The sequence below is a fragment of the Argiope bruennichi genome, chromosome 3 (genome assembly GCF_947563725.1).
Source record: "Argiope bruennichi chromosome 3, qqArgBrue1.1, whole genome shotgun sequence".
Lineage (NCBI taxonomy): Eukaryota > Metazoa > Arthropoda > Arachnida > Araneae > Araneidae > Argiope > Argiope bruennichi.
The window spans coordinates 31,543,053-31,804,693 of NC_079153.1; the positions used below are offsets into that span (position 1 = coordinate 31,543,053).

At 28.9% G+C, this 261,641-nt stretch overlaps 5 protein-coding genes across 8 annotated transcripts; 2 read left to right on the plus strand and 3 right to left on the minus strand.

Annotated features, from left to right (window-relative positions):
* Window positions 1-28,640: 28,640 nt before the first annotated feature.
* Window positions 28,641-48,797, minus strand: LOC129964037 (WW domain-containing oxidoreductase-like). The gene is made up of 10 exons (XM_056078703.1): window positions 48,530-48,797; window positions 45,593-45,713; window positions 44,052-44,116; window positions 37,806-37,863; window positions 35,922-36,100; window positions 33,367-33,473; window positions 33,058-33,146; window positions 32,351-32,536; window positions 30,832-31,093; window positions 28,641-28,911 (listed from the first exon to the last, which is right to left on the minus strand). Exons 2-10 carry the CDS (start codon window positions 45,685-45,687, stop codon window positions 28,699-28,701), a joined length of 1,254 nt encoding a protein of 417 aa, XP_055934678.1. The 5' UTR covers window positions 45,688-45,713; window positions 48,530-48,797; the 3' UTR covers window positions 28,641-28,698.
* Window positions 48,798-49,036: 239 nt separating this feature from the next.
* Window positions 49,037-61,709, plus strand: LOC129963204 (uncharacterized). The gene is made up of 10 exons (XM_056077383.1): window positions 49,037-49,474; window positions 54,812-56,743; window positions 56,998-57,058; window positions 57,150-57,253; window positions 57,913-58,027; window positions 59,581-59,745; window positions 59,985-60,180; window positions 60,686-60,792; window positions 61,298-61,488; window positions 61,571-61,709. Exons 1-9 carry the CDS (start codon window positions 49,405-49,407, stop codon window positions 61,476-61,478), a joined length of 2,931 nt encoding a protein of 976 aa, XP_055933358.1. The 5' UTR covers window positions 49,037-49,404; the 3' UTR covers window positions 61,479-61,488; window positions 61,571-61,709.
* On the minus strand, window positions 61,675-125,110 carry LOC129963205 (probable ATP-dependent RNA helicase DHX35). Its single transcript, XM_056077384.1, has 19 exons — window positions 124,991-125,110; window positions 124,214-124,338; window positions 121,732-121,824; window positions 81,259-81,336; window positions 78,619-78,723; window positions 74,941-75,173; window positions 73,508-73,708; window positions 73,307-73,394; window positions 72,306-72,402; window positions 72,065-72,217; window positions 70,817-70,941; window positions 69,477-69,531; window positions 69,305-69,400; window positions 69,022-69,116; window positions 68,516-68,593; window positions 67,190-67,316; window positions 66,555-66,708; window positions 61,881-61,992; window positions 61,675-61,789 (listed from the first exon to the last, which is right to left on the minus strand). Exons 1-19 carry the CDS (start codon window positions 125,046-125,048, stop codon window positions 61,769-61,771), a joined length of 2,094 nt encoding a protein of 697 aa, XP_055933359.1. The 5' UTR covers window positions 125,049-125,110; the 3' UTR covers window positions 61,675-61,768.
* Window positions 125,111-125,574: 464 nt separating this feature from the next.
* LOC129962730 (breast cancer anti-estrogen resistance protein 1-like) lies at window positions 125,575-205,991 on the plus strand. 4 transcript variants are annotated; one of them, XM_056076689.1, is made up of 5 exons: window positions 125,575-125,709; window positions 126,272-126,338; window positions 189,987-190,265; window positions 198,863-198,995; window positions 200,264-205,991. In XM_056076689.1, exons 2-5 carry the CDS (start codon window positions 126,315-126,317, stop codon window positions 202,273-202,275), a joined length of 2,448 nt encoding a protein of 815 aa, XP_055932664.1. In that variant the 5' UTR covers window positions 125,575-125,709; window positions 126,272-126,314; the 3' UTR covers window positions 202,276-205,991. The 4 variants fall into 4 exon arrangements, with proteins under 4 accessions (XP_055932664.1, XP_055932663.1, XP_055932662.1 ...); XM_056076688.1 differs by lacking the exons at window positions 125,575-125,709; window positions 126,272-126,338 and adding an exon at window positions 128,777-129,264; XM_056076687.1 differs by lacking the exons at window positions 125,575-125,709; window positions 126,272-126,338 and adding an exon at window positions 161,009-161,664.
* An 8,000-nt stretch (window positions 205,992-213,991) lies between these two features.
* LOC129963562 (retinoblastoma-like protein 1) lies at window positions 213,992-237,318 on the minus strand. Its single transcript, XM_056078022.1, has 24 exons — window positions 236,856-237,318; window positions 235,907-236,040; window positions 234,985-235,185; window positions 234,806-234,870; window positions 234,585-234,710; window positions 234,133-234,293; window positions 233,578-233,642; window positions 232,430-232,616; window positions 231,098-231,267; window positions 230,469-230,550; window positions 230,228-230,365; window positions 230,016-230,098; window positions 229,783-229,903; window positions 228,949-229,047; window positions 228,741-228,846; window positions 224,399-224,626; window positions 223,331-223,551; window positions 222,796-222,975; window positions 220,994-221,065; window positions 220,034-220,178; window positions 217,961-218,118; window positions 217,753-217,809; window positions 216,792-216,962; window positions 213,992-215,640 (listed from the first exon to the last, which is right to left on the minus strand). Exons 1-24 carry the CDS (start codon window positions 236,991-236,993, stop codon window positions 215,458-215,460), a joined length of 3,291 nt encoding a protein of 1,096 aa, XP_055933997.1. The 5' UTR covers window positions 236,994-237,318; the 3' UTR covers window positions 213,992-215,457.
* Between the last annotated feature and the right edge of the window lie 24,323 nt (window positions 237,319-261,641).

Sequence of the window (261,641 nt, forward strand, 5' to 3'; positions counted from 1 at the left end):
AATCACTCTGGCGCAATCAGGATATTGCATGGTTATTCAAAACATATCTGTCTGATTTCATCTATACTTTAATTTTTATGATTTTGTATTTCATTTTGGAAATTATCATATGAACTATATAGATATTAAATGGCACACATTCACATAAGAAAATAACGGTAGTAATATTTAATAAAACTATGAAAACATTTGAATTTTATTTCAGTAGTGAAATCGATTGTTGGAAGTGGGGCAAAAAATATTTTTAAAAATTCAGGGAAACTTTCCACAATAATTAAATTGGTATCATTAAAAAATTAATTAATTTAATTAATTAAATTTTAAAACAGCTTAAAAATTAGTTTTGTTTAATCATATTTATGAAAATTAAAGTGTGAAAACACCACTATCCCGTTTAATTTTTAATGAATTAAAATTTGAAAAAATTGCTCTAAGATACTCATTTTTACCTTCCAAAGTATAAATGTTCCAAATTTGGTAGCTGTAGCTCAAACAATCCAATTTGTAGAGTGTCAACATATTTACAGACACACACAAATACACTTTTATTTTTTTATTTTTAACAAGTCGCCTTAGGTTCTCAGTTGGTTCGCCAGTGATATTAGTTATATTCAATTTTATTTAAATCGTTTAGATATAACCTCATATGAGTGATTCCGTCAAACTGCCAGACATTTAAGCCGTGTTATTTTAATTGTTTTACCACACTCTGTTCATTGTATATATGGAGTATGGACCTATCTAATGGAGACAACATAGCGCTATTATATTCGATTTATTTATCTTCTAAATTTAGAAATATTGTAACTTTATTTCTTTCTTTCTTTATTTATTTTAACTTTTTATTAACTTTATTTATTTTTTATCTTTCTTTGGCTTTCAGCAATGAAAGAAAATCACCGAACCAAATATTTGATGAAGCAATGAAAATGATTTGGGTTTTATTCATAATAAGGAAAAGGTTGTTGTGAATTATGCTTAAAAATATGTTAAAAAGTTAATTAAATCATAGCTAATGAATTTGGCAGCAATTAAATTGGCATCATTGAAAAGATAATTTTGGGGACTATAAAACAGCATAAAAATTACTTTTGTGTGAGAATATTTCATAAAAAAAACATTAAAATGTTGTTCATTTTTTAATTAATTAAAATTTCAAAAAAATCGCTCTGCGGTCCGCATTTTCACTCTCCAAAATATACCTGCCCCAAATTTGGTAGTTCTAGATCACACGATCTGTCCTGTAGCGGGCTGCCACAAACACATTTATTTTTATTATACGCATTTTTTTATCAAGTAATATTATCAGAAGTTCGCTTGTGCTAAAATATCCTGGATGCTGCTGTATGTGTAGTAAAATGAGTATGATATAGCTTGACTTTAAAATTATATTCCAATATTTACAACATAATTATAAATTCTTTGAGAAATACTTACAATTCATAAGATTGCGGCTAAAGTCGGAAAAGTGAAGTTATAAAGTATATAAAAAGTCCTTAAAGTTTAAACATAAGTTGAGTATTACAAGAGTACAAAAATTAAAATTGGAAAAAAATTCGAAAACATCAAACGATATTCTTGCGATCCTTTGTAGTACGAGATTATTTTTTTAAAAATAAGAAGCCAAACGATAAATTAGTTGCGCCATCTGAAATTCTAAATTAATTGCAAGTAAGAAGTCAAACGATAAATTAATAGCATCATCTGGCGATGACGTCACTTCATAAAAACGGCGAACATACAATTATTTAACTGTGGATACACAATTATGGATATACAACTATTTGACGACAATTATTTAAATATGGAAAAAGAGTTATTAAATTATTTAACTAGGAATCAATTAAGATGTCCTGTAAGAAAGGGTCATTTCTTTGGTCATTTTTGAAAGCAAGCAAAGGTGAAAGCCTTTTGAAAACTTCTCGCAAATGATTAATAGCCTTGATACAAAATCTACTTTCTGTTGCTGCCTTCCGACTGCTCAACAATGAGAAGGGGCCCCGGGCTACTCAATGCGATTACGAGTTGTATCCAGAGCGGCCGAGATCCGAATTTTTATGCGGCACTTAACACAGTTAAGGCTTCGACGTTTCTCTGACTTTCCACCTCCCCGAGAACGATCCAGGGGTGCGTCGTAGTTGTTCCACAAATAGGCTTAGTGAAATGCCAATAAAAACTTAAGTCAATAATCACACTAGTACACACTTGCCAGCATTACTGTACGCCCTCACTTGCTTGGATAAGTTTAACTCTTCGGTTTATTAGCTGGTTTATAGACTTACGCCTTCAAGTAAGAGCAGCCAAAAGAAAAATACGAAAAACTTCTTTCTATTTTTTTTTCACTTTTTTTTTGTGCCTTTCTTTCTCTCTCTACTATATCGAATTGGTACTCCTAAGAAGGTTCCAGACGTGGTGGAACTTTTCGAATCTTTGGCGATAGGAACCATGTTGAATTTATGAGGCGTATAAATAACAAGATGCAACGTTTCTACTAAGAGAAGCATCCATGGAACCAGCTTCTTTTTTGCGTTATATATCCGCTGAATTATGAACTGCCTTTGCCGATGTTCCATTTCTTAGGTTTACCAACAGACGCGATCCAAAGGCGAGACGGAGGGAAAGTAAATTAGGTGCTTATCGCTCCATGCCACTGTCTGTCAATGCAGGAGAAAATTCGTTTAACGACCCCGCTTGTCGTTTTATTTATCTCTTATTGAATTGAGGATGGGAATGGATTTTTATTGTCCGATTCAACTAATGAAAACGTGGTGGTGTCAGTGATAATTTCATTCGGATTGATTCATCGTTGAATTACAAAAGATAATAAAAGGGGAAGTGAATTTTGAATGAAGATCCAGTGGATGAAAATATTTTCTCATTAAAAAAAAAGCCAAACGCACAAAAATTTTTTTTTAAATACTAAACTGTTAATTATACAGGAATTTAAGGTCTGTGACTACGTTTGGGACGAATTTCCTCTAACGTTTCAAAAATAGCTTTTTAAAAAAAAATAATTGCATTAAAAAGACTGAAAGAACATCTACGAAATCAAAATATACTAGTTAAGTGGCAAAAGTGTTTTCAAGTAATTGAAAAAACGAGCTTCTTTTAAACTAAAAAGAGGAATAAAGCAAAAAAAATCTTCTAGTTTAGAGGTTAATCAAATTATTTGCTTAAAATTTTGCAAATAGCTTGAGAAATACATACCCTTGTTTCTGAACTAAAAAATAAGCTGCATTTCTTTCCATTCTTTAAATACTAGTGTTCGATTGATAAATAATATGAAAACTTCAATTTTTTTCACATTGTAAAGCACGAAAACAACTATAAAATATTTCTAAATGAATAGATTGTTTATTCTCTAGTTCAAGAACTGCAGAACATATTGAGAAATTATTATTCCAAATTTGAACAAAAAATAGACATTATATTTTAATCTATGAGGTGTTTTGTAAGAAAATTCTATAAAGATTAGAATTTGAGAAAAAAGCATCTAAAGGAGTAAAATAGCATTAAAAATATATAAATGCAAATATAAAATTCAGAGTAATTTCCCGCAAAATAGATTTAGAAACAAAATGCTATCGGTTTCATAAGGAAACCTGTTCAAACATTAAGAATATTAAATTTAAAAAAATCATAACTTCTCCAAAAATCGACAACTCAACACACTCACCTACTTTACGCTTGCATTTCGTGAAAGTAAGAATTAATATATCTTTGTATGGTGTATTAATGTATCATTTTTGATATTTTCCTACATTCTTATTATTATGAATTTAAAAGAAAAATTATATTATAACAGTAGTACGCCGGTAATATTGGTTATACTAAACTCCATTTAAATCGTGTAGATATCTGTGTGTATGATTTTGTCAAATTTGCCGAACATTAAAGCCACTTTATTTTAATTGTCTTTCATGTGTTCTGTTTATTGCGAATATGAACCAATCTAATGGAGGCCAATCCCATGATATTATAGGACTATTAAAAACGTAAATTTACAGTTCAACTAAAGTTCGCAGTATTGCAGTTAATTTTCTATTTGCCTTTTGAATAAAACAGATAATAAACACAATCCTTCTCTAGCTTTCAATAGTTGAAATAAATTCACGCCGTTAAATATTTGATGAAACAATGAAAACGGTTTGAATTTCAGTGCAGCAATGTAATCTATTAATGTAAGTCAGGCAAAAAATAATTTTAAAAAATTACTCAAATTTAAGAAATTGATATTATTAAAAAGACAATTTTTAGAATTTTAAAATGGTGTAAAATTAATTTTTGTATAATAATATTTTCGGAAATTATCGTTGAAAAGAAGTAAAGTTCCGTTTAATTTTTAATGAATTAAAATTCTAACTATAATTTCAAAACCATTTCTCCGAAATGCACATTCCCACCCTCTAAAGTATATATATATATATATATATATATATATATATATATATATATATATATATATATATATATATATATATATATATATATATATATATATATGAGCCAAATATGACCTGGTATATATGTTCTATATATGACCAAATCAAAACTACTTGGCTGCACAGTGCCAAAACAAACACATAGACACACACACGCTCATCTTTATAATTAGTTGAGAAAAAGTTTAGCAACAATGATTGAAAATTCGGAATAAAATTCTGTTAACAACATTAAATCAGTTCAAGTGGTCTCCTCGAAACTTTCTCCTACACTCCCTAGTAAAATGTAATCTATCCATAAAATATTTTGAATCATGGACAAAGTCGTAAACGCCACGAGTGCTCAGGTTTTCATTTTCAAAATCAAATTAATTTTGAGTGTTTCGTGTTTCATAGAATAACAGATAAGGCTGCGATCTCATTTGTTTTTCGACCAAAGGCAATCAAAATTTGACACACAATTAAAATTTCAGTAGTAAAATTACTTACCGATTTCACTTACTTAAATCATTACGTATTTGAGTTAGAACGTTTATCTACATGAGAATGTACAGACTTTAAGGTTAGGTATAAGGTTAAATTTTTAAATAATAAAACAAAACTATGTACCAAATTTCATTTGTCAAAATTGATAAGTTTTTAAATTTACATATATACGAAATTACAGACCGACAGACAGTCAACCCCTTGACACATTTGGTTCGAATTTTGTTCAAATTTGGTTCTACACTTAAGACGCTAAATATGTATGCCAAATTTTGGACAAACCGTCAATCCCTAGAAATTTGGTCCAAAATTTGATACGAATAAGCACTTTGTATGCTAAATCTTTTTTCCAAATGTTATTCATCCAGCTTTTTACGTTATGTTCAAGTTATCGTGTTCCCTTGTCTTGATCAACCAAAGAGACAGGTTTCAAGAAAAGACAGGAGTGGATTTCGTTTAAAACTTGCTAGAAATTTATAAATTTTTGTTATAAAAACTACATACCAAATTTCATTTTTCTATCTCAAAGCGTTTTTGAGTTATTTTATTCATAAACGTAGAAAAAAAGTGACAATGCATGCGTTTTTCTGACTCAAGGAGGCCTGAAACGTCGAAAATTCACGTATGAATTTTTTCTTGATTTTAATACTCGTTCTTTGTATACGTTTTTATGACAAAATAAAAGCTGTAAATCGTAAATGGCAGGTTTACTTCACTTCAGTCGCTTATTAAAATTAATCTTAATTTCATTTTATATTAAAAGTCCGTTTTAATTTCAGTGCAATCGTTTTAAAAGTCTTAAAATATTTCTTAATTTTTATTTTCGATCAATAGGCAGTAAAAATTATTTTGAGAACATAATCCTAGAAAAAAAAATATCTAATCAATTTCTATTTTAAACCGACAAAACATAAACAATTTTGTAAAAAAAAATTTCATTGCAAATTTCAAGATTTTATTGAAATTTTCTTCAAATAAATTTACAATATTCTTTTAAACATTTCTTCCCATTCTTTTAACTTCTTTTCTTCACTTTATGATTTTAAAAATGTGTTTTTACTAAACAGACGTAGTACATAGAATATGCAATGTACAGTGTGGTTATAATTAACCTTTCCCTATAAATAGCATCATACAACGCAAACGGGTGACCGGATTGCAACGAAATTTGGTATATAGACTATACACAAGATGCGCTCACGGAATTTCGGTAAAAATGTTTTAGTTCCCAAATTACCAAAAAGAGGGTGTTTTTTCCAGTAAAACATTAATTTTAACACAATAAACAACCAAAACGGAATACAGAAATAGTATTAACATTTATTGACTAGTTTCTGACTAGTTGATCATCTTATCATCGAACCACATTAAGTAAAGGTAAGGAAAAAATAACAGTACGCTGTTTGAGGGGGAAAAAAAATTCAGTTTACAGAAACAAGAACAGATTAGGACGAAACTGCATAAGAGAAGCAGTTTTTAATCGTGTCCAGGATGATGTGCGGACAGGTGTTCCATGTGACCACCCTCATTCACCTACAAGATTTCATGTCGATGGACAGTGTGTTCAACAGCAGATCGTAACTGATCAGTTGTGATGCTTTGCACATGAGGTTTTGAGGTTTTATGACACAAAAACCAATAGGAAGGTTATACTGCGACTTCGAATATGAAGCGTTATGGAGCTCCTTAAGTCATTCAACGTCGTAACAAGATACCATCATCACTACAGCCGGAAACATCGACATAAAACATGACAACAACTTCAAACGTTTCATACCCTAAGCTGTTTTGCATAAAGCTTCCTCTTCTTCTCTAGCATGCAAATCTCGACATTTTTTAAAAAATTTTTATTAAAATTGTCGGTTTTTCTAGGTTTTACATTTTATTACTCCTAATTCTTGTTCTGAATTGTTAATATTGTATTTCGTTTTGATCGTTTATTGTGTTAAATTTAATGTTTATCCGGAACATAGAAATTTAACGATGGAATGGATTTCTTAGGCAAATTTCAATTCTGATCATAAATTTAAAAATGCAAGATTAATCAAAATTTAACTCAAGAAATAGATAATTAAATCAAAGATTAACAATGAAATACTGATAAAAATTTATAGCGAAATTATATAAAAATATTTATAATGAAATGATAACGCAATAACAAAAATAAAGTCTATTTTTTGTTGCAGAATTTTTTTTCAAATATTTAAATCGGAAAAAGATTTCAAAAAGTGCCTTTAATCGTGAAAATCTTGACTGTTATTAAATAGCGAATTCTTAGAATCGAATGTCATTAAAATAGATTTTGAATGAAAAAATGAATAAGATTCTTTTGTATAAGTAAAGCAATGTCGGTTAATAATTGTGAATAAATATTACCGCGAATGTAACATAGTTTAAGAAATAACTCTGTTTTATTAGAAAATAATTCTAATAAAAAGAAAAGACAAAAAGAAACACTTACAATGTAACTTTCAAGATGAAGATTAAATATACAAATAAAAAAAAGCATGTGTAGCTTTTGGAATTTTCTGATAATTTTTTTTATATGATGTTGCCAATAAATGATTCTGTTCTTTTATTTTTATTTATCTGACACCTTCGTTTCAAGCTATTAAATTTTAGTTCACGTGCGTTTAAAATATGAAGTTCTAATAATTATTCCGTATAAATTTTATTTATTTATTTTTTAAAGGTGACAATACGATGAAAGAAGCTTATATTTATTTAATAATGGCCGCTGTTTTATAAAATTAAAAATGAGCTGCAAGTGGTAAAAGAACTAACATCTACTGCATCGATTTTTTATGCACCTTCTTGTCATCACACGTGACACTACACACGTTTTTATGAACATGTTTAAGGGTTAAAATCCTCCCGCGGTGTCTACGTCCTGAGCAGAATGCCACCACGCCTACGCACCGATAAAATAATCCCCTGAAAATCTGGATGGAATTCACTTCCGCCGGAGCATCATGTGTTGTCCTGGCCCAGAAATAGCCCTTTCCCTCTTACGTCGTCATGATCTACTGTCTGCTATTGTTTTCTTTAAGTCATGATTCAAAATGCTTCAGTGTTTCAAATGGACAGATGCGAAATTGCATCTGGTTTTTCATCCACTGATGTCCCAGCCCAAAACTAAACTGTCTGCGATTTGGCAGGGAACCTTGCAGCTGGCGCGACTCTCGGGGGTAAGGGGGCCCTTGAGAAATTGTTTTTCTTTGATGAAAACACTATGCACCAGTATATTTATGTGTAGTTTCACAGGGCCCTGCAAAACAAAGTACTCGATTAGCATGGTTTGTCTTTCACATTCCTCTGCCTTAAGCCATAAAACTTTGGGCTTCTATTTCTTTTATTTATCTCTGAGCATTGTTTTCTGAAATAATTAATTGTTAGTGTTCGTTACAGAGTCACCCATGGTTTGAAAGGAAATTAGAATCCCACCTGCTGCTCTTCTACTTTTAGATTACGAATGAAAAGCGAGTGTTTTTCGGTTAAAGCAGCCATCAATTCAAACTCTTAGGAAATTCTTCAATGTACAAAACTTCCGTGTTTATTCCATTGAGGAAAAAAGGAGTGGCCTAGAAAATATGTTTTCAGAATTACAAATTCCGTAGCTGCTTGTTTGTTTTTAATTTTTTTTTTCTTACTGGACAAATTGCCCCTGTCAGTTGTGGCACTTTCCTTAAACAGATAAATCTTTACTGGTAATCAACATCTATTAATTTGGTCTACCGTCAGATGCTCAATGTTGAGAGATGGGTCACTATAGTGTGTCAACGAAATTAAGAATTAAACTCTGTTTCTAAATTCGAGAACAAAGGCTGTTTCTTTCCAACTTTATTGTTACGAAATAATTTTAGAAATGTTTGTGGATTGTTTTTCATTTATATTTATTATAGTTTTTGTTCTAGTGATAAATTTTCCTCATTTGTTTACAAATTATTTTACCTGTTCGAAAAAAATTGTCTCTCATAGCTATAACACTTTTCCAACAACAGATAAATCCTTGCTAGTGAACAACTTTTGCACCCTCAAAGTGCTTTATATTGAAATGTGATTAAACAGTCGAAAATTTCGTCAACAGCACATTAAACCAAGTTTAATGTGCTGTTGACGATAATAATTATTATTAATGAAAATATTGTTACTCTTGAAATTCCAAAAGTATTTTAGGAATCACTTTTAAAAATTATAGATCTTCGACAAAACTTTTAACAATTTTTTTATGAATATGAAATTATATTTGAAAGTCTGTATCGTCACTTCTTTCATTTCTAGATCAAGCAGAGACAGTTGGAACAAGAGAAACTTGGAATGAACTTTAACCCTTTCTAGGGCCATGCGAAGTATGCTTCAAATTCATCAATCTATGTATGATGCATCAATCTTTGTATGATTTTATGTAGATTGGCACAAGTTCACACAAATTTTTCAATAAGATAAAAATTCAGATGATTTAGTTCCAAATCTCACACCAAGTATTGTTTCTTAATTATTAATTAACCATATTAATTAATTAATCAAATTAAATTTATTTAATAAGCTAAATGAATCACTTTTTTAAACCGATCTCAATCCTAAAAGTATCTTAATATACTATGAAGAGAAAAAAAATGGTCTTTTAAAGGTTAAGCTATATTTTATGCATAGCATTGTAATGAACCCTATGAGAATAATTTAGCTAAAAGTTAATCCTTCCAGAAGTGTTGCCTGCTTGTTTCCTGAAAAATTTCTTAAAACTTATTTGAAAATTGCAACTCAAATCCTTTAAAAGACTCTTATGTATTGCGAAAAAACACCATTTATATTGTTGAATTATTCGACATTTATAAGATATTATATCTTGATTCTAGTACAGTAACAAATATATACAATAATTTTATTTAATTTAAGCTACAATATCATAAGTATATTTTGCATGCTAATATGAATGTAATTTTTCCATCTAAATAAATAAATGTACCAAAGTAAGTAATAATAAAATATACTGTTATTAAATGCTTAAATTTTGTCCGAATCGGCATCATGAAGATGAGTCTTACAAGAGATAATGGATCAAACACTTAAATGTTTGGGTAAACTATTGCAAACTGCACATTGTCTTTTGTTGTAATGTAGTTTCACTACCTGTTAGAATCCTTTATCATCGGCCTTTAAACGATTAAAAATTGATAAAACGATTTGAATTCCATGGTAGTAATGAAACCTATAGTTAAAAATTATTCAAAAATATTTTTAAAATTTTCAAAATTCACGATAAAAATGTATGGTAGCTAAAGTGGTGGTATTATAAAGGATATTTTTGAAATTTTAAAACATTGTAAAAATCAGTTTTGCGCAATAGTATGTAGGAGTTACGGAGACAAGATGCCAAAATCTTACTTCATATTTAATTTATTAAAATTCTAAAAAAAAAAATAATATCCGAACTGCACGCGCCCCCCCCCTACCATCTCCAAAAATATTTATGCCAATTTTTTCGGTCTTAGGTCAAACAGGTCTAAAGAGAGAAAACAGACACACATTTTCTTTTATTACTACAAAAGAAGATTAGCAAAAATGCACTGTGTGTTTATATCATTGTTTTACTTAATGTTTCAAATTAGAAGAAATCACATATAAATTGTTTTTAAGTGCAATTTAAAGTCAGTGCTTAACATGGATACCCTCTAAATAATTGCTTTGTAAAATTTATAATTAGAATTAACATTTTTATACTGAAAATGTTGTTAGATACTTGCTAGGACATTAAACAATTTGAACAAAATCAACTCCCGAATTCAAATATTCTATTAAACTATTCAAAATATTTACTATTCATTTTTGTGGTGTTTATGAACAATTGCGCTCTTTTCTAGCTAAATTATTGACCTGGAATATATTTAAAAAAATATTTTCTCAATTTTTAAATAAACCATACTTTGTCATTGATTTAAACAAGAAAATAATGGATATTTTTTATATAAACGGACAATGAAGCATCGATTTTGAAGGGGAAAAAACATTTTGGAGACCAAATATATGTCATCGGGCTCAGGTGGTGGTGCTCGTATCAGAGCTTCTTTGCTACATCCTTCCTACAAATAAATGATTTTCTTATTTACTTTTGGATTTAACTCTAAAACAATACAGTTATGGATTTACAAATGATGTTGCAAGATTTACCCTTAAATCTGACACTCGTTTACCGATGTCAAAGGAAAAGTTTGATTGTCACTAAATGTACGTATTTCCAAAGCATCTCAACACAGACTTAGAAAAAGCCTTTTTCTTAAAATGCGATTTGTGAATGTTAGTAAATCATACAAAAAGAAAAATTCAGAAAGAATTCTTAAAAGCAGACGATAGTGAAAAAAGTGAAATAAGTATTTTGATAGTTTTTAGTAGAATTCAGTTTATGTAGTGTTATTACCGATTTATTACGGTATTTTATCAAAATATTATCAGTGTCCAAAACTGTATGAATATCTTTTCTCTCAAAAATATTTGATCATTTTGAACAACTTTTTTGATAGAACTTTTCCGTTAGTCACAAAAATAATAAAAAACTGTTACCAAACAAATAATTCTTTTTTGTTGCAGGTAAATTTTGGGTGAGGCTTTGAAAAAAATTAATTATTCTAAACTGATTGCCAAATTAACTACAAAAAAATTCGCATGGTATTTGGACGCTTATAAAAAATGGAAATGTGTAGAATCGTTATTATTTCAGCCTCTATTAATAATGAAAGATAATTTGTGTGCATCTGTATGTGTAACAATGCTCTACAAGTCAGACCATTTGACTTAGAGCTATCAAATTTGGCACACGTAATCAATAATTCCGGAGAACAAGCAAGTCGCCTAAGGCAAAAAGGTTAAAATAATCGTAACTTTTTTCAATTCAATTTCGTTAATTCAACATCATTTGAATTTCTTAATAATTTCGACATTTTAATAAAAAAAAATTATGCAAAATGGTAAAAGTTTTAGAATTTTAGATACATAATCGAAATTAAATATCTGGAACTGTTAATTTTTCTTTGCAATCAATTAAATTTAAAATCGTCTTTTTATAAAAAAATTTCCCGTAAAATAATATCCATAGAAGAAAATCAAGATTATTATAATCAGTTATCAAATGTTGTTATCTCATATTCGAATATCCAGTGGAAAGGTCAACACTGATTTAATATTTTTATATTCAAATCATAGATTAAAATATGTCTTATTGATTCCAAACATACTTTTCGCTTGTTATAACTTACTTTTTTACTTGTAATAAATAAAGTAAAAAAAAGGCATACAATATCTTCAATTAAATACAGTTTTTAAAAATTGCAGATGGTCCTTGATGATGTATCTGGAAGTCATGAGCTTTCATATAAAATAAAAATTAGCAAAATCGGGACATTAGATAATATCTCATGTTTTTTCTGTCAAGATGTTCTACTCAGAGAATGAAGAATGAAGCAATGCTTTCGAAATATCTCTCGATATAGACAGAGGTTAGTGAAGGGTACCAATGATTTAATTCATAATTCAATTGACCATCAATGGCATTAATTTCATATGAAAAAATTGGCTAGATCGGTGCAGTGTTAGTGGCTCAGAGATAGTTTATTTGATTTTGGTAATTATTTTCTAAATATGGATGACGGTCTACAACTTTTTTTGCCAGCTATCATAGTAGTAATAGAAGGTGGAAAGTTTTGTATTGAAATATGTACTCTTGAATCCAAAATTGATTTTTCGCTTATTATCACTAATCGTTTTAAGTAGTAATAAGTAACGCAATTAAAGTCACACATAGTCAAACACAAATAAAAAATTTAAGTAAATAAATTTTTTTCAACATTTTGTTTGAAAAAAGATAGCAACCATTAAAAAATTACAAAATATTTCAAAACGGATGGTGTGCGATGGTGTTACCTATCACACACCATTCATAAGACAAAGTGTGATGTATATAGTATTATTAAAAATTAACTATTTTGGCCAGTATTCAGCAAGATATTCCGCATCTAGCAAAGACTTTTTATAAATATTTGCATCTCGAGCTAACCTATTAGCGTATTATGAATGTATTATCGACTTTAATATATTAACAAATTAAAGGGGAAAATGTTTGTACAATCCAAATATTTTTTTTCATATACATACTATAAAGATAGCACTGTAATCGTCAAAAGATTCAAACTCGAGATTTTGACAAATTTTCTCTTAGACTTTCCTGAATTCGAAAAACACATTTTTGGAAAATGTCCGCCTGTCTGTCTGTTTGTTTCAAAGATAACTCACAAACGCTTTGAGCTAGGCGGATGAAATTTACTATACGGTTTTTATACCAAATTTATAAATTTCTATCAAATTTTGAGCAAAATCTATTTAGGGGCAATATGTCTGTATGGCTGTTCGAATATAAGTTAATACGATAACTACAAAACGAAGAGAGCTAGATAGATAAGATTGGGTACACAGAATTAACATCTCTAGTGCAGACATTTATCAAATTTTGAAATCCAACAAGGGGTTGACCGACTCTTGGTCTGTACTTTCAGAAACATGTAAACGCGATAACTTAAAGAGACATTGATTTAAATATATCAAATTTGATATGAGATTTTGTGACTACAAGTGTAATTTTGTATCGAATCTTTGTTTCAATCGATTAAGAAAAATGTGTCTAAAGAGCACATTCGATTTTTGGAAACTATTAACAGAATCTAGGGATTAATCCCCCCAAAAAAACTCGACAAGGATGGCGTGATAGATTCGATAAAAATGCTAAATTCGGGCCAAAAGTTAATATTTCGTAGCTATTGTACGCCAATACCATATAAGGCATATATTCATTAGGAAATTCATTAGGAAATATGGGAGAAAGTTTTGGGAAGACCATTCCCATTGGATTTTGATTTTTTTTATATTATTATTATTATTTGGAAATAAACGTGAAACATAGTCTTATTGTTAAAACTGTTTACTTTGTTTATTCTAGATTAAAAGTCAAGCACCTGGAATTAACCGTGAGCACTCATACAATGTGTTTTGTTCATATTGCATATTAGGAAAATAATCATTTAGAAATAAAAAAGGAATTTATTTGAGGGTTTCCAGTGTTGCAGCTAAAACTAAAGATTCATTAAAGCAATTCCTGCATTATGAAAAATTTCCATGCAAAAAGAAATATAAGTATTGATTTGGAATCGGAGAAAAGACTTAATAATTCATAGGCTAAGTATCCCATACTTAATCCTTCTAAAGGACATGTGGTATTTGTCTTTTGAATCAAGTTTTAATTGAAGATATGGTAGGGAAAATTTATTTACAACAGGAGGTCTATATCAAGGAGGGCACACCATGGAGGAAGCGAACCTATCCTGTCGGGGATGTTATGTCCCCCCCCCTCCCCATCTTCTTCATGTTGGAGGGAGGAGGGAACTCACGGGATAAATTTTCTTAAAAAAATTTTTTTTAGGATTTCCCCCAACTATCAACGTTTCTTCATTTCACCAGAGACATTACGAGATTTACTAAGAGCACATTGATAATGCAGAAAGATAAAAAACTTTCAGAAATAATATAATTCTTAATAAACAATTGTTTTTTTTAAATGTTGATAGGAAATAATTTATAGAGACTTAACAAGGAGACATAAAATAAATCACATCTCGTTTTAAATTTAGTTAAAGTTGTTTCCTATTATTACTGTTTGTTCAAGCAAATAATCTGGAACAGGAAAAATAAAGAACCTTGTAATATGCCCTTGTTTTTTGCTTTTTCCGAGACACAGCGGAGCTTAAAATGTATCTCTCATTTAAAACACCTCTCACGTAATATTGTAAAGATTTAAGAGCTATTTCTTGGCAACTACTCTAAGTACTTGCAGACAAACATCACTTAATAGCTGCTCCGAGCTTTATTTCTAGGTTTTCTTTGAGCTAATTCAACCATTTTGAATATGCTTTTTAGTTCAGAATAAAGTTAAAATTTCCGCACAGTTTATTTTGGTGAATAAATATATTGCTTTCTTTTTCTCCTAAAAATATTATGTATTATTTATATTGTGTTAGACCGAGTGTATATTTTTCAAAGGATCAGAGGAATGGTTGTGGAAACTGAGAGAATGCAAATCGCTTGAAACCAGACTCATTAATTTCTTATTAAATTTAATAAGTTGTAAGCAGTGGAGAATATAAATGTCTTGTGGTCCTAGACAGTGCATATTTTGAGGCCTTTCTCTTAATAGTTTTAGCTGAAAATGAAGGATCAAATTAGTATCACATTTCTTCACAATTTTAACTTAACAACAAAGCACTGATTTTAAACTTTTTCTTTATTTTACTAACTTTTTAAAAGCATGCATATTTTTTTATTTATTTGGTATGACTCATGATTGCTTACCACCCATGTTTTTGTACAATCTTATTTAATCAGACGCTCGAAGTTTATGAATACAACAATAATTCAATGAACATAATGAAACAGATAAGAAGGAACATGCCAACTTATACTTGTTAGAGTTAATAAAATAATAATTATTTTTTTAATTCACAAACATGCTTCACATTATTTTATAATTCACAGAAATTGCATTTTTTACAAATTTATTTATTTAGCTATTAGTGAAATTATTAGCTTTTAGCAATAGCATATTTTTAATCAATATGTTTGGTCACCCTTCAATCTAGCGACCTTAATCGAACAAACGTAAAAAGTGTTCGCCCACCTAGTGAGGTGTGAAAGTTTGGAGAGAGGTGTGCCAACTCAGGCAGCGTCCTCGTCTGACCGGGGTTCTAAGTTACGAGGTCCTTCCCAATATGCCTTAGTGTTGTTTCCAAACGGGACGTTAGCATAACTAAACTAGACGTAAATAGACATGAACGAAGAAGCAGGGTATTTGAATATAACATTTCATTGCTCAAATGTTAGAAATTCTAAAAGGCATTGGTTAGTTATTCTTCCGTTCTTTAATTAGAATTCAAACATGTATGATAAATTTCGCAGAAATTTATAAATAACGTAAAAGCAGCATATCGGAAAATGTTTGTCCATTTTTATGCCTATTACTCTCTTTCTAACTCGGAAACCAACTGACTTCTAGATCATTCCCTTTAATATATTTGGCAGTAGATCTATAGTATATAAATAATTAATAATAGATCTATCAGTAGATTTATTAAATGAGTTGTCGCCATTAAAAGGAATAAAGATACAAAAAAAAGAAATATGATTTTGAAGAATTTTTCAAGAAAAAAATGACATTTTGTATTCTAGAAAATAATTACAGTTAAAAGAAAATAAAATCATATTGAAACTATCCCAATTTCATATCGGTTCAGTATACAAGATACCATTTTAATCGTGTATTGATAACTAACTTTTAAATTTTAGAAATAAAAATACTTCCAAACGAAAATTGCTTTAAATGTCATAAAGAATTGTATTTTACGTTATTAGAGGCAATAAATATGCTACAGAAAAAATTTCGAGCTTTAAATTTGTTTATAATACCCCAAGTCCTACCAATCATATTTAGTAAAATATTTTTACCACTCTACCATTTAAAAAAATGTACCATTCTTCTGCGAATAATGGAAGTCGATGATTGCGAAGCAAAGATCAATCAAGATCATAAGTTTAAAATACAAAGATTAATCAGTATCTTAAGTTTAAGCTTTGCAATTCACTTTAAATGTTAAAATTCAGTCTACGAATTGAGAGAGTATAAACCTCAGGAAATATTTTTAATGCGTATGGAAGTGTTTTATTTAGAGAATATTTTTACATCAGTTGCAGTTGATCAGGAAAAGATATGATAATCATATTCTTGTATATATATATATATATATATATATATATATATATATATATATATATATATATATATATATATATATATATATATATATATATATATATATATATATATATACAAAAAATGTATACACACGTCCCAAAAAAATGTATACACACTTTAAATAATTGTAAATTTAGGGTTTATTATAATTCGAATAATTTTCATCATATAAAAGATTCTACAAATATCATTCTATTGTCTTGTTATCGCATGTTCTCAAACTGATGTCCGTTCTGCTCCAGACACTGCTGACAACGCGAAGCGATGGAATAGCACACATGATGGAACAATTCCCTTGGGATATTCGTACATTCATGTTCAATGGTTGCCCTCAATTGAACAACTGTTGCAGGTTTATGGACATCCTGAACAGTTCCATCAGCTTCAAACTTATCTCTAATTCGAGTGATGGTAACTCGTGTAGGTGGTTCTTTGTTAAACTCCCTCTTAAATTGTCTTTGCACTTCTACTGCATTTTCATACTTCCAGTAGCATTTTAGAATAAATTTCCTTTCTTCAAATTCAAGTCTGTCTGCCATCACTCGGTTCAATGGGTTCAGTTTGTAAAGAAAGAAGAAATAACTTAGTTATCAGCTGCTAAAATGTGTATACATTTTTTTGCGACACCTATATATATATAACTTTTTTTACTTTGGCAACCAAATGATTGGTAGAAAATATTGGTTGAGTCTAATTTACGTTAGATCTCCTATGCTTTACTTCATGTTCATGATTTCCATTAAATTTCTACAAACATAAGGATATGTACACAATTATTTCAATATCATCACATTCGCTCTGTTCATAGTGCACATGAACCTTTGTAATGGCGTAGATTCTCACGACTTCATGATGCCATTAAAAGCAAGAGTTTTCTGGGTAATAGATTTCAAATTGCATGTTGCCATTTGCTTTAAAGTAATTTTATTTTCTGATCTCTTATGTAACCTTTGCATATAATACGCCGAATCTTTTCATCCTTAGCTTTCAATAATGGAAAAAGTAAGCGATTAAATAGTTGATGAAACAATGAATATGATTTGAATTTGATTGCAACGAAGTAATCTATTAATAAAAAATATTTTTATAAATTAAGAAAATTCAGGAAAAAATATGCACTGGAGCTTAACTGGCAATGATTTTTGAAGGTAATTTCTTTTTTAATTTTTAAATGCAGAACGGAGCATTTAATTTCATTTAATTATTACATAAGTTTTATGGATCTTCTTTTTATTAAGTTATGTTCAACTATACCGTAGTCCAATATTTATCAAAGATAGTGAAATATTTCAGTGACTGTATTCGTAACAGGTTGATTATGAAGTAATCAGTCATGATAGCTGGCAATAAAGGCACATACATAGCGTTTCAGTACAACCCTCCAATCGCTTGTTCTCAATGTGGAGATTTCCGAAATTAAACTACCTAAAAAGTTTTCAGCCCCACGTGGATCAGTTCAATGTTTCTTGATTCAAACCCTTCTTTCTTTTTATTGATTAACTAGAGAAAGCATTCTGAGAATGCATCGATGTATCAGTTGATTTACGTAGAAAAATGAAAATTAAAAAAAATTATCATCTGCTTCTTTTCTCATCTGCATATTCGATTGGTATTGAAGAGTTAATATTTATAAAGTGATATCATTTCAAAACCCGGGTATTATTTTGTTGTCTTTTGTATCGCGTACATGTGCAAAGGCAAATCAGTCGCTGTAATAGTTATGACGCTTATGATTTTTAATAAATAACATTGTATTTGTACTTAAAATGAAATGAAGTCAAGCGACAACCAAAAAAGTAAAGGATGTACAGACGAACTTGCGACTTAGATTACATATCAAGTTGTCTAATGAAGATCAGGCTGAACTTGATCATACTTATAGAAATAAAAGCATCTTTTTAAAATTCTTCATGAATGATTCAGTTTTTAATGCAAATTACGCTACATTTCCTTATTGCTTCTCAAAGCAAAAAGCCGGCATTAAAAACAACATCAGTCAGATATGCGGCTTTTATATTGAACAAGAATTCCTGCTTCATTTAGCGAAAAAATATCTATATCCAGTCTGTTCCGTCTTAGAGACGCCTTTCCCCTATTCCAGCTGTAGTGATCAGGAAACCGGCGCATGCGCAGTTTCTGTTGAACTTTGATACGCTTCTTTTTTTATTACTTTGTGATTCAGAATTTGTAATGCCCAATTAGAGATGTAACGTAGAACGATGTTGCTTTGTGTTCGTGTTCGTCAATAAATGTTATTCTGTGTTTTATGATATCTTCGATTCATTGAAAGCTAGAAATAGATTTTAGATGTAGATTATTAAATAACTGAACCACATAATAGAGTTAGAATGGCGTGATTACATTTAGATTTATTTGATGGAAGTTCTGGCGCCATATGCATCAATCACAGTCAATATACACATAACAACTGAAGTATAAAGAAAATGCTCTATATCTTACCCGATCTACCAAAATTGCATTTTGTCTTCTCTACTAATCGCCACCTTAATTCAAAAGTGTTGTCTTATATTTTCAATACAATATAGAATAGATAAAAGGCATTCCAAAAGAAAACCGCATCAATTTATTAACATATAACCAAAGCACAAAATGTCCAATAACGTTGTTATAATATCACTGCGATATTGTCCAGTATTTGGAATATCAAACAACATAGTGGAGATATCGTACAAAATCTTCTACTAATAGAGATAGATGACCAACTTTGCAATAATATGATCGAAGATCATTGTTATTGTAGCTTGCTAAATATAAATGTGATACATCGTAACAAATACCTACATATTTCAAGACCACTCACTGAAATAGATGTGAAATTTAAGGGAAAAAATTCTTGTTGTTATTTTTTTATTTCAAAAATATACAATTAATTAAAAATTCTTTTTATGTCAATTTATTATTTTCGGAAATGTACCTACAACGCTTTGCATTTTTGAATTAAAAAATTTCGTAGGTATGATTTCATTAATTTATTTGTAGATATTACAGACTGCTGTTTAATAGGCACAATTTGACCCGTGAGGACAACAGTGCAGGCTACCACTATTTCAACCCAATATCAAAACACACAGTACCCCTAGGTAATCAAAAAGACCAACTAGTGACAATCAATCAACACCAGGACTGATATTATAACACTGGAAAGACTACAAAAATTAGGCAAATCAGTAACATGTCGTTTTTTGTCAGGATTGAAGACATCCAAAAAGATTTTAACATCGCAAGCTTGTAACATTTCCACAAGGAACTCCCAGCCAGATTCTTTAAACAAAATAGATAAAAGCGAAAACATCGCAATTAAAGAAATAGAAAATTACTTCACTACCAAAAAACACTAAGAGATCACGTCATCTCCTTCGCGTTTATTCATCATTATATAGCTTCACCACACCGAGTTGCCTATGGACCGAATTTGCTAAATAACATTCATGTATAATCTATCTTCTCTTTCTTCATTTTCCCTCGAATTATTGGTAATAAGTTATCGACAAAGTAAATTGCTTATCTAAGTAATATCACTGGCATGCCATTTGTCTATTCACTTATTATGTGTGGAGGTTTACAACCTGAAGTTCAAGAACTCCGTGACATTCCGGCAATCAATCAGCTTCTTCACTTTTAGGATATCTGGATCATTGCATGGTAGAAGAGTTAATGAGGAAGATCTAATTTGACTTACTCATTCGGCAACAAGTCTTCAGCTCCACTGGCAAGTGTGTATTTTCAAAATATAATTTCGAAATTTAACAACAGTATTTATAAAAAAAATGCAAATTGTTCATATACTAAAACGATATTCGCAATAAACGAAATAGCAACTTACTAAATTTTTTGCAACAATAATGCATTTTTTGAACTAATAGTTATATCGATAGGAATTTCAATAGAAATTAATTAAAATTACCAAAGAATAAAGTTAACAGTTTATTATTATCAAATTTATAAGATTCTGGAAGATTAGTTTTTCTTTTTGTATTGTTTATTATTTCTCACTTTCACATAATTTGTTTTATGTTTGCAGAAATGGAAATTTGCAATCGATTTTTCCTTCTTTATTCTTAATATGCTAGAATTTTGAAATTTTGTATACTTGTGCGTTCTCAATTATAATGTAATATACATTTTAATATTTTCAGAACTTATTTATCAGTTAATCGATTAATTTAATTTCATAAAGGATCATCTAGAAGTTAATTTGAGAAAATATAATTTTAAGATTCCACAATATTTAGAATAATAAATATAAGTTAAAAATGAAAAATAAAAATTTTAAATAAAAAAATATATAGATAAATTAATACATTAAAATATAGAATATTGATTTAGAATAATACTGGATTTTAAACAATCCATAACAATTATTTTCAATAAAAAAATTCCAATCAATTCATTTGAAATTCATTTTCCAATCCAATCAATTTGATACTTCACTTTTTTCCTATTTTTTAATGCGGTTAATTTAACTGAAAATTAAACTAATTATCACAATATCAATCGGAATGAAATCAATATATAAAAAAATGATTAAAATGCACTTTTTAATTAATGTTAATAAAATATAATCAAAGTTTCATATTAGATAACTAATGCTTGATTGCAGTTAATGCTGCTTTGAAAATAATATTATTCAAAATTATAATTTATCTATGTGAAAAAATAGTTCAGTTCTTAAATCATTTTAAGTTGTAATAAGAATTTACTAGTAAAATAAGTATCAAATGCTGCAAGTAACAAAAAAAATTCAAGATTATTTATTTATTTATTGAAATTTAAAATAGTTGGAGTATTTTAACAGTTATACAATACCAATAAATGTGACTATTTTCTCCATTTTATCAATGTGTCGTTAGATAATGATATATGTCATCAATACCTTTTCGTTTCCTTGCGGACATTTCATCATAAATTAACTCTTTCAATCAAAAAGGTAATGAGTCGATGATGAGATTGCGTTTACAGAATGGCAGATTTCCAATTCGGCGGTTGTTAGAGTTGGAAATGGAAGGACTGCAAGCAAGTCAATTAAAAAAAAATCCTTTTTTCCTGGTTACTAAATGATTAAATTTGTAAATATATATATATATATATATATATATATATATATATATATATATATATTCTGTGAATGATGAAATATCAGGATAATATTAACACATAATCAAGTATAATTGGTCAGGTTCTTATATATTTCATTACGTTCACTTAGTTATTAGAATATTTATAAACACTAAAACTATCAGAATAATATTGTATACGAACGTAGATTCCAGGCAGTCTGGAGTCATAATAGATAAATATATTTTCGCCGAATGTATAAAGTAAAAAATAAAATGTCTAAAATAGGTTAAAAAGCCCTTTCTTGCGAAATTATGAATTTTTTTTATTTAATATTCTTAATGTATGTAGATATTTCTGCATAAAAACGTTTGAATTTTGTTTCTGAATCTATTTTTTGGGAAATTACACTGATTTACGTATTTTCATTCACATGCGTTTCAATGCTATTGTACATCTTTATATGCTATTTTCTCAAATTTTAATCTTTGATAGAATTTTCGTACGAAAAATGTCATAAATTAAAAAAAACCTACGCACATTTTTTTGTGTGCTTAAATTAGTATAATTTCTCAAAATGTTCTCCAGTTTCTGAACTAGATATTAAATAATCCATTCATTTAGAAACATTTTATAGATGCTCCAAAATGTATGTAAAAAATAAATATAAATAAAATAAATAAAAAATAAATTAAAAAAAATTTATGTTAATATCAGTTAAACCTCAATATTCAAAGAATTGATAAAAATGCAGCTTATTTTTTCAGTTCAAGAACTAGATAATAAAATTCTTCAGATATCTGCAAAATTTTAAATAAATCATTTGATAAACCTCTAAACTAGAGCATTTTTGCATTATACCTCTTTTTTTCCCCCAAAAAAACCTATCTTACATTTAAAAAATACCACTTCACTGTTATAGATATTTTTTTCTAATCGTTTTTTTACGCAAACATTCATTACATAAATATTTTCGAACATTTTTCAAAAAATTTCTCCCGAACGTAGTTACATACCTTAACCTATTATAAATTATCATCACGTTAAATATATGAAACTAAATTGATCATCTTAATAAAAGAAGGGCTTTATAATATGAACTTTAATAAAGAGCAATGATAAAAAGCAGTAAGCTAATAAAGAGAATAAGTCTAAATGTTTACGAGATCATGAAATATAATCATTGATCTTAAATCTGAAATAAAAGTTCCATATTTTCTTAATTCTTCTTACAGGAAAAAACAAACTAATATAAGTATAGGAACTGTTTCATATTTAGCTTTGTAATATATCTTCGACCATAACTATATTAACATAGAGCATTGTATAGCTAGTAGTAGCGCATTTTAAATACACGTTGTGTTATTGTATAAACACAAAACTGGAGGGAAATGAATGGAAGTTAAAATTAATTCGACTTCACCACCATATGGATAAAGAAAAGTGCCTCCAAATTAGCACTTCTGTGAATTGTTTAAATTCCTCCCGATCACACTTCTCCAGGTATGAAGAGGGCAATTATTCGCGTTCTACTTGACAAAGTGATTCTAAAATATTCCGCACTGCCCCTTCAATATTTAATACACATTAGTCCGCTCCACGCAGACAGGCCGCAAACAATGAACCGTTTACTGTCAGGCTAAATTGGAAACAAGAAAAACTGTTCCCTGCCACATCCAATTCACGCCTACTGAAAAAAAAATAGGCTGTACACTCGAGCAATGTCTGAACAGAGCACTCTTACACAAACCTTTAACAGACTCATATTTTTTCGTTTTTTTTTTTTTTTTTTTTTTTTTTTTCTTCCCCAATGTGGATGGGAAAATAAGATGAAAAAAATAATCCACCATTCGGATGGGGCTTCCATTTTTTTCTCTTTCCTACAACTGTCTCTTCGGAGGATGGAACTGGCACGGGTCCATGCGCATTTTGGAAGCGAAACCTGCATGTGGGAGGTCCGCAACGAACACCTAATCCTCGAAGGTGCATGTGCCGTTCATTCGAACTTGTAACACCCGTAAGTTCATCTGAGATAAATGAAATAATCACAGTGTATCCCGCTCTTGATGCATCTGATATTCTTTTAGATCTAAGGTTCTCAACTTGAGGTCTAAGCGCATGATCCCGGGGTACACTGCAGGCCAGTTATGGATACGTAATAAAGGAAAACAAAAACCATAAGTAATTAATATAAAAGAGATTCTATAACTTTGTTTTCACAAATTCATGAGTTAAAAGCAAGTTATCCAAATCCGAAAGCCTGCTCTTTTATATGAAATAGGATGGGATAAATTAAAACTAATAATTCATTGACAATTAATAGCTAGCAACCCTTCTCATTTTCCAGCATATATCATGATTATGTATAACATCCATTCTCGCAAGAGCTGTTGCTTTGCTAGAAGCCGCTGTTCTTTCTGTTCCTATACTTTTTTTACTTTCTCGTATACGCGGTATAGAGAAAGTATAGTAATCGTCAAAAAATTCAAACTCGAGATTTTGACGAATTTCCACATTTTAGATTTCCCTGAGTTCGAAAAACACATTTTTGGAAAATGTTTGTCTGTCTATATGTGACAAAGATAATGCAAAAACACTTTGAGCTGTCTAGCCTGAAATTTGGTCTTTACACCAAATTTGCAGATTTTCATTAAATTTTGAGTAAAATCTGTTCAGAGGAAGTCCGTCTGTTCGAATATAAGTTAACTCGATAACTGTAAAACGAAGAGAGCTAGATAGATAAGATTCGGTACGCAGATTTAACATCTATTGTGTAGACTCCTGTCAAATTTTGACTAAAACAAACAACGGGTTGACTGTCTGTCGGTCTGTATTTTCAGAAACATGTAAATGCGATAACTCAAAAACGCAATGACTTAAATATATCAAATTAGGAAGGAAATTTTGTGACTTCTCACAAAATCATATTTTTTGTTTCAGTCGATTGAGAAAGATATGTCTAAAGCATAAATTCGATACGGTTTCAATTTCGATTTTTGGTTATTATTAACCGCATGGCAGGGATTATTCGCCAAAAAACTCGCCAAGGATGACGTGATAGATTCAGTAAGAATGGTAAATTCATGCCAAATTTAATGTTTCGTAATTATTGTACCTCAATACCATTTAAGGAGTTCTCTGGCATTACAAGTTTATTAGAGAGTATGCGGGAAAGTTTTGGGGCGACCACTCAAGCTAGTTCATATAAGATTATCCTGAAAAATTTCGCCAAAGTTTCTTTTTCGACATTTCTATTTAAAATACACCGCTTTTGGTGACCAGCTAATACATCAGAATTGTTAGCTATGTAAAGTTTCAACTGATTTTTTTATAGTAACTTAGTTTTAACGGTTTCCTCAGAAAAGTATTTTTAAATTTTAATTAATATGTCACTCGCACTATTTCAGACATCTTGTGTTATTTCATATTCACTTTATTTAAAATTTGGAGCTTAGTTCTGAAAGGAAGGCGATTAAAATAGCAGCATACTTCCTGAATCGAAGTACATTCTTAAAAGAAATAAAGGTGGAAAGAAAACTAATTGAAAATTGAAACGGATGTTTTAGATGTGCTAAAGAATATATTTCATGATTTACTTAATAATCAGAGGATCTTTCAATAAATATTTCTCTGATTCAATTTCAAAAATCAGCTTACTTCAATAAGGAAAAATAGCGTTTAAAAGCGCGATAAAATAAAAGTATTTAAAATTTCGAGAATTATTTTTATAAAAATGATTACTTCTGAAGTTAAACATTGGCTGTAATTGCCACAGTATTAAAAAAAAAAAAAACTATTAAAAGAATGCTTTAAACAAAAAATCAATTCCATACGAAAAAATAAGCCGAACCTTCGTCCATTATTTAAATGTTTTAAACTTTATCCAGTATTTAAGATTATGAAGTTTTAAAAAGTACTGAAATAATATTCATTGATAAAAATTTTAATAATTTCATAATAATAATTATAGTACCTTTATTTAGTTCTTTTTTTTTTTTTTGTTAAAATTAAGTAAGATTTTCTTTTTCCTTTATTGATACACTATACAAGTTGATACAAGTTATTGATACAAGTTATTTATTCATGATCATTGTGGGAATAAAATACGGTTGTATTCAACTAATGAAAATAATCCAGAAATTTTTTCTAAAATATAATTTGTAGGTTCGACTTTAAACTGATGATATTTTAACATCATTTTAATAAGGCCAAGGCACCAAAGAAAATTTTCGAATTGCCGACGAATTACAATGAAAAACATTCAAATTAAACAGATTATCTAGTTCGACCATAAATCTATTACGATCCATCTACTTCAAACCCTTTTCTATAAATTTCGCAGTCCGAAGGCTTTTTCAAATTACACCAGGTGCTGGCTGACTAATTTACCAGCTTATCTGACGACAAGTGGGACTTATTACACATAAGACAATATGGAGTCCTTCCACTCAGGATATGTGTGAGAGAAAGGACTTCTTCTTACAGAGAATTGCTAGAACTCCCCGTGTCTTTTTTCAAAGGAACAAATATTTATAAATTTTAAGCTACAAACAACCTCTTCTGTCCCAAGCCTGACAGAGAGGCCCAATTTGATTTTCAATGCCTGCTAAGGCCCGCGGCAGAAAACTATTTCCCTATGCAGGAAACGGTGATATCTGCGAGGAGTGATTAAACAATATGCTTTTTTCATTCTCTCACTCTTTTTTGAACTTCTGCAAAACTAATGATTATAAAAAAAGGGATCACATAGATCAGCAAAAGAAATTTAAAACATTAAAAAAAATCCTAGATTAAAAAAAATACTACAATAAAAAATAAACCGGTAATTGATTTTGCTTTGAATAAATTCGAGTACATTTTTGAAGCACTGGCGCAAAGTTCCTATTAAAGGCAATCGGCTAAAAGCCAGTCCTGCCTTTCTATTTCAAAATTAATTAATTTAGAAATAATAAAATTAGAAATGAGATTTAATTAATCGGAAGTATGAGGTTTCCGAGGAATACAAGCTATCAACGAAATAATAAATTTTTCTACAGGTATGAGAAGCACAAAATAAATATCTCTTTTTCTATTTTTCTCGGTAAAGCACGAAACTTATTCCCTAAACCAAAATTCTTACAAAATATTTACAAACATTGATTCTGAAATGAAATTTGCTATTTTTTCAAGAAGTCATTTGATGATCAAATGCACCACATGAATTGTCCACATTATTGGATGGAAAAGGCAGTGGCAGCGCGGAAAGTTGCAATGCTACAAATAATATCTATTAAGAAACTGCAATTTGAAAAAGCTATTTTACCCAGAAGTAGGCAAGTTAAAAAGTTTAATATATTTCAAAAATGTCAAACAATCAGTATATGATGTCATCAGAAAATTATGTGAATGGTGATTCAGATGATAAATGTATCACACATACACACACATCCCTCCCCCCCCCCAATGTAAGCACATTTCTATCACTGCTCACTCCATTTGAAATACTTATCCAAAAATGAATATCGAATATGTGCAATAAATAATATTTAATGCTCATCATTTCATGTATGTAATAATTAATAAAAATAGATTCCCCACTATCAAAATATTCAACTGAATAACATATTAGCAAATTATTCAAATAATTTTTTTCAAAGAGTGGCCTTTAACAAAAGAAAATGAATATCTATAAACCATATGTGCTTCCATTCAGACAGCAAGAATTGAAACCAAAACTCATCAATAATCAATTACAGATGGGGACAGGGACTGAGAGAATGAAGGAAAATTCTAAATAAGAATGAGGGGAAAAAAAAAAAAAAAAAAAAAAAAAAGGAGGAGGAGGGATCAGTTTGCTGTATTCCAAGCCAGGACTGGTCTGATCGCAACTCTAGTGTTTTTGAATAAAAAGGGTTGTTTTCATCTACAAAAATCAGCCAATTATATACACAGTGGTCTTTCGCGAATTACTCATAAACTAAACCCTAATAACCCCCTGTTTTTCTTTCTTCTTTTTCATTTCCTACTATTAGTTCACACTCTCCTTTCATATATTTATATATCTTATTCAAATTTTCAATCGTTAATAAAATACTTTTTATACATCCACTCAAGTTCAAATACATTTTTTAAAACTTGTAGTGGTTGACACTTGATATAAATATAGTTTTTTCAAATATTAATTCATTAATTAATTTTAATACTTTAAATAGTTTTAGCAGCTTGTAATGAAAACTGAAATCAACAGACGGTAGCTCAATTGGTAAAATGCAAGGATTTCAGTATTTTTCAGAGTTCGATTCTTGCGAAAATCAATAATTTTTTTATACTTATTTTTTAATAACAATTTTTTTGATAATTATTTGATAAAAAGTAACTAAAATAAAATTTTTCTTTGTTGACCTAAGTAAGAATTGAATTTTTTTTCTATATATTACTAGTTTATTTTCAAGTTTTTATTGCTTTTTTCATTTCTTGTTGACCATCTTACTCACAAAGAGGGCAACTAACTTTCATAATGGAAAAGCAAACAAATCAGACAAAATGAAAATGTAACTAAAAATAATTTCAAAGCTGCAGTGTACAGCTCAGCAGCCCCTATGGACAAAATATCACTTGTAATAATTTGCATTGCAATAGTATCAATTTCTTAAAAAATCAAATTATATTACAAAAGTAAATTTTATTTTAGCAATTTAATAAAAATATATACAACAGCAAAAGTATTAATCATATATTTAACAAAATATTTTTAATGTATAATGGAAGAGGGAATAGGTAGTCCAAGACGCAGGTTTGTAAGGAAACTGATATTGATGATACCATTTTATTTTCAGTAATATATTTAAAATGTTATATACACATGTGATGTCATTTAATACATTTGTCTTTAGTCTTTTTATTTCTGTTTTCCAGAGAACGTGCAATCATATTTTCACTCAGCTCCCACAAAAGTTTTGCCAGGTCTTCGTCATCTGCACTTTTTGAAGATCGGCATCTGTAACAATTATTGAAATACATGCCACCAACACCTTCCAATTCATATGATATTGCGCAATATACAGTCGTGGCAGCTGCTTGCGTCTAGAATGGAAAAGAAACAGGATTTAATGAATTTTAAAAAGTTATTATTTTTTAATTTTTTTTCTATTTACGAAAATTAAAGTTCATGATATCGATAGTTTTAAAGAATTGCATTTTGCACAGATTTGAACACATTTTAAAAACTGAGTAAATGATAAACCAGAATTACTTAGAAAATAGAATTTGTATAATGAAAAAACATGGGGAACATCCTTATCACACAACAATGGCTAAAAATTACAAGATTTATCTCCATTCATCTTCCAAAATGTTTTGAAATAGAACAAGAGAATGATTAACCAAGTCCATTTAGATCATAGAGAAATAAATAACTATAAAGATAAGAATAACTATAAGAAATATGCATATTCTCTCTTGGCTAAATATCGTGCAAGTTTTTTCTACTCTCTTTCATTTGATCAATTTCATTTCATAAGTAATAAAAGTAAGTTTTAATGATCAAAGCAAAGTAAAAAGAGGCTTTACAAATAAATATCCTCTTCTAATAACTCCTATTCTTGCACCTCCCCCTTTAGCTCATCAACATTTCTTTTTTACTAAAGCTAGGCAATTTTTATCTTCCTTTATTTTTTATCTGTATTTTAGAATTATTTTTTCTTTCTTTACAACCAATATCACTTTATGACATTATAATTTCAGTATTTGTGTGTGTGCGTGCATATATGTATATGTGCATGCATATGTATATGAACAGAGCTGTAATTTAAGCAATGAAAGTAAAAAATAATTTGGGCGTAAAAAAAGAGAGAAATTGAGATTTTAAGAGAAATGTTACATATTTTTGTTTTTGAAAAAATGTAAACTGATAAAAATTTTTGAAAAAGAATTTTTTATTTAATAAATTTTTCTCTCAAATGGCTTTACAGAATAAATTTCTTTATTTGAATTATATGATAATTTGGCAGCACAATGCAACTGTGCATGTATGGATTATCTTAATAGCTGATATTCTAGTTATTGTAATTAAATTTTAATCTATTTCAGAGAAATATTATCCAGCTTTATAATAGTTAAAATAAAAAGTTTTCAGAATTGTTACATTATTCTTTTATCACTTCAATTTAATAAAATATAGATAAGAGAATTTACCCTGCCATTTCTATATAGCAACGAAGCAATATTAAAAGTAATTATAATTATTATACTTTCTATTACAATGTGTAATTGTTTAAAACTAGTTGTTTGATTTGATTGGGATATTGATTATATTTCATTTCAGTTAAATCGTTTAGATTTATCTTCATGTCCGTGATTCTGTCAAATGTCTACTATTAAAATATTATTTTTATTGTTTTGCATGTGTTTTCTGTTGACTGTCTTCGTGAATGCCTCTCAAATGCAAACTACTCTCATGGCATCATAGTGCTATTAGAAATGGTTAGTTAATATTCAGTTCATTGATCTTACAGTTTTTACAGCATTGCAATGTCACTTTTTTGTTCATTTTGTAAATTACGCAGATATTAAATAAAATCTTTCTGCTTTAACTTTCAACAATGGAAGAAAAATTATATGTTTGTTTAAATGTTTGATGAAGCAATAAGAATGGTTTGACACTTAGGGTAATAATGCAATCTATTGTTGGAAATAAGGTGAAAAAATGTAAATTTTTTTTTAAAAAAATTAGCATTAATATTAAATTAGCATTATTGATAATTTTTCGAACTTTAAGATGATGTAAAATTTATTTTTGTGCTGTAATATTTCTGGAAATAGAGGTGTACATTCAGAGGCAAATGTACACTCAGAGAAGCACGTTTGCACCTTCCAAAATATATATGTGCAGAATTTTATATCTCTATACCACACGTTCTGGCCAATAGAGCAGCAACATAAACAAATATACACATTCATCACTATTATTAGTAGAGATTGAGAATAGTAGTACACTTTGCTTACCAACGATTTTGTGAAGGGTCTAACAAAAGCAAATAACAATCTGTACAGCCACCAGTTACGAGACAAATAACTGCTGACTAGATTACCTGGATGCACAGCATTGGAAAATATTTTAAAACCTGAGAGACGTCTGTTTAATTCATTAGAAAACAATATATTACATAATTTTGAGTTATTGTAAGCAGTGATTGAAAAAAATCCATATCCAGTTTTAGGAGAGAGTCTCTCTTCAGAAATATTTTCTTTGGTAATAAATGACTGCCTGGAATGAAAAAAAAAAAAAAAAAATCAATGATATATATTTACAAAAGAAGTTGGCACTCTAAAAACTCTTTCAGAATTATTGTCATGAAATATTCAATGATATATACAAGAAAGATAGTGGCATATTGCAGCCATTTTATTTGTTTAGATGTTATTAGGTGAATGGTTCTTAAAGAAATATATTTAATCTTAAAATCTCTTTGATTAAAAAGAGAATTTTAAGATATATTTTATCTTCTGACAACAGATTTTAAAAATATAGGTATAATAATTATCTAGTACAAAGTATCAAATTCAGATATTAGCAAGTCCCAACTAAACAAATTCTAAAATTATGTAGGCTTCCTAAAAAAATAATTAAACCTTCAATTTTTATATAAACATGTTCATTTCAAAACATAGAATAAAAGTGAAAAAGGGCAATAATACAATGAATGAAGAGAACATTAACTGATGCTTGGAATCTCTTCTAAGATTATAATCGTTTCTGTTTCAAAGGATAATGGTCCTCAGAAATTAATTTAAAAAACTGATTCAAAGTAGCAGATAGTAATTTTGAATCTGATAAGAGACAGTTCATTTTATAAACAATGGAATTATTTGTATCAATAAGTGCATGGAAATAATTCGATTTATTCATTTATTTATTGTTATTAAACCAGAAACAAATATCTGTAAACTTCAGGTATTCTAATTTCATCGAATTTTAACTTCAATTAGATCTCAAATACTTCTAAATAATTATTGATACTGGTTTAGATAATGTATGTAAATAAATACTATATCTATGAAGAAAATCAGGAAAAATAAAAACTTTTTGAATAATATGATTTGCTATAAATAATTATACATAATTAAGCATTAAAAAAAAATTAAGCTATAGAATTTTTATTTAAAACTTTGTTATATATTGATATTTGCTGGGTCAGCAAGATATTCATTGTGCAACCAAATAATCTAAATGATAAAGCAAAATGGTAAATAAAATTAAAAAAATACTTATGATGTAGCTTATATAAATAGTTTTAGTTTAGGATTTAAATATTCACTTAGAAAGAATCAATATCACATCATATGATTAAGAGTTCAATGTAATTAAATTTGAATTCTTGAAATAATTCATTTAAATTTCAATTCAAAATTAACAATTTGGTAGTTAATCCGAATAAGAAAACAAATCATATCTTCGTTATAATTAAATTAATTCAGCCATATTACATTAATTCATTTCAGCCATATTATTAATTCATTTTACCTGTGGCTTTCTGATGACAAAACTACAACTCTACAAGGTGCAGATTTGATTAACAAAGGCGTTAGTAATTTAACTAAATAGAAATGACCTAAATGATTAACTTGAAAAGTTGTTTCAAAACCATCTTCTGTTATGGAAAATGGAAGACCAAAAGTGCCTGCATTCAGTATGAGCATGTTGATATGCCTAACAATAAAAAAAAAATTAGATAAATTTATTTTTAAAAATATAAAAAATAATTTAATGTAATTTTTAAAAATATAATTTTATTAAAAAAAATGTTAAAAAAAGTAATTATAGTCCTTTTAGAATAAAAACCATCAATATACTACAATCTTATATATATATATATATATATATATATATAAAAAATTTCAATATATAATTTATTAATAATGATTTAAAGTAGACATTTAAGGACACAATTTGATTTTTAAATTATCCAAAGACAGATGGATTCATTGACCTTTGAATTTGAATACATTTTACATATTTTGTATTATCTTTTTAAAATTTAAAGATTGCACATTTCATATGCAAACAGAATGATGTAATTTTTTATCAAATACTGTTATCTAAAATTTTTATGCTAAACCAATTACAGATACATCAATAATAAGAAATTGACAGTTTTGACAAATGTTTAAAAGATCTAAAAAAATTTTTAAGATTAAAAGAAAGCATAACATATACTGTATAAGACTTACTTTTTCTCACGATTAAATTTAACACAAAATTCTTCAATGCTCTGAAAACTTTCCAAATCCAAATGAATATAATGAACTATAGAATTAGGCTATAAAAATACAGAGACATATTCTTTATTATATTCCAATATCACAAATTCATGTTTCCAAAAACAAGAAAAAAGAAAAATTAAGCTATTACAAATTAGGCAGAAAAATTATACTATACTATTTGCTATTTTGAATACTAAATAATGACAAAAATTAATTACTTCAATATGCCAGAAACATTGATTAAACATAATTATAAATTTAAGTAAGTCAACTAACCCTTTCTTTACAAATTCGTTCCATTGCTTCCACAGAACTTTTTCTGTTTCTGCAAGCAAAATACACTTCACATCCATGATACGCCAAAGCTCTAGCTGTTTCATAACCTAAAACAGAAATAAAAATATTGTTAAAAAATATTTTTTAAATGTTTTATAATCAAACAGATAATGAAATAATTCATAAAACTAATAAAGTCCCTGATGGACATAAAGTTTCAGAATGACATTCTGAAAAAGTTGGATTTTGAACTTTCTCTTCAAAGTAAAGGTTTTCATTAAATCAAACCAAGATCATTTTTGAGAAAATTTAATTGGTATGTAAAGTAAAATGAAAATGTAAAATCAATGCATAGTTTACAAAATGGAAGGGAAATATTTAAAAATGTCTTATCCAATATAGGGCTCTTGTTTTTTTTTTTTTTACCAAAATTATGAAAATAGCCATTATGTCAAAATGTTCATGAGAATTAAGTATATACTTAAGTTAAAAGAAAAACTATCAAGATAACTACTTGACAGATAATCTTAAAACTATTTCTTTAAATTTTATTCATAATATTAATCAAAGGTGTCCAACTCAAACACTAGCACAGGTCAACTAACATGTTCGTTGCCATGATTAATGACTGTAATTTGGACCCATATCTAATAAGATGCTTACTTAATTGCTCTTTTTTGGTAGAGGGAAAATATCTTATTAGATAGTATGTATGAATCACAGGCGATTCACATTTTGGTAATGTGTTAAAACTAGGAGATATAAATTAAACATAGGCTTTTTCCTCTCATATCAAATTTTACACTGATTGAGAACTTTTGTTGTCACATGAATGTGAATGACATGACAGTCAACATGTTAAACACAGTCTAAATTTATATGAGCCAAAAAAATAAATTATTATAGAAAACATAGAATTATTTCAAAGTAAGAATAAAAAAGGAACATGGACAGTGGTAAAGTAAATGCTTTCATCTTGACAAGCTTGGTATCTCTTTTCTACTTCCATCTTCTTATTTGAGATATATCTTGTCTGCAACAAATAACTTTAAAACTGATCCAAGTTTAATAGCAGCAATTCATTCCCTTGCAAAAGGACTAATTTCCTCTCATGAGTAAAAGTAATTGCTTATACCAATAAGCATTTCTAAACATGTAAGTAATTTCATACAATAATTTTTCAAATATTTTTTAATTAGCTGGCTGGAAACTTTGGACATCCTAACTTTAACAAAATTTGCATTCAAATCTAAACAGCATTGGATCTTTATTGCTTCAATTTGTACCAAGAAAGTGGAAGAAACTTTTCTTCCAATAACGGAGATTCATCAAACTTTATTCTAAATTCAGTTTTAAGGCATAAAAAAAAATTTTTTAACTCAGAATTTATGATTCATTATTAACAATTATATAGAATTAATTTATAAATTTAGGCCACAGAATTTGTTTAAAAATTTGGATGTACACTGTTATGTTAGTTGAATCCAAAAATATTCATATTACGTCACATGCAATTCATGGATTGCAAATTTTGCACCCCGTATGTAGGGGGAAAAAGTGAAAAAAAAATTAGTTTTATAGTGATTTAATTAGGCAATCCATTAATTCTGTTTTAATTAATAAACATTAAATCAAGTAAACAGTACTCTGACATCAAATAAATGAAAACAAATGTAAATTCTTGAGAAAAATTGTATCAAAATGAGCACAGAAATATAAATGCACTATGCTTGCAAAGAAAAAAATATAGAACATAATTTCGTTTTTTTTTTTTTTGTTGTTGTTGTTGTTTTTGTTGATTGGATGATGTTTGGAATGTTAAAACCTTTTTTTCACCATGGCCACATATTGTAACAATTTCTTAACACCTGTATAAATTTAAATTATTACTCTTTTATAAATAAATAAAGTCGTTATTTGCCGTTAAACTATTTGCATTAATTAAGATTAAACCCATTTTTCTATGTCATTTTGTGTACAGCAATAATTTTTACAGCAATAAAGAAATTATCATTGAAAATTTTATCAAAAAAATTAATACAGTGCCAAAAGTTGGCAAAGTTATTTTCAATTTTTAACTAAATACAATTACAAAGGAAATCTTTAAATCTACTTGCATTTTGTTATTTAAGAAATTATAAAGACAAAATATTGGAAACAAATTGTCTTGTTATAACCTAGATTCCAAGGCAAATTAAAATGTCTTAATTTAGAAGTCATTCTTTGATTGATTAGTTTATACCTATGATGGCTAATGCTCAAAAGTAACAAATTTATTTCCACTGAGCAATCAGTATTTATTTTAACTATAGGTATCTATATATTCAATTATTTATTTTATATTTAGTGTTGTATTTTTTAATTTTTATATTTAGGGGTTTTTTTTAATTTTTTACATTTTATATCTTTATATATATTATACTAATATTTTTGTGGAACTTTAAAATTGCATGTACTGCGTTTTTCATTATTAATAACCTTTAAGCTATGATCAAATGATATACACAGCAAATCCTTAAGAATATAAAAGAAACTACAAAATATTTACAACTAACCTATACCACAGTTTGCCCCAGTTATGATAGCCACTTTTCCACCTAAATCTCGACCATGAAGTATCTGTAGTGCATGAGTACTAGCATCAAACCGTTGCCGAATATCTGTTGGAAATTCTTTCTCCTCCACAGCAAAAGCCAACCTTGGATCTGTATAAGTAGTTTTGTGGTTAACGTGACTGAAAGAAAACAAACTATTTCAGGATGGAATATAAAATATGTGAAGCTTCTAACATTTGATTACTTTTCAAAGATCAAACATTGCATATAAAAAAAAATTGCTAGAACTATGTTAACAATAGAATGTAATTGAAATAATGTTGTATAATGTGAATTTACAATACTTAATGCAATTTTAGAATTTAAACTTTTATTTCCTATTTACATTAGTAAAATATTGCCCTTTAAATTTAGATCGTGATGTTTCAATTTGCATTAAATTCATCTTTTACTATATTTATGAGTTTTATTATAGATAAATATGGTATTTCATTCAATCCATTTGCCACTTTACTTCACAAAATATAAACGTTTTAGACAGAAAAGTCATACTCAGCCATTTTATTAGAATATTTCCATTTAATCTATCACTTTATAATACTATTAAGATGTACAGTGGTTATAAAAATAATAGAAACACCAGTGAATAAAAATGACAAGAACATGTTTCATAAGCATTAAAATATATTCCAGTTTTCTTACCAGTACCAGTTTTTTTTATATAAAAAGTATATATCATGTAATAGTATGAAGTAGATTTAGTGAAGTTGTATGCATTTTTGATTTTTGTCAAAAGCATAAAATGTCAGACTCCACATGCTTTCAAAAAGACCAAATTGTAGGAGCTTAACTAGCTTAAGCAAATAAGACTGAAACATCCCAGTTCTTAAGCATTTCAGATAGGGTTCTAAAGTCATAACAGGAAAGACAAGCTTAAAAATGCAAGATATAGGTAGAAGGAAAGCTGAGTGAAAGAGACTAACAGATATAAAAGTGAATTGTAATGTTCAAAAAAGAAGACAAAGGCATCAAAGTGACTGCAGAGCTCAATCAGCATCTAGATTTTTCTAGTGTCAATAATTACAGATAGGTAGCACCTTTATAAACAGAGCAGCCATTCCCATGTAATTTTTCACTGATGTTAATGCCAAACATCATCTATAATGGTGTCATAACCACAAAACCTGGTGGTTGATAAGTGGAAGACAGTTACATGATCAGATGAATCATCTTTCAAATTTTTTCCTACAAAAGAATAGGTATACATTTAGAGGACACCAGTAGAAGCATATAATTGTGATTGTCTCTTTCCAACTATCAGGCATAGAAGTGAATCTGTTATGATATAGGCAGTCCATGTTGTGGTTTTCTAGTCCAATTTTTACTCTGTAAGAAAAGATCACTGGAGGGAAATATGGAGAACCATGGATCATTAGTTAACAATATCCATCCTATGATGTTAAGTTTGTTTCCTGCAGGATATTGAATTTTCCAGGCTGATAATGCTCCTATTCGTGAAATAGAGATTTTTCCAATCGTAAACATCTTTCTTTCTAGACAAATCTAAGCTGACATGATAAAGGCAACCTGTACCTTTTTAATAAAGATTCTTGTATATGTTTATGATGTTTCCATTATTTTAATGCAGTAGTAATCACAGTTCAATTTATTAATACTACAAAATTAGATAGTAAGTAGAGCAGATATGAATTTAATTTTCTTTCACCTAATAATGTTTTAAGGTCTTTTTTTTTAACTTGTCATTGATGGTTATAAATATTAGTGCAAAATCAAATAAATTAGTGATTAAATATGGAAAAAGTTGGAGATGCAGTTACACAATACTCATTTACAATATTTATAACTCAACTCAATGTTACTTACTCAACATAAAAAACATTGCCATCTTCATTCACTTTCTTCTCCCAACCATGTGGAAGTTCTGTAAAATATAAAGAAATTTTTAAAATAAACATTTAAAATTTAATTCTTCAAGTTATTTAGTTATCAAGTTATGTATTTCATGAAATAAATATTGAAACTAAATATTAAATATTATTAAGATCATAAAAAAGAAAGTTTAAATGGTAAATTGCAATGTAGATTACTATACAATGCTAATAAAAAAAAATATATATTAGCTTCAAAAAGGATTAAAAAAATTGAAAAATATTATATTAGGCATAATGTTTTCCTCAAAACAATTTTTCAATGAAAAATTCACAAGAAATTATGTTTGCATATTTTTTATGATATCAATATTTTTTACGCATACTGACATTCTATTAAATTTCTCTATTGTTAAAGCATTCAGAATCTTTCAACTGATTAAATTATAAATATTTCTAACAGAATGTGACAATTTATAGCCACCTCAATAACAATGGCATAATAAGATATTTTGGAATTTGCTGCAGAGTTTTAATTTGTCACACCAATGTTCACAAAAATATAAAATAAAATTTATTAACAAAGCAATTTATTTTATTCAGTTGTTTCTATAAAGAACAAAAAATATTAATTATTCAGTAAATATTTTTTTATGAATGAAAAATATGTCAATTGATCTTTTATTACTAAGCCAGTTTAGAGTATAACATAAAAAAAAATTAATGATGATAGTACCTAGTACATACTTTATTTTCATTAATATTATACAATTTATTAATAACATTTAATAGTTAAGAAGTTTTGTTCTTTAGTCTCTAATATAACAAACTGTTCTTTAACATGATACTCAAAATCTATTTTTTTCTAATTTTTTGTTCTGTAAATTTTGAAATTAGACTACCAAAATCCACACTTTCTATTAAATTACACAACTTTCAATTGGTAAAACAGTTAGGTTAGAGAGTCACATTTTGTTCATAATAGATCTGACAAGGGGAGGGTACGAGGTTGAAAATTCAATTCGGAATGAGTGTTTAGTATAAAGGTAGTACACATTTAGAATGCTCACTCACGAAAATATTAAAGTGCAATAGTCAGTCAATTTCGAGAAATGGCCCCTCAAATTTTCTGCATAGCTTATATACCAATAATGTACCACCATTGCTTAAACCTGACTAGTATATTGGTTATGACACTGACATAACAAATGGGAGATCCAAGTTCGATCCTGGATTAGCATTTTTTCTAATTTATTTCCAATTAATTTAGCAATTTACAAACCATTTTAATTAATATGTTGTTCATTTTTTATGCAAAAATAAATATTTATTCTCCTAATATTACAATTTAATTTTTAGAAGAAATATAATTATAAACATGAATGCATTTTTCTAAATACTCAGAATTACTTAAATTAACAATTTAAAGATGGTTTCAATTACTATGATACTCATTTTTATATGGAAAAAATAAATATATTTTTCTCTTAATACACAAGTTATAACTAATTTTTTAAAAGAAAAATAATTATGTTCATGTATATTGTTCTTGAATTATAACTATAATTTGATTTTTAAGTGTTAAAATAATTATAAATATAATTTTAAATATAAAAATATTTTAAAATAACTATTTTTATCTTAAAATCATTAAAAGTTTTAAATTTTTGGATTTTAATAAGACAAATTATTTATAATGACTCAACAAAGCTGTATTTAAATCGGGAATTAAAGAAAACAGCGGAAATAAATAAAATTATATCCACAAACATTCAAAATGTTAATAATCGAAAAGAAAAAGTAGAAAGCAGATGTTAGGCTATGGAATGCATAGGCAGATGGTTCAAAATTTTTAGTAACATATAATATTCTTTGTGCACTGACTGATTTTCTGAAGAAAAAAAAATATTTTTTTTAAGTAAATGAAATTTGTTTTTGTTTTTATCAATACTTTTAAGGTTTTTTTTTTGTGGATAGTCATTATTTATGAATTTTGCAAGATGCAAAATATATCTATCTTGTTTGAAATGTTTTTACGATAATTACCATTCTGTCTCTTGTATGTAATAAAAAAATTAATGAAATATTTTTAAGATGTCAATAACTTAGTTAACATTTATCATCATTCACATTATATATGTAATTATTTTTCCTGTTTAAAAATAAAATTATAATTCAAGATTTATTTTTAAGAAATTCATTTTTGATTGATAAAAGAGTTACATATTAATTGAAACTATATCTTAATATTTTTTTAAATTATAATTCAGGTATTAGGAGAAAATACATTTATTTTTCCACAAAAAAATTAGCATCATATTAATTGAGATATCTTTAAAATGTTAATTTAATTCTGAATATGAATGAATTTAAGTGCATTAAAAAAATACATTCATACTAATAATTATTTTTCTTTTAAATATTAAATTGTATCTACATATTAGGAGAATAAATTTTTATTTTTGCATAAAAAAATGAAAAACATATTAATTAAAACTGTTTGTAAATTGCTACATAAATGTGAAATAATTTTTTTAAAAAAATTTAAGCAAAAAACACTAGCCCAGGCTTGAACACAAGTCTCCTGTTTGTTATGCCAGTATCTTAACCACTAAACTACTTAGAGATTGCAGGGATCCTTGTAAATTATTTGATACAACAAAAAGATGCATTTACACAAATCATGTAATGTTTTATCATGCCTTTAGAGCTGTCTGAAAAATAGAACCAGATTACCAAACTGAACCAACATGGTATCACTGATCACTTTACCTTAAATTGCTGTAAGATCAGTTGAATTCAACAGTATATCAAAACAAAGTTAAAAAATAAAAGTATTATAAACTATAAATAAAATATATTACAGCTGTATACATAAAACATTTGAAATCATAAATATTTTAGCATAGCTCTCAATCTTTGTAACTTTTCATCAAAATTTAGAGTCAAAGCTAATAATGTTGAATATTACAGAAAAATCATAAGAAATATTATTAAAAAATCATATTTTCATATTACAAGTAACATTAACAATTGTTTCTAATATTATGCATTTCTTTTATTTAAAATAAATAGAAAAACAAAAATATCAATCCCCACTTACAACAACTGATACAATTTCTATGCAAAAGATCATGGCCCCAAGGTACAGAAGGCTGATAAAACAACCATGAAAAAGTCATGGTCCATGTCAATGAAGCAGAATATGCATGTCATTTTGCACTCAAGTCTGCCACATGGCGGTTATGAAAGCTAAAGTACCAGTCGCAAATGTTGCATGAGTTTACTGTACTCTTTGAAAAATTCAATAATAGCTAACCTATCAGAGTTTGAAATAGCATGATTGCTGGAATGTAGTACACTAGTTGCTCAATTATCAAACTGGTCAATTATGCAAGCAGCAAGGAGGGAGCATGGGGCATGCAAGGAATACTATATAAGCCTTTATGACAGTATACACGAAATGTGGTAATGTAGTATCAGTGTAGCACAACAGTGAAGTAATAAGTAATTTTTAGTAACACACAAGTAATTTTTATCACAGATAATCTATAAATAGTATAAAATAAAGTCTCCTGAAAGCGTCTGTAAGTTGAAACCCGAAAAACTCGAGAAATACTTAACTAATTTTGGAGATATTTGTACCATTTTGTAGAATATTTATTGGGGAAGGTTTTAGTATATTGCAGTTATATCAAAATAAAAAAAGGAGTTTTATAATTATGATTTTAATTATTTTCCTACTATGATTTGCACATGCGTAAAGCAGCAGTATCTGTGCATTGCGCGTAAGTAGAAATCTCAAACTTTGCATGTGCAAATAGCAAGAGCTGTGGTATTCATATGTGATACATTTCTTTGGTTATGTCTGATTTCAAACAGTAATTCGAATCTCATTATCCCCAAAAGAAGGAAATTCAACTTTGGCCAGAGCACATTAAATGCCAAAATGCTTTGTTTGTTAATGAACGCATTAATGAAAATGTAGAGAAAAGAAACATTAGGTTAGTGAATATCAGAGAAAGAATGTCCACACTTTCTTCAAATGAGAATCTTCTGCTGAGTGAAGTAACCGGCTCTCTTTAAATCGCACTGCAGTTGAATTACTGAGACAGAATGAATCTCACCTGTCTGCTCACAGAGAAAGACATTTAAAATTGAGACACAGGAGAAGAAGTGAAAGAACAAACGTTTCTGATATTTGGCATGAAAATAAGTACTTTGCGCTGAATTTCGATCCATGTGCTCGGTTTCAATAGGAAAATGTCTATAGTCTGTCCATATTGTTTAGACTGAGGAACAGCTTTGATATACAGTCATTTTCAAACAAAAAAATAGTTTAGCTCCAAATTTTAGTGAAATGGATGAATGTGACGTGAGCGGCAGCAATAGTGCTTTCAATTGTGAGGTTCCGAGGAACGCTGCAGCAAATTCATGGAAATATAGAAAAAAAAGTCAATAAATGCATCAAAATGAAATAAATGCAAAAAAATTTAATCGAAAATAATGAAAGTAAGCAGAAGGAGTATGTGCAGCAGGAAAAAAAATTAAGGGAAATGAAGATCAAAATACAGCAGCATACAATAAGATAAAAAAAAAAAAAAATGGTGGCCATGTAACCCCAAACAAAGCGCCACCGAAAAATTGTCAAACTCGTAAGGTGCCGAACGATCGTGTATCAAAGCTTAACACTAAATATTTCTGAATGTGTACCATAAAAAAATTTTTTGTAGTTATTTTTGATGATTTCTAAATATCTTTTTGATCCCGCATAACATTCCCATGTCATATCGGGTGAAGGCTAGACTTAAGTCTAAAGCTAATTTTCCATTTTAGATGTTATGCCACAGGCAACGCTTTGCAGGTACTGCTACCGTCTAAGATAAAAATTCATTTCTGGAGCCCTATTTCAGCAAAAACTGTCCAAAGGTTACTTCATGCTTTAAACATTTATGGAAGAGTTAAATTTGTAAATGATTGGCAACATCATGTCATGCCTTTCAGTGACACCAGTGGTGTAAAACACACAGAAACTGGATTCCACAATAGCGGCAACAAGTCATCTCGTCTGATGAATCAATCTTCTCCATATTTCAAACAACTGGACATGTTTATATGTGTATAATGCCCACAGAAACATTTTTTCTTGACTGGGAAGCATGAAGATGGTTATTTTATGATATGGAGTGTGATATCTTGGTATGGTCTTGGACTACTTGTTATTCTCTACATGGGAAGATTACAGCTGCTCATTAGGTTAATATTTTGGTGGATCAGGCATATCCTTTTCTCCCCACTTTATTTCCCGGAGAATGCTCACTTTAGAAAAATGACAATGCTCTTATCCACATTGCTAAAATTCTTTTGCTTCGATGTTTAAATTGTATTTATCTTGGAATAAGAAATATCATTTAGATAGCCAAAATAATTTCCGAAACATTCAGAAATTTAGTAGATGTTTAATTGGTGTTGATTTCTTGGTTAAGAAATAACCAATCTGGTAGTTAATTTTTTTATGGCTTTTTGTGATAAAATTATTATTTTTTCGTCTAATCAAACAAGTTAGAGTAATTGTTACCACATTATCAACAAAATAACCTCGCAGATTTTTCTTAAGATAGCTTTACATTTAAAAAATGGCATTATTAGAGAAAAAAAAATAGTTTGTGGTGATCAAAATTTTGACATGGTTTTTAGATGCTTCATGAAAATTACAGATAAAACAAATAAAAGTGAAAACTATAAAATAGCTAAACATTCCATTCCAATATTGGCAAATGTGTACACAAATTACTGGTTTTTTTTTTTAAAAAAAAATTTTGGTATTAAATTATCTATGTTACTGCATCTGAGAAACTAAAATTAATGTTCATGTAATGGAAAAACTTGTCTCAATAAAAAGTCTGCATATGTCTTTTAGTACAAAATGTCTAATAGTACTGTTAAAATATCTTATTTTCACTTCAGTTGTTAGGATATTATCAAGTATTCAAAATATCAAACAATATTATAGAGATATTTATACAATATCTTTTTGCTAATAGGGATATGAATGACATACATTACCTCAAAAAATAGTAATATTATCATCAATTTTAAACATTTTTCTAATAATACACAGAAAATGAATTAATTCTAATAGTATTATTATTTGCTTATAACTTATTAGGAAATATGGTTTTAATAATTTTATGTTAATAAATGAAAGCATTTTCAATTACAAAGAAAATTAAATATATACCTCCAGTCACTTTTTTCTTCTTTCCAGTTCTAGGATGAGACCATTGAGTGCTCTTTGTTACATGACTGAAAATATCACAGTAGAAAAATTTAATGAATAGGAGTGAAAGAAAAACATTAAGTGCAAAAAAATAAAAATAATATATACATGTACAGTAACATATGGAGTACAGTAATTGATAACAGTCCAAAAACAGCATATTTTGTTTATGTAAGCATTTTTTTGCAAAAAGAAAAAGGGCTAATCAATTAAATAATCATAATAGGAAAACTTCTAAACACAAATACAACAAAGATTATAATTTATATATAGTTATGATTATTGATTTTTTCCTACAGGAAATATTTGAAAATTAGTTCTTAAAAAATTTAGAAACATCCAATAGAATGGAATTAAATAATATTAATATATAAAAATAATTTCGATGGAATTAAATAATATTAATTTATAAAAATAATTTCAATGAAATTAAATAATATTAGTATATAAAAATAATTTCCCAATTTTTTAAAGAAGATATTACAAACACAATGAACATAATAAAACTGCTATTAGTGCCAAATAAATGCCACTGCAAATAAATGCCAATTTTTGTTTGTTCAAAATGAAAAATATTTCAGTAGTCCTAATAATAAAAGAAGAAATATTTTTAACTTTTTATATATTAAAATTTTATAAACAGATTAGATAGAGAAAAATTATATAAATTATAGAAGAATAATTAAACACTGATCTAGAAAGTATCATTCTAAGAATATGTTGGAAAACAATCTTTTTCCAGATTTTCATAAAAGTTGAAATTAAACATTTACTTTATAAATATACAGACTACAACATTAAAAACAAATCTTGCTAGACAATGAGTAATCAAACCTTCATTTCTCATCTAATTGTGAGTGATTAGTTTTTACTTTTAAAAGGATACAAATCTGTAGTTTTCTTTTATTTTTAAAATTATATAGAGAAAAGGGGAATATCCTTTGTTTATATGTTCACCTGGAAGATCATGTTTATATTAAAACTTTATAATACAAATTGTTTTTGTTTGTTTGCAATCTTTATAGTACTGTTTCCATTAGAATCTTTTAAATATACTAAATTTAATGTTTAACAGAATTTGAATTATATATCAAATTAAACCAGCCTAATAAAAATTAATTTTATTTTCTAGAAAAAGATTTTTCAAGATTTTATAAAGTAATAAAAATCAATGATTAAACCTTATTATACTCAAAACATTGACAATGTTTAGCAATTTCTCAGAAGTACGCAATCTCTATGTTTGAAACTCTATAAATTCAAAGAATTCAAAACTATTTTTCTCAAAAACATTTCATGTCATAAACTGTTTTGAAATAAATTACAAAACAATTTATGACATTTAAGTTTTGTCAAGCAGTGATTTTATAAAAGGATTTTATATTATAAGAAAAATTTAAAGATTGTGCAATCAATCATACCTCAATACAATTTCCAATTAATTAACGTGTGCCTTCAATTAAGATAGTGAGAAATAAAATTTTCATTAAAAAGAATCTCACTTTGCATAAAAAACTTTCCCATCTAAAGTAGCACGTTCTTCCCATCCAGGTGGTAATTCATCTTCACTATCTGTATCAGGTAAATAAGCAGCCATATTTAAATAGCTGATTCAGGTTATTCCTTTAAATAAAATGATGAATTAGATTCAATCAGTTAAAAAAATGCTAAAATTACCAATAATATAACTCATAAAAATATTTGATAAACACTAAAGAAATATAAATAATAAGCATGAGCATCTTCCATGAAAAAGGAAGTGGATCCAGAGGCAACAATATTTTAATATCTGGTATAATCGAGTATTATTAAAGAATGGATTGGTATAATAAAATATGGAATAAAATCTTATGAAGAAGCATTGAAATATTACTTTATTTCAAATAGTGGCACTGGTCCAAAAAAAGATTACAAACTATGGATCTAAAGGATATGAGTGTAGCATAATGATGATTCAACATTCACTGGCTACATCCAAATAAGTTTGAACATTATGTAACTAGTGAATAAACAAGTTTCTAACTATCATATGATCCATATGTGCAATACTCCATATCCACATTGAATCGTAACTAAATGTAATGTAAATACTTCCGAATAGCTGCCTTTAATTTTGTAACAGGCATTTTTACTAAAATAACTTTAAGTTTTGTACACCATACTAAGTTAATTCTTATATTAATGAGAGAAATTCATTGTAAAATCATTTACATCATTCAAAATTTAAAAAATTAAAGAGCTACATATAATGTGGATGTGCAAAATTTTCCCATTGTTTACTTTGCAATTAGCAAGAGAAATGTGAAGTCTTTAAAAAGCAAAACAATAAAAAAATATATATATGATAAAAATAACAAATATATCTAAAATAATAAAAGAAAAGCAAGGAATTTTAGAAAAAAGTTCCATTAACATATAATTTTTATTGAGTACTTTAGTATTAACAGCTGGTCAGAAATAATTGCCAAAGATAACATGATGTTAAAAGGTTAAAAAAAAAAATTAAAACTTGACTATAATTACCAAAAGCATATGGTTAACAATAAAATTTGTCAATAGCATGCATTGTTTATTGATTTTCTTTTAAGTGAGTTATTTTCAGTAATTTTTTTTTTTTTCAGTAGTAAGCAAGTTAATATGAGGAAGAATTTAGCAGAAATATAGCTAAATATTTGCACATTAATGAAAATATTTTTTAAAAATTAAAAGACTTGGTATGGATACAATCTTCAGCCATAAAACTCATCTAAAAACATCTATTCTGATTTATTATTCACTCCTTTTATAACTACTTATATGATAACCTTATGCTAGCAAATAATCACTAAAGATATCAAATTTATTTAAACCAGCCATTAATCATTAGTCATATCAATCCATTGATTGTGCTAGTTAATGACATGCAATTAATTCTAAAGTTTGCCAATGGCATGCATTTAAGCCAATGTTTGCTAATCACAAGTGGTTAATATAAAGGCACTCTCTTATAATTGTCTCCACTTTCAAACATTCTTTTGTTTGTTTGTTTTTTCCTTTACCATCATATGTGCAAAAGAAGATTCAATTTTTTTCCTTTACTTCATACTAAAATCTCATAAAGTTCTGAGCAACAATTTAGTTCAATATTACAAAAGTATATTCAACCCACTGCATTTTATTACAAGATAAAAGTTTCAAATACATGATAATTGTCTTCACAAATGATTTTTGAAGTAAAACTAGGTTTCCAAGAAAAGAGAAAATGAAAAATACTTTTAGACACCAAATACCAAAACAAGGAGTATGAGTAGCCAACTAAATGATGCGAGTGCAAGTAATGAAAAATTGTTACATCACAATAGAGTTTAAGAGCAATAACATACACAAGTTATATTTTTATGGGATGCAATGGCCTAATATAAATATCTATGATTGGAGATCTAAGAAGTCTCAGTTAAGTGTAATTCCATTATAGTTGTAGTATGATAAAAAAAAAACATTATTTATGCAGTATGATATGTTTAATGCTGGGATGTGCAAAAGTTTAGAAAAAGAACTGCTAGCAAAAATAATTCGAAATCATGAAGTTCTCATTAAAATAAGCTTAGTACTCTTTCAAAGCAGGGTGTCAATATGACTAAATTAAATAGGTTACATCATTATAATCTGCCATTCTTTCAGAAAAGTATATAACAAAAATTCACTCAGATAGTTAACAGGAAGAGTTAAAGAAATTTGTTTGCAAAATAATGCCTCAATTATTGAAAAACTTTAAATATGAAAAGACTGGTTGAAAGTTATAAATCCAGTTATGTTTTACCAGTTAAATAACTTATTGAGAAAGCAACTCATAAAATTAGTTTTTGTCTTATAACTGTACAAGAATATTAAAAATGCACTCCTAAGGAAAGGTAAAACATTCCCTTTCAGACTATCCTACAGCTAAATATTGCATGGAATATTATAAAGTATTATATATAGGCATAAACATAGAATTTAGCATAAATTGTGATTGATAGAATGCAATGTGAATGGAAAGGACTTTTATAACAATTAATAATCACGTAATTGGTGGCTTCTGAAAAAATAATGCAAGGTTCTTTTAAAAATAATACTTTGCTTGGAATAATAAAAATTTGTATTTTTTACATATTTCTAGGCATACAACAAACATATATTGATGATATTCCATTACAGATAGAATAACTGATTTACTTCTTCGACATAATGCTATTTATCAGATCCAGTAACATTTTTACAATACATGAATGCCATTTTACATGCAATTAGTAACCTTTGTACGTTTTTTTAAATACTTCTGTGTAAGAATATTACCAAAAATTTTTAAAAGAAAAATCACTTGCTAAAAGGGATACTAGTTTATATATTTTAAAATGTAAAAATATTACGCAATAACTTTTTAAAATACTCCCCAACAAATTAATAAATAAAAAAATTACCTAAAATGATAATTTAAACCATGCTTATGTACAAGATTTTAAATTATTGAATTTTTAAAGGAAATTTATGCTATTCAGTGTTTGTTTTGCTATGAACGATGTTCTTTGACAAAGTTCGTGGATGAAGATCTTATTGAATGAAAAGTTAGGAAAATCTATGTATGCAAATTATTAATAATTATGAAATAAAATAAAGGGCATTTATAAGATGAATTCTGAAGTACAAAAAGAGCATTAGCCAATAATTAATTATAAATGCCACAAAACGAAAACCGAAAACATAACTCATTTCACTTCAATTGAGAGTATTAAAAAATGTTTTTCTTCCAAATATGAAAATATATTATTGTACTCAAAATAATTTTTTGTAACGCGAAATTGAAATTCTTATTTAAACTTAGGATCTATACTCTCGAAATTGTATTTTTAAAAAGCAAAATATCAACGTGGGCTGATATTATGGTACTGTGGAAGATGTGGTGTAAATAACCATTAGCCAATAGAATTTCTAGATGTAAGGCATATATGCATGAAAATGCAGTGTGCTTTTTTACCTTGCTGATTTTCGAAGAAGTGCTAGTATAGAATTGAAACTTATCTTAAATGCAAAAGCCTTCGTTTCTTTTACTATTGCGTGAATTTTAATTAAGAACCAAGAGATTTAATTAGAAGTTGTGCCAAAATTGTTATAGTCTATTCAAAAACTGTGATGTTCTATATATGTCAAGGTTGAAATGTCTTAATTTTTCAAAGATTTTCATGAGCTTCTTTTATGTTTTCGTGTTTTATGTTTAATGAGTTTATTTAAGAAGTTGACTTTGTATATAAAAGTAGAGTAAAACTAATTTTAAAAAAGATTACTGTACTCTGAAGTGATGACGACTGTTGAGAAAATGAAAGACGCTAAAAAAGCTGCTCTTCAAGATGAATTGAAATATTATAGTGGTAAGTATTAAATTCCTTAAATTTTGATTTCAAAAATTTCTTAGTACTTTTATTTATAATGTAACTTAAAGAATTGGGACATAAGTTAATGAATGATTTTTGATCACATATTAATGTTCACGTGTTATTGCAAGGTAGCACTATTATACAGTCTATACATCAAAATATTATTAAGTGATGAATACAATTTTTAAAAATCAAGATTTAATGCTAAATCTCCATTGCTTGATTTTTGACTTCAATATGGCAAGAAATCGCCATAAAATTCTTGATTAAGCATGGCAAAAATTGTATGCTTTTATTGGAACTGTAATATGTTATTCCCTATTTCTAAACTTTCTATACAAAACATCAGTAATTTAATTCATCTTTGCTGTCTTACCTATGCTATAGGGTAATAGGCCCATATATAGCGACTGGGAAGGAAATCTTATAAAGTATATTTATGAATTAAAGTTTATTATAGCTTTTTCTTGTAATCTGTATTTGTTCATTGTTTTGTTTTCTATATATAACCATTTTAGTAAATAGCAAGCTTAAATCTGCAGTTCACAGACTACATTCACATTTAATTTTGTATTTTCCAAGCTCAGCCCTTGCATACAACAAAAGAAATGAGTCTTCCATAAAGTCATAAGTTCCTTACATTTATTCCTAAAATTGTTTATCCAAATAATATTTATCTCGTATTAGTTTGCAAGCAATTATAAACATGCTGGGGAAAAATTAGTTTTATTAATGTTCGAAGTTTAGAGGTTTTAAATGCTAAAGATTTATTGATGAATCTTTATTACTTTACTGTACTTTAAGAATTTCGGATGAAATTTTGTAATAAATCAAAAATATTCCATTTTAAATAATTAAAGTTAATTTCCAAAAACAATTCATATTAAATATTAGGTTAAAAGCTACTTTAATGTACTTTTCGCCTTGCCAAGAATGCCAATTCACCGAAATTAAAATGACTAACAATAATTATTTTATAATATTCCTTATCTCGTTAGCCATCTTGTTGGCAGACTTGGCATCCTTAGCCAAGTGCACCTTCAACTGGATTTCGGATATTTCATGGCTTCAGGAAAATCTCTGCAAATCTTCACCCATAATGGTTCTTGGAACCCAATACCACCATTTGTACTAAAGTTATATTTAATGCTTTGCCCATGATTATTAGAGTAATTTTGATTGGATTTTAACCAGCTTAGGATATGTTGCAAGAAGAATTGTAAAAACCTTTAAGTTCATACATGGACTGTTTAGTTCTAAGGAGGTGGAAATGCTGGGAGTTGTAATATTGATTTTTTATATATATTTTTTTCCCCATAACTTCCTTAAGATAGAAAAATAAATCGTATTAGCATCTTATTAAGATGAATAACTTTTGTATTTAACATTCTTCCAAAGTTGCAATATCTTTCAAGTTGGATCCCAAATTTTAATCCTTAATTAACTAAAATCCTTAATTTTGCCTGTTTTTAACATTAATAATTAATGTCAATTTTGAAAATAATGAAATATTTTTTTTAAATCTTTGAAATTGTTTAAATGCATATGGACTAAATATTAAAAGGAATAAAACTAATTAAATAAAAGAAATAAAGTAGAAAATTTTAATAGTAACATTAAGTAAAAATGATTCCAAAAAAAAATTCGTAAAAAGCTTTATGTATTTTAGTTCTTTTGAATATATTTTATTTTAATCTTGGAACTGTGAGTGTTTTTTATTTCTCCAATAATGGAAATTTAAAAAACAATTAATGCATTTGTTTTAAAATTGTAATCAATTCTTTTGATTTAAAAAAAAGTTACAACTTGGTAACATATGCTGCCTTATATTCAACTCACCTTTTTTCTTTGCAACAATATGAATAAAAACAAAGTATCATTCATACACCCGCTGATAATGGGATCTCTTTAACTGTTAGGAATATACTTGAAATTCATCAAGTGCTTATTTCGTGGGTAGTAGATTTCTTTAAATGTAATTGAATACTGTCGGAAAGATTTAATTCATATTTTGCTATTAAAAGAAAATACTTATAAAATTGGCTGTTATTGCAATTGCCCAGTTTACTAACCAGATGGTGGTTATTTTGCCATGTTATAAAATAGGTTACTGTTTAAATTTTGAATTATATTTTGCAATACCCATAATATAAAAAATAATTTTCGGTATAAATTTTTACAAATTTTGTAAAGTAAACGTGTTTTGTTTTATAACATTTTTTAAATGACCCTTATTATTCTGAGCTTTTATTAATTTGGCAATCCTTTTATTTGATGTCTACTATATTACCGAGAGTATACTGTATTAAAAGTACGGAATATACCCATATACGGAAGCTTATATTAACCACAAAATGGCAGTTAATCGCTAAAGATATCAAGTTGATCTATTTACTATGTTCATCAATGACATGCAGATCAGCTTAAAGTTTGTTATTTGCATGCAGTTAATATACATATACCAAATTATACTTTAAGAAAAAAACCTGATGATGTATTCCCCTTCACTCTAATTTATATTTGTAATTGAAATATTCAAAAGCACTACTGATAAGATCGTAATTCCATTATTAAGAGAAGCTGAACACTTCTCTATCTAATACAAATGAAAAATCAAATAATAAATTCTTACTTCATATCATAAAATTCATTCTTAGCATTTAATTGAAAGAAGATTAATTGTAAATTATAGTTAATTTCTTCAAATATATTTAAAATGTTGAGATAGAATTTTAGTTGTTGCTGGTAGATACAAACTTTTGGCACTTGCTTAAAAACTTCAAGCTATTCAATAATATAAATTTGTAATAAGTCTAGATTTGTATATTGTATACTATTTGTTGCTTTCACTTAATTTATTTTTGCATAAATCTTGAATTGTGCCATGACAGCAGAAACATTATCTATGGTTGCTTCAATACATAATATGCTATTGTTATTTTCTCTTGTACAGAATATAGAGGAAGCATTGTAATTATCAAAAAATTCAAACTCAATTAATCTGTTTGTTTTAAAATTTCTCATAGAAAAAATCTGTCCTTATCCCTGTCTGTTATTCTGCGAATTGAATAACTCAAAAATACTCTGAGCTAGACGAAGGAAATTTGGTATATGGACTTGCAATAAATTTTGAATGAATCTATTCACAGGAAGTTAAGTCAGTTAAGAACTCAATAAATACAAAGCATAAAGAGCTATGTAGATAAAATTTTGTAAACAGATTTAGCACCTAAAATAGATTCATATCAAAATTTGAACCAGATCTGTGAACAGATCTGTGTTTATAATATAAGTTAGTGAAATTTAGTATGGGTCTTGGTACACAACTGCAGATTTGCTTTGGATTTTGGTGTCAGTACGTTGGCTAAATGTGTTCAAAAATATTTTTTCAAGATAGATTCAGTAAAAGGGCTGCATTTCATAAGTATCATTGAATTTTGCCATGCATGGCCTTACCCAAGGTCCAAAGTTTTATGCAGGGATAAGAAAAAATAAACAGATACTTGTTTTCTTTTCATAAGTTAAAAGCATGCTTATAGGGTTACAATGCAAGTTTTGTTTCTTTCAACATTAATTAATAAGTGCTAAAAAATTCTGTAATTTACTACAGTTACTATAATTTTTATAATATACCCTTTCGTAACAGCAGAAAGTAGATCCAATGATTGTTTATTTAAAGATACAGTTTTTATGCACATTAATTTTTTTTTATATAAAATTACTTAGTTGTAGGTAATGTACAAATAAAAGAATGCTTTAATAATTACATAATACACAATTTCAAAATATAGAAAATATAAAGCTGCCTTTTCTTCCTTCCCTTGTTTGTGTCATTCATGATGTTTTTCCGTGTAGTTCAAAGTTAAATATTGTTTAAAAAAATGGATCTTATAAATCATGTGAATTTATTAAGGACTAAATTTATATTTTGAATTTTATTCAACTTAGCATTAATTTTTTTTTTTTTTTTTTTTTTTAATCTATTAGCATGGAATTTCTCGTATACAAAGTATAGAGATTGTATTGTAATGATCAAAAAAGAGAGAGAGAGATGAATCTCCACATTTAGACCTTCTTGAGTTTGAAAAACAAATTTTTGACAAATGTCCATTTGTCTGGCTGTGAAAAGATAATTCAAAAATGCTTTGAGCTAGAAGGATGAAATTTGATTTATGGTCTTCACATCCAATTTGTAGATTTCTATCAGATGTTGAGCAAAATCCATTCGGAGGAAGTCTGGCTGTCCGAATATAAGTTAACATATCTATAAAAGGAAGAGAGAGAGATAAAAATTTGGTGCATAGATTAACATCTACCAAATTTTCAGCCAAATCCAAAAACACTGATCATTTTATACTTTCAGAAACATGTAAATGCAATGACTTAAATATATGATTTTGCTGCTACAAGTGTAAATTTGTGCATAATTTTCATTTCAGTCAGTAAGGGAATTCGATTTTTGGATACTATTAACTGCATGCCAGTGATTAATCGTCAAAAAATTCCCCAAGGTTCACACAATAAATTTAATAAAAATGTTAAATTCACTCCTAAGTAAGTATAACCATTGTATGCCAATACCATGCAAGGTTTTCTCTTGAGCTATATCTTTTTTGGAGAATATGTGAGAGTTGAGAAAAACACTGCCACTGTTTTTTTAAAATAATATGTAATTTGAATGAATATAAAGAATTGGATTTTTGATACAGAAGATAAATTATTTGTTAACATGTCTAGAAATGTAAATTTTTAAAATATTTTATTGAATTAAAAATTGTTAGTCTTTCAAACACAAAGTAGAAAGTTAGAATGTAAAATTTTGTCTTGGAGCATTTGCAGGTGTTTTATAAATCTAAAAATTTTCTGGTAAGATAAGGCTTGGTATTAAGATTTTGCAGCATCGATAAAAAAAATCATCTTTTAAAAATGAGGCTTAATTTTAAAGCTTTCTATTTGTTTTATCAAAAAACATAAAATAAAATTATAAATATTTTCACACTCTTTAATTTAAAGGTAACTAAAGTTATTAATTTAAATTTTATATATTTTTTTGAAGCCTTTGAATATTTCTGCATCATTAATTTGTTTTTATGAAAGGGAATTTTTTTATTTTCTGAAACTAAAATTGACCTTATTGAAGATGTCCTTTGGTGTTCGATGTTTTTTTTTTCATTGTCCATTACCCAAATTGATTCATTCATTCTAATTTTCATAGTAATTAATTTTGTTCTAGAAATTTTATGTTTCGGATTCCTATTTAATATTGTTAACACAATTTCTATTCTATCAAGACTGTATTTTAGATAATTATTCATTCTTTTTCTTTTACAGGTTTACTTGCAGCACATTACAGTTCAGTGAAAACAAATTCTCAAAATCTAAATATTCAAAGTACCACTACAAGGAATCTTGCAAATTCTACTTGCAACAATTTTAAAACAACTACAAATAATTGGCATCTTCATAAATCAACTTCATTTCAAAGAAATGTGACTAAGTTACCAAATCAAAATATAAAAGTTCGGTCTAGTTTTACTCTCCATAAGAAAATGGATTTACGTAATAAAATTGAAACTTCTAATTCATTTAGTTTCAAAAAATATCCTTGTCAATCCAGTACGATGAAAGTAAATTCATCGGCTTTATCTTATAAATCTTCAAATCACACAGGAAAAACTTTGGAGCAAAAGAATCCTGTTAATTCTGAAAAACAAATGAAATCAGATGTAAATAAATCTGCAGAATCAAGTTCTCGGGTTTTAATGGACGAAATTCATCTATTATTAAAACAGCTAAAACAAAAAACTGAGAATGTTGATAATAAAGTCAACCATGTATCTTCAAAAGTTCACTCGTTAAATAAATGCATACTTAATAAACCAGAGCTTAAGGCACCTATTAAAGTATCTACTGATTCAAAGATAATTTGTAATACATTAAGTAATAGCCAGACCATTAGCTCAAAAGATAAAAATTATAATATTTTCTCCAGTGTTGATTCTTCTCTTCTGTCATCAAAAAACAGTAATTCAGGCATATTTAATGAAAAAAAGAAAAATTCTCAAGAGAAGCTATCTCGTGGTGTGAATGATTCTTCGGTAAAGCCAGTGCCTGAATTCAGAAATAGTTTTCAACAGCAATCGAACCAGGAAATTTCCACTAAAACGTTAAATGAATCTATCCAGGATTTGCGTGCTAAATTTGGAACTGTAGATGCTTATCGAGTGATTAATATAGTTAAAACACCTGTTAAAAAGAAGTTAAATAGTGCAAAAAAATTAAATGGAACAACTCTGTTTGCCTCCAAATATAAAGTTGTAAATGAAAAACGTCCATGTGTTCAACAGGAGAAAGTTGCTTTAGTTACAACTGAAGTTAAAACGCCCCTTAAAATGAAACCTGTTCAGAAACATATCAATAGTGTTAAAAAGACAAAAGGTGCAGCAAGACTCATAAACACAAAGTATACGATTATAAATAAGAAATTGCCTTGTGTTCAGTCATTGAATTCTGAAAATTCTTTCCACGGAAATGGAGGTGATGGTGTGTGTAAGCTTTCCATTAATGATAAATGGACAGGTTTAAAAACAAATGGAATAAAGTTGAAAGCCAGTAAGTTGAATTCAAAATACAAAATTGTGAATAAAAGTGAAAACCCCACGATTGGGCCTACATCATTTTTTGAAAATAAAAGTATTAATGCAAAGGAAGGTAAGCTAGGCGAGTTTGTACATGAAAGGAATAAAAAAAATCTCAGCAAATTCAGTACATGCAGTTCCTTGAGAAAATATAAATATACTGCTTCAAAACTACATGGTGAAAGAAAAATTATCAAAAGTATGACTCCTCTAAAACATGACTCTTCTTGTGTCCTTAATTTGAAAAGAAAAAAGCCAAATCCTTTCACCTCAAATTCTAAATATAGAACTGTGAATAAACAACCTGTTACTTCGTTGAAAAAAGTTTCTGAAACAGTGAAGTCCAATAATTCTAATAATGAGCCAAACAGTAGTATTGATCCAGATCTTCTTATGGAGCTTGCTGCTGAGTGCAATGATAATGTAATTGCGGATTCTCCTAATAAACATATACTTATAAAACGAGTTTTTAAAAGCAAAAATGCAATTGTGAATAAAAACATTTGCTCATTGCAATCTAAGGCTGCCAAAATGATAAAAACAAAATATTCAACTCTAAATAAGAAACATTCATGGCAAAAGCAAAGCTTTACAAAAAGATTAATCAGTCCGAAATGCTTCAAAGGTAATTATTAATATTCATCTTTATTAACATGTATATAGTTTTATTATTTATTTATATTTAATGAATGATTTATTTCAATATCTTCTTTCAAATAAGCCTTTTCAATATTACAAGTTACTTCAAATTTTTCTCATCAAAGAGAGCTAATTTTTTCATTCATATTTTAAATTTTATTTAATTATTTGTTTGACAGATATAAATGTCAAAAATGAATATTTAACTTGTTTTAAAAACTAATTGTTAACTTATTTTAGGTCATAAATTTGACAGTATTTATCAAAGGAAAATGCCTTTCTACCATAATCAAAGAAAGAGGTAAATATTAAAAAACAAAGAAAGAAAGAAAAGTCAAATTGTCTCCTGTTTATGTATATTATATGTATAATCTTAAATATCTTCTGTTTAGGAATAACATTAGACATAAGAGTCTACCTCTTGTTTCTACCTATTTTCCTGGAAGAAGTTATTCTAGAAACTATCTTGTTTCAAAAAATAGAAGTAATGCAGTTGGTAAGAGCTAAAGAATTTTCTTAACTTTATTTTTGCTTAATTAAATTATGTATTATGATTTTTTTTTCTCATTTTTTATTATTTAATTAAAAAGTAATAAACCACATTCTAATCTACTGCAACTGGTGTTTGAAAAAAGTAATTTATGTAATAACAATAATTTTATGCTTTCATGAAACATTTGTTGAACTAGTTTAATAGCACATAATTACTTCAAAATATGTTAATCCAAAAGGAAGAATTTTACTAATGAACTTAAATATGTAGAATTATATATTCATGGTTTATATGTTTTGTTAAAAATGTCTTAGTTTATTTATCCTGTAACATACTTAAAATAATTTTTGGAATATCAATATGCAACATATTAAATAATCTTAAATAGATTGTAATATGTATACTTTGAATAGTATTAAGTAATTTTTATAACGAACAAATTTTCTTTTAAAGAGAGTAGTTAAAATGCTTGTTTTTGCTTGAGATATATCAAATTAACTTGTAAACGTATGAAGTACAATATATTTTTACATGTTTTTAAAATTTTAGGATATTGTATTTTACATGGCAATAGCTTCAATTTCAAACATATTCTTTCTTGCATGTTTGATCCATGACTTGAATTTAGTAAAGAGCTATTTTTGCCCATGTTCCTTATTTAGGTTCTCTCCAATCTATGGTTAAAACTCCTAAAAGATTTGTCTTGAACAGAAAAGTGCATTTGAAAACTCCAAACAGTATGAAGTCAATTGTTCCTACATCCAAATCAATGGCAAGGTATTAAACCTTTACTTATTGTAAATTTGTTTTGTTATTACATATAAATGTGCTGTGCCAAACAAAAACATATTTGCAGCGAGTTTAGCACCTGTTAGACTCCATTACCAATCTCCTCATTTGAAATTATCAACAAGTCAAAATTTATCTAAGTGTTAGCTTGCACATAATCCATTCTGTGTATATATAAAGATAGCTGAAATTAATCCTGATTAAGAATCCTGTTTGTATTTATTTTATTTTTAGAATGTATCTAATTTTAATGCAATATTATTGGTTATAAAATTTTGTTTAGAGCTTATAAGCTCACAAAATAATGAAGTAGCTGTTATATATAACCCTGGATTGCAGTTACTTTAGTACTAGTAATTACTCTTAGTACTATTTCAATATATTTAATTAAGGCAGTTTTTTAAAATGTAATATAATTTTTGTAATAGGCGTTAATGTTTAAAATCATTTCCAAGATGTGGTTCTATTTTGAAAAGAATTTTATAATCAATAGTTGCCATGATTGTAATGTATAGCTTGACACTGAAGATTCTTGGAATTAGGTTAGTTTCTAAAGTGTACAGTGGATAAAATTTTTTAAATAAATTTAAAATTTAAGTAAATGTCAAATACTTAAATTCTACCTGAATAAAGTCCTATGATATAGGGAATATATATTCTGGGAGGAATCCATTTATTTTGAAACCCTCAGTTTAGTCTTTCAGCCTATGTAGGATTGAGATAATTACTTATTATAAATCTTAAATTTCCACAAAATATATATCTGATGTTACCAAAAATGTTATGCAATATTAATAGCAGTGATCTGCAAAAATGGTATATTCCTTGATGGATTATTAATTGTCATAACTCTTAGAAGGAAAGGGAATATTTTGTAATATGTATTTTAAGTATTTCCAAATATGAAAAAGAGGATTGATTATATATGTTGGAATGCTGCATTTATGGTATGCTTGTGTGACAAATTTAGATTTCTTATTAAAAATGATTATTGAAATTGCTTTTTTTTAAAGTTAATAATGTTTACTTTTTACAAAAAAAAAAGGGGGGGGGCAATATGAGCTTAGGAATGTTTTACGGACAGACTGTAGATAAATTTTGTGCCTCATCCATTTGAGAATAATTCAGGAATAATCAAATCCATCTTTTAAGAGCTGTATCAAAGGGTTAAATAGAAAAATTGATTTGAATATAATTTAAGCATGAATTATATGTATTCAAAGATTCTATCATATGCATTATTATCCTTTTGTTAAAGGACTAAAAAGAATAGTGATGCAAAGTATAAATTATGGGAAAGTATTTTTTTTTTAATTAGCACTTAAATTTTTCCTGAGGAAATCAACAAAATGTTTGTAAACTAAGGGGAAAACATTTAAAATTCATGTAAATACAAGGTAACTCTGTATATGGAAGTTCATCTTAAAAATTAATTTTTGAATAATAATTTAGTTACAGATTTTAATTTATATTGCTATATTTTATGTTTTATTCAAATTATAAGGATGTTTTGCTGAAAGTATGGTTTCTTTTTTTTTCAGCCGTGCATTAAATCGCAGTATTAACAGAGTCTTAACTGCATCTGTTAAGAAAAAGACTTCAAAAATGAATATATATTGCATGTTCTACAACAGATTTGGGCGATGTAATAAGGGTATAAAGTGCCCTTATGTCCATGATCCTAGCAAAATAGCAGTTTGTACAAGGTATACATATTTTTCTTGCTATTTTTTTTATGTATCGGCATCAAAACTTATATATAATATTCATTTGGAAACCTAATTTGTAGGGTTTTTTTTCCTTATTATCAAAATTTTAAATTACTTCGTTTTTTCTCCCCTTCCCTCTTATCAAAAATATGCAATTTTATCATAAGGATTTTACATGAATTTTTACCACTAGCAATAAGATCAGTATTTGACTGATATTTTTTATACTTTTACAGGTTTCTTCGTGGTACTTGCAAGACTGAAAATTGTCCATTTTCACATGAAATATGTCCAGGAAAGATGGCAATATGTTCCTTTTTCTTATTAGGTTCATGTACAAAAACTGATTGCCCTTACAGACATGAAACATTATCTCCTAATGCCAAATTATGTAAAGCATTTGTTCAAGGTTATTGCCCAGATGGAAAGCAGGTCGGTTATATTTTGGTTTTAGGGCATTTCAATAATTTTGGTTGGACAACATTAAAGTGAATTTTAACTTTTTGCTAACATTAAGTCAGTATTACTTTAAATTTATTTATTGCAGAATTTTATGCAACTCTTCTTTGTTCTTCCTTCCCTTTAAAAATATGTAATCGTATATCCTTTATAATTATTATCCTTGGGGGAAAAAAATTGGGCTAATTTCTTCTCAGTGGGAAACTGTAATTTTATAATTGAACTTTAAGAAGAATGACAGTTCTTTTATAATGATGTGCATATATACCATATTAGTATTTAATAAACTGACTTTTTTATATAAAAGTATGAAAGTTGTGGAAACATTTCATTGATTAACCAAATTAAATGCTTAATCACACCTTTCGAATAGAAAGCATGAAGTCAATTTTAGTTCTGAAAAATTTAGTTTGGTTTAAGTTAATGTGCGATGGGTTATTAACTTTACAAGTTACATATTTTACAATTATTTTTATAGTGTAAACAAGCACATGTGTTGGTTTGTCCACAATTTGTACAAGGACACTGTGATAAAGGAGATGCGTGTCCTTTTCCTCATCCACCATCCAAAGAAAAGAAAACCATGTATGTATTAACTTCCTCTAAATATCATTTTCATAAGTTATTTATTTTTTACACTAATCCTATCATAATTGGTCAAATGACAATTTTGAAATCCCAATTTCAAACATGTGTACAAAATTTTCATGATTATATGCAAATAACTTTACCATGAGTGTAACATTAGTGAAGAACAGATAATTATATATGAAATATTTCATGTTTTTAAATGATTTTTGTTGAGAAATCTAAATTTATATAACAATTTTATGAGTTAAATTTTAGCTAATTATACTTTTGTACCAATTTTGTATCTTTATTAATAGCAGCATCGTGGTAATCGGAATTCAAAAATTTTATAATGGAAACCCTTTATTATTGTTTTGGTGCACATTTATTGTGTTTATGCATGAATGCAACACTCGACCTGAATGGGAAAAGTGAATCATAAAAAAATTTCTAGACTTAAATTTTACTTCTGACAAAATATAAATTGTGCAGCTTATTTAATACTTTTCTTTTTATAAAGTCCTAATTTAGCTGAGAAGAATGAAAATCTAGAAGAAACTGAGGAGCTAATATTAGAAAAAATGTCAAGATATTTTGAATGTGCATACGAATCGCCAACCAATAACAGATCAGGCATTAACAGTATAGCTGTTCCAAGGATTCGAAAACTTCCAGAGCAGCCTTCATTCATAGCTTTGTAAACAGAGAGAGGTATGTATTAATATATATTTGTTAATACCTGTTCTAATTTTCATTATAGTGCACTTAGTTTTCTTTCATTAATATTTTACAGGTGCTGCTGAAGGACTAAAAAGTGTTAAGGTTTGTTTAGGTAAGAAATGCCACAAAAAAATTATTTTCTTAGCCAAATGTACAGTTTATTTCGTAATTTTTCATTTTCATGAAATTCTGTACAAATCACTGTTTTATACTTGTGCATTTTATAAATAAAGTTCAAATATATGTACAAAACTTTTATTTACATGTCTTCTTATAAACCAACTTCACGATCCTGAAATAATATATAACAAATATTAAAATCGCATGAGTGAAAAATGTAGCAAAATTTTAATGTCAACCAAATGATTTTATAAAATACTTACAGTTCCATACTGATAATAATGGGGAGCCAATTCATAAAGCCATTGTGGTTCTATGACTGTAATATCTCGCATATATTCTTTCGTTGTATGTAGAACTTCATTAAATATCACCCTTAACAATAAGGACACATTTAATCATAAATTTTAAACAGTAAAAATATACATACATTGTTTCCTCTCTATAATTGAGCAGTAAAAAGTTACTATTGTTTATAATTATTTGTTCAATTAATTGTCTCTTAAACTTTGCTTTATAATTTAAAGAAAAATTCAAACATGTTACTATGAAAATTTTGAGAAAAGGAAGAAAGTTCTACTCCCTCCTCTTTTCAAAAAGCTAGATAATATACAATGGGTTAAAAAAGTTTCTGTACAGAAGACTAAAGAAAAAATAAATAAGCATAATTTCTATTCTTTGCTTTTTATCTTTATAAACTACTTGTATTTGATTAATATGAATCTTTAAAAAAAGAGTTTCATAATAAATTTCTTTTTTACAAAACGCATCAAGTCCTTTTGCAGTTTTAAAGATAAATAACAAAGTATCGGGCAAAAAGTTTCTGTACGCAATATACAAATTCTTTGTGGCATGTTTTGTAACTGACTTGTATTCGGAGTTTGATACTTTGTCGGAGTGAAGAACACAACATAGCAACAGCTGTGTAATTTTAATTTGTAGCTGATCGTCTTAAAATGGAAGTTCAGAAAGTCATTGCAGAGTTAGTGATTCGGTAGTGGAAAATGGATTATCTATGATTAAAATTGGCGAAATCGCTAACAAACCGAAATCTGCAGTGTAGTATATTATTGAAAGATACAGTGAGCTGCAAACATGTTTGCAAAGAATTATACAAGTAAGCCTCTATCTATTTGGAAATCTGTCCTTTTTAGTGATGAATTGAAATTTAATATCCATGGGTCAGATAATCGAGTTAGGATCTGGGGAAAACCAAAGCAGCATACGTTAAAAATTTATGTGGAACTGTGAAGCACGGTGATGGCGGGAACATGGTATGGGGGTGTATGAGTGCTGATGATGTGGAAATTTATATTTCATAGAAGAAAGTATGGATAGGTACATGTATTTTGATATTTTAATGCAAAATTTTTTTAATCAATGCAAAAAAAAAAAAAAAAGTCCCTTGGAACTGATTTTACTTTTCAACAATACAACAATCCTATGTAAACATCCAAGATTGTCAAACGTAATGTTTCTATCATGTTAAATAACAGCTTCATAGCTTTCCCCACTCTCCCAATTTAATCCTTATAGAACATCTATGGGAAGAAATCAATCGTGAACTAAAGAAAATATGACACAAAGAACAATGTTAAACTCAAGGGTCATTCAAGACATTTGGAGTAATATTTCTCCAAAAACAACAAAAAAAACTTCTGGGGGTTATGCCATGTTTGAGAGAAATGATAAAGGTCTACCGATCATTAAATGCAAGTTGGTCAGCATGAAAAAGATCTTTCATGTGCTATGTAAATACCGTATGGAAACATTTTTGTTTCAATTTACATATTTAATTTTCTCCTTAATTTTCCTTGATAATATTTGTAAATAAATTGTTTTAAACCAATTTTCATTTTCGTAACAAAATATTTTGCGTCAAAAATGAAACTTTCATTAATAGTCATAGCTGTGTACAGAAACTTTTTTTACCCACTATATATATTTTCTTTTACATTAACTAGAAGACAAGTGTGTCCACTCTTATCGTGAACAAATGCTTTAAATGATGGGAGGAATTATATTTGAGTCATTGAATATATTCCTAAAAAAATTACGAAATCTAACTTTGTATAGTCTCGCAGTCCTATCATTCAGAGCAACAAGAATGTTTACTAAATATAAAATTTTAACTTATTAGATGCTATAATCCCCATTTGAGAATTTTACATACATTACTCAGCGCCAAAATTTTTTAATACACCTGATTGTTTAGTTTCATTCTCTATATCAAACAAATTTGAAATTCATCTGTAAATTAGAACAGAATTATCATTTTTGAAACATTATATTCTCGGTTTGACTTTTATATTATAATAAAATACTGTAAATAAATATTGTACTTTGAGATTTACTTCTAATCTTATGTTATTACCTCTATTCTTTGCCTCTATCTAATCTTTGACTATTACCTTTAATCTTATGTTTTTTTTTATTATTAAAATGATTGTATTCAGCATTTTATAACTTTTTTTTTTCCAAAAATTTTCAAAACAAATCATAATTTATACTTTTACACAACCATTAATGCATATATAATGGGTTAAATTAAAAAAAAAATCCTTTTGTGATTAAAATTGAAAACTATTATTTTAGATAAATTTTACCGATAAGCCTAGCATTTCGAAAGAGATTTTAAATTATCCTTTACAAAATTAAAATTATGTATCATTATATTTTCCTTCTAATTGTTCTTTAAGACATATAGCTGTTTGACCTAAATTGGAGCAATATACAAATAATTCGGCCGATTTTAATACTAAAATCATTTATTTATTTTTTTTGAATGTCAACACTTCTTTAATAAATGTCTGATGGCATAGGGAAATCTTATAAAAATTAGCAAAATATAATTATTCCCATAATTTAAAGCATTTTTCCAATTGTAAATATATTTCTTTATCTAAGATTTTAGAAATTACTTAGTGTCCAATCTTATTGCGGCCTGCTATGTTTATATCCACAGAACTATTCTAGACTATTTAAAGTATTGAAACAGTGTAAAATTCATTTTTTATGCAATAATATTTTCAAAAATTATTATGGAAAAATATCAGAATTCAGCAAAATTTTAAAAAGTTTAGCAAGGTGCATATTGCCACCTTACCAAAGATATATATGTGCCAAATTTAATAAGTACTAGACATATAGTCTGGCCTGCAGAGCATCAACACATCTTTATTATTAGTAGAAATATTAATTTTTCAACGTTTATTGATACATCCTGCTAAAAAAAAGTTTTTTGTACTAGTATTCACATTTAAGTTGAACTTTTCATAGTAATAATATATCATCAAGAAATTAGTATACATTACTTAATCCTTCTGGTGTCAACTTTTAAATGTATGATAATTTTACATATATTATTTACTTGTTCCTAGTATTATTTCAAGCATATGAATGCAAAAGCATTATCCTTTTTAGTTTCCTACAGTTCAAGAAATACAAATGAATTTATATTGAGAAAGAATACTGAATGCATGTGAAAACTGCAATTTTACCAATCATTTCCCCCCTCCCCTTTCCTTCTTAATAAGCAGAAACTGTATTTCATAAATTTATACTTAACCCAGATTACATGTTCAATGGGTATATATATATATACAAACACAAATTGTTACTTTTAAATATTACTAAAAAAAATTATCTGTAGTTGTTAGTATAGAAATTGTATTCTTTCACTGAACTCTGAAATACTTTTCAAAGAATTATTACTTTTAATATAAAAAAGACAGGAGGGGGACTTCATTAGCTATAATATTATTATTTTTAAGTATATAAAAACTTAATCTGCTTTTAATAATACATTTAGGATATTCTAATCTATTAAGAGAAATAATTATGTTTAAAAAAAATCTTTAAGTTAATTGTTCCTTTTAACTTTTGGATGACCAAGTAATGTCATAATATGACTAAAATCTGTTATACATGTTCAATGTTATATGTTATAATGTATTCAATGTTATATAAATTCTATGTAATCGAGGTAGGAAGGTTATATAATTTTTACGATTTTATATAATGTTGTTGGCAAGTCCACTTGAACCAATTAATCTGTTCAATTTAATATGTATCATCAATTTCCAGATAGTATTTAGGGATTATTTTCTCACCATTTATGCTATTATATTGATTCCTAGAACATATACAAACAAAATCACTTCTAAATCAAACAGCAGCATCAGAATGGATACATCACAAACTTAATATCTTAATGGACAATATTCAACTTGCACATTTTGCATGAATTTCAAAAAATTGCTAGTTTTTTTATGTTTTGATATAACAATTAAACTAAATAATTTTGATTGAAAGTACAGAAATTTAATCTGCACAGTATCATGATTTTTGCATTTTCATATTAGGATTAATAAAGAAAATGATTTTATCATTTTCAAATTCAACCCATTGATCAGCAACTATCCAGTATTCTAAAATGATGATGCTTCAATGTACAATGAACAAATTTTATATCCCAGCTGTTATTGGAAAAACTCGCTGAAAACTAATTTCTACATTTCAAGTGGTTAAAGGATTAACATTGAATTTATTAAACAATGTAAGAGCCAAAAGATTTAAACCCTGTTTCCCACATTAAATTGAAACATTTTTTAATTAATTTAAATAAGAAATTTTTTTAATGTGTAAAGGTAAAAAGTGCTTAACAGTCTCCTAAACAACAAATAATTCATAGTTTGGCAATTCTCGTAACATTTTTAATGATTTCACTTTTGGCACTATCTATTTTTAAGTACCCTTTTGTTGCCAAATTATTGTATAGCTATAATAGACACACTTTTTTAAATAAACTGTTAAAATATATTTATAAATATATATATAAAGTAAATTTTTAAATAAACTGCTATATATGTTAAGATATATAAATAAGGATATAAGATACTTTGAAATTAAAAGTATCAAAGTATTTTTAAACTTACCATTTTGGTTGTGTAGTATAAGAAACTACTGATTCTGGATGTATATGAAGTGTGTGATCTCCTCTGACAGTTTTGTATACACCAGTGTAATGAAGATAAGCAGCATTGGCAAAAAATGCTGATACAATGCATTTCCTTAAGGAATCTTTTTCATCTGTTATATTAAAAGGAATAAAATATGAAATAATGTAGCAATATGTGTGAACAAAAATTGTTCAATTCCATTAACTTCATCTTAAAAATCACATAAATACATAATTAATGTTAAATTCAGTCAGCGATAATGTAGCAAAGTTCGTAAACAAAAGCATTCATTTTATTGTTGCATTATTTTAAAAATATATAAGCTTGTACATCAAACTGCTATAAATGCTTAAAAATGTAATGATGAATTTAAATTTAAAACATAAAATACACTTCTTCGATGATGCATTTAATTAAATTTTTATAACTCATCATATTTTTATTAAATACATGAAAAGTAAAAAGTTACAGAAATTAATTGCAGAATCATTATAAAAAATCATGTGAATTCATTCAATATTCATATTACTCAAAAAAAATATTTTTTATTATAATAATTCCAGAGTTAAGATAACCTTATTACATTTTTAAGTTTAAATGAAATATTTTACCTTTATTCACAGCATTTGGAACTTTAAACTTTTTTAGAAGTTTAGAAAGTTGTGATCTAATTTCCACAGCTCTTTGCAAGCCTTTGTAGTTCAAAAAATTTTGTTCACACCAGTATTTATTATTGTTCTGAAATAAAGATATATATCATACCTTCCCAATTATAAAACCAAAATCATTTATAAATAAAATATAATTCAATTACTCTATATAAATTCTTGAATACAGTAACTGTGTCTATCAGAAGCTCAAAACCATTTGAATCATTAATGTAGCAAATATTTATATCAAATTTTAATACACTGTGGATCATGTGTAAATTTTTGGTAGGTCACAGAAAAAAATAATGCATTATGTAAAAAAGTGAACTCATCTTGAATGATAAGAAATAAAGAAACAAAAAAAAAATTCTCACTATGCAGATGGCATATACAAAGAACTTATTTTTTGCTAATATTACATCTGTCACAATCAGTAGCTGATTTTAAGAATAAGAGGTCACAGATACTAAATTAGTTTGAGACCCCTTATAGATAACCTATTGATGACAAAAAAGTAGTTTAAACTAAACTTATTTCAGCTTTAATTATATCTTTATAATTGTTTTATAATATTTGTTATTTAACTTGTAAGTAATGCCTTTGTTTTCATTTACCATAACATTTATTTTTCTTCATTTGTAAACAAAATATATTTATTATAGGCAATGTATATATATATATTATGTCATTTTTTCACTGACAAAAAGTATTATACTTTGACTGCCCTCTATTACTCTACCAGTTTTAACAGGGTTGCCACTCAATTCTGGAAAAAAATTCCCTGTGTTTTCCCCATGCGTATATTCAAGATATGAAGAAATGTGTGAATAACACTTATGTGTAATAATAGGAATAAAAGAATTGCTAAAAATAATTAAGTATTGAGGAGTGTGGAAAAAAAATATGCCTATCTAAAACAATATATTTATTTATTGTTTTTACTGATTACTGATGAAAAACATCCTAGTGGTGGCTGAATTTTGATTTTATCCCACCAAATTCAGAATTAACAAATTGGAGGTTAGACTAATGCATTATCTTTCTAAAATTTGTTTTAGGTCAAATATCATTCAGAAAAAAAATTTCTGAATGATATTATGATTAAATGTGAAACATCCCTTAATATTAGAAGTGCAGATGTATTGATTATGAATTGTGATTAATTATGTGTGTGTGCTTTATCAAAAATAATGAACAAAACTTAGACTGATTAGCATGCATTATTTCATACTCAAGCACAATATTTTTTTAGAAAAAAAATTCAAAAATGGTTGTATAGTTAGTTACCTTAAGAAATGCATTATACACATTTAGCAAAGTTATAAAATCACCTTCTTCAACAGCAAATTTCCATTTTGCACGTTTCTGAAAAATAGAATGCAGTGCTATTTCAATATCAATAGGTTCTTCTTTTTAGCAAAAATAAATGAACCATAAGAAGCATCATAAATTTAATATTTAATACCATATATTATCTTTTTTTTAAAGCATATATTGTATTTTATTGAAAAAATTAAAAACTCCATAAAATCAACAAGTATTTTTATTATTGACTACACTAATAACTTATAAATTCTGCTGTAACAAAATCTAGTTATTAACAAGAATACAATATTTAAAAAAAAAAAAACTATTTTCGAACCTTTTATTTTTCAAATAAATACATTGCATTACTTAAAAATAGTATAGTTGTTTTTTTTTCTATATAATAACGATAACCTTTATTATATTTTTTATATCAGCTATATTTTTAATATCCAATATTAAAAATCACAATTTTAGTAAACACATACCAGTTCTAATTTTCTCCCTGGAGCAACCTTGAAAACATTTTGAACTTGAAGCATTGCTGCAATTGAAAGAACTTCTTCTGTGCAGTTGAATTCCCCTAAAAGAAAATATATGTACATATTAAAGCATGATTCAAATACTTGAAATTCAACACATAAGCTAAACATATTTCTTTCAGAACATATATCATTAATAGATTTTTTTCCATTGGTTTAAACAACTCTTTCAGAAATGTAATAAACTTATAATGCTGATAAATCAAACAATTTGAAATTATTTATGTACCTGATACTAGTAGTAACTTTGAAAACATAGGATGCAATGGAAATTCTGCCATTTGAACACCAAGTGGCGATGTTAAAGCTCCATTATCATCTAATGCTATAAGAAAAAATTTCAAAATATAAATAATTTATAATTTTATAAACAGTTTTATCATTTCAAGAAAATAACATACCTCCAAGTGCATACAGTAATTCAATAGCACTAATGACATGTTTTGATGGTGGAGCCTGTTCAAACAATTAAAAAAAGTAAATTTTAAAGCAAAAATGCCAACAAATGAGAAAGCTTTTAGTTTTTTAGGAATTTTTTAAATGTAATCATATATTTCAAAATAATTAATTAAACTATTCAAATCATTAACTAAGCATTTCCTATTTCTGCAGTGACATTTCACAAATCAATGATAATAATCAAAATTCATTTATTTACTCTTTAAAAAAAAGAAAGAAAGAAAATTTAAAACAGCAATATTTATAAAGGACTATAAAAAATATATAATAATTTGCAATATAAAAACAAAACAAAAAGTTTAATAATACAAATTAAAGATTTTTTTAAAATTTTTGGTGAATGCATCATTTAATAAAATTAAACAATTTAATAATGATACACCATTTCTAATTATTCTGATTATTTGATACAGGATCTTACATTCAAAGCCATAATGAATGTAAATAGCAGCTGGGGAATAATATAATTTATTTTACCTCCAATCATTAACAATGACTTAGCAAATGTAAATAGAGTCTTGATCAAGTAGTTTTATACTCCCTAATCATATTTGACATATACAGAAGTATAATACATAGATATGTAGTCATGTTTCCTATTTTGTTCTCATGGTGCACTTTAAGACTGTTACACAGAGTATTTATATCCCACTTTCCATCTTGTTACAATGTCACCACAATGACATAAAAAAGTATATTTTTTATAGAAAGAATTAAACTTGAGTCTTATTATCATTAAATGTAGATTTATTTCTATTCTGAAGAAAGTTGTTAATTAATGGTGTATATACTTCTAGAAGCATGCAAGTGGTGTTGCATATGTGTTACAAGTGTGAGTGAAATTAAGAAGAAAAACAAAACTGAGATATAAATAAGAAACCTATACATATAGTATATCAATTACAATTTGGCGATGATACTTTGAAGAATTAATCTTTAAATAATTCAGTAGTAAGCTTTCTGCTATAATGATCTAAAAAATGTTATACTAACTTTAAAAAATCCAAACAATTAAAAAATCTTTATGAAGACTTATAGAAAATCAATTTTAAAGCAACATATTCTATAATTCAAAATATACTTTTCTTTAGAGAATTCATGTGTTTATAAGTTAAATTTATTATGACCTTATATAAATCATGAACTCATAAGCATACTATATTCAAAATTTCCCCCAAAAAAAAGTTTTCAGTAAACAAAAATTTCATACAAAATAACTTATCAGGCTGGGAAAAAAACTTTTGACAGTCATTCAGAAATAAAAAATTACAACTATACTTACTGAAGGGAAAGAAAATCTTAAGATATTTTCAATTCCCAATGCTTTTAATTGAAGTATCACAGGAGCTAAATTACTTCTTTGCATTTCAGGTACAGTAAAACTTGGAAGTTTTAGAAAATCTTCTTCTATTATGGTAGAAGGAAAAGAATTAGGTTAAAAAACATTCTTTTCCAAATCATTGCTTCAATACTTTACTATGCAGTTTTGAAAATTTATAGTATTATAATTTAGTATAATCTAAAATTTCTTAAACCATGAGTCAACACTACACTTGTTGAGCACAGAAAATTTTAAAATCATGAATCTCATTCAACATCTTTTACCTTTAAGATTCTTTAATATTAGTTTTTAAAAGATTTTTTACCAATTTTTAAAAATAAATTTAAATCAATTTAGTTTTAGTTATCATTAATTAGATTAATTTATTCAATCAAGTACCAATAGCCATTTTAGGAATTTAAAGTTTCGCTACTTTAAATTGTACTTCAATATGTGTAGTTTGCTATCTAATCCTTAATTCACTTCAATTTAGTACAAAACAAGCCTCTTTGTTGCAAAAAGTTTTTTTCTCCTTTTCTAATAGAGAGTTATGAATGGAAATAAGATTTTAAAACAATCCTCATTCCAATACTGATTTAACTTACTAATTCTGACCAAACATTTATTGTTATTTGAAAAATTAATGAAAAGAAAGAAATTCATTCATAATCTGGAAGATATTTCATTGAATTTCCTTGTGACAAATACTGTAAGTCTATTCCAATGTATCCATAGATCTAACAAAATCAGAACATGATTTCACAAATATCACAACAAAAGTTCAGAAGAAAAAAACTAAAGATTTCTTATTAAATATTTATATCCAATGAACCTATCAATGCAATTAGTGGTTTTAATTGGTCTCGAATTGGTCTTCTGCTAAAATAGCCCATTATAGCCGAATTTCACCGTATTGTCTTAATGAACACGTCCGTCATAAGTTCAACACTGATTCTTATGATTATTTCAAGCAGTGTTGCTTGTCTATTAATACTGAACAATTTTATGTTCTATATATATATATATATTTCTCTCTCTCTCTCTCTCTCTCTATATATATATATATATATATATATATAATTCTATTCTATATATATAATTCTATATATATATATATATATATATATAATTCTATTCTATATATATAATTCTATATATATATATATATATATTCCCCTTTTACTTCTATCAAAAGTTAAGCTCAGTTACCTGTACAAAGCCTGTAAGCTTTTCCTGATCTTACTCTTCCAGCTCGACCTGCTCTCTGTTCTGCAGATGCTTGTGAAACAGGTACTATTACTAATGAATCTGTACATGAATGCATATTAAAGCATTTCAACTTTACAAAACAGCAATCAATCACTGTAAAAAAATATATATATATATTTTTAAAGAAAAGCCATAAAGGATTAGTAAAATTTAAATAAAAATTTGAAAACAAATAATTTACCATAAGTTATACCACTGATGGTAACTGATGCTTCAGCAATATTTGTAGAAACTACAACTTTTCTGACCGATCTAGCAACTGGTTTGAATGCTTTTACCTGCAAATGCATATTAGCATAGTAAAAAAAAAAAAAAAAAAGCAACTATTTAACTGATTAAAGTAATTTTTATTCATTGGTTTCTCATGTTTTAAAAATTTTAGTAAACAAATTTTAGTACTACCATATATTTTGATAATTTTATTTAAATATTTTATTTTGGAAGATATGAAAGCTAAACTGAAAGATCCTAAAAAATATATTATGAATAAAATGTTAATTTTTTTATAATTAAAACATTTAAAATTTAATTTAAAACTACCAAGAATACATTTTAATAAAACAGAAAACATTTCAAAAACATATGATAAGACAAAAAAATAACTTGATACAGTAACATTTATTTTTTGTTAAATTTCACAGACGTATGAGTAAATTTTAAATTAAAATTATAAAATAAAAAGCCAAAAAAACTTTTTAAATATTTTTTAAGTCAAATAATTCTAAATAAACAGATAAAAATGTTACTAAATATTCTTTTAATCAAAGTTCAACCTTAAAAATTCTTGACTTCTATATGGAAAATCAAATAATTAAATCAGAACACTGCTTATCATTTTTAGTTTTTCCATTTTATGCATGTATAACATATGAAACTTTCCAAAAATACTGGTATAAATTTAAAATGAACTTCCTAGATTAAATTAATAAAATCTCACTATTGTTTTAGTATTATTTATTTAGGATTAAAATGAGATGCAATTCATTTTAAAACCAGTTTTCAGTGAAAGTTAAAGAATTTATACAGAAAAAAAAGTTTTATTTATTTATTTTATTTTAAACCTGGTAAAAATAGTTCGATAAAAATAACCAGCCAAACCCAAATGAGCATGATGCATATTATTACAATCCTATATAGCACATATAAGATAATGCCAAATATAAGAAAAAATCTTTCAATTACTTGCTCTGACATAGGAAGTGCCCCATACAAAGGAACAACAAACATCTTCATGGAATTGCTTTTCTGTTTTTGATCACGAGCAAAATCACTGAAAAAAAATATGAGATAAAAAATAAAAAAATAAAAAAATCACTGAAATAAAAATGCTTGTGCATTAAAAATTATTAAATGCACTGGTAAAACATAAAAGCATCAACTTACATAAGCATGGAGGTAGCTTGTTCAACTTCATCTTGTCCAGTTAAAAATATTAAAATATCACCAGGATCTTCTTTCAAATGAAGTTTAATTGCTGTATCAACTGAAGCTTTAATATAGTTTGGAACAGGATCTAGTGAATAATGAATATCTACAGGAAAATTTCGACCTTCAACACTCATTATAACAGCTGTATCTTTTGTCCTGTAAGTACAGACAATTTTATTTCAAATTATAAAGCTAAAACTACAAAATCTAAAAAATGCACTTTTTGTGGAGTTAACTTTACAAGAGGTATGATTTTATTATTTAAAATTAACAACAAAAAACCCCAATATATTAAATTAATAAAAATGAATCAAGCCAAATTTTAAACTTTATAAAACACTTTCCTTTAATAAAAGAATACAGAAATTAAAGATTTAAAAGGATAATTTATTCATTATTTTAATATTTTAAATTTGCATTATTATACTTATATTATTAAAAATATGCCAAAAATAATTTAATAAAAAAAATGTCATTGGGGGGGGAGGTATATGTATGTACTTAAAATTTTTGTTTATTTTATTTGGCGTTTCAATATTGAATAATGCTTACAAGTTTTGATTTTTTTTAAATCCTTTTTAATTAGAACAAAGCCTCTAACAACAATCTTTATGAAACTTAAAGTCAAATAATATTCTTTAAAAAATTGCACAGACAAAAATTTCTAGTAAGCTTTAAGTACATCTGTGCTAATTTACATTAAGCACAAATAATACAAGAAATAAAATAACAATTTTTTTAAAATCCTTACAAAAGAAAAAAAAATAAGTAAAAAGAAGCATTTAAACATAAAATAAAAAGCAATTTCTTGATAACGACTTTTTTAAGGAAATTGTTTATACAAGATTTTCCTTTTCTTAATAAGAAAGCACCAAGGTCTTAATTTTTTTTGTTTTCAGAACTCCATAAACAACAAATACAATGAAAATTATTATTTAATTTACCTTTAATAGAAATATCTGCTAAATCATTAAAAAAATCTGTAAGTGTTTTTGGAATTTGAAGTTTTTCAATATTGTTTAATGCCATTTTAATATAAAATATAATACTTTTAATAAAAGACATGAATAATTTTGAAATTTATTAAAATTTGCTAAAAAGGCATATAACAGCATTATAAAAATTGTTTTACACTAAAATAGAATTGAAATTGCTTTTCCTTCCTCTTTAGTGATAACAGAATTTGTCAATTTCTGACATTCAGATAGTTTAATAAAATAGGATTACAGATACAATAACTAAACTAAATTATGTCTGATGTCCATGAGAATGCAATAAAATATTGAATGTTTAAAAGTTGCTCTTGGCAAAATATATATAACAAACTCAAATAAGAATACAAAATATGTATCTATAGTTACTATTTATAAAGTAATTCAAACAATTACCTATCTTGAGTTTCATTTTTGTTGAAAAATTTATGAATTGTTTCTGCCTCAAATGTAGCAGATGAAATTATTAGTTTCAAAGATGATCTTTTCTTGATGATTTTTTTAATCAAACCTAATATAATATCACCATTCAAAGACCTTTCATGAATTTCATCAAGCATTATTACAGAATAGGATCTCAACAAAGGATCAGACATCATTTCATTGATCAGCATACCTTCAGTCATATACTGTAATGCAAAAATTCCATTTATTAGAACAAATAGATCAACACAAAAACACAAAAATGTACAGATAAAACTGTAGTACTTAAGCAGATATATGAAGTTTAAAGCATACACAGAATTTCTCATTTATTAGACAAATGATAGATTTCGAGTTGATACATATAGTGTTGTTTGAGTGAAAACATTTTCTTATTTTTTATGAATAAATAAATTAACTAATTAAATATCATGAAACTTCTTCTATAAATTTCCTTACATTTCAAAGCCATCCATTACAGTGGTTTAGGAGAGCATGTGAATAGAATTTGCTGAATAAGTAAGCAGATACTCATTCCCTCATTGGGTGATTGATGGTTTCAAATTGAATCTACAATCCAATGATAGAACATACCTACTGTGGAAGATATTGGGTCATACTGTGGCTAGGGAATTCTGCCTTCAATTTCTGTATAACTGCCATGTGGGCAATCATTTAATGATGTTGAGTCAGAGTGGTAATAATTCCTTTTCAGTTTATTTATGCTTTAGTATTTATGAGCAAAATTTGAAGTACTTATAACTTAATAATGGTTATAGTTATTATATATAAAACAAACTTTTGAGAACTATGTGATGTAAATAAATTTTTGAATCTTTATTATAGTATATTGTCACGTAAGTACTTGAGTGTGGAACTCAATGACACACACAAGAAGTAGAGCTAAACCAATTTATTAACTGAACTCTGAACTCATAACACAGTGACTGACAAATCTTCTGCTTTTATACTAGCAGGGAAGACTATACTAGCAGGAAGTTCCAGAATACTTTTCTGGAGACAGTAAGAAAAGTCCAGAACACTTGTCTGGTAAACTAAAGAAATGTCCAGAATTTTCTGAAACATGAAATAAAAATAAAAATAAAATCAATTAATTAAATATTTACACAAACTGTGAATCACGGGATTCGAACTCGCAATCCCTTGATTATGAGATCAGTTCTATGGCCATTCGGCCATGGAGAGTCAACTGATTCTTTTCAATGCGGCAATATAATATAATAATAAATATAATTTTAAAAATGTATTTTTAGTCTAAAGAAGTGCTTTTATATAAAATATTATAAAGTGTAAAATTTTTTATCCTGTAATTTTATTTATTTATTATTGAAAAGAGAATATCATTTGCATCAAACAATTCTTTAAAAACCATCTCCCAAATTTTTTCCATAATAATTAATTTTTAAAGAATGATACATTGTGAATGGTATCTAAGAGAGAAATTAAAAAAATTTTTTTAATGAAAAAGGAAATTAATAAAATATTTTTAAATGAAAAGGGAAATTAATAAAATATGTTTCATTCAATAGAAATAACAATAGGATAAAAGTTTTTTTCCATATACAAAACAAAGCTTTTGACCAATCAGAAATTAATTATGTAATTAATTATCATGAAATAATAAACTCTTCCATATGCTTCACAGAAATTCTGGATAAGAAATTATTTGCCGATTTGAGGGATGGATCATGGTGTATACAAATACACAGTTCTTAAACTTCAGACATAGCAAACGAATAGAGTAGCAACATGGCTATGCCAATTACTTAGTAAACAAAATTTGAGAAAAATCTATTCAGTATTTACAATTTTCATAACATACAAATTATTTATGAATCTCATTCTTGTTTATATAGAATTTAAATACGCATAATACGAGCTACTTTTGAGAATCGGCTCAGTCACAGGAATAAAGTGTATATTCAATTTCAATTAAATCTGTAATGCATAACTTTAATGCAGTTATGCATCAGAAGGAACTAGAGTTATTTATAGTTCTTTAAGAAAAGAGATTATAGCTCTTCAACATGAAGTAAACTTCTAAGTAAGTTTATCTTCACAGCTTTGCACTTGTTCTGTTTATGGTGTGAATGAATGTTTTCTTAATGAAATCATATTACATAATGCAACAATCTCATAAAAAATTACACTGTTTGCATAATCTAATATTTTACTACATGTTGTTCTATGCAACATATTAAGTTCACTTTTTTTTTTCCTCTTATAAAATGTATAGCAGATACCAACATTAAAATGGTGCTCGACATTTTATTCATAATATAAAAGCTTGTTTAGCAGCATACTAGCTGATCTGAAGATTAATTTAAAAAGTGTTAAAGTTTAACACACATAATTATTCAGGACATAAAATACAATATTTAATATGATAGAAGATTTGTACCTAGATTAAAAGAAAATAATTAAGACAATACTTTGTTATGATAATACTAGACAATATTTTAAAAAAGAATAGAAAAAAATCTTTCCTTAGCTTTTAACAACAGGGGAGAAAGCATTTTATTTTACTTAATTACATTGATTTTTATTTGTAGAAGCAATAAAAATGATTTAAATTTCATAATAAAAATGGAAAGAATTAGAAAATGGAATACAAATATTGGACAAAAAAATATTTTAAAAAAATTGTCAAGATAAAAACATGACAACTAAATTCATATTATTAAAAAGGTATTTTTAAAATTTTACATGCAATTTGAATCATTTTTGTTTTATAATATTTCTAGAAAATATCAACAATAACAAAGAATAATTTGTGAATGAAAATTTCAAAAAATTAGACCAAAGAATGCACTTTTACACTCTAAAATAGATCTGTACCAAACCTGATAACTTTACACCCAACAGTCAGCCCATTACAGCACCATAAGACACAGACATGTATTTGTTTTTAATATTATAGAAATTCAGGGGTGTTTGTGGGACCCCAAAAAATCCCCTGAAACTTTTACGGACTTACTACCGACATTTTGGAGTTTCGAGAAGGGGGGGGGAGAGAAATGAAAAATTACAATTATGAAGTATTGAATGACCTAATTATAAAAGTTCAATGAATTACTTTTTTTTCAAAATTAAGACCTCTGAACAGAGGTCACGTGATCGCACATCTGGTTGAACGAAGTCTCTCCCTTTTTTTTCTGCCGCGCCTACTTGCCGAAAAGAATCCAGAAGAGAATGTCCGAGAACCGGGGGAATGAGTCATAACTCGTAATAAGGAAAGAACAAAAAGGAAGTTTTTTCCCCCTTTTCACGCATTATCACTGCCTTTGGAGAAAGAAAGGAAAAGTTTTCACCACACACACTGACCTTGCGTTTTCTGCTTTCAAAGCAAACAAAATTACCCAGATCAAAATAAATAATTCATTATTATACCTATTTCCTTTTGAACGACGATCCCCGGAATTTCCGGGTATCGAAGTTCAAAATCCCCGGAGTTCCGGGGTTTCCCCGGAGCACAAACACCCCTGGAAATTACATTTCACATAAAAAAAATTGATAAAAATTTACAAATTGATGACTTTTTGATACAGCATCATAAATTTAAAGACAGCAATACATAGAAAAACAATAAAAAACTAAACTAATGTAGCAAGCTTAAGAAAATGAACTAACTTTTATTTTGGCCCTTCCTGCAGTAAAACAATCTTCAAATCTTATACTGTAACCCACAACTTGTCCAACAAGTGTGTCTGTTTCTTCAGCTACTCTTGATGCCAACTTAAAAAGTTAAAAACAAGAGAAATTAATTTTTGACATTCACCAAGATCTGGCAGAAAAGAGAAATAATCCTTTTAAGTTTCATACCATAAATAAACAATTAAAAACTTACTATTTTTCTTCCTTTTTTAAGAAATTATAAACAACATCAAAAAAATTTAAGAGGAAGCACTGTCAAAACACACCTAACAGAGATTAAAATCTTACAACTGGTTTTTTTATAAAATTTATTTATTCTCTAAATTTTCCTCAATGCATACTCTTAACAATATATATTATTTAATAGTATACATTTTAATATAAAACAAATCAAATCAAATTTATTCATTTATTATACTTCAATATCAATTTCAAGGAATTCAAGTTATTAAATTTGGTAGACAGCAAATAGATATTGAAATCTTGGAAAGCTTGTGGTAGGAGAAAATAAATCAAGAGTGAAAAGGAAAGTGCAGTTTTTGTAGTAAAAATTCCACTTTGAAATAGCCAGAAAAGGAAAACTATTGTACAAAATATTATGAAGCCTGGAAATAGCTTATCAAAGAATATAAGATTTTATTTTCCATTAAAAAAAACACTATAGCCAAATAATGATGTTTGCAATATTGTTAAAGAAATAAGATGTCATTTTTTTTTAAAAAAAATTAACATAATTTGTAAGTGTTTATGAAAAATTATAATGGCTTGTAAATGGCTTACAACATGAGGAATGCAAATTAAAATTATACAAATGTCATTTGAGCTTTAATTAAGCTTCCTCATCTGAGCTATCATTCTTATAAGTCAATGACAATTGTAACCATGTAAGACCTTGCTTTTCTCATTAAACATTAAAGTAATGAGGACATGCTTTGTAAAATCATACATACCAAGTGCTTTCCAATGAAACTGCAGGATTTGAATCAAATAATAATGAAGTTTGAAGACACAAGTTTGCTATCAGTTGCACTAGGCCAAAGAAGTTTGCTTTTGTGGAAACTTTGGAAGTTGCATTAGCAGTAGATGAAATAACATTGGAAAGCACACGTGACATACAACATAAGTGCTCTTGCATGTCAAATGGATTTACCATTGTAAACAGTAAATTGCACACAAACCATACAAAATTAAACTTGTACTACATGTACTTCAAATACAACTACTTGAAACTAACATTCCTACTGTAAAAGAATTTTTTGATTAAAAATTTTTTGCATGGATGTAGGTGGATGAACAGTGGTCATGGAATATTTTGTGCATGAATGTGATCTAAATATATATAAATATATATATCAAAATGAGGATGCCAATACCTATAACAACAGGATTTGAGTAAACAAATTACTCATGCTATCCATGCAGTTTGACAGCTTTCTTCTGAAGTCATTGATTGGAGTGGTATGATAGCCGATATCCTATAGCTCGAATTGCCATATACGTAATCTTTCACACAATTGCTAAAGCAGCAATTTGCTGTTCGCCAAATTATAAGCCATCATTTTACCATTTTTCGGGTAGCCCATCACCAAATGTCAACCTGCGCTTCTCGATTTAGGCTACTTTAAAGCCATTGTTCATCGTGATAACATAAAACTTAGCAGACTTGAAAAATGTGATTCACTAGCATTCCATTAACATTCTTCTTATAATACTAAAAGCTACTGTCAAGAACACAGCAATGAGATTTAAATTGCTTTTAATGAATGATGAATGTCAGACTGAAAACAGTTAGTAGCAAATTTCAGAATGATAAAAAAAAATGTTTTAAACCTATGTCTTATTCATTTGAGAATACTATATGCAGCATTACTCATTAGCAATGATTTTTTTTTTCTTTGCTAGAAAATAAAACCTCTTTCAAACTATTACCCAATTTCATAAAATATTGTTCTTACTTTTCCTATTATGGAGATTTGAAAGTGGAACTTTAATTTTAAAAACCCCATATATTAGACTGATGTCAATAGAGAGGTACAAGTGGAATAAATGATTTCAGAGGAAATATAACAGTATAATTTATATTGTGGAATATTCTTGAGCCTGAGGTAATAATAGTATGAATCTAATACAGATGAAATTTTCTTTTCTAGTTGAATAAATGTTACTCGATCAAGTCAAATAAGAATTATTTTAGAGAAACTTTGTAAATATTCACTTGTTAATATATACTTAAACTTACAATTCTGCTTATATATGATATAATAAAGCATATATATATATAATAAAGCAGAAAATAAATTCAATTTTTGATGACTGCAGAAAGAAAAAGTTACAACATTCCATCTTTCCTTGTAATAAACACATAACGATTCTACTACATTGCATCATTAACAGAAATATTTTTTTCTTTTTCCTTTGTATCTAAACTGTGAAGACAAACACATCAATATATTCAGAGCTGTTTAGTTAAATTTAAATATATGCAGTTATTCAATATGATAAGTCCCTCAGAATAATAAAAATTTATCTTCCTAACATCCATCTGATTACAAACATTTTTAATAAAAAATAAATAAAAGATTTTTAAAAACTTCAAACATAAAAAGTTACTCTTACCATAGTAGCTGCAACTCGTCTTGGTTGAGTTATTCCTATAATGCCTTCATTATTAAAATATCCTGCTTCTAGAAGATACTATATTTAAAACAAAAAAATGCAAAAAAAAAGAAAAAAAAGATTGTTTTATTTAATAATTAATATACATTACTTATGATGATATCTTGATTAAAAACATATTTAAAAATCAACATTAATGTATCCAATAACAATATGATTTAAATGATAAGAATTTCTATTCATTTCAATTAATGTGAAACTAAAACTAATGTTTTCTCAAGGAAGAATAGTAACCATATCAATTTGCAGACAGAGCTGATAATTAACATAAAAGAAAATCAAAAATTTTATTCTTATACTACTATTAGATCTTTTTGTATGAACTTTTAGTGGATGATTTTGGCGTCATTAGATTTCTTAGATTGTGTGGTATAATTTTTAAAAAAATTTGCATTTCGTAAATTTACATTTAGTCAGTCAAAGTTTATATAATAAATCTACAGACAAAAACATTAAGAAGAAAAATCTTTGCTCAGTACTTTCCTATAAATTAAACATTGACATTAAAGAGTGAAAAGCACTGCTGCAAGCAAGCATATCAAACCATCAGCCTAGCTATATAGACAGATTTTACCAAGCAAAATTTATACCAAACTGATTTAAATGAACTAGTTCTTTAAATTAAAAAAAAAATTTCTAATTCAATTGTTATGTTCCTAAAACATGGAAGACTGAGAAATGAATGAAAAATAACTTTTACTAAGTCCTCTCTTGTTGAGTTGATAGCTCCAAGAGAGTAAGTGTTACCATTAAAGATAGCCTTATGCTTAGGGATTGCAATACCGGTATACCGGGATACCGAATACCGGTAATTTGAGACATTTGTACAATTTTGTAATACCGGTATTCACAAGTTTAAATACCGGTTTTTCGGTATTTACAAGAAATTTTTAAAATTTCTCCACTATATGTTCAGGTATCGCGAACATAGCAAAATAGTATGCGTTTTTGTTTTTATGTCTCTCTAAGGGCGAAATTAATTAGCTAATTAATGGCTTAATTAATTGCTTAAATCTGAATTAGCGAAACATGGATTATCCCTGAAAGAAAATATTGTATCCATACGACTGATGGAGCAACAATTATGAAAAAAGTTGGAAAGTTGATTGGTGCAAATCAGCAGTTGTGCTATGCACGTGGAATTCAATTAGGAGTAATAGATGTATTATACCAAACAAATAAAGAACTGGAGAATCCAAATACTGTGGATATAGAAACTTCGGATTCCAGCTTAGAAAAGAGTAAGAGTGAGAGTGATATTGACAATGAAGATAATGACAATGTAATTGTTGAAGAAGATATTGCTAATGAGGATGAAATATTTACCTATCAAGAATTGCTTCCTATAATTTATAAAGTTCGAAAAATTTTTAAGATATTTAAACGTTCCCCTATAAAAAGGATATATTACTAAAATATATACTAACTGAAAATAAAACAGAATATATGTTAATATTAGATTCTAAAACACGTTGGAACAGTTTACTCCTAATGATGGAATGATTTTTGAAACTGAGAAATCCAATCCAAAAAGCAATAATCGACTTAAACCTGTAAATTAATTTTTCAGATAGTGAATTCGACTTAATATCCAGAACTATATCAGCTCTAATTCCAATAAAACTGACTATAGAGGCATTATGTCGGAGAGATTTTAATTTATTAACAGCTAATGCAACAATAAATTTCATGTTGCAGTCATGAAAGAACAGCACACATCACTATTTGAAGAATTATATATTACATTGAAAAATCGCACAGAAGAAAGGCATACCGAAAAATTAAATGTCTTATGGTATTTATATAATTATAATGATTTTAAAAATGAAAATGAAAAAGAAAAAAAGAAAATAATCAATTCAAATCTGATTAAGTTTATAGTAAATTTCCTTAAAATTTTTTACCACAAACCTATCCACATTCAGAAGAATTCGGTTCAGTTATCGAAGATTATGATGATACTAATGTCGATAGTGAAAAGGAATTGTCTTTTGAACAAAAATTAGAATTAGCGATAAATAAAAAAATTTCAACAAAACAAAATACAATACAGAAATCAGCTATATCCAAAACCATCTGACGAGAAATCGATTTATTTGAAGATGAGCGATTTAGAGGTAAATACTTGGAAAAAGTATATCGCGCATTGCTAACAGTACCACCAACTAGCGTAGATGCCAAAAGATCGTTTTCGACAGATGATAATTTTTACACAAAATTACTTTTCAGGCTTAATGACAGTACCATTGATGCATTATGCGTTTTAAGATCACATTTCAAAAATTTGTAATAGTATCACAGACTGAATAGTGATATTTGCACTTTTTTGTGATTTAAATAAATAAGATGTTTCTATACTTTTTTGTGATTATATACTGTTATAATTTATAAATTAAATTATTTTTCGTGATATTGACAGTCTCTAACAAAACTGGCAAATAAAACAAAGAAACACCTGTGTTTTCTTTCTTTTTCTAAAATTTCGAATACCGGTATTGAAATTTTGGTCCGGTATTGCAATCCCTAAATATGATCAATTAGATTTAATAAAATATTAATATTATCTTAATATTTTATAATAAATAGAATATTGACAAATTTATTTATTTTGGCAACTAGAAAAAACAGAGTCGTTTAATTGATCCGTTGCGGGCTTTTCTCATCCTGTTCACCCTATGCTGTAAATTGGAAATATGTCATTGATTACAAAAGTGGAAGTGCAGCCGAAAGTTATAGGGTCTAGTCGAAAGATTCAGTGCCATTCGTGCAATTTATTTTTCATATCTAACATATTTTAATTTCATGCATAATAATGTTTAGAGACTGGCATTATATCTGTAATTTATAACATGCTGGATTTAAAATTTTGCAAAACACTTTTCAAGACAGATTGTTAAAATTAAAGCAACCAGACATCACAGATAGTTAGCACTTGGACGTTAGATGCTCATTAAGAAAAGAATTTTCAAATTATTAATTCAGTTTTTAATTAGAAATTAATCGAAGAGAATTTACAACAATGACATTAAAAATTATTCCATGTTATCCAAGTGCCATTTATTCAATTGCTGCTGATTTAAAACCAGAGAATAGAAGATCTAACCTCATCCAAAAGCAGTTCGCAGGCATAGTACACTATAAACTCATCTCGCTGACTTGCGCATTGAAAGATATAGAGAAATCAGTAGGAGTAGTCTCCCTGAAACGTTCTTGTATATCACTAGTAAAGTTCGTATTCCCTCCCCTCCATATAAAATCGGGGATGATGAATAAAGTCTCAATTTATATCTCACTGCCAAGCAATAGTTAAGAAATAGAGATCGTCATCGAAAATTCGGCAGTTTCGCTTAATTTAGCGTGTTGGTGTGTATTTTGAAGATTTTTTATCCGCCAATTGAAACCGAAATTTCACACACAACTATAATTGAAGTCACAAGAACTTTGCTAATATCGCAAGCCATTGCACTTATGAATTATTGCGTTAGCATGCCTGCGTCAAACTGTTAATCATTTGACAGATTTGATTCAAACTTGATGTATCTACATTTTACATCTTTAAGTACCAAATTTTTTCTAATAAATGCTTTGCGTTTTTTGTTACGGAGACTTGAAGTCAAACAATTAGACAGACGGTTTGTTGTTATCTGAATGTATTTCATTCTAAATTTGATAGATATACAAATCTGGTTTTAAATCACTATGCCGAATTTCATCCGCTTAGTTCAAAGCATTTTCCAAAGTCTTGTCCACAGATAGAATGCCTAAACGGGACTTAATAATCACCTTTTATTCATTGAAGGTAATATGTATGTACATCACATGACAGATATTTTAAAAGTGCTAGTTTTTAATTTGACATAATATAATGAACATAATTCGCTGGCACGAATGCTACCGAGTTCCTAAGAGTGAATATGGCGTCCAATCATATAATAAATAATACCAAATATATGAAAAATATAGGAATTTATTACATTAAAGGCAAGTTCCTAATTACTTCAAGATACATATTGTACGGAGTAACTGAAAATCCTTTCCTATCTTTCAGCAGAAAATCGAAAAATGGAAATTCATTTTTTTTCTTTAACCTTTATATCCTAGTATACAAGAAATATAAATATATATGGTGTCTACGGCGACAATATAGTAATAGATCTGGACCTCGAGGCGGGAGGGGGGGGGAAGAGATGGATTTCCAACATGCAACTATTATCTAAATTGGGGCTAGCTAAATCCTTCCGTTTTAAATAATTGGAACCCATCAATGCTGAAAGGGATGTTAACCGACTTACCGTCCCCACGGTTCAAAATTACCCTAGCGTTGTTCAATAAGGATGTTAATATAACTGAACTATATGAAATCTTCTTGAGTGAATTTCCATATTAACATTTTATATACTTTACCATTGTAAACTATGGATTTGATTTCTCTATATAAATTTTTATAAGCATATTTCGGAACATTTTTATTTAAAAAAAAATTATCATAAATAGCATCTAGAAATCTAGCTCAAAGAATTAGAAATGTCTCACAGAATTAGAATGAATAACTATAGAGAAAAAGGAATTTAATCAAGCCTATGAAGCTTAAAATCATTAATATTTCTGCAATTATTTCCTAACTTCTTACACATATAGCTCAACGCAGATACTTTTCTCCCAACACATAAAACAAAATGGCGGAAGTATTGTTCCCGTAACATGAAATTTTATTATGTTTTTAAAGCTTTGGAGCTCAGAAAAAAACTATTTATAAATGATCTGATAAATATTCAACCTTTCAAAATTAAGATGTTCCTTTTTGATTAAAATTAACTCCCCCTTTCTTTTTTCTGCCATTTCCCGCCTAACTCCTATCCATCCCTAATTTTCTTTGTCCATAGTCGTAAAAAAAAAAAAAATTCTTATTGTCCCATTTGAAACGTTTTATTGAAATATAATTTTTATATTTTGCTTGCATTTTCATTAAGCTATATTAAATTTACCTCCCATACAAAGTCATATTTTTATAATACTTACATTAAGTAATTCTACAAAAATTTAAAAATTCTTTTTGATATTAATTTTTCCCTTTCTCCCTCCCCTTACATCCCTAATTTGTATTATTGACAGTCTCACATTTGTTGGCTTGATAATAATTATTGATCATATTTTAGTTGTTAATTTCAACAGTCACTTTTGCTATTGTCAACAACAATATAACAGTTTAAATGTTTAACAAAGTTATAGATTCTAAACAATCTCATGGAATAAACAATGGATTCCAGTTCTGTTGTTTTCTGCTAAAATTCATTCACTGTTTTGCAACCAAACGTTGTGCGACTGTTTTTGCTGAGTTATAATGCTTAGTGCGCTTTTCGAGAACTTCAATGAGGCTTCGGCCATCATTGTGTTCCTCGTCTTTATGACGATTTGGGAAATACTAGAATATTTCCTTACCCCCGATTTGCCATCTATTGGGGATGTAGATTCAAATCCAGTTTTGGATCTTGATACAGATGTATCATCTGACCCGCCTGTACCCCGAGTTGCTGTAGTGCACTCGTTTGTCGTTTATAAGATCTGCCGAGCTCTGGAGCTACCTGTTGAATTGGCTCCAATTCAAGTCCAAAAGGCTGAGACTCCGATCGTAAAATCTGTCATGGTTTACGAAATGTGCTGTGCGTTAAAGTTGCCAGCACGACTGGCTCCTATTGGAGTGCCAGTTGTGGAGTCATTTGCAGTTTACCAACTTTGCATGGCCTTGGACTTGCCGGCTGAATACCGGCAGCGGCAGAATGCAGTTTAAGATCAGAACTGTAGTATCGATGCTGTCTTAAAATCAGGACTGTCATCGGATGTTGAAGGGAGGGTTGGCGGGCGGGGAACGAGAGTAGCACACCTCCACGTGGTGTTCCCTGGGCAACGGGGCAGTTCATTGGAACTGCAACGGCTAAGAGGCTACTCAAATTTGAAAACATAAATAAAGAATTTATTGAAACATAAATAAAGAATTTATTATGTTTCTTTATTTATTATGTCAGACTAAATAATAAATAAAGAATTTATTATTAATCTGACAAAGTTTACACTCTTATTTTTATTATTATATTTGTCATTAGTCATTTCATTACTATTATCATGTTTGGTGTAAAAATTCATATATAGTTGGTACACCATTATATTGTCAACAGATGCCAAGATTTCAATTAACATTAGTTAGTGTAGCTATTGAAATTTAGTGCCGATTTATTGAAAGAAGGCTTACTATTCCTTGGTAGGAAATCTGAGGACCAATCCTTTTTGCTTAAAAACATTATATTTGACAAAAAAAAAAAAAAATAAATAATTCAGAATTTGAAAATTATTGATTTTTTTAGAAAAGAATTTATACAAGATTTACAAACTCAAAAAATAACAAGAAAATTCTAAAACAAAACCTTTAAAAAATTATGAAGTAAAAATAGATTTCTGAACAAGCTTAGTATCATTTATAATATTCAAATGTTGAACTGAAATTTAACATTAATTTTGAAACCTCAAAATTAATGTTAATTTTTGAGTGAATACTGAAGAAAAGCGATTTGCATTATATGCTCTTCTCTCTAGGCAATAGAATTCATCAGTTGTTCAAGTTTCTATCAGTTTCCATAATACAATAGAGTTCTTTAAATATTTGGAACTTGCAATCATTTGTTTTCAGTTTCTTTTCAAAATAGTCTTCTTTAAAACATAATATTTGGTAAATCGTGATTAGGAGTTTTAGTGTATTGGAAAAAATATTCGTTGTTACGTCCAATTTTGATATCAGATATAAGTAAATGAATATAATCCATTCAAAGACGATTTTCTGATATTATCCTTATGTTATCATTGAATTTATTATATTTCCGATGAATATTTATTTGGAAATATAACAGTGAATCTAGAAGCAAATTTAAAATAAAATGGTTAAATTTTCTTATGAGTTTATTTATGTAAACATGCACTTTGTTTGAATTCGGTTGTGAGTATAACGCCGTATACCACTTTCTTTAGCTCTATAATATTAATAATTTTTAAACCAAAAAAAAGGCTGAAATACGATTTCAGAATGTCAATGTACACAAATGAAAACTGTAGCTCATAAAATTGTGAGAAATTCAATATTTTTTCAGTATTTCGTCAAAAAAAAAAAAAAAAACTTTTATAATCGTTAAAATAAAAATCTTACACTTCTGATTTTCGATTTTCTTTTTACCGGTTTGAAATGAAAGCGTTTTGTGACTCCAAAGCAAATTTGGGGTTTTCACTATCGTTTAGCCTATGGCTCTTACGGAAGAGACTGTTTCAATATTTTCTTGTGCTCTTCAAAATATGGCTATAAAATGAAAAATGATGGATAATTTCTGTTGAATGTGATAATCAAGTGTAGCTGAAACCCTAGAGTAACAGGTTTTTGAATTTTATTCAAAAATTCTTTAGCATCTTAGAAGTTTTTGACTTTCTGAAGTGTAGTTGTGGCAGAAACGCCCACTTGTTTGGGTAGCCATTTTGTTGTTCGTTTACTATTTTAGAAACTGCTATCGATATCTGCGTTCAATGCATGAACTATTTGCAGGACTCGGATATTGTCCTTTTGTATCGAAAGATTTCTTTACTGTGCAGACTCTTATTTTGTGATTTTTTTACCAATTTTAATTCCAATTTATGGAAAGTGTCCATAAATGTGTTGAATATTAGTTGACAACAAAATTATTTGGAAAATATCAGATCTCTTTAGTGCATCTAATTAGAAGAAATTCTTGTTACACTTTAGATTGTTTTTTAGTGCAAAAAAAAAAAAAAAATATTGAGATTTTATTTGGACAGTTTCTTTTTTTTTTTACATTCTTTTCTAATAATTCAAATTTAAAATTGGGAAAGCTTTCCAAACATTTCGTTAAAAGCTTGCTTAAGCTTTACTCTCTGTTGCACTAGAAATTTAGACTTTGTGGGGAAAAAATGGAATCAGACATAAACAAGACGGATAGGGAACACTTTGCTGATGATAGCGATATTCTAACTGATGATGGGAATTTATTTTACTCGCCAAAAGGAGCGGGAATGATAATCCCCGATACATCAACTCCAATTAAAGGATTGACATATAAAGACTTTAAAAAATCATCGGATTCTGATTCAAATGAGATAATTGAACCGTCAATGCAGACGGACAGCAAAATACAAATGGCCACAAAACGGAAAAAGAAAAATGTAAAAATGAAAACAGGGGAAAATCACCCTAAAGATAAAAGACCGTGCATTCCTCGTAAAGGCAAAGAGACAGAAAGAAATGATGGTATTGCAAATACTAAAAAGGCAAAGAATGTAGATGTAAGTGAAAACGAAAAACCAGAGGAAAATAAGCAACCCTTTGGACCATTGGGAATATTGGAAACATTTGAAAATATTATTAGTAAATATAGGATTGAAGGTAACGCGGCTGAAGAATTGAGAGACTTATTTTTGAATGTTTTGTCAAATTCTTCAGCAACCAAAATGAATTCAACAGATGATAATCATGGACCAACATTCGCAAATGTGGTGAAAAATCTTAACAGTGATGGCATAGTGGAAAAAAAAGTTCCATTAAAACCAGGTTTAACGTTTATTAGAAGGATCCAAGCCTCTAAAAAGCTGTTGGGTGAAGAAAGGAATCAAATTCAACAAAAAATAATTAACGCGAATGAAAACGATAATAAAACAACACCATTGCTAAGACCTAAAGCAAACCTGCCTACACTGGTGGTTAGACCAATTGCAGAGACAATAGACTCATCGATTAAAATGAGAAAGACATTAGAAGCGAATATCAGCCCAAAGGGGATGGAAATTAAAATTATGGGTTTGAAGCCAGCAATGGGAAATGGAGTTCTGATTCAAGTTGAAACACCGGAAATGGTAACAAAGTTAAAAGATGCTATTAACAGTCATACAAATTTGCAAAATGTATGCAAGGCTACTACTCCACAGATAAGAATGCCTCAAATCATTATATATGATGTGGAAAAGAGTGAGAGACCCAGGGAGGAGGAGGAAGTGGATTTTCTCAATCAAATCAAGCTAAGCAATGACATAGTAGGGAATATGCGGGTTCTATTTAGGAAAAAAGGAAGAGGCAGCTCGTCTCACTGGGTTATAAGTTTGGATCCGAAAGCGTTCCGAATAATTAAAGATAAAACAAGATTACAGTGTGGTTTCGGATCGTATAGATTTAGAGAATTTGTGAAACCCCCTTAGATGTTTCAAATGTGTCAAATTTGGGCATGTTCGATCTAAATGTATGCAAAAAGAAGATAGCTGCTCCAAGTGCTTGGAAATGCATAACTATAAAAATTGCATAAAGGAAAATCCAGAATGCAGAAACTGTAAAGAATATCGCAAAAGAACAAAAATTATGATTCGAACGGATCATATTGCAACATCGGAGCATTGCCCTGTATTTATCAGGGAGAGAGATCAGTTGATTAAACAGACGAATTATGAATAATAAGCCTTTCAATGATAATTCTTGGCGTGTTATTCAACATAATATAGGTCGGGGTAAATATGCGACAAAGGAACTCCCAAATTTGTTTGGGGACAATATTCCAGATGTTTACTTGTTACAAGAACCATATACAATGAAAGTAAAAATAATAGGACTTCCCCTAGGATAGAGAATAATTTCTCACCCTTACGGGAAGGCGATTATAGCAGTAAGAAACCAAGATATTTCTGTTTTGACAAGATTTACTAGCGAAAACATAGTAGCAGCCAATTTATCAGTGGGAAATAGTGAAATTACTATGGTATCGGCATACTTCCCACCGACTCACAATAAAGAAGAAATCTGCAAAGAACTTGGAAATCTGTTTGAGCAGTTGGGGACATCATCCATACTTATTGGCGGAGATTTCAATCTTCATAGTCGTCTGTGGGGAAATGAAATTCCCGATCATAGACCACAAGATGAAGCCGGCTCGTTTATAGAATTCATTTTTAAGAAGAACCTTGTTATTTGGAATGATCCAAACTCATTGCCAACGTTTCAATCTGCACGTGGAAGAAGCTGGATTGATGTCACCTTATCAACTAAAGACCTGCATGACAAAGTAATGGGCTGGAAGGTAATCCAAAGTACTCTGAGTGACCATGGCTTTTTGGATTTTCAAATTAATATGGGTGGCAAAGTTGTTTCAGCAGAAAGATTTAAATTAAGCAAGTGGAAAATTCGAAAAATTAGTTTTCAAGTGGCTGAAAAATATGCTGATATAAGAGAAGCAATGCAAAGGATAAAAACTAAAAACGATTTAGAAGTATGGGTAGTAGAATTTACAGAATTCATTCAAGGAATTAGCCAAAGATCGAACAGTAAAGAGACAAATCATCTCAGGGTCCCCTGGTGGGACACTGAACTGGAGAAACAAAGAAAACTGACAAGAGCCTTGCGGCATAGATACCAACGATGTAAAAACACTGAAGAGAGAATGAAGAGAAGAGAAATTTATAAAAAGAATGAATCCATATACAGAGGGATGTTAAGAAAGAAAAGTATTGAATGCTTTGAAAAGTTATGTAGCGAAATAACGAGAATGAACCCTTTTGAGCTACCTTATAAATTAGCGGCAGATAAAATGAAAAGGAAAACAGTTTTGCACGGTGTCAAAAAACAGGATGGTACAAAAACCAAAAATACAAAAGAAACTATTGAAACTATTGTGAGATGCCTTTTCAAAGAGGTACAATCCCAACAAGAAAGTAAAAAGCAGAAGAAAATGAGGAAAAGTATTGAGTTATATAAAACAAAAGAAAAAGATAAAATATTCACAATAAATGAAATAAGAGCAACGATTAATAAAATGGCCAAAAAGAAAACACCTGGATTAGACAACATCCCAATGGAGATGCTTGCTGAAATTAACAGAAAGAATCCATTCATACTTTTAGAGTTATACAACAAGTACCTAGAATTAGGTGCGTTCCCTAATCAGTGGAAGGTAGCAAAACTGATTTTAATTCCTAAAACTAATAGAGACTTTGAGGATCCTAAATCCTACAGACCAATTTGTTTGCTAACAACAGCAAGTAAAATCTTGGATAAACTGATAACTCAAAGAGTACAGCACTTATTAACGGCACAAAATAGACTGCATCATGATCAACATGGTTTTAGATATAACCACTCTTGTGAAACAGCCCAAAATGCACTATGGAGTAAAATAAAAGATTCGATGAATCAAAAACTAAAAACAACAGTTATATCTTTGGATGTAGCTGGAGCATTTGATTCCGTATGGAGGAAAAGCATTTTATATGCCCTTATAAAAATGAATTGCCCCAGCAATGTCTTTGAATTGATTAAAGATTACTTAAATGAAAGGAAATGTATTTACCAAGATGGAGAGAATAATTGGGAATTTATAATGGATAGAGGAGTGCCACAGGGCTCGTGCAGCGGACCGTTATTCTGGAACTTGGTTATGAATTCTGCCTTTAAAGTCAATCTTCCAGTGAACTGCTTTATGCAGGCGTATGCCGATGATGTGCTACTAATAATATCGAGAAGAACAAAAGATGAACTGGAAATTAAAGGAAAACAAATAATTCATAGGCTAGTAAAATGGGGCAAAATTCATAAACTTGAGTTTAATGAAACGAAAACAATTCAAATGCCTATTACATTTGGAGAACGTTTAAAAGTAAGAGATCCGCCTAACATAAAAATGGGCAATAACAATATAAATGTGTCAAATCAAATTAAATACTTGGGAGTTACATGGGACAGTAAATTGACATTTACGTCACATTTTAATAAGGTCAAGAAAAAAGTGGATGTATTAACATATAAACTAGTGACAGTTGCGGATAAATTTTATGGAAAAAGGAAATACCATCTAAGAAGAATCTACACTGGGGCCATTGAGCCATTTGTTCTTTTCGGGCACGGAGCATGGGGACATAGGCTAAATCTAAAGAAAATCAGAGAAACATTAAATTCAATCTAACGGCGCCCTCTCATCATTATGTCTGGGGCTTATAGAACCATTTCTACAGAAGCCCTTCAAGTGATAACGGGAAATTTGCCAATGGACCTCAGAGCAACGGAAATTTTCACTAAATTTCAAATAAGAACTTCTAGTAAAAAAGTTAAAATAGGAAACAAATGCTTCAGCTAAAAAGATTATGAGATGTATTTTGACAAATTCGAACAACATCCTGCAGAATGGTTTATTCACGGTTTTCAAATTAAAATCCCAGATATGGATGGAATAGAAATTTTTACAGATGGTTCAAAAGATGAAAATAAAGTAGGAGCTGCAATAGTAGTATACTGCTATGGGAAAGAGATCGATAAAAGTCTTGTGAAATTATCGAACCATGCCACAAGTTTCCAGGCAGAAGTGCAAGCTTTAAAGATGGCCATTGAATATTGTGAAAGGGTGGAGGACGGACAGAAGTGCTCAATTTTTTCAGATTCTCGCTCAGTCCTACAAGTCATACAGTCATCTCACAATTGTAATAAGGAAATATGGACGATAAAAGAAAAGATAAAAAGTGTAAAAACTAACAAGTGGATATAGTTGAATTGGGTTAAGGCCCATATTGGGATATATGGTAATGAAAAGGCGGATCAATATGCAAAGTTGGCGGCACAGAAAGAGAGCGTTGACATTGTTGTCCCCAAATCAAATGGTGTCTTAAAATGGGAATTAAGAGAAGAAATAAAGCTGCAGTGGTTTGACAGATGGTATATGTCCAAAAAAGGAAGAGTAACTTTCGATTTTATTCCTAATCCAGAAATAAAAATAAGAAGATACCATCCACTGATAATTCAAATTATATCAGGACATGGGAGATTTCCTGCATATTTCCAAAGATTTGGAAGAATGCAGGACAATAAATGCATTTGTGGAGGAATCGGTACTGTTCACCACTATTTAAAGGAATGTATTGAAATCTCGGAGTTAAGAAAAAATCTGAAAATTATAAATGATGACTTAAGTACAGTACTGATGGTACCAGGTAATCTTAAAACTCTGAAGGACATGATGTCAAAAATTGTCAGTTTTTTACCACCTATTTGAGAGTTTGTAGATAAGGAAGAAGGACAGTAATTGACCACTTTGTGGCCAATTACCTCGAGGAGAATGTCAGTTTGACAAATCGGTCAATGCAAGGATGGACAATGCTCAAGATAGCAGTCGGCCACAACAAATCCTGTCGATACTGCTACGTTCAGTGGTGGCGGGGTGGTCGGCTGTACGCAAGAAGAAGAAGGCTCTTACGGAAATCACCCCTACTGAGATAAGTGCGTATGTATCTCTCTACGTTGGCTTTCTACAGACGATACCGTCAAACTTAGAGTTAGTTACCAAACTTGGACCAAAATAAGAGAAAATACTTATTGCTCAAACATCAATTTGATATCATTTAAAAAATTTTAAAAAATATCTTTTTAATGATACCATTTGAATAATCGTGAAATTTTTTTCCGATTTTCAATATTTTTTAAAAATTATTTGTGTGCCTGATTTTCTACAACAGATTATATTTTTCACATGAAATTCCAACTGATTCTTATTATTTATCAAATATTTAATCGCAAAAGTTTAATCCATTAATGAAAGCAAAAAAGAGATCTGTTTCATATCTGTGAAGTTTACAAAAGGAATAAAAATTGAATTTGCAAAATCAAGAAAGTTCGAAGAGAGATGAACCGGGCAATTACGTTTCTAACAACGTTATGTGTCTTGGGCTTGATATCCATTTTCCCTTAGGAATGCTCTTGTACATAATGAATAAAAAAAAATAAGATGCACTATAAAAACAACATGGTTTTAATGTTTGACAGTTTGACCGAAGAATGGACATGAAATTATGTCTAAGTGATTTAAATGAAATTAAATATAGCCGGTATTCTTGATGAACATGCTGGTCACCAATACGGATAACATAAGAGTAAAATACAATTCAAATCATACACACAATGTGGCTTTTTTATTTCTCCAGTAGAATTTTTGCTATTCGAGCAGTTATTCGTTCACCAAAAAAAGAAATATTATGAAAACATAGTCATTAACTAAACAGTTCCTTAACCCATAAAAAAATAATAAAAAAAATGTTTCAAATATTTGCAATAAACAGACAACCGATACATATTTTCTTAATTCCTTAACATTTTAATTTATATTATATTTAAGGATGTTCTTATTAGTCAGAGAACTGAGGTTGTAAAGGCTCAGCTCAATCACCCTGAAACCCTGGTAACCACTGTGACGTCCCTTTTTCCCACACTCGATAATTAACATTTCTGGCCAGCTGTATATCATCAAGGTGTAAAACTCCCACATTGTTAAGTGCCTCTAGATTGCCAGATGGGGGGACCTCCTTTTATGTATGGTCATCTGGCCAATGAGTGTGAGTCTAGATAAGAAACCACACGTGCGTTTCCCAGGGAAACAAATCGTGTCTTCGAAAGGGGAGAGTGTCAAACTTCATTTTTCCATTTTGGAAGGTGGATCATCAACGGACATTCTCACGTTCGACCGGAGACCATTCAGGTTTGTTGATTGGGTATCAGGGAGCCCAAGTGTACCAATGTGGACATGAGAGGTGCAGTCTGAGAGAAAAATAAAATGCGTGATTTTTCGAAAGAAAAAAGAAAAGAAAGGAGGAAAGGTCAGAGAAGCTTCGTGTGAATCGGACTTCTGAGTAAAATTCTACACGAAGGAAATTTGGTGGATTCCGAGAGCTACCCCTGTAGTAGCCTGAGACACCAATAGCCTGTTAGCTGTTCTTGTGAAGGTGTTTTCTCCGAATTTGTTCTAGGAACTATTCTTGTTTAATTTTCGTGCTGTAAATAGCATCATTCATTTAACCTAGATGAGAAAGAGTTGTTTTTATGTAAATAAGGCTGTAAATAAAGAAAATTGTCTATAAACGCTACCCTTTATTTGATCGGACAGTATCAAGACATTAGAAGGTATATCTGGATATGAGATAAATGAAAATCGGATCTCCAAATTGTGAGATTATATGCATCTGCAAGTAATTTCTAGGGTGACAAATCTATCAATATTACATACTAACAGCCTTTGACGGTCAGTATGTAATATTTTGGTGGGATAAATTTCAGTTAAAAATTTCAAATGAATTCTTCCTGAAACATGATCCTAATAATTTCCTCACAAAATATTTACAATTTCAAATTTCCATAAGCATGTAATTCATACTATTTTAGTAATTTTACATCATTCTGCCTTGTAATATACATTTCCCTAACTTTCTGCTTGTATCTTTCTACATCTACTTTACCCTTCCCTGGGAGAATTTCAGATGCAAGGATGAGAAGCGTACAGTAAAAGCGTGGGGTGGGCTACCCTTATCGATGACCTGAGATTCCTTCTGCAGGTCTTTTGATGGCCCTTAGGACTCAATCATAGTTTCCGCCCATGCTGTCGCTACGTTTCAATCATTCAATTTAATCCCTGTGCCTTCGAGCGATTTAAAATAGCCGCTTATGGTTATACATCTAATGACATCCAAGGAATCTGCAGCAGTGTTTATTTGAAAAATTACCGCTACTTGATTCTGAAGTTAAGCTTGACTATTTATATCATTATGATATAATTATTTAAAATCTAGATTCATTTAGGGAAAATTCAGGAATGTCATAGAAGTTGCCATTTCCTTCGATGTAAGATATTCTTATGAGATGAAAAATAAGTCTATAATTTTTGAGGGCATAATTATGCTTTGAAAAGCTCTGCAAACAATCCCTTTGTGTTCAAGTTTATTTATTAACTATCTACTCTCAAAAACATGTGAATATACTGGGATAAAATTTCATTATTATTTCAGTTTATTCACAATTAGACAGAAATTCTCAGAAAATTGGGATAATGGGTAGATAATGGGATAATGATCATAGAAACGAACTGATTTGAAAAGAATATATTTGTAATGATAAGAAATTATTAACCTTTATTTATTATAATCTTTATTTTCCCACGCATTTTCAAGTACCCCAAAAAACTATTTTCTTAATGTTCGTCAATAAAAGGTATTATATTTCTTGAAATATTATATAATTTCTTTAATATCTTCGCTATAGAATAATTTATAATAATTTTATCCACAATTTTGTCGAGACAAGTCGAGAAATGAACCCGTATATAAACAGAAATGTCTGAATATTATGAGATACGAGAAAAAAGTATATAATTCTCAAAATTTTGCTTTAAAATCCCTGTAGAATTATTAAAGATTCATCACGCCTGTAAAAAGATATACATGAAGAGCAAAACGTAGATACTAGAGACTTGATCTTCTCATGTTTCAGATATTTTCTGCTATCCAGCATCATATATCTTCAGGCCACAACCCCCACCATTTTCAAATTGGTCTTTTTTCAATAATGTTGGAGGGATAAATGCATTTTCTCTATTCTCTCCAAATATGTATATGTCCAGAATTGTTAATCAGAGAAAAATTAGCTTTAATTAGTGAAGAAACTCTCACCTCTATTGCTGGTCTTTGGAGTTTCTAGTACACCTGGAAACTCGTAACTTAAGAACAGACTTTAATGGCACACATCATTCTGAGTGTCTTGAAAACAAATTACCTCTCTTTATATGCTTTCTTTTGTGTGGGGCAAAGTAAAATACAATATATGCTTCCCAGCAGTCTGTTGCATGTATCTTGTGATTTCCTTCGGTTTCTCTCGCCTGTCTCTTATCAAAGGACAAGATGCCTATGGTACTACATCACTTTAATTCGTGGATAATTTAATATGGAAAATTGTATGAGCAGCATAGTAGCTTCAAGCTCGAGACATAATATGTTATTCTTCAGGAAATGCTAAACACACTTCATTTCATAATTCGCTGATTCAATTTCGTTTAAAAAGAATGCAAATATCATCTGCAGAATTGCCCATTGCAGTAATAGGTAAGGAAGAAAAGTTTTCTTCAAACCTGTAAAAACCCGAAAATAGAAATCTAGTAAATATTAAACATACAAGACCCTTATGTTGTGGCCATCATTAGACTGGATATGATGTTTTTAATAGCTAAATTCAAATATATAAGGAGAAATAAGATGCAGTTTATAGAGATTATTAATTGAAATATCAAAAAATATTTTTTCCTGAAAAAATAATTAATTATAATTGAAAAATTTTGTCTTAATGAGTAGCATTGTAGACAATCAAAATTAAATCTGATTTTAAGAGATAATTACTTTTCGATATATTTCGAGAATTCTAGATAACACGAGGACTTTCTGTTCCGGTAAGATTCTTAAGAAGTTAATGTGATCAACGGAACAATACTGGTGCTCAAACGAAATCTGATTCAATACTCGAAAACTTGTTCCCTTCTTGAATTTGGAGGTCTCAGTACCTGGAAGATATGTGAAGGTTAAGCACTCTTTATTCTCAAGGTTTCAGTAATATCCTCTTTTGCTAAATTATGGCTACTATTGAAAAAAAAGGCTCAATCTTCTACAAAGTAACGTATTGAAAGCGTTTGCCGAATTCTCCATCAAGAATGACACATAGTTGAGTCTTTGAACCAAGAGTGCTTCTGATAAGAAAGCTAATACATGCGTATGAAACAAAAATCTTTGGAATCTCTGATTAGTACTTAGGAGGAAGTGTATGAATTGAAAAACTCTACTAGAAATGCGTCATTATGAGGTACAAAAAAAAAAATAGAAATGAAGTATTAGAATGTATCTGAAAATTGAGAACAGTTCAAATAAACATTTTATATATGCATATATTATCTTTTTGTTTTGTTTTGTTTCTTGAGAGTAAATTAACTCTCATGCTTAAAAAAGCATCTTTATAATTAAAAAATATATATATACCCTTTGATGATCATATAAATACAAGAAAATCAGTTTTCAAAAATTTTCGTAACATAGTTATCTCAAGAAATACAGTTTTTCTTTAATGAAAATGTTTCTTCTGTTGGATGCTGCATAGATTTCTTCATAGAATTTCTTATTCATAAGTAACATTAAACATTCTGAATTTTAATTAATTTAAAAGATTAATTAATTAAAAGTTAGAAACCAAACGATGAATTAGCAGCGCCATCTGAAAACGGCGTCACTTTATAGAAACGACGAACACTTACCTTTTATTAATTTTCTTATGCTAAGAATTCCATAAAATAATATAAATTACAATTACATTCAATATTATGAATTTTTAAAAATTAGGGACTAGTTTTGTTTTTAAAAACAGAAGCAGCAATTATTACAAATCAGTATGTTTTGAATGCAATTCTCAATTCGTTAGCATTCAAAAACTTCTTTCATTTACACAAACATTTTATCTTCTATTTAAAATATTTGAGTTATTAATTGCTGATACTAATACTAATGTGCATCGAATTTTATATTCATTTCTTAACACATAATATCATTCTCGAAAATAAAGAGCATGTATAAAGAGGAATTTCTCAGCTTATCCTAATGTATCTTTGATGAAGAGGAACGAATCCATTCTCAGTTCAAATGAGAAAGCAAACAAGATCATCATTTAGTATAGAAGAATATTGTTCAGGGTCTTGGCGCATTATTTTGGAATAACCCCTGTACTCTAACAGATGGATGTGAGAATTTTGAAATTTGAGAAATTACTTGTAATTGTAAAACTTGGGGTTAGGGGTTGGAATTTAAATATAAATCATTGCAGATATTTCCGACATTCATCATTTATATGTTAATTAATTTTACTAGCTTTCAGTTACAAATGCAAGCAAATTTAAGTATTTTGCGATCCTAGACAGATTATCAAGACCTTTTTTGATAAACAGGTAAATTTAATTTCACATTTCATCTCATTTTTGACATACTGATATTTCATTATACAATAATTTTTTTTATCTTATTAACTTTATGAAAATACATTTTTTTATTTAACCTTTGTGACCCCAGACTGCCTGGCATTCTCTTTTATGTTTCACAGTGTGTTTATAAATAACCTAATCACAAAGTTAATGCAATGAAACATATAAGAATCTGATCAATTACATTTAATAAAATATTTATATTACTTTAACGTTTTATAATTCATAGAATATTTACAAATTTATTTATTTGGCAACTAGTAAAAACAAGTCGTTCGATTGAGGGGCCTTTCTCATCCTGTTCACCCTAAGCTGTTGTCTAGTTGGAAATATGTAACGGAGTACAAAAGTGGAATGCAACCAAATGTTATAAGGGTCTTGTCGAAAGAATCAATGGTAATTGTGCAATTCATTTTCATTATCTAATCTATTCTACTTTCACACATGATAATCTTTATAGATTGGCATTATATCTGTAATTTATAACAGCCTTGATTTAAAATTTTCCAAAACAATTTATAAGGCAAATCGTTAGATCTGAAGCAACCAATCTTCGCAGATACTTGATACATTGACGTTAGCAACTTATTAAGAAAAGAATTTTCAAATTATTAATTCAATTTTTAATTAGAAATAAATTGAAGAGAATTTACCTAATGAATTTAGAGATTATTCTATGTCGCCCTAGTGCCATTTATTCAACTGCCGCTGATTTAAGATCGAAGATCTGACCTCACCCAGAAGGAACTGTGTACGCAGATCTAGTGCAGTTTTGTAACATGCTCTTTTAAAGATATGGAGAAATCAGCAGGGATAATCTTCCTTTAACTTTTTTGCATACTTTCCAATAAAACTCTTACTCCTCCAGAAAGGCATAAAATTGTGGATTTTGAGTTTAGACACACTTTATATCCCAACAGAAAACAATAGTTAAGAAATAGAGAATTTTATCGAGAATTCAGCAGTTTCGCTTAATTTAGAGTATTGTTGTGTATTTTAAAGATTCTTTTTCCCACCGATTGAAAACGAAATTTCACAGAAAAATACAACTGAAGTCACAAAATCACATGCCAGTATTACAAGCCATTATGAATTATTGCTTTTGCATATATGATATATTATCAACCATTTGAACATTTTTGTTCAAAATTTGATGTATCTACATTTTACATGCTAAACTCAAGTACCATAATTTGTCTGATTAATTCTTTGCGTTTTGTTTTTATCTAGTTCACTTGCAGTCAAACAATTAGACAGACGTTTGGTTGTTATATGAATGGATTTCGTTGTAAATTTGATACATCTACGAATTTAGTTTAAAATCACTACCGCCGAATTTGATTCGCCTAGTTTTCAACATTTTCCAATACTGCGTTCACGGATAGAATGCTGAAATGGTTTTTTTTACGTAAGGCAGACATAATGCCAAAGAGAAGATATTAAATAGTTATCATAATCTTCACTGTAGAATAATTTATTCCCAATTCTGTAGAAGAAAAGTCTAGAGTGCCATTTTATAAAAATAGAAACGACTAATTTTATGAGATATGAGGAATGAATTTCTAAGATTTATAAAAGCAGCTTAAAATGAATAGAGATTACTAGTTCAAGTTAATGGTAAAATGCATAGCTTTCAAGTAGAACGTTCGATATCCTATTCAATTTATTTTTTTCTTTAATATTTAAACTGTTCAAAATATTTCAATAAGGGATGAGATTAAACTTTAGAATGTGATAGATATACTTTTGTATAACTCTCGGAAATCTCAAACTATCATTAAAGACCAAAATAAATTTTGATTTATTCAAATTGAGTCTGTTATATTCAGTTGATCATCGCGAACTCTTTCAATGCATCAAGTTACGATTAATGAATTTTCATTAATCGTAAGCTTTAATAATTCATTCATTCTGTAATCTGCAAACACATTCGATCAAAAATAATATTTACAAATAAGAAATGATTCTGAATAAAAAGTACTTCCTCCATATTCACAACTTCCATTTCTGATTTTAAAAAATTAAAATAATTATGTTCAAACTCCAATTTCAGCATTACGTTTGTCTATTACCTCTATATCAGTTCATTTGCTTTCTTCAGATAATAAATTATTCCAAATTAATAAAAAATATAGGAATTTATAACATTAAAGGCCTGTTGCTAAATGCATCCTGTCCAAATTATTCCAAGATGCATATTCCTCAGGAGGAAATCTAAAAACAAAAATTCTTATTTTTAACCGTTATATTCTAAGACACAAGAAATGTATATGCTGTCCGTAGTGGCCAAATAGCAAGGTCTGGACCTCGGGAGAAGTGGACGCTAACTAATTCCGCTTGTGCTAAATTATTGGGGCCAGTTCTGAAAGGGGTCGCTAATCGACTCACCGTCTCCATGGTTCAAAATTACAATTCTTACCCTAAAATAGCCTTAATGTGGTAATAGCCCAGTAGCCGAAATGTAGCCTTCAAAAGGGATGCTAATATAACTGAACTAGGAAAGGCTTCTGATATGAATTTACAGATCAATATTGCATTTATTTTAACATTGCAAAGTATATTTTTGATATTTTTCAGAAATTTTTATGGAAATTTATATTTCTATATAAATTTCTGTAAGTATATTTCTGAACACTTTTACTTTATAAAACCTGATTATATACTGTGTCTAGAGATATTTTGAAAATTAGAATGAAATACTGTTTGGAAAAAGGAAATTAAAAAATTTGAAAAGTTATTTCAGTCATTGTTCATTAATATTTATCTAATCATTTCCTAACTTGTTACACTTATAACAAACCACAGATATTTTATTATCAACACATAAAATAAAAGGTAGAAAATGTTATTTCCAAATGTAACATGAGCATCGATTCAATTTCTTAAGATTTTGATCACAGGAATAAAGCTGCTTAGAAATGATTTGAAAATTATTAAACCTTCCAAAATACGAATGCTTTATTTTTTGGTAAAATACCAGCTCCCCCTTTCTTTTTACTGCCATTCCCCAGCTCTGCCTACCTCCTAGCTATCCCTTACTTTCTTCATCAGTGTAAAGGATAGAAAAGAATATTGTTTCATTTGAAACGCCAAATCAAAATATTATTTTTAAATCTCGTACACTTTTTCATTAAGTTATTTTAAATTTACTCCCATAAAAAGGCACATTATTTCTAATACATTTAAAAATTCTACAAATATTTAAGAATTATTTTAGGTATTAATTCCCCCAATTTTAGCCTCCCCTTACTTTCCAAATATGTATTATTTACATTTATTCTTTTTTTGGCTTTGTAATAATTATTGGTCATTCTTCAATTGTTAATACATACAAAATATTTCAACAGTGACTTTTATCATTGTTGTCAACAGTAATATAACAGTTTAAATGTTTAACAAAGTTATAGATTCTAAACAATCTCATGGAATAAACAATGGATTCCAGTTCTGTTGTTTTCTGCTAAAATTCATTCACTGTTTTGCAACCAAACGTTGTGCGACTGTTTTTGCTGAGTTATAATGCTTAGTGCGCTTTTCGAGAACTTCAATGAGGCTTCGGCCATCATTGTGTTCCTCGTCTTTATGACGATTTGGGAAATACTAGAATATTTCCTTACCCCCGATTTGCCATCTATTGGGGATGTAGATTCAAATCCAGTTTTGGATCTTGATACAGATGTATCATCTGACCCGCCTGTACTCCGAGTTGCTGTAGTGCACTCGTTTGTCGTTTATAAGATCTGCCGAGCTCTGGAGCTACCTGTTGAATTGGCTCCAATTCAAGTCCAAAAGGCTGAGACTCCGATCGTAAAATCTGTCATGGTTTACGAAATGTGCTGTGCGTTAAAGTTGCCAGCACGACTGGCTCCTATTGGAGTGCCAGTTGTGGAGTCATTTGCAGTTTACCAACTTTGCATGGCCTTGGACTTGCCGGCTGAATACCGGCAGCGGCAGAATGCAGTTTAAGATCAGAACTGTAGTATCGATGCTGTCTTAAAATCAGGACTGTCATCGGATGTTGAAGGGAGGGTTGGCGGGCGGGGAACGAGAGTAGCACACCTCCACGTGGTGTTCCCTGGGCAACGGGGCAGTTCATTGGAACTGCAACGGCTAAGATGCTACTCAAATTTGAAAACATAAATAAAGATTTTTTATTTAGTCTGACAAAGTGTACACTCTTATTTTTATTACTATAGTTTTCATTAGTCATTTCATTACTATTAAATCGTTTGGTGTAAAAATTCATATTTATTTGGCACACCCTTATATTGTCAATAGATGCCAAGATTACCAAGCATATTAGTGTTGTTGTGTTGTGACTTAATGCCAAGATTACCAAGCATATTAGTGTTGTTGTGTTGTGACTTATGGCATTTTATAAGCCCGCTAAAGTTATCTGTCAGCGAATTATGCCAAGTGAGCGTCTCTTGGTTTTTCAGTAGTGCCAACTAGGGCCATGAGTAAAACTTAGGTACTTCATGCATCACATTCGCTTGCGCAGTCCCTTTTTACAGGGGTGCGCATTCACACACTTCACAGATAGAACACAGAAGAACAACCATACCCGAATCGGAAGCTGAACCCGGGAAGCCCAGATCACGGTGAAACGCGCTACCCCTATGTCAGGATGCCTGCATGTATATCAGTAAGAAATGTCATTAAAATTCAGTGCCTCTTAATTGAAAAAAAAAGCATATTTTTCCTTGGCATGAAATCTCTAGACCAACGCTTTCTACTTCAAATGTTTCTACTTCTTATGTTTGATTTTTAAAAAAATCAGAATAGGCAAGTTATTTATGAAAATTATTGTTTCTTTTGAAAAAATGAACTATACGGGATTTTCAAACACTCAGAAAAAACCAGAAAAGGTCTGAAACAAAACTTTAGGAAAACATTAGGAAAGGTTAATAGATTTTTGAATAAGCTTAATAGCATTTATAATACAACATGAATATTGAACTTCAAAGTTAATACTTTGAAACATCAAAATAAATTTTCATTTTCCAAAAGTAAAATTACAATGAAGATATGAGCTTTGACTAAACAGTTCGGTAACCTATAAATCAAAAATCCGTTTCAAATATTTGCAATTAGCAAAAAAGCGATATAGACTTTCTTAATTCTAAGGAATTTTAATTTATCTTACATTTAAAGATATTCTTACTAATTAGAGAACGAAGAAATATTGTTTGGATATGAATGAAAATGGAAATCCGAATTGTAAGATTTTATGTATCAGTTTCTAGAGCGACATATCTATCAATATTATATACTAAACGTCTTTGGCAGTTGGTTGGTTGGCTGAGATAAATGGCAGCTAAAAATTTCAGTTGAATTCTTTCCGCAACGTGATTTTAATAACTTCCTCATCAAAATATTTCCACTTTCAAATTTTCATAGTCTTAAATAGACGTTTTAGACTCTTCATATATTCCCCTAATTTTCTATTTGTATCTTTATACTCCTAATTTATCCCCCTTCCGAGGACTTCAGATGTGAAAATGAGTAGCGTACAGAAACGGTTTGGGGCTTGATACCCTTACCGATGATGGAAGATACCTTCTACGAGAAGTGCCAGTGATGGCCCTTAGGACTCTATCATAATTCCAGCCTGTACTGTCGATTCATTCATTTAATCCGTGAGCTTTCGTGCAGATCGGACTAACTACTTACGGTTATACATCTAATTAAAACACTGGGATGAATAGTAAAGCTTAAAAATGGATCTATTAAAGAAAATTACCGCTACTTGATTCTGAAGTGAATCTTTAATATTTATATCATTATGATATAATTATTTAAAATTCAGATTCATTTAGACTAATTTTAGTAATATCGTAGAAGGTGATTGAAAATGTTCTGATGAGAAGGAAAATAAGTCTATAATTTACATCATGCACAAGAAGGTTCTGTAAACAATCCCTTTGTATTCAAATTCATTTATTAACTATCCACTCTCAGAAGGAGTAACGTTCATTAATACTCCATATATTCATAATTAAATAGAAAACCTCGGATAATTGGGATAAAGAGGTATACATATTCTGATCATAGAAACGAATTGATTGAATGAATAGATTTGTAATTTATTATTTTACATTTATTTATTATTACCTTTATTTTACCATGCATTTTCAAGTATCCAAAAATAATATTTTCTTAATGTTCCTCAATATAGATGATTCTAATTTTTAAATATAATATATGTGATGATATTTTAATTCTAATTTCAATTTAATTAATTTCCAAGATTTTATCTTAATTTAGCCCATAGTAACTTCATTCTAAAATATTCTCTTATTTCGTGATCCAATTCCACTTTCTCTACGTAATTAATTCAGGAGAGCTTTGTAAAATTGCTGAATCGGCTAAAAGCCTAACTTTCCCATACTCCGCGTGAAGAGACAAAATACCGCTGACGAGACAAATTCTTTTTTAAAAGATCCCTGTGTTTCCCCTGCCCTCTAGCAAAAATCCCTATCGAAATCTTAATAATATATTAGTACTATGTAGAAATATTTTCCCTATCAAAATCTCAGGTTATATAAGACCAGGGATAAAATGTCCAAGAGCTTTTTCCTCATTCCTTTTCTGTGTCGTTCTGTGTGCTCATCGCTTGTACATATGCCTGCTTCTTCAAAATGAAATAAAACGACGTCACGAAATCAAAAGTATCTTCACTGTCTTCAAACTGCATTCTGCTTCACATAAAATAATGCTTACATATATATATTCTCAAATATGTTTAATATCTTCACTTTAGAGTAATTTATAACGATTTTATTCCCAATTTTTCGAGAAAAGTCAAGGAACGAATCCTTATATAAATAGAAATAGCTGAATATTATGAGAGCAGAGAAAAGAAATATATAATATTCAAAATTTTATTTTAGAAGGAATTAGGACAATTAGTACAATTTAATAGTAGAAAATTGAGATACCATTTCAAGGAGAACGTTCTATCATTTCAATTGATTTTTCCCCGACGCTTACGTGCACCTGTAAAATCCATTATGTGATAGAAAATTTTCGAACTCGAACTTCTATCGAACTCTCGGTAATCATGAACTATCATTAACCACTAAGACAAGTCTTGATTTATTCAAATTGATTCCCTTCAATGTTGTCATATTTATTTCACGGCTATCAGTTTTCATCAATTCCTGAAAGAAATGAATAATGAGTTTTCATTCTGGGACTTTCAAAATAAATTTCTTCCCATTTCAAGTGAAAAAAAAAAAATCCGCAGCTGCGTTTTAAAATAATTATCCTCAAAATTCACAGCTTTTCTTGCGATAGTTAAGAATTTATTGATAAAATAAATTCCAGCTTGATTTATTTGTGAAAATTATAATACATTATTCCTATTGTTGGATTATTGTGTCTGACCTCCATCTGTTTTTATGTTCATCATTTTTTAAATAAAACTTTGAAAGAAAAAAAAATTCACCCGGACATTTTTTTAGTGATAAATATTTCGAATATCATAGAGAGACATACAGAAAGGAAAAAAAAAGAAAAGATTCTATGCGTCTTCAGCAAAGAATAATCACGCCCTTGTGATTTTTTTCTTTTGCAATCTATTGCAAATTCCGTTTGAAAAAATGTCGGAGGGCGTTTATATGTTTTTAGAATGATTTGCGGGCCATTTAATTTATATTTAAGGTATAAGAACTGTTTGTTTTTTAAAATATTCGATATCACACTCTGCATTTTAATTTACTGCATCTTAAGGCTGCATCTCAATTTACATAATAGATAGCCTTTTCGTTAAATTTCACTTCCTCTTTCACTATTTTCAAGAGTCCACAATCCTGGTGGATTTGCACTTAGAAAATGCTCTTTTCAGCTGACCAAAGGCACAATAGACCATTAGTGAAGTATTAATTTATCAGAAATATGCTGAAAAGATATGAAGACTGACACAGGTATTGTATATATTTCTTTAAAGAATGCAGGATATTCTTCATCAGGATACAGCGAACTTCGTCATTCTTCGAAGTGAAAATTTTCTTTTGATAATACTTTGAGTTGATTTTCAGTACCCCCTAATAGGAGAACTCTATGACAATTATGACTGAAACTTCCTTTGCAATGACGGAATGCAGTTTGTATATATTTTTTTCATTGCTTTCGATAGTAAATAAACTTATTTTTGTTGCAGTTATTTTGTTGTAAACGCGTGCTTCATTAAGAGTCGCAATATATTTCCATTCATTATCTATTCTAGCATGGTTGTACAAATAGTTCAGCTATAAGCCACGTATCTCGGCAAAAGATGATAACATTTTGTTTTAGGTTGATTCCTATAGGAGGACTGCCTATTGCCATGGTTTTCATAACAAGACTTCGGGAAAATTTCTTCACCGATCATGGTCTCTAGAACCTAAAACCATTTCTTCGTTCAAAAGTTATATATATATATAGTATATATAACTTTTTGCCCATGTTATCATGTATAACACTTTGCCATGTTATCACGTGAACAGGATAACTAGAGTAATTTTGTTTGGATTTTAACTGGCTCGGAATATATTGTTAAAAATGTAAAATTATCGGATGAGTTCGCAAATGGCCCGTCTAGTTCAAAGGGGATGATAATGGTGGAGGATTAAAATTTTCATTCCGCTATAACTTTTCTAATATTGAAGATAGAAAAATAAACCCAGTTAGACATTTAGTGCCTCTTTAAGAGGTACAATTTGCATTTGAAATTTTTCTATAACTGCAATATCTTAGAAGTTTGGTGCTTAAAAGTGATTTAAAAGCCTTAATTTTCTAACATCAACAATTTTTGTTGCAGGATGTAAAAAAAATCTAACTTTATCTTCCAGCCTGATGAGAGGAATTTTTTAATCCTTTTCTAACTTTTAAATCTTAGTTAATCATTTTATTAATTGCTTCTACAAATGTATTTAAATACTTTGTAATTGATTTCTCCATCGGCGGAGTTTTCTCATGTTACCAGTAATTTCACATTAATGGAAATTTTAATCTCTAAGAAGAAATATGTTATTGCATTCATGAATTAGCAGATTATAAAAATAATCTGCTAATGTCAATAAGCGTCTGGAATGCAATTAATCAGAAGATCAATAATATATTAAGGGTTAAAAGGCCATTTCCTTAAGAAAATGACTACTTCCTAGTTTATGACTTACAATGAATTCAATGCCTTACAATTGAATAAATGTATAAATTTTGAGGAGTAATCTTTTACAGTATTCATTGCTTTCTGCCTTAAAAGAAAAAAAAAAGACAATTACAAATTAGTTTTATTTTTATTTTCTAGCTTTAAGAAACAACGGATTAGTTTCAAATAATTGTAAACATGAAAGTAAATACTTTCTATTCCATCTTATCAATTCCGATAATTCTGAAGATAGTTTCTTAAATATTAACATAAGCCGTTTTTCTTACTGTCAGTACTTGACTGATGACAGTTGTGTGCTCAATGGGATGTCAGAAAGATCAAATAGAATAGGAAACAATTCTTTAACAAGTTTGTAAAAAGATGCTGATATTTGTTAGTCGTTTTATGCACTCAAGGTTTATTTAAAAGGCAGTTTTTTATGTCTTTAACAAAGAAATTGATGACTGTTTCATTTTCAGGGAAATAAAACTGCGCTTTTAAAGAAAGTGATTTGTAAATTATGTCAAAAGCAACGAAATGGTAAGTATATAATGACTTGGTCCACGCTTAGAAGTTTTTGTCGATTTCCTACAGTTCCTGTGGCATCTTCTTTAGGAAAACCAAGCAACTTCACTCTTTATTTCCAAATATGTACTTACCAAAGGTAAAGGCTATTTTATATTAATAATGTTTATTAGATATTCTAGCTATTTAGCCGACGTTGTTGGAGATGAAAATATTTTCTTACCTTTTATTAAGAAACCCAGATGATTAGTACATTCTAATAACTGATTTTTCAATTTTAGTGTTATAAAATAGGAGACATTTCGCAAATTTTTAAAAATATTTGATGTGTATAGGTTTTATAAGCCGATAATTAATTAATTAATTTTTAAAAATTTAGTTAAAAGAAACTTAAATTGTAGAAGAATTTAGCCTTTTGCATTTTTGCTCAAATTATATTAGCTTTAAAGTAAATTTGGTTTCAGTAAACATAAATGAAATTATGTTTATTACATTCGTATGAAATATATTAACAATATTTATTTAACATCATGATATATCTATTACATCATGTTTCTATTATTTTTGCCCAGTATTATAATTTTAAGCGGATATTTATTTCAAAATTTATGATATCTTATCTTATCTTTTGAAGTTGCGGGATATTCAATATTTGTTTTAAAGTTTAATTTTCAATACTTTAAAATGAAATTCTCATTGTAATAACTGAATCTCTTTTCAAATATTCTATTACTTTTGCAGTGATTTCATACAGAGTTCTCTATTCGGAGTACTGATTTATAGTTATGAACTTAAAGTTTATTGCATCAAAATAAATATTCAGTTTACTATTAGGAAACAATTACTTTAAGAAAAAATATATTAATGTTATTTGATAAACAAAATAGAATTCTTTCAATATGCACTAAATCTTATACCATAGATATTATATATTTAATATACTCCCATTTTTTTACAGACCCAAAATCGACATCTCGAAAATGTTTCATTTCCTTCAAAGAAAAAAAACTACTTAATAGTTGCGAAATATTCACTAAAATGTTCCTTACACTTTATAATTCGCGATTAATATTTGAAATACTAGTAATATATCAATTATCACAAGAAATCAAATGTTGCTATATGCGAGAAAATAAAAATATAATCCATGACCGCATCCAATAGATTGACCACTGACCACGCACACGCAATTAAACGCGTTTTTTTAGCAAAAAAAATAATAAAATACGCTATTTTTTTATGAACTATATCTCGATTTTTATGTAAAATAAGAATGCAACTTAATAGAAAATAATTAGAAATTTTTTGGAAGGTAATTTTTTTCTTAAGTAATTTGAATCGTCGATAAATCTTTTGAATCATCGATTTTAAAATTTCTGAAATCTGAATAGAAACAATAATGTTGGTATACATATTTGTTACAAACTTAAAATTTATTGTTGTTTATATAATAATTTTATTTTTGTTACATAAATTAAATGTAATCTGATATTAATTTAATAATAACTTCAATTCTTGTACGTTTAAAAAATAAATGCTATGAATACACAATATGCTCTAAAGATAGACATTTATTTTCATGAGAAACAATGTTTTGATGATCTCTTTAAGGAAATCTTCGTTAGGTTTATAAAAGCGGAAATTATTTGAATACTTTAACAATTAAAACAATTTAGGCATATCACCAATTCACGAACATTTTAAAAGTAGCCTTCTCATTCAGAAATGCCAAATCATAGGAAGTGGACTTAAGCTTTGCGGGGGAGGGGGTAATTTCGAAATGAGAATTAGGTTTATTTTGATACGTGATAATTAAAGCATCACCAGTTCAGCATTTCAAGACGTTCACGAAATTCATGGGAATCTAGGAATTTATACAAGGCTGAACATCTTAGTTAATGGTAATTTTACTTTGAAAACAGGGTTTTAAAAGCTATTGCAAACACAAAAATGATGGTATGGTTGTATGCAGTCCATCATGCATCACAAATGAGAAATGGTAGGATTTTCATTTGCATTCTAGTGACTCTAGTGAAAGATTTCCTATCGTAATTATAAGCGTATAACGGTAATTAACAGAGTCTGAATGCGAACTGTAAGTTGGAACTGTATTTATGATGCATTCTTTTTTTCAAAAATTGTGACTAAAATCAGCATTCCTCTATTCACAATATGAAAACATATGGAGAATTTATAATTTTAGGCATTAATTCTTATCATGGACATTGTAGCGATCTACCATGTTTAAATGAGCGCGATTGGTGATGTGCACGCAGCATAGTCGAAGTTAATAGATAAATAATGTTGTGACAAATAATAAAACATTTAATGGGAAGCGTAAGACAGATGTGTTCATGAGGACAGTTCAGCAAAATTTGGTTTTTATGGAATGTAAAATAAAGATTCGAGTCTTTTTATGTACAATTATCGGTTATAACGTCTCTGCTGGATTTGTTAGGTTAGGTCCTAGATGACAAGAAAAACATTGCTTGAATCACAATTCTAGGCATGATGGTCACAAAAAGGGGCAGTAATTTTAAGATTTTATAATTTTCTTCTCGGTTTCTTCATTATTGGGAAAGTAGCGTTACCAGTATTTACCATTCAAAACTATCGATGGCATTTCGATGGAATATGGTTTTCTTCATGAAATAGATTTAATTTTTAAAATACACCTATTTTTAAATTTTATAATAGGAATTACTTAGTTTCATAGAAATTACAATTCTAACAAAATTAATCGATCATATTCATCCAATATCCTAGATATATTAATTTATAATTTTGCACACAAATTTTTTTCTACCATTTCCTACGAAATAATAAGATATTTTTAATTTTTTTATCTTTTCTTTTTGATATATCGGATCTTCATAAATATTTTCATTTTTAATAAATTAAATATAATTGTTTATTTTGCTTATCAGTTCATTAATTTCAATTTTTGGTAATATTTCTTTCAAACTAAAATTATTTTTTCTTAATTTGCTTAGATTATATTTAGTTTAAAAATATTTATCAAAAATATGTGCATTTAAATTAGAAAGTGCTGGCGCCCTGGCATAGGCGAAGCGCGTCTTCCCCGTGATCTGGGCGTCATGGATTCGAGTCCTGGTTCGGGCATGGTTGTTCTTCATCTGTTCTATCTGTGAGAGTGTGAATGTGCTCCCCCCCCCCTGTAAAAAGAGGTTGTGTAAGAGAATGTGATGCGTGAGTAGCTAAGTCGTACACTTGGCCCTAGTTGGCGCTACTAAAAAAACAAGAGACGCCCTCCCCCACACCAGCTTAAAATCGCTGTCTTCGTAACAGCGGGCTTGTTCATGGCAAGTGCCATAAGAAACAACAACAAATTAGCAAGTTTTTAATTTCCTAGAATATATTTAAACACATTCAGAATTATTATCACTGTAATAAGAAGTTTATATAGCCATCTCTGAAGATTTTCTTATGAATTGATCGTTCTAGACGGCCATGTCTCTAAATGAGGACTCTCTGTCTGAAGAAGGAAACAAGTTTCAAAAATTTTACTGTCAAATCAATGTTCAGACTATCGACTAATCCCATTCCTTATGTATTTTTTTAATTTTATATCAAAATTTTTAATAACCCATACAGGAAAGGGTTAAGAGCTGAGGGTGGAGTATGGCGGAGACACGATTCCATGGATTCAAGCTGTCAGCCAGATAATGGAAAGATATGACTGGCGCTAATTATAATGTGGACTGTTTCCCTAATGACTAACTACTTGGAGATTATTTGTCCATATTCTTAAATTTCTTCTATATAAACAACGATACAATTTTTCAGTCTAACAATACACCATGTCACTGGGCCAGACTGGTTCGCAGTTGATTTCAAGAGCATGCTGGATAATATCAAAAAATGACGTTGTCATTTAGATAGGCAAGAGATATAAATCTCGACGAAAATGTACAGGTCATGATCCAAAGACCAATTTGTGCACAAAATTCTTCACTGGCAAATCTCTTGCTGTTTCGGGCTTCTATAGAGATAGTGTAGATAAATATTTCCTCAAGAAATTTCCGATGACTTGTTCAGACAGTGTCACATCGAGCTGTATTTCACTGAATAGAAAGAAAATAGAACTCTGAATAGAACACGGTAATAGAAGATATTCTATAAAATATAGTACTTCAATGTAAACGACTGTTGATGAATGAACATGGATATATATATTAACTATGCAATCACGAATCAATTTTTATGCATATCTTATTAATAAAATATTTTGTAGGTTGTTATGGTTATGGTGGTATTTTATGGTTATATCTCAATAATACTATCGGCAGCAGTGCCTGCATTGTCTTCCCAGAATTATGGAAGTAACAACTTTGACTCAAGGAGATCTAATCTACTAGCCACACCGAGAAACTTACCAAGGACCTCACCTTCATCAAGTGGTTATACCCATGATGTAAGCATTTCATTTTCAAAATATTTATAATCAAAAATTTTAATATTCCATTATTCATAATACGATGCTATTCTAATAGAAAAGAGCAAATGAATTTTTTTAATAAGTTTACAATAAAGTTGAATTATTGCCACAAAATATTTTCACAAAAGTTTCGACTCATCTGATAGGAATATTGTATACATGAACTGATAGACACCATATTTTTAAAAAAGGAATTCCGAGATTTTTCGTATATTACTTGATTAGTAAAAATATGAATTTAACTGCATATATTTTTAATAGGTAGCTGTGAATTGATAATGAAATCTTAGAATAGGAACCGGATGGTGGCAAGTTTGGAATTTAATTTCGGCAAATATCAGCCGTAACAAGGCCTAATGCATATTAAACCCTTCAAATTCAAAGCATTTGGACATCTCAGTTGTATTTTGATTATCTATCGCCTAATCTTAAAATAACCTTTTTATAATTTCAAAATTGCTTGTTAATCAAAAACTAACTTACCAAATTAATGTGATCATATAAGGGCTCAATACTGAAGGGTTTCGATAAAAACAACAAAAAGAAGTTTATAAATAAGTTGAATTAACCCAAAACTCGTAAAAATTAAGTCTGGTTCCTGAGTTATTAAAGACTGATCATTTCAAAATTAATTGCTGAAAGTATCATACGTTGCAATATTATTGACAATGTAGCCCTAAATTTCTTGATCATCACACACAAATTCTGTCTTTTTTAAATTTCTTTATTTCTAGTAAGTTTCATAAATTATTAAACTTTACCAATATGTACACTGAATCTAGAATAATTTATAAACTTATTGAATTTATATATATATATATATTTAATTGCCATTTCATTGTAGGTAGTCCCAAAACCTTACAAATTCAATTACTTTATAGTCGACGATCAAGGAAATACACATCATCGAGATGAAGAATCAAACGGAAATGGAACAGTCAAAGGATACTACGGGTACACCGATATTTCAGGGTTGTTCAGAATAGTTGAATATACCGCAGATAGAAATGGATTTCGAGTTAGTATCAAAACCAACGAACCGACTTTAGTTGGAAGGAAAAGTCCTGCTGACGTACGATTGAATGATTATCCATCCTCCTCAGATATGCGAAATGAAAATGAACCTTGGAAATATTCAGGTAAGTAGTAGGTTTGTTTTATATAAATGAAGTCAAAAAAATATGTTCGAGAAATTATGATAGAAGAATGATTAGTAGTACTTAATTCAGGAAAACTGAGTCTTAGTGAATTTTCAGTTTTTCAATATACATTGAGTGTTTTTTACAGATTTCAGATAGCTGAAAAAGAATATATTAGTAAACATTTTTCACTTGTCAATAAATTTAAGAAATTACTTTTACGATTGCATACATCTGTCATTTCTTAGAAATTTAATTCTTTGATATACATTGCTTTTAAAATCGAAATATCTTTTGTATAAAATATTATAATGTACAAAATCTCTTTTTAAGGTCTATGCAGTGAAATGAAATAGAAATTTAAAAACAATGGTAGAAATAGTGATAGTGCTTTCGTTAAAGTCTTAACATTGTCCAGTAAAGGAGTATCTACCACAAATTTTCTTATATCAAAATCATCTGTATCTATAATCCTAAAGAACTAATAAAAAAATTGAAGTAGTAGGTAGTAAGTAAAATTACGTCAAAATGAAAATGATATTGTCGAGAAGAAAACACTTTTAATTTTATGATGGTGTAAATTTTTTGTGGAGGTTTCGGTGAAAGAATTGCAAAATATTGTTTACTTTATAATACCCTGAAGTGGATAACATTGATTTTTGTTTCTCTGGCTCAGAAAGACTTTATAGTTTTTGATTTGGTTTCAGCAATTGACTTTTGCTTTTAGACATTATTAGACCAATACTTTGAAATAAATAACAACCTAGCAAAAAAAAAAAAAATGCCGTGTTAAAGTAAATAAGAAGTTTAAAAAAAGTAGTGATACGATAATTCAAGTTAAAAATTAATTTTAATATGGTTAAATTTTTTTCAAGTTAAGAGTTGAAAGAAATAGTATGCAAAAATTAATTTATATAATTGAAAATGGAAAAATTTTGACTTTAATATGGTATTGAAATATTTCTTGTAATAGTATTTGTTCCGAAATTACTACAGATAAATTGTAACATTTCGGTTAATTTTTAATTGATTGAATGTTTAATTAACTTTTGCCCTATGAAAAGTAGACGTAATTTTTCTCTTGTCTTAATGAATAAATGTGAAAGATTTGCTTGAAACCTGCTCAATCGTTTAGAAGGAGATATGGAATATACACATATGCATGCATGCGTAACTGAATTTTGTTAAATGAATGATTAAAGAAAGACGCAGATTTCTATATCTGCGTAGTTGATTTTCATCACTAAGTTACTCAAAAATTAAAGAAGACATTTTCATTAGCTCCCTGATTAGTTACGTTTTGAAGGATAATGATTTTAAGAAAAAGCTTTAAGCAATTTAGAGAAAACAACTTGGATTGATTTTAGAAATATTGCCTGAGCCAAATGCCCTTCGTTCAAGAAGTGTGGAAGATTCATAATGGGTAGGGATTGCAATACCGGTATGCCGGGATACCGAATACCGGTATTTTGAGCCATTTGTACAATTTTGTAATACCGGTATTCACAAGTTTAAATATCGTTTTTTCGGTATTTACTAGAAATTTTTAAAATTGTCTCCACTATGTTCAGGTATCGCGAACATAGCAAAATAGTATACGTTTTTGTTTTTATGTCTCCCTAAGGGCGAATATAATTAGCTAATTAATAGCTTAATTAATTGCTTAAATCTAAATTAGCGAAACATGGATTATCCCTGAAAGAAAATATTGTATCCATAACGACTGATGGAGCAACAGTTATGAAAAAAGTTGGAAAGTTGATTGGTGCAAATCAGCAGTTGTGCTATGCACGTGGAATTCAATTAGGAGTAATAGATGTATTATACCAAACAAATAAAGAACTGGAGAATCCAAATACTGTGGATATAGAAACTTCGGATTCCAGCTTAGAAAAGAGTAAGAGTGAGAGTGATATTGACAATGAAGATAATGACAATGTAATTGTTGAAGAAGATATTGCTAATGAGGATGAAATATTAACCTATCAAGAATTGCTTCCTATAATTTATAAAGTTCGAAAAATTGTTAAGATATTTAAACGTTCCCCTATAAAAAGGATATATTACTAAAATATATACTAACTGAAAATAAAACAGAATATATGTTAATATTAGATTCTAAAACACGTTGGAACAGTTTACTCCTAATGATGGAACGATTTTTGAAAACTGAGAAATCCAGTCCAAAAAGCAATAATTGACTTAAACTTGTAAATTAATTTTTCAGACAGTGAATTCGACTTAATATCCAGAACTATATCAGCTCTACTTCCAATAAAACTGACTATTGAGACATTATGCCGGAGAGATTCTAATTTATTAACAGCTAATGCAACAATAAATTTCATGTTGCAGTCACTGAAAGAACAGCACACATCACTATCTCAAGAATTATATATTACATTGAAAAATCGCACAGAAGAAAGGCACACCGAAATAAAAAATGTCTTATGGTATTTACATAATTATATTGATTTTAAAAATGAAAATGAAAAAAAAAGAAAGAAAGAAAGAAAATAACCAATTCATATCTGATTAAGTTTAGAGTAAATTTTCTTAAAATTTTTTACCCACAAACCTATCCACATTCAGAAGAATTCGGTTCTATTATCGAAGATTATGATATCACTACTGTCGATAGTGAAAAGGAATCGTCTCTTGAACTAAGAATAAGCGATATATAAAAAAATTTCAACGAACCAAAATACAATACAGAAATCAGCTATATCCAAAACCATCTGACGAGAAATCGATTTATTTGAAGATGAGGGATTTAGAGGTAAATACTTGGAAAAAGTATATCGCGCATTGCTAACAGTACCACCAACTAGCATAGATGCCGAAAGAGCGTTTTCGACAGCTGGTCATTTTTACGCAAAATTACTTTTGAGGCTTAATGACAGTACAATTGATGCATTATGTTTTTTTAAGATCACATTTCAAAAATTTGTAATAGTATCACAGACTGAATAGTGATGTTTACACTTTTTTTGTGATTTAAATAAATAAGATGTTTCTTTACTTTTTTGTGATTATATACTGTTATATTTTATAAAATGCAAATTATTTTTTGTGATATTTACACTCTCTAACAAAAATGGCAAATAAAACAAAGAAACACCTGTGTTTTCTTTCTTTTCCTAAAATTTCTAATACCGGTATTAAAACCGGTATCCCGGTATTAAGATTTAAAAAATACCGAATACCGGTATTGACATTTTGGTCCGGTATTGCAATCCCTACTTATGCTATACCAAAATTTTGTCTCTGCCATATATAAATAACATTTGCAAGCATTATAAGGCCTTGCTGTTTTAAGCTGAATGAAGCTGTGACTAAACAGGTTATACTACTCAAGTGTAAAAGTCATACTGAAAACATTTTCCTTGCATCTTCAGTACGAAGAATTAACAATCTCATCAACAATCAAAGATACTTATCTACTAAATAGCAATTAGATTTAGTGTCATTTACAGTATTAAGTTTGCAGTTTCCAAATGTTTTAATGGATAAGAAAAAGTTTACCATTATTTAGCATCACTTCATCTTATCCTGATGAAAGTATTTTTAGCTTAAATGTGGACACTGAAAAAACAATAATCAAAGCAAAACAAGATCTTTTATGAAAAAATTAAAGAGATCATTTAAAAATCAAATTAAGAGAAAGAGAGAATTAAATTAAGAGAAAATTAAAGAGAAAGAAAGAAAAAAGGCATTTAGGATAAATTTAATAGATTTAATTGCATGCAGCCTCAAATTTTACAAAAAATTAATTTATGCTAGTTATGTAGTTAATAGATGAAACTTTCCAGCATTTGACTAATCGGCAGCCATTTTTTAATCAAATAATATAGAAATGACTTTTGAGCAACATATTATTTTAACTGGGAAACTGGTGTATGCAGATATTATATTTATCAAATAATTTTGTGATTCTTTGATGTACTCACTTTTATTTACTTTTAGTTTGAAAAAATTAGGAAGGTGGCATGGTGTATAAATGTCAAGTTAAGTTAACAGAATAAAACAGTATTATACAACCTCAATTTTACCAATACTACTCAGTAAATCCTGCAGGCTTCAGCTTTATTCATGCACGTCGTTAGGTCTTTAAGTCTATGTTCGTTTAGTTGTTAGGTCTATGTTCATTTCATAAAAATTAAATAATCTCTTTTAAATTTAATGAATTCTGTTTGTATTGTGAATACTAGAATAAACTAGTTAAGAAATAAAGTTTATTAATTTTGGTGGATATTATTTTTCATTGAAATGAAGCCCAAATTGATGTTACATAATTAAGAAAAAGGGAGAGAAATGCAAATGAAATGGCATATTTTGAAAATGATGGCACATAAATATCAATCACACTTTTAAATCATTATAGCACATCATTAATCTCCTCATATTCAATTATCTAAAAGATATAAAATAACTTCTCATATTCTAATGGAATTATAACACTTTATAATCAATGACAATCCAATCTGACAACGAGTAGAATTCTACAAGCAACCATATCAATACTGAATACAATCTCCAAGAGCCTTTAGACTATAGAAAGAATTCAATGACATAAAACGATATTCAACTTCAATATAAATTTCATCATACAAAATACCAATTTAGAATTATTTAACAGGACATAAATCCGTAGAGCACAGATTTTACCACCTACTGCAAATGTGAGAAGTCAATGACAATATTGCATATTTAATTTGCATTTTATTCTTACATACACAGTCAAATATCAATAAATTATTACTTTGATCATTTGAACAGATTTGGAAACATACAACTTTCAGAGTAACTCATTAAAAAAAGCAATATTTAGATAAGATGTAGTTATTTCATTGAATAACCAAAATATTTTCAAAACAGTTTATTCTATCGAATGTTTCTTTACTAAATACTTTTACAACTTGCACATTTATTTCAATACAGACAAACAAATTTTTCCCATGCCTCTGCATTATAAATACTAAAAAAAAAAAAAAAAAATTACAATGATAATAATCTTGTACTTTATAAAATATGTTTACAAATCAGAAGTATCTGACAAACAACATATATAATTTAATTTATCAAGATTAAAGGCTGTGTAATTATGAAAAAGCTATTCTATTAATGTAATTTTGAATCATGTGGACATTACTTCAGCTGACATCCTTCTGTATGCACCAATGTCTTAAATTTCTGAACGGCAAGAGACCACATGATCACGAGTTATTGCCCATAAATATAAAGTCTGTACCTATAACACCTTGGAGCTAACACATGTGAGGAAGAACAATTTCAACATATTAATGATCATCGGCCAATGAAACTGTATCAAAAATGTGTAGCCTTGTTCTTCCATTCATCATTATACTTCCCCATACATTATTACTTTTCTATTAGTATACATATAATCTTTTCCAGATGTTAGTGAAAAGAAATAAGTCCCATGCTCTTTCCATATTAAATGGAAATGAGAAACATTTGAGATTAAAACAACACTCATCAGTAAAGAAGGCATGACTCCATTGAAAAGATGTTCAGATTTTGTGTTCATTACACCTTTGTAAACCTTATTCTAATAGCCTGCCTTTAATAATATGCAACATTCTGAACACTGGATGAATAGGCCCCCTTTATGTAGTTGCCTGTCTATAATAAGCCAGGGTAAACTATTATCCATTACCGTAAACTAGTTTACTATAGTGGACCAGTACTTTGTTCAGTGTTAGTCTTTTTTCGCCAGTATGGTAATATATTGGTTAGCTATTGTCGCTGTTTTCCTTTGCCATTTACATCAATATTTCTTACAATTGTACCTGCAGTTGCTTTACAAGCTTGTGAAACAACACTTTTGTCGATTCCCATCAAACTAAGCCCTTCTTCCAGTCTGCCAATAATTTTACCTCATGTAAAAGTATCTTGATGGTTTCTTGTAACCTATGTGAGCATATGATATCACTTTCACTTGCAAGAATGTCTAGAAATGTGATTTTTCTTTTTCTAAGTAAGCAGCCCTTTACTATGCATATTGTATCTATGCTTTTTGTATGTCTCTTGTAAAATCACATTCCTAGTATTTGTATATTCATCACCTTCCAGCTGAGTTAGATCTTTATTGGAATGATTACAAAGAGTCCTTTCTACAATTTCATAGCTATATGATGAAAATTACTTTATTATGCATGACATATTTTTTATGCATGAATCTTTAGTAACTTTCCAAATACATTCCCTTTCCAAATACATTCTGACTCATAATAGACATTGAAGACATATTAGGAAAATAAAAAATGCAAAAAGAATTGATTAGATACATACTTGAGGTATTTGAGTACTTTTCCCACATCCAGTTTCTCCCAGTATAATAACAGTTTGGTAAGTCTCCATAAGATAAAGGATATGATTTCGATACTAAACAAAATAATAATAATAATAAATAATTTTTTGATAAAAGGGTTTAAATATTATTTCATATCACTTAAAAACATTAATTAAAATTAATATAGTAAAAAACACATTTACCAGAACTGGGAAAAAAAGAATGTATTTTTTAAATAAGAATTTAATATTATAATACATAATAAATATAGTAGTTTTTCTTTTATATTTTTATCTGTTAAAGAAAATATTTCCTTTAAAGAGTAAACAGATAACAATTTAAATCACCAAGATAATTTAAAATTATAACATATCAATATTACTTCATCTGAATAAACATCAGTTACACGATAAAAAAAAAAGTAATATAGCATAGCAAATAATTTGATTAAAAATTGAGCAAAATACATGATGTCTTATATTCAGCATATACCTTGTACACTTCTTAAACTTTTACACAAATTTGACTCTTATATCATCCTTATATTGTTATTAACTGCATATATGTAAAAAAAAAAAAAATATTAAATTATTTGCAAAAATTCAAAATTTTGAAACTCCTAGTAGAATTTGTAAAAGTTGATAATATAACTTAGTATTATACTGAATATAACATTATTATCAGCAATACTCTGCAGCTCTTAAAATTATATTATTTAAAAAAAAACAATCTTTCCTCAAGGGTATATTAAATCAAACTCTAACAAATATTTAATAAAAAGATAGTCAGTAAAAAAAAATGAAATTCACCAACAATGAGGATTTCTAAAATTTAAATTTTTATAGCAAGAAATTTTCAAATATCGAAAGACAAAAATTATCTGTTGATGCATAGTTCTTAATATCATATCTTTTGAACTTAAATCATTTATTATTTCATCGGAGCTTTAGAATATAGTATACCAATATTATACAAAAATATCTATTTTCCAAATATATATGAAAATTTTGATAAAAACTATAGATTATATAGGACATAAACTATGATTGTTTCATCTGCTGACCAATTTGAATATCAGCAATCCTAACTAAATTCCATTTCAATTAAATCTCTTATGTATAATGTGATATCCATGAATCACTTAATAAAGTATTTGCAAATTTTAAATCATGACAGGCATTTAAGTCTTATTATTATAGAATCTATGCACTTTTTATGCTCATTAAAATAATATCTGAATGTCCCTAATAACATCAAGTAGCATTTTTATTCACATCATCTAACATCTTTTACATTATCAGTATTGATTTTATTTTCTTATTTCCTATGAAAAATATGCAATTGATTAAAATATAAAATAATATGGCACATTTTTCATCCAAAATGTTAGCTAGATTAAAATATACAGATAGATTTTTTTTTTTTAAATTAATGACACTTTGGGATTATCCCATCGCCCATTTTCATACTTTGGAATTATCTCATGAACAAATTTTCACCAAACCCGATATTTTCCCCAAAAGGTAGCTTCTGCTTTTCATTACGATGGCGTCAAAGGATTGGCACATTTTCGAGAGCGTTGACAAGTCAACGAGATAATCCCAAAGTACCCTCATAACTTAGTAGACATTTTTTTTTAATATACTCAAAAATGTATAGGATTTTATTTATAGATTCAATGAACACACAAAAAAAAGATAAAATAAAGTAAAGAAAATACAATACATCATAATTTTACTAAAGAATTTTGAAAAAAAAAAAAAAAAGAATCTTTATTTTTTGGTTATAAATGATGAAGGATTTTTGCATCACTAAAAAAATATTGTTGAAAATAATGCATTAAATATTCTCATAAATTTGTTAAAATTATTAAAAAATGGACATCGAAATTTACTATCCCTAGTATCATTAAATTGACCCAAAATTTTAATTAATTAAAATGCTAATAAAATTTTTGAAAAAATCAAATTTACACCCAAATGCACATTTTTATCTTCTTTATATTTGTGCCAAGTTTAATAATGTCAAGTCAAACTTTTCTGCACAAGGCCAACACAAACACGTACGCACTAAGACATTTGCTTTTATTATGTATAGAAATAATAACTATAGTAATAAATTAAGAGATTCTAATTATTTATAAGTTCACTTTCAAAGACAAATGTATAACAATTTTTTTCCCCTTTTTTTTACCCACAGATCAACATCAACTTAGGATAACAAATAGATTGCAAAAAGAAAAGTGATAAAAATAAATTTTAAAAATTTTAAAATAAAACACTAAGGACTTTTTTCACTATAGCTTTTGAACTGTGTTTTTTCTAAGTATGACTAAGTATTTTATTGAAGTAAGTATTTTCTAAATATTGAATAAATATCTTAAAACATACTAAAAACTACTAAGTAAATGTCTCAGAACACTTTGAAATAAAAGTAACTTTGAAGTCAAACAATACTATAAAATATCAAAGAATATAATACTTTATAAATTGGTAATCGTTGCCTTTGTTGATCACATGGTAGAGTTGAATTAGCATTATATATTGCTGGCTGTTCTGTCTCATGGGCTTCTTTTCTTTCCTCTAATATTTCTGATGAATAATCACCTAAAGAATTGCAACAAAATGTCAAATTTTCATCACATTTGAAAAGTATTAATTACAAAACTGTAAAAGTAACTGTAACTGTAAAAGAAAAAAATATTATAATAATTTCAGCAACATTTGAAATATAAAACTGAACTTTAAAAAAGATCTTCTAAACAACAAAGACTAAAAAAAAAAAGAAGAAACATTTAAACCGATTTTAACAGTTTTTAAAAAAATTTAGAAAATATATCATATAAACTGCTAAGCAAATAAATTAAGAAAATGTTTTTGTACGATTTCTTTATAAGGAAATTAAATAAAAGCAAATCGTAAAAAAATATTAAAATGAGAAATTAAAGTAAATTCAACTTTATACGTGAGAAGGAAGAATTGCAGAAATTTCAATCCCTTTTTAACATTTTTTAAGGAAATCAGAAATAAAGAAATTTAACTGTATTTTTTTATATTCCATATATCAGATAATTTATTTAACATAAAAATAAATACACAATCTATTTAATATTAATTAAAATTTATCAGAAGGTATATTATATTATGTTGACAATCTTATAAAATTTTTCATTTCTTAAAATATACCGCAATTTAAGGGAAAAAAATATGGAAAATTAATAAAATTCAAACAATAGTACTAATCATTTTTAATGATTACCTGGTTTTAAAAATTTAGGCTTGAATTTCGACAAATCGTGAACAAATTTTGAAGACATGACACTTCACGAACACCGGAATTGTTAAACACATGAATTTCAGATTCCCTCGAAAACTTATTTACAAATAAAACAAAATGATTCTGTATTGCCATCACTAGAAGCAAAAATTATTTTAACAATCGTTGCAATGAACACAAATAGATTTCAAGTATAACCTATTACTAAAAATACACGAATATCTAATACAATAAAATATAATATTTCTATCAAATAATACTATAAAGAATTCTATTGATCCAATAATTACTATTTCAACTGCTAGCCTCAAGAGTTCTGGGCCTACATCTTGTCATCATTAAATATAAATTATTTTGAAGTTTTCTTTTAAAAGAAGAAATGGAAAAAAGCAATAAAAGCATTAAATTATTCATATTTTACTTTTATAAATTATTTTTCGTCCTACACCAGTCTGTTATCTTTAGTTAGAATATACAAATATCACCTGATATATCATCTCGAACCCAAACGGTCTTGATCTTCAATTGGGAGCGTTCAATAACAAAATAATACTCCAGATGGTGCTGCTAGCATCTTTCAGCAGATCTCATCATGTAGGATTATTATGGGCGGTCAGTTGTGTTTATGTTGGAGACCGTTGATATAAATTTACGATTTGCATAAAGAGTGGATATTCTGTGATTCAGATATGAAATTTTAGGTAAGTGTATGATTTATTATCATCATAAATATTATTTGTAGTAAAATTTGTTCCGATAGATTTTTGTGAGATTCCTGTTGTCATTTTGACTATTGAATCGTCGGACTATTGCCGTGAAATACCGAAGAGCAATGATTGTATCTCCACAGGCAGTGGGATCATTAGTATTCTGAACTTACTCGATTTATCTGATTTAAAGGGAACGGTCTGTTTCGCGCCGTAGGAGACGAGCTATGGAACACTTGTTTGTTTTTTTATACGAATTATTGGGAAATGAAATTTTTAATAAAAATGTTTCCTGTTATTCTCATCAGCTCTCCGATTTTATACACTTATGTTTGTTTTAAATTCATATAAATAATTAAATATATATGTAAATTATAAGGGTTTTTGCGAGAATTTATTTAAAATTTTCTGCACCCAAAATTTTCTTGATTATGTCATAATCATACATGTAATAATATGTATATTAATTTCTATCATGTGTAAATTTGCATTGATTGATTGTATTTTGATTTTTTATTTATATATTGTCTGATATCTATGCTTTTTTTAATTTTAGATCATGCCATTTGAAGAATTATGAGAACTGAACAATAAACAGAATGTTAGGACAAACAAATGCCTGTGTAAGTACATATTTTACTACTTACATACATATATTTTACTACTTTACTTTACATACTTACTCTTTTGCAAATTTTATTTCTAAAATAAGGAATTTTAAAAAAAGGAGGAAAATGTGGTATAATTAACAGATGTTAAATTATATCTGAAAAAAAAATTGTCAAAATACTCATTTCATTTAGAAATTACTATAAATTATCAGTGAAATAAAAGCTATTGCCATTTGAAAATTAATTTATATGAATGGTTTTAAAAACTTTTTGTGATGCTAAAAAAAATTTTTTTTTAATTTTTTGATGAATTTTGTACAAAGTTTATTAAAATTTTATATATGCAATAAAAAAAGAACAATTCATAAGCTAATATTTGTTGTAAATATCTAATTTTCCCTTCTGAATATGAGTATGTAAATTTAACAACTCCATGTGATTTATTTCTTAATATCAAATAATAAATTTCAGTATAATTATTTTTTTGATTCTGCATTATATTAATTAATATTTCTCTAAAATGTGTATGTTAAAGGTGAGTAGTGAGTACAGTATATTGGGAAATTATTTCATTTAACTTTTAAATTCAAATTTTGCATACAATATTTTAAGATAAAGTCAAATTATATTTTTAAATCATGTATTAAATCAAGTATTAATTTAAACCATGATGAATTTTATGAGGTCATGATCTTGAGATAGTTTCACCAGCTATATATTTCACTATCTTTAGAAATAAAAATCATCTTGGTCTTCAATCTTTAAAAATCTTCATTCTTTAATTTGGATTGGATAAAATTTATTCAAATTGGACTTCCCAAATCTTTATAAAAAATCTTTTTAATTACATTTTGTTTATGTATAATAATGTGTATCATATTTGTAATAATGTATAAAAAAATCATCATAACTAAGAGATTAATAAGAATTTTTAACAAAATTCCAAAAATTTCACACTTGATGACAACAATAAGTTGCACAATTCTGAAGGTTGTATGCTTTGAAATTAACCTTGAAGGAAGGAAAAATTAAAAATATAAGATCCTGTATAATATGCAATTAATATTATGTTAGAACTAAATTGCCCCTCTTTTTTTCTCCTAACCTTTTCCCTCATTATGATCTTCATGAAAACCTAGAAATAGATTTTGGAATTTAAAGGAGACCATTGTTTTTAACAATATAATGGGAATATTACATACTGAAAAAAAATTATTGCTGTGTTTTTAATTTTAAAAACTAGTATAATGTTTTTAGTCTTCATTCTTGCCTGCATATTTGAAGTATTTTATTAACTACTTAATATTTGTTATTTTGCTTTAATCTCTTCCTGTATGAATAATATAGTATAAATTCTGAATTGCCTCTGAAAGATCCTGGAATTTCTCCTATAATTTTACTGTCTTCTTATGATTTTTTATTTTTGACTAAAAATTTAAGTGATGCATGACAAATCTTTCCAGAAAAAGAAATTAAAATAAGAGCTATTTCATGTGGTTAAAATAAATTTAGAGATATTATATTTTAGAAAATAATATCTCTAAATAAAATTAATATGTTAAATAAAATTGTTTAAGATCATTATTTAAAAAAATTGAATGAGTCAGCTAGAGAAAAGATATTAAAGTTATTTTAATATTTCAAGTTTAGCTTAGTTTTAATCAGAACATCCACACTGGAATATTCATTTATAGATGTAAATGGTCTTTTTTTTTTTTTGACATCTTTAAATTGTTTTATTAGTTTTCAATAAACTTACATTATTTGATTGCATCCTCTTAATAATTCTGATTCACATTTATTTATTAAACAAAATAATACTATTACAGAATTAATATGTTGCTAAAACTTTACTGCCTCATAATATTATATTGTGTAGTCTACCGTTGATTTCAATAATAATTGAGTTTAATCTTTTTATATTTGGTTGGTGTGCATTGTTGATGAAAGAAAGAAGTAATATGAGATCCAGAACTTTCAGTTTTTGAAATTCGAGTAGCCGTATCTTTTATCCTACTAGAATAAGTATTATAATCATGAAAACAGATTTTTTCGGTCTAGTAAATCACTACTTAAGGATGATATTGCTTATTACAGCATACTTGAATCGTGTCAGAACCACGCCTGCAATCTTCTCGTTTCTCTGCATGTAATGAAGAGGCGCCGACGAAGTTTCTGTCTCTACCACTACTTAACCTATCCATCTGACAAAAATGTTTTTCCTTCATTTAGTTCAACCGGTTCCTTGAGCTTTTTTCCGAAGAAAAAGTAGAAAGGGAAGGCGGGAGAGAAGTGTTTTCGCCCACCCTCCCACTTCCGCGGGTTCGGTCTGAGACTGAATTGAGTAATGTAGTCCGCTCTCTTCTGTGGGTTTATTGAATGAGCGTTCGTAATCAAATCACGTGTCGAATGCCTCCCGACGCCAAGTTTACAGTTCAAGGGTCTTTTTCTTCTTATCCCCATGGACGGGAGAGTCCGACAGTATCCAGACTTCTCTTGTCAAATTACGGTTGCGATTTTTCTCCGTTTCTGGATTTATTTCGTGTGTTCATTCATTTTTGTTGTTCTTTTAATTTGAATATCGTTTCATTTTAATAGAAGAGATGAATAATATGGTGCCGTTCTGCTATGCTTTTTTTTTTTTTTTGGATTATTGACTTCATTGTTTTTAGCGACCGTTCAGAAAAATATGCATAGAGAAAAAGAGTTTTAAGAAGAGCAGCTGGTGGGGGAAAAAGCATCGCTTTAAACTCATTGCATCTGGAGAAGCATGGAAGATCTCTTCTTGGCTCCCTGCCAAGTTTTCTGAGATGGAATTTTTTTATTCATTAGTGTTAAAATTATAAATTTTCTGCCTAACTGGGAAACAGTATTGTTATCCTTGAATGCTATCATGTCATTTTCATTTACCCTGCCTCGTACTAAAAAGCAGCAAAAGGTAATCCAATTATTTTTATTATTTTTCATATTATCTGTGACGATTTTAATATCATTGTTTCTTCTCGCAATAAATTTAAATGTTTAATATAAAATAGCTTTGTTTGGAATAAATTTGAACTTGAAACTTGAAAAAAAGTTTTTAATTGAATTATTATTATATATAAGTAGAGATTTATGTATATTATTTCTGTTTTAGATATTAGGCATTGTGTAACGTGAGAACGTTGTATAAACTAAGCGGCACCTGTAATTTATTTTGTTTGGTTTAACATTTGGTTTTTCGTACTTGTTAATTTTAAAACAATAAATAATGAGAACACTCTATATTTAACCTATTTTAATATTTACGTTTCAACAGGTTATTAGATTATAGATGTGAACGAGACAAGAGTACTTCAATGTGATGCTAATTATCAGTTAATATGATCTACTAATTATGATGAGTTGCGATTTTTAATTCTTGATTTTAAAAGGATTCGTGCTTTTTTTTTTTTTTTTTTTTTTTTCATACTTATTGCTTTTGTCCGTAATCGGTTTTTTCTGTGAATAATAATTCAGAATACTGTATAACTTTTAATTATTTGTTACGGGTAAGTTTGTGTTAAAAAAATTACAATAAAGTAATGAGTAAAAACCCAATATTTCTGAATTATCTTCCTCTTTATTAACGCAGTGCTAATAAAAAGATTTATCGCTGATACATAAAGTATTAATAATAATTTTATTTTTATAAATTGTATAAATGTGCGAAATTACTAATATTCTTTTCCTTTTAGTTGTATAATAACTGTCTTCTTTAATGCTCCACGATAAAAATTCGATTGATTATACGTTTTGCTTAAGCAAATAAAATACCGAATGAGCTTTTAATTACCGCATTCATTTTATCTAACATTATTATGCTATTGTCATATAATATTGACAACTGAATAAATGCGTATCATATTTTGATAAAATTTTCAATCTCTCTGCTGAAGTAATATTTTGAAGTAAGAAGCGCGTGATTCGTTTATAAGATGTGTTTTTCCAAGGCTTTTTGACTATCGTGTAAAAAAAATATAATATGCAAAAAAAAAGTTTCTTTTCGTGTTATTTTTTATTATCATGCTTTTAAATTTATCGAGCATTTATTAATGGTTACTTCCATATGCGGATAGCGACAGGAGTAACAATTGATAGAGAACGGACAATTTTATCTTGTTTCGTAATTATTAAATGTGCTGTCGTTGATTCTAAAGGGCATGTTTTCTTTCCATTGTCAAAGTTCGTCCAAATATCCAGCATTTTGCTGATATTGGAGCGAAACTTATTTATTTCTTTACCAACGAAAGATTATCAAAAATGTCATCGGCATGCGATAGAACCTGATAACCAACTGTGTATCTCCTGATAATTCTTCTTTTAAAGTTTTAACTTACTTATAATCTGCGTCAAAAAGTTCGACACTTACGAATGTTATTTCGTTATTTATCGTCTTTTCTATTTGTCAACAGTTGTAGAGGGATAGTTGTATGTCGTTGAGTTTTCCATTGTTTCAACGCCAAATATTTCTTTAGATTAACATTTTACAGTCATTGTTATTTTTAATTGCAAGTGAACTTTAAGTGATTTAGAATTTAAAATATTTTGACGAAATGTACATGAAATAAATAAATAAAAAAAAGTTAAATTTGAAAACTTTTTTTTATTAAACGTTCAGTGTCAAAAAAGGAAGGGGTCCTCATTAGGGTATTGTTGTTCTGCTGTTAATAAAAATTAATGAACCTTTATTAGCTAACTTTATGATTAGTTATCAGCAACTCTAAGAAACTATATTTTGTATGAATGAATGTTTCATAATCTTGATTATTTAAAATGTTTTGATTTTAGAAGAATTTTAACTCTTAGATTCTTTTGTTTAATTAATTATTATTGAGACTTTATAAATTAACCGATTTTTGCCTAGTTTATTAACGACTGATTTTGGTAAAATTTTATACTTTCAAAATTATAAATATTGAAAATCTGCGCAATTTAATTAGCTGCATATTATTGCTGATTAATATGTTTAATGGAACAATTTAGATTAAACAGTTCTTGAGATGTGGCAAAATTTTGAGGCCATTTGATTGTGTTGTATGTTAATAAATATTTTTTCACTGTTCATCCATGACTGATCGAGGAGAAAATATAGGAAATATGTCAAGATTTTCCTTCTCATTAAAAATTAAATAAATATTCCTCTTTCTTCTTACGTTTAATGAATAATGAGAAATTGTGAGAATGTTTTGTCTTAAAGTTGGAAGTGCAATTTTATCAAAAGATATCACATTATCAGAGTGTTGTAGTCGCATATATATTGTCGTATTTTTTTTTTTTTTTAATATAGCAATCACTCTACGCTTTAATAGTTCTAATTTTTAGTAAATAACATCTTCATATAAATCTCATTTAAGCTATCATAGATGGTATATTAATTCTGAATATTTCAAAGGTTTGAAAGCACCTGTTATACCTTACTGTATGGATATCTTTCATCAGTCCCTCCCATTTTTGATGGGGAAAAATTTTACAAAAAAATAAGGCCTTCATTTTTCTCGACGAACTATTTCTGAGTTATTACTGAAGGTCAGTTTTGTATTTAAGTACATGATATTTAATTTTATTTTTCATTCGGTGTATCCATTATCCGTTCAGCTAATGGTACTTACTCACTGCGTTTGTAAAGATTTATGAATTGGACACAAGCGTAACAGCAAAAAAATGGATACAGCATATTAACTTGATGGATGTGGTATAATTTGCAGTAGGAAGATTTTTCTTTTTGTGTCTTTTACAGACGACTACACGATTACAACTTTGTAGGTTCTATTCGCTTGAGGCCACAACAGTTTGATTCGTGTTTTTTTTTTTTTTTTTTTTTTTTTTTTGTTCTCATCAATCTTTTAATTTTGCCATACTCTACCTGTATAAAGTAGAAAACGCGATTATAATATGTGATAGTAACTGGATAGTGAATCCAGAGGTCTGAGCTACCTCCCAGCTATGTATTCCCATTTTTGTTTTTTATGTCTATTGTTCCTATGTTCTTAATTTGATTGCTGTTCTAAAAAGTTGATGTGCATTCATACACAGTAGTGATTACAACTCATCAATCATTTAGATTTTATCATTATTTTTTCTGAAGAAAAGCAGGATAAATATATATGAGTTATAGGTAGTCTCGTCTCGTTTTCCCCTCTGGAAGATGAGATATACTCTTTTGAACAGAATTCTTTTATCTCTACATTTTACTCCTTGCTTAGAAATCATTTAAAACAAACATTTTCAGAAGTTGGAAGCCTTTCCAGTTGCTTTCATAAGTAGATGATAGTGTTTGCCTCAGGCAAGGCGTATCAAGTATCCTCTCTCTCTCTGATTTGCAAATGAAATGGAAGGGAAATTTCGTGAAGAGAATATTATTCTTTTGAGATGAACTTCTCGTTCTTTTCATTAAATAACGAGACTCAAAGAAAAGGTCAAACGTTATTCAGCCTGTGGTTATTAAGGCGTTTTGTGAAGGCGTAATGCTGTTCGTCTGCCTGCGGTCGCCTGCTATTTCAGTGTTTCAGGATTGTGTCTAGAGAATGGAAATGATTGCGGTTATATATCATGATCGGAAGCTTTATACTTCCGTTGTATTTATCTTTTTTTTTTTTTTCGCTGTTTTAACAAAGTTTATTCTCTTATTTACGAAGTATATACAAAGAGAAAATATAATAATCGTCAAAAAAAATTGAAATTCAGCATTTTGATGAATTTCTGTCTTAGATCCTCTAAGTTCGAAAAACTTGTTTTAGGATTTAAACCGGTCAAAAACGTTTGAGCTCAACATAAGTATATGGGCCTTATACCAAATTATAGATTTTGAACGAAATTTGTATGTAAGAAGTTTGTCTATCTAAATTCAAGTGAGCACAGTAACTACAAAACGCCAAGACATAAGTAGGTAAAATTTGGTACACATTTTATTATCTAAAATGCAGATCCTTATCAAATTTTTAACCAGATCTATTTAGAATTTGACCGTATTTTGGTTTGTACTTTCGCATACATGTAAACGTGGTGATTCAAAAACGCAATGATATAAGTAAATAAAACTTAGTATGTGATCATGTTACAGAAATTGTAATTCGGTATTAAATTTGTGATTCAATCAGTCGACAAGAAAAAGGCATCCAAAATGCATATTAACTTTTTTTTTTTTTTTTTTATTGTACCACGATTTACGAAGCGTTCCTGCGCAGAACTCAGAAAAATTTTTGAAGGTTTATGCCGTTTATAACCTTGCTCAACGTCCACGTTTTTTTTTTTTTTTTTACTTCCTTTTATTGTTGTTGGCAGAAAGGAGATGATAACATCTTGATTAGAGAATGTGTGAGAAAGGAAGGAGGGGGAGGTGACCAATCCTACTGGCTAGTGTTTAGAATTATGTACATTATATCAAAAGTCATGTTATATAATTAATGATATTAATTTTAAAATTTTGGATAAGAGCAGAATTTTGATATTGTGTATTTTTGAAGAGCTTATGAATGTAACCATGATTCGAAGCGGTATCTTCAGCGAGATGAAATCCGTTGCTTGTATTTGTAATATGCATTTTTTTTTTTTTTCAAGTTATACAAGTGTTTTATTTTCTTTTCGTTATGTGATTCTCTTGAAATGAACAGATTCTGCAAGTACCGCTAATTTTCGCTTGAAATATTTTTCTGTTCCAGATGAACTCATAAAATAATAAAGAATTTTTCTTAAATAAACTAAACTGAAAGGGAAAAAAAGAGAGAATACTTAAGAGTTTCTTGATTCATAGCTGTTTTGAAGGTCATTTCTGAGAACCACTTCCTTGTAAAAATACTCCTTCATTGTACTTTTAGAACATCAGAAACTTGTCTTTTATTATCATATTTTTTCCTCATTTTTTTTTTTTTTGTTTACTTCCTTGCTACCATAATCATTTAATTGATAGATTCCATATCTTTAAGTGAAGAATTTCGAGAAGTTCCGATCCAAAGGACGAAGCAAAATGGATTGCACTTTCATTTTTCTCTCTCGAAGTCTGTTCTTGACAGCAAATAAATTCTTCTTGTTGCTTAATGTTTATGTTTGTTCTCGTAATAATACGAACATAGTTTGTTACTCTAAAATTAAACTTCAAGTGGAGCGATCACTTCACTCTGAGATAAGCAATTTTTGTGTTAAATTTTGCGATTGTAGTCATGTTCTCTCCATTCTCCAACAACTTCCAAAAACTGCTGACGATGATTTTTAACATTCTGTTATCGTAGTTTCTTCATAGATTAAAAAGAGAAAATGTAAGAAAGAATTGTTCCTTGGGCTCTGAGATAAACGTTGTTAATGGGGTATTGTTCTACTTTATTGTTGATTTTTTTATTGATTTCTAACGTTTCTTAGCCTGAGGGTTTTTCCTCCCTCTCAAAAGGGGACTCCCAACACCGATTGTCCGAAATAAAGTTCTATTTTGTTGAATTGCTATTTTTACAAATGACAGAATTTCATTATATCCACTAAAATCGAATAATATGGTGCGTTTGTATGTAAAGTTAAACAGAATAAAGCGCAAAGATAATATGTTATATAAATTCAAATGAGTTCTGCATTTATGGAAATGAAAGATTTTATTATTTCTGATAAAAACACTTATGCTATTTTGAAACGAACGATGAAAAAAAAATCTTCTTAAACAGGAATAACATGCATCTTTGCATGCCAAAATTTGTAGCCTGTTTTGTCCTCATAAGTAATCAATGTCAGATTTTCCACGCTCATCTACGTTACTGTTTTTTTGTATGTAATACTAGCCTCCTTTGTCTACCAGCTGTTCGTCGGGAATGTTAATTTTGTTTTATTTCAGTTAAATCTCGTATGCATAACTTAAATGTTCATGATTTTCTTAGCTAAATATACTTTTTAGTGTCAAACCTTGCACCTATACTGTACTGAATGGAATCAATTTCTATGGTATAGTAGTGCCATTAAAAAGTATTGCTTTAATCAATTTTCAAATTTCACGTTGTATTTCTATAATTTCACTTTCTTATTCTTCATGTAAATTGGACAGAGAATCTTTCTTCCTCAGTTTTCAACAATAGAAGAAAATCTCGCGATTAAATATTTGACAAAATAGTGAAAATGGTTTGATTTTATTGCAACATTGCAATAAGAAAATGAAAACTATTGTGGAAAATGATGCAAAAAACCGTGTTACCGTGGGTAAATACCAAAATCCTGCTTCGTATTTAAATAATTAAAATTTCAAAAACATCACTCCAAAATGCACATCCCATCCTTTATAATGTATTTATACCAAATTTGGTGTAAAACATATTTGTACCAATTTTATGTTAAATGATGGGACCTGTACAATATCACATCGCATACACATTTTTCTTTATTAGTATTAGATATTATTATCCAGTGTTCTGACATTTCAGTTGCTTTCAAATCGCTAGTTTTTAAAGCAGTAAAATGACTATTAACTCCAACATTTCATTTTTGAATATTTATAAAAGTCAGATTTTTTTTAAAAGCCAGCCATTAAACAAGATAAAAATCAAAAACTACTATAAATCTTATTTAGAAAAGGAGCATTTTTAAACTAGCTTAATTTGCTTTTGAAAAATTAAATCGTCAAAACTATAATTTCCAGAATTCCCGCTACAAAGTTTCTCTGAAACAATTTTGAGTAGAATAATTTCTCTTGCTTACATGTCTAATAAATCAATAAACGTAGAACATTTGTCATTGCCTTTGTATGCGCTATTATGGCGTTCTCAGGCGCAGCTGTAACCGTAACTCATTTAACTTTCTTTTCTAACTTGCTACGTGTTTGATGATGAACGATCAAAGACTGCCGCCAATTTACTCTAATATGCGAGATGTTAGAAAAGAGGATGAGATATTTTTCAGCTGCGGATTTAATATTATATTTCTATTTGCGGATCGAGCATCGGATGTATATTAAATGTTTTTTTAAAACTTGTGGTCTCTTTTTTTTTTTTTGTGAAAAAAAATATTTGGGATAAAAGAAAGATAAAAGGATTTAAATGTAAGGAGATTGCACTGCTGTAAAAAAGAAGTATAATCTGTAGATTATTCTTTTAAAAAAAGATTATGGCTATCGTTGTTTACTAGCATCCTTGACCAGTTTCTCGGCCGGGATTAAGTTATGTTAATTATATATTCTATTTAATTTGGTCTTAATGGCTTCCGTAATAAATTATTTTTAAGAATTTTCATAGACATATAACTCACATTATTTTAAAAGCACCATTCTCTTCACTTTGCTATGCATTTTCTTTATTTAGTCTATTTTAAGATTGGAAGAATTAATTTCTTAAATCTCCATTAAACTTGCCAAAAAAAAAAAAGACCTATGTAAAAAATTAAATTTTTGCTTATGCTTAGATAAAAATGGAAAAAAATTGATGATAATCTAATTATTGTATAGAAATCAAATCTTAGCAAAATTAATTAACTTTTTTCTTTTAAGGAACCTGTCATTGTATTTGTTATCGATATATTGGATGAAACTATTATTTTAAAATTTGTATAGGGAAGAATAAGTTTTTAAAATAGAGAGAAAGGAAAAAAAGAAAAAAATAAGAACCACCATGACGATGTCGACTTATGAAAAGAATGAGGTTCTTGCTTAATTTTTATTAAATCTAGATATGTTTTGAATTTCTTGAGTAAACACCCTTAAAGTAAAGCTTCATAATGCTAATTACATTGCTGGTCAAATCGAAGGTGGTATATTTTCTCATAAAACAGTTTTAAAAAACTTCGAATCGAGATTCTGACCCAAATTTATTAAATCTAGTTGTGTTTTGAATTTCTTGAGTAAAATTCACCCTTAAAGTAAAGTTCAATAATGTTAATTACATTGTTTGTCAAACCGAATTTAGTATACTGTTATATAAAACAACTTTAAAAAACATTCTCTTGTATTTAATTTTATGCATAGAAAATCCATACACAACTTTGCAACTGTAATTTCTATGATTTCACTTTGAACATCTGTTGTTACTGTTATTTATTATTATCATTATTTAATGTTTCTCCTCCCCACCCCACTTCGCATCTGCCTTTTCATATTCCAAACTGTATGGTAATCAGCCCATTTCGATTTAAAATATAAAAAAATATACTGTCTCTTCTTTTGGAGGAAACACGACACGGAAATTGTTTGAAAATCGAAAGCTTCCGAGTGCCATTCTCTTCAATTCAGCTGCAGATATTGGCAGGATAACGGTCCCATCCTCGGCGGGCTGCCGCTCTATAATATTCACTTATAGGCGAATTCTACACCCTATGACGTCACTTGTGATGGTAATCCATCCATCAGCTGCCCCCCTTCCACCCCCGCTCATTCGTCTCACACCCGCATGACTCAGTATGAGCCCCTCGATATAGAATAGAAAAAGGCAAGGCTTGGTCTCCTCTATTCATCGCCAGCCATCAGGCTTCATTAGGGTTCTGGCTTTCGCCAAGTTGACGGGTCCTTTAACCCTATTGATTTATATGCGGATGCTGTGCTCGGGTACCTAGCGAAAATTGACTTTCCAAGTTTTTTCCTCTCTCTCTTTCTCTGTTCCGGGAATTTGAAGTTAATGAAAGTAGGCCGGTTTCTCGCCAAATCGCACTTCTGACGGTCTATATAGATAGATAACAACCTTGAACTTTTCCATGTCATTTTGGTCAGATGGGGTTCGCGTTCCTTTCTTCCTCTCCGTCTGCCTTTTAGGAATTTTTCCTGCCCTCAAGGTGGCAGGGAGGAATGAATGAGGCGTGTAGAATTTTTTGTAATGTGTTTTGTCGGCCTTTTTTTTTTTTTTTTTTTTTTTGGAAGCTTTGGTATATTATAGATTTTTATTTCGTCATTGGCTGGCAAGGCTGTCATTTGAGAATAAAACTATGCCACCTCTTTTTAGTGTTCTCTTTTAGTTGACCAAAAAAAATGTGGTATTTTGTCAGTTCGGTAGCATTTCTCATCTTGCTTTTTTCTGAATTATTACCCGAGAAAGTAAGGATTGTTTTGTGTTATGATTAGGAAAAACACTTCTAAAGAAAGTTCTTTAAAAAAATTAATTTTTCTGAATGAAAAAACGAGATTTACACTTTAGTCTTAAATCGCATTGAATCGAATCTTTAAATAGCTTTTACCATGAATACATTTACCTATTTATTAAACTTTCATTTATATTTTTTATTATCATATTTTATTTATTTGATTTTTTAATGCTTGACACAATTCTCCATATTTGATTTACTTGATTCTATGAATTATTTTTGTAATGGTTTTTTTCCCTTCATCGCCATTATTTATCTTTGTTAATTAAACATTGTAATAATCGAGGTTATTTCATTATGACATACATGAACATTGCTTTTACTTCTTTAATTAAAAGTGAGCACAGTGGTTTATGTTTTATCTCTAAGGTATTCTACGAAATGTTTTCTGTATTAAAAAAAAATATCATTTGCTTATTTGGTATTCCAAGTTACGAGAAGGAATTCTTGTTCCAGAACCTGTATGTGCACTGTATTTTATAAGAGAACTTCCTAATGACAGTTTTAGTGGCTTGCTTATCGAGAACTAAGAATTTTTAATACATGTTTCTCTTCTTCACTTAAGCTTCTTCTACGAATTATTAAGGTTGTTATTTTTTTAAGAAATTTTTGATAACCTTGTTGAAGCGATCCTTAACTTTTGTACTGTAATTCCTTTAAAAAAATTCTTTTTTAATTCTTTCTTTTCTTCTTCGAACAACAAGTCTTTCTTATCTTTAAATGCAAATCATAAGATTTTAGTTTTGCGTGCGACTTCTTTTTTTACAGCAAGTTCATTTGTCAAGGGTAGCAAGCTGAAACTTTACTTTTGAATATATATGGACATCCAAAATTCAGAATGGGGAAGGGGGAAAAAATCGTTATTCTTATTACTGCAATTAATATACCATTACTAGTCTTATTTGAAATGTGAATAAAAACAAATCGAAAAATAAATCCAACAAAAAGGGGCATTTATGTATTGATATATTGAAGATTAATGTGTGTATGTAATAATTGGTTGATGTGATGATATTTTTCAAAAGGAGTTGCAGTCTTTCTGAAATATCAAAAAACTCTTTATTAAAGATTAGAAATAATTTTTTGAATCAATGAACAAGATATTTATTTCTTTTATAAAATATCGCGCATAGTTTAATCTCATTACAATTTTAGAAATATTACCCATAAAGTGATGCTGGTCACCATTAAATGTCGAGTCATTGAAAAAGAGTGGCTTACAAGCGGTGAGAAATATTTAACTTCGAAACAGGGAGTACCCAAAACTAGGAATCCAATATAATAAGAAATTACTACTATGTTTTCGAAACTTATCGGAGCATCCTATCGCATTGTGAAAGTGAATGTTAAAGTAATTATATAAAGAAGTGGGTAATAATATTAAAGTAATTATATTATTGTAGAATTGTAAAAATAAACTTCCTGAGAGGATGAAGGAATACAAAGCAGCAAGTAATGTAATTGAGATGAGGAGAAATCCATGATTAAATCAACATATTTTAACTGTATCTTTAATTTAGGTTTGTTTGTTTTTTAATTTGTAAAAAAAGGAGTTTTTTTAAATCGATTTTATACTCACTTCATAGTGTAGTAACTTTTTTTGATATTGTGTACACTTGCTTGTTTACAAGTTCAAAACGTTAGCATCGAACTTGTCAACGTATTGTATTGAAGACAGTGCACAATGTTAAGATTCAGATTCCCAAATAAATATTACATTCAATAAACTATCAATTAATTGATTAATTTTAATAAAATTTGAAAAATACTTATGATTCAATTTGGAAAAGAATTAGTGAAAATACATTTTAAAGATTCATATTACTGATAATGATGACTATAAAAAGTAAATAGTAATTAAAATAATATATTTCTACTTTTGTAATAAAATGTATTTAAAAACTAAACTTAATAAATGTGTTTTTCATCCTTTATTAATTAAAAATTTATATTATTTATCTTAATTTAGCCCATATTAACTTCATTCTAAAATGTTCTCTTATTTCCTGATCCAATTCCCATTTTTTTTTTATCTAATTAATTCTCAATACGCGCTCTATAAAATTTTAAATTCAGCAGGTTCTCACGCTTTGAGCGAAGGGATAAAAATCCTTAATTCTTATCACATTCTATTAAAGACATTCTTTTAAATTTTCCTTTCCTAAGTGTCAGAGAAATCCCTATCAAAGTCTCATTGTAAAATCACGGAAGGGAAAATTGTGATCTCTTTTATTCCTGTGTCGCGATGGAAAGGTATCTCGAACCGCTTTTTGTCTGTGAAATTTATACCTCCGGAATGAAAAAGAAATCGGAAGTTTTAAGATTTCAAAAGTGTCTTCTATTCGGCCACGCTACTGCTAAAATATGTTTACACATATATAATTTTTAATGTAACAGAATAGGATAATAAGATAAAAGAAAGGAGATGTAGATATATTTTTGCATATGGAAAACTGGAAATTTTCGAATTAGTTCGGTTTGTAATATCGTATATCTGTATTCTGGAACAGTATTTTTTTTAATTTGGAGGGGTTGAAAACGATTGAAATTTTTTTTTCCCCGCCTTTGATCGAAGAAACTGTCTGGAAATTACGTTTTGAATTCTTTCTTTAGATTCTTTTATTCACTGACGTAATAGAACTGAATTCCTTTGTGAATAGAACTGAGTAGTGCTTCCTTCCTTCCTTTCCCTCTTCCTTCATTTGTTTCTCTCTTTTCCCAAAGGTTTTCCTTTCTTTCTCTTTTTCCAAATGCTAAGTTTCCATTTTCCCTTATCTTAAAACGAATGATTTCGTTCGTACCCATTACCTTAAATAACAGTGATTAGGAAATAGTTAATTCTTGATATTCTGTTTTATTTATATTAGTAAATAGCCCCGAAGACAGATTAGAGTTCCGCACTGGTTGTTTCATTGTCTTGTATCTGCTCTTACTATTGTTGATGATGTAGTGAAACTAAGCTCTATTGTTATTGTTGCTGAAGTTGCGTAATTAAGATGCTGCTGTAGTTGCGTAATTTTGTTGTATGAGTGTATAATTTCTTGACACTGTGCTGCAATCACAAAAATTCCAAACATGAAAGGTATCTTTGATGTGTAGTGCTGAAAATATGGAGCACCTTTACCAATAGTTTTCCTTGTTTATAAAAGAACAAGTGAGGGTTTTTTTTCTCTCTCTCTCTCTCTCTCTCTCTATGTGATTAATAGAGTGAAAAATTTCCACTTTCTACATTAGTGAGATATATAATACAGTGGATGCCGTTGAATGTAATCGCGGTTAATGTTATTCGCTTTATATTATCAAAATCCTTTGGTCTCGAATCGTCGTATGCACACAAAAATATTCGTTTAATGTGATTATCGTATTGTTTATTGTTATCAGTTTTGAAGTATAGAATTAACCATTGGTGTTCATGAGATTTCTCATTCCACTTAGGAAGAAATACCTAGCAATCATTTTCTCCATGGGTTAGAGTTTATATTCATTTGCCTGGATTAATTTAAAAGCAATGCTTCCCAGGTATGGGTTGAAATCTCGACGGCCATAAATCATTACTACCTACGATTGAATTACGAAACCGAATCGGATTTTTTTTTAAAAATAAAAGCTGATTTGAGTGTTGAAGATATAATTGAAATTTTTAATAAGTATGAAAATTTATCTAAAGTTGGTCAACGCAACGCGGTGCAGTTGAAGATCTTACAGCCTCAATTTTTGTAAGATTTTGAAAAATCGCTAATTTTTTGTGAACAAGACCAAGCAATAAATACTGATTATTCCGACGGGAAAGAATTTGTTGAGCCCCCCCCCCCCAAAAAAAACCCCTAAAATAAGTCCTCTTGATATTTTGAAGTGTAGCATCATTCAACTGATTTTAAAGATGTAAAGTTTAAACAGTATAAGTGAAGGAATAATTGTCGACAAACAAATAATGAATTTTTAAATTGTTGTTTTGAAATAAATTATAAATAGTCCTAACATATATAGGATATTATCTTTCTTATAATAATAGATTAAGATGAAATGACTTTTTAGTTCAAACATTACAAGAATGGTTAAAATCAAAATTTCAATTTCCAGCCAAAAATTATTATTATTATTATTAGAAAAAATAAAAAAATATATCTTTTATCTCGTTTATAATTTATTAATAATTTATAATTTTTAAATATTAATTTTTCCAAATTGACCTGTTAACCGCTTTTCATTTCCCGAGTTTTTATGAAAATTGAAAATATAAATACTCTGTTTCAAACCGACTCGGTTGTTCCTGAGAACTAACAGAAATGCCACAGCTGCATTTTTAGAAAGCATTGATTAGTTACTTTTCTGTGTGGGTTTTTCCCCGCCACACCTAAGGAGTAAAAAGTAATTGCAAACACCCTGAAACTTTTTGTTTTGTTGGAAATACTTAGATTTCCAAATTTTGGAAATGTCCATCACCTCAAACAGTAACCTATATTTTCGTTAATTACCTAATATGCAAATTGTTTGCGAACATTTTCAGTTTTCAATTATCCAGTCCCACTTTCTGTCTGTCCCAGTGCCGACAGCATGACTGAGAAATCTTCTGTCTATCCGTCTGTCACCGGCGGAGCTAATCGTTGACACGAAAGTTCAACGCCTCCTTTCTGAAGCAAACCCCCTTTACACCCACAGTTTGTCTGTGTAGATCGATAAGGCAGTTTCAGTTCAGTCCTGGTCCCTCTCTTTTTTTTTTAGCACTTCGACTCGAGCGGAAGTCGGCTCTTTTTTCGAGAGGGAAAACGGTCAATAGAATTCGCATTCTTCCAACAGAATGAAAAAAAAAATGTCTCCGAAAGAAGAGACGTTTTTTTTGGTGACCGCCTATTTCATAAATAAAGTCGGAATACTTTTTCATTGTTGTTTTTTCTATAGATATTTCCGACGTATCTGGTCTCTCTCTCTCTCTTTCTTCTTCCAAATCTAGTATTGTTCTCAAAATGTTAGATTATTTCTTCTCTTTTCAGGACGAAAATGCAATTTGGCTTATCATTTTTATATGAGTGTTTGTTATCGTCGAAAACTTTGTCAGTTTAGTGCTATGTTATTTCTTGGTTGCCATAACAAAGCAATCAAAAAGCGAGATTCATTTATGTTTCAGACTATTCTATAACTTAGCTTAATGATTTCCTCGCCCCACCCCATTTTGTTAACGAGTTCCTGGATAGAATTCCGAAAGTATAGTTTTTAAGACTGAGACAATGAACATTTTAATGTATGAAACTCTTCTAATGTATATGAAGTTTCCTTAGTCCATACATTAATAAATAATACCATTGGAAGTTTCGACACAATTCTTTAATTGTGATGTCTTGGGCCAGTTTTTAATTTTTAGGAAACAAATGGTAAGAATTAGTTACATGTGTTAAGTTAGTACTCAGTTACAAACATCATTTATAGAAAAATTAAAATTGAAAAATTAGTTTTTTTAATTTTTTGTTTCTCTTAAATCTTCATATTTCATTAGTATATCACATAGAAAAATCAATTTTTATTTTCAGTTCTCATTTTTGTATTTAGTAGATGGCTTAAATATTTTATTGTAAGATGAGATAAATCGTCAGTATTGTCTTTTTTTCATTGTCTTACAGTATTCTTGTATCGGAAATTATGAGCCTATTTTTTAACCAGTAATTCTTTATTATCTTCTATTTGTCCTACAAAAATGGCTATTTGGTCTAGACAATCGTAACGGAATTTTCATTTCTAAGATAGAAATAGCTTTTACTTCAGTATTAGAAGGATTTGTATTCAAATAAGCAGGATTTATCGGCAGTTCCAGTAGCCGAATTTAAACTGCACAAATTTATTTAAATTTATCCTCAATATAGACTAAAAAGAAAATCTTACCGAAAAATAAAACTTTTTAATGGATAATTTTTAAAGTATATATGTATGAGAAACGTGGACAAAAATACAAGGGGCAGAAGGCTACATTTGTCAGAATTAGATTAATAAAAAAAAAAAAAAAAAAAAAAAAAAAAACGGGCATTTACTACATTTATTATTCAATCTATTAATTTGACAAAATATGAGCTTGAAAGTGATGGAAAGATCATACAAAGATGATTTTCAATTAAAGAAAATCGTTAATTGCAATTTTCGCAAATCTTTATTTTTTATAAAAATCCTCGCCGTTATCACGGTAACTCAAAACAATGAATATATTTACCTGAAAGTTGCAGTATAGGCTTTACATAATATTGTTACAGATTTTCCTCACCGTCGGGTTCTTTTGATAGTGGGTGAGAACTCAATCAGCAGGCCTCAGTAGAAAACAACGACGTTTATTTACACGAAGACACTGATACAAACATGAGGAGTACACAGACGACAAATATTTACAACAGAGACGAACATATGACAGCACACAGTAGCACCCTACAGACGCAAGTAATAATCGTCCACAACACACGAAGCGGCGCTTATAACTTGCTTGTTAAGAAAATTACAATTTGACATTAGTTATTAACCATTTTATTAAAATTTTGCTACAAATTCCCATGATTCGCAAAAAAATATATTTATAAGAAACTTTTTCGTCAGTTATGTATTAATAAATAACTGTACCTCAAAAAATAAAAAAAGATTATTAAAAAATCATTTTTTTTTTAAATTCCTATTGTACTCGATCACCTTAAAAATTTATTGTAATAACACCTTGAAAGTTGGATTTTATATATATATATAATATACAAAATTCGAGATATAGATTTTGGGGGATCGCTAACTCTTCAAATGTTACATTTCGAGATAAACAAATGATAATTTTGTTCTTTTCTTAGAAATATATAAAGCACCAGTGGAATGTTTAGTTTATGCATACCCAACACGCAATACACATCGCTTTTGTGAAACATCTCAAGGCACCAATTAAATAGACCCCATTCCATTGCGATTATCAGTCGATATCGTATAACAACCCCTAACAAAATAAATAGCTGTTCACCTTGCTGAAGAACATAATGGGCAGATGCAGCGTACGTGACTGGAAATATATTCCGTTTTTGAGAGACCCAACTTCCTTCGATTTCGCTTTCACAGCATCAGCAGCAAGCGCATCGTATCGTTTACTTAACTCGGAAAGATGGTAACACGTATATAGCAGCATCTCTCGTGCGTGACTTCACCTCGTGACATACCCTACTTCACTCCGTTTTTGCGCAGCGATGAAGTCGTGGAACACTTCCCGTGAGGCAGGTGCATTGTTTTTTTGCTCTTCCTTCCCCTCTGTGTGGTCGCCGTGATCTAAGAGTTAAATAAGGAAGTGAGGATGAATAATATTCGAGAGTGGTGTCGCCGCTTCAGACTCCCCCGAGAGCAAGGGTTAGTGGAAGATGGTGTAGAGGTAATAAAGATTGCGTGAAGGAGTGCTGGGTTTGTGTGCTCTTGGTGTTGTGGGACGTCTTCGATGATAGTTATTTGCTGCAATCTGGTTGTCAGTAGTTTTTGTGGGTGTGTCTTTCCGCTTTGTTGTGGGTGGTCTCTTCTGCTTGTGCGTTGATTACCCTTGATTTAATATTTGGTTTATGGGTTGGTTGAGATAATTCGGGGATTTTCTTTAATCATCCGCATGGTAAAGAACTCGGATATGAGATGGGTAACGTGAACAAAATATGGTTTTTTGGAGGCAGCAGTCCTGTGATATTTGGTGTGAAAACGGGAAATTTTAAATATGGTTTTAAAGGATTGTAATTTCTTTCGTATCAATATTTGGAAATGTTTACCCTCATTTACCAATCTTATTTTAAGATCAAAAAAAGAAATGAGCTAAAGCTTTCTTCTTTAGTTTTCTTTTGATCAGGAGATGAACTTCATTTAGATTAACTTTCTGTTAAGTTAATCAAGTGTTAGTGGGGGCGAAATAGAAGATAAATGTTTCCATTTTGTTAATCTTTTCTAGGGTTATGGGAAGTATACTTCCCCTCAAATTCATCAGTCTTTGTATTAAATTATTAATTTGGCATAAGTTCTGACAAATTTTTCTATAAGATAGAAACTTGGATGCTTCAGTTTCTTATCTCACACCAAGTGTTGTGTCTTGATTTATTGTGTAATGATTAATTAACCAAATTAATTAATTAATCAAATTAAATTTATCTAATAAGCTGAATGAATCACTTTTCTTGAGTGAATCTCAGTCGTAAAACTAATTTAATATATTGTGACTAGAAGAAAAAAAATGGCATTTTAAAGGGTTAAAGTATTTATATATGTATTCCATTTTCGTTTTTAATTATTTTATCCATCAGAAGTATGTATTCGAATCATGTGGCAATACTTTTTAAGAAATAAAAAATAGCTCACAAACTATAAAAATAGATTATGTGATTGATACTGATTGTTTCTTGATGCCGCTAATTCTTCTTAATGAATAATTTAAATTTACTATCAAAGTCTTTCTCTGGATTATCTTCAAAATAACTGTTCATGTGAGTATTGGTGTTTTGCTGTATCTTTTCATCTTGCCTATTATTGAAGATTTCTCTGGAGAGTTTCCATTCGAAATTACATGGCAATGCTTGAATAAATGTTAGCGTCCATTCTTACGTGGTTTTTATTTCTATTATTTTGCGCTAATTAGAATTTTAGTTTGCTCATTCTACGTTGGAAAATTCTAAATCAAATATCTGAATTGTAGTTTTATTTTGATCACATTTTCTTCACCTCTCACATTATTTTTTATTGAATATCTTCGTATGCGGGTGAACAGTTATTATATAATTATTATCATCATTTTGTATATTTTTATGTGATTTATATATACTATATATTCTCAGGTAAAGAAATACACCGTGCTTTTGTACTGGGTTTGAATTTATCAAAATAGCAGTAAGATTAAAGATGGAAAAGATATTAATTACAATTTATTAAACAATACTATAAAATTTGATTATAAGCGGGATTCGGTAGCATATCAGTCGCGAATAACTAAAAAAAAAAAATTGAGCTTGTCATGTGAAGATACAATATCTAAATTTCGGATTAAAATAAAACTGTACTTTTCAAAATGACAAGCGGCATAAAAGAACTAAAAGAAAACATATTTAACGGGACGATGACCAAGGCCTAAGAAAAAAACTCCCTAACTAACTGTGCTCATCTTACCGCGTAACATTTCTTTCTTCCTCCATTGATGAATTTACTTACATCTATAAGCCTTTTTGATAAAGAATCTCCAAGACATCTGAATAGAATTGAATTCCCTCGTCTTTGCAAATATTGCAGTCTTATTGATTAATACATTTATGCTATTGATTTTCAAATAATTATTCATGCGGCCTTAGAAGATGCACAGTGTATACATGAAATTTTTGTAGTTTAAACTCATTTCTATCATTCAAATAGTAATAATACTTATAGTTAGTTTCTGAGAATTAAATAACGAGTTACCATAAAATACGTGATTGTGTAAACATCATTTGATTGATGTTGTCATTTACTGTATAATTTATGAATCGAATCTTTATAACTGCTGTGGTATTTTCATATTAGGAAAGTAATGATTTATAATTTTATTACTGTTGAATATCTGTTATATTGTCTAAACAGGAAATATTTTTATGCCTAGTCGCTGGTGGGGCATGCGATTTTTGGAAGGGAATGTGAATTCAAAATCTCATCCAATCTCTAAATGCAATTATACAATCGGAGACCGGTTATCATCTTAAGAATTTTGGATTTATTTATAGTCAGTTGTAACTTTATATGTGTTGTTTACTATCCAATGTTGAATCGGCTCCAGTCAGCTGCACAATTGATAAAAAAATAAAAATTTCTGAAATGATATCATTTGATTTTTTTTTCTGTTTGAAAAAAAAATGAGTTAAATTAGTTGTATCACACACTGAAGAATTTAGGGTTTGTTCCTGGTTACACCTAGTTGCATAAGAAAATGCCACAGCTGCTATAACGATTTGATTTATAAACTATACAGTAAATGATAATATTAAAGCCCTTGTGAAACTTTCATTTAATTAATCAAAACTCAATTTTAAAATAAAATCTAGCATAACTGTGCATTTCTTATTATATTATTTTTCTCTGTATTCAAAGAATATAGCAAATTCAGAGACATTTTCTTGGAGATGGGATAAATAATCTCAAAAAGATTAGAAAATTTCACTCTATATTGAGAATTTGCTGTAGTTAGGATCTGCCCCGATTCCGATCAAAGCATTTTTTTTTTTTTTTTTTTTTTTTTTAAGTTCCACAGAATTTTTGCTCGTGATTAAATAGATTCCAGGAACTATGGCTGGTTTCTGACTTCGAAAAAAAAATGTGTCTCCTGTTAGACACTTGGTAATTTAATTGTATGAAAAGCACGAAACAAAAAGAATTTAAAAAAAAATAGAAGGTTCGAAGCTTTTTTTTACTTGATAACACGGCACTGTTGAAAGATCATTAAAAAGTAGTTATTAACTTCCTCCTCTGCATTAGTTTCTTGAAAATTAAAAATTTCCATCGGAATAAAGGGGTGGAAAGGAAGAGTTCATAAAAAATTGTCGCTGTTCTTGCAATTCATGTCCCGCCCCCTTCTATCTTTTGTTCCCGCACTATCTCATTTCTCCCCCCCCCCCCTTTTTTTTTAATTATTTGTTATCTTTCTGACTGACATTTACTTTGTTTTACTCATTAAGAAACCAATTGAAGAGTCGAGTTTCTTTTTTCCCTTCTTTTCTTCCCTTCAGAACTGGATCTTCGGTTCCATTTCCGTTTAAATGAAATACGTGTTTAAATGCTCTTGCTGAATATAATTATTATTATTATGATTATTGTTACCTGTTGAAACTCATTACCAGCTTATAATTTCTGATGATTATCTTTCATGTGGAGAACCGGAAATTTTTTTTTTTTTGTTCTATTTTAATTCATTATAGTTGTATCGTGGAGAAAAAGTTAATTACATTTCATGCCATACGTTAGTTTTACTTTATTGTCTGCTTTTATAATATAAAATAATCAGCGGGAGTGGGATCTTCGAAACTTTCTCGTACATTCTCTGATTAATGCGCCTGTGACGGAAAAGTCCAATAGCATGCGATCTTTGATGGTGGTTTTTTTGGCGATTAATCGGTGGGATGCAGTTAATGTACAAACAAATGTGTATTTTAGATGCCTTTTCCCAACCGATTGGATCCAAAATTTGACACAGAACTACCATTGTAGTCACTTTTCAAATTTCATATATTTAAGTCTTTGCATTTTTGGATTAATGGCGTTTAAATGCTTGTGAAAGTACAGTTGGACAAACGGCCAACCCTTTGGCGGATTTGGCTCTAAATTTCATGGGTATTTACATTTTAAGTGTTAACTATGTTTACGAAATTTTATCGAGTTAGTTCTCTCCATTTTGTAGTTACCATGTTGATTTATTTTAGATAGCCGGACAGGCTTCTGATTCAAAATCTGCCAAAAATCTACAAAATTACCAAAATTGCGAAAAATCTACGAAATACCAAATTTCAAAAAAAGACCATAGCTCAGAGCGTTTTTCAATTATCGTGTTCACAAGCAGACAATTCCGCAAATGACAGGCAAATCCATGAGGTTTGGAGGAGGAGGAAATAAAAAAAAAAATGACCACTTGCAATAATGAAATGATATTGTTATTGAATTCAGTATAGAAAAATATAATATGTTTGGCTTCTTTATACCAGACGCAGATTTTAATGATTTGTGAACTTATGCATAGTGGTTTTAAAAGAAGAAAACGGAACGAATTTAGTTTTAACTCGGTTTATTGCTTTCTAAATAAATAGAACCGTGACGATAAAACTTTTTTCAAATAATTTATCTCAGCTGATTATCATGTGATGAATTATATAATTTAAATAAATGCTAACTGTTTACAAAACAAAGTTTCAAAACATAAAATAATTGAAGAACGAACTATTTCGTGAAACATTTTGTTATGATAGTACCATACATGAACAAGATGTCTTACTAAATCAGTTGCACTATTTTAGAACAAAAAAAAATGTTAAACAAATTCTTTAGTTTTTCCGTACGAACTAAAAAACAACGCGAGTTTGCTACAATTGTTCATTTAAACATTTACAGTCGTCTTCAAAATTCAGGTCACACTCATTGTACCACTGGAGACTGGAGAAACTGTGTGTGCTGAACACATCGAAAAAAACAAACATGGAGTCAACAAATCCTTATTTGGTGTTTACCGAACGAATGTAAAGTGCGAATACGAGTAAGGAACAAGCGCAGAGAATTGAATTAGGCGGGAAGTTGCATTGTATAAAAAGGTTTGACCTCCTTTGCAAAATATAATGGAATGAATAAAAAGCAATCTGGAATGGAACAATTGTTAGATAAGCAAATGATTTTGATTATTCATACATTGATTTGAAAGTTTTTATTTATTTATTTTTTACCTTTTTAAATCATAAGTGGCAATTCAGTAATAAAAAATGACTTTTTATCTGGTCTGTATATTTCAAACTAGTTTTTTTTTTTAATCTAATGGTATTGCCATTTTTAAAAAATTATTTTGAATGCATAAGTTTTTTGTTTTCTATAAAATTGATATTAATATCCACTATTTTTTAGGGAGTTTACATTAATTTTTCTGTGCTTCGTACACACATTTCCGTTTGATTCTTTTTCCCCTGACCCATATTCTTTACAATTGATAACTATGACCGATTTCCAATTTTTAATGGTAACCCAGTCAGAGAAAGGTTGAAGTTAGTAACGAACCTTAAGTAAACTTGAACAGACCAGGAAAAGGCCCGAATTTCTCTTTTCTGTTTCTGTTCTCGTTGCTATCTTTTGCAATTCTGAAGAAACCGGATCTTGTAATATTTTGATCCGGGCATTATGAGAGTATTTTAAAACTTTTAAGATAATCTGAGCAAACTTGAGTTATCTGGAGATTTCTGGAACTAAGAATGGTTTTTATTATTATTATAAGCTATATTTTTTTTATTCCCCGTGTTTGAGACCGGTTAGTGAATCATATCTACAAATTCAACAACGCTTAATAAACTTTTCTTTGAGTTGATAATTTAAAAGTTATCATTTGTCTATTCCTGTTAAATCAAGTAATCGAATACCGATTGATAGATCAACATTGATTGGCTTGATTAGATACATCAAGATTTTTCAAACTTTTAAAGTTTTATACCATATACATATGAATAAAAAATGTGTACTATGTAACAACAGATATACCATTTTAATTCATTTTTTTAAGATTCATTTCATTCTATTTTGTAAATATTAGGCTTCAAAAGTGATGTAGTGTGCCATTAGTGATACATGTCACATAGTTTGATGAAATGTGCCTCGAATATTCGTGCAAGAATATTCGAGGCACATTTATAATTTCAATGTAAATAAGCATCGTCTGATAAATATGTTTATTTAAGATTCTTATTTTCTTTGAATTGAGATTTTCATATGTTTATTGTTACTTATTCTTTTTAAGAAGTTATATGATCCTGTGAGAAAAGGTTTTTCTTTTATTAACCCTTTAAAGGGTCATTTTTTTCCAGTCATATTATGTTAAAATATTTTTAGGCTTGAAATTAGAATAAGAAAAGGGATTCATTTAGCTTATTAGATAAATTTAATTTGATTCATTAATTAATTTAGTTAATTAATAATTAAGTAACAAATCAAGACACATCATTTTGTCTGAGATAAGCATATAAGTTTCTGACTCACTAAAAAAATTTGTCAGAACTTATACCAACCTACATAATTTCATACAAAGATTGATAAATTTGGTGGGAAGCATACTTCCCACGGCCCTAGAAAGGGTTAATATAAAATTATTATGATAAATTCTATTAATACTTTCTTACAGATTTTTTTTATTTGTATGTGTAGATTGATTGTGGATTCTTAATTTTGATTTGCTCAGTAATTTAGTTAGTCCAAACTCCAATCAAAGTTCCGTCTATTTCCTGCAATTTTTATTAACCTTGATTACCATCAATCTACAAATTGACTTCTAGTTATAGCTATTGTAATTATCTTTAATTTCAGAATAAATTGTAATAAGATGTATCAAAATATTTAATTGTATTCGTGATTATTTTAATTGTATAGAAATTAATATCTATTATATAAAGACACTACACAACATCATTCCAACTATCATAAATATTTAAAGTTCTTTTTACGAGATTTCGATTACGGCATTGATTATTCAATTTCTTTTTTCTCTATTAAATGATTCTGATTAATATAAAGTAACTCCTGCGTTTTCTCGTGTTGCAGAATCTGTGCTGTAAATATCTAATCTGGGCATCTATAAAAAGTTGCAACTCTTTTTCTTTCGAGAGTTCAGATATATTATATATCATTCTTGGAGCTGCTTTTAATTTAAGAATAATTAATTCCACACGTGCGATTAAGAGGAGATCGTTTCCACTGCAAAAACGTCTGTCGCGAGTAAACTCTTCATAATAAGCATTAAGTTGAATTGAGTAATCAAATACGAAAGTAAAAAAGGAAGTCGACAAATGTAGGCAAGCGTCATATTACCGCATACCTTTCTTACTGTAAAAAACGGCTGTGAGCAATTTTTTACCCCTAGCCTTTTTTTCCTCCTCCTTCTTCTTAACACAGCTTAAATGTATAAAGTGGATTTAGGGCTGGGGGAGGATATGATATCAGTATCTATGCTTTTTAAACTATTTTATTCAACTTACATGTTGAAAATAATTTATTCGAATTTGAATATAGGATTTGATTTCATGTGATTGAATTTAAATGTCCCCTTGATAAATTGAGAGCATACAGTTTCTGTCTCTCGGAATAAAATTTAAATTTATAAGATTTAACCTGTTGCTCATCTCTAAAGATAAAAATTTTTAATAGTGACAATATTCTCCCCGAAATTTTCTCGCGTACTCTGAAATAAAAATATTACCACCACCCCATGTCTTCCGTATTAAATTGTGAACGATTAGACAAAAGCCACGAGCGCAACGAATGTTACATTTTTTATTTTCAAAGTCCCGCAATTTTCATTGCGGGATTCATAGTACAGGGGAAGAAAACCGATACTTGTGTATCAATTGCATGCTATTGACGAACAGTAGTTACGAAAGATCGATCTTTGCCCTGAATCTAGCGTTTTTACTTAATCCAGCACTCGATCTTTGGCGATTTAGTGGCCTGGAACAATTAATTGTTGGCATGCCATCAATACAAAGAAAATCGAAATTTGTGTTTTGCATGCCTTTTTTTACGACCCTTATAAACCAAAATTTGACGCGCAGCTGCAGTTGTAATCACAAGATCATGTAAATTTTCAGTTATGTAAGTTATAACGTTTTTTAGTTATCACGTTTGTATGCATGCGATGTACAGACGGTCAGCCTTTTAACAGATATGGTTCAAAACTTAATACTGATCAACGCTTTTGATACTAAATCTGTATGCTAAATTGCAACTAGATGGTTTTTCTTTTGTAGTTAACGTGTTCTCATATTGCCGCATTGAAAAGAGGCAGTCAACTCTCCATGGCCGAATGGTCATAGCACTAGTCTCGTAATCAAGAGATTGTGAGTTCGAATCCCGTTAGCGACAATGTGATACATAGTTTGTGTAAATATTTAATTCCTTGATTTTATGTTTCGTGTTCCAGCAGGTTCTGGACCTTTCTTTGTTTACCAGACAAGCGTTCTGGATTTTTCTTACTCTTTCCAGAAAAATATTCTGGAACTTTCCCTGCTAGTATAAAAGCAGAAGATCTGTCAGTCACCGTATTCTGAAATCAGAGTTGAGTTAATAAATGGATTTAGCTCTACTTCTTGTGTGTGTCATTGAGTTCCACACTGAAGTACCTACGTGACAATATATTCAAACATCCTTTCTCTAAATGAATTTCGTTCGAAATTTGGTAATAATCACAAAATCTGGTGTAAAGATCATGTACCAAACTTCATTCGTTTAACTTAAAACGTTTTTGAGTTATTGTCTTCATAAACAAATGTAATTTCATTAAAAAAAAAAAAAAATGGTCTTGGAGTTTTAAACCGTGGAGATTCATAAAGATATTAAGTTCGAATTTTTTGCCAAAACTTCCCGTACAAAAAGAACGGGGGAATGTAAAATAAAAATTTAATAAATTCTTATATATTAGTAAATGTAAGTTACATATCCGCTTACATTTTTAAAGTTCTAATCCTTGTCTACTGCATTGAAAGTCAATCCTCTCAGCATATTCTTGTTCTGTCTCAGCCTTAATAAATCTTGCAGAATAGCATATATGAATAACCGAATTTTAAAAAATTTATAATTTCAAGACTCTTACATTTAATACAATCATTAATATATAAAAACTTTTTTTAAAAAAATGCTTTTCAAGAGACCCCCCCCCCCCTCCCCAGTTACTAAAATTCGATGTATGAGTCTGTGGTAAAATGTGATCCGGTGTGTGTATAATAAAATGTGTGAGTTTTTTTTTTTTTTTTCCTATATATATAACAAAGAATGCCGCGTTTCTCCCGAGACCATTGGTCTACCATTTCTTTTCTTTTTGCCTAAGCAATCTGCATCTTTAAATTGACTATGCCATCACAAAATGCCTTTGCGGTTTGAAACTTTCTTTCCATATCGATTTCTCAGTGCACACTGGACAAAAATAATTGGAACAAAACCGTTGCACATTTATGAAACTTTTCTCTGCTATTGTCTCCATTTTTAGTTGCATTTGTCGCATTCTATGAAAGTTTAAAAGTTTATCATCTATTGAAGGATATTAGAGAGAAAACAGACAATTTTTAATGTTTTTCTTTATTTTTTTGTATCACTAAATATACTATATGTAATAGTTTTGAAAACTTAATCTTTTAAAATCTGAACTACAATTTATGCTAACTCTGCATTTTAAATTTAGAAAAAATGGAAATACTTGTTGATGTAAGCAAGTTTCTGTTATGTCGTTATCAAACCTTGAAGGTGCTAAATCATTTTCTTTTCTGTTATCATTACTGCCGTGTATTGATGCGTAATCTGATCTAAAACACTCACCCATCTAATTTAATATATATTTTGCACTATATGTGGAATGATGCTTTAACTTCCTAAAAATATAAAAAATATTTCCAAAAATGGAAATACCTGTTGATGTAAGAAAATTTCTGTTATGTCGTTATCGAATCTTAAAGGTGCTAAATCATTTTCTTTTCTGTTATTATTACCTCTATGTTTTAAGTTATTTTGATCGTTTTGGGTATATTATTCACATGTAATCTGATCAAAAACAATCTTTTACACAATTTAATATATATTTTGCGCTATATGTGGAATGATGTTTTAACTTCCTAAACATTTGCAGGAATATAAAATTATGGCTGTTGTTTTTAATTTCACTTTTTTGCTAAATCGAAAAATCATCTTTGCTTTGCTTCTGGTATTTGTACTTGTTTCTTTGCTAGTTTTACAGCCCACATTTTTCCATTTCCGTATAAAATGTTTTTTCTGTATTTTTAGGATCGTATGATCAAACGAAGAAGTTCCTTCTGTATATAACTTGTTTGGTCACCTTGTATGTTGGGAAGAAAGAAAGAAATGAGCAAATATCGCATTGCCTTGAAAACAGTTACTTACTCGTTTAATGTTATTTACCACAAAAAGTATTTGAGAATGTGGTTAAATATAGCCATATCTTCTCAGGTATTCCATTTAAGTACCATAAATGCCATCTGCATAGAATTAGTTTTTGAGTAGAATTTTTTGTGATACGTTCTTCATTGAAACTGGTTGCCGATCTCAAAATATTCATAGTAAGTGCATCAGTCGAAGTCATTAATATTGGAAGACAAGAGTAATTTTAAAAAAAATCAATTATTTTATGAAGTTTTATTTCTGATTCGATTAAATTTATCATTAATTAATCATTTGTCAGAGTTTTGTCCCGTTGATTTATGTGCACACTTGAGATCGCGAAAAAAAATTGATATAAAATGATTTGCGATTGAAAAAATTTTAAAAAATCTGGTCTAAAACGGAATCAGTCAAGTTTTGGAATACTTAAATAAACATGTTAATGCTTATTCATTTTTATATGAATAGTCATTTTGAAGTCATAATTCTACAAATTTAACTTTGTGAACTGCAAAAGAATGTGCCCCTAGTCATGGCTCATAAATGCAATGGACTCCCGAGTATCCGGCCTTATGTGGCGGAAGGGCAGGCTGGAGAATAAAAAAACCGAATTGGTCGGAGTTTTGTGAATTCATTTCTTAGACCACCAATATCAGAAAGCAAAGTTTTTAAACCAAAGCTCACTGTAACAATACATATTTTCTTACTTCTTATTGAGTACTAAACCCTCCATTTACCTCAAGCTACGTAGAATATGAACGCGGCCTGGTAAATTATAGACGCAGTTATCGTTGTCGAGTTAAAATAGAAGGCTTTGTGCTGATAATTTATATACTTCACTGGCCTCTTTAAAAATTTATTAGAGAAAAAATAAGTTAAAAGATATAAACTGCTCACATTTTAACACAAATTCTGTAATTTCTAACTTCAATGTAGAAAACATAAACTATGTTGTCAATGCAACGCCTTGCCTTCCTCGTTTAATTACAATGAAAGAAAACTTGGCCGGATAGTACGGAAATCGGAGAGTCGCGAACCGGATACTCGGGAGTGTGCTGTAATATAAAAAATCTCGCTTCAACCAAAAAAGATAAGAAGTGTGCTAGAGTTCAGTTACCGCTTATTGTGCTCTGTTCCTGTAATCGACTACGAAATGTGCGATTTTTTTCTATAAACCGATGATTTTATGATTTTCTTGTTTTTGACACGATTTCGTGACTTTCTTGACCTATCTAATCATTTAGGCGCCTAATAGACTTTTAGATATGATAGATATACAATGTATAATTTGTTTAAATTCGGCTTACTTAATCTGTTAAGGTTGTCCCCCCACCCTCTATTATGTTTTATTTCTCGGCATTGCTACAGTGTATTCTCTTTTAGTAACATTCGGTAGATATATCACAAAATCAGAAAGAAACTGCCAAAACCCGCTGTGGAACGGCATTGTTCTCGTACTTTAGAATAAGGTTCAATTTTGATTGGTCGGCTCTTTTTGCTTCTTTGTCAAATGCTAACCATTACAGCAAATTTATTTCCGATGTTCGTACGTGCTAAGAATGTGCGATATTCCACCCCATTGATTTGGCGTAGTTCCAGAGAGTTGTGAACAGGGCGGTGTCGGCCGAACCAAAATCTATATTGTCAAGCGATCTCGGTAGTGTACAATTTATTGCGAACTGCATGAAGTTGTTTGCATGTATTTGCAATGCATTCAAGGGTTTTAACTCTTCAGTGTTGTATTCGCTGTATTTTATTTATGAACTCTATTTCTTGCTGTGTTGTGCTGTGCATGAAAAATTGATCTTTTTAGAATTTATTTGAATGTGGTACAGTCAGTGCTGGATTTAGATATTTTTTGTACCTTATAAGGTCCCTTTTTTAACAAAGTGGCCAATTTAATTTCACATTTTTTTTAATTTAATGAACATGTCGATTGACTTCTGTAGATTAATATTTTTTTTATTTATTTTAGTCACTTAGAAAATGTAATTTTGTTTGTTTATTTATTATGACGTATAACTACTTAACACACATCTTTGTGCATAATTGTATTTTACCGGATATTTGATATTTATAAACACCATAATAGCTAACTGAATGTATTGAACTAAATAAGAATCTATCCACTTGAACGATGTGCAAATATCGTTTTGATCTATACTTATAATAAAGCTCAATGTGTGTGTGTGTGTGTGTGTGTGTGTGTGTGTGTGTGTGTGTGTGTGTGTGTGTGTGTGTGTGTGTGTGTGTGTGTGTGTGTGTGTGTGTGTGTGTGTGTGTGTGTGTGTGTGTGTTGGCGCTCTACAGACTAGACCGTTTAACCTACAGCTACCAAATTCGGCACATGTGTACCTTGGGGGTCGGGAATGTGCACTTCGGAACGATGTTTTCGAATTTTTAATTAAAATTTTAATTAATTAAAAATTAAGGGAAATTTTTGCTTTTTCCACTATAATTTCCGAAAATATTACAGTACAAAATTATTCATATTGAAGATCAAAAAATTATCTTTTTAATGATGCTAATGTTTTAACCAAAAAATTAAATTTCTATTTTGAATGATTTTTTAAAAAAATAATTTAACCATATTTCCCTACAATTTATGTCGCATAAAATAAAAATAAAATTTAACCTGCACGTTCACGTTACAAGTGAAAGGGAAAATAATTAGCTTTTATCAATATGTCGCCATCATATTGACAAAAGCTCAAATTTTTTAAAAAAATCAACTATTATTGCTAATTAAACATATAAAATTGAAATTTTCAGCACGTGTCTGTTGAAATTAAATAAATATGAAATACGATTTTTTTCTAAAAAAAAATTGCAAAGAAATGTTTTTATGATTTTTTACAATATCTTTTTAATTGAAGGCCCAACGGCTAATTTATGAAACTTTGATTATAGAAATACATGTATAAAGTAGGTCTAAATGAAATAAATAATTACATAGTATGTAACATGATAAATGCTTTAATAAATGAAGAATGTTTAGCTTTTATTTAGATCCTCTGCTCTGTGAATCATATTTAACAAAAAAATTTTCAGCTACTAATATTTTAAATAACAAGAGTTACACTTCAATCAACTCAGTCTCTAAAATTGACTGATTTATGAATATTTGAATATCACTGTTCAATCAAAACAGGTGATTGTAACTAACTTCATTGACCGTTCCAAAGATGATACCTACGATTATAAAAATGTTGCTATAAACTATTCTATTGAAAATTTCATAAATCAATCAAATTTGATAGCAGAAGACAGAAAAGTTCATTTACTTATTTAAAAGTTGAATTGTCAAGAATATTTCGCAGAATATGATTCCTTAGGATCAAAGGATTGTATAAAATTTCATAATTTTTTTAAGTATATTTATATACCGAAAAAAAATAATAAAATAGTATTTGTTATTCACGTCATTTAAATTCTTTTGAAAGTAAAACTAAAAACTAAATTTTATGTCGAATCTGAGAAATTTTTATTGGATAATACTTGAGATAGTATATAAATTATGAAAATTATTCTGTAGTACACATAAGACTCAAATGCCGAACGACTCTGTTTTCAATACTCATATTAAAAAAAAAAAAAAAAACATGAATAGTTTGTGAAAAATAGTTTTATATTAATTGAAGTTTAATCATTTCCACTTTAATTTAATAATGCAATTTTACGGGAGCTGACAGAAAATTAGAAAGAAAGTACATTACGGCTTAAGGACTTTATAAAAATATGAGTGAATAATATGACTTTCAAATTTCAAAGCTGAAAAATATTTTGATGAAGAATCTATTAAAAGACAGACAAGTTACATAAAATATTTAATGGAAAATTTTAACGAGCATTAAGATTGGCGAACCGGCTGGTCACCAAAGGCGGCTAGTATTTTATAATTCATAGAATTTGTCTTATTTAAATATTTATTTATTTGCCAATTAGTTTAAAAGCAGTATTGTAATTGACATGTCTGCAACCCCCTTCAACCCCGCGGTCCGAGACATTTACTTATTCAAAAATCTGCCGTTGGATGCTTTATATTTAGTTCTAAAGAATAATTCATGAAAGTATTCAAATAATTTTGTTTTTCCAACTACTATCTGAAGTTAATTATAAAGTGAATGAATAACCGAATGTTCAAAACAACAACAATAATAATAACTAGTGGTGTATTTCTGTGTGTAATAGTGTAACCAATCTAGGTGTTGGCGCAGTTTAGCGAAAGAGTTCCTCTTGTGCCATAAAACACCACAAAATCAACCAACCAATATCGGTGTTATATGAGGTTTCATATTATAATTTGGGGTTTTTAAAAACATACCAAAGCTGTGTTATCATATATTATAATTGTGATAATAAAGGAGTTTTAATCTATTTTATTAAAATTTATCAGGCAACTGGGTTATTTTTTTATTTTTAAAGGGAATATTGTGTATATGTGTGTGCGCGTGCGCCCTCCTCTCTCTCTCTCTCTCTCTCTCACACACACACTGTTCTAGCCCTCACCGCCTCAATTATACAGTTTTGTTTTTAAATTGTGGAATTTACGAATGTATACATAATATCCAGCGCATTACTTCAGTTCTTTCCTCTCGAAAAATTGGAAAAAGGTATTCTGATTCTTTTATATTACGCTTTTCGGGATTAGCGTAACCCAGCGTATCAGAAAGTATATTAGTACGCTCGGTGAAACTAAATGCTCAATATGTGAACATCAAAATACTTTTAAATCTGTTTTATTGCACCCATCGGAACTGTGATTACATTTTACGGCTTAGTAAAAGTATGAGTAATATGGAATGTATTTTTTTAAATGTATTTTCCATCTAACTGTAAAACGAATGATTTATTTTCCCACATCCCCTTTTAAAGTCCATATTTAACGAGCCTGCTTATGACATTCTCACGATGCGTAGTCATGCGCATTCAGATGTTTCCCAACACTTTCTCTGAATGGTTATTCCTTATTTGTTCTCAAGTACGTGCTGCGTTTCCAGAGAAAAGGGAAATATTGCAAATCGCACCGTGTGATTAAATTCAACAGGCACGTTTAACAGCCTTCGCAAACACCTGTCCGGGAATGTACCGTTTCCAGTGGGGAATATTGTCATTTCCTTTGTTCGATATGTTCTGCAATGAAAATAGACGAGTTGGAGCATTTCTATAGTGTTAATAAATCTGCCTGTCATCGGGTTCACTTGAAAGAAACCCATACCGGTGGAAAATTAATGATCGCTTCGAATTCGAGTAAAAGAGTAGGTGCGTGATATTTTGCAGCTATCTTCTTACACTTTGTCTCCACAAGGCGTGTCCAAGAAACTGAGATGAAACCGAGACATCGAGATAATTTATTTGTTGTGATAAAACCTACTTGATGTCTTATCTGGTGATTACGTGTTACGTATTGTTTTTTACCTTACTAAGGAAATAACATTCACTTTTCTTGATGAAGTTGCCTTTTAAATGATTAAAAGTCATCGATTTCTGCAACTGCTGTGTGCAAAATTTGCGTTTGTGTACAATTAAACGAGCGACGTCAAAATTGATCTCGTATTTTTGGATTAACCGGAATGCTCAACTAATTATGCTAGAGGACGACGTCTTTGAAGAAAACTGTCTAACTGAAGGCGGCACGTCATGCCGGTCTGGGAATTCTCTTCGACGCCGAGCGCTCATTAAGGTATTTTCTCAAAATATTTCTTTGTTTTGTTTGAGGTTATTCTGAATAGGAAACTCGAAAGTAAGAATGCGTTATGTGGAACGCCCGGCGTTTTATGGACGATTGGGATGCTCAGCTTCCCACTGTCCCAGCCGAGATTGCAGGTATTCCTACGGTCGTAAAGGAAATTGCAACTCTTACACCCCTGGTGTTTTATGAAGGCCGAATTAAGTTGCCCGTGTACGTGGTTTTGTCTAGGAGCTTTCTTATTGCCTGGGGGGAAACCGCCATTTATTTAACGCTTTAATTTCCAACGAGTAAATGAAGATATGAATGATTCTCAGACGTCAGCGGGGTTAATTAGTTTCGTGTTTCCTTTTTCATAAAGTTTCCTCTGCGTTATTGTTTAATTCATATGGCATAATGAATATAATTTATTGTGATTTCATGTTGTTTTTTTTTTTTTTTTTTTTTTTTAAATCTATTAACAGTTTGACTTCCTGTCTATTAAGTTTAATGCATGAAAATGTACTTCTAAATAGTATTATTTCGCAAGAAATTTTTAAAAAAATAGATTGAAGATTTAGAATTTTAGAATGCAAAGCGTAGTATATGTTCACATCATGATAATCAACATCAATTCATTTTGTTTAGTCAGAATTTAAAGCAAAGAATAATGGTAATTTCAATTCCTTGTTATAATTATAATCTATAAGAGTATTAGTACAGTTTCTGAACCGCATAGAATCCAGCAACTTCTTAGTTTAAAATGCCACATTTTATTCAAGAAACATCAAAACGGTTAGTGTGTGTGTGTGTGTGTGTGTGTGTGTGTGTGTGTGTGTGAATATAACCTCATGTTTACACACATTCTTTAGAATTGAATGCTCTCAAATTTTTTTTTTGAAATTATAATTAAAAATCAAATAAATTTTAACATTTTCAAACGTTTACTTCCGAAAATATTACAATGTAAAAATTATTTTTTACATCATCGTAAAATTCAAAAAATTATCTTTTTAATGATACCATTGTTTTTACTGCATAAATAATTTTCTATATTTAATCATTTAAAAAAATATTTTAAACATATCATCTAACAGGAATCGTTAGAATTCTGACGAATATTAAATGTATCACAAAAGATAACGAAAAATAAGAATTCTGGAAGAAAGAACGCCAAACTCACTATTAAAATTGCAAATATATTTTCGTTTTTGTTTTAGAATCCAAATTATTATCCTGTTCTTAACGCAAGTCATTTCAGTTGAAACAAATTTCAGGAAAGCATGAGATGTATTAAATTTGCGAAGAAGCGGTAAAAGATTTAAATTTATATTTAAAAGGCTATTAAGATGAAGAAAAAATGCCAAAGTTTACATTCTTGTTTAGAAATTGAAAGTGTTAAAGTGTATCCATTTCTTACGAATTTTAGGGAAGTTGACAAAAAAAAAATGAAGGAAATTCATTGTAAAGTGAACAGAATGGCGTAAAACTTATAATATGATTATATATCTACTACAGTTTGAAGCTTAAAAATGCCTTGCTAACGTACCATTAACTCCGATGGATCAAGTGTTCGCCAAGGGCAGCTATTAAGAAATAAATGTATATTGAATTATATTTACTGAACGTTTGATTATGAGTACCATTTTTCCAATTTATTAGACCTTCTAAACTAGTTCTTTTTTATTTACAAAAAACGGTAGTTTCTGGACGGATGTTTGAAACGTTACTTGTAATAGAAATTTTTTAATGCTTGTTTCCTCGGGATAATACTTTCTTTTTCTTTCTCCCCCCCCCCAAAGCATGTTAAGGTTCGAAAGCAAAATCTATATTGCTGTGGAAAAGGCATTTAACGGATCCACTTATGTGGTAACCACAAGTGGTATTTCGTAAAACTCTGCAATGCATAGAAGCGTGTGTGAAAGTTTTTATCAAAAAAGGATGCACTTCTGATAATTTAACTCCCTCCCTCTTCCACTGCATGTTTTTTTCCTCGCCTTTTGTTTAATAAATTTGAGTTATGAAGGGTGTATCCGCAAGTTTTGGGCTATGATTAATATTCCGAAGAAACTTGACGTTATCTTCCGTTTGTATGATAAATTTAGGCGATGAGCTCCTGGAAATTTTTATTGAATTAAATGACCCTCCATCCGTTTAGGATATGGCAATAAATTAATGGAAATTGGACAGTTCGCTCATTTTTTTCTGATAATCACATTCTTTTCTCTGAATTCTCTGCGAATCAGCCTTCGGTTTTTAACCTTTTAATTTAGGGAACATTGTTTCCCATGTCCGTTTTAATCAGTGCCATCACCATCACTTCTGCTAAGTTGTGTTCTCTTTCAGTAGTTTTTACTTTCTCTTATACGTAGTATAGAGAAAGTACAGTAATCGTTGAAAAATTCGAACTCGAGATTTTGATGGATCTCCTTCATTTAGATCTCCCTTCATTCGAAAAACACATTTTTGTACAATGTCCGTCTGTCTGTAACAGAGATAACTCAAAAACGTTTTGGTCTAGACGGTTGAAATTGGTATACGGTCTTGACATTAATTTTTCATATTTCTATCAGATTTTCCTCTAAAGTCAGTTTGCCCGGTGTTCGTTTATAAGTTAATACGATAACAACAAAACGAAGAGAACTAGATAGATAAAATTCAGTACACGGGTTTTACATCTATAGTGTAAACAATTAAATTTTGAACTAAATCCAAAAAGGATTTGACTGTGTCTGTCTATACCCTCAGAAGAAAGTAAACTCGATAGCTCAAAAGTGCAATGACTTAAATATATCAAATGTGATACGGGATTTTTTTTGACTACAATTGCAGTTCTGCGTCAAATTTTTGTTTCTATCTGTTGGGAAAAATGCATCTAAAACATAATTTCGATTTTTTGATACTATTAGCCACATGCCTGGGATTAATCGTCAGAATAACTCTTCAAGGATTATGTGATAGGCTCAGTAAAGATGTTATGTTCTCACCAAAGATTAATATTGCCTAACTGTTGTACGCCTATTCCATGCAAGGCGTTCTCTGGGATAACACTTTTATTAGAGAATATGCGAGAAAGTTTCGGTGAGGCCACTCCCGCTGGTTTGATTAAGCTGTTCTTTTTTTATACTGTCAAAGTATACTTTCCTGTCTCTTGCTACTCTTTATGTTACAGATGTTGCTTTACATTGTAACATAATGGTATACATTTGGAATTGGAAGCAATGGCCAGTGTTTTGTACCTTTTCCAAAGGTGTTAATTAAAAAAAAAAAAACAGTTCAATAATGCTTCTTTTTAAACTACAAATCTATATTCAACTAGAATCGGCGTAAGCACTGATAGTGCGTGCTTCGTTGAGTTTCTGCTAATAAGCAAACTTAACAAAAGAAAACTATCGCGATTTGAAGCATGTTGTAAAAATTGCACAAGAGTACTTCAATATATATTCAGTGGAATTTTTATTGCATTTCGCCATTGAATGCCACCTTTTCTTATTTCTTTTCCCTCATTATACCTGAGATCACATTTCTTCTTTTTTTTTAATATATGAAATATTTTCATTTGTGTAATAGAGTCGTGTTTGGAAAATAATAGTTTCATTTTAGTAACTGCCCGTTCAGATGTTTGAATTAAATCTGAAACTTTATTATTATTACTATCCAACTTGATTTGAAGGTCTAATAGTTGCGGTTTCCTTATACCTTATTTAGACTTTCTAGAAAGTACGGGAAATTTTCATTTTCGGCTTAAGGCTCATAAAATGAACGTAACTAAGCCGTGAACGCGCCTTCATTTCCGCTTAATCTTTCCAATTCCAATTGTATATATAATAAATAAGAAGCATAAATTCAGTTATTTATGCTAGCTTAACTTCCAAATTGCATAGTACTTGAAGTAGTGTATGACTATTAGCATGAAGCTGCAATAAAAAGATTTTTTTTGGGTTTGTCTCCCATTCCGGTTTGAACGATGTGAAGAAACATCTCATTACGATATCGCCCAACCTTTTATGGAAATAGCAGAATAGAAACCTTGTTTAAAGTGCAACAAATGAGGAAAAGAAGACACTCGTAAGCAAATATAATAGCTTTAAATGACAGCTACATGTTATTTGTAAATTCTGATATCCTTCTTGATTGTCGGTTCGTGTTTTTTTCTGTCACTTAATTTAAACATTATTATTATTTTCCTATCTCAGTCCCGTAATGTTTTTTTTTTTTCCAATGACCTAATTAATTTGGTAGAAATAATGGCAAAAATAAATTCGTAGCATTGAGAATTTTGTGGAGAAAAAAAATGGTGATAAATTCTCTTATTTTTCCTTTCTTCTGAACAGACCGCAATTTCTTCGGACAAATTATTCACTGTTTTTAATGAATTGATAAATGGATTGTGTCACGTTTTTACATGGACCGGAAAATACTCTACCCACGTTTGATGGATAGCCTCTTCATAAATATTGGATGTTCTTCTAGCTTTATTTTAATTAACTAATTATTTCTGGTGGAAGGTGAAGCACTGATAGTGTTAAAACTTTTTTTCTTTTTTTAGAGCAGTTGTTTTTATTTTTGTTGTCATGATTTTGCGAATGATAAGTTTGAGTTGGTGGATCAAATTTTTATTGTATCTCCAAGAGAGAAAAAATAGTTTTGAAGTGCTGATAATTGTAATATGACCATCAATCAAGTATTATTTTAATGGGAATTCAACTTTTACACGAACCTGAAGTCATACTAAAGTGTGATATTAATATTCAAATCATCCACCGACTTCCTGCCTCCGTGCTAATGAAAATGGATATCTCCTTTATATTTTCTCTGTTTCGTTATTTTTAGCTCAAAGAATATTGCCTAATTCGCTTTTCGATTTCCTTTTATTTCCTACTGATAAATTTCAGAGCCTTATTTAAACGAAATATTTTTCGATTAGCCTTTTCTTATATATTTGGGTCTTTTTTTACTTTGTATGTGATATAGAGAAAGTATAGTGATTTTCCAAAAATAGAAACTCGAGATGTTGATAAAATCTCTACGTTTTAAATCTCCCTGAGTTCGAAAAGGACATTTGTGGGAAATGTCCGTCTATTTGTGACAAAAATAACTCAAAACACGGTTTGATCTAGACGGACGTCTTTATTCTCTCTCTCCTAGGATTGCTGATCCGATTAAATTGGTTGACCCAAACCTATGGTATTTGGTTTAAAATAATGCATAGTTGATAAAGTTGCATTTGTAATTTTTTTTTATTGATACATTATAAATAAGTAAAAGCCAGTGGGAATGGTCTTTCCGAAGCACTCTCGCATACTCGTGAATAAAGGAGATATCCCCCACCCCCTGCAAAAAATTGTGGACCTTAGGTAAGGCAGAGAACACCTTGCATGGCATAAGCATATGATAGTTACGAAATATTGGTCTTTGTTAAGAATTTAGCAATTTTATTGAATCTCTTGTGTGATCCTTGGCGATTTTTTTTTTGGGCGATTAATGCCTGATATTGGGCAGTAAGTGTACTGAAATCGAATTTATGTTTGAGTTGCGTTGTTTCGAACTAGTTGAACCCAGAAACTGACAAAGAACTGCAATTGTTGTCAGAAAATTACATACCAAATTTCATATATTTAAGTCATTGTGTTTTTGAATTATCACGTTTACGTCTTTGTTTAAATATAGATCTACAGAAAATTCCTTAACGAATTTGGTTCTAAATTTGATACATATTTACACTTTAGGTATTAAATATGTGTACAAATTTTTATCCATTTTGCTCTCTTGTTGATATTATGTTAACTTATATTCCAGCAGTCCGAGAGACATCTTGGATGTATTTCGCTTAAAATTTAATAGATGTGATGTATCTATTTACCAAATTTCAATAGTATAGCTCAAAGCATTATTGAATTATCTTTCTCCAGAGGCATAGTGCCAAAAATGTGTTCTTCGAATTTGAAGAGGTTTAAAATGTGGGAATTCGCCAAAATCTGGAATCTGAGGTTTTTGATGATTACAATACTTTCTCTTTACTTCGCATTACATTAGAAAGTAATAATGCATTCGAATTTTGTGAAGTTAAAATTTTAAACTGGTCAATGTAAAGTGTTTATGATTTTAGTTAATGATATCCTGTTTTAGTCGTGTCTGATTTCCTTGTTTTTTCCTTCTTTTTTAATAATATTGAATATTTGTTATTAGCTAAACTTTACATCAGTAATGATGATTATTTTTTTTTGGTGGTTTTCTCGATTTTTTTTTTTTTTTTAAGTCGGATTATCTTAATGTTTATTGACTAAATGGTTGAAATAAGTATCCTTGATGAAAAGGATGTCTTTTTAGTGCTTCGTTAAAAACCTTTTCAGATGTTTGAGAAGGAGGGAATTTTTTTACGTCTCTTATTCTACAGTCACCCCTAATTTAAGTATCAAGAAAAGAAAAAGAATCATCATTTATACTTATGGCAGTCAAGTTAATGACTTTTTTGGTGTCTTTCAAGGTTGTTTTTTCCCCTAGTAGAACGTAGATGACGTGTCAGTTTTTCCAAGTCGTAAAATCTTGCACTCCAAAGTAGTTCTAGTCTAATGAGTATTGCATGGGGACCATTTGTTATTATTTGTACTGATCATTCTTTTAACCAAATTAATGAAAATTTGAAAGATCGTCCCCTTTAAAGTTCTTATAATACGTTGCAAACACCGTAGATTTAAAAAAAATCTAGCTTAATTAATTGCTGAAAAGTGTTATATTTATATTATATTCTCTTAACTTGGAGTAGGCATGAAATTAAATTCCTTAGATACGTTTAAATGGCTTATCGTCAATATCAGATAATGAGAAATCCAACACTGTATTATAATATACAGTTTTTGAGGTATTGAAATTACGATAATGTTTTCGTAAAACTTCAATTTAGATGGACTAATGCAATCACAGTAATTAAATGTGCCAAGTAAAAGCTGTTTCATTGCTGTTGAAAAGGAAATAGCTTGGCTAATAAAAGCTGCCTCCCCCCCTCCTACAAATTTGTTCCATGTTCTATAAACCAACTGATACTTTTTTCAAAATCTCGTGCTTGTTGTTTGTTAATAGTTTATTGGCGCAACAACCATATTTGAGTATACTGCGCCAAGCAAATAGTAAAATCAGAGCAGATTATAAAAGTCATTTGAATTTAAAAGCGATGATATCAACCTAAAACTGTATAAAATATTGTACTGCAATTGTAAGATGTTAACATATGAAAATGAAAACCTGATGCAAAAAATGTGAAGCAATGCAAACCACAAACAGAGGGTAAGAAGTGCTAAATGCAAGTGTAAAAACGAATGGCTTTAAAAAAGTTTAAAACATTTGGATGAGATTTTTCACCCACTAAGTCCTGTAAAGTTGTTGACGATGAATGAAAATAGTAAACACGTTGAGGGTTAAAAACAGGGCTTTCAATTAAAATATGTTTGATGCTAAAATCAACATGGCATGCATGACACATTGGTATCCTCTCGCTAAAAATGAGATGCCTATGGGTGTATCGAGTGTGTCCCTATACTGAGATGAGTCAGTTTCAGAATCCTGTGAAAGGGTGAGTTGTTTAAATAACAATTAAATCAATCGAAATATTTGCCTTGATTTCTTAAATTATTTAAAAATATTATAATTAAAAATAGTGTATTTGAATCACTGATTGAAATTAATAATAAGTACTGTATCTGATTTCTCTCTAAATAGAATGAGTTCGATTTAATTTGGATTTTTTAACACTAAACGTACCAACACTTTATACATACCTATTTCTACCGTAGCCGGTCAAATGACCGGACTTTATGTTTTCTGATTGAATGTAAGAAATATGAATGTTAGGAAGGAAATAAAAAAATTAACTTCATTATAATTAGACAAAAGTGTATAGTGCCAATTTCTATGTATTACAAACACAAAGAATAAGAATTTTTAATTCATTGCTTATCGCATTTTTTACATATATAGGGTGTTTCCATTGTATATTTTCCGCAAACATATTTTTCACATTTAGAACAAATTTTGATGGTTTTATTTATTGTCTTTACAATATCCTATTTCACATGTCTTACGTTGATAAGAATCTGTAATAGATTTAGGCATTGTATTTGTCCTTTCTTTTGGTTGTTCATCGGACTACTCGAAAATCGGCGGCAAGTTTTACTGCGAACTGGAGTAAAAAAAAATCGTCTCGAGATATTTTCGTCTGTCGTTTGCTTGTACAAAATCCAAGCATTTATGCTAGCTGAATCAAGAATATTGAAAAATACTTGGAGAGATCATCTGCAAGACTTAAATTTTGTGGTATATTTCCTCGTCATTTGATCGGTCATGTCTACACCAAATTTAGTTTTTAATATGAAACGATATCAGGTAAACGTTTGTCATTTTTTTTTTTTTTTTTTCAATTTTTACAGATTTATATTTTGTATTAAGTAAAAGAACTTTTTTTTTTTGTTTATTTTTATAAATTGTAAGAGTACAATTATCTATCATAAAAATTTTCAATAAAAAGCGTTCCTTATCAACTTTTTTCTGTTTCGCAATTATTGGTAATTTCCATTTATTTGAGAGAATAGTTCCAACTAAAGTAGTTTTTTTTTTTTTTTTTTTTTTTTTTTTCTAGGAGTTGACTGAATTCAATATGTTGAATAGAATATTAACTGTATATAATTCTTAGAAAAAGTCATGAAGTCAAATGGGCAAAAGCCAATGCGCATTTTCGATGCAAAAGTTCGTAATCGGTCATTTGACTATTTATGGTATGTTTAGGGTTAAAAAATACTGCGCCCCGTTCTGCGTCCGTTTTCTAAACAGAAGGATGGAGTAAAGAGGCTAGTTCTCGGATGCTGCCGAGCTTGCTGACATACGCAAACATCTGTTACAGTTCAACTCTTTCAGTTCCGTTTGGGAATGCTGTTATGTACTACATTTCATTCACCCTGAGCATCTCCGTTTCTTGTCAGTCCTGTCTCTTTTTTTAAACTCTCGGCAACCGAATCCACTGTGCCGTGACGTCGCGGAACAATGCCGCTTTTGTGGCCGTATTTATTTTGCGCCTTGCCATGGAAGCTGGATTGAAGACCGCTTGTAAGAGGAAGTCTATTACGATCTAAGGGTGCCGCTGCTGCTTCGGAAATATTGCACAAGGACGGAATGCTCTTGAAAATTCCCTGCGTCCTCTTTGTTGCTAATGGTAGCGGAATTTCTGTGGGTCAGAGAATGAAAAGAGAAGCTTTATTGATATTTTTTTAATATCCTGTGAGAAAAACTGCCGAGTGATGGGGCAATATCTGTGGATCCTGCTTCTTTCGTGATGGTAGAGTAAATATTGATTTTTTCTTTTTCTTTCGATCAACAGTCTCGGCTTGTTGTTGTTGAAAATGCAGATATTGTTTTCAGTTGCTAATATTGGTAACGTGGTATGAACACTGTTGATTCAATGCTGAACTTAAGATTCAGTATATTCCTATGATCTATTCCTGTTGTAAATCGATTATTTGTTGAACTTCGGATTTTTCGACTGAATTGATTAGTGTAACAAATGCAATTAGGAAAAAACAATTGGTGATGCTTTTTTAAACTACTAATATAATAATTAATATATTTATTCTTTGTAACTAACTAATATATTTATTCTTTGCATTCGAATGGTGTCTCTCACTGGCCATTCAATTTGTTTTTCAATTTTGATTGTTAAAAATACCTACAGAATGGTAAAAAGACGTAGATTAATTTTTCAAAGATATTCGACTTAGAACAATTATGTATATTTATTTTTCAGAGTAATAATCAAATCCTTGTATTAGGTGGATAGTTATGCATTGAATTACTTGTCCGAATGCAAAGAGTTAGCATTACATTTCAAGTATTATAACTTATTTTAAATATTATTCATGACACAGTTCACAATTTAAAACACTTGTAAATAGCTGTTCGTTGCAGTTTGTTAATTGAGTGTTTGCTGTGTTTCTGAACATTTTTTTGAAGTAAAAATCAATATAATCAATACTGAATATCATATCAGCTTTTAGTTGCATTTTAGATTTGGTATTAAAATACCAATAAATTGTAAAAGAAAATAATAAAGCCTTCGTTTTTTATGTATAACAGAATTAATGCTACTTAAATATTGTAACTTGGAATGTTTTTCAATAATAAAAAAAAGCCATACTATCTTGGAGGCAGCGTCTCAGCTGCAAGATTGATGAAGGACCATGACTTCAAGACAGAATTCCAACGAAGATCTGTCATAATGGTGGTTTTAATTCCTATTTAATGTTCGTGAATCAAACGCCCCTTTCATAAATGTGGTGTAGAAATTTACATTGTAGGTGTGACAGCTGTATTATCATTCGACTGTGATTCGGTATTTCGAGCTCCGTTCTCTACGATATGGAGCTTTCTGGTTTGCTCAGTTGCGTTCTCTTTATGTCTCAACCCCAAACCCAGTATCCTTTACTTTCTTGAAATTCCAAATGATATTTTTAGTGAGAAAAGATCTGATTTTCTAATCTAATTTTTTGATCACTTACTTTATGCTTACAGGATGCATAATTTTAATGCTCTTCTGAATGTTTGTGAACGTGAATATGTTATTTCATTGTACTGTTAAGCATGAATTTCTGGAAAATATATAGTTTTTAAATTGACTTAAGTTGGGTTTACACAAGTCCAGTTATAAGACGGCTAGTAGGCAGCGCATACGTAGAAAGGCTGAAAAATGCTGTTCGATCCATGGCAAGTACTTTTCCTTACTGCGCATGCGTTTGTAGAATTTAGGGGGGGGGGGTCATGAAAAAAGAAATCACTTATCATAAATTAATTCCGATATTTTTTGCTCTTTGTTCTTTCTAATGCGAGGTTGTTCATTTTATTTTCCATTTTTTTTCTATAGTTTTCCAAATATCGGTATGTTGACCTCTTATTTATTTTTTTAACTTTACCATGTTATTTTGTGTAAATATCCATCATTTTAATACGACACGCAGTGAAAAATAAAATTCAGGGGCGTCAAAACGGCAATTTATAGCCAAGTACGGACTGCCTGAATCTATTTTCTGAAATTGTGGCAAACATAGATCAGTCCCTTTCTGCGCATGCATTGCCTTACAGGCCATCTTATAAATGGCCGAGTGTAAACCCACCTTTTAACTTTTATAATACGCAGAATAACCAGCATTTCATTTTTGCGAGAGAAGTTTTCCTAAAATATTTAAAATCAGTAATTGTTTCCCCCCCCCCTATCCTATAACACGCTTTGAAGAATATATTATTGATGATTTTGCACCCAACTGGAAGAAAAAGAAATAAGAACAAAATTATTATCTTATCATAACTCAATTTATATTCCATTAAACATATTTGAATATTCAAGAGATTGATCCTGCTATGTTTAATATTTACTCCCTAAATATTTCATTTTTAATTAAGTATTTCCTGTTTTCTAAGTGTATGACGCAGTTGCTTGTAAACATAATTTATTCCATTTGCATTTACCAGAAAATGATTTATAAGAAAATGTTGCTCATCATGTTTTCTCTTTTGAAGTTATATGGTTTTCTGAATAAACAATGCTGTCACCGCTTTGAGACATTCATTGCACCGATTATTCATTATCATGCATGTGGTTTGGCGATCATTTGCATTTTTTCAAAAGTTTATTTATTTTCTGGCATTTTCCGGTGTCTGTGCAGAAAAAGGGAAAGGTGCTTAATCTTTAAAGCAAACACTTCTTCTATTCCTGTATTATTTCTTATCATACAGCCTCTGTTATTCAGACCGCACGTAATATTCGTAGAACACTAAGCCATTTGAAAATAAAAGACTTTACCTGTGTTATCAGTTGAGCTGCGATATGGTGTGCTGTGAAGGCCGCTTTTCAAGTGTTTGCCTGTGATCATTGCACAGCTGCATGTCAATCACTGCTACAGCTTTTAATTTGTTGTTTTCACATTTCGAGCTTGTTTTCGAAAATTGACTCAAAAGGAAATTGTGCTTCTAGGCAGTTGATAAAAAAGAGTAATTAAAACATATATCCGTAATTTGAAATGGAAAGGGAACTTCAAGAGTTGCAGTTCCCTTCTCTTAAGAAAAAATCACTCATAGTCTTCACTCACTGTATATGGCTGTTCAGAACTTCGGAATGACCAAAGAAATATATTTTTTTGAAGTTTCACTTGCATTTTTCTTTGTTGACAATTAGTTCGTGAAAATTTCAGGGCTGAAAAGGTTAACGTATACTGAGATAAATAACTTTTTTTTTTACATATTATTGATTTCAGCATAGCTTTTGTAACATTAACCGTCTACAAAACTGTTATGATGATGTCCCAAATGAATTAAATATGCAAACCTTGAAGATAGAGAATCGAGTAGACAAACCTTGACTTGCGGTTTTGCCAGTCGAATGAACCGGAACCGCAGCTTCCTCCGTTTTAGTTTTAATAAAATTATTTATATTTTTCAAGAGTTTGTTTCTTTTTTGAATGGTTGTTTGTAGTTTAAGGTATTTGAAATTATTTATATCGCCTCTATTTGAAGTGTAATCTTTTTTAAGACTCAGTTTTCCTTTGGTAAAAACTGACTTTGTAAAGTGTACAAATTAATTAAACTTTTAAACAGGTGTTAAATACTTCATTTTGAACTGTGTATACCATTACTTCTTATATTAAGAAAATATATTGAAGTCCGTGCAGTTGCTTTTATACCTTACAGTCTCCCTTCCCCCATATTTAACCCATTGCACAGAATTACTTTCGTTCAAGAATAAATATCATTTCTTCATGCATATGTAAAGCGGAATATGAGACATTTTTTATCTTATTTCTCGATTCTAAGATTGAATCTCATATCAATATTTGCTTTAAAAGTCAATTTAGTTTTCATTTTCAAAGAATGGTTAAATATTTCTGATACATTTCCTCCTTGATTATTTACAAATAATATTGCGTATTTATTTTAAATTAGTGTTCTTTTATTTTTGCGCATTAATTGAATAAAATATATAATTTATTTTTATAATTATGTATATTGAAAATATGCTAATATTCACATCATTTGAGTTTTTCATTGGCTATAACAAGTGTGATCGTCTAGCTTAACTAGCTTCCATGTTTTTTGAAATTAAAAAACTAAATTTGTCGATCAACAGTTTTTAAAGCATTCTAGAACTACTATATTGTAACGACACACTAGAGCTGAAATTGGCTTGCCCCTTTGCCTTACAGAATTTAAATTTCTCTGGGGATCCCTACGAGGAAAAGAGGAAACAAGTAATATTTAAAAAAAATAATAATAAGTCAATTCCTACTTAGGTCAACAAAGTAAAATTTTATTTTAGGTACTTTTTATTAAATAATTACAATTAATATAAATATGTATATACATATGACATAATCAGAATATTAAGTGGCAAAAGAGAAAGCGAATTTCCTTGCAATTGTCCATTTTCCTTTCTATATAGGGTATTGGACTATTATTTTTGCTTGTTTCGCTTTCTATTTGTTTTTATTTCTAATTTATGAAGCTGATGGTGGTCTATAATTTCTCATTCTATCCATCTCTTGTAATGCTTCATTATTGCAAGAAATATTTCCAGTGAGTCCGAGCAGTCCAGTTCTTCAATGAATAGTCCATCTAATGATTTCACACGATTCAAGGCGACATATGCTTGACCTGCTGCGAAGAGTTTTCGTCCTAGATATATTACTGCATAATCTACAGTGCTACCTTGCATCTTATGTACTGTTGATGCCCATGATAGTATTAACGGCAGCATTCTTCGTTCAGAAGTACCGTAGCTCCGATTGGCGGGGAATTGCACTGATATTGACTCCCATGTAAAACAAAAATTAATTCATTAAATTTAATTAATGAATTAATATTGGAAAAACTGTATTAACATCAAGTGTCACCCACTACAAGTTTTAAAAAAATGTATTTGAACTTGAGTGGATGAATAAAAAATATTTTATTAACGATTGAAAATTTGAACAAGATATATAGTTATATCTATATAGATGTATAGTTATAATATATATAGGGAGAGTATGAACTAATAGTAGAAATTGAAAAAAGAGTTGAAGATAAAAGACTTTTTCTGGACGCAACTCTCGCATATCTTAGTGGAATGATCACTGATGAAGAAGAATAACAGTGGGGTTTCTGTAATTAGTATGGAGATGAGTGGCTCTTGTAAATGCAAAGGACAGATGCTGTAATAATCAAGAAATCAGATATGTTGAACAAGGAAAAATTGTCTGTGTTTGCCACATATATGTGCAATTAAAATAATATTATGGCATATTTAATTATATCTTTATTAAAAAAATTATCACTGGTTTTTATCATAATTTAACAATTCGGCATTTTGAGAGAAAATATTTATGTCTTAATGCAAATTCGCATTAAGAATTTGAAATCTTAATACGCATTTCATGAAATTCACGTTAGAAAACAGCTATGCATAAATATATAAGATATACCATGTAAAGATAACCTAAGAGGGTTATTTACTTATTTATACTAAGAAGGTTATTTAATATGGGTATTTTATTGTGCATATAGATTAAGTAAAATCGTTCCCAAGATGTCTTTTACTTTAAAAAAATTTAAATAATCATTTCTAATCATTTTCTAAAATAATATTCATCATATATACTGTGTGTGTATCTAGCCTTAGTATCTCGGATTGCGAATTTTTATTTTCGAACTAACGTTATAATTTTTTCTTTTTTAAATATAAGTGGTGTGTTTATTTTATTTTCTGTAACTCTTTTGATTCACTACTGCATATCCAAAAAAAAAAAAAAAAAAAAAACCTGTGGCTTATGAATCCCATTATGGCTTTTTATTTACCGTCAGGTTTTATTTTCGAACTAATACAATATTCAGTATTGTTTATTTTCTTTTTTGTTATATTAATTGCTATCTATTAGTCGGATTATGATTTGCGAAAGTTTTTTTATTTGCTATCCTCTTGATAATTGATTTTTTTAAAACTGTTTGTCAGAACCTCTAAATTGGGAAAAAAAAGAAAAGAAAAATGTATATTTTTTATCAACTTATTTCGTCTCTCTTAAGTATAGAGCGTAAACCCATTTAAAAAGAAATCTAAAAGCAATTGGAATGGGGCCGATTTCCATCAAAACCTAAAATACCGATCTAAGCACGAAGGAATTTCACTAAAACTATAAAAATAGAAAGAAAAATGACGTTGGTGACTGTTTGTGAGAAGGTGCTTTGGCCATCCCATGAAATATTCATTCGAAATCTGAAACTGGCTGCCTCGAGAATGCTTGTCCGGAAAGACGAAATTTTCCCATTTTCCAAATATTTTTAGAATTTCCCTGTTATCCTTGGGCGAATCTTTTTTTTATCAAAGCTTCCGGGTCGAATTGAATCGGAAATTATTTTACTTTTTTTTTCTTTCTTCTTTTATACCGTATTGAATTTATTCGACCTTTTATAGTCAAGAATTGAATGTGGGATTACTGTAGGTTTTGAATGTAATCCTTATTTTTGCAGAAAGAAGTGAGGTACGGTGATTCGCCTTTCTCCGTGTTGGGGAAAAAAAAAAAAAAAAAAGCAGAAAAGGCGAAATACCTGCGGTTAAATGAATAAAAAAAGCAAGATATCCGTCACATTCCAGTCACAAGGTCGCTTTAAGGTATCCGACTAGATTCGGAAACGAATTTTAAAAAATATATACATAAACATATAAAACAGACTTTAAAGGTCAGTATTAGAAGAAAAAAATGCACTAATTGCCTTTAGTTTTTTTGGGGAGAAAACTTTATTTAATGAAAATTTAACAAAATTTTCAATTTTAGGAAAAACAGAGCAAGTTAAAAAAAAAATGGAAATATTTAACTTTTATTTCACCTATATATAGCTCAAATTATGTACAATGTAACAAATCACAAGCTAAAAATTATTTTAATAAATAAAAATTTTATGAGTATTTGAAGTTGCCATTTATGATTTTTTTTATCAAAATTTGTCCATGATTTGAACTTAGTGTCTGTAAAACATGTCGATCCGCGGTCTATGACACCTTCAAATGTATTGGTATACATGCATACCAAATTTTATGAAATTTTATTGAATTGATTTTGAGATATCATGTTTTCCGTGAATCAATCACAGTGAAATATTCATTCTTCAGAAAATGCGTTTAGATATTGTACTTGTAAATTAGTTCATCCAAATGCGCTGGAAACAAATGTAGTTTTAACGCTTCTTTTACTGAAATGCCAAAAAATAAACAAACTACGGCTGAGTAGCTAGAGATATAATATAACTAGGGATTGCAATACCGGACCAAAATTTCAATACCGGTATTCGGTATTTTTTAAATCTTAATACCGGGATACCGGTTTTAATATTAGAAGTATTAGAAATTTTAGAAAAAGAAAGAAAACACAGGTGTTCCTTTGTTTTATTTGCCAGTTTTGTTAAAGAGTGTAAATATCACAAAAAATAATTTGTAACTTATAAATTATAACAGTATATAATCACAATAAAATAAACATTTTATTTATTTAAATCACAAAAAAAGTGTAAATATCACTATTCAGTCTGTCGTACTATTACAAATTTTTGAAATGTGATCTTAAAAATCATAATGCATCAATTGTACTGTCATTAAGCCTGAAAAATAATTTTGTGTAAAGATTACTAGCTGTCGAAAACGCTCTTTCGGCATCTACGCTAGTTGGTGGTAATCTTAGCAATGCGCGATACACTTTTTCCAAGTATTTACCTCTAAATCCCTCATCTTCAAATATACCGATTTCTCGTCGGATGGTTTTGGATATAGCTAATTTCTGTATAGTATTTTGGTTCGTTGAATTGTTTTTATTTATCGCTAATTCTAATTTTTATTCAAGAGACAATTCCTTTTCACTATCGACATTAGTGTCATCATAATCTTCGATAACTGAACCGAACTCTTCTGAAAGTGGGTAAAAAATTTTAAGAAAATTTACTATAAACTTAATCAGATTTGAATTGGTTATTTTCTTTTCTTCTTTTTCATTTTCATTTTTAAAATCATTATAATTATATAAATACCATAAGACATTTTCTATTTCGGTATGCCTTTCTTCTGTGCGGGTTTTCAATGTAATATATAATTCTTCAGATAGTGATGTGTGCTGTTCTTTCAGTGACTGCATCATGAAATTTATTGTTGCATTAACTGTTAATAAATTAGAATCTCTCCGACAAAATGCCTCCTTAGTCAGTTTTATTGGAAGTAGAGCTTATATAGTTCTGGATATTAAGTCGAATTCACTATCTGAAAAATTAATTTACAGGTTTAAGTCGATTATTGCTTTTTGGATTGGATTTCTCAGTTTCAAAAATCGTTCCATCATTAGTAGTAAACTGTTCCAACGTGTTTTAGAATCTAATATTAACATATATTCTGTTTTATTTTCAGTTAGTATATATTTAAGTAATATATCCTTTTTATAGGGGAACGTTTAAATATCTTAAAAAATTTTCGAACTTTATAAATTACAGGAAGCAATTCTCGATATGTTCATATTTCATCCTCATTAGCAATATCTTCTTCAACAATTACATTGTCATTATCTTCATTGTCAATATCACTCTCACTCTCTTCAAAGTTGGAATCCGAAGTTTCTATATTCACAGTATTTGAATTCTTATGTTCTTTATTTTTTTGGTATAATACATCTATTACTCCTAATTGAATTCTATGAGCATAGCACAATTGCTGATTTGCACCAATCAACTTTGCAACTTTTTTCATAATTGTTGCTCCATCAGTCGTTATGGATACAATATTTTCTTTCAGGGATAATCCATGTTTCGCTAATTTAGATTTAAGCCATTAATTGGCTAATTAATTTCGCCCGTTAGGGAGACATAAAAGCAAAAACGTATACTATTTTGCTATGGTCGCGATACCTGAACATATAGAGGAGACAATTTTAAAAATGTCTAGTAAATACCGAAAAACCGGTATTTAAACTTGTGAATACCGGTATTACGAAATTGTACAAATGGCTCAAAATACCGGTATTCAGTATCCCGGTATACCGGTATTGCAATCCCTAAATATAACGTATCAAATATTATTTTGGAGAATGTTACGGTAAAAATAAAATAAATCGCTCATTTTCGGTTAAAAATACCACTGTTTCCAATTTCATTTTTATTTGTTGCGTATTATCTGTGTCTGCAGTTCTATCTCACATATATTAAAAACTAAGTAATTTAGAATCTACGTAGTTTGCACTTTATTTTCAGATCATAAAAAAATTTCATAATTTTCTGGAAATATCATGTTTTTAACTCGGTCGGATACCTTAATTCAGAAGTGAATAATTATAAACCAGAATTTTTTAATGTGCTTTCATATATTCTCAACTGTAATTGTTCAGTGATGCCAACTTAATTCTTGTTATAATTATCATTACTATTATTATTATTGCGAAGTTATTATTTTAGATTAAGTCTCTTGAATCAAGAAAAAGAAGAAGAAATAATATTGAAAGAGAAGGTCAATGACGAAAGATAGGTTAATTGAATACCCTCTTCCCTTTTGGGGGATTTTTACTTCGTGCATTCAAATAGTAAAAACCGATATATGCGATGTGTTAAGTCGAAGGCTCTTACATTTAAGATGTATTGATGCTTTTAATTTCCATTCCAATTTTTTTTAATTAAATTGGAAACATCTTTTCATTTTGCTTATAATTAAATTTCACTTTTGTTAACGAACGTGGAAGAAATTAATTTTATTTTAAAGCATTTTTAGTTCGGTGTCTAATTTGTTATTGGGACCTTAAATACGGATTTTGTTTGTATAAGGAAGTAATGCCTTAGATTTTTTTTCCTTGTGCCGAATAGTTTATTGCTTTTGAGCAAAATAATTTTAAATAATCAGTTAAATTCAAAATTTTTGTTAAAGTCAACGAAATGAGTTTCAATAGATTTGGATTTATTATTATTTTCTGGTTAAGGGATCTCAAATGAAATCGTTTGCCAAAAAAGTTATCTGCAATGTTTAAGTAACCATGTGCTTACTTTTAATTTATATTTCGTTTTGAACTTGTCTATTTCTGTAATTTTTATACGGCTTGAAAAGTAAATATTTTGCTTGACATTAAAATTGTGTATTGTTTGTAGAAGCGTAGAAGTTGTTTATAAATTGTAGAAGCGTGTATTGTTTCCTTTTGAGCTGTCTATGTATTATTTATTCACTTAAATCTAAAAAACCAAGATTTTAGTATTATTATTATTATGGTGAATTTGTGAATAATCAAAAATAGATGAAAATAGATTATTTTCTTATCACATCTGCTTTTATTAAGCTTTGTGCTGAGCTGTGCAATAGCTGAGAAACACAGTCGCCATATTTATGTTCACTTTTCTTGGAATTCTGTTTTCAAAAAAAAATATTTTGAAATACTCTAAGCTAACTCAAGGAAAAAAGCGCCAGTAATAGTTTTCATCAGTTACTCGACAGACAATAGTTAGCCTTGTTTGTTTAAACGTTTATCTGGGGCCAACATTGCAAAAAATGTCATTCTTTTCTTTTGTGTTTATTTAATATTATATCATTCTCTTTTGTTTGGAGCTCTTTCGTTGTTTGTAAATGGAGAATTTTCGCCACTCTAAATTATCCGGTGGAATTGAAGGTTGTCGGTTGTTTGGAGAAGGATGAAAATGATGTTTTCGGTTCAACAAAGTAGAGTTGATACGATGATGACCAGTTAAATCTGCTGAGTATGTCTGCATCACATGACATCGTGCGAATTTTTATTTCGAGTCTTTGTGTCTGTTAAGAAGTTACCAGACTGGCAGCTGAGTTGTTATAAAGAAATGTAAACTATGTTTTAAAAGAAAATGGCATTTTATAACCTTTGGAAAAGGCTGTCTTGAGTGATGATATTCTGGTATATTTTCAATTCCCTTCATTCTATCCATTGCTCATAGATGTAATTTATTGTTATGTACCGAATGAGAAGTCCGCTATTTCTGTGTTTAAAATTAACGAATTAACTCATCAAATATATTAAATCTAATCTAATAAAAATCTAAGCAAATTAAATAAAAGAATTATTGGGAATATTCTAATAAAATCCACCTCCGTAGCATCAAAAGACTATTTCAAAAATCGAAACAACTTATTTATAGCTATTCTTTTAAGTATTTGACTCTAATAAATGTTGTTTGTTGCATGTGCTTGAAACCATATACCAAAAAGAAAATCTATATTTTAATGCATTTTATAAAGTATAATAAACTAATTGTGTGTGGTGGTAAAAAAAAAAAAAAAAAAAAAAGAATATTAATTTCATAGGACATAGATGAAGAAAAAGTATTTAATAACTCATCATGGTAAAAACTTATTACTGTTAATTCTGCTAATGTTTTTCCTGCATTAAAAAGGCATCACACGTCATGGTTATTTGGAAAAGTTTTATATTGATATTTAATCTTTTTATCATTTTCTGTTTCAATATTGTTAGAAATAAAGAATTAGAAGCGGCATTGTGATTTGTTCCATAAAAAAAGCTTGTATTTTACCTTCCGTGATACATTTGGCGATTCATAACCTCTCGCTACAGGAAATCGTCGCCATTTTTACCATGCCTTTGAAGCCGGTTTAAAATAAAAAATGCGTCATATATATGGGGAAGAAGTGGTAATACCTTTTCAGTTGGCGCATTTCCAAACAGGCAAAGGTTGTTACTCCTAGTGCCTTGTCTGATCGATTATACTCATCGTTTTGTTTTTCTTTTTGCAGTCTCACAGACCACCTCCCATTGAAATTCATGCTGTTAACCACGTATTTTTAAAATTCATGTATTCTGATATTACCTTTCCCGAAAAAAAGGTATCATTAGCAGCAGCCCACCGTTACGACTTAACTTTCATCCGATGTGGATAAATCTATTGATCCGTAAACGGTTCTGGCTGAGGCGTGGAAGACGGCTGGCGTCACCGAAACTGTGATTTCATTGTCTTTATAACATGACGTAATTACAATCGCCATCCTTGCGTTTAGAAATGGTGCCCAAGCATGAATGTAAGGAGATTCGTATCGTTGTAGCCCCGCGCTTTAGACAGGAGTCGATTACGGAGTCTGTGTCGATAATGATCTTGGGGCTTGTCTTACAAATGGGATGCGTGTGCTTTTTCATTTGAGAAATGGTCTGCTGCTTCTGCCGTGCCAATTTTGGATCTTCGAAGTTTTTTTTTCTTCTTTCATTATTCTATGTCGCAGCTGAACACATATTACACGATTTCAGAAGCCGCCATTGATTTAGTTATCGAGACTGTCATTTTTAGAAGAAATTGCCATAATGTTTTATGCATTTCTCTTAAATGGTTCGGTTGAGATGAGATGAGATGAGATGAGATGAGATGAGATTCGTTTAATGCGTGTGACTAGAAGGCTTTTAAATTTAGGATGGGATTTTTTTTTTTTTTTTTCTTTCCAGAAATTATAAAATTAGATACAGTAAAAAAAAAAGTTGGTTTCACGGTTTTGATATTTCCTTATAATTTATTTCCGTGTTATTTGATATTCACTAAGAGCATCGAAGAAAAAAAGGTGAAAGAAAGCTAAAATGACTTTTTAATTGGTGCTAATAAACGCTCAAATTTTTTAATATCATAACTAATGAGATTGCTAATCTTATTCCTGTAAATAAATAAACTTCTGCATTTCAAATGGAAACTGTATTTGGAAATGCATCATTCTCAGTAGTATTACAAATTCTTATTAATTTATGCTGAAAATGTCCATATGCTGTACATTCCCAAGTATCCGGCCTAATGTGGCGCCTTATACAGTACACTCCCGAGTACCCAAGCCTAATGTGGCGGAAGGGAAGGTCGGATATCAAAAAAAGCCGGATAGGCCGGAGTTCTATGAACTCATTATTTTGCTCACCAATACGAGAAAAGTTTTTGCCTTCTGGTATCTCACTTCTGGTTCTATCGTCCAAAACTCACTGTTATAATGCATATTTTCTCACTACTTATTGAATACTAAGCCCTTAATTTATCTCAAGTTACGTAGATTGTGAACGCGGCCAAGTGAATCAAAGAAGTCGTTGCCGGTAAGATGTCACGTTAAAATAGAAGGCTCCGTATTGATGGTTTATATACTGCACTGCACGTTTCAAGAATTTATTAGAGAAAAAGTAAGATGAAAGATATAAACTGGTCACATTTTAACATAAATTCTGTTATGCCTAACTTGCAGGAAACATGAACAAAACATTAATGTAAATCTTAGGCCTTATTCTTAAAAAAAATTGACTCAGACTGATTTTATTTTTCACTGATAAATAATACGCAGATATGCAATAATACACATCCTTACGATAAGATCAAAACTTACAGTTTTTAGTTTTTGAAAAACTAGACCGGATAATCGCGAACCGTATTGTATTGTATACAAAATTATGAAGTATATTCACAGTAGAATTTTGAAGCTTAAATATAACTGTAATCTTTTAATTTAAAGATTTTATTATGTGTCAACTTCTGTTCTACCGAATTATTGACTATATAAATATAATAAGTCCTTTACCATGTTAGGAAGTGATGACGAATGGCCAACTTGTTTGCTGTTGTCTCTGCGTAGCAGTAGAGAAACAGGGGCTCTATTCATTTTGCTGGTAGTAAGTAGCCTTCCACCAGTAGCCTCTATGATAACATGCCATACAAAGAGCTCTTAAAACTGCTGCTTTCTGCGTAAATGGCACTTTTTTTATTTCAGGTACTTTGCTGCTGAGTACCATTCTAGTGCTCGTGGTAGTAGTAGTATAGCGTTTTCAGCAAGATACCACCGAGCGATAACGGCCCGATACGGGTGAGTGAAACCGATGTAATCCGATCTCTTTGCCGGTTTTTTCCTTAAGGCCTGGCAGACAAGGACTGGGAAGAGGGTGCTCTTGGGCGAACAGACTTTTCGATCCAGAGCATCTCTTTGTGGGGCACTTTTTCCGCCCCTCCACACGCCCCACCTGAGCGAGTACTTGTTGGAAAAGGCAGGAAGGATGACAGAAGGGCCATCCGATCGATTTTAGTATGTGCTGGAACATGGGATTAAAACCCACGCAGCAAACACTTGTCCCCGCTGCTTTGAGGGAAATAAATCCGACTTCTGAATTTTTTTTTTTTTTTTTTTTTTAATAACTTTGCTTCTATGCGGGATTTATCTGGTAATGGCAGTACATTGAGAGACGAGTGTTTAATTTGTTAGAAAGATGTGTTGGGGAGGGTCTTTTAAATGGCTTCGGCGCTATTGATTGCATAGGATGTCAGCAAGTTAAGAGTGCCTGTTTTTATTTTTGCTTCCCTTTTGAAATGCGCCGAGATTTATATTCAGTACATCAGATATTTATTTGAAAGAAATATATTGCAGTAAATGACAAAATTTATATATATTTTTGCTATCGTGGCATAATTTTTTTATGATAGTCATAAGAAAATAAAGATTTAATTAGTACAGTTCGATTTAAATAAACGCAGAAACTTGATCATAACTGAAATAATCAAAAATCTTTTGGATTGCCAGAATTATCATGCAAAATAAGTTTAAAAGATACTAATATTTACCTGCACATTCGATGGCAGTGAAAACAACACATAATAAATATAAGGTATATGTATATATAATGAATGGTGAAATATTTTCTCACAGTTATGTGCATACGCGAATTATTTATAAGTGAGGATTATAATTAAACGTCAATGTAATAAAAATTAATCGGATTGCAAAGCTGATATATATTGTTTGTCTTTAAAAATCGGAAGTTTTATTTCAATGGCTGGCAATGAAGTTTTATTTGATGGCTGATCTTAATGAGTTTACACTCAAGAACTTGGAAAAACGATAATTAGCATAAACTTATGAAATGTTCATTTATACAGTAATATATCTGAAATAACGATTAGAAATAATAACTAACAATGATTTGCGTGACTTTCAAAAGAAGTCCAACATTTGATTGATTTATTGTCTTTTTATTTTGTTATATGTACAATTTTAATGTATTAGAAAAATATGAACACAAAGTTTACTTTCCTACCGAGTTATTGTTATTTTTTTATATTTAAAATATAAGGCCAGATCTATTAACTTCATTTGGTGCTATGCAGATAAACGAGATTCAAAAATCTAGACTAATCAATAACTCGGACGCCTCCCGATTATTCTGGATTATCGATTTTGTGAATTGCTGCAAGTTTTTCGCCATTTTGAAATAAATTATTGTTTGAAGAAGAGAAAATATTTCCAATCGGATTGCTTTCGAATATTCTACTTCCAATTTTAAAGAAAGCTGGGTTACTTATTATATTTGCATTTCTCTGCTCAAATATTTGAAAAAAGTTAGCTGGAAAAAATACAATAGAAAAAAATGCATATGTCAACTTCTGATATTGAATATAAAATAAATTAGAGCATCAGAAATGCAGAACTTATTTCATCAGCAGTGAGAAACTATTGACAGGAAAGGAAGTGGATGCCTAAGTGCGGTAGAGGACTTGTCGAACAATCAATTTGTTGTTTCCCTCCTAAAACTTAATATTGCTCAAAGCATAATTACTCATTCAAGTGGAGGGTTTGCTGCGATGTCTTCTTCTCAGCGTCATTCAGAACTATTAAGCTGACAGGAAATGCCTATTGGCCCGTGATAGGAACTTCCTGGGTCCATCTTAAGGAAGGGCGTTTTCTGATTGATTCATAATTAATAAAAATTCCTCCTTGTGTCATTTGTTATGCAAGCCTTACATATTGCGTAGCATTGCCGTATCCTTAAATGGTATTCTAGCCATAACACAAAAATCTTCGGAGCAGCTTACCATGCTATTTTTGATAATATATGTCGATTCTGGTACTTTGCCATGCTATTTCTGATAATATGTGTCAATTCTGGTACTACCCGTAATGGATATAAGAGGAATCAAGGAATTTAACCATGTATTGGAAAATGTCGGAGTAGTTTAAATCAGATTTTCTGTTTCTACTAGTAGATGTTTATAATTGGATTTTTTTTTTTTTTTTGTTACCATTTTTAAAAAGAAGAAAAAGCGGAATTTTTAATAAATGCATAGTAGTAAGAAAATAAGATAAGATACAATCCTTATTTATTTCAAGAATATTTTCAGGAATTATTGTATTATATAAATACTTAGACTATAATTAGATAATGTGCATTTCTGTTTTGTGTTCAACACTTGCAAAATGTGTACAGAAACGGGCCGCCCACACTTCATAACAAATGTTTGTCCTCAAAAATAAGTACGAAAATATATAAACGGATCCATTACTATTACTATTACTAAATTGCTACTTTTTAAATTCAAAGGAATAACATTGCTTATTTATTTAGAATAATGTGATTTTAAACGCTTGCTGTCTGATTTTTCTAGACTTCTTGAACAGTTGTTGCCATTGGCTTAAAAAAAAAAAAAATATTTAAATACTATGTTAGAGTGAGGTACTGAATAAAGGTATTTACTGAGACGAAGGCGAAGATGGTGTATCAACCAATAACTGAGGAATTGGTTTCAAATTCTTGAGAGCTTATCTAAATCTACTTTCTCGTAAAAAGTCTGGAATCAATAAGTTTTAAATTGGATTTTAACGTGTTTCTTCTTCTTCTTCTGAAGTCTCTTTGTTATATCAGAAAAGAAGTGAACCAATGCATAAATTTATTTTCATTCTAATGTCCGATTTATTTTTATGACTCTCAGCAGATGATAAATTATAATTGATCACGAAAAGAATTCCAATGCTTGTTATTCATATACCTGCATACGTTTTGATATTTCGAACCTGCTGTTTCCATGCTATCATCATTTCAAGCATCAGCGTGGTGAAACTAGAGGTTGTGTTTACCTCTGGTGATTTTTTTTCTTTGGTATTATATTATTTATCTTATTTTATTTGCTGTGTCAAATCGTGATCCTCCAGGCCATTCGTTTCTTTCTTTCGGTCGTAATTTATCAGGTTCTCGGATCTCTCCTAATGACCTTCGCACGATGTTTGTGCCCTATCTGTTCAGAAATCGACCACTCCCTCCCGTTGATCAATTTCCGTTTTTGGTGTTTGCAGTTTCGGTTTTGTAAAACAGTAATAAGCTCAGGTAATTTTATATATACATATATTGATTTCTTCTTTGTGCACGAAAAAGGAACGTGAATTTTTTTTTTAATGCTTTTTGTTCATAGTGAGATCATCTCTCATTTTCATCGGTGCCATTCATTGTAAGCTCACTGGAAGTTCAGAGAAATCAAATCGGAAATTAAGAGGGCTGACACGTAAGAAATTTTTCTTACGTAATTTGGATCGTAAGGAGAGACTTGTTGAAACGGCACTCATATTTCACTATATAAATAGTTACTGAGCCTTTACTTAATTAATTTAAAAACGTAAGGAACGTTCTGTGCGTTTCTCTTTTTTACATGTATTTTGTTATATTCTATCAAGTGGAACAATTATAGAATGGATTTTAGTTACATTGGGTATCATTCATTGTTTTGCCACACATATTAATCATCTTTATTAGTATGATGATTAAACGTATTTTTATGGTCCTCAGTTAACATGTGCGGTTGCATACTTATTGTTGTTGTAGTTAAAGTGTTTTTATGATACTGTGATTAGTAGTTAATCGAACTTTGGTATAGGTTATTATTTTTATAGTTCTGTACAAATTTTAAAACATTATTTTGATTATCGCATTATTCAATAATAAGTTTCACCAGTAACATAAAGCTAGTGATTTTTTCCCCGTTCGTTCACATCATCATTTGGAATGTTTGTTTTAGATTTTTAATAAGATCATTTATTTAAATTCATATTAGAAATTTTATAAACTTGAAAAGGAAAAATTTTTAACTGAATGATTTTATTGTGACAACTATTTTAGTAGAAATAACTAATATTAATTTTAATTTTTAAAAATATTAATGGCAGTTGTATGGTACATTTCTTCAAATAACATCTTAATGTTTCTTAGGATTCATAATCTCTATACATTGAATCAAGCCATTTAGTAACTATTTAGTTACATGTCTTTTTTCAAATACAAGTTAACTACATTGGCTCATTGGGGCATCTTCATTCTTATTTTCATGACATCTTATTTTCTATATACCATCCCTAAATCTTTTTCCTTTTAAATTATTTTAACAGGCAGCTTATTAAGTTATAGGAAAATGATTGGAGATTTGCGAATTGTTTCAGTATATACAAATAACGAAAATGAGTTACTTTTTTTAATTTTATTTGGTCAGTCAATTTTTGGATTTGATATTCTTTTTAAAGAATGTTCATCTACATATTTATAATTCTGAATATATGTTAAAATAAGTATCGTAATTTATTTTCATTGTCATTTTTTTAAGAAATTAAAAAAAATAGCAGTTACTTAAATATACTTATCATATACAAGATTCTACCATTGTATTCTTCGTGAAATTTGTATCTCTCGTATTCCCGAACGCAGTTAAATTTTGCAACTTAGACTCTTACTTTTAAAAGGACTTATTCGGTTCAAGGTTTTCTACCTTGTTACAAAGTTTTCTTTAGTAAGAAGTTCAGTTATTTGAATTCCTCTTTTCTAGAATATTCCTTAATTATTCAAGAAATAATAATGCTTAAACAATAATCCTATATATATATATCAGTATAATTTCAATATAATATTGACAAAAGCGTTTTTTAATTATCTCGTTAATCATTATTAAGTTATCAATTACGAAAAACCTATGTTTATGAAGACGAAACATTTGTTCATACGATTATTTATAGACTTGAAAAAAAACAGTTAAAAATACTTTTTTTTTTTTTTTTTTCAGAATTATATTTTGAGACAGTTGAAAAATTATAATTAGTTGGTTAATTTTTGTATATTTTTTGTATTTTTTTATGAAATATAAACTGAAATCAGTTTAATATTTGATATGACACATTAGGTTACTTTTTTTTTTTTAATTAAAAAGAGTTGCAAATATAAAGTCATTTATTTATAGGTTTCTGTTTCATTTTTAAAGCAGGCGCAATAACAAAATCAAAGTATTTATAATTTATATATTTGTGATTTTTCTTATTTTAATTTATTTGTTCATTCAATAATTCATAGAAACTGCATTATTGAACAAAATTATTTACTTACAGAAGCCTACAGGTGTTTCTGGGTTTAATATTCAATAATTAGTTTATGAATAAGGAACATCTTTCATTTTTAACAAAGTTTATTTTTTTTTTTAATTATGTTTATGTTTTTAAATCTGTGTCTAACGTTAGTGTTTTCTTTTTACAGAATTGTCTGGCAAAGGCTCTTTATGACAATGTCGCCGAAGCTCCTGATGAGCTGGCCTTCCGCAAAGGTGACATCCTCACCGTACTGGAGCAGAACACCAACAGTTTGGAAGGGTGGTGGCTGTGCTCGTTACGGGGGAGGCAAGGAATCGTGCCCGGGAATCGTCTGAGGTTACTTCCTGGCATGTACGACCCGACCGGCCTTGGCAATATCGGAAACCTTGGAGCAAACGATACATCACATGCTCTGCGGAGGAGTTGGGCCTCCAATCCAAACAAGGTACTGCAGGACGGTGCTATAATTATCTTCTCTGAAAAACCAATTAAGGAGGTTGAGGAACTAATTCGTGAGACCTGTTTCCAAAGACGTCTTGGACGTTGATGCAGTATCGCAGGAATTCAAATCCTACTATTAAAATTAATTTTGATACTGATACGAGTCAAATCAGTCCATCGGTGTTTAATAAGATCAATAATCAAAGGATCAGGATCAAAGAGCCGCATACTTATATAAGATCTTCTCTATGTCTGGAGGCAGCTGCCCTAATATACAATACACACCAGAGTATCCAGTTCGCGATTATTCGGCATCCGTACTATCCAGCCTAGTTTCATTTTATTGTAATTAAATGAGGAAGGCAAGGCATTGCACTTGCAATCATCTATTAAGGGCCTTTTCAAAAACTAAAAACTGTATGTTTTCTCTTATCTTAGGGTTACCTTTTCATATATGTATAATCATTTATCAGTGAAAAGGAAGATCAGTTTGTGTTAATTTTCTTAAGAACTAGGCCCACAATTTCACTTTAAAGTTTTGTTTATGTTTCCTGCATTTGAGTTAGGCATTACAGAATTTGTGTTAAAATGTGAACAGTTTATATCCTGTAACTTACTTTTTCTCTGATTAATTCTTTAAACGTACAGTGCTGTATATAAACATATATAAATAAGGACTAACAATACAGAGTCTTCTATTTTAATTTGACACGTTATTGGCAACTGCTTCTGTTCGGCATTACAGAATTTGTGTTAAAATGTGAACAGTTTATATCCTGTAACTTACTTTTTCTCTGATTAATTATTTAAACGTACAGTGCTGTATATAAACATATATAAATAAGGACTAACAATACAGAGTCTTCTATTTTAATTTGACACGTTATTGGCAACTGCTTCTGTTCGGCGTTACAGAATTTTTGTTAAAATGTGAACAGTTTATATCCTGTAACTTACTTTTTCTCTGATTAATTCTTTAAACGTACAGTGCTGTATATAAACATATATAAATAAGGACTAACAATACAGAGTCTTCTATTTTAATTTGACACGTTATTGGCAACTGCTTCTGTTCGGCATTACAGAATTTGTGTTAAAATGTGAACAGTTTATATCCTGTAACTTACTTTTTCTCTGATTAATTCTTTAAACGTACAGTGCTGTATATAAACATATATAAATAAGGACTAACAATACAGAGTCTTCTATTTTAATTTGACACGTTATTGGCAACTGCTTCTGTTCGGCGTTACAGAATTTTTGTTAAAATGTGAACAGTTTATATCCTGTAACTTACTTTTTCTCTGATTAATTCTTTAAACGTACAGTGCTGTATATAAACATATATAAATAAGGACTAACAATACAGAGTCTTCTATTTTAATTTGACACGTTATTGGCAACTGCTTCTGTTCGGCATTACAGAATTTGTGTTAAAATGTGAACAGTTTATATCCTGTAACTTACTTTTTCTCTGATTAATTCTTTAAACGTACAGTGCTGTATATAAACATATATAAATAAGGACTAACAATACAGAGTCTTCTATTTTAACTTGACACGTTATTGGCAACTGCTTCTATGATTCGCCAGGCTGCGACCACGTTCGCGTTCTACATGACTTGAGATAAATGGAGGGCTTAGTACTCAATAAAAAAAAAGTGAGAAAATGCATATTTCTTAGTACGTTTGGTATAAAAACTTTGTCTTCTATATATTGTTGGGCAAAGAAATGAGATTATAGAACTCCGGCTTTTATGTTATCCGTTCTGCCCCTCCATCACATTAGGCCGATACTCGAGAATGCAATGTATTGCCTTTGTAAAGATATGCTTCATAGTTACGCCAATCTTTCCACTCTGAAAAAAAAAATTGTCCCATGTTAAAATATCAGAATTTGAGATTTTATTATCCTATGAATGGAGGAAAATCAAATAAACTATCAGAATTCTGGTGTCCATGGGATGGATTGTGCGTTTCTTTTAAAACATAATATTCAAAAAAAAAAAAAAAAAAAAGATGCTTTTGCATTATTAAATCATTTCATTCAGAGCAAAACTTTTCAGTTAAAAAATAATAATAATCTAATGCGTTGTGACATCTTAGAATAAAAAAGTTCAAAATCAGAACTGTTTTTGACTTTTTATATTTTTACCGATTTAATGTATTTTTCTCGTCCTTGTTATCTATAATAAATAATCTTAAAAGTTAATGATTGGAGTTAATTCTACCTTTTCAATTCTTTTTTTCAAATAATGCTAGTTGATTATCCCCTTTGTCATGATTATTGCCCTCGATTAATCTGTTTAGTGAGAGGTCAAGGAATATTTATGGGACAGTTTGATCATCAAATCGAATGCCCTCCTTGCCAGTAATGGAACTGGAATGACCTGTTCCCGTTGTTATAGGTTCTTCTATTCTTGAACTATTTAAATGTCACATTAATTCTGTTTTCTTTTAAAATATACTGACAGCAAAATACGTGATGTCTGTTAATATTTCTAATGTTTAAGTAGATCGGATTACATTTCCGTTGTCAATAATTACTTGGCTTTTAAAAATTAACTTAATTGGCAGCATTTTCATTCTTGGAACAAGAAAAAAAAATTATTTACCAAGATTTAGATGTAATGGTCAAAGACTTCATGGATATGCTCCGAATATTATTATACCGTGAAACTCTAATTAAAATCCTCAATTATGAACGATTTTAAAGCAAATATCTAATTAAAAAATATCTATCGCGCTAGATAATCTTGACAACTGATTCCTCTTTTCCGCATTGATTTGCATCTTCCTGTTCTTCGAACTGGAAATGGAGAAGCATGCTAATGTTTTTTTTTTTAATTTATTATATCACTGATTTCTGAACTTAATAATTTTTTTAATATTGTATTTTTCTCTCCCTCTCTCTCGCACTCTCTTCGGCTTTTTATGATTTTATTAAATGCTTTCCTGAGACTATTTTTAGTCTATACATTGTGTTAATGTTCTATAATTAATTAATTATGCAGACGACGTTAGTATCTATATTTGTTATATTATCAACTAGCTGCCTTCACCAGTTTGTTCATTTATATTGTTTTTGTTTACTTTCAGTTAAATCTTATTCATAATTTAATGTTATTGATCCCCCCACACACACACACGCGCGAAGCAAAATATAAATTTTGACTCTCCACCCCCACCCCACTTTTCAAATTGCGACAGAAATCGTGTACGTGAATTATTTAGACAAGAGTTCCATGACATCATAATGTTATTAAAAACGAACTATCCAAAAAAAATCCATCTTTGAACATCCATGATATTTTGGCATACCATTCTTATTCCTCATGTAAACTACACATATATTCCTTTTTCTTTGGTTTTCAACAGTTGAAAGAAATCACGCGATTAAATATTTGACAATAAAGGCGCTTTAAATTTCATTTCAATAATGAAATCTACTGTTGAAAATTATGTAATATAATCGTATATATGTAAACATATCTTAACAACTTCGTGAGCGAATAAAAGAAACTTGAAATTGTAATTTCGCTTTATTTCATCGCGATAGTCATAATTTTTATACAAAGAATAAAGGATGATAAAAGGTACGTCAATCTACATCAAGACACAACAGCAAAAGAAACAAAAAAAAAATTCCCTTCAGTGATTTTACTATAAGATTTTGATAAGGATTTCTTTAACACGTGTAGTCTTGGGGAAGAGAATCTTAGGTATGTTTAAAAGAATGTGCTAAACATTAAGGAATTTTACCTCTTCACTCGCAGCTTGAGAAAATGCATAAATCAGCCGTTTTATAAAACGCATGTATTTAATAAAATATGGTGGAATTGGATCAGGAAATAAACATTTTAGAATGAAGTTAATATGGATTAAATTAAGATAAAAATTAGGAAATTAATTAGGCTTTAAAATATCATTTAAAAGACGGTATTTTTTTTTTAATTTTAAAATAGTGTAAAAGTTAGTTTTGTGCAATTATATTTTCGTTAATTATGATGGAAGCGCTAAAAACGCGCGTATTTTTAATTAATTAAAATTCTGATTTAATTTTAAGTAAATAACATTCACATTCAAAAAGTGCACATTCCCGTTCTTCAAAGTATAACCAAAATTGATAGTTAAGAGGTTCTTTAGAATGCCAACGTGCACGAATACATTCATTTTTAATTATTAATAAATATGAAAAACATGCTTATAAAAGATTGTTAGCGTTATAAATTAGCAGAAATATGGGCCCAATCCACTTCCGTTCCCCTGGGTTATAATCTACACTTGAATTCGTCACAAAATAAATCTAGGATTTATAGTAACTTCCACATTAGTGTACGGCCTAAGAATATATCGCACTTACGCAATTGCGCATATGTGTGCTTCGTCTCTTGAAAGTTATACTAGAAGGCTTCCCGAGGGGGTTTTATTTATTTATTTTATTTCCTCGCTGTATTATTACTTTTACATGGATATAATGAAGAGATAGAACTAATGTCATATCTTACAAGTTCGATTCTGTTTGTAATTCATTGTTTTAAAATTTAATAAAATTTTGAATTTATAACAATATTACATTGAATTTCTTAAAAGAATGATACAGAACATATTCAGAAGAATAAGTAGGATTTAAAATAAGGTTAATATTTTTACTGATTTCTACTTATAAAAAGAAAGTATGTACCGTTTTTTTTTTTTTTTTTTTAAGATTTTAATCTTTATTAGCATCCTCAGTGAATACGTAGTTAAATTATATCATTATATGTTGTTATTCCAGCTTGAGTTTTGAAAGTATTTACATTTAAACTATAATCAGATCTAGTTTTTCATCGAAATCGTATTCTAGGTGTAATCTTTGTCTGTAAAAAAAAAATCACAATCTTTGCTGACATATTAAATTTACCAAATCTTAATTATCAAATACGTCCTGTTTACTCAAAAATTTCGATGGATTCGGTGATGTATTCTGAAACGGGTCCAATTTATATGAATTATCGACGGTGTTCTGTTTGTTAAACTTGGTATATTGTTTCTACAATATACCAATAGGTTGCTAATAATTATAGGTTTTTTAAATATGAAAACAAGTTTTTTTAGGTAGTCTTTACCTCGCATGGGATCACGAATTAGAAGGAAATTTGTTTAAGCCTAAAAATTACTTGACAGAAATTGATCATAAATTTCCATTGACCATTTACTTTAAAATGAAATCTTTCAATATTAATGTTTAAAAATTGACTTCTCTTTAAATATGTTTTGGCACCACACCCCTTCTTGTTCTTGTGTGCAGCCGACCACCCCTCCCCCACTGAACGAAGCAGTATCGACAGGATTTGTTGTGGCCGGGCACCACACCCCTGGCGCAAAAATTGCATTTCTATAAAATTGTTTGTAGATATTTCTTTAAATATCTGCATAATTTTTGTTTTTCCGCACATTTTCTTGTAGTCGGCGTCTTTATTATAAATGAAAGCAACCGTCAAAGGGAAGGAACATCTTCGAGATTATAATCTGAAGCTGAATTTTCCGTTCAATCCCCCAAATAATACCAATTTCTTCGGAATTCCAGTGAACTTGTAAACACACAACTTGGGCAGACAATCTAGGCTATTCCCGTGAGACAGACTAGAAGTCAGCGACGCGTGATGTTGTAGGGGGGAGGGGCAACCACAAAAATAAAAAAAATGTAAACATTTGGTTCTGTTACATGAAGGGGGGATGAATTGCGTGTAATATATATATCGATTGAGGAATGCCAAGTTGGCGCCAATTGTCGAGATGGAATCCGTTTTATCCATTCATGGGAGATTTGTGCACAACTTTTAACGGCAGAAGAAGATAACTTTTTTTTCCCCCGTCCGACTTCTTGATATATCCTCTGTTTATTCAGTATTATCTCTTCATCTAACGCCCGCTTTGCTCGTAATGATGTCCTGTTAAAATGAATGCTTAAGTAATACCTATCATCTAACTTGTTCTAAGATAAGTCCGAGAGATCAAAACGTCCGTGATTAGTGGTGGATTCTTGCACGAAATTTATTTTCATCCATCATGGCTCATATTATCGCATCTTGTATATCGTTTTTCTCAGGATTTTCTGAGTCATTAGGGATTCTGGGAATTGATTTGTTTTTAATTCTTAATTGTTAGTAAACAGTCATATGTGTGAAGTCAATGTAATGTTCGAGATTATGGAAAAGTGAGCAACCAAACTTCTGATGAATAAATTTTTATAGATTCATGTAAAGGATATTAAATACCAAGAAATACATCATAGTAGATTATGTATTTAGATGATAAATTAGATGATTATGTGTTTAGATTAGATACTGTTCGTAAATCGCAATACGTATGGTACAGAAATCGTCCGAAACTTCTACAAACCAGATCATTGGTTATAAACGTAACCAAATTTGGCATGTAATTACTTCTTGGGTAGCAAAGGCTCATTGCGAAAGAGTTTTTCGAAATTTTCATTAAGAATTCATCAAAATATTAAAGATTTTCCCTCATTAACTTTCCAATATATTACTACACAAGACTTTAATTTTCAAAATCTTAAAACGATGTGAAAAAAAGTTTCTAGTGATATCAATTTTATTTCCTGACAAATTTTACTATAAATATAATATTTGTAAGTATATTTTATGGGTTTTTTTATTATTAATTTAAGTACTTGATTTAGTCTCACCTGCGTTGAGATGATGTTAAATACATTTTAATTTGCACGTTATTATTATTACTACAATCAAGAGTAATTTGTTTAAATAATATAAATACAAAAATATCAAGTCTGTAACATTTTGTGCTGCGTTATTTCCCTCTTCAAATTCGATTTAAAAAAGGGGGAGGCTCACCTTCCTAAATTCGGAATTGTAAACTTTTTTGCATCAAACTTTACAAAGAAATAGATTAAAAACATCTTATATATATATCAAGCTTTAAAAAATCCGATTTATGCCTGCTTTTATATTATAATAACATATTTAATCTGGAAATTTTGCAATTATTTCTAGGATAGATAAATTTTATCTATAAAATGATGGACTGATCTCGCATGCTGATTTTCAAAATTTATCAAGACTTTGAAGTAAAAATAATTCTTTGTTATGGTTTTTTTAACTACATACACACACGCACAAAAAAAAATTGCTCTGATGACTCAATACAGTTAACCTGTAGAGCCTGTTTTATCATTATTTAATTGAATAAAATACATTTTTTAAAGAAACGTACTGATTCAAATTAACACTATAAAAGGTGCAAATTAAACGTCTACTGCCTTTTTTTTTAAATCGTTTATCTTATCCAGAATAAAACTGTGTTACATTTAAGCTTTTTAGTTTAAAAATATAGTGTCCCAAAATTTTGAATTGCCCTGCTAATTGAATCTAAAAAGTTTTGTTCAAAGGTAAAATTAAAAAACAGTGCTACTGTAGTTTTTATATGATTAACTATTCGCCTCAGACTACCAGCTGGTCCATTGGGAATATTGGTTATATTTGATTTCAAATTAATCGTATAGATGTAATTTAATATCTACGTGTCAGACATTAAAGAATGTTATTTTAATTGTCTTACATTTGTTCTATGCCTTCTGCACATTTTACTCTCTAATGGAGACTATTTCCACAGCTTTATGCCACTATTGAAAACTATTTATCTGCTAATTTTCACGATATTATAACTTCATTTTTTTAGTTGTCTTTTACACTACGCAGATAATAAACAGAATCCTTATCTAGTTTACGGCAATGGGGAAAGGTTACTCGCTTAATATACTAGTTACTCGCTAATATAACAATAATTACTAATTAAATATTTGATGAAAGAATGAAAACGATTTTAATTTCATTGCAACAATGTAAGTTATTGACTAAAATTAGTAAAATAATAACAATAAACTAAATTTAGCGAAAATTTGCATTAAATTAATACAATTAAAAAGACAATTGTTTCAAATTTTTAAATGGTGTAAAATGTATTTTTATACGATAATATTTTCGGGTATTTTAATGGGAAAATATCAAAATTGAACTTAATTTTTATTAAAATTACAAAAAAAAAAGAAAGAAAAGAAAATCACAGAAACGCATCGCTCCAATTGGTGGTGCACATTTCTAACTTCCAAAGTACATACACGCCAGCTTTGTGTAGCCATAGTTAAACGGTCTAACCTGTTGAGCGCCAAGACACACACACATTCATTTTTATTATCAATAGTGATTATATTTTATTATTGCTATAGTGATGCGGCCTAATTGCAGTTTTTATTATAAAATAGCATCCCATAATCAATTATATTGATATTAATTTCTATACAACTTTTTTTATTATTATTATTTAGAATATAACAGTCTTAACTTTTCTCTCTGCTATAAATTAAATTTCTTTAGATATATATGTGTTAGAATTTATTTTTGTTCTGCTAATTATGTTGATAATTTAATAACATTTTCGGGTCCCTATAGTTTTATTATTTGAACCCTGTACTCTTTCATCTCTTTAGTTATTATTGCAATTTTCCATGGTACTTCTGATTTTGGTAAAAAAAAATTGCCTATCTAATTAAAACTACATAGATTAAATTTTTATATGCAGGTAGTGACTCCACAAAAAGTAGGAGGAGTTTACCTTTATGATGTTCCTGTAGGAGCAAAAATTAATGAGAGGAATGAAGCTGTTAAATCATCGTCTCCTGTACCACGTTATATGGTGCCTGGAAGTAATCAAGGTTTGCTCTTGTTCTTTTATTTTATTTCGTTTAAGTTCTTCAGCATAAGTTTTCTTCTAACTGTTGCTAAGTTTAGTATTTTCATCAGAATTCTACAAGTTTCCTTTGAAAACATGGCTAGATTTTTTTTTAATATGTTCTCCAAAAATTAATAAATGATTTGAATATTAAAATGTCTCATCCATAATTTGAATGAAATATTCTCAGGCTTGAAAACCTTTCAGCAATAAGATCAACTGAGAAAATGCGTTTTTCTCTTATTACAATATAATTCTCATTATCTGGTTTGCTTTGAGGCAGGAGGGGGGGGGCAAATGCACAAGCTAAATCTTTTGAATAAAGGCAGCAAAATAATGACTTTGACTGATATGTTAAAGCAGTAATATTTTAATATAGATTTATATCTACAAAATTTAAACATCACTATTTTTGTGTCATTAAATGAATGCATTATAGTACATTTCAAAGATATTTTCCCCTTAATCTTTTTTCATCAATTGTCCAGATATTCAATTATCTGAATCAAGTTCAGGCTGCAATTAATCTAGAAATTTGGAGTCTTATTAAAATATGCTTTAATAGTTTTATTTGTAATGACTCATTAAAAATTCTATTATTATAATATTAACTCCTAAAAGATGCATTTTGTTGGAAAATTTGGTATTGCTGATTTCAGTTGTGTGATTTTATTCTTTAAAGACTTATTTTCATCTGAAGTAAGGCTTTAACTTTATCAGAATATCAAATTTTATCACAATATATGAAAGTAATCTGCACTTATATGCATCCATAAACTTAATAGAATTATAGATAGATAGATATTTATTTTTATATAAATATAAAGAACAATTTATTCTATTCTTTTGCATATCAAATTAAGTGATTAGTTTATGGTCACATAAATCTTCAAAGAAAATGACAGTTTATATTTTTATAAGTTAACTTACTGTTAATAAAACATTTTACAATATCTAAATTACTTTTACGAAGCATGTTTTGTAACTCGTAGTATATTGAAATCTTCTGTAATTAAAGTTCTCTTTCCTGACTCCTAGCAACTAAACAGTTGATTTAAAATTAGAATAAAATAAATTGTTTCAGTCATTAATGTTTCATTTTCACCTACTAATATTGATTTAAATTTAAATGATTAAAACTTATGGATGTCATTTAATAATTTGTTATCTTCATATTGTATATCCATGTATATTTACTTCATTATTGAATATTGTATAATAATTTTACCTACCTTATGTCTTCTCTTTTAGGAAGTTATGATACTCCTACTTCTAAGCCTATTCTTGCAGAAGCTTATGATGAACCAAAGCCTCATCCATGTCGATCTCCTGTTCCAGCTTCCTCAATGTATGATTCTCCTAAATCAAATGCACCAGTTTCTGAAAAAGAGCAGCTAGGTATTCATGATTATGACATTCCAAGTGCTGATCAAATTACTACTTATGATGTTCCTAGATCTGCTGAGAAAGAAATTGGCAACAACATTTCTCATATTATTACTATATCTGATAATTATGATGTACCTCCATCTGCTTATAAAAGTAGCCCTCCAATTTATGATGGCCGGGCCTTCAGCCGTTCAAGCAACGATACTTCTGGAAGTTCTTCATTCCGATCTCCCTCAGGAAGTCATTCAAGTATTGAGACTTTGTCCTTATCCAGTGTTGGTGGATCCAACCGCTCTAGCTTAGAACAACATCCAAATGATGTGTATGATATTCCTCCTGAACCACAGCCTGTGAATGAAACCCGCTTGCCTAATCAGCTTCGCATTGGTGGTGTTTGTGTACCTTTTCAAGGCAGCTTAGCTCAAGAAACTTATGATGTACCTTCTAATAACATGCCAGCACAATTCTATGATACTCCAGTTAAGCAAACAAAGCCTCCTGTTGCAATGGATGGTGTTTATGATATACCACCCCAAGCAGTTAGAGACTCTAGTCCATTACCGAAAACAGACACAGTGGATTCTGTGCATCAAGTCACTGCTGCTGCTTCTAATCTTCCCAGTGAGAAAAATGAAAATTTATTACCAGATTGTTCTGAACTACTGTTAGATCGAGAATCTGCTGTTGAATTACTTATGAAGTATCAACAAGAAGTTCAGAGCTCTATATCGAAACTCTTCAGTTTTGTGAGCACGACTTGGCGCAAGTATGAGAATATGGAAGCCAAATTGCCTGAAATTCAAATCACTTGTCATAAATTGCAGTGTTCGTTAGTTGATTTGTTTAATTTTGCACAAGGAGCTTTGGCAAATTCTACTCATGCTGCTGACAAATCTCTGTGCTTTAAATTGAACAAATTAGTGAAACCAATAAAAGAATCATGCACCACTGTTAAAACTTGTGTGCAAGCCTTAGATGACAAAGGTTGGATAGCTTCAAAGCTTGCTTACTCAGATGATTCCTCATTACCTGATGAATTAGATACACTTGTTGCTTGTGCTAAAAATCTTGTGGAAGATGTACGTCAGGTGACTTCACTGATCCTAGGAAACTCAACGCTTCTTTTCAAAAGTCAGCAAACTATAACTGATAAACCTATTAAACCACCTGTAGCTCCTAAACCTAACCTAAAAGCAAAACCTACAGGTAAAGTGCAAGAGAGACCATTACCTCCAACACCTGCTAATTTGCTGAAAACTCAAATTAGCACTGGGGAATACTTCAACGAATATGACTATGTTAACTTAGAATCAAAAGAAACTGTTGAAAAAGAAAACGAATCCATAAAAGCTGCCTTGCCTAAGGATATGTGTCAGTCTTTTGATGAACTTGTAAAACAGTCTGAAGTCCCTGTGGTCAGTCATTCTGAAAGTACTACAGACATTGCACCTCCTGAAAAATGTTTGTCCCCTTTGGACCCCAAAGACCTTCAGATTTTATCATTTTACAGTGTACAGCTTGAAACACATATCACGCATTTAACTAATGCCATTGATGCCTTCTTGATGACTATTAAAAACAACCAACCTCCCAAAGTATTTGTAGGACATAGTAAGTTTATAGTAATCGGTGCTCATAAATTAGTGTACATAGGAGACTCTGTGCATCGTAATCTCACTAACTCTGAGCTTAAGACTCGAGTGATGCATAATTCCAACAGCTTATGTGACTCTCTGAAAACACTGGTGGCCAGCACGAAGAAGGCGGCCACGGAATTCCCATCAGTAGTGGCAGTACAAGAAATGGTGGACAGTGTAGTGGATGTATCGCATTTGGCAAATAATCTCAAAATGTCAATAGTACAGGCTTCATAAGTTTATATAATTCATTGTGAAAAATTATTTATCGTGTCAAATTTATACTTTAGGGGGCCAATATATCATGAGTTGATTTGATAAAATGGGAAACTGTTTGCCTGTTTTGAGATTGCACCATTTCTTTCACTGCATGAAAATTTGTGCCCGATTATATGTACCATATTGAAATTATGAGAGTAAATTGCTCATATGCTGTAGTCATGTATTTAATAATCTGTAATTAACTGTGCTATATAGGTGCTAAACAAAGCCTTTGCTAGGTGAGCCGGTTCTCCCTTATAAGTTTAAGTACCCCTAGCTCTAATGTTCCTGTACATATTTATGCTAAAAGTTTTATTTTATTATTTTTCTTTTATATCATTCATTGCAAACTGAATAAAATGTATTTATTTTGCATAGGACATAGGCTTACTCAGGCTTATATCTTATGAGAATCTTTTTTCTTATCTTCAAGGATTAATGTTTTCAAAGTTGAGTTTTTCCCCTGCATTTTTCCCAACCATTTAGAACCTATTAGAGTAATAATAGCAATCTCACATTGTAGAGAAACCCTTGTAGAGGTTAATAAATAATAACGATTAAGATAATTTAACTGCTTTTTGCTCATTGACTGAGTATTTTCTTTATATGTCTTTCCAAATGCTTTAAGTATTTTTGTAGATTTTATTTCCTGGCCAAATTATCATTTCTAAAAGAAAACATCAAAAGATATTGCATAAACACAAAATGTTAATCTTTTTTTTAACAAGAATGATTTTCTCTCATTGTTGAAGATATTGGATGCTATTCCTACCGTAAATATTTGCTGGTTGAGATTTCTGAAGTGTGGGGAATGCCGTACTAATATCCATCCATTCAAATAGCAGTTTTATCTTACAATATTCATAAAATATTTTTATTTTATTACATTTATAAAAATAATTTAGATTTTTTTTACATGTATAAAAACAAACAATTTTTTTTATTACATAAAAAAAATGAAAATAAAAAGATGCTCTAAAGCAGCTATCTTTTGTTTTTAATTTATTCAAATGTATCTATATTCTATTTGTATATGTAGGTTCAGTAAATGAGACCGTGAAAGACTCTTCATTTTTTGCTTGAATTTTTGTGCGTTTGTTATCGTTTATAAAACAAATGGCACCAACAGCCAATTCAAATTTGTTCAATGCTTCCCTCTGTTGTTTCATGTTCAAGAATTAACGTGCATTCTTCAACAACCATTTAATATTTTTTAACCTATTATTTACAAATATGGCTTCAAAGTCATCAATATCGGACTTTCCCCTCCCCCCATTGAAGAATTAATTGTATGGTGCATCTAATATCTTCTATACTGACTGAAATGAATTATGAACAAAAGATGGAGATTATTTGAAAACATTGTGTATTCATAATATTCTAGTACATTATGTTGAGATTCTTTTTTTTTTTAATAAATAATACCTATCATTTTAAATCCCACAATAAGCTTGGCAATTTTCAGCTACCTTCTCCTTTTAAGTAGCTTAGATAAACTTTCATAACCGTAGAAGTTACCTTTCAAATAATACATTGGAAAGCATTCCAACTGTTTAAATACTTTTTTTTTTTCTCACTTGAAATAAGGCATCTATATATATATATACATAACCTTTTGGAATGAATAACAATGAAGAGCATCTATTCAGGAATCCTTTGCAGCCCAAATATAAGTAACACCTTTATCAGTACAAACTGAATTGAAAGTTTATACTTAGAAAATGTGTTAACCAGATCTGCCCAAGTCATTGCCCGTGATTTTTTTTTTATGAAGGCCACTCTATAGTTTGGAAATATAAGCAGCTATTTTTTTAAAGTTTTATTTATTTGAAATTTTTTATATAAGTTTTGGTCATTGATGTTTGTTGTATGAAACGAATTTCTGGGGCATTTAGGAATACCTTCTTTGCTATTGAGTACTCGCATAATTAAATCCTTATAATGGTCTTTATGTTTATACTTATTATATAATCAAATTTTTTTTTATGATATGAAATAATACTTAGAATAAATATTCAAAAAATATCCAAACATATTAAGTTCTGAACTATATGTTGCATGATATTCTATTGTATAGTTTTAACCAGAATTCTAGCTTGTAGTAATAGTTATAATTTTTGTGTAAACAATTGTGATTGCACATATACTATTGCTTCATGAAAATACAGAAACAATTTCAATTTTCTAATAATCAGGAACTGCTTTCAATCCTTTCATTTGCAAGATTTAAAAGTTATCAAATTTCTTGCACCAAGAATTTAAGTATTTATTATAGCTTGAGTATTTTAAGAAATTGAAATGCAAGCATATGCTTCATATCTTGCTATGAAAATTAGGATGTCTTTTGAATATGGTATTTTTATTACATTTTTACTCCATTAGGTGGAATATATAACCTGCTCATTAAATTTATGGCACCTTGAAATTGTTCTTCTTTCAGGAATTGTTCTTCAATTTGTCTTGTTACAAAAAATTGGAGAGTCTAAAATTGTAAGAATAATTTTTTAATTCATTAACTATTCTCTGAAAGTAATGTTAGAAACAAATTCCTAGAAATTATAAACTGCTGATTGAAGTTGTGGAATTGTTAAAAGATCCTTATTGAATTTTAAAAACGCTCATTAAAATTTTTCTTAAGTGTTCAGGAACTTTTTAACTGATAATTTAAAATCTTGAGAGAAAGGTTGTAGATTGAAGTATTAAATTTTTCTTATTATTGTATATTTATTTTTCCCCCTATGCATATTTTTAATTCTGATCAACCTTTGAAGCTTAACATTGTGATCTCTGCAATGTACTTGGGCAGTTCTGTGTGATTGAATGACTTACACTTAATACAGATGCATTCCACGTTCGTTTTGTATGCAATTTTTGCGCCATTTTCTCACTTGATGATGTTTTTAAGTGAAGATGACTGTTTTTATAAGGTAGCATATTTTGTACTTTACTAATAAATTTATAGGATTCTTTACAAGACACTTTTTAGATATTAATTGTATTTAGCTTAGTATTTTTTCTTTTGTAATATTTTACGCTGTTATAGTTTTATTGTTATTTGTTAAGAGCTCATTATTTCTTTGACTGCTATCAAAATCTATTTAGCAAACTCTTGCATGGTTGTTTTATTTTATATTTCTTATTTGATTCTTTTTATTAATTCTAAAGGCAGATATATTTAGGCAGTTAAAGCAGCTAAATTTATTTTTAAAATTATTTGGCAATAATATTAATTTTTAAAAAAATCTTTGTTTTATCATTTCCTGATCAAATGCAAACATCAATTCTCTGGTGATTTTGAAAAGTGTGAAAATCAGATTGTATAAAGTGTTATTAAATTTGATGGAACTTGCACAAATTCTATATTCATTTTTTAAAAAAGGTTTTTAATGAATGAATTTCCGTTTTCACTTTGTGTTCATTATTTTTTAAATTAGATGATTATTGATTAAAAATCTTAAATCAGTGATGGATTCAGAAATTTGTATCTTTTGTTAAAGGGGTGAAAATTTGCACATGAATATTAATATTCTGCTACCCCTATAAAATCCATCTCTTTCTGATTTAATGTATTTATTTTTATCAAATCTTTCTATCGTCAACAAAATGAATGTAAGAGAATTATATAATCATTCTGTAAGAATTTTTTTGTGACTTTTATTGATGAAAACGATGTCTAAACGAATAAAAACCATGTAAATACACCTAAATAGTGATTATTATTTATTGTGTTATATTATTACTATGTTCCTTGATTTTATTTCAATTTATGCCTGCTCTTTGAATGAATTTCTGATTACATTTAAAATCTTCCAGTTTCCTTTAACGTTTCCACCTGTGCTTACGTGTAGTATCATTCTAATGACAAAAAAAAATTTTGATCTTGCTCTCAATGGCATTATCTTATCCTGCCAAAGCATTACATTCAAATAGTAATTTGCATAACTGAAATTTTTGTGCTTTTTAAGATAGCATTGCATTTAAACAATGATTTAAAAATCTTACTCCGAGATACAATGAAATTTTCTAATTTTTTTTATATTGCAGACTAGAATTGGAAAGAATACTTATTTCATATTACTTTGATTTCTTCTTGATCCACTATACATTTAAGAAACTTTAACTTTATATGCATAAATAATCTTACCATAACGAACTTCAGTTCTTATACATTAAATTCAATCAAATCTGCAAAATATCTGAAGTATTTGCAAAATTCGTCCATTTATTAATTCTAGCTGCTTACATTTGACTGAATTAGATCTTTGTTAACTGTTCGATTTTCTTATATTAAAGGTCTTAAATATGTGTCAACAAGATTATTTTTCTAGCACGTAATTTTCTGTAACCAGTTTCACATAGGAATACTTTATTACTTATTTTTTTCGTAATATACTAGCTATAGCTGGCAAAATTTAAAAACACCTTTTAAACCACAAAAATGTATTTGCACTATTAAAATATATATATATTATCTAAGCTAATAATAAAGGTATGTATGCATGTACAGGCGCGCACGCATGCGTGTTACGCTGCAAAGGCCGCACAATTTTCCTTATAACTAACAAATTTGGTACATATATATATACCGTGGAAGGTAAGAATGTACACTTCTGAACGTTTTTTTTTTTTTTTTAATTTTAATTAGTTAACAATTAAGTTGAATTTTGTCTTTTCTTCCCAAAAGTTTCCGAAAATATTATTGCACAAAAATAAGTTTTACATCGTTTCAAAATTTTTTAAAAAAATTTCTTTTTAGTGATATCTAATAATCTTGCGAATTTTTCCTGTGTTTTGGCAATTTTTAAAAAAATATTTTGCTGCACTTCCGATAATAGATGACATTATTCTTTTAAAGTTTAAATCGTTTTCATTGTTTCGTCAAATATTTAATAGCCTGGCTTCCTTTGCATCGTTAAAAACTCAAGAAGAAGCATTCTATTTAAATTTGAAAAGTTTACAAAAAAAAACATCAGTTGCGGTCTCCCCAAAACTTTCTCGCATATTCTCTAATAAATATGTTATAAACCTTCCCCGCATAATATTTTTTTTTCTCTGAGTAAGGCTGAGAATTCCTTGCATGGTATTGCCAAACAACAATTACGAAATACTAATCTTTGGCGTGATTTTAATTTTTGCTCTCAATCTATTCTGTCGGCCATTTAGCAATAGGTACTTAAAAATCGAATTTAAATTTTAGACGCGTTTCCAAGCGATTAAAACCAAAATTTTTAACGACATTACTAAACACATACCAAATTTCATGTATTTAATTCAAGTCATAGCGTTTGGTATTGTCGCGTGTACATGCTCGTGAAAGTACAAACCGACGGCAAGTCAACCCAATGACGGATTTTATTCCAAATATGGAAAGTATCTACACTTTAGATAAACCTTTTTACCAAATTATATCCATCTACCTCTCTTCGTTTTGTAGTAATCACCTTAATTTATATTCAGATATCCGGACAGGTGGACCTCCTGTGAATGGATTTCGGTCAAAATTTGATAGAAATCTACAATTTGTTGTAAATATCGTACACTAAATTTCATCAGTCGATTCTCAAAGCATTTTTGAGTTATCTTAGTTACAGACATTAGCCAAAAATGTGTTTTTTGAATTTGGAGATTTAGACCTAAAAGATTTGTCAAAATCTCGACTTCATATTTTTTGACGATTACATTGCTTTATACTGTGTACATGAGAAAGTAATAATAAAAAAAAAAACGTAGAGTTACATTGCCATGAAAGTTAGTAAACCTTATTTAATAGTGTTTTAATGTCAATGGAACTCCGTTGTACCAATTCGATTACAATTCAGATGATTATGTGTCTAATTTTAGTCTCAGTCAAGTCAGTTGGAAACAAACAAAAAAAAAAAAAAAAACCCGACTAAAACACAATTCATTTTTTGAGTACTATTAACGCAAACCAGGTGTTAATGACCAAGAATTACATGATTCAATAAAATTATTAAATTCACCTCATATATCTATATTTCATAACTGTTGTTCCACAGTATCATACAGGGCCTAACCCAAAGTCCACAATTTTATACAGAGAGAGAGAGGGCTATCCACGATGATTTAATGCAGTCTTTGGTTTTGTAAATGGTCAGTTAATCCACTCACCAAATTACTAAAGCATAAAAGCATTTCTCCACAATTTTAATTGAATTTTTAGCTCCCAGAATATATATATATAATGATATTTTAAAATTTTAATTTCAATTTAATTAATTTCCAAGATTTTATCTTAATTTAACTCATAGTAACTTCATTCTAAAAATATTCTCTTATTTCGTGATCCAATTCCTTTATCTCTACTTAATTAATTCAAGAGAAGCTTTATAAAATTGCATAATCAGCTAAAAGCCGATTCTTTCACACGCTCGGCGTGATGGGGGAAAAAATGTTCTTTAAGCACATTCTTTCTTAAAAGATCCCTGTGTTTCCCTTACATGTGATTGACATGTGTCAGAAATCCCTATCAGAATCTTATTAATATATTGGCACTGTGAAGAAATATTTTCCCTATCAAAATCTAAGGTTATATAAGGCGAAGGATAATTTAGTTCGGCCCTTCTTCCCCACTTCGGCTTTTGTACTGCGCTGTGGCGGACGTCTTGTCCGCGTCTCTGCTTGTAAATAATTATGCTTTCCCGATGGATTAAAAAGATAAAAAGTCTCTTCACTGTCTTCAAAACTGCATCCTGCTTCACATAAAATAATGTTACATATTAAAGAGCCGACAGGATTCCGAATTATATATATATATATATATAATTTCCGCTATTTTAATATATGTAATATTTCTTGCCAATTCATTTGAATTTTGCATGAAACTATCCAAATTATCATTCATCGCAATTGTATTGATTGATTTTTAATTAGTTTTAATTTGTTATAAAAAAGAAATGTTTGATTTTATTAATTTTTAATTTTCAATTCAATTTTCATTTTTGCTTTGATGAATGTTTATTATAAAATTTTGGAATCGTGAAATTATGAATAAAAATTGTAATGAGGAAGCTGAAAAAAAATTAAATATAAACATTCAGCCTTCTGTCAATTTTTTCATACTAAACAAAAGTGAAAACCGATCTTTACGAAAATTTCATAGGGTTATTATTAGCAACATTCACCAGCTTATCATGTTTAATAAATTTCATAATAAAATTTCAAAAAGTCGCCAAATTTTTAAAGAAAATTATCCCTAGTTGCTGTTTTGGCGATATTAGATTTCGGATGTAGAAAAATGACTGCAAAATCGCTCGCATGCTTGGAGCGAAATGCTCTCATAAGCATTTTTTTATATTTTTAGATATTTTTATGAAATTCTCAAATTCTTCCTAATCGATAAAATTCCCTGATTTCCCGATTTATTCGCCGCCCTGTACTAATCCGATAGAAATAACTATTAAATTTAATTACAATGAATTCTTAATTCATTAAAAAAAAAAAAAACTTCATTCTCACTATAATATACGTTTTTAATTTACTGCTGTCTGAAGAACAATATTCCAAGGGGAAAAAAAAATTATGAATAGCAATTCCTCTATTCATTAATTCAAATAAAAAAAACATAATCATATTAAGTTAATGATTAACTTACTTATTAAGTACTAGAGCAATTTAAAATACATCAAAATCTCCTCTTAAATCTTAATATATATAAATTACGTGTCACGTTGTTTGTCCGCCATGGACTCCTAAACTACTTAACCGATTTTAATCAAATTTGCACACCGTGTGCAGTTTCATCTAACTTAAAAGATAGGATAGCCCTTTTTTTGAATTTTTAATTAGAATTTTAATTATTAATTAAAAACTAACTTTTCCGCCAAAAAAATCTTTTCATTTTCCCCACCGCCAAATGAGTACGGCTTCAGTTTTTTTTCCCAACAGTCATGAGGCTAGGCTTAAGATTTTTCGACTGATTATTTGAAACGATTCTTTTTATTTTCTTAATGTTTGATGCATTTAAAATTAAACATTGTTAATTAATCGATCTTTCAGATTCATTCTTAATTACTTTTGAATTAAAATAAAACAGAATAAAGGAAGGTAAAAATTTCTAATCTGCATAGCGTTACCCCAACTGGCGTAGAAAAGCTCACGCATTTGCGGCGTGAGTACCGTAACTGGCGTTGAAAATTCACGCATGCGCATTGTGTTCTGATTGTTGACATGACAACCGTTATCAACGGATGATTTAAATTATTTTTAGGTTAGTTGCATGTTTTTGTAATTAAATTGTATTTCTGTTAGTTATATATTTTTTGTATACGCTTATAGTTTTAAGTACATCGTTTTTTTTAGTTTTTTTAAACCTGTTTTCAACCGATTATTTTAAACGATTCGTTTTATTTTCTTAGTGTTTGATGCATTTAAAATTAAACATTGTTAAATAATCGTTCTGGTCATGATGAATCTGAGAATATTTTGTTGACAAATTCTTTAAATATTACATAAATTAGGAAAGATATTCTTTAGTGCCCATAAAGCTTAAACGCTCAGTGACTGTTTTCAGTAATCATATTACAAAAAAATGCTTTGTTTCAGTAAAAAATATTATTAAATTAATTGCAGATTAATCCTTTCCACTTTAATTTATAGTATAACTTCTACGGGAAGTAACAGAAAATTAGAGAGATACATATTACGTTATGACTGAAGGCGTTTATAATATTATGAGTGAATTATATGACTATTAAAATTTGAAGTTTTAAAATATTTTGATAAAGAAGCTATTAAAGTAGGAATTGCATAAAATATTTAATTATTAAAATTTTAACAAACATTAAGATTGGCGAACCGGCTGGTCGCCAAAGGCGGCTAGTTAATATATATAAAAATCTCACTTGAATTTTAAAAAAGTTATTTAGCTATTGTTGAATAAAATTTCATCACTTTTGTCTCTTTGAACCACTAAAATCACATATTCCTTCTTCTGACATAATTTATAAATCATATGATGTGTTTTTTTAATTAAACAATATTTTTTGCATACATTAATATTATTTATTTTGCTTATATTTATTTTAATTTGACAAATAATTCATATACAAATTTTCTACTTCAATATTCAAAATTTCTATTTTTTTTCAAACATTTTTTTATACACTTTTATATCAAACTAGCTGACCCGGCAAGCGTTGTTTTGCCATATAAATTATTTCTAATGAATATTTTGGTTGTTAATTAAAAAATAACGAATGTATTGTAAATGTGTGGGGATGGGATCTATGACAGAAACAGGAATGGAGCGCTGTAGACGAAGATCGCCGATAAAAACAATAAAACACCAACCATTCATTTTCTCAATACGAAGTATTTCATTAACGTAACGAACACATATAATGTTTGATTTCTTAAAAATTAAACGTAAAGTGAAAAAAGTAATATAATTTTTATCCTAAAGTATAAAAATGAAATAAAGAAAATCAATATTCATTTCGAAGAGCCATTGAGTGTACGATATCTTTTGTCAGTCCGCCCTTTGCCAACAGAAATAAGCTCGATGGTTTGCCCACGCGAGAACATGCCACTTGTGAAAAACATGGTGTGCCCAAATCTAAGCCGCAAACAGACATCGTTTGACCTTGCGACTTATTGATTGTCATTGTGAATGACAATCTAATTGGAAATTGACTTCGCATGTCTATGAGAATCATTGGAATTCGTGGCAGCTAAACATTTTCGACACGGAATTTGCCATTCAAAATGGTGGCTTCGATAACGTTTTTCATCACTTTTTTAATGACCAATCGCGTCATTAAAAATTCGCGTCGTGGTGGGTTCAAATTCCGAAGTAAAATAACCGAAGATCCAACTTTCAGTCGTAGAAGGTGTGGTGGCATGATTGGCAAATCCAGTGAGTAAATTATCCAAATCCTCTATTGGATAATTTACAGCTTCGTTAGCATCGCAAACTGTATGATACCAAGTCACCTGGCAACGACTGATGTATCTTGAAGTTTAAATCGTCGACGTCCACATTTTTTGCTGCCAAAATGGTTCTTTCTGCCAGCCACGCATGATTTATCTAATGTGTGCGTGCATCGGGAAATATGTAACCAATGAGAGCATTTTGCGAATCAACAATAATGCAGAAATTAGGGGGAAATTTTATGCATCCGGCAACTTTTCCATCTCCGATATCTAACAATTGGTCCGAGAATGTGTCAGTAGATGGATCTTATAGCATTTGGACGCGCATGTTTATTTTTAGCTGGACTTTTTCAACATTATTCCTCAGTGGCGATGATTTCAAGCAAGCGTTGATCTCATCAGCGTACGTTGAACGTGGAATGATGGGATAGGGACACTAATTACCTAGCGTTATGAAATATACTTTACGACCTATTCTCACACCTACCAAAATACACATAAAAAAATTCATAAAAATCGGTCGAACCGTTTCGGAGGTGTACGAACACAAACACCGTGACATGAGATTTTTATATATTAGATAAACAAAAAAAGCTGGTCAGGTAGAACCTCACGATGGCTTGACCTACATAATGAAATGATTGGCAAATCTAGGAAATAATTATTCTTTAAAAATCATGAATTTGAAAAATCACTAGATAACATGTTTTTATATTATTTATTTAAATCAAGCTCTGAACTGCTTAATTCAGTTAAATAAATCCTTAATACAAATTTTAAGTCTTTGACAAGTTAAATCAACCTATCTATTTGTTGTTTCTTATGGCACTTGCCATGGACAAGCCCGCTGTCGATGACAACCGATTTAAGCCTGAGTGGGAGCACCTCTTGTTTCTATAGTAGTAGCACCAACTAGGGCCAAGAGAACGACTTAGCTACACACACGCCACAACCCTTTTTACGGGGCGGACTTCATTCACTCAACCACAGATCGTAATTTAGACCTGAATCAGAGAATCGCAAATTTCAAGTTATTATGTGAGAACATTATTTTGTTTAAGTCATGTGGTATCAGTGTGACAGAAAAACATAAGTTCTCACATGACTCATATTACGAAATCACAAACATTTAGAAAAGCGATAGCTTTTGATCATCCCAAAATCAATCAAATTCTAAACATTTTTTCCCTACACCAGATTTTTTTTTTTTTTTTTTTTTTGGAGAAAAACCAGTTTTAAACATGACTGTCGGTTAATGCATGCAACGATATTTAGAAAAGCGATGCCTCTCCATCTCAAAATCATTCGAGATCCAATTTTTTTTTTTTTTTTTTTTTTTTTTTTTGCCAACTAGAAAAATTGAAAATCAAAAAATCTATATATATTTATATATAATTTTCGATACCTCACCTTACTGTTTCGCGTTCATTCCCATTTTCTTCACTATGCTTCTTCGGGCTATAATTTTTTACGACTCTGCTCTTTATTGGCCAGACAGGAGAATCGGGTACGTGGCGGACATTCGCGCCAAGCCTTTGGTTGGGCAAAATATAAAATGAGACAACCTTCTTTATTATTTTCTAATAATCCTAAAGACGAAAAATTGATGCCTCAAAAGCGATAAATGACCTCTTTTCTGCCCATGCATTTTGAGGTTTCAAAAATTCCAAATCAAAACAACATTATGATCTCACATGATAATAAAGATTTGTTAAGTTATCTAATTATTAAGTTACTGATTATCTATCAGTTGATAACATATAAACAAATTTTGTATCAGTAATTTTATTGAATAATCGATTTAAAAGCAGACAGGACATCACAAATACTTCATTGAATCATAAACATACAAAAATATTAATATAAAGTATCTAAGAAAACAAGGATTGATAAACATAACAAATTGAATTAACATAACAAAGGAAACAAACGTCATAAAAACTCTCAACTATCCGTGCTGTAAAATTAGCAACATGGATCATTTGCACATCAATAAAATACAAGAAATTCTTCTAAAATATTAAATATGATAAATTTGAATATAAGCACAGTCTGAAATTTTAGGGTAATAAAAATACAGGATTTATTTAACACATATATGATTTTTAAAAAAGTTTCATTCATTCATTCTATCATTAAACCAACACTTTGGAGTTGGCTTCATTGCATATTTATATTCGATTATTGTATTGCTCTCGGAATTTTCTCACAACAGCCTGATTAAATCAGGCAGATTATTATATACAAAAAATCTTTAATGTAACTGAATTATTTTTAAAGTAAAATGTTAATACAAGTATTTTTCAAATTTTTACAACAAAAGTTTTCCATTGATATAAAAATATATGAATTCCAGTACTCTAGTTCAGTTTCCCAAATGCATTTAACCGGAAACTATAAATGGTTTAAAAGTTGAAATTTAAATGGCACATGATGTAAGTCTGAAATTCATTTATTTAATTTTGTATGATGCTTTATTAATATCATATGCATGCAGAATAAGTTCAAACAAAATTTTGATCTGAAAAACTAGCATATTCAAACTATACATTCATTAAATCAAAAATCAAACAAATCTACTTGACAAATAATTTATAAAAAATATAAATAATGATTTGAAATTTGACTCAGCTCTACAATTAAGTAATTTTTGAAATTTAAATCTGATAATATTCACTCAACAAGTACATTATTCTGCACATTGCTACTGAAAGAATTTTAATTCTATATGAATATAGAGAAATCTTATAATGGCTGCTTTACAGTTTCAGTTATGAAATTGAATTTTTATTTCAGTACATTCTTTTCCTTTTCATAATTATATTATGAAGTCTTTATAAACGGCCAGTATTAAAACAAAGCGTTCTTTTTTAATAAAATGCAAGAGCAATTCCTACTAATTAAAATATAAATAGAATTTCAGAAAATTAAAACACAATCAATAGCAGTTAAAAGCAATATACATTAAAAAGCACATAATAGTTTACAGCAATGCTTAACATAATTGTACCTACATTGCATAGTTAATATACATAACAATAAAAGAAAACAAAAAGTAATGTACATTTTTTTTTTAATACTACACAAATAAAAACCCTTGAGGTATCTTTGACCTCAAATAAAACAGTGACTTCATAAACAAAAATGGCAGTACACATTCCAAAGTAAATAACAACAGTGGAAACAAAGGTTTTCTACAGTGAACACAAATGTCTGAACAATAAAAATAATTTTAAGTTGACATGCGAATTTGTAAAGAAATACAACTTATTCCGGAAGTCCATTATTATTTCCACCTTGTCTTTCAGTGATAACATCCTGAATTTTTCTTAATGTGAGATCTTCACATAATCGTTTAGGAGGATTTTCATTATCATTATCATCCTGCAGAAGTCGTTTCACAACCTTTTTGTCTCCAAGCTTCACAAAATTGTTTATTGCTCGTAGATCCTGTTTAAAATTTAATGATTTTTTTTTTAATATCATGTGTGATCTTTACAATAAATATAATCAAGACATCAAGCATCTATACTTTTTTTATGTTACAGTTATGAAATAAACAATCCTGTTCACTCAGAATAAGTAAGAAATCTTGTCTATAATTCTAGAGTAATTCAATATTATGAATGAATAATAAAAAAAAAAAAATGTCATAATGTAGGAAAAAATGCATTAAATATTTACTTTGATTTCATGAAATAATGACAATGTATAAAATAAATGAATATAAATAATAAAAACATGAGATTTTTATTTTTCAATTGACCATGAAAATGAGAAGAAATAATATCTAACAGCAGAGACAATACAGATTTTTTTTTTTTTCAGTTAACATTGAGAGAAATTTAAAACTGAACTGCATGCTTATTACAATCTATATATATTTTTGTCTTTTTAAAAAAAGCTGTAACTGGAAATATAAGTAGATTCTAACAATTTAATACTTACAATCTTAATAAATCTATTTATTACACGAGTTATACATTAAATTTTATTGAGGGAACTATTTTGAATCAACACATGTTGCAAAGCATTTATCTAATAAAATTTTAAAAACTGGAAAAATGTACAGATCAATTTTTTGAAAAAAAGTATGAAGCAATCATTAAATGATTAAGTTCATATGTGATAGAGAGTTAGTAATAAACTAAACATTATTTTTTCTGTTCTAATTTACAAATACTTTTTCAACAGATTCAGTTTTCCTGACAGAAGCCTTTATATCAATTCTGCATGAAATATAATGGATTTATAAATATTTACAGACATTTTCTTCTAATTTCCATACAGTAAGTGAAAACATATATTAATAAAATCAATACTAAAATTAATGTTCAAGCAATCCCAATCTTCGTATAAATAAATATAACTAATACTTTTGTAAGTATATTATCTCAATAAAGACTAAAACTAATGTGGAATAATTGCACTTCAGGCATCTTTAGTGGATTTTTGATTTTATTTTTTCATATAAAATTAGTTAATTTTTTTTCCCCCCATTGCTAATTTTTCTGCTTACAACTCGGATTCTTCTTGTTAGCATATCAGGTAACGAAATGATAAATCATTATTTTATAATCTAAAAACTAAATAACACTGACCTTTGCAGGGCTTTTATTGAAGCAACAGGAAAGTGGTTTTCCTGGGGAGGGAGGGAACTGTGTATTGGTCAGAGGAGCTACATACAGAGAGTGTTTGTTAGAGACTCTTCTCCAAGGAGATGAAGGATGGGCATTCAATCTTGGCAAAGGTGATAGAGGTGGAGATTCAAGCTAGATGTAACAAAAATTTATTTTTATAAAAATGCTTCAAGATTATTATGATTTTTTCTATATTACGCATTTTATAAACAATTCATATTTTAAAAATTCATTAAACATTTGACAAAGTAATTTGTAAAAAAATACAAATTATATCTACTCAAATTATATCTACACTATTTATCCACAGATTTATTGAAATGAAATTTTTTAAGTGTACAATTAGTACGTATTCTCTAATAAGAAAATCTATTGAAAATATTCAGTAGAGCACTCGAAATATTAATCAATTAATCCTTTTCACATATTTTAGAATTCATGACTGTACAAAAGAAATTTGTAATTTTTTTTTAATTCTAAGAATAGAGAGGAATCTATCAATGCAGCTTTCAATCTATAAGATTACAATTTCCATCTATAAAACTGCAACCAAATTAAATAAATACAAATAATAGTATTCGATAGAGCACAATAATATAAGAATGTCAGTGAAATCATGATAATAAGCATGGTACAAAGAAAAATTAAAAGAGAATTATAATACCATCTTCAAATTCAAATGTAACAAACATAAATTTTGTTACATTTCATACACAAAAGTGATGTAATAACAAAATTAATGATTAAAAAATGAACTTCTATTGCAAACTCATACAAATAGACTTCATTTCAATAGAATTATCAGTCCAATTTAAAACCTTAAGGGGTACATTTTTATAGGTCACTATTTGGAATCTCATAAGTTTTCAATATTCAATAGGAATTTTAAAAAATGCATAGAAATAATTATATAAATACTTACACCATTGTTTGTCTGTGAAAACTTGTAAGCAAACTTTTGAAGTTTTGGCACATAAACCTAAAAAAATAGATTTCATATTTTATTACTACTCTAAAATACTTGAAAAATGAATGCATTTTTTTGAGGGGAAAAAAAATAACCTGTGTGAAAAATGGCAAAGCAATTCTATAATTTTGCAACTATTTTTATTATATCTTGTTAATCATACCTTATTATAAAATTTAATGAGGTCTCCTCTTTCCTCAAATTCGAAATGAGTACCAGTTCCAGTTAATTTGGTGGGAGTGGGAGGCTGACTACTTGGATGAGGTACAGGTAGAGTACTGGATGATCGTATTGTGCTCAACTGTTCGGTTCTTTTTGATTCTTGAAATAAACGAATAAGTATATGAAAACAAATATATGAAAATTGAAATGAATAATTATAATTCTTTAATCAAAATGAAGTTCTAGGGGAATATCATTAAAACAATGCAAGCATTAAGGTTGAATAATAAACATTAATTATTCATTCTACAAATTTATTTATTAATATTGGAATTTTTAATTACTAATTCAAATTAATGTAGTTTATATAATTTCTCAAGTCAACAAAAGTAATTTTTCAGTTACATACAATTCAACAACGCATACATTCACAATCAATATATACAATTCATCAGAAAGTTATGCAAGATGCTAATAAAAAAGACTGGAGATTGATTGATGCAAAAAAATTAATGATTAATTTAATTTTCTGCATTCAGAAAACTTTTTATTCCCCACACTGAAAATCCCATTACAGCTCACATTTAAATATTCCTTCATTTCTGCATCCAACAGTTAAATAGCCAATATTTGTATAAGATGACAATATTTTCAGCATGAAATATAGTTTGCCTAAAGGGAGAAAAAGAAATGGTTTACATCACTTCATGTGACCAATGCAATGCAAAGTGATACCTGGTGTAGATAGTTTTAAATCGAGAACCCATAACCCAGTAAAAATATTTTATCATTTTAAATGCTCATCTGTTAATGTCTGTAAATGATGAGACATCTCAAATGTCCTAGACAGTTACTATTTCAAATGCTCCATTACTATTGATTATAAATGATGAAATCTCTTCAATGTTTTAACAGTGTAATGTTAACAATGCCTGATCATTATCCAATCCGAATACTCACTGTGCTATTGTGCATGCGTCAGAATGTGTTTACTTAGTCAAAATAAGAGTAAGAGGAAGGATGAAAGAAAAAGATGCATACATTTAATTTTAAGGTGAACTCAGATTATTTGCATATATAGGAAGTGTAACAACTGTGAATAACTTATAATATTGTTGAAAAAAGAGGCAATTCACAAAAAATACTTTAGAGCATTTTTTATTCACAATAATAAATTACGATGAATAAATCGAAGATTTATATTCTTAAATTAACGTTAACTCACTTTTTTGCAAAATAATACATTTTTTAACATTAAAACAGAACTTGGATTTTTTTTATAACACTCTGAAATGAACAAAGGTAGATAATTTCGGTCGCATTTAATGATATATTAAACATTCTTCACACCATTCTTGAAAGCTTTTTTACCCCTTGAACTAGTTATAAAAGCAATCAATACACAATATTGAGTTTAAATACAATAACACAGTAAAAGACAAGACACTTGCTTAAAAAAAAAAAAAAAAAAAAACTGAGTGAAAAAGTATCTTATGGGCAGAAATGAAGATCAAAGAATAATGAAGAATTGCAGAAATGTGCCCATTCCTTCAAGTTTCACCTCTTAGTGAGGTAGAATTGTCAAAAATTAATAGTTTCGAGATATTGAAACGAACAGGATACAAAATTTCGAGTAAATCATTTTTCTTAAATTCACCATCACTCAAATTTCATAGATATTTGCATCAATGTTTTAATTTTCAATCCATCAGTAACATTTGGTTATATTTTAAAAAAGGTCTTCCAGAGTTTTTATCAGCATTTCTAAAGGCAAAATTCATCAAGACTTTTATGGTAGATAGGTTGCCAGTAATATATTTTATTTGTAAATAAAATATGAATTATATTAAAAATAGTCATTTAATTTAATTCATGATTTTTATAAATTTAACTGATAAGATACAGATAATAATAGAGCAATGCTTATATAACTTTGATTTAAACATAAATAGATAAAGAGTTGCATGTTAAAATAATAAGGCCATTTCCTTTTTATAATTTCAGGAGTATCACACTAATGAAAAATAATTCTACAATAACAAATAGCAAGAAAAACAATGTACACAATTATTACCTTTTTCATCTTTATCTGTATTTTCACTTTTTGAGTTCTCAGACGGAACAGGTGAATTTGAACCAGATCCATCTTTGCTGTTTTCGCTACTGCCTGAATTTCTTCGCTTTTTGCCTTTACTGGCTAAAAGTACACTTCGATACACCTGAAAAATTATAAATTGATCACACAGAATATTACAAAAATGACTAGATTAGTGTTAAAAAAATGACAAATTAACTAAATAGAAAATTTTATTTCAAGATGTGTATTATATAGAATTAAGATGTACATAAATTCTGGCAGGATATAGCAAAATTAACAGGAAAATTATTTTCAAATACACCCAAATAAGTGTAAATAAATCAAAATACTTTTGAAATATGGATCCTTTTACATTTTTTATTTGTATATATTTATAGCCAGATATTTTCTGTCAAAATATGCGGCTAATTTAAGAAATATCTCTGCAATATTGTGACATTTATAATGAAAAAATAATAATAATTTTACAATTTATTTATCACTTTTGAATATAAATATTTCTCATATTTTAAGAAGTCATTATTTTCCCCTTTTCTGAAATCATTTATAATCTGAAGAAACATATACAAAGCAAACTTTAAAAATTTCCCCCAGAGAGTTTGGTTTCTCCATTTTAGCTTCGTATTCCTTTTATTTTAGTTTCATCTTAAGCAGTTTTTCTAATACTTTGTTTCTTGCACAAATGTACACACAAAATAAAAACTGAAGACATGCTTTTGCACAATAATTAAATTTAATAAATTTTCCTACTAATGAATACTTTTAATGAAATTTCAGACAGCTAATTTATTTAGTAAAAATAAAAACTCTTTATACACTGAAAACGCATTAACCCGCAATTTCATTTATTATAGATCCTCTGAGTATAAATCTCAAAAAACTAAAATTAGTCAATTCTTACATATAGATTTTCCTGTGTATCAACTCCATACTTACATGACTAGCAGCCTGAGGCTGTAACCTGTAATGCTTCATTATTTCTTGGAAACTTCTATCTTCTTTAGTAACCTAATAAGCATGGAATATTAAATTTTATCAGCTTCCTTTAAAACATTTTACAATAATGCTTAAAATAAGTTATTTTACAATAAAAAATATTAGATTATAAAGGAGGGTTACTAAGAAACAAATAAAGGGGAGGGGGGAGTTCAATAGCAATATATTTTTCTTAATATTATTAAAAATATAGATATTTCCAAAACATAAAGACAAATTTTTTATAAATTCCTTTTCCCAACAATTGTGGGTTCTTTTAATCCCTTTGTCTTCTTAAGTTTTATATTTTTAAATGAAGAAAGAGGTAAGGGAAAAAAAATCCAGCAATAAGAATATTATCTTAGTATAAATCAAAATTATTGTGACTATGCATGCTAGTTCCACATCACCTAAGTGAGTGAGTGAGTCAAATTCAACCAAATCTTGCACACTTATTTCAAATAAGAGAAAGAGTATTATCAACTTTGCAAAGTTCATAAATTTATTAAGCATTCAAACAATTAGAAATAAGTCAAAATTTTGCCTTTTTTCTATGGTAACTTCTCAGAAAATTGTTCCAGAAGAAATACATATAAATCGTCTTAAATATCAAAATTTTAACATTTCAGTACTATAATTTTTCATTTCTGCATATTATTTCTTTCAAATGTCATTTTTTTTTAAAAAAAATTTAAATTAATATTAATTTTGAACTATTCTACTACAACTATGTTTATTAAATTTCTGTTTATTTTAATAAATATATATATTTATATATATTTTACTTTTATTATTTATTTCACATTAGTGATTCAATAATGTAAACAATCACTGAAACAGAGATAAGAAAAGTAAATCTCTTGCAAGCAAATGGAACAATGTCTGATGGCAATAGTGGCTTCATGTTATGAGATTTTTTAATCAATATTTTGCATTTTTTTTTTTCCAAAGCAACTTTGAAGGAAAATATTCTGAAAAAATTAAGACTATCGTAAATCTTTTTCCCCCCACCTATTTAAAAATATCAGGGTTTTTTTTTTTTTTTTTTTTTTTTTTTTTGTATAATTTATCTTTCAAAAGTTATTAATTCTTAGAAAATTTAACATAAATCATTTTGAAATAAGGAAATATTCTGTGCAACATGTTTTTTTGTTTTGCTTCAATGCATATGTTCTGGAAAAGATTTAGTAATTATAATATTTTATATTAAAGCAGATTTGACATCAAAACTTTGCTACTAAATCTACATTAAAAATTTGCTTTTAATCCCAAGCAGCTTCAAGTATAACAACAACTAGTATTTTTATAAAATTAAATAATGCAACAAGAATCTAAACAGCAATTTAAAATTGACTTCAAGAACTCATCTTAAAGAAGAACACACATTTATCATTAATTAAACATCTAAACTTGGAATAAATTAGTAATGGTTCAAGAATTTTTAATAAGATTAACTTCTTTCATACTTTTATGGTATGCTTTAAATAACATGAAAATCAATCTAAAACTTCTGAGTTGAATATGCATATGAAAAATAATCATAAATGGTTATGAAAATCTAAATTCCAGTCTATGAAGCACCAACAAAAATATAAAAATGAAATAGACCATAAAAATTTTCCTTCAACCCTTTTGCAAACCTATTTAGTTAAATCAAATCTGTTAACTTCAATTAATATCAGTTATTTCCATTATAAAATGCTATAGTAAATTTAAATACAAAAAAAAATAATAATAATAATAATAATAATCTGAAAACTTACTTTGCAAATAACATATACAGAACACATAAGCAGTTGATCTAAATGTCGATCACGCATCAGATCAGTGTGTTTCATAATGCAGTACTCAAAGCATGTCCATATTTTACGTCTTAATTCTTCATCTGTTATCATAAGTCTATCACACAATTCTTTGAGCCGCACACCGGCTAAATGATATACCTATTTAAAAGACATATATCTTAAAAATTCAAGATTTTAATTTCAAAAATCAATCATTTTAATCTTCTATGTGAATGAACCACTTTTTTCCATTGACCATAAACTTATATTTATTTACACATTTTCTTGAAAAACAAATCTTAAACACAAGATACCATAATTCTAATTACACATTAAATAATAAAAATTTTAAATTTCAAAAGCAATTCACTACTTAAGAGTTTAGAATTAAGATATTAAAGTAATTGGTTGCTTTGAGGATTAAAACATACATTTAAAATTAACTTGAATTGAAAATCACTCAATTTTCAATAATACTATTCAGTATATATTTTCAATAATACTAAATTCTCACCTTTCGAAAAAATAAACCCAAGGAGCCAGTCCTTTTAGGTTTAATCATTGTTTCTGATGGAGTTTTTGCTTGAACATTTGATGTAGCATTGACAGGAACTGTGATACTATTACTATTAGCAACAGCAGCTTTCACACAAGTGATTTGTTGATTGCCTTGAGTCAAAGGAGACCTTGTTATTTGAGCTGGTAGATATGTGATACCATTATCACTCTGAACTTCTATAATGATAAAAATTAAATTAAGAAAAAAAATTAATGCAAATTAAGAAATGAATAATGATTATTATTTTTAAAAATGGAAGGGGAGAGCAATCTTATAGTTTCTTTAATCATGATTTGTATATAAAAATGTGAATACCACATAAAACAAATATTTCCCATAAGTTTCCGACATTAAATATTTTATTAAAGCATTTAATCTGCCTCTTTTTATAATATATGTATTTATTGTGTTTATAATTATTTTATAAAGATAATAGCTGAGTTAAATAAAATTCACGTAGTATATCCACATTAGTATGAACTTTTTTTGTAATGCAGATTATTTTTAGAGGACCAAACTTTTTAAATATTTTTGAACTCTTTCTAATAATTAGTTATGCCCCAAATTGTAAAAGCAGAGAAGTACAACTAATCTTTCAGAATATTTCTGATCACCCCTAATGCCTCAAATTGCAAAATCAGAGAAGTGCAACTAATCTTTCGGAATTTTAGATAACCTCTTATGCCCTAAATTGCAAAATCAGACAAATGCAACTAGTTTTTCAGAATTCTGCTAGTATAAATAACACATGTTAACTAATAAGTCTGCAGATATCCGCATGTTCCTTTTGAGAGAACCTAAATTTGTATACTGATAACAGACTTCATATACAACTAAAATTTCAAAACTTATTTTAGCTCTTCTATTATTAGAATGATTTATTCAAATATACCAGTTGAAAACCCAAGTTACTTAAGTTTTCAAATTTTAAATGAATCATAAAAATTCCACAACGAAAAAACACACATAAGACAAAACACGGGACACGCACAACACACATATTAATAATGACACCCTACTTACGTTGTAATATAATAGTCACATTACGCCCAGGACTCATAATTGGATTAGTGTTAATAATTGTTGTCTCGCCAACAGAAATACTATTTCCAACTGTTTGGCTGGTAGTCAGCGTTACCTGTCCAGTACCAGAAGCAGATGTTGTTGCAAACAGCCTTCTTCTTGCACTTGACATTGCCGCTGGTGCAGGCGATTGGAAACGTTCACTTAGTCCAACAGGCGATTGTGGATCTTCGGAAAATAAAATTGCCCATCAACTATTAACTTTGACTAAGACTTAATTTTTAAGTAACAACTGTTTTGCTTTTGGCTTTCAAGAAATATAAACCAATTTTATCGTCATTAAAAAGAGTGGGCAAACAGGACTGTTTGGAATAGAAAGCAATTTCTGTTCCAAAATTGTAGGTCCAAATTAATAATCATTTTTACCCCCAGTTTTTATAAAGATTCAACATGCAGTCATAAAATTGATTTATTTTTCAGTATTAATTGCAAATATGTTCTACTATTACATGATTATTAAATAATTTTTTTTAACAAGAGTCAATAGAGTTATATCAGATATAGCAAGGAATTAACTGTGAAACTCTTTATAGCATAATAAAGTTTTTAATTTAAATTTTAAGCAATTTTCATCATAAAAATTGCTTTTATTTTTCAGTTTTATAATGAAATTATTTTTTTAAAAATGCATATAATATGAAACACGAAATTAAAAATTCTTTATATGATCAAAAAAATATCAAAAATGCAATTATTTGCATTTCTTTTATTTCCTTCAAAAAGTTTCTTCTTTAATTAAAGAAAATGGTTATTTTTCTGAATACAACTGGATATAAAATAATAAGAGTAGTTCATACAATATTGTTTATTTTAACCTTTGAATTCAATGTTTTTCCCCTCCTTTAAAAATTATTCAGTATAAGGTTCAATCCTTGAAAACTAAATAAATTATTTTATTTCATTTGTATATATATCATCTATATAGCAATAAGCATCTTGACATTTTATTGAAAACCTGCCTTTCTTAAAATAAGAATAAAATTTTGTCGTTATTAAATTCAATCATATTTTAAGGTCTAAAGCCATTTCACAAAAAATCATGCTGATCATAATCTACTATACAATCTGATTAATCTAATTAATCAATTTTACAGACTTCTTGAGTATCTAATTATTACATCATAGTTAACAAAAGATACCAGAAAATTCTATATAATATTTTAAGTGAAAGTTTTTTTAAATCTATTTATTCATTTAGTTTTTTTTTTTTTTTTTTTTTTTTTTTTAAACTAGCAGACAAATATAGAAATTATTCATGAAATTTGACCATGAAATAATCCTGTTGCTGAGAAAAAATAAATCCCCCCACAAATTTTATTGGCACCAAATATAAATAATGTGATGCACTCTAAAAAATAATAAATTTATTTAAAAATTCAATAAAGACATACAGCAAGTTTAATGAAATCTAAACAAAAATTTAAAAATAAATGGGCAGAAAATATTATATAGCACGTAGCAATGGAAAATAAATTTTTTAAATTTGATTTGTACATCCAATATTAAATTCCATCTTAAAGTAATAAGTAAAATGGCAAGAAATTAAAGTCAATACTTGTATGACGCAATTCAGTTTATATAATAAAAGTTTATAATTAGAAGTTAAACTATAGATCATAAAAGTTAAAAGTTTTGTGTTAATCAAATACAAAATTCACAACAAATAATAAATATCATTAAATAATGCTAATCATTATAAAAAATCATTTCAATTTTAAACAGTTTTCAGAAGAAAAAAAATTAAGATAAATGTATATAGCAATATATCAATACTAACTGTTCACCTACCAAATTAATAGTACTCATATTATCATGTCAACCAACTTTACCTAACTACATCTTAATACACCAAACAAAAGTATCATTTCAAATTATACTTGTGCAATACACATAGAGCAATTTGATTGGTTAGTTATGCTTGTAAAATAGAAAACTAATTCACAGATAAAATTGATAAAATAGATCTAATTGTTAGGGCTAGGGGTTCGGCCCTAGTCATAATTTTACAATTATTTTATTTGTCAACATATTTTAAAACTGGAGACACAGAAACAGAGGCAATCGTTAATGATGTACATAGATAACAAGAACTTTCACATGAAATAAAAACTTTCAAAATTAGTACAGTAATTACTGTTGGTTCTTCGGTTTCATTCAATTATCTCTACTAATAAGAAAGATAAACATGTGCATATTGGATTCTAAAGGTTAGACTGTTTTACCTACAGCTACCATATTTGGCTCATATATTCATGGAGGGGGGGGGGGACAGGAATGTGCACATCAAAGCAATTCAATTATAATTAATCAAAAATTAAAACTATATTTTGGCATTTTACCTAGATAACTTTCAAAAATAACATTACGCAAAAATAAATTCTATAACATTAAAAAGAAGGCACTTTGGATTATGGCAATTTAATAGCCCCCCCCCCCCGAAAAAAAAAATCCTGCCTTTTGGCAATCGTTTGCCAAAGGAATTACCTTTGCCTGTTTTATTGCCCGATTTCTAACAATATGTTACATTGTTGACTTGAAATTCAAACCATTTTCATTGCTCATATTTAATAACATAGCTTTCTTTCATCATTGAAAGCTAAATAAGAAGGATCTTGCTAAATATTTATCTTGTAAAGTTACAATATTATGAAATTTAGAAGACATAAAAATTGCTCAATATCAGTAAAATTAATATCCATTCAAAGTCATATGACTAGTATCCATAAAAAAGTTCATATAAGCATTGAACACCTATGTAAAACAATTAAAATAACACAGCTTTAACATCTGACAGTTTGATGAAAAATGAAATTAAATGCACGCAACATCTCTAGTAAACCAGCAATTTTGAATATATAGATGTTATTTTCAAGAAAATAAGAAGAAATACTTTTAAAAAAAACCTTATAAAAATGAATTATCTTAGAAATGTATTTTATTTATGGTGTAAAAATTTAAAAAAGAGCAACACACTGCATTTATAACTAAATATCTGTAAATGATTATAAAAAATTTTGTTGTGGGAAGCATATGGTAAATTTTATATTTTACTGCTTTTGACCTACTCATACTTGACTAAAATAGGAAAGAAATTTAAAATGTAGGAATTTTTTTTTCTATAAATCTAGAAAACATCACAGAAATTATAAATTAAAAAAATAATACAATTCAAAAAGGAAACGAATACCAATAAAGAAAAAAAAAAAAAAAAGTTGAAAGAAAAACAACCAAACAAGGAACTAGAAAAAGCACCCTTTTTGCTGAATGCATATAGCTCTTTTACAAATGAAATACAATCATTCAATAATGATAAGCACAAATTTCTGAAATGAACAGTATGCAAATTTTATTCAAGAGCAAGACCTATTGTTTCCCTTGGATAAACTTCAGAGAAATAAGTTGCACAAACCATTTTAAGCCACATTAATTGCCACATATCACGAAATATAATCCTTGTATCGTACAAGAGGGTGCTGCACAATTTTAATTGTCAACTCAATCAATACAAATAAAAATACAATGTTCATTTTTCCGTTCCCAATAAGAATAAACAATTAAAGATAAATTTTTAAATTTTGTTCACAAATATTTATGAAGCATAAAGTAAGTTTTAGTAAAGATGCCATGGCAATTAATTAACAGGTTAATTTCTTATAAAATAAATTTCTCTTAAGTCGCTATTTCATCCAACAACTCAAATATACGACCTAGTTCAATGTAATATTCCAACTAGTAGCATTTCATTTTATATGCCAATATCATGATTTATAATAATTTTGTGACAACTGTATGAAATTAAAAATTTTATAAGAGCAGTGAATAAGGAAACTTTATGTATATGAAAAGTATAAATACTCATTATCAAAAATACACTTGATTTCTCACCAAAGCATTTCTTTACAAATTTCACATTCAAGAATTTCTCTGAATATAATTTCAAAACAAAAAGATTACAAGTTTGTTAACAAATTAAGAAATTATGACTATTCCTAATGAAATAATAGACTCGCAACTTTATTTACAAGTAGCCTATTTCTAAATAACACAATTAAACAACAGTTACTATTTATATCACAAAATTAGATAAAAGCTATGATTAAAACTTGGTAAAAAAAAATAATAAAATTCAAAAGCAATACAGAAAATATTTAATTAAGAAATGTGATTTAAGGGTTATAAAAGAAAAAGAGCAAAGATATATTTCCAGTTTTCAATATTCATTAATTATATAAATAGTAAAACTATCTGAAAATATAGAAAATTAAGATATCGCAAAACTTACTTTTTCGTTCACTAGTTACTCTTCGAACCGCAGGATGAGCCAAAGGTGATGAAACTAATTGTGAGGAATGATGCATACTTGAATTTGGTGGACGTGGTAAGGACACCTGATGGAGGAAAAAAGAGGATTTTAGAAATGAGGACAATATTAATTTATCAAAAAAAATTATGCAAAAATAAGAAGATAAAGTACTGATAAAATTACTTACATCTTCACAAGATGGTACACCCAAACCTGATGCTTCAATAGCAGCCCATAAAGGAGATTCTGATTTCCAAGCCATACTTTCTAAAATTTGTTCTTCAATCTATAAGTGGCCAAATGAAAATTGTTATTACCTTTTATATATAAAAGTAAAAGATTTTAATAGGAATTGATTAGTATTTTGTTATATTTTTTATTCTATGAAAATTCAACAGAAAGTTAGAATTTATTAATAAAAAAAACAGATGTATATAAAATAAGAAGGCTTAGTCAGATAATTTAAAAATAAAATAGTTGACAATAGTAACTTTAATTAATTTATTTTTTAAAGTAATTTTAATCCTGATAAATATTAAAAATTATATATTTATCAGGAATCTTACGATACAGTTAAGTGCTGGTTTCAATAAAACTGAATAGCATATCTAACAATTATAATAACCATACTAGACTTGCATAACTTATTTTTACTAAAAAACTGAATATTTGTTGTTAATTCACATTATTATTATTTTGCTATACATAAACAATTAAAATTTGACCAGTCCAAAATATTTTCTATAATTAGAGAAGCACATTTCTTGCAAAAATAGAAAAATTATCTTCAGAATGGAATGCAGTACAATTGTTGTACAATTCCTTAAATAAAACAAAGCATAATAGAAGTGTTTTCTTTTAAATAATAAAGGCTGCAGTATACATAGTCATAATTATCAAAAAGACATTCCATTAATCATCTTCTTTCTCAATTAAAATAGCTCTTTGTTGCTGAAAATAAATTTTTAAAATATAAAACTAAGTGAAATAAATGATATGTGCATTTAAAAAGATGACTTGCATGATTTAAATGCTTTACAACATCACGGGATAATCCATCTTCAGCACGGATAAGTAGTTCTATCACTTTGTAAAAATAATATGGCTGAAGATTAAATATTTGCAGAACCCATGGGAAGGACCTGGAAAACAGAATTAAAAAAAACTTTTAAGTTAATAATAATTACAAACTTTGAACTTAGGATATTAATGCCAACTGCAATAAAAGAAGGAGCAAGAAAAATATGACCTTACCTCTGAGAATTATAAGAGAATATCACAATCTCTAAACAACAAGCAAATAAGGAACTGTGGAAAGCATCAAGATCCAACATAGTCTAATGGTAAACAAAAAGCATCCATGTTAAATCAAAATAATTTAACAGAATAAAAATAATCTTAAATATATATAGCCTTTTTCACAGAAGCATATAATAGAAAAATAATTAAATAAAAGTAAGACTTACTGAGAAATCTGTCTTCGGTGGTAAACGTTTTTGTTCCAAAACCATTATGTCTTCTAGTGCTTTATAATATAAATTCTCCCCCAGTGCTAGTCTTTTCTTAGCAAACTCTGTGTGTGATCCTATATGATCATCAGATGGCTAAAAAAATATTTCAAAATTATATTTAGAACCCTAAACTTATAACAATATGAAAAAAAAAATGATGATGATACTATAAAATAATTAAAATATTACAATTTACCATTGCATAGCAGGTACAAAAGGTTTCACCCATTTCTTTTATTCGATTGATTATTTTTTCTTCTGGATTCGTGCTGCATTCTCTGGAAGGGCATAAATATTTAAGGTATATAAAATGTATACCATAAAAAAAGAAAGCAAAAAATACAGAGTAACTACACAAACCAGACAACCAAATTAAATTACTTTTTGAAATTAGATATCCACAGTTAATATCAATCATTTGTGAAATAGTAAATTTCAAAATTAATTAAAATGATAGCATAAATGATCATATTTATGAAACAAATTTTTAAAAAATTTGCTACTACAATAATGATAGAAAAGAACAGTCATCTGTTTATAGGTATATAAAGTTAATGGAATATATATAGTAAACCATATAATACTTCTTTAAAATTTTACATATCGCATTTCAAAATTTAATTTAGATGTAGGAATGACATATAAATATATTCAAACATATGACAACTTTTCAAGATAGTGTTTCAAAGATATTTTTAAAAAAATGAATTGTGTCATCTGGTTAAAAATATTGACAATAATTTACATCAGCATTTTTATTATAAAAAAAAAGTACACATCTATATTCAAAAAGTATTATAAATTCATATTTTTAAAAAAACTTACTTAAAAATAGATCGAAGCACTTCACTTGGTTTGGGTTCTCTTCCAAGCAACAACTTTTGTAAACGACTAACTCCCTGAGTTGCAGTACTAACTGGGGTTATATATGCAGCATCTTTGTCTTTCAGATATTTTCTACCAGTCAGGGGAGTTGAAGGCAACAGTGATCTAGTCTGAATTAGATATTTTTAATAAATTATTTTTATAATTAGATATTTTTAATAAATTATTTTTATAAGTATATTTTTATATGAAAATAAGCAATTAATCCATTAAGAAATAAATTGAAAAAGTGTCAGATTGATGAATATATAAAAATATATCTAATATTTTGGAAGCCCGGTGGCATAGAGGCAGCGCTCCCAACGCTTAGGTCCAAGGTTCGATCCTCAGGCTGGGCAAGGTCGACTCAGCCTTTCATCCCTTCAGTGAGTCGATAAACTGAGGACCAAGCATGCTTGGGAATTAAACACTGGGGTTCTGCATTAGGCTGCCCACCTAACAGGGACATATGCCTTGCACCCCAGGGCCCTCAGTCAGGAAAACAGGTATGGGCACTATAGACCTTGGCCCACATGGGCTGTTGTGCCACTGAGTAGTTTTTTTTAAAGTTATATCTAATATTTTAATTACTGGAGACTTTCAAACATTATGGCTAACCTTTTTTCAGATATATTTACTATTTACCACCATATTTTCAATTTTTTATAAGCATTTTATAAAAGATTGAAAAGCAAACTGTGTAATTTCATGATTTTTTTTTTTTATCTGTGACTTAATGTAGAAAAATTTCTCAAAACTAATGAATTTTTTATTAGTTTGATAATTTTTTGAACATATTTATCTTTTATATAAATCTGTTTTAAAAAAGTTCTTTAAAAAATTCTTAGTTTATTTCCTAAAATATACATATTTTTAAAAAAAAAATAATATTGTTTAAAGTTTTTAACAGTATTTAAAAATAAATAGCAAATAGCATGCAAAAATTGTATTAACTTTAAAAATAACTGAAACAGAGTAAAAGGAAAAATAAAAATATTTTAATATCCAATGGATAATAAGGAGAACTGACAACTATGTAATGATTGTTTTTCTTTCCATGTATTTCAGGTTTTTAAAAAAACTGAAATAAATTCACTACTATTTTGCTTTAGCACCTTTTCTCAAGGGTTGGTGACAAGGGATGCTTATCTCTTTTGAGCCCTTCAACAATAAGCCACTTTTTATATATATCTCCTACATCATAAAAATACTCTATATAGCTCTAATGTAAAATATGGATACAAGCAAAATAGGGGAAACAAATGTCAGTTAGAAGACTTTTGTAATACTAACTTCTTGCATGTATTGCTGTAGGTTCCCTCTCACTTCTTTCATTCTCTCAGCAAATTCCGACATTCCTGGATGATAACCTTTGGCAGGAGTTCCAATTTCTTCACTAGCATTCTCACCCAAAAATATTCTTTCATCAAAATCACCAACATTTAGAACATGTTCTTCATACTCTTTATTTATTGCTTTACTGAAATACAAAAATAAATAAATAAATAAAAATAAAATATGTTATCTATCTTTACTTTTTCCATCAACACATTAATATAATACAAAATAATTAAAGTAAATGTACCTAACACAAACAGTAATTTTTAAAATATATACAGTCAATTGAATTTAAGAAAGTAGATAAAAATTATTAATAATGTCATATCAATTGTAGAGATCTATTTCAGGAAAAGTGTTAAGTTTCAAATCAAAATACTTACAATATCCCTTTGAAAATTTACAAGAAATGTTATCAAAATATTTATTTCCAAACAACTATCACAAAAAAAAAAACTATAAAAACTTAATGGCATAAAAGAACTATTTGGGTGGTTAGTTTTTTTAAATCAATGAATGAAAAAATAATTCAGTCCTTCTAGGAATACTTTTTTTTAAAAAAAATTACAACAAAGCTAAAATATTCAATGACAACTGTAACTTTTGAAGATAAATGTTTATTGATTTTTAAAATTTAGCAGAACATAAATTTTAAATAATTTTGTTTATTTATAAATAATAAAACATGTAAGAAAGGGAAGTAAATAATAATAAAATTCTCCATGAAATAATTTGTGAATTCTCCATGAATAATAAATTGTGATATAAGCAAACTAATTTAAAAGCATTACTAGACATATTTACTAAAAAGTCAAGTAATAAATTATGTTGAGAAGGAAACAACAAGAGTGAGTAAACTGTCATAGAATACTGCTAGGTACAACATATATAAAATAGACCAAAAAAAAAAAAAAAAACGGAAATTTATGGGAAAATATATATATATATAATTTTTCAGTGATTGTGTATGAAATTTAAGAAAAGCTGTTTGATAACATTTCTTGTAAATTTAGGAATAAAGTTCTAATATATAAAAATTTCCAATTTTTTATTGTATTTATAAGAAAATTATAAGCACAACTGAATAAGGTAGAATGTTTTACCTATTTAACTCAAAATTTTGAGTGTCCAATAAACCTGCCAAGGATTCTAATTTTCCTTTCAGGATCTGTAAAACAAACACATAAATTACCAGACCTAATTCCAAGCAAAATTAGATTCTTAAGAAATATTTTCTGTATAGTAAGGACTAAAAATTGCATTTCTTAAAATTAAAGGAAAATTCCTTTCAGCAAAACCTCTATTCAACTCCCCTTCCCACATGCTTCTAAAGAACTATTAATAAAGAATTCTTAAGAAAAAAGGATGAAAAGTATAAACTTTTTAAGACATTAAATCATGAACATTTTAAATAATCTCAAAATCTTTTCTCTCTCTCTTTTGCAATAATTCTTTTAAGTAAAAACAGAAAATTTTAAATGAAACTGCTATATTTATATTAAGATCAAAAAAGCATACTTCATTTTTCAGTTCTAAAAAAAAAAAGAATATTAAAGAAATGAATAGAGGTTTAAGAAATAATTGTACCTGACATATTAAAAAAAATCATTGAAAAATTAAAAACTTTTAATTTAGTTTTTATATTGATTAATACATACTTTCTTTTCCATAAGCTTTTTTATATAAGGCTTCCACCAATGCTCTTTAATTCCTTTTGCTTCAACAGCAATACCTTGGTGTTTATTGCACAATAAATCAATAATGCAAGGAGGTTCAAAAGGTATTATGAAATTCTTAGTATCAAATTCAGGTGGTAGACCTGTAAGCAAATTAAAAACAAAATAACAATTGTGCTCCAAAACAATATAAATTATAATATAAAAAAAAGCAAGATTTTTTTAAAAATTTGTAATATTTTTTTGCTGCTGCTACATTTGAATTAAGATTAGAAGTGCATAATTCATTTTAGAGCTCTAAAAAAAAAAAACTGAATAGCAGTAGAAAACATGTTTTTGAATACATCAATTGACAATTAATCCATACTTTTAATTAAAAACATAATTTCAATTAATCAACTTTATAAAATGAGATGGTGAAAAGAGCATATTACCTACAAAATCTGGATTTAAAATATCTTTTCTATCAGCAAGTAAGGCATTACAGTACATCAAATCAACACAGCATAGTAGTAAATGGAAAGAATTTACTAAATCTTCAGATATTGCAGGAAAGTGTCCTAAAAAGTAATTAACTTATAAATTTCAGCTTTGACAAAAATTGTAACCATCACTTACATTTAACTTGTGCTAGAAAATATAAATTATATTATACCTTTTACTCTAATAAATAGAGTCCAACAGAATGCAAACACTTCTGAAGATGTGCAAGGAATTCTTCTACAAATAAATTAAAAAACATCAATATTAAAATTTTTTTTCAATAAACAGATACTTTAAAAAGTCTTCATTCTAAAAATAAGATATTTAAATAAAATATTTTTAAAAGTATACCTTTGTTTTCTACTTCGTGCTGGACGAGGAGGATCTTTAAATGGGTCTTTGAAGATATCACAGAAAATTGGTTCAAACTTTTTAAATATTACAGTAGAAACATTAAAACTTCTTTCTAATCTGTCAACTTTATCTCGCATTTCTTTGGGGAGATTGGCCATATCGGCCCATTTTTTCATTTTACTAAAAAATTGAACAAGGCTAGAAGGAAAACATGAACATAAGTAACTTATTTTGGAATTAATCTTTGCTTAATTAATTAAAAAATATATTTAAGATCCATTCAATGCATCAGGCTACATAATAGTAATGATAAACAACTATCAATTATTAATAATTAAAACATAGCAAAAATAACTACTGACAGGACAGTTTATCCTTAGTTCTTATAATATTATACAAAGCATCTATTTTTCTTGATCTTCCTTATCAATTTATATCAATAATGTATATTATTTATTGGTATTTTGAATACCAATAATGTATTGTTTAAACTTCATTTTATTAATCTACAAAAAATATGTAAATAAACCACCTAAATAACATTATATCCAATAAAAATGTTTAATTCATATAATAGTTTACTAAAATATTTTTAGAAGCTTATTTGAAATAATAAAATTTAAGTTAAAAGTACAATAGAAATATGTTAGTTTTGTAAAACATCTTTCACCTTCATAACATTAATAACAAATAACAAAACAACACAGACATTTACAATAATATTCATTTTATTTGCACTTAATAGGAATTTACATCTAATTGTTTAAAATTTGAAAGGAATAATGCTAATCTAAATATTGCTACAATCTTTTTAATTCAAATGAACTTATAATTTTAAAGTGATTAATGAACTCATAAATATGTTTTCAAATATAATTATTAACCAGCATTGACTTCAAATAACATTTTTTCCCCCTACCTAAATTTACAAGATCTCAATAGTCTTGTTAGAGAAACATAATTGCCTTCAACAACACTTCCTTTAACAGTTGGGACAGCTATAGTTCGACAGGCAACATATAAGGCACAAGCCAGCCAATGTAAGGCATCACCCTAAAAAGAAAATTAATTCTTTTTAAGCATCAAAAATAATTTATTGTGCCTTTTAATATCAATAATAAGAGGTTTTTTAAAATTAAATTCCATGGATGAATCATATACAAGACCAGATATTATGGATAGAATAGTACTGAAATTGATATTAAAGGCTCACTACTTAAAAATAAAAAAGTGTAAGGAAAATTTATTTAACTGCATACAACAATTGTATGATAAAAAAAAAAGTTCAAAATCAATTTAAATACATTTAAAAAAAATCATGAACCAAAAAAATAATTTTGCCAACATAAAAACTGAAAGAAAAAAACAAAAAAAGCATCACATTGAAAATATAACTTACTTCAGATCCAATAATAAAATTAATCTTAAAAGTTAGTTATTTTCCAAAGACAACAAATAAAAGGCGGAAAAAAATAAACATACATCAACAACTATTGTTTGCACTTCATTCAGTAGCGACTCACGATAACAAGTTTAAGATAATATACTATTAATTAATTTACGGCTTTATGACCTACATTCATCCCTAATAAAAAACGGATCAAATTATTTTTGCAATAAAAGTTGACATAGTCAAATCTTCCGCAATATCTTTTATTCCGAATAATGTATCAATTGAATAAAAAAAAATTCAAGTCACACAAAATATAAAATAAATGGGCGCTCCAAATGCGGCTTTTTCAATTAAAAACAACAGGGAAAAAACATGATAAACAATCATAACTGACAAAGAAAAATGCAATTTAAGATCCAAAAAACGCAAAATAAATTTAAAAAAATATTTTTCATAAAAAGTAATAAATATTTACCTCTAAAGTGTAAGTGTTGCTAATCTTTAAAAATGATTGCCACGCTTCATCAGTGGCGTTTCCATCCATGTTAAGATCTGCACATAATTCCTGAAATTTTTCTCGTATTTCTTGCTCATTAGGAGTAGTTGCACCCATTTTTTCCACATAAACAAAAAGGTGTTCAAGGAATGTAAATAAAAAAGTACTTAGCTTTCATGAGTCGGAGGTATAGTATTGGCGGGAAAAATTTATTTATCAGCTGAGATGACCAATAGATGTCTCATTGCGCGTAGAAGTTTAACTACTTAGAAAATAATAAACACTGTTTAACTTCTGCTTCCTTAGAAAACTAACAAAACATTCAAAATTTTTGTAATTTATTGCATATTAACACATAAATTTGATCCAAATTAGTTTAAAAATCTAAATTTTTTATAGTACTATTTACACTTCAGAGCACAACTCCGCCGATTTCGCTACGGAGCGCGGGAACTTACTTTCTGAATTAAATTGTTGCCATTGCGTCAAAATTATAGTAGAAAGTAATAAAATTTTTCTCGCAGTAAAAGTTTTGTTTTCGCTTTGTCATGTCAAAAAATTTATTGTAAAGAAAGTTTATTTTTCTAAAATATTAGCTTCAAATAATGAACATGAAAGAGTTTTTGACTGTGAAAATTTTTTCTTTTTATTTCACCTCTGACTTGCTGGATTAAGGCATACATGATTGCAAAATTGGGATCGAATAAGGGGTTGCTTTCACTGAATGTACTTTAGAGCAAATATTATTCGAAAACTGGTGAGCTTTAGCAACAAACTGCTCACTTCGGTCTTGCTGGCTCTTACATACTCTCCTAATTTTTCTCCAAATGGAACACAAATGTGGACCAGTTTTTCGCGAAACCCCTCCAAAAATGTATCCCTCCTCCATGCAACAGCTAAATTAGATAGCAACTTCAGGTATATAGCCCAGGAATCCTCTGTCTGCGTCACTTTTACTGACAAATAGTGTTTTATTTCCCCTTTATCGGCGAATCATTAGCTAGTTGAAATTAGATTAACCAGCAATAAGTTGTTTTAGTTGAAAAATGAAAGCTAACTCCGGGGTTGAAATACTTCAGTTATAAAAAGATATCTGCTCAGATTTGCACAATTTTATCTCTTTTGTTATCTAATTATTCACCGTACGTACAGTTTTGCTGCGAGAGAGATATAATTCAAAGAAATAGATCAGATATTACTATCGCTATGTTTTCAGAATTATCTTTGGAGAACTATTACAAGAATTCAGAAAATATAGCTAGTTATCAACATAATTTTTAAAAAAAATCATTTTTAATCATTTTTCCATTACCACTTTTTTTCAAAGAAATTGCACAAAAATCATCAAATTTTTATACTTTATTAATACAAGGAACTGAAACAAAACATAATATGCAGGTTTGAAGTTGAATTTTTAATACTTTACAGGTGTAAAAGCATTCAGTTTAATCATCAATTTATTGTCCCGAGTTATCTCGGAAAAATGAAAAAAGTGAAATATTAGTCTTTGTATGGTAGTTTTTGAAACAAAGGACAACACAAAGTGATACCTGACATTCAATACACTGGTATCTAATCTCTTTTCTAATTGGCTTTCCTCTGGAATCTCTTCTTATTGGATTTGATTTTTTCTCAATAGCCGGAATAACACTTGGAAAATACCTTGATGTTAGCCTGAGTGGGAAAGGACTAGTGTTGTGTTTTCTTGATGTGGCAGAAAACTCGTCACAGTGGTTTGCTACAGTTAGTTTCTCAACAAGTTTTTTTTCCAGGCCGATGTAAAAACGTAATAAAAGCAAATTAAACGGACACTACTATTATATCAGGGTTTTCTCGGGATAATAATTGATTGAGTATATAGGAAACCCGAGAAAACTCGGGATAATTAAGGTAGCTGTTAAATTTACCCATAGACTTCTTTTACTTATTTTTGTTATAAAAATTTACTATATATATTAAAATGAGTTCTATCTCCATGCAATTAAATTGAAATAAAAATAGGCTGGATCCATCCATGAAAAACTGTGTGCTCTCTTTCATCTAAATTCTCGTCAGTCTCATCAGAAAATGATGACCGTGGCTAGCCAAGCAGCACTATTATTTGTAGAATATTTTAAGACTTAATAAACAATATTGTCAACACAGAGGAATAAAAAATGCTGTATCAATAATATTTTGAATATTTATTTATATTCAAGAAAAGACCAAGAATTTTTAATTTTTTATTAATGTAAAATTCTGATAGAAGAATACTAATTCGTTCATTTCATTTAAGATTTTTTTTCAACAAATTCTCTCATGCAAATTGTCATCAATAATCTATAAAGCCAGGCATTCTGTAAATAGCATTGAAAAAGTTAAATTCAACTGCGTTGAACTATATTGTGGAAACTGTATTATACGACAGTAATTGATACAAACTCTTTCCACTGAAAAGTTTGTTTAGTGAAATCTCAGAAAAAATACAAATTTAAATAATATCATGAGTTTTGTGACTTTTGTATATGAAGAAAGACTATAAATCTATAAAATATGACAAAATCTTTATTAAAACTACGGTTTTTGCATCACGCAATTAAATCACGATCTAATTATTTGAATTATTGGAAATCCTTTAATCTGACTTTTTTCCCTCGAAAGATTCCTTAAAATAATGAAACCATAATTTTAAATACCCTTCAGTTATTATAGAGAAATGAAACTGAAAAATAATTTTCTTTCCATATATACTTTCCATATTCTGAATTAATTAGTTTTTTTATATCTTGTGGAACATTCAATAATATAAAATCTGTCTCTTAAGTTCGTATTTTACATTCTTTTCTTTTTTTAATTGCTTAGCTTTAAAAAAAACTCTTTCTTTAAATATTGAAAATTGGGTCATAATTTTCTTAATTCACAAAGCAAGCGAACTTGAATCTTCCTCAAAACCAGTTTTCTAATTCCATTATTTAAGATCGCAGTTATGTGAAGATAGTAATGTTATCATAATCAAAAATTTTCGTTTCAATAAAAATCCCAGAACAAATCATTCAGTATAATTTTAGCTGGAACTTTTAAGACAGTATACACGATTGTATTATTTTAGATGTACTCAAAACCATCAATAAAATTTGGCCTAATGGTTCCTAATTATGTCATGAATGGCTGATTTTTCCTGTGTGTCAATAACCCAAACTGCTGATTATACGGCAGTTATTATTGAACTTCTCAATCCACATTCAGTCATGAAAAATTGTAAAATTAAGCTGCAAGTGTGTGTGTGTGTTTTCAACTGGAGTGAAAAAAAGTAACCTTTAATGAATGAGCATATACCAAAAAAGTGGCGCTTATGCCTTTTGATCATGTCCAAAAAGTTTGCCATTTCTTGTCCAGATGACTTTATGCAATTATCTGTGATTTCAAATTAGCCTCATATCAGTTTGAATTTTATCTTTTAAAGTTACAAAATTTCACTCGACGAGTCATTTTTCATAAGAGCCTACTAACCATTTGATCTTATAACCATTTAATTATAAGCTCAACAATATCTTATAACTTTCAAATCTATGTATCAGTATTACCCAACAAATTAAACAACAAACGCTTAAAATCAATAAATAATAAGAATTCTAAATAATGGATAACATGTCAGACGGAAGATCTTATTAACCGAGTAAAAGAATTCATCAATCTTGGACCATATAAAAATTGCTTCTGAGATTCATTTAAGGGGGGAAAAGAAAGAAAGAAAGAAAGAAAATGCAAGACATTTACGGTGAATTTCTGTAAAAATTTTCTGTTTTTTTTTTTTTTTTTTTTTTTTTTTTTTAATTTGTATGATATTTAGGTTTGTGAAATATCTGACCAAGTCTAAGTATTACGAATTTTTCCTTTTTTATCTTTTAAAAATTATTTAAAATTTTACTATTTTTAAATAAATTTTTGATTTGTTGAAACAGAATACATCGTAAATCTTCAAACAGAAACGGGATTGCAAAGCACCCTTTACATGGATTGGGCCTCCTTGTATACTTTTTGTTTTGTAATAAAATATTTAAAAAAAAAAAAAAAAAAAAAAAAAAAAAAAAAAAAAAAACCTTTCACAAATCCCAAGAATTTATTATTCAAAATTTATCTTTATAACGATATTCTTTTCTTAATTTTTTAACGGGTGTCGTCAGTTTTTAAAAACTTCTCTTTTTTTCATAAAAAAAAGAAGGGGAAAAAAAGAAAGAAGAAAGAAACAATTAGAAGTTGCTATTTTATGGGAATGTCATTATTTTCTCAATTCTTGAAACTTTATAGCTCCGGTTTTATTGCTTCATCTTTTACAAGGAGGAAAAATTAAAAGAATAATAAATGAGATATATCAGAAGAGTGAAGAGATATAAACAAAGGAACAAAAAACAGCTAACGAAACAATACACTTTTGTTCAGTCCTTTAGAAACGAAACGAATAATATTTTGTTTAATAACATACAGTAGCTTAAAGTATCCCATTCTTCTTATATTTTTGATTCAAACTAAATTTAAATAATTTTAACTTTAAAAATTTATTTAAAGATTTCTGCATTAACTATCAATTAATTGAGGCTATCACTTCTGTATTGTGTAAAACCTGAAGAAAGCAATTCTTTAAAAAATTCGATCAATTAAAAATTCAATTCTACCCATTACTCACTTTCAAATTATTTTGTGAAAATTTTCATCTTTCCCAATTACTTCCAAAGAAAATTCAAATAGTATTTCTTTACACATTATATGCATTTGTATTATGTGTATATGTATCGAACATTATGTATGTATGCATCCTACATTATGTATCAAACGCAATGTATATATGTATCATACATTATGTGTATATACATTATGTTGTATTTTCGAATGCATTATGTGTATATTCAGACTTTTCCTCAATATATACTGATTTGAAAATTTTTTTATTGCATTAAACAGTGACAGAACCATTCTGTTATAATTTACAAGCTGATTTTTCTCCTATTGTGTGTTATTAGCAATATTTAAGAGGAGGAAAAGTAAAACACTTGAAAGAAAAAATAATAGAAGAAATTATCACGAATATAATATACGAATTATAATTCCAAATATTATATATTTTAAATAATATTTTGATGTGATTTTGAATCATATATCAAAATACAAGGTGATGACAAAGCCTTTCCATAATTACAAAAGATTATTGTAAAAAAAAAAAAAAAAAAAAACTATTATATGGTAGTTTCGATATATTTTAGTGATGGTCATAAAATTTATTAAAACCACTTATGTTAGTCAATTTCATTGTTAACATTCTTGGTAGCTCGAAGAATGTCAAGATGGTACTCCGATTCTCGCCAAGTATCGTCCGACATTTCGGGTGTCACACTAGACACAGCATCTATCATCCTAACTCTAAGTATATCAATATCTTCAAGTATCGATGCAAACACTTTAACCTTTGTGCAGCTCCAAAAGTAACATTGGACAGTAATGGCTAATTTGAATTCTGGAGTAAAAAATGCATTGCACTTTGCCTTACGATGGTACCATTGATAACAATCAAATGTAAATTCCATATTTCCACTGTAAAAATTTTACAGCATTATAATCAACGGTTCTTTCGTAATAATTTTTCGTAATCAGAGAAGGAATTCATGATCACCTAGGTTCTGGATCACCTTAGGATCATTCTGACATCTGAGAGTGATGGTAAACGGCAAAATTTAGTAAATAATAATATTAAATGATTTCTGAAAGCACAAATCTAGTGATCCTGCTGTTGATAATAAAACTGTAAAATGAAGGTATTATTAATGACAATAGTTTTTAAAAACTTGAACTTCAATTACAAAAAAGGAGAGAAAGCAAAATTTCGAATACTCTTACTTCTTAGAAATATTACTCTAAGTATTATAATTTCATTTTTCTAAAATATTTTAGAAAAATGAAATTTGATTTCCGTGATTCCAAACTAGCTAAACAATTTGAAAAGTTATTTGAAATAATATCTTCTGATGTTTTTACTTTCTCTTATACGTAGTATAGAGAAGTAATCCTCATATCCTCATTTTAATCATCCCCAAATTCGAAAAATAAGTTTTTGATATGTCTATTCTGTCGGTCTATCTGTCTGCGGCAACGACAACTCAAAAGTGCTTTGAACTATACAGTTGAAATTTGATATATGATCATTACACCAAATTTGCAGATTTTGAGTGAAATCTTTTCAGAGGTAGTTCGACTGCTCCATTGTTCGAATATAAGTTAACACGATCACTACAAAACGAAGAAAGCTAGATGGATAAGATTCAGTACACAGATTTAACATATGTTGTGTACGTATGAAATCTTAAGCCAAACCTAACAACAGATTGATTGTTTGTTGGTCTGCACTTTCAGAAATATGAAACGCGATCATTCAAAAATGCAATCTTTGTTCCAATCGGTTGAGAAAAATGTGTATAAGGCACAAGTTCGATTTTCGAATACTATTAAAGGATTCGCCAAAACTGGCCAAGGATGACACGATAGATTCAGTTAAAATGTCAAATTCATTCCAAAAGTCAATATTTCTTGACTATTGTACGCCAATGCCATGCAATGCGTTCTCTGGGATGACAAGTTTGATAGAGAGTATGCAAGAAAGTTTTGGGTAGACCACTTCCGTTGGTTTATCACCAAGCGAATGGATTCGTTGCATGAAGCTCATTGCGAATTTAATGTTTAGTGTTAAATTGAATTTAATTATTCACACTTTGGATATTCATTACCTCATTATCAAATCAGGCAAATGTTTAAATTCCCTATTCCAGCTTTTTTTCTTTTTTTTTGCTACAGAGTTTTAATTTAATATGTAAACTATCATAAAATTGGCTGTATTCATTTTATATTTCATACTAATAATTTTTCCTTCTTTCTTTCTTTTTTAAAGAAAGAGAAACCGCTTTGAACCATTTTTTTTTTTAAATTTCTTTTCGAACGAAAATAATGATAAATATTATTCATACGACGAAAAAGTCTTGAAAATTGGATAATACAGTTTTAGCACGCGCTCTGTCCCTCTGGGTAAAAAAAAAAATGAATAAAGGCAACACACTTCAGCGCCTCTTTTAGCGTCACGCAGATCAGAAGTTGATAACAACGCCCCAGCTGTTGACATTGGCCTGACAGAGCTTGCGCTCCTTGTGAACCGCGATTCCAGACATCGTTTCCTGTTCGAGGCCTCTTTCTTATCAAATCTCCGCTCTTAGGTCAGCTTCCGACGTTAAACGTTTTGAAAGCAAAATAAGTTTACAGTTTCAGGTACTGGCTGGGGTTTTACGAAAGCTCTTTGTAATCATGACCAAATGTGAATGCAAAATATATATATTTATTTATGTGTATACCTGTGAAACGCTTCAAATATCACTTATTTTGTGAACGGATAGCACATAGCAACGGATTTTATTATTTTCGTTATATAATTTTTGATATATTTTTTAATTGTTATCAGTAAATTTTTAGTTTTTGTTGATTAACGGGTTCCCTTCGAGTTACATAAACATGATAAAGTGTTTTTATAAAGGATTCTTTTTAATATCTTTGAAAATTACTCTTTGTACTTGTTTCTCAAATCAGATTTCTTAATTATTATCTGATTAGTTTTTATTCATAATTTTTCATTCTAAAAACCATCTTTTCCTTCCTTATCTGGGCGCAAATAGAGTGGCATATTTTTTATGGCTAGTACGACAACTTGAATCAATGCAATTGCTTTTACTTTGTTTCGTACCAAACTTCGATTGAATTATTTTTTTAAAATTCTGTTCTTAGCTCATCATTGAGAAATATCACCATTATTTAGCTATAAAAAATACACATCAAAAGTCAGTTTTTTTTTTGTTTTTTTTGTAGATTTAAAAATTAAATAAGCTTTATTTTGAATATCAATCATAAATAAGTTGAACTCTTTTTGTTCTTCTATAATAAAATTTTTACTAACAATCCGACAAATAGCTGAAAAGGCAGACGATATTTGAATTACAAATTCCTGTACGAATGTCTTTGTCCAAACTGTATATTTATGAGATAAAACAAAAAAGTTTTACCTTTCGTAATATGTAATGGAATAATTTTTTAATAATCTTGCTATTTATTGCGCGTAATTCTTTTTTCATAAAAAAAAAAAAAAACTATCCCTAGACTTGTAAATAGGAAGTTAAACATACGTTTACTATTATTATTATTCTAAGAATAAAACTTCACTTCTGTTGTTGTTTGTTTGTTTCTTATGGCACTTGCCACTGACAAGCCCACTGTTACGAAGACAGCGATTTAAGCCTGAGGGGAACGTCTCTTATTTTTTTTATAGCAGCGCCAACTAGGGCCAAGAGTACGACTTTGCCACTCACGCATCACTCATTCGCTTGCACAACCCCTTTTTACAGGAGGGCACATTCACACATCTCACAGATAGAACAACAGAAGAACAACCATGCCCAAACCGGGACTCGAACCCGGGACGCCCAGATCACGGGGAAGACGCGCTACCCCTATGCCAGGACGCCGGCACTTCACTTCTATTACTTGTTGGCAGAAAATGGATCATAGCTACAGAACAATGCCATTTCGCATTAATAAGTTCTAGTTGAAATTGAATGCCTGAGATCACGATTGTTTGTCGATTCTTGCCCCACTAGAATGACAAAAGAGTTGGTTGATAATTTCATCGACTATATTTTCTCGAGACATGAGTCTAAGAAAAATTGACTGTTAGACAATTATTTCGATGAGTTTTGAATCCACAGTAACGCAAAAATGGTTCTATTCAACTTAAAGTTAATAGATTTCCTTATAATTTCTTGGGAATTTGTTTAAAAAATAAAAACCAAGAATTGGATGAAATAAAAATGCTATTATTCTAAATTTTATTAAAATTCTGAATACTTAACTCCATTTGTAACAGACGATTTTCGGATATTGTTAATGAGAAGAATAGAAATAGATTTAAACTAATTGTAGAAATTCGAACGGATTTAAGTCAATAATAATAATAAATATTATTCAATCTTGAGTTCCTGTTTCTTTTTTAAAGTAGTAACTAAAAGTAAAGTAAATTAAATTTTAGATTCTAGTTGATTATTTTATTGATTACGAAATAGAAAATGCAGTGGAAAACATTGTTTACAATTTTTATTTTATATAATGAATACACACACTTCAAAAATATTATTTGACATTAATGTATGACGAAAAAAAAACACTTGTTATCCATTTGGTAAAAGGTCTGCTTTTTAAAGAAATAAAGGATATCGTGATATACTGTAGTAATAGTATATCCATATTATTAATTTTAAAACGTATAAATGCAAAAGTTATACATTATGGCTCCAGCATTATTGTTTATCAAAATTATCAAGTCATTAAATATAGAAGATGTTTTAACAATGATCACAAAGCTTAAAATATTCTTTATCTATAAGTTTATATTTACGTTTTAGATTTGCTTGAGCCGTTTTCTAATCAGGGGAACTGGGCCTTCCATAACGACCACTCCTTCTGGTTTGAAACTTTCCTTTCCTGCATATTCTGTAAAACATTTTAGACCTTAAGTAAAGCTGCGAAAGCCTTACATAGCATTGGTAAATAATAGTAACGGAATTTTCACCTTTGACATGAAGTTAACATTTTTACTGAATCTATCAAATAATCTTAGGGCCTAGACCATTAATGAGGTTAACGTGCGGTTAATAGTAGCCACAAATCGAATTCGAGTTTTAAATGAGTTTTTTGAAACCAAAATTACACAGAACGGCGATTGTAATTCCAAAATCAATACCAAATTTAATATATTTAAATCACTGTATTTGTTACTGTATTTTAATGCTTGTGTAAGCACGTACCGACAGATGGTCAACCTGTTGACGGATTTGATTGCAAATTTGATAAGTATGTGCTCTTTAAATGTAAAAATTTTTTCCTTCAAACTCTCTTCATTTTATAGTTATCGTGTTACTCGTAACTTATATTCAAAGAGTCAGTCAGAAGAGACAGATTTGTTGTAAACGAATTTCGTTCCAAATTTGAAAGAAAAAAAATACCATGTATCAAATTTCATCCATCTAACTGAATAATTTTTGTCACAAACAGATAAACCTGCAGAACCGAATGCCAAAAATGTTGTTTTTCGAACTCATGAAGGTCTAAATGTTAAAATCTGGAGTTCGAATTGCTTGACTGTTACAATATTTTATCTATACTTTGTACATAATAAAGTAAAAAAATGTTACTTTAAAATCGTATGTTTAAAACATTTATATTGTTTAAACGACTGAAACAAAAAAATTTAAGTTTAGATAAAATCATCTTATAAAAATAACTTTACAAAAATTAGAATGTATTACGAATTATGTGATTCTTAGTTAATAATCGCTAATTATAAAAATCTGTTTTTATTTTTCTATTTAATATCTCTACTAATAATAAAAAGAAATGAATATGTTTCTATGTGTGTGTGTGTTGGTACTCTACATAACAGATCGTTTGATCTAAAATTATCAAATTTAAAACATATACTTTGGAGTGCAGAAAATTATATAATGAGTGATTTTTTTTTTGAAATTTTTATTAATTCAAAATTAAAGAGAATTTTGGCGTTTTCCTTTCATAATTACTTAAAATATTATTGCACATAACTAATTTTCAAATCAGTTTAAAATTTTAAAAAAATGTTTCTTTAATAATTAATTGCCATGCAATGTTTTCCTAAAGTTTGGAAGCTTTTTAAAACTAGTTATAGCATTTTGACCAATAAATTTTATTATTTTAATGAAATTCAAAAATTTGTTTTTCATAATTTCTACAAATATTTTATAGCGAGATTTTTTTCCATTTTTTTAGAGACTGCCAAAGAAAAATTCTTCTGTTCTATGCGTAGTTTAACGAGGATTTATAAATTAAAATTAGATTGCAACAACGTGTAGTTTGAAATTGATTATCGAGCGGATATTTAAGTTTTTAATGGCAATGTGATGTCACAGGATTCGACTGCATTTGGAAGTTCATGTACACAATAGATAGAACAGATATAAATTTATTAAAATAACATGTCTTTAATGTTTTTCACAATTTGATGCTTAAAAGTACTTTGTTGGAAGTATGCACATCAAAATGTGCTTAAAAGATTTAATTGAAATTAAAGCAATGATATTCCTTCCTTACTCCTGGTTATCAGAAGCAGCTAATTACAAAGAATTAATATTTCCTCAAATTTAAATCGTCATTACCAAATCTTTTTTTTTTCTTTTTGTGTAAACATTACAATGCTTCCAGCAATTGATTCATAAGAATTGTGTAAGAATAGTGTTTTAATATATTATTCTGTTTTATTTTCCGACAAGGTTAGATTTATATTTTCAGTTCAGATTAAAGAATTTAAAATCCACTAGTGTATCAACAGTATATAAAAATTATAATTAAGAAGTTTACATCATAATTCCATAATTGTATTCGTTGACAATTATGGAATTCTCGAAGAGTTGAATTTTGAAGAGCCGGGCTCTGTTTTATTCTATGTTCTCTTTTAAAAATTAATTTAAAAAAATACAGTAGATAGACTAACAGTACTTTAAATAAATTTAATATTTATCAGCTAACTTACTTATAAATGCATCTTCTTTCATAATTGCAAATAATTTAATATTTTTTACAACCTCTTAAAATTTACTCTTTTTTAAAAATGAATCTGGAATGCGTTCTACATTCTGAATAGAGTACTGAATATTTTTCTTATAGACATGAAATCTACTGCCTTTGGTGACCAACTGTTCGCCGGAGATATTAGATAAATTTAATTTCGTGTAATCGTTTAGATATAAATTCATGTCCATGATACCATCAGACATTAAAAGTTGTGTTGTATTAACTATCTTCTTAAGCTCCGTTCATTGTGCATAAGAATATTTCTAATAGAAATCAGTCCCATGACATCATAGTGCTATTAAAAATGTTAATATCTAGTCATCTATTTTCTAATCTTCAGGGTATTATAATTTTATTTTTTTATTCATCGCAGAAATTACACATATGTAACACAAAATCCTTCTCATTTAACTTTTTATAATAAAGAAAAAAATCACGCGATCAAATGTATGATGAAACATGGAAATGATTTGAATTTCAAGGAACAAAGTAATCTGCTGAAAATAGGTAAACAATAAAGATAAAAAAAATGACAAAATTCAGGAAAATTTTGCCGATTTTTAAATTAGCATCATTAAAATGACAACTTTTTTTATATTTTCAAATGGTGCGAAACTAATTTTTGCGCTAACATTTTCAGAATTATCGCGAAAAAACGCCAAATGTCCCTTATTTTTTAATTAATTAGAATTTCAAAAAAAAAAAATCGCTCCGAGGTGCATTCCTACTTTGCAAAGTATATATGAGTCGATTTTGGTTGCTGTAAATCAAACGATCCGGCTTTTAGAGCGCTAATACACACAGAGGGAGGTACACATTCATTATTAGTACTTATTATAAAACAGTACACATTATTAGTACAAATTATATAAGAGAAAGTTCAAATCGGTAAATATATGAGAAAATGTTTCAGAAATTTTACACCATAAATCAGAGCATTTTCTTTTCACATTATCGCAAAAGAAATTATATAATTATTGGAAGAACCTTAATTGGTGATTAATCATATTTTGATATGTAACAGGAAATGATTTTTCAGTTGAATAAATAAAAGAATATAGAAACACATGTTTCATTCAAAATCCTTTTTTTAAAAATATTTCTTAAATACACTATAAACACATGATTATATTCACCAGTTACACATTTTACAGTTTTCTCTCCAATCGTGGCCTAACAGCTTATCTATCAGAGACAGACATATAGTTCCAGGTAGAAAAATATTTTTAAATGACTTAGCAGTTATTGTTCCCATCCACAAAAGCATTGCTAAAAAAAAAAAAAAAATGTGAATTCTAAATTTTTATAGAATCTCTTAGTTTCATTCATCGTTTTTATTCTAACCATAACTCTGAACAATTGGAAATTAATTATTGTGCCACCATTAAAATGGCAATCCTGTATATATACATATATATATATATATATATATATATATATATATATATATATATATATATATATATATATATATATATATATATATATATATATATATATATATATATATATATATATATATATATATATATATATATATATATATATATATATATATATATATATATATATATATATATATATATATATATATATATATATATATATATATAAGTAACCAATCTAAAGTAAGAAAAAGTTTGAAAACGAAACTAAAATGAAAACGAAACAAAACAGTTTCGCAATCGCAACTAAAATTTATTACCTATTTAAACTAAAACCAAAAAGGAACTTCATAGTATTTAGAGAGCGCAATTGCAGCTACTTCTAAAACACAGATGAATTGATACAAAAGTATTAGAATCAAGTTAATAGGAAAAACAAAAATCAAATAAAAATTAAACCAAAAAAATTATTAAAAAAATATTAAAAAAAGAATCCGGCCTGAAGACTTTTTCAAGGGTCACCCTCAGGCAGGGATTCAAATAAAGGGATTTTTTCTGTGAGGACATACAGACTTTGTCTAATAATGATTCCTCGTGACCCGAAAATCCCCTGAAATTATGATCAAGAGATATACCATTTTAACAGAAAGGAAATACAAAATAACAAATTAGAAGAAATTACTGTAATGTCAATTTTTTAATTAAACAAGGTATGGTTTGGGATTAATCCTTTGGCTTAAATAAAAATAGAACTTTACTTGCATATTGGATCACTCAATAGATGGCGCTGGGTGCCTACCTCTGTTTACATAATTTACCGTTAACTTTTTTAAAAACAGGAAATCACAATCGATTGTTTAAAGCTTCCTTGACTGTTGGATGGTATGTACTGGCTTTTTCGTTTTTAATTTTAATTTTAATTTTAATGCTGTTTTTGTTTTTTTGTTATTGTTTTTATTGTATTTTTACTTTGTTGTGGTTCTTTTTTTTCTAATTTGTTATTTTGTATTTCCTTTCTGTTAAAATGGTATATCTCTTGATCATAATTTCAGGGGATTTTCGGGTCACGAGGAATCATTATTAGACAAAGTCTGTATGTCCTCACAGAAAAAATCCCTTTATTTGAATCCCTGCCTGAGGGTGACCCTTGAAAAAGTCTTCAGGCCGGATTCTTTTTTTAATATTTTTTTAATAATTTTTTTGGTTTAATTTTTATTTGATTTTTGTTTTTCCTATTAACTTGATTCTAATACTTTTGTATATATATATATATATATATATATACAATCAACTGAGCACAGATATTTAAGTTAAAAGCCAAAATTTTCTGAAGAAAAAAACTTTTTTAGTAAAAAAATTATTTTTTTAATGATATAAAATTTAAATTTTTATAGGACTCCAATACCTGGCAACTTCTAATGAATAGAAAGCTTCTCGTACATTTATTCGAAAATGAATAAAACTTAAGTATTGTATAAAATATTCTAAAAATATAATTTTTTCGAAAAGGATTAATCTCAATTAAAATGTAACGTTTTAAACATAGTATATACAAATGATACAATGCAAAAATGCATTCAATACTCAAATATAAATTTCTTTGTTGGCTTCTGTTTTATTTATTAAGTTTACAGAGTATGCATTTAGAAATTAGTTTTTAATGTTTTATTGGAATGTAATCAAAATAATCAAGAAGGAATTTTATCGACTGCACAGAAGAGCTATCAGATGAATACTTCTATGTACTGGCATGGAAGGAAAACATTTTAAATAAGTTTTGCTTCTTCAGCGTAAAGGTATAATTTCTTCCAAGTTTACATATTACGAGCATATTTATTTTTTTACAAACCATTGTTTCCCTTTGTAATTGGCATATGGCGTCTGCAATGCGATTCACTGGCGTGCATTTTCCTCTTTGAATCGGTAATGATAAGTGATCTAAATATCATTGTCTTCACGTCTAGGTGACACCGAAAATTTTGTGCACAACTTTATTAGTGTTTGGAAAAATGATTTTTTTTAAATATGGACAGAACACTTAATATAAATTTTGTATGTCTTAAATATTTTTTATCCTTTATGATTTTGTCAGTCCCGTGAAATTATGCAACTTTACTTTTTCGTATAGGTAGTGTAGAGAAAATATAAAAATCTTCAAAAAAAACTCGAGATTTTGAAAAATCTCTACGTTTTTGACCCCCCCCCCCACCTCCGGAGCTCATAAACACATTTTTGGCATTATATCTGCCTGATTGTCATTCTATCTCTCTCTTACAAAGATCATTCATAAAAAAAATTTTCTAGACGGATGAGATTTGGTATATGATATTTACACCAAATTTGTAGATTTCTATCAAATTTTGTGCAAAATCCATTCAGAGGAAGTTTATCTGGCTGCTTGAATATAAATAAATACGATGACTACAAAACGAAGAAAGCCATATGAAATAAAATTCTGACAGAAATTTAACATTTATAGAATAGACACCTATCAAATGTTGAGCAAATTCAACAAGAGTTTGATCGTCTGTTGGATATTCAGAAGCAGGTAAATGCGATTAATTCAAAATGTAGTGATTTAAATGCATCAAATTTGGTATGTGACTTTTTGACTACAAATATAAATCTTTGTTTCAATCAGTTGGGGAAAACACATCAAAACACAAATTCGATTTTCAAGTACTATTAACCGCGTCCCAGGAATTAATCGCCAGAAGACAAGCCAAGGATTGCACTACAGAATCAGTAAAAACGGTAAACTCGACTCAAAGGGTAAAATTACGTAAATATTGTACACCAGTACCATATCAGACATTCTCTTCCTTACCCAAAGTACACAATTTTTTGAGAAGGGTGAGGTTAACATCTTTATTTGAGAGAAAGCTTTGGGAAGACCACTTCCTCTGCTTTTAATCAAAATTCCCCTAATGCATACATTTGAACAATTAATATTCTCGAAATCCATATTTTTGCACTCTACGCACATGTTTGAAAAAAATAATTTTAAATAAAAATCCTTTGAAGGAAAATAAAACCTCAATACATGATTGCTTTGCACATGATGGATACTGTATTTCAGTTGTATACAGATGTATTTGGGGTATACAGATGTATTTGGGAAAAACATAAAGTGGATAGAGAAGCCTGAAATAAGCAGATTTTATAGATTTGTAGTGAAAGTATAGTTGGAAATAGTGCATGCAAGTTTCTGGATCGTAAAGAGGATATAAACTAGTGCGGAAATTTAGTGAGCAGAATATGTTAAGTCCAGAAAAACAAGCATTTTAATGATTTAATTTCCTATAAGTGCTCGAAAAAGTAACCGTCAGCCTTGTTGCATGATTCATAGCGGTAGCATTTGAATCGGCATAAATTAGCAAAAACATCAGGTATATTTCTAGCATCAAATGACAACCAGGCCTCTAGATCTACTTTGCACTCCTTTAGTAGACCATGCTCTTAACGTAAGAATCCATGCGTCTCTAATTTAGTGATCTCGGTATGAATAGTCAGCTTGTGAATCTATTTATTTAAAGTCGAAAACTCACAAGAGCACTATGAAAAGGTACATTTACGTTCGCTAAATCTGAGTGCTTTTTCGGTACATTTCAGGTTATTTCAATGAAATGTATCGCGCAAATAGCGCAAAATATTCAAATAATAATATTTATTCACTGTCTGCCCAATTGGTAGGAATTTATAATGCACAGCATCACGACAATCAAAGAAAACTGTTAATATACCTTAGTCATTTTTGAGCAATACATGATATTTTCGATTCTGCCTCGACTTTCATGTAAGATCCCTTTATATGATTTTTTTAAGCTATTTCTGCATCAAAAATATGTATCCAAGCTTCATCACCGTTAATAATAATACTCTTTAAAAAGGAATCGCCTTGAGAAAACATCTCTCGGACCACTTGAGTTCATTGTTGATTTTGAAACAGATTCAATGTTTTAGAATAACTCGAGAATCGGTACGTCGCTACCCTAACTGATTTTTAAAAATAGCTTTACAAGAGCAAAATCATGCAGGAACTAGTTCAATAATGTTTTTATCATTATTATTATTATTATTTTTGTCAAATGACGATTGCAAAGCATCAGTTCTCTGACCATATCGATATTTTGATTATTAATCGAAGTAGATGATCAATAATGAATTCTCTTCCATCTTTAAAATTTTTATACAAATCAAATACAGTCGTCTTTAAATGCTTTTTGATGCTTTAAATGAATTCAAAACAAATTCTTTTCAGACAATAAAATAAAATAAATTCTTGATTGTTACAAAATGCTTACAGAAGTCCTAAGAATGTTTGAAAAAAATTGCAGACTATTTCTATTATGAATGTATTTTGAATGAAGTATTTTGTATGCTTTTTGATCACAATAATATATTCATATCTAAAATAATAAATAATGTTGTTTATAAAACAAATATTTAAAAACTGATCAAAATTTGAAAAAAAAATTGCTTAAATAAAGATAGTAGCACTGAAAATAATTTTTTTGTTTTTTTAATTCTGAAAATAATGTAAAAATGGAAATAATGTAAGGATTTTCTATAATAAAAAATTCCGAAATTATCGAGGAAGGAACGCTGATTAATATTTAATTAAAATTTTTGTAACTCCCTTTTCTTAAACATCTACAAATTAATAAGTAATTCCCTGCCAGTTGTGGGAGTACTTTGTTTTAAGCTCTGCTCTGTAGAACATTTAAACGACTTTTTCAGCAAATATAACTCCTCACGCATATCGCATTACAGGATTGACAAATAGTATGCCAAATTACATTAAAATATTTAATACTGCGCCATTTATTTTCTCGTATACGTTGTATAGAGAAAGTATAGTAATCGTCAGAAAATTTGAATTCGAAATTTTGACGAATCTCCGCGTTTCAGGTCTCCCTGAGTGAGTCCGAAAAACACATTTTTGATAAATATCCATCTGTCTGTCCGTGACAAAGATAATTCAAAAACGCTTTGAGCTTGACGGACGAAATTTGATTGACGGCCTTTACATCTAATTGTAAATTTCTTTCAAAATTTGTGCAAATTCCATTCAGAGCAAGTTGGGCTGTCTGACTGTTCGAATATAAGTTAATACTGTAACTACAAAACGAAGTGAGCTAGATGGATGAAATTCGGTATACAAATTTAACATCTATTGCGTCAAATTTTGAACTGGATCCAACCAGGGTTTGGTCAGTCTATACTGTCTGTCTATCGGTCTGTTGTTTCAGAAAATTGTAAATGCCATAACTCAAAAATACAATGACTTAAGTGTATGATATTTGATATGGGATTTTGAGACTACAAGTTCAGTTCTGAGTCAAATTTTTGTTTCAATCGGTTAGGAAAAAATGTGCCTAAAACACAAAGTCGACTTTTGGATACTATTAACTAATGCCAGGTATTTATCACCAAATAACTCACCAGGGATGACACGATAGATTCAGAAGAAATGCCAAATTCACGCCAAAGTTAAATATTTCGTAACTTCTTTACGCCAATACCATGCAAGGCGTTCCCTGGGATAACATTTTTCATAGAGAGTATGCGAGAAAGTTCTGAGAAGATCACTCCCGATAGTTTCAAAAGTAGCTTTAATTATAGCTTTATAAATAGTTTTTCGTGTTATTTCGCGTTAGTTAGTCGCGTTGCATATTGTACGATAGCTCAAAAGCACTTTGAATTAGACTGATGAAATTCGGTATACGGTATAAATATCAATTTTTTAGATTTTAATTGAATAATGAATAAAATTCAATTCAGAGGAACTCTATTTGTCCGGCTATTAGATTACAAGTGAATACAATAATTACAAAACTCAAATATCTACATGGATAAAATTTGGTGTGTGGGATTCCAAAAATTAAAATTTGTGCATTCGTGGCATTCACTGCCTTGTCCAAGGTTCACAATTTTATACGTTAAGAAGAGGAAAGGATAAATCTCTTTTAGAGATTGTGCGAGAAAGTTTTGAGGAAACCACTTCCACTAATTTGGACTCAAGTAAGTCTGACATATAAAGAATCTTCAAAGTTTTAAACTCGTATTATATTCAGAATAGAAGTGCTTTCTCTTCGTTTATGAGAAAGTAAAAAAATCCATTACCTTAACTAATGGCTTCAAAAAGTGTATTTATTTTTTATGCAAGGGGTCATCCCCATATCAAAATTTATACTATCTCTAGTATAAAATTCATATCTACATCTAGTTGATATAAAATACAAATTCGAATTTTCCAGATTAAATGAAATCGGATGCTTTATCATTTCAAAGAAAACCCATTGACATATACACACACATTGACATTGAAACATTTTGATAAATTATGAATGACTGAAATCTAAGGTCTCCTAATGTTAAATAAAGATAGCAGTTTTTAAAAAAAATAAAATTAAATAAATTTAGTAGATTATAATAATTTCCTATTTACATTGAGTTGGTAACACATCAAACATCAAAACTAAGTAATAACACACATCAAAACTAAGTAATTTTTCAAAACTTAAGTTAATAAACTATAATTGTAATTATTTATTTAATCTATACCTAAAAATTATTGAGTGGTAACACACAAAATTTCGGTGGCAATCGAAAATGCAGACATCGCCTGTGCTAAATATCACCCATTTTCGTACTGTAATTCCGAAGATACTCGTCGAATTTATGAAGAGCGCCGAATAGCACCATTCTTTTTTAGGGTCATCTCAACGAATAGATCAGCTAAGAGAAAATTGTAGTTAAAGTAAAATATTAAGTAAATCTTTGGATATTGCTTTAGATTAATAACCATTTTAAATATACTTTTAAAAAAATGCGAACAGTCAGCACGCAGAATAGATTTAGTTAGCATTCAAACGAAGTTATCTTAAATGAAAAGTTGATAATAAATAAAGGGAACTGATTAGGATTGCAGAAAGCTTTGAGAAACTTTTGATTTATAGAATACTGTGGAATCTTGTTTGATGAGAATAATTCGCCTCGACATCTTACTCGCAGTGCGAGAGACTCTCTAAGCGAAGCAATTTTTTCCGGAGAAATTGATGTAAAATATACAATGCGTTCCATTCCGAAAAAAATACTCTAACAAATTTATAATAATATTAACTTTTACCCGCGACTTCGTTCGCGTAGAAATTTTGATGTGTATGTATGAGAACTGACGGTCTGATCAACACTCGGCAGTGTCTGTCTAAAATCGCCTGCGAGCAAAACGGCAAAGCCGCCCATTACCGCCTGATTGCCGCAGATGTCCTGCAGGCTGCATACTTGTGTGAAATTGTGCACTCGTCCCATACTATTAACTTGTACTGCTGCAAAAGGACTCCCTGGTCGTTGTTTTTGGTGATGTTGCATTTTGGGGTATGTTCGTGTGCAAGATTAAGTTGCAATTTGAAAACGGAATGTTCAATATGGTCACTGTTAAGCAAAGTTGCTGCAATGCCCGAGGAAGATACAGCCAGAACTATATTACGGTCCTTGCAGAGTTGGGTTAGCAAGAGATTGAGCACAAACGTCTTACCCGCACACTCTGGTGCGTCAAGAAAGAATAATCCTTCCTCTCCACTATTTACTCGGTTCAGAATCGTTTCGTAGATTTGACGCTGCTCGGAAAGTAATTGTGGTATCATTTCATTGACTTGCGCTTCTAAAACCGCGGTGTCGTAGTTTAGCTCCTTCATAACTTCGCTTGATAATTCCCCTCTTCGCTGCCGTGGGGGTAGACCGAAATCAGTGAGACATTTTGCAGATATGGAAATCATTTTATCCTGAATCAATACCAAAGCTTCGTTAAGGATTAGGTTATTGTGAGAGCCATCCAGCCTATGCATGATATCTTTTGATAAAGCGTCCTTGTATTTATCCCACAGCTGGAGGGAGTTTGAAGTCCGCAAGTGCTCACTGAAATTGCAAATAGGTCTTCTAGCTACTTTCATAGCCCGAGCGTTATTACTCCTCTTCGAAAGATTAGATTTGCGTTTTCTGGGCATTTCGAAAAACTATCAAATAATAACAAATCAAAAAAATTAAAACTAACCTAAAATCGATGCACTTAAAACTATAAGCATATGCGAAAAATATATAATTAACATAAATACAATTTAGTTACAAAAACACACAACTAACCTAAAAACAATTGATTTACATGTTGTTGTTGTTTATAATGGCACTTGCCATGGACAAGCTCGCTGACGAAGTCAGTGGTTTTAAGCCAAGGGAGCGTCTCTTGTTTTAGTAGCGCCAACTAAGGCCAAGAAGAGTACGTCTTAGCTACTCACGCATCACATTCGCTTGCACAACCCTTTTTTACAGGGAAGCACATTCACACATCTCACAGATAGAACAGGAAGAACAACCATGCCCGAACCGGGACTCGAACCCAGGATGCCCAGGTCAAGGGGAAGACTCACTACCCCTATGCCAGGACGCCGGCATTGATTTACATTGTAACCTGAAATGAAACAAAACAGCGAGTCCGTATTTCTCTAAAATCAAGTCAAGTCTATTTTATTTATGGATCGAGATAGAGATACCTACAACAGTATAATACACATAAGTTTTTAACTTTTAATTAAAACGAAAACACAGTTGTCAACAATCAGAACACACTGCGCATGCGTGAATTTTCAACGCCAGTTGGGGTAAAGCAAATGGGTGAATTTTCTACTCCAATTGGGGTAACGCAATCCAGATTAGAAATTTTTAATTTCCTTTAATCTGTTTTATTTTAATTTAAAAGTATTTCAGAATGAATGAGAAAGATCGATTCATTAACAATGTTTAATTTTAAATGCATCAAACACCAAGAAAATAAACAAAATCCTTTGAAATAATCGGTCGAAAACATATTAAGCCTAACCTCATTAGTGTGGGGGAAAAAACCTTATTGGAGGGAAGCCTTATTCATTTTTTTCGGGATTTGGCCTCAGATTTTTGGCGGAAAAGTTAATTTTTAGTTAATAAAAATTAACCATTCAATTAACCAGAATAATTAGTAGCCTATGTCCTATTCCAAACTATAATCTATCTCTGTGCTAAATTTCATCCAATTCCGTTCAACCGTTCTGGCATGATTGACTAACATCCATCCATCCATCCAAACTTTCACATTTATAATAGTAGTATAGATTATTTATTATTTATAATACATGATTTTTTATTTTTTACTTTCTTGTATACGAAGTATAATGAAAGTATAGTAATCGTCAAGAGATCTTTATTTGAAATTTATGACGAATCTCCACGTTTTAGACCTCTCTGAGTTCGAGAAACACATTTTTGGAAAATGTCCGTCTGTCTGTCTGTGATCTGTGACAAAGATAACTCAAAAGTGCTTTGAGTTAAACGGATGAAATTTAGTATACGGTCTTTATAACGAATTTGTAGATTCCTATCAAAATTTGTGCAATTTCCATTCAGAAGAAATCTGTCTGTCACGCTGCTCGAATTTAAGTTAACATAATAATTACAAAAACGAAGAGATTAATATAGATAAAATTCAATTCGCAGAATTAACATCCATAGTCTAAACACTTATCGAATTTTGAGCCAAATCCAATAAGGGTTGATTGTCTATCGATCTATAATTTCAGGAACATGTAAACACGATAACTCAGAACGCAATATTTCAAATGTGATGCGTGACTTTGTGACTTGAAGTGTAGTTTGATGTGTAGTCTTATGTCAATCGGTTGTGAAGAACGCGTTTGAAAGCCAAATTCGATTTTTGGATATTTTTGAGTACATGCTAAGGATTAATTGCCAATACACTCCTCAAGAATCGAACTATAGATTCAGTAAAAATGTTAAATTCACAGCAAATATTACGGTATTAATTAAAATTCACGGTAATATTTCGTAACTATTGTACGCCAATGCCATGCAAGGCATTCTCTGGGATTAACATCATGATTAGAGAGCATGAAAGAAGGTTTTGAGGACACCACTCTCGCCAGTTATTTAACAAGAAAATTATCTAAAGGCATTTGTCTTTGATGATACTCAACATTTGGCCAAAATGGGATACAATATTATCCTTAAATGAATGCGTAGAGCACATAGCTGTGGCCCCATGAAGTTGAGGCTTCTCAACGTATGATGCAATAATTTCAAATGCTTTCAGATCTGTCTTATTTCACTGTAAGGTTGCTGCTCTATTTCGTCTGTTATTTTTTTCTCTCCTGACTAATCTTTACTGCAACTTTTCGTTAATGACATAGAATACAGCTCTTCGGTAGTTATGGCTATGCTCCTTCACAAACTCATCGATGCCGTTGCTGATCCCCTCTAGCTCCATAATTTTGACCAGAAACAAATCCTCCTCGGTGTCCTCATATGACCAAAACCTCTATCATGTAGATAAATATAAGGAATCTTTCTCTTCAAAATAAAAAATAAAAAAAAATAAAAAAAAAAACATTCAGCATCAGATTGATACAAGCCAATACAGCACGTGATGTCACGATTCTCCTCGCCACTCATTCTGCGCAACGTCGCTCGTTAAGCGCTTCACTTTTTTTGCATTCCGTTTTGCTCGTTAAGCGTTTCACTTTTTTACATTCCGTTTTGCTCGTTAAGCGCTTCACTTTTTTACATTCCGTTTTGCTCGTTATACGAAGCACTCGTTAAGCGAGCTTTGACTCTAAATATTAAGGAAAATTTGACTTCCAAAATGCTAGTTCAACAAAACACGAATGAATGTAGTTGTAAAAGTACGATTCAATAAAAAAAAGTACGAACTTATCAAATAAATTGATAATTCTTTTTTTGCATTCCGTTTTTTCGTTAAGCGCTTCACTTTTTTACATTCCGTCCAGATGTCCAGAAAAGTCGTTTACGAACTTTAAAAGTAAATAAAATATACAAGTTAGAAAAGAAAGAGGAGCAGATTCAAGCAGCTCTTTGTTGAATCGTGACTAGGGTGGAACAGGCAAGGTAATCCGTAGTATCCAGGGCTAGCGAAATTGAAAAATCAGTTGCATATATAAGAAAAGTAAATTTTTTTTTATAAATCTTATTACTCAGATTCTTAAAAATTGAAATGCTTCCAAATAAGTATGGGAGAGTCCTTTCTAAATTTGGAAACCAAATCAAGCTAGTTTAACAAACAGCTTTATGTTAAAGAGATATCACGTCCAAACTCATATTTATTTAAAGGAAAGCTTATTAAAAGACTTTTCACTGATTTCTGTCTTACTAGGAATCGAGAAGATACATATGGCATTCATCAGATATTTTTTTAAAAAAAGGGCAGATAATATATAAAGTAACTCTACAAGCTACCTTGGTTTTCCTTACTGTAGAATGAAGATAAAATGTTATTGTCTTCTTGCTTATACTGATTGGATATCGTCTTCTTTTGAAGTTTGTGTCAATTATTTAAAAATCAAGAGTTTATTCCAATGGTAGAAAATACATGAAACTCAACTCACAGAAAAGCAGGAGAAATATACATAAGTTAGGCAACGAAAATTTAATTTGTTGAGTTATTCTTTTACTTTTATTACCCAAATTCTATTTTTTGAATAGCCAGTTGGAGAAATATATTTTAGTAGAAATTGAAGAAAAATGTGCTTTTGAAAATATTCTCATCTTATTAATGCACATTTCAAACTACTGATCCGAACGCGATTTGAGCGTATAATCTTCAAGTCAACGGTTGCTCACATATTTGATACAGCTTTCAAGTTTCAAGAAGAGT

Bases quoted from the DNA above. Each gene is read 5' to 3' on its own strand.
- LOC129964037 (XM_056078703.1), bottom strand. From the start codon at position 45,687: ATGGCTGCTTATTTACCTGATACAGATAGTGAAGATGAATTACCACCT. The intron at 32,537-33,057 runs GTAAGTCTTATA...TTTTATTGTTAG, and splicing joins AAATTTAATCGTGAGAAAAA to GCATATCAACATGCTCATAC. The intron at 31,094-32,350 runs GTAAAATGAATT...TTTTCATTCCAG, and splicing joins TTGTCATCAGAAAGCCACAG to GCAGTCATTTATTACCAAAG.
- LOC129963204 (XM_056077383.1), top strand. From the start codon at position 49,405: ATGACGACTGTTGAGAAAATGAAAGACGCTAAAAAAGCTGCTCTTCAA. The intron at 57,254-57,912 runs GTAAGAGCTAAA...TTCCTTATTTAG, and splicing joins AAATAGAAGTAATGCAGTTG to GTTCTCTCCAATCTATGGTT. The intron at 59,746-59,984 runs GTATACATATTT...ATACTTTTACAG, and splicing joins AAAATAGCAGTTTGTACAAG to GTTTCTTCGTGGTACTTGCA.
- LOC129963205 (XM_056077384.1), bottom strand. From the start codon at position 125,048: ATGTCTTCAAAATTTGTTCACGATTTGTCGAAATTCAAGCCTAAATTT. The intron at 69,532-70,816 runs GTAAGTATAGTT...TTGTTTGAACAG, and splicing joins TAAGATTTTCTTTCCCTTCA to GCTCCACCATCAAAACATGT. The intron at 67,317-68,515 runs GTAACTAACTAT...TCTTTATTTCAG, and splicing joins TGTATAATGCATTTCTTAAG to AACAATAATAAATACTGGTG.
- LOC129962730 (XM_056076687.1), top strand. From the start codon at position 161,569: ATGCTAGAGGACGACGTCTTTGAAGAAAACTGTCTAACTGAAGGCGGC. The intron at 190,266-198,862 runs GTACTGCAGGAC...TTTTATATGCAG, and splicing joins GGGCCTCCAATCCAAACAAG to GTAGTGACTCCACAAAAAGT. The intron at 198,996-200,263 runs GTTTGCTCTTGT...CTTCTCTTTTAG, and splicing joins GGTGCCTGGAAGTAATCAAG to GAAGTTATGATACTCCTACT.
- LOC129963562 (XM_056078022.1), bottom strand. From the start codon at position 236,993: ATGGGTGCAACTACTCCTAATGAGCAAGAAATACGAGAAAAATTTCAG. The intron at 232,617-233,577 runs GTAAAACATTCT...TTTGTATTTCAG, and splicing joins CAAAATTTTGAGTTAAATAG to TAAAGCAATAAATAAAGAGT. The intron at 230,366-230,468 runs GTAAATTGTAAT...ATATTTTTTTAG, and splicing joins TTTGTACCTGCTATGCAATG to CCATCTGATGATCATATAGG.